Genomic DNA, 288358 nt, shown 5'->3' on the forward strand with positions numbered 1-288358 from the left:
TATAGTTAGGGCTGGATCAGGTGACCCTGAACTGTCGCCAAGTGCTTGCTGACAGGGGGTCGTTTTGACCGTTGGGGTTTTTACGTAATTATTGTATGGCCTTGCCTTACAATATAAAGCGCCTTGGGGCAACTGTTTGTTGTGATTTGGCGCTATATAAATAAAATTGATTGATTGATTGATGTGGTGTTTGCGTGGGTTCCTTCCTGGTATTCCAGCTTCATTCCTGCCTCCAAAGACATGCAGGTGAAGTGGAAAATGTGATTGCCTGTCTTCATGTACCAGCCCTGCGACAGACTGACGGCCTGTCCAGGGTGTATCCCCCCAGTCCAATAACAGCTCAGATAAACTGCCCCTCCCCTCCCTGTGACCATTAACTTGAATAAACAGATTTGGAAAATGAATGAATGAATGTCATTCAATCCCTCTCCTGAGATGGTGGCCAGAGCTACTCATTACTGGCTGCTTCAATGAATGAAAATGTCCCCTCTAGTGTTTATTCATCTCTTTGGTTGTCTCCCACTCTCTAAGATTGAGGACACAGAATGTCACTGCAAAGATAAGTGAATGTCTCTATGAGTTCTGGTTCCACAGAAAGGCTGGACACAAATGCAGGACTCAACAACAGAGTTCTGTGAGTTAACAGCCCAGTCTCACGTTTTTTGTGCTCCCATGACGAAAAGAGTCAAATTTTCGTGACAGGTTTTTTTTTTTTAACTCACTATTACTAACCCTACTCCTACCCCCAACCCTAACCTTAACCATAACCTAATCCTACTCCTTCCCCCCACCCTAACCATAACCACCCTAACCCCCCCGCTTCAACTTTTAATTTTGTACAGCCATCACGGAATTAATTCGTGCTGCCGTGACAAAAATGAGGTGCTTTTCGTCACAATATCACGAACCAATAGATTAATTTATATTTCGTGCTGCTGAATCATGACTTGCCGTGAGACTGGGTTGGAGTAAAAGCAGTTTACTGAAGCAGTAAATGGGGTCCGGTACACAAAACGGCAGTCCAACAAGAGCAGAAGTACATGGAACATTAGGCTTAGGCATGGTCGGATGAATACGCGATCAACTACACTCAATATGACCGTGTGTCCCTTTGATGGTGGAAGTCCAGTGACAAAGTCTACAGAGATGTGAGTCCAGGGTTGTCTAGGTATAGACAGAGGCAATAATGTACCAGCTGGTGGACGGGTTGATGATTTATGCATAGCGCAAATCTGACAGGCATTCACGAATTCTGTAACATCTGTGACCATACGTGGCCACCAGAAACATTGTTGTAACACAGGCATAGTCTTTTTTATTCCAGGATGGCAAGCAAAATGGCTACTGTGTCCCCAGTTAATCACCTCCCCCCTGAGTGAACCTGGAACGAACAACTTGCTTGGTGGACATTCATCAGGTATGCATGTGGTCTCTAGAGCAGCTTTTACCCAGGATTTCATTTCCCATGTTATGGCAGAGGTAAAACAAGAGGTTGGAGGAATGTTGCCAGGATCGAATAGGACATCAGGACCATCATATTGTCTCGACAGCGCGTCAGGTTTACCATTCTTAGTGCCAGGTTAATAGGAGATGACGAAGTCAAAACAACTGAAACGACTGCATCAAGTGACTCTTGGATATATTGTTGCAATGGTGATGTGTTCAGGACCTGACAGAGAAAACAGTTTTGCCCGTGGCGGACTCGCCCCTGGCAACAAATCGATCATGCAGTCATACACGCGATGAGGGGGCAGTGATTTAGCCTTAGCTTTGCTGAACACCGGTGCTAAATCATAATAACAGGAAGGTACTACCACCAGATCAGGAGTAACATTAGACAGAGGTGCACGGATTTTCATCAGACAATTCTTGGAGCAAGAAGGGCCCCACGCAATTATTGACCCAGTTGAAAACAGGACTGTATTGTTGCAGCCAGGGATGCCCCAGAATAACAGAATGAGTCAACTTATCTAAGACAAAGAAGCTGATTGACTCTACATGGGTCTCATTGACAGTTAAGCAGACTGACTGAGTGCGGTGAGTAATTTGTCCCATATCATGGCCATCCACAGCCTTCACCACCAGAGGTCGTGAGAGGTGGAAGAATTTTAGGTGCAGGGATCTGGTGAGAGAAGATATTATTAAATTGGCGTCAGACCCAGAATCCACAAAAGCAGGCAGAAACAGAATTCTGAGAGGCCGAGGAAGAAACTGACACCCACACCGCTGGCTGAGAATTACCAGAGACCAGACAACCAGAAACCATATGTCCTGACTGTCCACAACAAAAACAGACTCCATCCTCCCGTCTGCAGCGTCGTTCCTCCCAAGACAGCTGTGTACGGCCCCGCTGCAAAGGTTTGTCAGCGCTGCGGAGTGATGAGACGAGGAGCTCAGATGTGTGGGCGTGGTGGAGCATGGTGGTAGGAGACGAGCCTCCCGGCGGGGCCATTCGACTAAGCACCAGTCGATCCAGATGGCTAGGGCACTCAGTTTATCAAGGTCATCTGGAAGATCTGTAGAAATAAGTCGATCCCAGATGTCCGTGGACAGCCCCTGGAAGAACATATCGAGGAACACAGCTGGGTTCCATTCACTCTTGGTGGCGAGGATGCGGAAGTCAACAGTGTAGTCCGCCACCTGACGAGTGCCCTGCTTCAGCCTCAGTAGGGAGCGTGCCACCTCATGTTCCGGGGATGTGTGCTGGAAAATCTGCTGGAGCGCACAGGTGAATGCCTGTAGGGAGGAGCATGATGGCAACCAATGGCTCCATTCAGTGGTAGTCCACGCCACAGCCCGGTGGGACAGGTGAGATATCATGTATGCTATCATCGCCTTTTCAGACAGGAACATAGATGACATTAGTTCAAAGTGCAGCTCACACTGTGTAATAAAAGACAAAATGTTACTAGTCTCTCCAGAGAATCGTTCCGGGGGGGCGACCTCACGGAAGACATGAAAGCATCTTGGCGTTGTGCTAGGTCGATAAAGCCAGAGCTGAGAGCAGTGAGCCGGTCCTCTTGTTGGGCTAGCTATCTGCTATGGTGCCGTAGGCTAGCTGAAAAGGACTCGAGTCTGCTGTGTCCATCGTTGCCAGATTGATCTATCAGGTCTGGTTCCACAGAATGGCTGGACACAAATGCAGGACTCGACAACAGAGCTCTGTGAGTAAAAGCAGTCCAACAAGAGCAGAAGTACATGGAACATCAGGCTTAGGCATGGTCGATAATACAGGCAGGTGGTCATAACACACGTGAGGCAAGCATGTCAGGAATACATAAAACAGAGCTTGAGAGGCTTGAGAGAAGGCACAAGGTGCATCAATCTGGCGAGGGAGCAGGGCAAACTGAGGAGCTTAAGTACACCCAGGTGATGAGGTGCAGATTGGGAGCAGATGTGCCTGGAACACACCAGAATGAGGGTGTGGCCAGAGAGAGGGAACCGCCCACTACCAAGTGACAGGAGAAACAAGACAAGAGGGACAGGGACAGATAAACCCAAGCAGGAAAACCCCAGCAAGAAAAGCAACTGAACAATACAAAAAAAATCAACCAAAACATGAAAATAAAACAAGACAAAACCTCACATCCTGACAGTCTCTCCAATTTCAACATTCACCACATACTGTACAGATACACTTCTGATGGCCAGAAAGTCATATCCTTTTAGAAATTATTACTACAAAACAGTCATAATGCTACTAATTACAACTACCTCTTAGTGCATCAGTTTTACAAGAATGGCACCAAGAACACTTAATCTTACATTTTCATAAACTGGCCAGATTGTAATATAGTCATTTTATACCTCGTACAAGATAAAAAAAAAATCTGCTTTTGATGGGGAGTTTGCAAATTTTGTAATGATTTATTGGCTGCTCTTGTATGTGTGATAGGTACTGGGCTGTGCACTGAGACACTTTCTGCAGACAGAAAGTTCCAAATGTCTACGGTGACAAATGGGGCCTCAAGCCGAGAGAAGAAAGCCCTTATAATTGGAAAGCATTTCCTCTAATATACGAAGCAGAAATATCATGCACCTTTAAATGTGAATAAATCCAACAGTTAGCTGTTTTATTATTCTGTCAGTGACACAGCAAACACATTCATTACAGGTTAACATGCATTTTAATTAAATGTGTCCAAATCAACAACAAAATAACATTTGCACAATTCCGTTGAATTGCAGCAATCTCAAAATAACTATTATCATTCTAGCTGCATTAAATCAGTTATGTCGAATGTGGAGTGCACTGTATGTAAAATATGATTTGATTACATGTGAAGCAGCTGCCTGGTGGGGGGGGGGAGCTGAAGAGTTAACAAATTACATATTTGCCCTTTGAGGGTCCATCTGTTTTGTGCATAAATAACATTCTCTTATTCATATCATTCTTAGTGTTGGCGTGTTGGATTCAGGGAACCGGAGCAATCACCAGTGGATTAACAATATGATTGAATGCCTGAGGCTGAGCAAGGAAAGGAACGATGAAGGAATAATAACAATATGGAAATTGGCTTTATTGTCAACAAACTGTTCTTGAACTGTTTGTGACTGTAAGCGGAGATACACCATGGCCTGTATGCAGGATAATCACACAGGTGGTTGTGCATACTGAAAAGATTCACACATTTCATCCCACGCTTGGAAATAAATGGATCGCCTCTGCATATATACCTAACAAACAAAAAGGACAGCTCAGATTAAACCTAACGGACACTTCAGGTGTCCATTAGGAGTTGCTGGAGTGTCCACTGTGGAGTTGCTCTGGGGGTTGGTAAGGTTAGACCTTACTTGTGTGAAGCGTGATTTGGCACTATATAAATGAAAATAAATCAAAATTGAAATTTGAGGTTGTTTTCTTACTTTACTAGCTTCAGGTGGCTTTACTGAACATGACGTTGTCAGTGGCATTGATTTTTAGATGCCTTGATTGTTCCTCCAGAGCAGTATTTGCCTGGAAATGGCGTGACAATAGCTCATCATTCATCATGTCGATTCAAGGCAATGTCTACTGACCTATGGCATCCATCCATTCATTTCCTATACCTGCTTATGCCCCGTTTACACAGAGTCCACGACCGATGTGGCCTCTGCTCGTTGTCACTCTCACTAGCTCTCACCGAGGTTGCAGGCTGATCACTGAGGGGTCTCCATGGTCGGAACAAAGATCCCTCCTGGTCGCCATCACTCTCCATCGGTCTCCAACAGGTGCACAAGCATATTGAACTATTTAAAACACTCGCAGCAGTTGTGCGACCGTTAAATAAAACATGGGTCTCATAATCAGTCTTGCTAACTCTCACAGGTCCCAACCCACTCCCAACCTGATCCTTATTGGTCGTAATAGACTCTCAATTGACTCTGCATGGTGTTGCATCACTGATTGTGGATATTACAGCCCAGTCTCATGTTTTTTTTTGTCCCTCGTCACGAAATGATTCAAATTTTGTGACGAGATTTTTTTTAACTCACTATTACTAACTCTACTCGTTCCCCTAACCCTAACCATAACCACCCCAACCCCCCCATCACGGAAGGAATTAGAATAAATTTGTGTTCCCATGATGAAAATTTTGCACTTTTCGTGGCAATATGACAAACAAATAGATTGATGTATATTTCGTGCTGCTGAATCATGACATGCCGTGAGACTGTGTTGGGATATTAACATACGAGGTCTGTGATAAAAGTAACGGACCTTATTATTTTTTTCAAAAACCATATGGATTTGAATCACGTGTGATTAAATCAGACATGCTTGAACCCTCATGGGCATGCAAGAGTTTTTTCACGCCTGTCGGTTATGTCATTCGCCTGTGGGCAGTCTTTGAGTGAGGAGTGGCCCACCCTCTCGTCGTTTTTTCATTGTTTAGGAATGGCTCAGAGACTGCTGCTTTGTTTGATAAAAATTTTTTCAAAAACTGTAAGGCACAACTGAGTGGACACCATTCGATAAATTCAGCTGGTTTTCTGTACAAATTTTAACGGCTGATGAGAGATTTTGGTCTGGTAGTGTCACCGTAAGGACGGCCCACGGCGCCTGACAGCGATCTGCGCTTCGAGGCGGCAGCGTCTCGCCATTTCAAGTTGAAAACTTCCACATTTCAGGCTCTGTTGACCCAGTAAGTGTCAGAGAACAGAGAACTTTCAGAAGAAGTCGGCATGAGGAGTTTATTCGGACATTCCATTGTTAACAGACATATTGTAATGATAGAACGTGTGGGCAGAGTCGCATGTCGGGCCGGACCCGACCGCGGGGGGTCGCGACAGGAAAAACACCTCCATTGGAAACCTTAACGGGCAAGTTGGAACATGCCCAAGCTGTTAAACAATTTCTCAGTTACTCACTTGTTGAAAGCCATCAAAAGCCGCCTGAATTTTACAAATGGTTTTCAACACGGAGGTGTTTTTCCTGTCGCGGCGCACACAGATTTGCGCGCACGTCTTTCATTACAAAATGTCCTTAAACAGTGGAATGTCCGCATAAAGTCCTCATGCCGGCCTGTTCTGAATCTTCTCTGTTCTCTCACGACGTCCTGGGTGAATTAAGCCTTAAATTAGGATGTTTTCAGGTCGAAACATGCCGACAATGGCACCTGGAAGCGCTGCGCGACGTCCCGCTCCGTGGGAAGTCCTTACAGCGACAGAAACACCCCATAATCTCTCATCAGCCATTAAAGTTTTCACCGAAAACCAGCTTAATTTCTCGAATAGTGTCCATTCGGATATCCCTCACAGGTCCAGAAAAAATGCTGATAAAGCAACGCGCGCCGTCCGCAGCAGCTATTCAGACAAAGAGATTCCGACGGGCGGGGTGGAGCACTCCTCACTCAAGGGCTGCCCACAGGCAAATGACGTCACCGACACGCGTGAAAAAACTCATGCATGCGCACGAGGGTTCAAGCTTGTCTGACGTAAAAACATATGAATCAAATCCATTTATTTTTTGAAAAAAATAAAAAGGACCGCTTTTTTCATCACAGACCTCGTATATTTCACACAATTCAGTCGCAATGCATGTTTGATGTAAACACAAATAACAGATCAAACTGGAGACCAACCAAGACTTGTGAGAGTTGACAACATGTCATGGTCTTGTAGGTCTTATATGGGTCTCAGTCCAGTGTAAACGGGGCATAACTTCAATTAAGGGTCACGGCGGGGCTGGAGCCTATCCCAGCAGTCCTGTGGCTTAAAAGAAAAAATAATTGTTGTGTGGGGTGGGCCGCTGAAGAGGAGGTACTGCTGGCCCACCACCACCAGATGGCACCCTGCTTGAAGTGCGGGCTTCAAGCATGAGAGGGCATCATAGCAACCGGGAGTGACAGCTGTTACTCGTCATCAGCATCAGCTGTCACTCATCCACATCATCACCACCACCTTAAAGGCCGGACTGCAAGTCCACCTCCTCGCCGAGAAATCAACTACCAATCAGGTAATTTTCTCTGCTGACTTAAAACATTGAGTAATAATCTGAACTTCTTTGCAGCTGTTTTCCTGTGGTTTCCTTATCTGTGGGATTGGCGTTTGGTGTGACCAGCGACGGCTTCGCTTCACACTCCAACCAGATAAGTGGTTAGACAGGAGCTGCACGAGTGTGTGATTGGAGGTGGAGGTTCTCCCTCCTTACTGAATACAGACTGTGGGATTACTGAGTGTGCGACCTCACACTCATCAGGACTGTCTCTGTTCTCTGCCAGCAGTACCGGGTCTGACTGCTGAAGACAGCGGCCACCTGGGGCGCAGGGCTTGGCGGCTCCGGTGTTCTTCAGCTCCGTTGGCAGTGGAAGCTGTGTGGGATCCGGCTCTTCTCTCGCCAGGCGTCTTCTATCGTCGAGCCTGCCCACACGTCACCTGGTGTATAATTGACAGTCCACCATATTGTTATTGTCTGTACGTCGTTGTGCGATTCACAACATTAAATTGTTACTTTTGGCTTATCCATTGTCCGTTCATTTACGCCCCCTGTTGTGGGTCCGTGTCACGACACTTTCACAATAATTCATTTTAAAAAAATTAAAAGAAAAGAAATATGAGCATGTGACAATATTAGACTTTCAGACACTGATCTGTCTTCATCCTAATTAGAAAAATTGTATAAGGCTACAAACATCACTGTCATATGGAGATGTTTAGCCAGAGCATCATCATACGTCAGCTATTACGATCTGGTTTGATCCCTGGTTACTGCTGAACGTCAGATTCACAAAACCACAGAAACTCACCCTTGGGCCACATGAACTTGGGAAAAACGATGTTGAGAAAAAGAAAGGCATATTTACAAATTATTAAGGACCAGCTGATTTTACTCATTAGCTTAACAAAATGATTGAGGTGAGGTAATTCTCAGATGTTCCAACAGAATATGACTTACATATTTTAATGAAATGAAAAATGTAGTAAATGTTAACAAAGACCCAAAGAGCAGAGCGGTTAGCATTGATAGCCACTGCAGTGACAATACTGTGATTGCTAGCTCACTAGCAGGGATGCTGACCAATACCAATATGTTAGCATGGACAGTAATAACCCACCAAAGTTTTGATTGAGAGGTAGAAAAGGACAATGTTCCCGGTTCAAACCCCACCCCTGTCGCATTTCTCCTTATAATGTGGAGTTACGTCAAGAAGGGTGTCCGGCGTAAAACCTGAGCCAATTCAACATGCAGATCCATCTCGGATTTGCTGTGGTGACCATGAGTGCAAAACAAGTGAGCAGCCAAAGACCTTACTTTTTAAGAAGCTATGTTTGTTATAAAATCTTGCTAAACCAGTTGTTACAATCTGCTTAAACAAACATGAGCATTTATGTTTCCCATAAACAGCAGTATTTACATAACTCAACAATAGCAACTTCAAGAAAATAGTTCTAATAAGCTTCTAGAACATATTACTGGTTCATTTCATGGAACAATGCATAACATTTATTGAAGAACAATTATGTTTGTGAGGACAATCAAAACCACGTTTTATATATATAAACGTTGGTGGGTGGGGTCTCCCTTAGAGATAGGGTGACAAGCTAAGTCATTCGTGAGGAGCCAGTGTGAGGTGAGTATGACAACCAAAACCAAACAGGCGATGCAGAACAAAACTAAGTCATGATATAAGTAAGCTGAGTGTTTTTGTGTTGCTCCTTCATTCTGATTGACAGTTGTAACAGATGTTTGGTACTGTTTCTTGACAGTGACAGCTACTGAAATCAAAAACTGTGTCTGGCCACCTGTTTTCTATACAGAATGCTGATTTTTTTTTTTTGCTTCCGTGTAGAAACACAAGTCTACGCAGAGATGAATTTCAGAGAGTATTTCAACTTGCCATTCATGCTGTCAATCAATGTTTCCTCTTTCGAGTGTCCTACGAATGGCTTAGAGTGGAGCTGATATATTGTCTAAGGTGTCTTCGGAGGTATTTTAGCCTCAGTTCAAGCCTTATTGATTCTTCATGTTGCTATTCATACCAGTAGACTCAGCTTCACCTCAACAGTCTGAACTGAACTGAATTTTAAACCGACAGGCTTCATTTCCTGCAACAGCCTTCTTCAGGAGCACTCCAGAGCAGTGGACACATGATATGTCTGAGTCTTCATCCTCTGCTTCATCTCTCTGATCATCTGACACACAGCCACAGGGTAACAGCAGTACACTGTGATCCAGTCCTCACAAACGTTGCCCTGTGAGAAAACACACACATGCATGCTTAATTGTAAGCACAGGAACAGCTTAGGTGTAAGTGTGGAAATGTCAAACACAAATACAGGTTTGACAATGGACCTTCAAAATGGTATTTATTTTAACAATGCACAATAAAGTGCCGACCAAATTCCTTGGAAGTGTTCATGTGCTGTTCAGGTTGTAGAAAATGGAATCACTATCCTGCATGCACACATAATAAATATCTTTCGGACATTTGTGATGTCATTTCATGACATTTTAGTGGCATAATCATTTAATTATGCCAATTATACATCATCAATATATATTTTGGATTATCTCTCTAGCCCAATTGGTTGAGGAAATTTCCTGGAAAATGTGTTTTCTGCACAATTATGAGGTCATTGTTGGGAAAGTGTAGGAACACGGACCCACAACAGGGGGCGCAAATGAACGGACAATGGAGTAAGTCAAATAACAACGCTTTACTGTTGTGAATGTGCACAACGAATACAACCAATCACAGAAATGGACAACAGTCAATTTACAAAAGTGTCGTGTGGGCAGGCTCGAAGATAGGAGACGCCTCTCCAAGGTAAGACCGGTACCACACGGCTTCCTCCGCCACAGGACCCCGGGTATACTGGAGCCGCCAAGTCCCGAACTCCCAGGTGGCCACTGCCTCCGCGTGTCGGACCTGGTACTGCTGGCGAGGAACAAAAACACAATTAAAGGTGGGCGCGTTTGCACCCAGTAATCCACACGGCAGGAAAGCTACCTCCACCTCTCGTTGGAAAAAAAGGTCTGTTATCACTCACAAAAGTCACAAAAGGTTACTGTCAAGCAGTCAGCTGAGAATATTACCTTCCAGGTAGAACGATATCTCGGCAATGAGGTGGAGATGCCGTCCTGCTGATATACCCCACTGATGATTGCCGTCAGCTGTCTCAGGTGATGGGTGACAGCTGTCACCGAGGCTGCTCCCGTGAGGCGGCGGCGCCCTCTGGTGCCTGGAGCCCGCACTCCAGGCAGGGCGCCCTCTGGTGGTGGTGGGCCAGCAGTACCTCCTCTTCAGCGGCCCACACAACAGTCATTTTACAATGTGTTTGTATCACAACAGCGCTTGTGACATTTGATGACAAATGATAAGCTGATCAATATATCCTTTGGGTCACATCTCTATCCCTACTGGTTCCTGTGTAGATAATGTAAATTTATTTATTTTATTTTTTCACAACTGTAAGTTCTGATTGTCAGGAGACATTCTGTCCTTCTGACAAACTTTCACATTTTAAAACTAAAGAACCGTAAAAGTCTCAAAACTAAATTTTTATACTTTAAATACTGAGGTCAAAGCACTGTGTGCCAAAATCATGCATTTATGACATGTATAATTCCCCTTTTTATTGAATTTTGGGTTTCAAGTAGAAAATGTACCAGAAGCTCTGAAATGCTCACATCTCCCACTAGATGGTGCCAAAAGTTGCCCAAATGTGCAACAAGGTCTTGATTGTTTCTGAAGTTGTTTAGTCTGATGGTCAAGAATGGGCACATGGATGGCCACTAGGTCTCTGAAGTACTTATTACACAGAATTCAAGCTGTGTCATTTCATGTAAATCCAAGATGTTCAACGACTTGTTCAACGACCTGTTGTGTCCTTGTAACACAACAGGTCTCCCAGGGGTGGTGCAGGGCTACTGGAGGTAGGTGGGTGGGCTAAATTGTACTACTCCAGGTGTATTGTGAAACTTATCTATCCCCTGACTTGTGCTTTTCAAAGTTACCTTGCATAAAAGTAAGTCCCTTCAGCTGCTCCCTTGTTTTGAAATCAGGGTCGCCACAGCAAATCCATGCTGGATCTGCATGTTAATTTGACACAAGTTTTACACCAGATGCTCTTTGTGATGCAACACAACATTATAAATGTGGTGAAATGTGGCAAGGGTGGGGTTTGAACCAGGAACCAGCCACACTGAAACCAAGTGCACTATTGCTACTCAATTTTAAAACGTGAAAATCTTTGGCTAAATACTTCTGTTGATTCCATATTTCATTTTTGTACAATGTAAGCACAAAAAACATCTGTATTACTGTGTCGCTGGATGAAGTGGGTGCAGAAACGCATTGAAAACTGGCAAGGGGAGGTGATAGTCTAGTGGTTAAGGCATTGGGCTTGAGCCCAACGCCTTAACCACCTCGGTTCAAATCCCAACCTGACTGGAAAATCCCCTATTAATCCCCTATTGCTCCCGGTGTGTAGTGAGCACCTTGTATGGCAGCACCCTCACAACGGGGTGAATGTGAGGCATTATTTGTAAAGCTCTTTGAGCGTCTGATGCAGATGGAAAAGCGCTACATAAATGCAGTCCATTTACCATTTACCATTCATAATGCTGTGGTGATTGCGGAATCAGTGGATCCCCTGACTGCAGCACTTGAGAAGCTGAGAGAGGAAACTGGAGCATCAGGGTTTCGGATTGTCCTGAATCAAAACTAAGGCTATATCTGAATATGCATACTACAACACTACCCGTCACAAATTTGGGCACACCTTTCCATTCAGCTGAATGCGGTGTGTCCTTTCCGTTAAATTTTGTCGCACTGTGTAAAATAGTACAAATGTTCACGTCATCCACAGATTTACACTCACCCACCCGTATTTTATACCGCTCCCTGATTCCGACTCGCATGGCAAACGTGGTCCCCGGTAGGACAGGCAGACACAGACACTCCCCGTACTGGTGAGCCAGACTCAGCTCTAAGCAACAAGGCATCAAAGTTCCAACAATACCTACAAACAAAGACATGGGTTAGTGTGTGGGTGTGGGTGTGTGTCTCTGCAGAGGTCAGAATCAGCAAAGCAATTATGGAAGTTTTTCAGCTATCAAGTATTGTATGATGACAGATATTATGTAAAAATAAATATGCACAGATGTTCAGGTGAAAGGTTCATAAACATGAAAATAGGTGCTGATGTTGTAGAAATGAATCTAGATTTTGGAGCTGTGTGCTCATACATGTGGTCTTATCTCTGCAGATGTCAAAGAGGCCCGTGCTCCAGTCTCCTCCTGTCTGTGTGATGGTGGTGATGGTTGTCTTGGTGACACCAAGGCCGGGCTGCGTGACAACTGGGTTGTTGTTTGAACCCCAGTTATCATTGCTCTGCAGAATGAAGTCCCTCATTCCCTGACATTCAAATGTTGAGGCTTTGGTGACTGACAGCCCTGGTCTGAAATTAGATTTTGATTATAAAAGAAAGAAATTAAAGTATAGTGTCAACGGATGAATTACCAACCCTCAGGGATAATACAGTTGTGCTCAAAAGTTTACATACCCAGGCAGAAGTTTTGGTTTCTTGGCCATTTTTCAGAGAATATTAATGATAACACAAAAGTTTTCACTCATAGTTAGTGGTTGGGTGAAGCCATTTATTGTTAAACAACTGTGTTTACTCTTTTTAAATCATAGTGACAAAAGAAACTACCCAATTGACCCTGATCAAATGTTTACATACCCTGTTCTACTGACTACTTCGCAGATTTCAGCTATCGCCGGTTATTTTTAGAACGTAACTCCTGCAATAAACAAGGGATCGCTGTATATGATAAAATCATTATCAAGTTGTTCAATGAATATGGCTTTTTACACCCTTCAGAAAACCATACAACATTTATCATTTATAGGTATATGATAAAATCGTTATCAAGTTGTTCACCAATGAATATGGGTTTTACACCCTTGAGAAAACCATACACTGGTTTTCTCAAGGGTGTATAAAGCCATATACATTGGTGAACAACTTGATAACTGATAATATTATGGTAATATTGGATTCAAAGTAACAATGAAATGCCATTATTTAGCAGGACTTGACTATGCATCGCCATGGCTACTGGAATGACAGTCATTGCCAGTGGATAAAACCCACTCGCTGCATAACATCACTCAGTGGAAATGCTGTAATTTTTTCTCAATTGTGTTTTGTCAACATTGTGAACACATCGCTTAAACTTTGCAGTTATTAAAACCCAGCAACTGAATCAGACTTAATTTCATGAATAATTATCTAACTTGTAAGACACAGGTGTTGTGCTCTCTGTGTCATTTCTAGTTAACATTTGCACTCCTGCATTGCTGGCAACTGTAATATACAGTTCCACTGTGCCCAGAGGTAACAATGCTGCATATTCCAGTAGAGAGAAAAAGAAAGAAAGGGGTGAAGGGGGGAAAAACCAAAACACTTACTTTTGTGTGACTGTCGTCTGCTCCATAACTACAAGATGCTGCTGGCAACCAGAGAGGAAAGCGGGTGAGACGAGGAGAGCAGGGAGTCAGCAGGCAGAAAGAGGCGGAGTGACACTTTCACACTGAGAGGGAGTGTGCCGGAGCAGATAAACCAACAGTTGGACGGCTCGGCAGCAAAAGCTGTGTGAAAGAGATAAGTGTTGTAGTTGTCTTGTGTGTGTGTGTGACATTACTGTGCCCCCTGCTAACACAGCAAATACAGACACAACAGGATGCATGACGACAGATGTTATCCATTAAATAATCACACCACATATGTTTCCCCAGGTGAACGTGTGCATACTTCCACAAAAGCTAACCAGGAGTTCCGAACAGGTTGAAATCTTGCAACGCGTTATCGCTTATTTGCAGGAATATTTGTAGAATACGACAGCCATGCACTTTATTAATAATCATCTTTAAGCATCCAAAATTACTGTCTTCTGCCTCAAACGCAACCAACAAATCAATTTGTTTGAACCAAAACATTCAATAACCACTCGTATTGTTCATCATTCCTATTACATTGATTTCATGACAAAAGATGCACAGTAAATGTCAGACTCACCCCTGAAGCACAAACACGGAGCTGTGCAGTGAGGAGCTAGTGCGTGAAAGAAGCACAACCCACAGGTACCTGCAGCTCCTGTTTTGACAGGATCATCGCCAGTCATGCATTTCCCGTGTTCTGACATTGACCTTTCAATTGAGAATATGAGAGTTTGTGTGCACGATGAAGCGGGATGGACTTATGGGGCTGCAGAGGGGAACATGCACACCCGTGCATATCTAAGTCATAACAATGTATTGCTGTTTAAAAGTCCTCACATGTGCAACAAAGGGGCTGAGGTTATTTGGGGTACATAAATTGTAAGTCGATTATCACTGAGGCTTAGAAATGTTCAAAAACTGCTGATAGGGTTTGTTAATGAACAAACTATTTGGAAGTTAACTGCAAGGCTTTAATCAGGTGTAGGTGCATGTCTGTCGTAAAGGCAGGCTCACTGTCTCAAAATCACAGCACATAATCATAATACTAACCACAAATTGTCAGCTTGTCTACCAGCTACTGCTTTTAGATTTTGTTTCACACTGGCAGGTTTGTCACAAACTGTTTTCCATCGGCATATTGTTTACGACAGCTAATAATGATGTGCAGTTTTCTGCAAGAATGCTAGACATATTTGCAAGTCAGCACACCTTCTGCCATTATTCTGGAGCCTTTTTCAACATATCCTCTGCAACCTTCATCAACAACTCAGAGGCCCCATATTACAAGAGGTGCAAAGCAACGCTCAGTGCAACCCAAGTGTCATTGCAATTTTCCAATGACACAGTTGCCATTTTCACAGCCAGCACCCATGCTGTTTAAATAGCAGTTGTGCCCATGGGCGTGCTGGTCTTATAATGAAGTGTGGTGACATGCAGTGTCGGTGCACTACTATGGTGAGGAAACAGGAAGGGATTGTGCCATAGACCATCAAAAATATGGTCCGAACTCAAAAAACAGTTTTAGTGACATTTATACAGCACAATAGTCAGATCAAGGTAAAGATCAACTTTATTTATCCCGAAGGAAATTATTTTGCCAGAGCACAGAAGCAGTAACAGTGGTTAGTTAAATACACAATTACAGAAAGTATTAGTAGTTAAAAAATATATAGCCAACTACAGAATACAAGTTCAAAAAGCAAGTGTAGAATAGTGCCTAAAATGCTAGAATAAAGTACAATAAGTACAACAAATTTATGCAAAATGACTGAAAGATATATTACACAGGTGTTTGACAATACTGCACATAAGTTGAATAACTCTGTTTGTTATGTAGTCATCCTGCAGAAGGAGGCAGAGGAATTATACAGTCTGATTATAACAGGTAGGAAAGACATCCTGTGGCGTTCTGTGGTGCACCTCGATGATCTCAGTCTACAACTGAAGGTGCTTTGACAGGACGTCAGCAAGAGCTTCTTAAAGAAGAAGTTACAGGTCTGTGAGAGCCAGAAATCTTGCTTGTTTGTGGGTGACCAAATACTTATTTTCCACCATAATTTAAAAATAAATTCTTTAAAAATCCTACAATGTGATTTCCTGAATTTTTTTTTCTCATTTTGTCTCTCACAGTTGAAGTGTACCTATGTTGAAAATTACAGACCTCTCTCATCTTTCTAAGTAGGAGAACTTGCACAATCACGGACTGACTAAATACTTTTTTGCACCACTGTATGCAACCACTTTGGATCCTGAATAGCAACCACCCAAAAATAAAACAAAGAATTAATTTTAAAAAATGCAAAGCGTTCCTAACTCTGGTGAATACCGTATTTTTATGCAGTTTTCATCCTTCCAATGTTCACATGCAGTGACCAGCAAGACAAGACTAGCCATGGAATATGCTAATGGAATATGGATCAGATTACATGGTTTGAACTAGGGATGTCCCGATCAGGTTATTTTGGCCCAGATCCGATTCCGAGTCATCTGATTTTGAGTATCTACATATACCGAGTCCTGATCTGATACTTTAAAAAACTGAATGAACAATGAACAAATGCTAAATATATATTTTCATTTTAATAACCTTATTTTATTATTTATCACTTAAACAGTGCACTGTTATGTGCAGACGCAGGTTGAGGAGCGGACCAACGTCTGACCGAACCCAGCGCTAAATAACAGCAGTTCCACAAACAAAACGATTTTATTTCCCCTCCAGTGCAATAATTAGTGTACAACATAAATATTTGGTTTGTCTGGCGGAGTGAAGGACGGCGCGCTCTCCAGCGCCCAAAAGGATCGAAGCCTCGGCGCTTCTGGACTCAGATTCACCGCCAAACACCCCCCAGGTGGACATGACAAACTGACTCTGTAAAGGATGGAAAAAGGTGACGTAAGTCAACAGAGCTACAACAAATATCCTTCAGAGGCACACACTATCAGCAACACATTCAGGTCTGAATTTAAGCTTTATGTAAATGAGCAGCTTCTCACAACAGGTGGAGGATCATCAGTCCGTATGCCACGGCAGTGAGAAGCAAACTGCACAATTCTCATCAATGTTCAAATATACTGCGTAACAGAATGCCAAATTACTATTAACGATCATTCAGACAATAATCACCTCTGATGTGTGCTGACAGCATGTGTCCCTCACCCGTCCTCCTCCACAGGCACGATGTGTCAAACCCTGGCGCGGTCCTCAGCGTCTCACAAACGAACGTCACAAGGTCGAGTTCCCGGCCATTCTGCTTGAACCACTCATGGCTTAAATGCAGAATGCCATCTCATTATCTGCTTCAGCTGAAAGTCTTTAAGTTTGCACGTGAGCATCATCCACAGGTGCTGCGAGTCAGTAGGCCTGCACGTGAACATCCTCCACAGGTGCAGCTAATAATGCTGATGAGGGTGAAGGACTCTTCTGCCAGCACCTTCTCCACAGACAAAAACCAGTTTGCATACCACCTGGAGAGCAAAGAAAAGAAAACAACACAAAAACATCCAGCCAAACCCCCCAACACACAACATGCACTTCTCCTTGAGGTAGCTTGAACAATCAAGTAATAATCTACCAGACTTAAAAAATGTACAAATTTCCCATGTTATTTCATTTGTCTTTGTAAAAATAAATGTACAAGGTTCCTTATGTTAAACAAGAAATTATCTAATCTGAAATAACAGGTGGTTTTAATTTACAGATGAAAGGTTTCTAAAGAACCATTTATTGATTTAGCTATTTTAATTACAAGTGTTTTAAACTTTTTTTAAATAAATAGATTTCGATCAAGTCTGAAACCATGTGATCGGGCCCGATTTCCGATCACGTGATCGGATCGGGACATCCCTAGTTTCAACAGTTGTTGCAAGAGTAAAGTGCTACACTTCTTCACGTCAGGACCTGTGGTGGATGACTGTTCGTCCTGTATGTGCTCTTTTGCACATAGGTCCATTTCCTCACCAGAAAACCTTTCATTTCAGTGTGATATATAAACAGAACTGTGCAAGTTTCAAACAAAATGATTGGTGGAGCCAATTTCCTATAATATATGCAATCACTTGCATATGCAAAGAGACATTAGATAAATTAGTACTCATTTACAGAATGATGCATCTATTGTGTAACCATGCAAGAAATGTTTATGGTGCTGATGGTGTTTGAACAACATTCTCACCCACAAGACGAATGCTCTACCAGGTCATTGAAAAGGGATCCCTTCCTCGCTGAGGTAGTAGGAACAAATTTCAATTTGGACATCATCTTGTGACAGCTGCCCGGCAGAAAGTACAATCAAAATAATTCAAATACATCTACAACAAAACTACACCAAAACTGCCCAAAGATAGGTGTGCCAAGCATGAGGCATCATATTCAAGAAGACCTGAGGCTGTAATTGCTGCCAAAGGTGCATCAACAAAGCATTGCGCAAAGGGTGTGAACACTTATGGAAATGTGATTTCTTAGTTTTTTATTTTTAATAAATTCACAAAAACAAATCATTTTCACATTGTCATTATAGGGTATTGGGTTTAGAATTTTGAGGGGAAAAATGAATTTCATCCATTTTGGAGTAAGGCTATATCATAAAATGTGGAAAAAGTGAAGCGCTATGAATACTTTCTGGATGCACAGTAATTTACTTTTAATACAACACAACTAAGCCATTGCTTTTACAGCTAGTCTGCATAAGATGCATCTGGTGACAGATAAAAGAACTTTTAAGAAATGTAGACAACTGCAAATCCCTCTTGACCTCTGAAGGAGACCAGCATCAATCCCAACATCACTGACGTTATGAGCATCAGTGACTGTGATTAGAGAGATGCTTCTTCCTTTTGAACAGGCATTTCTCACTGCGTGTGTTTATTTGAACCCATTGTTTAGACCTTGAAGCCACAAACATCTTTTGAATAATGAGATCTTAAAAGAGACATTTACTGCCATTTAGGAAACTTAGTAGTTGCTTCATGCACTATGTGTTGGTGGTAATAAAGCCTTTGTGATGAATTGACAGGTCTGTTTATACATGTACGTGTGATTAGGAGTCCGTGGGACTCTCGTCTCAGTCAACACAGCAAGAAATCAGTTTTTACACCACTAGGCTAGAAATTCATTTAATTTCACCTATGAAATAATGACACTTTCCCATTCACTTGAATGTAAAAGTATGTCCAAATGATTACTAGTACTGCAGTTTTTCACCCAGAGTTGTCTCTCAAGCAAGCCAATGCAGGATGGGAAAAATAATTTTGGCTGTTGAAGTAAGACACAATCACTAAGTACCATCTGATTTTAAACTAAAAGTAATTACAGTGCTTATAGCTTTTATTGGTGCAGCTCGGTCTGATGATCACAATCAAAAAGGGATACGTGTGTGTTGTGTCCAACTCCTGTGGAGGAGGTGTCTCTCACTGGTGGTGAGCCGAAATGCATTGGAACACATGGAACAAATGCAGGGCAAGTGCTCTCTGGGGGCAGGGTGAGTGACACCAAGCTTAGACCCACTAGCCTACAAACGTTAGAATTTCTAACGTTAGAATTGACGTTAGAATTTTACCATAAAACACATACACGTGTATCTCAAAAAATTAAACATCGTGGAATAATTCAATATTTTTGTCAGGTATTTCAGAGTGAAATTTTACACATTCTAGTTTCAGTACATAGAAATTAAAATGTTTTAAATATTGTTTTTTTTAATTAAATTTTGATACTTATGGCCTACAGCGCCCAAAACACAGAAAACGTATATCTCAAAATACAATATTTCAGAAGATCAGTTTTAAAAAGTATTTTACAAGGAATATAACACATGCAGCCCATTTCCTAGACATTTCTGTGCGTGGTGGCTCTTGATGTACCGACTCCAGCATCAGTCCATTCCTTGTGAAATTATAAATAGTAAATGGATTGCATTTATATAGCGCTTTTCCATCTGCATCAGGCACTCAAAGTGCTTTACAATAATGCCTCACATTCACCCCGATGTGAGGGTGCTGCCATACATAAAGGTACTCACTACACACCAGGAGCAACTAGGAGATTAAGGACCTTTGCCCGAGAGGCCCTTAGTGATTTTCCGGTCAGGCTGTGATTTGAACTGAGGATCCTCTTGTTTCAAGCCCAACACTTTAACCACTAGACCATCACCTCCCCGAAGTTCCCTGAAGTTCCTGAATCGATTTTGCTCGACAATCTTCTCAAGGCTGCGGTCATCTTTGTTGCTTGTTTATCTTTTCCAACCACACTTTTCCCCTCAGGTCAACTTTCCATGAATATTCAGAACTTCTATGTGGACCTTCTGTGCATTAACCTCCTTGTGGAAAGTATCCGTGAGTGCCTTCTGGACAACTGTCACTTCAGCAGTCTTCCCCATGATTCTAATATTTTGAGATATGCATTTTTTATTTGTTTGGAGCTGTAGGCAATAATTATCAAAATGAAAAGTGATTGAAACATTTTAGTTTCTACATACTGAAACTAGAATATGTCAAATCTTCGCTCTCTGAAATACCTGACAAAAAATTGAACGTACAATTAATCGTCTGCAAATCCAGGCATTACAGACTGACTGTAAAGTAACAATCATACGAGGCGATAATTGGTGAATCGCTGCAGACGCTCTGAATGCACAGTGAAGGCAGGGGGACCAACTTTTAGGGGGGACTGTTCGGTCTGTGACACAGGCAAACATGAAACAGGATACCCATAATTCATAGCAGTTATAAAGTCTGCAAATTCAGGCATTACAGAGAGACAGTAAAGCAACAATCATACAGTACTTGCCCTCATACACGCACACAACCAGCCAATGCACAAAACACCTTACCTCTGATCTGAAAACACAAAATGGTTTCCCAGGGCAACACTCCTCCTTCACTTTGTCATCAGCCTCAGATGCAAACAAGACCTCAGTCTACTCCACATGCACCGGAAGAACAATATGAAAAAGTGATCAGCATATCACTGTGTTCCAACGAGTTGTGTGTCTGCAGGTGTGTGTCGTGTACACACTGGAAAATGTCTGTGTTGTGAATTGGACTCCTGCAGCAGTTCCAGTCCTAGTTTCTGGCTGTTACACATCACCAATCGGGATGAATTTTCAAAGTCACAATGCTAAAACAAACATGATTCCAATCTAGTTAAAAACAAACAAAACCTGTTTCCCAAGCAGATATTTAAGTGTGTATTTGCAGCTTTGCCCTTCACAGCAGCTTAGGTGGTATTCAGTTTATCCCCTTCTTAAATACTTACTGAGGTAAGCTGCTGGCATGATACATCTTGGTGTAGTTTTTGTCTCGTCTTTGAGGGAGAAGCTCTGACAGTATGTTTATATGGATCTCAAACTTAACATCCATCACAAACATGAAAATGCATGTACAGTACTTACTGAACATACATGGACACAGTGGTGGGCATAGTTCCGCTAATCCGCTAACTGCTATTTAGCGAATGTTAGATAATATCAGTGCTAATTCCTTATTTTATTATTTTATGTTAGTTAGCAAGTATTTGTTTTTGTTTAGAAGTGGAACCTGGCTCAAAGTCTCAACAAAAGAGTTAAGTTTCACTTCCATTACACATATATGTAAGTTTCAGACAAAGGGAGGGCTCCCCCTGTCTGTGGGGAGCCAGTAAGATTAGGATTGTGAGACTAAAACCCACCGACTGTACTGCCTACATTGTCTTGTATCACACTCTCACGAGCGCCACTAGCTTAGCTTATGTCAAGCTAAAAGTGGAAGCTCTCGTTATGGCCGAACAACTCTCCAGTTTCTGGGGATTCTGTGTTAGTACGTGCCCGCGGCCAACGTGCTTCATGAATTCCTGCGTAAAAAGTAGTTCCCAGATAATTGATAATGAGTATATCTACACAAAATTTACCAGTAATAAAATTATTAAGATAACTGAAGTTTTAAGCGTGGCCATAATAAATATTTAAGAAACTTAAAGCTTACCTGTTATTGCTCAAGCACATTGTAAACATTGACACGATGGAGTTTGATGCAGAAGAGTTGAAAGATACAATTGGAACGGCTTCATTACCATTTACAGTTGGCGATGAAAGACTTGGGCGTTAACTTCGTGTTAAAGTCAGAACAAAAAGCTACACTGAAAGAGATGTGTCTGGGACAAAGAGACACATTCTGTGTGTTGTCGCTCCAACAAGAGTAGCACACTGAGCAGGGTGGAGAAAGTAGTCCGGCGAACTCAATCTGTGGGCGCGAGCTATCCCACAGTTCCATAACAGCAGAGATGTCGGTCCAATGAGACCGGCACTCTGAGCAGGGTGGTCTTGTATAAAAAAATTGTCGGCCATGTTTGGAGTCTTTCAGAAGATGGAGTCCCGTGTGGGCTGTGTCTCTGGGGAACCTGGCTGGCCTGGTTTTCAGCATGGCTTTCAATAAATTCAAACTGAGGAATATATTGATTTTGTTCTTTGTAAGGGGCAGTATCTACAATAACTGGGAGAATTAGCACAAAGCTAACATTTTCCTTAGTGGACTAGCTTTTCAGCTAACTTTAAAAACCATCAATGGAAGTTCTGTTAACTTTCAGTCCCCTAACTTTTTTTTTTTTTTTTTGCTGGTAAAGTGAGTTAATTTAATGGTCAAAAACATTTGTAAACCTTAAAATCATACATGTTAGTTCCTGTTTATGAACACAGAGAGCTAGCTAACACTATACAGTTCACAGGTCAAAGTACACCGGTGCTGGTAAGAAAACAAGAAGTATGTAAGCAGCTCAAGTCAGCATTTTTATTTATTTATTTTTTTGTGCATTTGTTTTGTGTTTGTGAGCACTGTACGGGTGAGCCGTAGCTCCGTTAATGGTTTATAAATACATAATATAGCGATAAACTGTGACTTCTAATACAGCGATTCACTGATTTTGATGATGACAGTGTTTGGGGTTTTATTTTTTATTGATTTTTTTTTTCATGTGTTTGTTTTGTGTTTGTGACCGCCTTTGAATTTACCCAGCAGCCCCTCCAGCACTTAAACTGGAAACATCTGTAGCCAACAGTATACTGAGTCAATACTAAAGGTTGGCGGTTAATAGTAACTTCTGCTAAATATTTCAGCGGTTTATCAGTTTAGCATTATAAAAGTTAACTTTTCAGTTAGCGGTTTAATGGTTTTGGTTAGCTGTGCCCACCACTGCATGTACATGCATACATTATTCTACCCAGTGGTGGGTACAGTTCAGCTAATCCGATAACAGATCATTATCAAAGCTATTGTTTTTGCTAGCGGATTAGCTTTTCAAATAAGTGTTAAAACTGTCATCGGACCAATTATTTTCCGATGACTTTCAGTCTGATAACATTTTGTTGCTGGTAAAGTGAGCCAAAGTTTAACGGTCAAAAAACGTTTGTAAACCCTAAAATCAAAGATTTTAGTCCATCTGTTATGTGTTTGTAACAGACTGGCTGCCTGTTGCTTGCTGATGACATCATCATTAAGCGCAAAACATGATTGGCCGGTCAACACAGGGAGCATTGTGGGTAGTGTAGTTCGGGTTCACTTTGGACGTTACAGTGAGTGAGTCCGTGCGACACAAAAACAAAACGGACTAATTTTAACATTTTATTTTATTTCTTTCTGGCTGTAATTTAATCGTCAAGTCTCGGTGGGGGAGAGGAGCTCTCACGGCGCAGCTGTGTGTACAGAGGGACTTTTCTTCACATTTAAACACTGTTTTGGATTTTTTTAAAACGGATGCTTTATGTGAATTATTTATTCAGATGAATCCCACTGAAACTAACAGGTAAGAATTTATATTTAATACGTATCTTTTACTCTGCCAATCAATGCATTAATGGACGTATTTCGGTTGTTTAAGCCACAAGGTTGAAAGCGTGTGAAAAAAGCAGCAGCTTTTTAGTTTGTAAATGACGGTGTGTCTAATACCGAGATAAACTGTGACTTCTAATACTGTGTTTTACTGCTTTTGAAAGATGATGACAGTGTTTGGGGTTTTATTTTTTTATTCATTCATTTGTCCTGCGTTCTTATGTGTTTATGATCCTTGAATTTACCCAGCAGCGAAAAGTGAAAGTGAAACTGATTTATCAGAAGCCAGCAGTGTAATCTGATGCGGCCGCATCCAAATAAAAGTTATCGGTTATATGTAATAAAGATAAATATTTTAGCAGTTTATCAGTTTAGTGTCATAAAAGATAACTTTACAGTTATCGGATTAATGGTTATCGAAACTAACTTTTTGATTAGCTGTGCCCACCACTGATTCTACCATTGAAAGCTTACAGTTCTACTCTAATCTCATACATAAGGACTGGGTGTTTGGTGAGAGTGATATACTGAGTAATTGTGACAAAGTTGTCTGTAGAGCTACAGTTCACTGCAATAATGAAAAAGCGTAAATTTCCCCAGTTTGTCATGAAAAAATCTGTTCCCCACAATCACTTAAGTCCACTGTTCCTATCCATAAGGCTCTACTTGGGCAGCCTGCCCAGGTAAACTGAAACTCAGCCAGGAAGGTAAACCAAATTCCATTTTTGAGTACAGCATTTATTGACTTTAACACATGATTAAGGAGCACAATAATCCCTGTGGCCAAAACCAAATCCCCTAAGGTCTTCAATGATTTTAGACCTGTGGCTCTTACTTCATTAGTAATGAAGTCTTTTGAAAAATTGATGAAGAATGAACTTCTTTCACAGGTGGAGCATTTACTCGATCCTCTTCAGTTTGCTTATAGGGCTGGTCGAGGTGTGGAGGATGCTACTGCCACCCTCTTAAATCTGGTCCTGAAGCATTTAGAAAGTTCTAAGGCACATGCACGTCTTCTTTTTTTAGACTTTTCTTATGCTTTTAACACTATCCAACCACATATTTTAATAAATAAGCTTGTTAAGGATTTTAAACTGGATTTTACTATGGCAGGTTGGATTTTGAACTTTTTAACAAGGAGATCTCAGCGAGTGAGGGTAAATGGTTGCCTTTCTGATGTTTTATATTCCTCAACAGGCTCACCACAGGGTTGTGTGCTGTCCCCTCTCTTGTATATTTTGTATACAAATGACTGTTGCAGCCACTATAAGAATCGCCATATTTTAAAATTTGCAGATGATTCTGTTATAATCAGTCTCCTGCATGGTGATGAAAGGGAACATGGCCCTGTCGTGGCAGATATGGTTCAGTGGTGTGACGACTCCTTCTTGCAGCTGAATGTTGACAAGACAAAAGATATGGTTATTGACTTTCGGAAACGGATGTCCTCACCCAAAACCACTATAATCAAAGGCCTACAGGTGGAGTATGTGGACAACTATAAATACTTGGGAACGCTGATCGATAGCAAGTTGAACTTTAATGACAATGCAGACCTGCTGTACAAGAAGGGGCAGCAGCATCTGTTTTGTCTTCGTAAGTTGTCATATTTTCAAGTGGACAGGACAATAATGACCCTATTTTATAAATCTTGTATTGAATCGGTTTTAAATTTTTCGATGATGTGCTGGTACGGAAATCTCAGCATTAAAGCAAGGAAGCCACTTCACAACATTGTAGAATTGTGCAGCAAGCTTTTAGGGGCCCAGCAGACCTCACTGTCTGACTTGTTTTCCAGACAGGTGAGGAGGAAGGCTCAGAGAATTTTATCTGATCTGGCCCACCCTCTCCATGGTGAATTTTGTTTTTTGCCATCTGGAGCGAGGCTTAGGTTTCCTACAGTGAGGAGTAACAGATATGAGCATTCCTTTGTACCTGTGGCTATCTCTGTTCTGAATGCTGATCGGAGGAGAGAAGCAGATATATAGGGTTGATGGCAAATCGTGTTAGGTAACTCGGTTCCTTTTCCATCGATCCAGGTCTGTACTGTGTCCCCCTTGTGTACTGAATGTTTGGTGTGTTTTTTCTTTTCTTTCTTTTCTTTTCTTTTATTCTGTGCTTTTCTGTATACCCATTGCTGTACAGCTCGTTGCTCCTTTGGAGACACTGAATAAATAAAGTGAAAGTGAAAGTGAAAGCACAGCTCATGTGCCCAATTGTTCTGCTGGCGGCTTTGTGCCTCTTTGAAAACGCCTCATGCTCATTTTCCCCATGGATGAACACACCTACAAAATCATTTTCAGGTAACGACAACATTTCATAGAAATATGGTCTAAACATCACTTTTGTTGCGTGAACACCATAAAGTTTTTTGCTAAGAAGTGCTGTCTCACTTGATGATCAGCCATGCGCCTTTCTGCACATAGTTTGTTAGACTTGTATGTGGCAGGGAAAAGGTGTGTGTAAAAAAAAAAAAAATTAAACAAAAACAAACAAATAAACAAGAGCAAAATAACTGGACTCTAAAAGACAGAAATCTGTTGGCATTTCTTTTGGCAGCAAGCAAGAAGACTATAGATCACCTTCAAAATTTTATGAAGTCTTCCATGGCCTAATATCTATCTGTGGTAAAAATTTGGTGAGAATCCGTGAAGTAGTTTTGACGTAATCCTTCAAAGCCTATATAAAGTGAAACTTGATTCAGAATCCGGATGCAGATCACCTCCAAAATGTAATGAAGTCTTCCATTGCCTAATATGTATCCGTGGTGAAAATTTGGTGAGAATCCGTGAAGTTGTTTTGACGTAATCCTTCAAAGCCTATATGACGTGAAACTTGATTCAGAATCAGGATCCAGATCACCTCCAAAATTTACTGAAATCTTCCATGTCCTAATATGTATTTGTGGTGAATATTTCATCAACATCTGTGCAGTAGTTTTGACAAAATCCTGCTAACAGACAGACAAGCAGACAAATAAATAAACAAAAGCAATCTGAGCTTTCTGATGTCCGCCAATCCGGATCTGGATCACCTCCAAAATTCAGTGGAGTCTTCCATGACCTAATATCTATCTGTGGTAAAAATTTCATCAAAATCTGTGCAGTAGGTTTGATGTAATCCTGCTAACAGACAAATAAATAAACACCAATGATTTTATTACATCCTTAGCAGATGTAAAGAACCTAGTGCCTATCCCAGCAGTCACTGAGTGAAAGGTGGGGTACATCCTGGACAGACTAGCAGTCCATCGCGGTACCAACACATACAGACATACATTCACACCTACAGTCAATTTCAAGTTTCCAATTCACCAAAACCTCCATGTCTTTGGAAGTGGGAGGAAGCCGGAGCACCCGGAGGGAACTCACAAAAACTCCAAAAAGGCCCAGGTGCAAAACAAACCTAGGACGTTCTCGCTGTGAGGTAACAGTGTTAACCAAAAAGCCACCGTGACACCCGAGTTTAACTGTAGATTTACAAAATTGTAACTCTCCCAACTAGGGGAGTAACGGAACACAAAACCCATGGTTCTCATTTGATTGCAATTTTTAGTCACATATTGAATTATTTTTCAACTCACACAAAAAATAGAGACAAATATCATTTTGCTTTCCATTTTTAAGAACTTAAAGAACAATGAAAACAAGGAGCTTTTTCCCATGCTACAGAATGAAAACAAAGTGTCTCCAATATTTTAAAATTAAACAGAACACCATTTTGCTAAGTACTGAAGCACAATATGCAACACTGCACCTCATGTGATTCCTGCAGCCTGGCCACCCACCACAAGTCCTCCCTAGCAGGGATACTACTGGGCAGAAGTTGTTCTCTCCACCCCTACGTCCAAAGCACCACACACACTCTGCTCATTGAGTTCAGAGGCATGGATTTAACCACTGATGTGATCAGTGAAGAAAAAAAAACACAGGGAAAAGGCATGCATGCACACACTCCACTCTTAGGTCGTGACTGAATGAAATGACACTTTCTATGCTTGGAAGCCGGCACCACCTACATATGGCGGCACAGGCTGTCTGCTTTTAACACGCCAGGCATCCATTATACATACTGTATTAAGATTGAACCTAGACTGAATGCAGGGAGATAAAATATACCTTGCTTTAGCAATGCCTGAAATGGGAACAAGAATGGTGGACAGAATTTCAAAGCAAACGTGGATGATAAAAAGCTCCTGATGTTATTATTAATATAACTTACCTGTTTTAATATATTAATAAACTTGGCAACAGATACAAGAACAGTCAGTAGAAACATAATCATGTCTTGTTTCTGCTCATTCCGTTAATATTTACAGTTGTGCGCAAAGGTTTACATACCCTGGCAGAATTTGTGTCATGAGGTGGGGTTGTGAGCTTTGTTTTGTAGTTAATTCTTGTGTGGGGTTTTTATGTGCAGTTTGAGTTGGTGTTTTTTGTTGGCACTCTCTTGTCCCTCAGTGTGTCTTGCTGTGGGTGTGTCTGGTTTCCTTTTGCTTGGTCACGCCTTCTTCCTGCTCATCCTTCCTCACCTGCGTCTGATTATCCCTGATCACTCTTGTTCTTAAGCCTCTCGTTTCCTGCATGTCTCTGCCTGATTGTTTGTGCTTTATGCCTGTGTTTCCAGCTCTCGTGTCCAAGTGTCCTTGTCCCTCGTTTTTTTGTCAAGCCATCTATCGACTTCTTGCCAGTCTACTGACCTCGCTTATTGTCTTTTGGACACTGTTACTTTGTGCTGCTTGTTGTACTGTGTACTTAACAGCCTAGACAACAACTGAAGCCTTTTGAACAATCCTTCCTGTTTTTGAGTCCTGCATTTATGCCCTGCCTTCTTCAATCTGTAATCATGACAATTTGTGTATTTGGGGGGGCATTTTTCAGAGAATATGAATGATAATACAAAAAAAAAAAATTTCACTCATGGTTAGTGGTGGGGTGAAGCCATTTATTGGTGAACAACTGTGTTTCCATACCCCTGTTCTTAATACCATGTATTGTTCGCTTTAACATCAATGACAGCTTGGAGTCTTTTGTGGTCATTGTAGATGAGTCTCTCTGATGTAAAGCTGCCACTAAATATGTCTTGGACTTTATTTACATCAATTATGAAGAAATACAAACAGTATGACACTCTATGGTAAATCTGCATGGAGTTGACAGGTCTCAAAAACTGAGTGACTGTGCAAGAAGGAGGTTGATGATTGTACAAAGAAGTGGAGCTCATTGAGGGACAAATTGATCCAGAAAAAGCCACTGTTCCTGCGTCACAATGCAGCAATGGAGAATTTTAAAAGGGTCACATGCACGTCGATGTCATTGCATGGCCACGGAGTTACAGAGTTGTAGAAGCATAAATCAGGCTTTAGGATTTTAAGGTTCCATTCCACAGCGGACTCAGAAACAAGAGTGAGTCCACAAAATGTAATCCTTTTAATGCACATAATGCCCGGCATTTATTTAAAACAGGCATTTTTTTTTCAGAAGACGTTTTGATCCGGCCATTAAATGAGGCAGGCTCCGATTCAAGGTCAGGCGTTTAATCAAGGAAATATGGTATATACATGTAAAAAAAAAAAATGTCAAGTTTGCGATCATTTTATTATCAATGTGATGTTTCTCGTTCTTCATTAATAGTCAACAGAAACTCCAGTTTGAAATATCTAAACGCGAATTACATATAAACAAAATGTAATCTTTATTTATTTTTCAATAAAGAAACTGATTATCAAACCTAATTCCACACACACAGCTAAAAATAAAAAAACAAGTAATCACATTTTTCCATATTTTATACAGCCCAGTCTCTCGTTTTTCTTTTTCGTGCTCCTGTGACAAAATGAGTCAAATTTTCGTGACAGGGTTTTTTTGTTTGTTTGTTTGTTTGTTTTTTACTCACTATTACTAACCCTACTCCTACCCCCGACCCTAACCTTAACCATAACCTAATATTACTGCTTCCCCCCCACCCTAACCATAACCACTGCCGACACCCCCCCCCCCCCCCCCCCACTTCACTTTTAATTTTGTGCAGCCATCACGGAATGAATTAGAATGAATTTGTGCTGCTGTGACGAAAATGAGGCGCTTTTCCTCACAATATCACAAACCAATAGATTAATGCATGTTTCGTTGTGCTGAATCACGACTTGCCGTGACACTGGGTTGTATTTATACTACGTATTAGCATTTTCTATTTGGTAGAGGTCCTTAAGCACAGTAAATGTGTCTACGATGTCTTCACAGCACCAGATGTTTCAGATAACCCTCCTGACTTTTCTCCATGCCTTTCAGACTTCCTGAGAAAATGCTTCAAAAATAAATCATACAAAAAGTACCACATCATTTGCTTGCAAATTTCTTTAATAAAAAAATTATTTTGAGACAACTGTGCAACTTCCATACTGACCAGATTAAATACATTTGTACAAAAATTGTCTGTGCATTATTTTTGAGTTACGCTTCTACAGGCTCCAATGGAACACTTTGGGAGAAACTCAAGCATTGCTATGGTAACAGCAAAAAATAACATTCACCCACTCCTCAGATCATGACAACTGATAGACAGTAGACACCAAGTTTAAATGATCAATTTATCACAAGATTCTATTTGTTCCAAGTGAACAGTTTTCCCCCAAAATGACCAGACATGCCTGTTGTCATTTCTCCAACCTCTTCAAGAAATGAAAAGCCAAAATGCATGAAATTTCTCATCTCAAGACAGATTATGATCATTTATGACAATAAGGAAGAAATAATTCACCTTAAAGCTCTCTTCAACTCCACAATGATAAAAACTGAAAGGCAACAGTGAAATTTTCCGACCCCAGCTGACTCGTTTTTACTTTCAATACAGGCATTAAATAATCAACCATTCATTTGTTTCTCCTGCTCAGAATGGGTACATTGGAGTTATACTGTATGTTTGGCTGTATGTGTTCTGCTCCTCCAGGACAATAAACTACTGAATTGTGTAACAAGTTACCTCCGAAAAGTACAGCAGGTAAATTGATGCCATTGTATTTTTTTTTTTTTTTAATTATAGAAACTTGATTACTTTTGTGAATGCACTGATATTTCATTTTTAAAAACAGCCTTTAATTCTGATTAATAAACAATTTTTCACCACTGTTGTCTTTAAATGTGAATGAAGCTTACTGCTGTATCTGATAAAGCCACAGGATATATGAAAACAAACTGATAAATGACTGTTCAGAGAAATTTCATCAAAAAAAAAAAATGTTCCAGAAGGGGAGCAATTAATGGACCATTTCTTTACTCAACTTAATCTACCATCTTTGTTAGAAGAGCATAAGACTGTCCTTAATGGCCCATAACTAAAATTGAACTTAAGTTTGAAAGTTAAATCAACTCTAACTTACAAACCTAAGTTCAAACAACTTAATTCATTCAGGTTTTTACAAATTGTAAAAGTTTGTAAGTTGTATTCAATTGTAAGCTGATTCAAACATTCTCTTATTTCAGTGTGAGGAAGGCCAATATATTCTTTATTTTAAAGAAAAGGAAGTGTCCTGAATCTTGTGCATCCTATAGGCCTATAGCCCTTTTAAATGTGTATAGGAAGCTGCTTTCCAAAATCTTAGCCTCCCGTTTAGAAAATCTCTTACCAGACAGGTTTTATAAAGGGCTGGAATTCAGACGCTAATGTTAGACGAAGACGATTCAAGCGTTTAAACAAAAATGTATTAGCAGTCAGGGGCTTTCTTTCGATGCAGAGAAAGCATTGGATCAAGTGATCGTTCTTATTACATACATTGGATAAATTTGGTTTGGGGCAGAATATCATAAAATGGGTTAAAATTATATATACGAGACCACAAGTAGCAGTCACAACTAGATTCCAGTCTGAATACATCATCACACACAGAGGGTTGATGCAGGGTTGCCCTCTGTCACCCCTCCTATTCGCATTGGCCATTGAGCCACTTGCTGAGGCCAGTAAGGGCGACACCCACAATATGTAGTTTAGAGACCAGACAGCTGTGCCACAAAATAGCATAGAATAGCATAGAAGAAGAAAAATGTTTGCCTCAGATTTGAACTGAACAAGTTGTTTGAACTATGGACTTCTAATCACACCAAATTTATATTGGTGAGTAAATGACCATATTTTATGCCAGAAATGAGGTCCAGGTTGTTAAAAGCAGCATTTCTCCTTTAATTCAGGGGGTCTTATATATATATATACACATGTTTAAGCTGACAGACAGCAGCTGGTTCATGCTCTGTTGGCTTATTAGTGCAGCAGATAACTGAAACAATCCTTCAAATGGTGATACACGCATCAGATTCAACACGAATACAGCTTAGACACTACACTTTTTAAAAACCGACTGGCCACTTGAATTTTCAATTGGCGGCCAGGTAGGGGTTAATTGAAGAATTACACAGGGGTCAAAATTTAAAAATGTTCCAATCAAATTGAAAACTACATCATGTTACTTGTCTCATTATAATGATTCCATAAAGGTATAGTTTGGACTATCTATGACTGAATGTTATGGAGTTTTGGGGTAAAAATGGCAAGAATGGTGACAAAAGTCAATTTCAGTTTGTACAGGGGTCAAAAGGTAAAGAGCTGCTCTAATTTTGGCAAAAAGTGATGCAAATTATTGGTTGAGTTAATAGGATTAATAAATGGAATAGTTTTGACAGTGCTGAATGCTTGGTCTCCAAAGTAAAGGTCAAACAAGGTCAATGTCCATTGGATTCTAAAACATTTGACATATGTTACCCTGTAACATGAACTAAGCATGACACATGATGCAAACTGTTACTTTTTAAAACCCAATTAACTCGCTCATTGTCCAAACTATACCTTTTAGGAATCTTTATGATCAGGCAAATAATATGGTGTAGTTTTCTATATGATTGGAGCATCTTTTAATTTTGACCCCTGTGTAATTCTTCAGTTGACCCCTACCTGGCTACCCATTGAAAATTCAAGTGGCCAATCAGTTTTTTTAAAAGAGTTCATGTCTATGGATTATTTGTGCCGAATGTGATGCTTGTATCACCATTTCCAGGATTCCTTTCTAAATATTCTCTTATCTGCTGCACTATATATGAGATGTAAGATGCTGCTCCTCAGTGTTTCTCAATTGCCCTCAAAAGTATTGGAACACTTGGCATTTCACACATTTGAATTTGTTTATTCCATTTCAAATACATTTTTTTTTCTAAAATTATCTTCCTTAACTCAAACTGAAAGCAAATCTCTGCAACTTGATATAAATGAATTAAAAATATAAAATCCAGCTTCCTGATGAAGTGGTGTAGAGGAGGATTTTCTTAAAAAGACCTGAAAGTTCAGCTACAATTTGACAGAAAGTACATTTGAGATGAAAGCCTAGATTTGATGTTTTGGTGAAACAAACTTTTTTATTTCTTCTTAATTAATGTAAATAAAGTCCAAGACATATTCAGTAACTTGGAAATGTTCATGTTTCCATCCCCTGACTTGTCTGAAGAAAACTGGCAATAAATCAGATTATTTACAGTTATCAAGTTTTGAGTTTGAGGAAGATAATTTTAGAAGTTTTTATTCTTTATGTATTTCTTGTATTTAAAATGGCATAAACAAATTAAAATGTGTGAAATTCCAAGTGTTCCAATACTTTTGGTGGGCACAGTATCCTAACCTTATGATGAGTGCAAATGGAGCTTCCAGGCATGTGAGAGGCAAATAAAGAAAAATGCTTAAAAAGGGGGGGGGGGTTGGGGGGGAGCTCCTCCCAGAAGCTGAAAGGTTTTTGCCATGCTAATGCTCCCCTGAAGCATTTAGTCAAAAAAAAAAAAAGTCTGAAGGACCAAAATGACATGGTGAGATGCTGAGGAGCTTTGCTCGTTCATGTCCGTGACATATACATATTACGCAGATGATGTTCTGATCCTCCTGACCAACCCTGAAATATACGTACCAGGTGTTGTTGATGTTATTGACAAATTTCGTTGTTTTTCTGGTTATAAGATCAATTTGGATAAATCAGAGGCTATACACCTTGGTCTTCTTTCAATAATACCAACTATGGTACCTTCCTTTCCTTTTTAAATGATCTCCCAATGGGTTTGAGTACTTGGGAATCTTTATCACCTCATCCTTTGATCAACTATATAAAGCTAACTTTGCAGCTTTATTTCATAAAATTAAGTAGGATCTAGAACAATGGATGTCACTTCCTGTTTCTTGGTTAGGTCGTATAGCCCTGGTCAAAATTAATGTGTTGCCCAGGCTATTATATCCCATCCAAATGATTCTCATTTTATTTTCTAAAAGGGTGTTGGTCATAAATGGGTGCCTCAGTTCTTTTATGTGGAACAGGCATAGACCTGGGATTAAGATGGCAGTAGTAAATTTAGCAAGTTTGTCTAAGCCACCCATTAAAGCTTGTTGTATAAATTCTGGAACAATTAAAATTATTAACATTAACAAATTAACACTCTCAAAGCATCGCGGCTTGTACACCATCTTGAGGGAAGATCAAATATAACATCCATGTTCACCCCAATAATAAATAATCCTGCTTTTCCCCAGGCTCTTCAGACCCTATAAAGAAATGGAGATTTTGATGATTGAATTACTGTAGTTACAATATACCCAACATACTCACTATGTAAGACGTGTAAGAACTTAAACAAATTTAACCCAATAAGGAACTTGATATTGTAAAACTGTGGCTGCTGTTTGATAGAGATGTGTTTTATAAAGAAAGGAAGATTTTGATGATTGACTTACTGCAGTTACAATATACTCAACATGTACTCGCGATGTAAGAATATCGAGCTCACGTAACTTGGTATATGCCTGATATTGCCATTCCTGTTAAGTTTCATTACATTATTTTCATTGTGAAATGTGACTTTTCTTGTCATTTAAATGGACTGGAAATACTACCTGTTACATATTCAAGATATATATTACCATAACGCAAAAACTGTATTACTGTCCAACACATTCTTCAGCGCCCTCCAAGTAACAAATATGTCCAACACATTCTACACCCTCTAGGTATGAAATATGTCATTGTTATGCTCATATTTGAATTCCTTGACCCCAAAAATATAGATTTAGACACCAAAATGAATGTTCTAGGTCACACAGAAATGAAAATATCCCATATTATCATATACCTATAAATGATACGCGAATATGATTGGATAAAAAAATAAAGAATAAATAGCAATACACCCTTTTCGTGGACGGGTAATATTTTTTGATACCACCCGAGTAATCAGCCAATCTGGACAGCGGCGCGGCGCCACGGCGAAGAGGCATGAAGAGGCATTCCATATTTTTTTCCCTCTGCTTGGTCTAAAAAAGTAACCGTTACTGACTGCCACAATTTTTTTTCCTGATTTCTTATAGTGTTTCTTAAAGCCAGAAAGTTGCCATTTGAAATGACTTCAGTTTTGTGTCATGTCTGTGATCTGCTTTTTTTTCTACAAAATTAAACAACTGAATGAACAGCCTCCGAGGCCGGTGATTCCATAATTTTTGCCAGGGGTTGTATTATGCGGAGCTACGAGGAATTTAAATTAATGTTAAGGGGGAAATCGAACACATCATCTGCCAATAACGCAAGACAGGCTTGTTGGCAACATATTGCTGATCGGGTAAATGCGTAAGTACAATTCAATTGTTCTCCAAATCTGTTACAGATGATTAACCTGTGGAATGTCTGATATGTGTAAAAAAATGACCCTCTTTCATTAATTACGCCCAGATGCAACACGATACAGAAGTGGGCATAGGCCTACTAATAAATGTTAGGTTAATTTAATGTGTCCTAAATAGGCTACCTTGACTGTATGATTGCTATTCCTAATCCTGTCAATATTTCAGATGTAATAGCAGTGCCAAACGCACCTGGCAGCAGGTAAAGATGAAATACTTATAAATACGTATAAAAGCATCCTTCAGCATGCTAGGTTTATATTCATAGCTTGATAAGCCCCACTTCACCTAATTAATGGACATGCATTAGACCTAATTTGATATTATTAATTACCCGCAATTGCATAAAACCCTTCTTTGATTTGCATTGCGGATAAATGGCCCGGGAAAACGACAAATGCATCCAACAGTTTAGATAGAGCAAGTACTACCTTGCGAATCATATGACATACAGTATTCTTGTTCAGATGTTCAGCATCACCGATGGAATACATAAATTGTCCACTGGCAAAATAGGCACAAGGCACATTATCTGCTCGATCGTCAGGGCATTGCTACACTGTAAAAAATGACTTGTTTTTACAGGAAAACTCTGGCAGCTGAGGTTACCGGGGAATTCCTGTAAAACATACAGCAGCACAGTAGATAATATGTATATGGATTTACAGTCAATGAACCACGGCTGACTCACATTAAAGGAACTGTTAAATATACAAACAAGACCTCTCTTTTTTTGTACATTTAACTGCTGTATTTTTTACAGGAATTCCCTGGTAACCACAGCTGCCAGTGTTTTCCTGTAAAAACAACAGTCACGATGGGTGATGTTACAGACTTCTGGCCCGATCAGCTGACAAGGATAACGAATTCCCTCGGCTGAGAATCTATATCTTTCATAGAGAATATCGTCCGGGTATGTCAGCGGATTCTGGCGGTCTTTAAAAACCCTCACCCTGCGGAGAGAGCCCCTCACAATTTGTGCCCCAATATCAAACGGATCATCCAGGTAGGCCGGCATTGTCTTCGGAGTGATTGAAGGTGGATGGACGGTACTTATAAAGGGAGTGGTTCAGCGAAAACCACAAGCTAACCTAGAACATAACCTGCTCGGAGCAGGTTTGGCACACAGCATAAATTGCCATGGCAGCATACCTCGATCAAAACCTATCCACCTTTCGTAGTACGGGTTAACCGGGAAGTTACTCCACACGTCATCAACTTACTCCCGAAGTTACCCTGATAAGCCAGTAACCTCGTTTCGTAGTACAGGCCCCTGGAGTCATTGCTTCTCTTTACTCGCGAGGAGAGAGAGAGTACCACGTGCGAATGTGTGGCAACAGCTTGCATTTTCTAGTTGCTCTGAGTAAGCGAAACAATATCTCATGTATCTGAATACTGCATATGAAAAACACACATTGCATTAATCACCCCATTAGAGACTTCTACTTCAGATTAAAGAAAACAATTACTTTAGACATTTAAGTGATAACAAAAAACAAGGCATATTCACAGTTTTCCAACACCCTGTTAAAATCTCTTTTTTTTTTTTTTGGCCATTCTCCAGGAATCTGCATTCAAAACTTACTCCCGGAAAATTGGTTACGGACTCAACGGGTGGGTCCTCTACTGTATTCCTTTTCATTCAGACTTTGGAACAATGTTTGAAAACAGGTGGTTGAAAAGATTAAAAGCATTGTAAGCAATGTTTATAGTACTGATGAAAGGTTTTTGCACGATCCCAAGCCAAACATTCCATCTTTTATTTAATTCCTGTTTTACTTTCCTGTTCCTTTGTATGTTTCATCTCATGTTTGCCCACATAAATCTGCTTGATAGCAGACACCAACATGAGGGATGGAGTAGATGTGTTTATGGACTATTATATGGGCAAAACAAAGATGCTTTTGGGATTGATTTGGTGCATCAAAAGTAATCACATAATTCGTTCACCCTCGTAATGCACCCTTTTTGATTTCATAACATTTATTGCTTTTGAGTCATTACCTACACAAAGTGTCTAGAATGAACCAAGTCACTCAACAACTCGTCTTCATTTTTGCTATCCAAGCCATATGCAGTTACCAGTACACCAATAAACAGGCAGCCAAGCACAGGAACTAGCACACAGGAAATCTTGCTTTGTTTTTTGGGGGGGTGACATATAAGGTTTAAGTCTTATTCTGAGATTGTGTGCCATCTCCATCAAGTACTGAGAAGAACACATCAAAATCTCAACTGCCTGCCACAGGCCAGGAGGCCTTTACCACACAACCAGACTACAAAATGAGAGAAAAGCAAGGATGGACGTGAAGGTTACTTTATCACAAAGTGCTTTGCCGAAGGAAAAAAGTTGAAGTCTACTGAAGCTTGACAACTGATTAATGAACATCCAGAAGTTACAACACCTTCACAACAAAACTTGACAACAGTGAAGACACACTCACACACACTGTGTAGGAAGCTGTGGGTCTCCAGTCCAGTAAGTACTTAACACTTAAGCCAGCAGTGCTTAATACATAATTGGAAATAACAGTTGTAGGGCTTCTGCTGTTGCTAAGCGACCAGCTAAAACCCATTTCAATCATGGCACGCTTTCACATTCATAACTTCAGGTGTTAAAATATTCTTGGCCCTCAGTATTGTTGGGAATGTGCAACAGTGCGTCTTTCCGATTTGTGCTGATGAGGAGAAGAAAAGAAAGCTGTAGTGTGAAGAGGGCCACCTGGTGGACATTTACATCCACAAAAGGAATATAGGTCATCACTTGATTCAGTTAAATGAGCTGCGAGATCAACACATCTGGAAGAAACTTGTTCCCAGGGGTATTCATAAATGGAGACTAAGGACATTGTCTGAATTCACATCATGCTTACAGAGGATACTGTAAGTTTTCTTTAAAATAAAAAAAAGGCATTTTACTTTCAAGAAATTCAAAGAATGCACTTTTCAGTGCCTCTTTATAGATGATCTTGTCATAGTGCTGCTCTGTCTTCAAGACACCTGTATGTATTTCACTAGACAGAACACAAAAACCCTTTCAGTCTGATGTTTAATGTTCAGAATGAGACATTAATTAACTACATTTAAAAAACACAAGAGACCCATTCCACTTAAAGTTGCCTGGATTTATTTATGAGGATCTAAAGGCAATGTTGGTGACAAAAGATCATTTTTTAATTTCATTTCTGCTTTCAAATGTTGTTTATGAAGAAGCAGCCAGAAAACAAAACAAGGGTTATACATTATTGGAATACATAACACTACTGGTCAACACGATTTTTCTTGCATGGAGTTTTTCAACCAAATTTGGGTCATTGGGAGGCGCTGAATCCAAATCTGGTGTTAGTTTTTGCCAATTACATCACATTCTTGAGATATGAAAACATAATTCTCGTATCAAGCATTGAAGCAAAAGCTGCAGTCTCACACACCTCTTCTGCGCCATAAACAATATTACGGCTTTTGTTTACATTTTGTGCATCTGGTTTAAAAACTATGCTTTTGAAGCTGCTTTTGTGCATGATTGATGGTGTCACTTGTGAGTGAATGAGCAACTTTTGCGGAATCCATCAATACAGACCATGCAGACTGCTAAAAAATATGATCTAGTGGAGGAAATCTGAACTCAGGTTCAGATTCAGAACCCCAAAATGACCCTAAATCAGTTCTCAAAGTCCATGCAAAGAAAAAAAAAATTGTTGACCTGTGTAATTCAGTCTGTCCCCTTGGTCGCATGAGCAACAGTCAACAGTAGCAAAGCGACGAGCTGCCAATCAGAGTGGGTGTGTTATAGCAACAAGAGTCAAGGGGCACTACAGCGCAAGTTAGGCCGAGCCAAAATGGATGCTAAGTTTATTTTATGTGAATCCTGAGCGACGACACGATGTCTACCAATTCAACTGGAGGCAGCGTGACGTCAGGATGACATACACCGGTTGCGAACAAAGTAATCCAACATGGCTCAAAAACAGTGTTTTTGTATCCAGATACCTCCAGAAGTTAACAAGACCTTTTAAGAGAGACAACAGTATGCTAGCTAGCGACACATGAACATCACTGTGAAAGCTGCTTGACACAAACTGCCAACTCTTCTGGAACACTCATCAAACCACAAACACTAACTGCTTGTTGTCCTCATTTGCAGCCAATCTGACTGTAGCATAACATGTGACCTAAAACGTTTGGGAACCACTGTTTTAATTCTAGCCCACCATGACATAAATTGCAAATGTTAATAAAGTTAAAATTATGCCTGACATGCTACCGGGCCTGCACAATGGCATCGCAATGGGGGATTTTCAAGATCCCACTAGACAGTGCCTACACGCATGCATAATGACGTCACAACTCTATCCAGTTAGGGAGACGTGGTTTCTTTCAATAACAAGAACTGTCAAGAAACTTTTTTCGTGTGTGGTTGGAGTTGTGTGGCAGTAGGAATCACCTTTTGAATGCTTGAATTATGATGTCAGTAGCACAAAGAAATCAAATAATCCTGAAAAGATGTTCATTGCACCCAGAATGTTGGTATTTTGGTTGTTGAACTTTCCTAGCAATGAAGCCCCGGTCACGCGGCACTAATGAAGGACAATGAAGCCAAAACGAAACAATAAATGTGGACTTACACTGACTTTCAGAGACATCATTTAACCATCGTCCAGCTTTGTTCCTGTACGAATCCAATGAAAACTCCTGTATTGACAGTTCCTCATCGTTTGCGTAATTCCCGTAGTATTAGCATTCTGTTTGACTGTGATCCAACTTTGTCCAACCTCCCAAGTCTGACGTCTTGCACGGAATACAGACAACTTGAAGTTGTTGTCGGGATTCATACAGGAACAAAGCTGGATGATGGTTAAATGATGTCTCTGAAATTCAACGTAAGTCCAGATTTCTTGTTTCGTTTTGGCTTCAGTGTCCTTCGTTTGTGCTGTGTGACCAGGGCTTTACATCGATATTCACACCACTGCAGTACTCCTTCTCATTCTTTGTGGGTTAACAACAACAACAACAAAATTACTTTCGGAGTACAATTCGCCTCCAGTGGCCATTTCACTCCCTGGAAATCTGACAGCTAAGCAAGTGTTTCTAATGATACCAAACATGCGAGTGAGAGGCTCACTAACTGGAAGTATCAAGATGGTGGAGGATCTTGAAAATCCCCCATTGCGTGCACAGAACATAACCAGCAGTAGTGTCGCCTTCAAAAATAAACTCTAAATACTTGCTATACCTTACTTTTCTTTTAAGTGGGCTTTATTTTAAATTCTCCTGTCATCAGCTTCTCACATATACACTGAACAAAAATATAAATGCAACACTTTTGTTTTTGCTCCCATTTTTCATGAGCTGAACTCAAAGGACTAAAACATTTTCTATATATACAAAAGACCTATTTCTCTCAAATACTGTCCACAAATCTGTCTAAATCAAGATTTAGGGAGATTTGTTTTTAAAATCAATGTTGAGGGAATCAAACAAGTGCCCTGCTTTAATGAAATGTTCATTAAAATAATTTCACATGGCACGTTTATCAGTCGGGTTTGTAGAATCTTTGACCAGGAAATTGGGTAGTTCACTCAGAGACATAACATCAGAAGCAGATCTCACAACCTTCCAGAACTTCTTGGAATCTTTTAGATTTTCTGTGATTTTAGATAAATAAAATTCAGATTTAGCCTTCTTAATTAACAAAATGCATTTGTTGCGGAGCTGATGCAAAGTTATCCAATCAGTTTTTGTTTTTCATGCCTTGGTCCAGGCATGGTCCCTTTCTTTTAAAAGGTTTCCAATTTCAGTGGAAAACCAAGGATCATTCCACCCCTTTATTCTAAATTTACATAATGTAGCATATTTGTTTATTAATTAGCTTCAAGAGTTCCTCATTAAAAAATGCCAGGCCAATTCAATATCAGAAAAGAGAGATATTTGGTTCCACTCGTAAATACAGATCATACAAGAAAGCCTGGTCACAAAAATGTTTAAAATCTCTTAAATAAAATGCTTGGTTTAGTTTGGGGGAGTTTGACATTCCTGACTATCACAATCACACAAATCTTTCCCAAAAAGCGCGATATCAGAATACTTGTGGGGGGGATTTGTTATTAGTAAATCGAGGCCATGACTTAGAGGGATGTTTGATATTGGGCCGAGTTGGACTGTCTATTAACTGACTTAGATTCACAGATAGATTTTAAGCTATCTGAATCTGAAGACAACCAGTCAAGGTTTAGGTCCCCCACTAACACTAGCTCACCAGGGTTTGGTCCTGAGATACAATTATTTAGAGAACTTAGTACCTCGCAGCAGGCCGAGGGGCCCTGTAACAGCCCACAACTGTGAGGATCTGTCTCTGAAATTTAAGTTTCAATGTCAGAAATTCAAGCTGATTGCTAATACAGAGGAAAGAAGCATCACATTAAACTTGTTTTTTTAATATAAATGGCTACACCTCAGCCTTTCTTGGGACGATCACAGCGGAAAGCTATTATAACAGTTAATAACAATACCATAATCCGAGACTGATTTTCTCAACCAAGTCTCGGATAACACAAGAATATCAGGTTCCGTTGTTTGCACCCAAATTCAGACTAAATCAATTTTAGGAAGCAGGCTCCTGACATTTATATGTAAATTGCCATGGGCTGATCTGGCTCTGAAACTATCAGGGAAGGGACCAGGATAAGGCTGAACACTGCCAGACAATAGAAGAAGAACAAAACATTTCCTCTTTACATTAAAAATTGAGCCCTTGCTATCGATATTAGAGATTTCCAGTCAATGAGTGAATTTTCTGTGTGTATAAAACTGCACTGCATGACAGAAGACAGTTTCAGTTTCACAAGACAGTTTCACATCAAAGAAAGAAGATTCACTCAATTTAATCCCAGCAGATAGCTGGACAACAGTTGATGTGAAACCACTTATGACCAGGTATAAGTCCCTGACCTGGAGAAATCCAAAGGTGGGTGCCTATGCACCCCACCATCAGTTTGACAGTACCGACCCCCGCAAAACACATGAGAATACAAGAGACTATACAAGAATTAGATTCACGTTTACTGTCTGTAAAATATAAATACAGGGTAAAATTTTTTTTAATTAATTAAACAACAGAAAGACATTCGGAGAGCAGCTAATGGCTATGTTAGCTGTGTTTCGGACCATCCTTGGTAACCAGCGGCTGACAGTCTCCCAACAATGATGGCCAGCAAACGCCAGTGGCCAGCAGGCTCCAGCAGCTAGAGTTAAATGGGCTCCAGCAGGTACCAGACTTCGGCGGAAAGCAAGCTAGGGATCTCCACCAATGGCCAGCAAACACCAGCAGCCGGTAGGCCAGCAGGCTCCAACAGCTAAATTTAAATGGGCTCCATTGTCCAGCAAGTTCATAAGCTCCCACAGCTATCAGGCAGGCAACTAAGCAAGTGAGCTAGCAGGTTTCAGCGGCAAGTGAGCTAGCAGAACTTTGGTAGCTAGCGGGCCGCTAGCAGGGTAACAGACTGCGAGGTTTCATCTGACAACACCCCAACTCCTGACAACCAGCGATTGACAGAGTCCCACTACTGAGTGGGAATGGTTAATAAACGGCAGCAGCTAGTTGGTGAGCAGGCTCCAGCAGCTAGAATCACTGGGCTCCAGCAGGTAACAAGCCAAGGATCACCAACATTGAAAGGTAACAACAAGCTCCCATGGCAGGCCAGCGGGCTCTAGTGAGAAAAGAACTGGTGGGGTCCGACAGCTAGAAGGCTCCAGTGGCAGTGGGGGTCTTTCCTGACAGCAGCCCTCAGACACCAGCAGTCGAAACTCCAATGGGTTCATAGACAGAACCCAAACAGTGCTGCAGGAACAACAGACAGCAGGTGATCTGGTAGGTTGCAGGTAGTCCAGAAGGATCAACGGCTAGCTAACCTGTGGTTCGTAAAATGCTAAAAAGATTTTTTTTTAAAAAACAACAAAACAACAAACAAACAAAAAAACAAATAAGAGACCCAGTTTAGCCTCCAGTGTTAAAGGGTCCCTGCCACACCATGACGTTTTTACATATTCTTGAAGAATAAAAAAAGCTTTTTCCACATGTTGTCTTTGTTTTTTAACCATAAAATTACACTGAACAAGGATTTAGACGTTTCGTTACCCATCTGAGAATTTGTATTTCCCCCTCCGAGTTGACCTACTTTATCGCTGCGATGGATGTGACGCCATGCGATAAAATTCCATCCATTTCAAAATGAGCAAATATTTGCACAAAAACAATAAAGTTTCAGTGTGAACATTAAATATCGTCTTTGTGGTGTATTCAATTGAATATAGGTTGACGAGGATTTGCAAATCATTGTATTCTGTTTTTATTTACATTTTACACAATGTCCCAACTTCACTGGAATTGGGGTTGTAAATTAACACTGACAGCGAACATATGGTCCCACTCTGACTAGACTAGGGCCATATGTACACTGTCAGTGTTAGTTTTAAACTGGTGATTTTACTGTGTGGCAAGACAGTCAACAAAGAGTGAGGAAAATAAGTATTTGAACAACCTGCAGTTTTGCAAGTTCTCCCACTTAGAAATCATGGAGGGGTCTGAAATTTCATCTTAGGTGCATGTCCGCTGTGCGAGACATAACTTAAAAAAAAAAAAAAAAAAAAAAAAAAAGGACATCACAATGTATGATTTTTTTAATCATTTATTTGTATGTTACTGCTGCAAATAAGTATTTGATCCCCTACAAACCAGCAAGAATTCTGGCTCACACAGACCTGTTAATTTTTCTTTAAGAAGCCCTCTTATTCTGCACTCTTTACCTGTATTAATTGCACCTGTTTGAACTTGTTACCTGTATAAAAGACACCTGTTCACACACTCAATCAATCACACTCCAACCTGTCCACCATAGCCAAGACCAAAGAGCTGTCTAAGGACACCAGGGACAAAACTGTAGACCTGCACAAGGCTGGGATGGACTACAGGACAACAGGCAAGCAGCTTGGTAGGAGACAACAACTGTTATGATTATTTATTAGAAAGTGGAAGAAACACAAGATGACTGTCAATCTCCCTTAGTCTGGGATTCCATGCAAGATCTCACTTTGTGGGGTAAGGATGATTCTGAGAAAGCTCAGAACTACACAGGAGGACCTGGTCAACGACCTGAAGTCACAAAGATTACATTAGTAACACATGATGCTGTCATGGTTTAAAATCCTGCACGGCAGCAAGGTCCCCCTGCTCAAGCCAGCACATGTCCAGGCCCGTTTGAAGTTCACCAGTGACCATCTGGACGATCCAGAGGAGGGATGGGAGAAGGTCATGTGGTCAGATGAAACCAGAATAGAGGTTTTTGGAATCAACTCCACTTACCATGTTTAGAGGATGAGAACAACCCCAAGAAAACCATCCCAACCATGAAGCATGGGGGTGGAAACATCATACTCTGGGGGTGCTCTTCTGCAAAGGGGACAGGACGACTGCACCGTATTGAAGGGAGGATGGATGGAGTCATGTATTGCGAGATTTTGGCAAACAACCTCCTTCCCCCAGTAAGAGCACTGAAGATGGTCATGGCTGGGTCTTCCAGCATGACAATGACCACAAACACAGACAGGGCAACTAGGGAGGGGCTCCGTAAGAAGCATTTCAAGGTCCTGGAGTGGCCTGGCCAGTCTCCAGACCTGAACTCAATAGAAAATCTTTGGAGGGAGCTGAAACTCCAAACCTGAACGATTTGGAGATCTGTATGGAGGAATGGGCCAAAATTCCTGCTGCAGTGTGTGAAAACTTGGTCAAGAACTACAGGAAACATTTGACCTCTGTAAATGCAAACAAAGGCTACTGTACCAAATATCAACATTGATTTTCACAGGTGTTCAAATCCTTATTTTCAGCAGTAACATACAAATAAATTATTTTTAAAAAATCACACATTGTGATTTCTGGATTTTTTTTTTAGATTACGTATCTCACAGTGGACATGCACCTAAGATGAAAATTTCAGACCCCTCCATGATTTCTAAGTGGGAGAACTTGCAAAACCGCAGGGTGTTCAAATACTTATTTTCCTCACTGTATGTGGAGGTCCTGAAGGACATCAGGAAGAGGTTTCATCGCAAAAAGCCACAGCTTTTCCAATCAGGTCAGTGGCACCAACACCAGGACGATGCACTGGTACACTGTTACATCCTGGTAACCAACTGAGATGGGCATAGAAACTGTCCCTCACCCTACCTACAGCTCAGACCTTGCTCCCTATGACTTTTGATTGTTCTGCAAGTTGAATGAGTACCTCAGGTGCAATCATCTTATAAACATTGAGAAGATTAAGGAGGCTGTGACAAGGGTCCTGGACACCTTGGCTTTGTAGGAATTCGAAAGAGCCTTCAAGAAGTTACAAAGTACTAAAACAAGTGCATTTAACCCATTTATGCCCAGATTTTTTAAATAAGTGGAAAAAGTTGCATTAGTACCTTTTGAGATTTTTTTATTGTGAGTAAAAAATGACAGTGATACACTTTAGCAACATTTGTTGCCAGTGGGGCAAAATTAGTTAAGTCAGAAGATCATTCTTTGAAGGAAATTAGAATTTTGTACTTTTTAAAAATAAATAAATGTCTCTCTTAAAGAAGTCTCAAAACGTCTGGCATGCACATTGTATATTCCATCCATGAGTTGACAAGGTTTTCAAATTTTAGATTCAGCACTGCTCCCTTCTGGAAAATAAAACAACCAACCTCCCTTGTCTTGGTCCGACACAGTGGGAGAGGAAATAACTCCTTTTAATAGGGATCTCTTTCCCTAAGTGAAGATTTTTACAACTAGTGCAAGTAAAATTATACTGACTACAACAACCGCACTGACAGCTGTCCTCAGGGAAAGGTTTTAAAGTAGTTTGGACTGATAGTGATTGAGGAAGAGGAAAATATGAGTGTTTTTACCTCTTTAGTATTCTGTGAGAGGTTGTTCTTTGGATACACCATTGTATTAATGTGATTCAAGTATATGACAATGCTTCATTATCATTCCCCTCATATGTTGTGAACAAACATTCCGAGTACTCCGCTGCAAATATTAAATGGTAATTGGATTGTACAACTGATTGAGATCTGAATTTTCTTTTCGTGGAAGGATCATTTAGGGCAAGAACCTTGTGGGATATTCAGATGAAGTGAACAATTTTACATTTCCTAAATGCATGGGGGAAACGTCTACAAAAACAATCTTAATCTACCCAACCACAAATGCAACCTTTGACCTGCCTGGTGGCTGATAGTCGATATCTTTCTAAATGAATAGAAACACCTTGTGATTTATTCTCAGTCCTCTGTCTCCATCTAGTGTCCAACTAGAGCGTCAAAGGCAACTCAACCTGGCCAATACTGAAATCATTTAACTGATCATCTGCAGAGGAATGGTCTATTTGAAGAGTTTCAGTCAGGTTTTAGAATTCATCATAGTACAGTAACAGCATTAGTGAAGGTTACAAATGATCTTCTTATGGCCTCGGACAGTGGACTCATCTCTGTGCTTGTTCTGTTAGACCTCAGTGCTGCTTTTGATACTGTTGACCATAAAATTTTATTACAGAGATTACAGCATGCCATAGGTATTAAAGGCACTGCGCTGCGGTGGTTTGAATCATATTTGTCTAATAGATTACAATTTGTTCATGTAAATGGGGAATCTTCTTCACAGACTAAAGTTAATTATGGAGTTCCACAAGGTTCTGTGCTAGGACCAATTTTATTCACTTTATACATGCTTCCCTTAGGCAGTATTATTAGACGGTATTGCTTAAATTTTCATTGTTACACAGATGATACCCAGCTTTATCTATCCATGAAGCCAGAGGACACACACCAATTAGCTAAACTGCAGGATTGTCTTACAGACATAAAGACATGGATGACCTCTAATTTCCTGCTTTTAAACTCAGATAAAACTGAAGTTATTGTACTTGGCCCCACAAATCTTAGAAACATGGTGTCTAACCAGATCCTTACTCTGGACGGCATTACCCTGACCTCTAGTAATACTGTGAGAAATCTTGGAGTCATTTTTGATCAGGATATGTCATTCAAAGCGCATATTAAACAAATATGTAGGACTGCTTTTTTGCATTTACGCAATATCTCTAAATTCAGAAAGGTCTTGTCTCAGAGTGATGCTGAAAAACTAATTCATGCATTTATTTCCTCTAGGCTGGACTTTTGTAATTCATTATTATCAGGTTGTCCTAAAAGTTCCCTAAAAAGCCTTCAGTTAATTCAAAATGCTGCAGCTAGAGTACTGACGGGGACTAGAAGGAGAGAGCATATCTCACCCATATTGGCCTCTCTTCATTGGCTTCCTGTTAATTCTAGAATAGAATTTAAAATTCTTCTTCTTACTTATAAGGTTTTGAATAATCAGGTCCCATCTTATCTTAGGGACCTCGTAGTACCATATCACCCCAATAGAGCGCTTTGCTCTCAGACTGCAGGCTTACTTGTAGTTCCTAGGGTTTGTAAGAGTAGAATGGGAGGCAGAGCCTTCAGCTTTCAGGCTCCTCTCCTGTGGAACCAGCTCCCAATTCAGATCAGGGAGACAGACACCCTCTCTACTTTTAAGATTAGGCTTAAAACTTTCCTTTTTGCTAAAGCTTATAGTTAGGGCTGGATCAGGTGACCCTGAACCATCCCTTAGTTATGCTGCTATAGACGTAGACTGCTGGGGGGTTCCCATGATGCACTGTTTTCTTTCTCTTTTTGCTCTGTATGCACCACTCTGCATTTAATCATTAGTGATCGATCTCTGCTCCCCTCCACAGCATGTCTTTTTCCCGGTTCTCTCCCTCAGCCCCAACCAGTCCCAGCAGAAGACTGCCCCTCCCTGAGCCTGGTTCTGCTGGAGGTTTCTTCCTGTTAAAAGGGAGTTTTTCCTTCCCACTGTAGCCAAGTGCTTGCTCACAGGGGGTCGTTTTGACCGTTGGGGTTTTACATAATTATTGTATGGCCTTGCCTTACAATATAAAGCGCCTTGGGGCAACTGTTTGTTGTGATTTGGCGCTATATAAAAAAATTGATTGATTGTTGTTGTTGTTTTTTAAACTCATCCGTGGTGATGAATGCCAGAGCACTCCTTGTTCCTTATGGTGATGGATGCATATGCCAGATGGCCTGAAATTATTCATATGCAGACAACTATCACGTGCAAAACAATCAAAGTCTTGAGAAACCTGTTTTCTGCTTATAGATTGCCTAAAGAGGTGATAACTGATTTTATATAACGGCTGAGTGGGTCCTTGTCATTTGATTGGTGCTTTGTATACTCAACAAAAATATAAACGCACTTTTGGTTTTGCTCCCATTTTGTATGAGATGAACTCAAAGATCTAAAACGTTTTCCACATACACAATATCACCATTTCCCTCAAATATTGTTCACAAACCAGTCGAAATCTGTGATAGTGAGCACTTCTCCTTTGCTGAGATAATCCATCCCACCTCACAGGTGTGCCATATCAAGATGCTGATTAGACACCATGATTAGTGCACAGGTGTGCCTTAGACTGTCCACAATAAAAGGCCACTCTGAAAGGTGCAGTTTTGTTTATTGGGGGGGGGGGGGGGGGTACCAGTCAGTATCTGGTGTGACCACCATTTGCCTCATGCAGTGCAACACATCTCCTTCGCATCATCCGTGAAGAGAACACCTCTCCAACGTGCCAAACGCCAGCGAATGTGAGCATTTGCCCACTCAAGTCGGTTACGACGAGGAACTGGAGTCAGGTCGAGACCCCGATGAGGATGACGAGCATGCAGATGAGCTTCCCTGAGACGGTTTCTGACAGTTTGTGCAGAAATTCTTTGGTTATGCAAACCGATTGTTCCAGCAGCTGTCCGAGTGGCTGGTCTCAGACGATCTTGGAGGTGAACATGCTGGATGTGGAGGTCCTGGGCTGGTGTGGTTACACGTGGTCTGCGGTTGTGAGGCTGGTTGGATGTACTGCCAAATTCTCTGAAACGCCTTTGGAGACGGCTTATGGTAGAGACATGAACATTCAATACACGAGCAACAGCTCTGGTTGACATTCCTGCTGTCAGCATGCCAATTGCACGCTCCCTCAAATCTTGCGACATCTGTGGCATTGTGCTGTGTGATAAAACTGCACCTTTCAGAGTGGCCTTTTATTGTGGACAGTCTAAGGCACACCTGTGCACTAATCATGGTGTCTAATCAGCATCTTGATATGGCACACCTGTGAGGTGGGATGGATTATCTCAGCAAAGGAGAAGTGCTCACTATCACAGATTTAGACTGGTTTGTGAACAATATTTGAGGGAAATGGTGATATTGTGTATGTGGAAAAAGTTTTAGATCTTTGAGTTTATCTCATACAAAATGGGAGCAAAACCAAAAGTGTTGCATTTATATTTTTGTTGAGTGTATGTCACATGACATGGATTATTTGTCCCATTTGTGTTGCATTGTATTTAGAGTGCAAATTTGGTTCCATACATTTGGTACCATTACACTGCGCGCACACACACAAAACAAATCCACTGTGCTGTAAGCTGTCTGATGTGATTTTTTTTCGCTGCACTGAGGAAATAGTCTTTTTTTCTTTTTCTTTTTTTTTTTGCTAGTGCACAAGCGCCTTCCCCACTTGCGTGAGTGTGCACCGCGCGCACGCTCACAGACTGGGCAGCGTCTGGTTTAGCTTTGAAACAAACATGGCGGAGTTTGTTTTGCTGACAGATGACGATTTGATGCACGTCATGGCAGACTTCATCGTCAGAATTATTTTTGGTCTGCTGTTTAAAGTTTGTGTTGGATTGTTGATGTCAAAGCAGCAGTGACACACCAAAGACGGATTAATTTCTAACTTTTTTTTTTTTTGGCTGCACTGAGGAGGTACCAAAACGTATGTCCTTTCTGTTGTTTGTAAATTAAATGACAAGGATCTATTTTAGTCATTATATAAAACAAACAATGAATGTTTTTACAATCTTTCTTCACCTTGTTGAATGGTATGTTCCAGCTTTCACCTCATAAAATATTTGTACCATTGAACTCTTAAACATTCATTATTTGTATAGAGGGTTTTCATGTGACGTATCGGTCATGTCATTTTGTGTCCCGTGGCCATTCTGGATTACAACGTGGTGGCCGCTGTGATTACACTTCGTGCATTTGGTGAACAATTGCACAAGTTTCAACGTCGATGTGAAGAAGCCTCGCGGCACCGTGGCGCTGTGAGAGATCTGCCGCTAACAGAAATCCACTGCTCACAGAATTTTATTTTATTTTATTCGGCAATAAAATTATATAACAATACATAAAAATACTGCAGAGGATAACACAAGAACGCTTCCAATACGGATGCTTATTTACATTGTGATCCTCGAGCACTGAGCTGCTGATCCACAAGCTGCCCTTCCAGCGCCTGGTGAGAGAAATCGCTCAGGACTTCAAGACCGACCTCCGTTTTCAGAGCTCTGCTGTGATGCTCTGCATGAGGCTGGCGAGGCTGACCTGGTCGGCGGCTTCCTAGTTCACAATATCGCAGTGTGACACAGTCGGCCAGTTCGTTACATTAACGCTAAACTCACTATCTGGTATAAGATACGGATCCACTGAACCAACTGCTACACATCTATCACGATAAATAGCTTTATCTGGAGGATTTAAAGCCTCGTAATAACTGTACATTCTCTTCATTTTTCTATCACGCGCCAGCCTCCTTGTAATCCAGAATGGCGACAGCATCTGTCCTGCAGCAAATCGGTCACGTGAAGCCATGAAGTCTGCTATACAAATTCACTTTCACTGAACTGCAGTTCACTGAAAGTGAATTTGAGACATTACTGAAGCTGAATGCTGTGAAGCATACCAAAACTCCATCCTACCATCTAGCCTCAAATGGACTGGCAGAGAGGCTGGTACAAAACTTTAGGGCCCCTTCACACATAGTACAAATGTGGCTGAATTGCGCATGAAGCAGGAATTGTAGCAATACGTGTAAAATCTGAGCTGCCTCCAGTGCCTCATACACCTGTTGCTACAACTATTTGCATACATTAGCGGCTGAAAGACACAGTGTGCCCTGTGAGAGCCCATTCGATCCCTCTCGTGGCAGGTGTCAGCCAATTTCCAGGTGACACTCATGAACATCTAACACTGCTCGCTTGGTACTTAGACAAATTTCACATCCAGCTCAAAAGTGATTGTCTGCAGACTGTTTTTGTGCTAACAGCACGAATGGCCACACATTTTCTAAGTGCCCCTACAACTGTGAAGTTGCCAAGTGCACATGCGGCGTACCAGAGTGTCGGCTCCCCCCACAATACGCGTGCGTGTGTTATGCATGTTCCCCCCGCTACCCCCCAAAGTGCCTCTCATTTAATCACATAGTGACACCTTGGTCTGTGCGCTGAACGGACAGGGGGCGTGGCTGGCTGCCAATACCAGCAGCTGTTGACATCGCTCATCCTCGATGTCACAGCTGCAGGACACATACCGTGTGTTGATGGACACGCGCATGTGCGTGCTTGCTGCCCTCGTGGAAATACATAAAAACATATATCACTTTTGCGACGGGCTGGAGAGTACACACAGCGCACACATTGACATTGTCCCAGCTGGAACGGACCGTCAGTTCATGTGGACACACAGCAGGTGATCTGAATGTCACATCTGTCTGACAGGACACGTGTGTCCTTTGAGCAGCGCACCACAGGACTATATGAGAAGCCAAAAATAAATACGCCACTTTCAGTCACGTATCAGCAGAAATATGCTGTAATCGACATGTACAGAAACAGTCAAATGAGAAGGGTAGACTAGTGGGACAAGGGTGGGACAAGTATTGCTTGAAAGAAACTACAGGGGAGGAGAGAAGTGGCTGAATGTTGAAATTACCCAGGTATTGGGTCCTGCTGTGTATTTGGTGTTGGTAAATGGAAATTGTATCAAACGACATGTGAATCAATTACTGGAAGGAAAAAAATGTAAATCCAGACACTGTCAATGATGATGATGATGATTTTACTTTTGATTTTGACAATGAACTGAATGATTCAGAGAATGAGTCAAAGGACACGGCAGGTGAACATATAACCATTTGTCCGCATAACAATGTTCCTCAAGTTTTGGTGGAAATGGACCAAGCTGTGGAAAATCCTGTAGGTATACACAACAAGTGTCCAAGGAGAAATCTGCGTCCTCCACGTCTGGACTTGTAATGGAATGTTGCGAGAGAAATGTAAATAATAATAATGTTCATGTTCATAAAAACTGCACATGTATGTTAAAGAAAAGAAACAAGTACAGTTAAAGGTCTACAGGGGAGGATTGTAGTATCTGGAAGGTTCTGAAGGTGCAGTAACTCGGGTTACCTGCAGGGGCGCTAATGCAGAAGTAGGAAGTGATGAGTGAGAACTGGTCATGTTAAGCTCTGTAATAGGTAGTTCACCGTGTCTGAACAAACTCATCCCCTTCCTATGGCCAGTGTTGCCACAGTTACTTTTAAAAAGTAATCCAATTACTGATTACTGATTACTCCTTGAAAAAGTAACTTAGTTACTTTACTGATTACTCAATTGTAAAAGTAACTAAGTTAGATTACTAGTTACTTTTTTAGTTACTTTCCCCAGCTGCCGACAACAACCCACATCAACATGACAATGATACCTGTTTTGCCAAAACTCACTTTATAGTCACCCTTTCTTGACTTCAATGAAAACAAATACTTGTTTTATAAAAAGTAAAATAAAGACCTCTTTCTTGACCTCATATTTAACTGTTGACAGCACTGTAACAGTAAAACTTGCAATTTCAAACCTACATTGTTTATAAATGTAACTATTAAATTCTAACATTTTTCTAACATTTAAATTCTCTAAACATTTTACTTGTCGAAATTATTATTTGAAGCAGTATTAGTAGTTGTAGTAAAAAACGGCTTCAAAACTGCACCTTTAATCTACGGGTGTTGTGGGGGAGGGGGGCACATCCTTGCCCCACGCCCCCATTCCATCTGGATTCGCCCCTGCTTTGGCGTTTGAGCACAAAGAATGGATAACATTTATTTATGCAGAAAACAGGACCAGATTTACAGGTAAAGTTTTATTGTGTTTTCACATCATGTGGTCCTCAGAAAGAGAGTTTAGGTGCATTTGAGTGGAAAACAGTGTTAGTTGTTGACGCGTCGCGGAGGATCAGCTGTTTTTAACGAGACGATACGGAGCAGCTCAGCTCAGAATTCTAAATAAAGGAGGAAAAAAGTATAAAAATGTCTTTGTAAAGTTCAGTGCAGGTGTGCTGATCACCGCGCTTTAAGAGGTGAGGACGAGTCGAGCAGCTGCAAAAAAAAAACGCGGATTAAAAGCTCACAGCTCACTTAAAGTGGGCCGTTCAGTCGAACCCCGACCTCCTGCCCACAGACCAAGTTTAATGCTGCTATCGACCCACAATGAAAAATAATAGTAACACACAGTGACATGGAGAAGTAACTTTAATCTGATTACTGATTTGGAAAGATTAACGCGTTAGATTACTCGTTACTAAAAAAAAGTGGTCAGACCGGCATCACTGCCTATGGCACAACATATGTGACAACACTTGGGACCAAAGAGATTTTATATTACTGAGGCTTGACTTGCAAGGTAACACCCAAGAATTAAATCCACCAGAAACTCAGGATTGCAACAAAGCAATGATCGAGTTGGAGGCATCCAGCAGAAATGTGACAAAGTGATCAGTTTGACATGTCAGCCATCTCAATTTTTTCAGGAAGCAAAACGTTTGGAGAGGGAGGGGGAATTCTGTCTGACACTGTGCAACATTAAAACCCACGTCTGTAATGCTGCATTCACATGTTGGTATTAAGAAAAACCATCATCCCGGTCATCATAGGAGAATTCCTGTCTTCTGTAGTTGCAGACGCTGATGCTGCGAGTCACTTTTCAGTACTAACGAGTAATTTACTTAACTGAAAGAGAGTTTTGGCATTTTGCACAACATTGTATTAAAACAAGAAACTCTGGCCCTGATGGCATCTCAAAAAATTAACATTTTTTGAAGTTACAGATTACTTCCATGTTGTGATGTCTAATTTTTTTATGTTTACTTGACTAAAACCAGGTCCATTGCTTTCTTCTCATTAAAACTTTTGGTTTACCGTCTGCCAACGTGTGAATGCAATATTAATGATTTTATTTTGGTTTTCATGTATACGTGGATTTCATGTCGCATTTGCAGACATCTTTATAGCGCAGTGCTGGGCGACCTACTGGACAGCGTCCTGACTCCAACTCTCCACAGATGATGTCCTTTGGGATGCGGCTATCCTGCATATGGTACACGTGCCCCAGCCAACGTAAGTGTCGCTGGCTGAGAAGGAGATGCATACTGACGGAACCAGCTTGCTTCAGCACAGTAGCGTTGGAAATTTTGTCACGCCATGTGATGCCAAGAATCTGATGCAGCCGGCGAAGGTGGAAGCTTTCAAGATGGCTCTCCTGTCTGGTATAAGTTACCTAGGTTTCGCTGCCGTAGAGCAGCGTACTTAGGAACCACACCTGGTAAACCTTGAGTTTGGTGTTTAAGGATAGCTGGTCATTTTCCCACACTCTCACTCAGTCTAGCCAACACTCCTGCAGCTTTTGGAATGCCTTTATCAATTTCTCTATTGAGGGACACGTTACTGGTGATAATAGAGCCCAGATAGGTGAAGTGGTCAGTAACTTCAAGCACCTTATTATCAATTTTGATCGATGGAGGTGCAGAGACATTCTGCCCTATGACATTGGTCTTCTTTATACTGATGGTTAGCCCAAACTGAGTGCACGCATGAGAAAACTGGTTAATCAGGACTTGGAGGCCCTCTTCTGTGTGAGATCAGGGCAGCATCATCAGCAAACAATTCTCTGATGAGCACTCTGCGCACTTCTGTCTTTGCCCTCAGTTGAGCCAAGTTGAATAGCCTACCATCGCTTCAAATAAGTAGACAGACTCCCTGTGATGAATGTCTGAATTTAAAGTCAAACAGCATCGAGAAGAAAATGCCAAAAAGAGTTGGTGCAAGTACACAGCCTTGTTTTACTCCACTCTGAATTACAAAGGGCTCTGAAACTTGCTGCCATAGCTGACTACGCCCTCCGTGTTTTCATGAAAGGAGACTATGTTGAGTAACTGCTTGGGGCAGCCAATCTTCCTTAATAACTGGAACAGACCTTTCCTACTTATGAGGTCGAATGCCTTTGTGAGATCTATGAAGGCCAGAGGTGTCAAGTAACTAAGTACAAATACTTCATTACTGTACTCAAGTACACTTTTTAGGTATCTATACTTTACTCCTTTACTTATTTTTCTGCCTACTTCTGACTTCTACTCATTACATTTTCACACAAACAACATGAATAGAAACAACAGAAAATATAAAAGCAACTAACAATGAACATACATAAATACATACATAAATGTTTCCTGTGAACACCTAGTGACTGTTACACCTCCACTTCATCCCTGTCTTATTTAATGACAGTTTGTTTCGGTCAAACCATATTTTCAATTTGTTAATTTCTTCAGTGATTTTCTCCAGAACTATCTGCCAAACTAGAAAACTGCTGTATCCTTGTAAGAGCAGAATACTACTGGAATGAATTTGAACAAGGAAAGTTGTTTTTTTTTTTCTTTTCCTTCACTAAATGGATGCTGCACTCACTGCAGTTTATCGTCTGGAATAGTCCCAGATTGCATTTCAGAGCTTCTAGAATTGAAACATTTTCGTGCAGGTGGTGTTGGGGGTAATTTTGGTTTTTGGGTCTTGGGCCACATGTAGAACGAATCAGTTTTTAAATTAAGCTTTCAATTCATATAGTGGCATCTACCTTTTTTTTTTTTAAAAGGTTACTTTACACTTTTATACTTTAAGTAGGTTTTGGAGCACATACTTTTTAACTTTTACTTGAGTAAAGAGGTCGAGTTGATACTTCAACTTTTACCAGAGTGTTTTTAAACTGCAGTATCTATACATCTACTTAAATGTGTGTACTTTTGACACCACTGATGAAGGCAATATACAGTAGTGTTCAGAATAATAGTAGTGCTATGTGACTAAAAAGATTAATCCAGGTTTTGAGTATATTTCTTATTGTTACATGGGAAACAAGGCACCAGTAGATTCAGTAGATTCTCACAAATCAAACAAGACCAAGCATTCATAATATGCACACTCTTAAGGCTATGAAATTGGCCTATTAGTTAAAAAAAAATTAGAAAAGGGGGTGTTCACAATAATAGTAGTGTGGCATTCAGGCAGTGAGTTCATCAATTTTGTGGAACAAACAGGTGTGAATCAGGTGTCCCCTATTTAAGGATGAAGCCAGCACCTGTTGAACATGCTTTTCCTCTTGAAAGCCTGAGGAAAATGGGACGTTCAAGACATTGTTCAGAAGAACCGCGTAGTTTGATTAAAAAGTTGATTGGAGAGGGGAAAACCTATAGGCAGGTGCAAAAAAATTATAGGCTGTTCATCTACAATTATCTCCAATGCTTTAAAATGGAAAAGAAAAAAAAAAAAAAAAAAAACAGACGCGTGGAAGAAAACGGAAAACAACCATCAAAATGGATAGGAGAATAACCAGAATGGCAAAGGCTCATCCATTGATCAGCTCCAGGATGCTCAAAGACAGTCTGGAGTTACCTGTAAGTGCTGTGACAGAAGACGCCTGTGTGAAGCTAATTTATTTGCAAGAATCTCCCGCAAAGGCCCTCTGTTAAATAAAAGACGTGCAGAAGAGGTTACAATTTGCCAAAGAACACAGCAACTGGCCTAAAGAGAAATGGAGGAATATTTTGTGGACCGATGAGAGTAAAATTGTTCTTTTGGGTCCAAGGGCCGCAGACAGTTTGTGAGACGACCCCCAAACTCAAGCCCCGAATTCAAGCCACAGTTCAGTGAAGACAGTGAAGCATGGTGGTGCAAGCATCATGATATGGGCATGTTTCTCCTACTATGGTGTTGGGCCTATATATCGCATACCAAGTATCATGGATCAGTTTGGATATGTCAAAATACTTGAAGAGGTCATGTTGCCTTATGCTGAAGAGGACATGCCCTTGAAATGGGTGTTTCAACAAGACAATGACCCCAAGCACGCTAGTAAATGAGCAAAATCTTGGTTCCAAACCAACAAAATTAATGCCTCGCAGATGTGAAGAAATCATGAAAACTGTGGTTATACAACTAAATACTAGTTTAGTGATTCACAGGATTGCTGAAAAAGCAGTTTGAACATAATAGTTTTGAGTTTGTAGTGTCAACAGCAGATGCTACTATTATTGCGAACACCCCCTTTTCTACCTTTTTTTTTTTTTAACTCATAGCCCAATTTCATAGCCTTAAGAGTGTGCATATCATGAATGCTTGGTCTTGTTGGATTTGTGAGAATCTACTGAATCTACTGGTATCTTGTTTCCCATGTAACATAGTAGAGAAGCTTGAATCTTCGACTGGACTGGGTTGCTTGACGTGAGGATGTTTCGCTTCAAATCGCAGAAGCTTCCTCAGCTAAAATTCTTGCTCTGGTAGTCTGACTTCTGTCTCGAGTCTTGTAGAGAAGAAAATACAGAAGCCAACAAAAGCTGGAGTTTTTTTAAACCTAACCAGACCCCTCCTACCGAGAGACCGACTGCTATAGGCTAGTGACTAAACAATAGCTCTAATTAGCACCTATTGTGCTCTAGTTAGCACCCTCCTAATGACAGGGCAGCTGTCCCTCCTAATGATGGGACGGAAGCCTCTCCTAATGGCTCCCTTGACGACTCTCCTGATGACGTGAATGACGCATTACCATGAACAAAAGACTGAAACTGCTTTGACCTGAGTACCCCATTGTAAACACTGGACAAAGCGTGTCTCAGACCCCCTCCCCGGTTAAGGCTGGGTTCCAACTATTTCACAAAGAATGCTTCCTTGACAACTCTCTCAAACCATTTCTTCTCTCTGGCTGATTTTAACTTCCTTGTCCTCAAACGTATGGTTAGTGTCTTTCAGGTGGAGATGAACTGCAGACTGAGGTCCATTTGCGCCCTCTCTGCGGTGCTGGTATAGCCTTTTGTGTAAAGGTTGCTTAGTCTCACCTATGTAGTGTTCATTACAATTTTCCTGACATCTGATAGAATACACTACATTGCTCTGTTTGTAGGGATCCTGTCCTTAGGGTGAACTAATTTCTGTCTCAAGGTGTTAACCGGTTTAAAGTAAACTGGGATTTTGTGCTGTCTGAAGAGCCTCTGTAGTTTTTCCCCTACTCCTGCTAAATAAGGGAGAGACACTCTGTCACCTCAGTCTGCAGTTCATCTCCACCTGAAAGACACTAACCATACGTTTGAGGACAAGAAAGTTAAAATCTTAGCCAGAGAGAAGAAATGGTTTGAGAGAGGTGTCAAGGAAGCATTCTTTGTGAAACAGTTGAAACCCAGCCTTAACCGGGGAGGGGGTCTGAGACACGCTTTGTCCCCTGTTTACAATGGGGTACTCAAGGTCAAAGCAGTTTCAGTCTTTTGTTCATGGTAATGAGTCATTCACGTCATCAGGAGAGTCGTCATGGGAGCCATTAGGAGAGGCTTCCGTCCCATCATTAGGAGGGACAGCTGCCCTGTCATTAGGAGGGTGCTAACTAGAGCACAATAGCTGCTAATTAGAGCTATTGTTTAGTCACTAGCCTATAGCAGTCGGCCTCTCGGTAGGTGGGGTCTGGTTAGGTTTAAAAAACTCCAGCTTTTGTTGGCTTCTGTATTTTCTTCTCTACAAGAGTCAAGACAGAAGTCAGACTACCAGAGCAAGAATTTTAGCTGAGGAAGCTTCTGCGATTTGAAGCGAAACATCCTCGCGTCAAGCAACCCAGTCCAGTCGAAGATTCAAGCTTCTCTACTATGGAAACCACCTGGACAACTGAGAGCCTACACAGAAACATCCCATGTAACAATAAGAAATATACTCAAAACCTGGATTAATCTTTTTAGTCACATAGCACTACTATTATTCTGAACACTAACGTATAATGGCATCTGCTGTTCACGACATTTCTCCTCAAGTTGACGGACAGAGAAGATCATATGTACAGTAGAACACAGAGCTCTGAATAAACACTGAGATTCTGGGTAGATGTATTCGGCAAGGATTTGGAGACATATCAAGATTACTCAAGCCTCCGAACTATGCTCAGCAGGGAGATACCACTATATTTGCTGCAGTCACTGCGGTCACCCTTGTTCTTATACAGGGTGACTATTTTGCATTACGCATGTCTTTTCCACTTTTGATAATCTCAGGAGGTATGCCATCCATGCCTGGTGCTTTTCCTCTTGGTAGGACATCAATAACCTTGCTGAGTTCCTCAACTACGGGAACTAAGTCCAATTCTTCCAAGACAGGAAGGTCCACGAAGCTGTCGAGCGCTTCCCGAGACTGAGCTTTCATTGGAGTAAAGATCAATTTGGGAGATATTTTTTCAGTATTCACGTTTTGCAATTAATGGTTTGTGAATAATTCACGATTTGCAGATGATTCACGTTTTTGGGGGTTAACATGTCCTCAATTTTGGCAAAATCATAACAGACTCCAGAGCCTCATTCTCGTGGAGATTTTTGTTTTCTTGCAAAGACAGGAAAAACTGAAAATTTGATTTTTATTGTTTCACTGAAAAAGAAGTGCCATCCACTGTTAGACAAAATGTCACACCATTATACAAAAGATCAAAGTGACCACATTATCAGCTCCATGATAACAAGAGTCCATGGTGTGAAAACACACAATAAGCAGCCGGACGGAGACAACATGACACAAGGAGGCAGATGTTTCTTCATTCGCTTTCAGAGAAGATTTACTCATAATGGTTGATCAGACATTACTGAAATGGACATAAAAGGAATACAGATTTTGTTGTTGTTAATCCTCACATCGAAAGTGACATACACACACAAGAAGTCTATGTTCAAAGTAAACACAAAGTTTACAGAGGTGGACTAACTGTCCAAACCAAACACACAACTTGTCGGAGCCAAAATTACTGTAACTTTTTTTAAAGGAAGAGTAAAGAAAATCTTTTGGGGTCTCGTTAGCTTCAGTTAATCCCTGAGGCTGATTTCAACAATAAAAAGTTGCTAAACTGAGAAGCTGTGTGCCGTTTCTCACCCAACACCGTGCCATAATTTATCAAACACTGTTCCACACTTTCCAACCACCAATGAGCCCAATAAACTGAAGAATTTCACATCTACAGTAGTGTTCATAAAATAGTAGTGTTATGTGACTAAAAAGATTACATCCAGGTTTTGAGTATATTTGTTATTGTTACATGGGAAACAAGGTACCAGTAGATTCAGTAGATTCTCACAAATCCAACAAGACCAAGCATTCATAATATGCACACTCTTAAGGCTATGAAATTGGGCTATTAGTAAAAAAAAAGTAGAAAAGGGGGGTGTTCTCAATAATAGTAGTGTGGCATTCAGTCAGTGAGTTCGTCAATTTTGTGAAACAAACAGCACCTGGATGAAGCCAGCACCTGTTGAACATGCTTTTCTCTTTGAAAGCCTGAGGAAAATGGGACGTTCAAGACATTGTTCAGAAGAACAGGGTAGTTTGATTAAAAAGTTGATTTGAGAGGGGAAAACATACGCAGGTGCAAAAAATTATAGGCTGTTCATCTACAATGATCTCCAATGCTTTAAAAAGAAAAAAAAAAAAAAAAAAAAAAAACAGACGCGTGGAGGAAAACAGAAAACAACCATCAAAATGGATAGAAGAATAACCAGAATGGCAAAGGCTCACCCATTGATCAGCTCCAGGATGATCAAAGACAGTCTGGAGTTACCTGTAAGTGCTGTGACAGTTAGAAGACGCCTGTGTGAAGCTAATTTATTTGCAAGAATCCCCCGCAAAGTCCCTCTGTTAAATAAAAGACGTGCAGAAGAGGTTACAATTTGCCAAAGAACACATCAACTGGCCTAAAGAGAAATGGAGGAATATTTTGTGGACTGATGAGAGTAAAATTGTTCTTTTTGGGTCCAAGGGCCGCAGACAGTTTGTGAGACGACCCCCAAACTCTGAATTCAAGCCACAGTTCAGTGAAGACAGTGAAGCATGGTGGTGCAAGCATCATGATATGGGCATGTTTCTCCTACTATGGTGTTGGGCCTATATATCGCATACCAAGTATCATGGATCAGTTTGGATATGTCAAAATACTTGAAGAGGTCATGTTGCCTTATGCTGAAGAGGACATGGCTGAAATGGGTGTTTCAACAAGACAATGACCCCAAGCACACTTAGTAATGAGCAAAATCTTGGTTCCAAACCAACAAAATTAATGCCTCACAGATGTGAAGAAATCATGAAAAACTGGTTATACAACTAAATACTAGTTTAGTGATTCACAGGATTGCTAAAAACAGCAGTTTGAACATAATAGTTTTGAGTTTGTAGCGTCAACAGCAGATGCTACTATTATTGTGAACACCCCCTTTTCTACTTTATTTTACTAATAGCCCAATTTCACAGCCTTAAGAGTGTGCATATCATGAATACTTGGTCTTGTTGGATTTGTGAGAATCTACTGAATCTACTGGTACCTTGTTTCCCATGTAACAATAAGAAATATACTCAAAACCTGGATTAATCTTTTTAGTCACATAGCACTACTATTATTCTGAACACTACTGTATGACTGAGTCAAACTGGACTATTTTATTGTAACAATTCAGGATGCATATGGACTGTCCAAAGGTTACTCAATGCCGACAGTGAGCCCTGTCCCTGTTTGTATAATGTGCTCTAATGAACCAGATAAGCCAGAGTGTCCCCGATATCCACCGTGAGACCGTTATCAGTCAGAGTGACCCTCTTCTCCTCCAGACTGACGCTGAACACAGAACTGTTGGAGATGAGAACTTTGCCGTTCTCCTCCTGTCCCACGACAGGCACCCGGCGTGGCCCAAGCACCGGGTCCTCGTACCGCATCAGCTTCACTCTGGACAAATCTGATGGACACAAAGAAGGCAAAGTGAGACAGGTCTGAGAAGTGGAAACATGGTCTGATACAAAAAGCAGAAGCTACTACAAAACAGATTTCATGAACAATGAGATCATGGCACAAGTGTTCAGCTCAGTGTCCCAAATAGCTGACTGTCAACTGGTTCATCTGTAATCCGGAACCTCATCAAAAACTACAGATCTGTGCGCAAGTCACAAAATTACTAGTTGCTTGTATCAATGAATATGAGTGACAGTAAATGTTTAGTGAGGAAACTCTTGAGTTAACAAACCGGTCAACCTCTGTACATGTAACCAAGAAATGACATATTAAAACAAACCCAACAACAACAAAAGTCCAAATATCTGTACTTGAAGATTTTAAGACAGATTCCCATACTCCTCCCAAAACAAAAAAGTGGTGAGTGTAAAAACCCACTCGATTCAGATACTATCATTCTCCTCCTAGTGTCACAAAGAAGCCATGGAGTTTTTTTTTTTATTCTGCTTTTGTCTGGTTTTCCATGTAATAAACACCATACATAACGGATTTTGTAAAACAGATTTTCGCTTGTGTCGGACAAAACATCCCGTCTGATCACAATGCATTTTCTTTAAAAGCACCTCACGTATACTGGACGGATCAGTTTGGACGTACCCAGTAAAAGAGGTATGAAATGAAGTCCAGCACGTACACTTGCTGATTCGTGGACAGTGGGTACTTTATTTCCGTAATTAAAAGACCGGGCGTTTTTTTCAAACCGTGCTCAGACACGGGACCTAATCGATGCAGGGTGGAATTCAAGGCTGGTGATTATTAACAAAATGCTGCTTGTGCCTGCACTGTATTATGGTGTCAAGTTTCACACATATCCTTGGGTGTGACGAACCAAACCGCTTTAGATGAGAGCCCTCTGTCTGACTGTGAACCAGCGCACCTGCTAAATGAAGGAGACTGCAAAGGGCTGTGATTTGTCACTTTTCTGGTTTCACTCCTTTCTCTCCTGTCATATAATAAAATAAAAGTTTTTGCAGTGCGCATGCCGATTTCATTTCGATCTTGGATCAAATACGTTTGAGAGAAAAGTCCACAAATATGACCAGCTTCACAACATGGAGTCAGGAAAAAAAGACGCTCAAATGACCGGCAATTCATGGAGGAAATTGTACGTACCGTAGGTTTGGAGGTTGAAGATTGCATATAAAGAAGTGTGTTCATCAGGTGTTGAGAATCCTGATGATGCAACCACATAACTTGGCACAAGTATGCACTCTCCAGATACACCCACACAAACAAATTTTAGATTCATAAACAGCAGTTTTTCAATTGATGTCATTACCTTTGATGAGTCTGTTGACTTTAGCTAGCCGGCAGATGATGCTGTCTCTGTTGTCCCCCTGTCGGATTTCAACCTTTGCAGAAAACAGGCCACTGAATGGCTGGGGGTTGATGAGGGACACGCACACCCCAGGCTGTGGAGAAAGCACAGAGAAGATCATTTCTATTTTCAGCATAAGATGTAAACATGGCTGCAAATATGCAAACGCATAAAAAATTCAGACGTGCCAACATTCCAAAACCTCTTCCAGGCACAATGACAAATGTAAAGTTATATTTTAATGGCAAAGTTAAACATCATTAAAAGAAATTCTGTTGCAACACTTAGTCGCCATTTTTAGCTTAGGAGTTCACTAGTATACACATTTCATTTGTCAAGTGACTGAGAGGCTACGACTGCCCCTGGACAGGACGCTAGTATGATCTAGGTCCCTTCCCCAGCCGAGGCTGGTTCCCATGTACAGCTGGGGGGACTGAACCAGTGTAGACAAGTGTCTTGTCCAAACACAAAGAGGCAGCATGAGTCGAATTCAAACGCAGGTCCTTTTCCACTCAGCTACCATTGTAAAATCATTCATAGCAATCAATCACAGATATTTTGCTGATCAATATATCTTTTAGATCATCCATCTAGGCTTCCTTGTTAAATATATTAAGATATTAAAAATGTTTTTTCAGACAATGTTTCCTGTGCCCTTGACCTTTGCAAATTTCGCCAAGTAGGACTAAGGCAGGAAGCTTAACTTGACCCAATGACTCCAAAATGCAATTGCATCTTGATATTTATCCAAGTAATATTCCCACCAACTTTCAAAGAAATCCATCCAGCCTTTTTTAAATTTTGTCCACAGACACACACACACACCAGTGAAAACAATAATCTGTTCACCACTTTGTTGATGTACAGGGTAATTACAGCACTTTCAGAACATCATGCTGTCTCACAGTCCGTTTGCTTTCCATGGGACAGTCACACCTTGCAGGCTCAGAAAACAGAGTTTCTGAACAGAACAGGCTTCCCCAGTGTTGTCAGAGTAACTGATGGAATCTACATCCAAATTATTGCAGTTACAATATGAAGACATTAGTCAGTATCAAATACATTAAGTACAAAATTAACCGAACGGTAAATCAAATGTAAATAAAATACAGCATGTGTGACCAAGGTAGCTTAGCCGCCGTTAGTTCCCCTCCAGCAGATCCCGAGCAGCGGGGAAAGCAGGCCGACTGGGTGACTGTGAGGAGGAAGCGTAGTTCTAAACAGAAGCCCCGTGTACACCGCCAACCCCTTCACATTTCTAACCGTTTTTCCCCACTCAGCGACACACTCGCCGAGGAACAAACTCTGGTTATTGGCGACTCTGTTTTGAGAAATGTGAAGTTAGTGACACCAACAACCATAGTCAGTTGTCTTCCGGGGGCCAGAGCAGGCGACATCGAAGGAAATTTGAAACTGCTGGCTAAGGCTAAGCTTAAATTTGGTAAGATTGTAATTCACGTCGGCAGTAATGACACCCGGGTTACGCCAATCGGAGGTCACTAAAATTAACATTGAATCGGTGTGTAACTTTGCAAAAACAATGTCGGACTCTGTAGTTTTCTCTGGGCCCCTCCCCAATCGGACCGGGAGTGACATGTTTAGCCGCATGTTCTCCTTGAATTGCTGGCTGTCTGAGTGGTGTCCAAAAAAATGAGGTGGGCTTCATAGATAATTGGCAAAGCTTCTGGGGAAACCTGGTCTTGTTAGGAGAGACGGCATCCATCCCACTTTGGATGGAGCAGCTCTCATTTCTAGAAATCTGGCCAATTTTATTAAATCTTCCAAACCGTGACTACCCAGGGTTGGGACCAGGAAGCAGAGTTGTAGTCTTACACACCACTCTGCAGCTTCTCTCCCCCTGCCATCCCCTCATTACCCCATCCCCGTAGAGACGGTGCCTGCTCCCAGACCTCCAATAACCAGCAAAAATCTATTTAAGCATAAAAATTCAAAAACAAAAAATAACATAGCACCTTCAACTGCACCACAGACTAAAACAGTTAAATGTGGTCTATTAAACATTAGGTCTCTCTCTTCTAAGTCCCTGTTAGTAAATGATATAATAATTGATCAACATATTGATTTATTCTGCCTTACAGAAACCTGGTTACAGCAGGATGAATATGTTAGTTTTAATGAGTTAACACCCCCGAGTCACACTAATTGTCAGAACGCTCGTAGCACGGGCCGAGGCGGAGGATTAGCAGCAATCTTCCACTCCAGCTTATTAATTAATCAAAAACCCAGACAGAGCTTTAATTCATTTGAAAGCTTGACTCTTAGTCTTGTCCATCCAAATTGGAAGTCCCAAAAACCAGTTTTATTTGTTGTTATCTATCGTCTACCTGGTCGTTACTGAGTTTCTCTGTGAATTTTCGGACCTTTTGTCTGACTTAGTGCTTAGCTCAGATGAGATAATTATAGTGGGCGATTTTAACATCCACACAGATGCTGAGAATGACAGTCTCAACACTGCATTTAATCTATTGTTAGACTCGATTGGCTTTGCTCAAAATGTAAATGAGTCCACCCACCACTTTAATCATACCTTAGATCTTGTTGTTGGAGTTATTCTGTAGATACACTGTTTTATTTTATCATGCATGTTTTGTGTTCTCTGCTCTGGTAGAATGTAGTTCTCTCTGCTCTGATAAAGTGTACTGTACTGATGTGATGGGTGAAGGTTACTTAAGATATGTGACATGACGTGCTTCTGCAAGTTGTGTATCTCTGTGTGCACGCTAAGCTCTTTTTCAGGACATGTGAAGATGACCCAGGCAGAATGCAGCCATAAGCGGAGCAGTGAGATAAAGAATAGAGAATTGAATGTTCCAACCACAGTGTGATTATGATACATTAGTCCTTGTGTCAGAAGAAGTGTGATTAATCGTTAGATGTCTTAAACACATCTTAATCGAGCCCAAGATTAAAAAGGTTCTGAAAGTCCTGAATGTATTGTGCAATCAGCGGTTCTGCGGCAACAGCTCACGCGCTATCACTCCTCCCCTTAGGAGCTGTACCGCCCATGTATGTAGGGAAGTCCTAAATAAAAGAGCAGGAGCGCAGGCCAGACTTTAGTGTAGCTTTGGTGTACAGCCTGACTTGCACTCCTCGCGAGCTAAAATTGACTTTCTGTCTCACTGGTGTTTCTTGACTCTGTTTGTCTTGTTAAAGGTTTTAAGAATGTTTGGAGGAGAAAATACCCAACACTTGTTCTAACTTATGGTATGGAAATTGAAGACTTAACAGTATTCCCTGAAAACCCCCTTCTGTCTGATCATTTCTTAATACATTTACTTTACTCTGATGGACTACCCAGCAGTGGGGAATAAGTTTCATTACAGTAGAAGTCTTTCAGAAAGCGCTGTAACTAGGTTTAAGGATATGATTCCTTCTTTATGTTCTCCAATGCCATATACCAACACAGGGCAGAGTACCTACCTAAACTCTGTGAGTGAGATAGATTATCTCGTCAATAGTTTTACATCCTCATTGAGGACAACTTTGGATGCTGTAGCTCCTCTGAAAAAGAGAGCCTTAAATCAGAAGTGCCTGACTCCGTGGTATAACTCACAAACTCGCAGCTTAAAGCAGATAACCCGTAAGTTGGAGAGGAAATGGCGTCTCACTATTTAGAAGATCTTCACTTAGCCTGGAAAAAGAGTCTGTTGCTCTATAAAAAGCCCTCCGTAAAGCTAGGACATCTTACTACTCATCACTTATTGAAGAAAATAAGAACAACCCCAGGTTTCTTTTCAGCACTGTAGCCAGGCTGACAAAGAGTCAGAACTCTACTGAGCCGAGTATTCCTTTAACTTTAACTAGTAATGACTTCATGACTTTCTTTGCTAATAAAATTTTAACTATTAGAGAAAAAATTACTCATAACCATCCCAAAGACGTATCGTTATCTTTGGCTGCTTTCAGTGATGCCGATATTTGGTTAGACTCTTTCTCTCCGATTGTTCTGTGTTATTTTCATTAGTTACTTCCTCCAAACCATCAACATGTCTATTAGACCCCATTCCTACCAGGCTGCTCAAGGAAGCCCTACCATTAATTAATGCTTCGATCTTAAATATGATCAATCTATCTTTATTAGTTGGCTATGTACCACAGGCTTTTAAGGTGGCAGTAATTAAACCATTACTTAAAAAGACATTGATCCAGTTATCTTAGCTAATTATAGGCCAATCTCCAACCTTCCTTTTCTATCAAAAATTCTTGAAAGGGTAGTTGTAAAACAGCTAACTGATCATCTGCAGAGGAATGGTCTATTTGAACAGTTTCAGTCAGGTTTTAGAATTCATCATAGTACAGAAACAGTATTAGTGAAGGTTACAAATGATCTTCTTTTGGCCTCAGACAGTGGACTCATCTCTGTGCTTGTCCTGTTAGACCTCAGTGCTGCTTTTGATACTGTTGACCATAAAATTTTATTACAGAGATTAGAGCATCCCTTAGGTATTAAAGGCACTGCGCTGCGGTGGTTTGAATCATATTGCTCACAGGGGGTCGTTTTGACCGTTGGGGTTTTTCCGTAATTATTGTATGGCTTTGCCTTACAATATAAAGCGCCTTGGGGCAACTGTTTGTTGTGATTTGGCGCTATATAAATAAAATTGATTTGAACCAATCACAGTGCATTGTTATGCATCATGCATAACAATGAGATCAGGCCTGTCTCCTCAGATACAGGTTTTTGTCTTTTCCTTACAGTTGGTCTGAGATGGGTCCTGGATCACTTTTAACCTAAGACCCCTAGGTAGATGTTTTTAAGCCAAATCAGGAAATCTCTGAGGGAATTCTCAGAATCTTTTTCAATCTGGGCTCTGGTTTGTTTTTAGGAAACTTTAAGGTTTGATTCAATCAGAGGTCACCAACCCTGCTTTTGGAAAGCACCCACCCACTGTTTTCCAACTGGAATGCAGCATTAGTTTTTGTAGCACCCTCTGATGATCACAAACGAGTGTGTGTGTGTGTGTGTGTATATATATATATATAAAATGTCATAATTGTATTCCCCCCCCCCAAAAAAAAAATCCACATTGGTGTGGCTCTAATCTTTATTGTACAGCTACTTGTGCATTGACATTAGCATTAATTCATCATAAAGCACATTCAGTTAAATGTGAGCAGATGTAGCTTAACTGACAAACCAAGCTGGAAAACATTAATTTTGTTAAATCTAAAATGTCAAAAGCCATTGCAATCTTGCATAAAGCACAAGATTTCATTTCCCAATGCCCATTAACTATTTTTTATCATTCATTGTGCGTTCCATATATGACCTATTGAATCGAGGTATGGGGAAATACATATAAAATTAATACTAATCCAATATTTTTGTTGCAAAAGAAAGCTGTAAGAATTATCTATAACAAATCATACTGTGAGCCAACGAATCCATTATTTGCATGTTTATATATTCTAAAATACTGGGACTTGGTTGATTAACATCACAATACAAATTATATATAAATTTAAAAATAAAATTTTACCACAACATGTCCAGGATCTGTTTAAACTGAGGGACTCCAGTTATAATTTGAGAGGACTATTATTTTTTGAGAAATTAAGGAAACAGGATACCCGTAAATCATAGCAGTTAAGTCTGTAAATTCAGGCATTACAGAGAGACAGTAAAGCAACAATCATACTTGCCCTCATAAACGCACACAACCAACCAATGCACAAAACACATTACCTCTGATCTGAAAACACAAAATGGTTTCCCAGGGCAACACTCCTCCTTCACTTTGTCGTCAGCCTCAGATGCAAACAAGACCTCAATCTGCTCCAACTGCAGCGGAAGAACAATATGGAAAAGTGATAACACATCACTGTGTTCCAACGGGTTGTGTGTAGTGTACACACTGGAAAATGTCTGTGTTGTGAATTGGACTCCTGCAGCAGTTACAGTCCCAGTATCTGGCTTTTACACTAATCTGTTAAGCATCACCAATAAGGAATGGATTTTCAAAGTCACAACACTAAAACAAACATTATTTCAATCTAGTTAAAAACAAACATATTTAAGTGTGTATTTGCAGCTTTGCCCTCAACAGCAGCTTAGGTAGTCAGTTTATCCATCCCTGCATCACATTCCAAAAAGGTTGGGACGGGGCAATTTAGTCTAGTAATTACGAAAAAGAAGCCTTACGTTAACCTTGTCCAGAAGCAATGTTGCCTACTCTGGGCTCAGAAGCATCTGGATTGGACTATCAAAATGTGGTCAGATGGATCAGTATTTCAGATCTTTTTTGGGAAAATGGACACAGCATGCTCCAAACCCAAGACAAATATGAGTATGCTCAGAGTGAACTGACCTTTACACATGAAGTGAAACAAAGATTTTGATGCAAAGGAATCTATTTAAAGTAACATTCTGCATACCTGCGTGCAAGATGTTGACATTTTTCAAACAAACTAAACCCAATCAAGCGTGCATGTCAGTTGATATATGCGTTATGTATTTGGGGTAAATACATTTTAAAAAAGCATTTGTTGTCCAGCTTTGTCCAAACTTTAAGTTTCCAGTTTAGTTTTGCTGTAGTGACTCTCAGGTAGGGGCGTAACTTATCAGAAGTTCCATGCACAACCTGTAGTAGCGCACCACATTTGGCTCAAAGAGCTAAGATGGCGTGGATGGGCAATTTCATTAGACTGTCACATCCGTTACAGCTTCCAATGCTTCTGCTGTGATCTTGGCATCCCAGAGACTTTATATTTACAACAGCATGAAGGAATAATGGACAAACCATAAGTCTCTGGGACAGCTTGATCACTGCAGGACCACTGAAAGCTGTAACGTATGTGTCGCTGTGATACTTTTTTGCCACAATGTGCCTTTTTGGTTTCATTATGTGTTACGCTCTTATTCCCTTGATTTCTTGATTTTACTTGAAAGCACTTGGGTCACCTTTTGGTTGTTGTAAATGTTGAATAATTTGATTTCAAACCCTAGTTGTCAGGGAGCCCCTGACTGCACATTCTTCATCTCTCCCTGTTCTGCTGACGGCTGATTCGATCATTCAGGTGTGCTCGGCGAATTAAAAGATAAACACTTGAAGCTTTGACAGAGGAAGGAGGGATAGAAAATGTGCATGATGAGGATTGTTGGGAACCATTACATTACACCACTACTTAAAAATGCCTTTGTTTGACTGGTGTGAGCCCTAAATGTCTGTTTCAAGCAATTGTTGATCATATAAAATACCTCCAAAGAATTTGTCAGATAAACAAGGTTCTCCGTCAGAACTGCCCGTTCGTCAAACTCCAGTTCCAGATCCAGAACCCTGGGACCATTCTTCTCCAGATTCTCCTACAAAACACAGAAAACTGCAAATTATGATGCAAGTCCATTATATGTGCTCTGATACATCAACCATCTGCATGTCCTCCCTCACCGCATCCATAACCGCAGGGTGTTCAAATACTTATTTTCCTTACTGTATATATATACACACACACACATATATATATACACATACATATATATACACATACATATATATACACATACATATATATACACACATATATATATACATATATATATTTCTATTTCTACCTCATTTCTTATGTCTTGTACTGTTACAAGTATTATTATTATTATTGTACACGCTGTTTGATGAACATTTTCCTCTACTTGCACCCACCTTGTGTGTTTTCTTAAGAGCTGATGTAACATGTGAATTTCTCCTCTGTGAGATCAATAAAGTTTATCTATCTATCTATAAACTTCCTCTGCATCCTTCTACTTACACACCCTGTATCCATCCTCAACACATGCCTAAAGCAACCTTGACAATTGCACAATAAGCATGATTGGGGCACGTTTGATTAAGATATAATGTAAAATATACATTAAATGGGGGTTCAATGGCCACAAAATCTGTAATCAGGATCAGATCGGCATCAAACTTTGTCAGTCAATAAAGATACCATCCTACATAACACTCAAATATCAAAGAAATTAGATCTTTTTTGACATTTGATTTTTTGAAAATTCGTTCAATGTTAAAGGATAGGAAATTTCCAAGATTTTTCTCACTTTCACCTTTGACCTATGACTTTGAAAATTGAATCAGCTCTTGCCTATGAGAATACGAATCTTCAAGAAAAATTTCATAATGATATATGAAAAATTGTGGGTTCCAGGTTGTTCACAAACAAACAAAAATGGGGTGAAAACATAAGCTCCACCAAACTTCGCTGGCCAAGGAAATAATACAGACAGCTGCAACTCCAACACAATCACTCTAATTCACCTTGATCATGGCGACGAAAGGCATCACTTTCTTCATGTACTTCTTCAGTTCAGGGAGTGCTCCCAGTTCACTAGCTATCAATTTATTGTCAGGAAGGACGCCATTGTTACTCTTAAAAAAAAAAAACATTAATAGATAGATATTGGGAACATAAATGCAATATATATATATATATTTATTCTGTCCTTTAAATATGTTGTCAATGGGTTTGTTTTTGATGGATGCCATATGCGTTTTCTCACCTTGTAGTGCTTGCCAAGCAGGGATAAGGCACTATGCTGCCATGGAGGGTAACTCTTGGCAACGTAGATGGTGCTGTGGGAGGGTTTGGTTAAGAGTTTTGAGTCACCTTTCTGTTGGAAGAAAAATGTGAAATTCATGATGGAAAGGCAAGCCTTCTCCTATACTTCAGTTTAATTACAATGTATATTTTCAGTGTCAGTGACCCCAAACTAAGCAGTGTGCTTCCATTATACAAGCTGTTTTATTAATTATGCAGCCTGACATCCAGGAACTCATTTTACATAACAGCTGTCATATGTTGTGAAGCAGACATGCAGTTGTGGTCATAGATTTACATACACTCTTCACTGCCATGGGTGTCCGGGCTTTTCATGAAGTCTTTAAAGTCTTCTTTTGTCAAGGTTGAACAATTGTACAGCATACATCATTAATGACGTATAAAAAATAAACAACAACAAAAACAAAAAAGAATTGAGTGCACATGTTTGAATTTATTTTATCTACTCTCATCCAAACAGGGTCAAAATTATACAAAATGTGTACCCCTCAAGTTGTTCTTAAGGCGGTGTATTTATAGTTAATTTATCAGTTTTGAAAAACCTCCAAACACCTGATTTCTGATTTCCACTCTACTAACATGTGGTCACCAGTGAAACACTCAGAAGATGACATCTTCTGCGCAGTCTTGTCTGCGCAGATGATGTTTTTTTTTTTCCTTTTTTCAATTTGCTGATTTACAAGTTGATAGCATTTGAGTCATTATCTACACAAGCTGGCTTGAATGAACCGAGTAACTTAACAACTCATCTTCATTTTTGCTGTCCAAGCCATATGCAGTTACCAGTACAGCAATAAACAGGCAGCCAAGCACAGGAACAAGCAACCAGAAAATCTTACCTTGTTTTTTGGGGGTAACATGTAAGCTTTAAGTCTTATTCTGAGATCGTGTGCCGTCTCCATCAAGTACTGAGAAGAACGCATCAGAATCTCATCAACTGGACCTGCCACAGGCCATGAGGCCTTTACCACACAACCAGGCTACAAAATGAGAGAAAAGCAAGGATGGAAGAGAAGGTTACTTTAGTACAAAGTGCTTTGCCGAAGGAAAAAAAAGTTGAAGTCTACTTAAGTTTAACAACTGATTAAATGCACATCCTGAGGTTACAAGACCTTCATAACAAAGCTAGACAACAGTGAAGACACACAGTAAGTACTTAAGCCAGCAGTGCTTAGCACATAATTAGAAAAAAAAATCCAGCCGTTGTAAGGCATCTGCTGTTGCTAAACAACAACCTAAAACCCATTTCAATCATGGCACTCTGTCACATTCACAACTTCTGGTATTTAAAATATTCTTGGCGCTCAGTGTTGTTGGGAATGTGCAACAGTGCGTCTTTCATGCTGATGGGGAAAAGAAAGCTGTAGTATGAAGAGGGCCACCTGGTGGACATTTACATCCACAAAAGGAATATATGTCACCACTTGACTCAATTAAATGAGCTGTGAGATTAACACATCTGGAAGAAACTTGCAACAAAGACTAACACAGGGCGTTTCAATATTTCCTTTGTACTGTACTTCAGTTCTAACGTATTTTCTGGAGTATAAGTCATGGCTTATACTCCGGAAAATTCCTAACAGGGCTTGATTACTTTCAGTACCATTTAAAACCGAGTCGGGTCATACTTAAAGCATTCTTTAAACAAGCGATCGTCATGGTGTTACTATTTTGAGCTTTTCCTCATGCCTGCTCCAGTTAAAATACAATTAGCAGTCATGCTCACTTCAAGCAAATATATTAGGGCTGCAGCTATAGAATATTTTTGAAATTGAGTACTCTAGCAATTTTTTAATCAATTAATCGAGTAATCAGACAAAAAGTACTTTTGCATTTTTTTTTAACATTAGTATTCCAGGGCTCTCCCTAAGCAATGGCACAATGTCGCTACACCATCATGCAGATTGTCAAATTTACTGTATCCCTTTCTGTTTTCTGTTTTCTTTCTGGTAATTTTTTTTCACATCTTTACAAGTTTTGCATCTTTCCTGGTGTCAGGTGTTCAGCACTCCCCTGACACTGGACCGTAAGCACAGGCGGTTGGCGTAATCCTCAGTCAGTCAGGCTGCACCGGAACGTGAGCACAGCCTGTGAAAAACTGGTCTCTGGAGTGCAGCTTTTCCACAAAAGGCACACTGATAAATCCGCTCTGCCAATGAAAACTTTGATCAAATGCAAATAAAGCCAGTTTTTAAATAAACTTGATTGACTTAAAGTGCACGTAGAGCGGAGTGCAGCCAGCGGACCAAACCGTGACAAACACACTGCTTCACTTTAAATGCACAGTAAGTTTATTCTAGTTGATCAGCGTGGACCCTCTTTCTCTTAAAAGGCTTTATTTTACTTGGTCGCATTGGAAAGTTGTAGCTTCTGGTGCTAAATTGATTAGCTCTTACACAGCTTATGCGCATGCTCTAGTCTTCTGTTTTTTGTTTTTTTTTTTTCCTGGAGATTACAGTGCCACACACAGCCCTGGCATATGTACTACAATGTGAAACGGAGCTTCGAGGCACAGAATTTGCCTAGAATATTTTTTGTAATCGAATTATTCGAGTTACTCGACTAATCGTTTCAACACCATATATACTCAACAAAAATATAAACGCAACACTTTTGGTTTTGCTCCCATTTTGTATGAGATGAACTCAAAGATCTAAAACTTTTTCCACATACACAATATCACCATTTCCCTCAAATATTGTTCACAAACCAGTCGAAATCTGTGATAGTGAGCACTTCTCCTTTGCTGAGATAATCCATCCCATCTCACAGGTGTGCCATATAAAGATGCTGATTAGACACCATGGTTAGTGCACAGGTGTGCCTTAGACTGTCCACAATAAAAGGCCACTCTGAAAGGTGCAGTTTTGTTTTATTGGGGGGGGGATACCAGTCAGTATCTGGTCTGACCACCATTTGCCTCATGCAGTGCAACACATCTCCTTCGCATCATCCGTGAAGAGAACACCTCTCCAATGTGCCAAACGCCAGCGAATGTGAGCATTTGCCCACTCAAGTCGGTTACGACGACGAACTGGAGTCAGGTTGAGACCCCGATGAGGACGATGAGCATGCAGATGAGCTTCCCTGAGACGGTTTCTGACAGTTTGTGCAGAAATTCTTTGGTTATGCAAACCGATTGTTTCAGCAGCTGTCCGAGTGGCTGGTCTCAGACGATCTTGGAGGTGAACATGCTGGATGTGGAGGTCCTGGGCTGCTGTGGTTACACGTGGTCTGCGGTTGTGAGGCTGGTTGGATGTACTGCCAAATTCTCTGAAACGCCTTTGGAGATGGCTTATGGTAGAGACATGAACATTCAATACACGAGCAACAGCTCTGGTTGACATTCCTGCTGTCAGCATGCCAATTGCACGCTCCCTCAAATCTTGCGACATCTGTGGCATTGTGCTGTGTGATAAAACTGCACCTTTCAGAGTGGCCTTTTATTGTGGGCAGTCTAAGGCACACCTGTGCACTAATCATGGTGTCTAATCAGCATCTTGATATGGCACACCTGTGAGGTGGGATGGATTATCTCAGCAAAGGAGAAGTGCTCACTATCACAGATTTAGACTGGTTTGTGAACAATATTTGAGGGAAATGGTGATATTGTGTATATGGAAAAAGTTTTAGATCCTTGAGTTCATCTCATACAAAATGGGAGCAAAACCAAAAGTGTTGCATTTATATTTTTGTTGAGTATATATATATATATATATATATATATATATCTATCTCAAAGAGTGTCTACTGACACAAAGAACTGTGCCCTAAAAATGCACAGGAACAGAGATTTTGTGTGTGGGTGCCCTGTTACAACTCAAATGAACAGATGTTCACATATGTGTGTGCATGCACTTGGTGGACTATTACAGCTCAAACAAACAACAGACGTTCATGTCTATCTGTGTGTGCGCGCGCGCAGTGTGCTGTTATGGCGCAAACGAAAATGTTCATTTCCACAGCAACTTGAACAGTAAATTGATAATGCTGCTGTGAGCCAATTAAAAAATGATCTTACCATAAATTTGTGTTGGACTGCTCTGTCACTTTGGGAAATGTTCCATGTAGAAAGTAATCCAATGCTGTGCTCAAAAAGTCTGTTTAATAATCCACATTTAAACAAACCAGAGGAAAAGTCCAAAACAGCTGACTGAGATCTGGAAAGCAACTGAAACAAAACAATCTGTCATCTAATCAGAGAACGTGGTCCTGGTGGGTCCGTGGCTAAGAGGATCCAAAAAAAAGCAGTCCATCCAGAGGGAGAAGACACCCATGAGGTGGGCCCACCAGTCTGTGCCTTCAGCCGGCGGAAGACGGACAGGTGATGGGGGGAGTGCTCCCCCAGACACAGCGCGGGCTTATTAGCCCTGCTTCTCAACCAAAGTTATGGTGTAGCGTAAATCTGTTCCAAGATGCTTTGCTTCAGGAAGGAGACCTCAGAACCACCAGAATAAGAATACAAAAGAAAGCAAATACTGTTCTTTCAACTGTAATATGTTTTTTTTTTCTGGAAGAACAGACTTCTGAATTAAGATGGACTTTTTTCCCCCTCTATTTAGAAGAAACTTTATTTGGACTTAATTGTAAGTACAAAGACAGCTCTATTAACATGAAAATTAATGGGGAGTTTATTTTATAAGTGTACTATGTGTAGAGAAGCTTGAATCTTCGACTGGACTGGGTTGCTTGACATGAGGATGTTTCGCTTCAAATCAGAAGCTTCCTCAGCTAAAATTCTTGCTCTGGTAGTCTGACTTCTGTCTTGACTCTTGTAGAGAAGAATTATGTTTATAATATTTAATTATGTTGTGTGTTCACCTCACATATGATCATCTTTCCAGGAGCTTAAAGAAGTGGTTTGTGCTTGTAACAAAAAATTCAATAAGCTCTTAGCTTCTGATGGCTAAAGCAGTGTTTTTGTTGTAAATGTGTAACTGATACACGAAGAAGCGGTTTACTCGCATTTTGTGCCCTTATAGTGACAATTAGCTTGTTAGCTGTGCTCCTTTACACGCGTGCCTTATAAATGAATAATACAGTGATGTAATCCATTTGCTTGATTTTGCTGCTTCTTGTATGAAGTGATAAATGTGACATATTCTGGTGCGACTTATCTTTTCTATCCCCCCCGCCCCAAAGACGCATTTTTAGACCAATGTGACTTATACTCCAGAAAATATGGTATTTCATTGGGCACTTGGGAGAAAACCAGGAAAGACAGGGAGAAGAGGATGAAACAAATATCAGTTCATTCTGTATCAATGATTGGAGCATTTTACTCCACAGCCTGAGATGCACATTTCTTACCTTCCCCAGCAGACCCCAGGTGTATTCACAAAGGTGTGGGCAGATAGGAGCCAGCAGCAGAGTTTGTCTCTCTATGAACTGGAAAACAAGCTCTCTGTGCATGCCTTCAATGGCCAGCTCCCGATACTTATCTTTTGCTGCCTGCACAAAGAAAGAACAAGTCAATACGTTTATCTACATCATTGAAAACCAGTGAAATTGTTATCATTAGCATGAGGTCATAGAAGACTAAACTATACTGTCCTACAGTACACACTGATGATGATTCAAAAGTGACTAATTGTCTGAACTCACATCATGCTTGCAGAGAATGGGTAACTTATCTTGGGGGGACATTTTACTGACCTGAAATTCAAAGAATCCACTTTTCAGAGCCTCTTTGTACATCATCCTGTCATAGTGCTGCTCTGTCTTCAAGATACCTGCATTCATTTCACTAGACAGAACACAAAACCCCTTTCAGTCTGATGTTTAATGTTCAGAATAAGATGTTAATTGACCACATTTATACATTAAAAAAAATTGTGTCACAGACTTGGAGAGGAGGCCATAAGGGAGAAGAACGGGTCGACCAAAAACAACACAGAGGAGGATGGTTGAAGACGAAAGGCAAACAGGTAGGTGGTAAAAAATACAAACGCAACACTTTTGGTTTTGCTCCCATTTTGTATGAGATGAACTCAAAGATCTAAAACTTTTTCCACATACACAATATCACCATTTCCCTCAAATATTGTTCACAAACCAGTCTAAATCTGTGATAGTGAGCACTTCTCCTTTGCTGAGATAATCCATCCCACCTCACAGGTGTGCCATACCAAGATGCTGATTAGACACCATGATTAGTGCACAGGTGTGCCTTAGATTGCCCACAATAAAAGGCCACTCTGAAAGGTGCAGTTTTATCACACAGCACAATGCCACAGATTTTGCAAGATTTGAGGGAGTGTGCAATTGGCATGCTGACAGCAGGAATGTCAACCAGAGGTGTTGCTCGTGTATTGAATGTTCATTTCTCTACCATAAGCCGTCTCCAAAGGCGTTTCAGAGAATTTGGCAGTACATCCAACCAGCCTCACAACCGCAGACCACGTGTAACCACACCAGCCCAGGACCTCCACATCCAGCATGTTCACCTCCAAGATCATCTGAGACCAGCCACTCGGACAGCTGCTGAAACAATCGGTTTGCATAACCAAAGAATTTCTGCACAAACTGTCAGAAACCGTCTCAGGGAAGCTCATCTGCATGCTCGTCGTCCTCATCGGGGTCTCGACCTGACTCCAGTTCGTCGTCGTAACCGACTTGAGTGGGCAAATGCTCACATTCGCTGGCGTTTGGCACGTTGGAGAGGTGTTCTCTTCACGGATGAATCCCGGTTCACACTGTCCAGGGCAGATGGCAGACAGCGTGTGTGGCGTCGTGTGGGTGAGCGGTTTTCTGATGTCAATGTTGTGGATCGAGTGGCCCATGGTGGCGGTGGGGTTATGGTATGGGCAGGCGTCTGTTATGGAAGAAGAACACAGGTGCATTTTATTGATGGCATTTTGAATGCACAGAGATACCGTGATGAGATCCTGAGGCCCATTGTTGTGCCATACATCCAAGAACATCACCTCATGTTGCAGCAGGATAATGCACGGCCCCATATTGCAAGGATCTGTACACAATTCTTGGAAGCTGAAAATGTCCCAGTTCTTGCATGGCCGGTATACTCACCGGACATGTCACCCATTGAGCATGTTTGGGATGCTCTGGACCGGCGTATACGACAGCGTGTACCAGTTCCTGCCAATATCCAGCAACTTCGCACAGCCATTGAAGAGGAGTGGACCAACATTCCACAGACCACAATTGACAACCTGATCAACTCTATGCGAAGGAGATGTGTTGCACTGCATGAGGCAAATGGTGGTCACACCAGATACTGACTGGTATCCCCCCCCCCCAATAAAACAAAACTGCACCTTTCAGAGTGGCCTTTTATTGTGGGCAATCTAAGGCACACCTGTGCACTAATCATGGTGTCTAATCAGCATCTTGATATGGCACACCTGTGAGGTGGGATGGATTATCTCAGCAAAGGAGAAGTGCTCACTATCACAGATTTAGACTGGTTTGTGAACAATATTTGAGGGAAATGGTGATATTGTGTATGTGGAAAAAGTTTTGGATCTTTGAGTTCATCTCATACAAAATGGGAGCAAAACCAAAAGTGTTGCGTTTATATTTTTGTTATATATATATATATATATATATATATATATATATAAATAGAGAGAGAGAGAGAGAGAGAGAGAGAGAGAGAGAGAGAGAGAGAGAGAGAGAGAGAGAGAGAGAGACCCATTCCACTTATAGCTGCTGTGTTAAAATGTTTTCTTTTTAAATAAGGAGACACAAAACAGAAGAAGAGGGTTACACATAATTGAAATATACATCATTTCTTCTAACACTTTTTTCTCTGTGCCATCATGATTGTGTCCTTTGTTTTTGACGAAAGAGAGCGACTCACCCATTTTAATTTTTAATCATCAGGGTCAATGTGAATTACATTCACTGAAGCAAAGTCCCTCATTTTACAACAGCTTATTTTTTATAGGTATTGAAGCAGTGGTCATAACACCTCAAAAGGTAGTGGGTTCAGTTTCCCAAAGACCCATCCCTCTCTGTGTAGTTTGCATGTTCTCTCTATAGCTGGTTGTTTTTAATATTTTTTTTTTCCACTTTTCATTTGTCTTCCACTAGGGACGTTTGGCAGCAGTGGCACTCGAGTCACTGTAAAATGTTTCACTCAAAACCCCAGAAAGGTGGAGACTGGTGTGGTGTGAAAAGATATGACAATCCACAACTGAATGTGCACTTTTCAGTCTGATCATATAGCTCCTAATGTACAGGCAACAAGCACAATTTTTTGCAAAGTATTAAACTTATCCACATAATATAAAAGAAAGTATATTTACATTTCAGCAGCTGTGGTGCACTGATGAATTATTAAATGTGTGGTTAAGTCCTTAGTTGGATAATAAATTTAATAATTGAACAGTACCTCTGAATTAATTACGACTTATGATCACATCTAACAACACCATTATTTATTTATTTATTTTAAACTTATGACAAAGTATGAGTGAGTGACGTGTTACAAAGTGGAATTGAATGTATGAGATTTGGCTCACTTACACACAGCATCATATGTATAATGGCGTTGCCCACATTTTGACCCTCTTCAAAATGTTCATATCAACGGGTCCATTTGCATACAAATGCAAACATTTTAGTCTTGTTTTTATTAATCACAGCATATGCATCAAGACTGTCATGCGCATCTTCCAGGTGGTTTTGTGCGTGTGCAGTGTTTATAAATGAGGCCCTTGGTTATTTCATTTTTATTCTGCAGACTCCAGACCATTATTGTTCATCTATTTTTTTTATTTATTTTTTTTAGCACACTACAGTTTTCACAATGCTCCATCTACTCTTGCGGCCATTAACGCAGCAAAGCAAACGAATGATGAGTTGGAAACTCAAGTTTGTCATGAACTTATTAAGCCAGCCATGGTGGTTTACCAAAGCTTAGTTTTCTATTTATTACTACCTTGATATGACCGGTTTACTAGTCTGTGTATGGTGTCTGACATTCTTCTGTCAGCCAGTGTATACATCTACATAACTACAACCCCTGGCAAAAATTATGGAATCATCGGCCTCGGAGGATGTTCATTCAGTTGTTTAATTTTGTAGAAAAAAAAGCAGATCACAGACATGACACAAAACTAAAGTCATTTCAAATGCCAACTTTCTGGCTTTAAGAAACACTATAAGAAATCAGGAAAAAAAATTGAGGCAGTCAGTAAGGGTTACTTTTTTAGACCAAGCAGAAGGAAAAAAATATGGACTCACTCAATTCTGAGGAATAAATTATGGAATCACCCTGTAAATTTTCATCCCCAAAACTAACACCTGCATCAAATCAGATCTGCTCGTTAGTCTGCATCTAAAAAGGAATGATCACACCTTGGAGAGCTGTTGCACCAAGTGGACTGACATGAATCATGGCTCCAACACGAGAGATGTCAATTGAAACAAAGGAGAGGATTATCAAATTCTCAAAAGAGGGTAAATCATCACGCAATGTTGCAAAAGATGTTGGTTGTTCACAGTCAGCTGTGTATAAACTCTGGACCAAATACAAACAACATGGGAAGGTTGTTAAAGGCAAACATACTGGTAGACCAAGGAAGACATCAAAGCGTCAAGACAGAAAACTTAAAGCAATATGTCTCAAAAATCGAAAATGCAAAACAAAACAAATGAGGAACGAATGGGAGGAAACTGGAGTCAACGTCTGTGACCGAACTGTAAGAAACCGCCTAAAGGAAATGGGATTTACATACAGAAAAGCTAAACGAAAGCCATCATTAACACCTAAACAGAAAAAAAACAAGGTTACAATGGGCTAAGGAAAAGCAATCATGGACTGTGGATGACTGGATGAAAGTCATATTCAGTGATGAATCTTGAATCTGCATTGGGCAAGGTGATGATGCTGGAACTTTTGTTTGGTGCTGTTCCAATGAGATTTATAAAGATGACTGCCTGAAGAGAACATGTAAATTTCCACAGTCATTGATGATATGGGGCTGCATGTCAGGTAAAGGCACTGGGGAGATGGCTGTCATTACATCATCAATAAATGCACAAGTTTACGTTGATATTTTGGACACTTTTCTTATCCCATCAATTGAAAGGATGTATGGGGATGATGAAATAATTTTTCAAGATGATAATGCATCTTGCCATAGAGCAAAAACTGTGAAAACATTCCTTGCAAAAAGACACATAGGGTCAATGTCATGGCCTGCAAATAGTCCGGATCTTAATCCAATTGAAAATCTTTGGTGGAAGTTGAAGAAAATGGTCCATGACAAGGCTCCAACCTGTAAAGCTGATCTGGCAACAGCAATCAGAGAAAGTTGGAGCCAGATTGATGAAGAGTACTGTTTGTCACTCATTAAGTCCATGCCTCAGAGACTGCAAGCTGTTATAAAAGCCAGAGGTGGTGCAACAAAATACTAGTGATGTGTTGGAGCGTTCTTTTGTTTTTCATGATTCCATAATTTTTTCCTCATAATTGAGTGATTCCATATTTTTTTCCCCTCTGCTTGGTCTAAAAAAGTAACCGTTACTGACTGGCACAATTTTTTTTCCTGATTTCTTATAGTGTTTCTTAAAGCCAGAAAGTTGCCATTTGAAGTGACTTGAATTTTGTGTCATGTCTGTGATCTGCTTTTTTTCTACAAAATTAAACAACTGAATGAACATCCTCCGAGGCCGGTGATTCCATAATTTTTGCCAGGGGTTGTACTTTACAAAACCACTTCACCTACCTGGCAAAGACCCGGTCATTGAAAGTGTCAGCAGGTCCTGTCCTCAGGTTCTCCTGGTTGGCGATCATCTCCTTCACCCACTCCACCCAGGTATAGAGACGCAGAATACCAGCATCGGCCATAGTCTCCACGAAGTTAGCATCTTCCACTGTATCGCCAGCATCAGCGAGAGCCAGACGCATGCCTGTGAGGCAGAGAAAGAGGATTATGGCACTGTACCACAGCAGGGGGACGACTACATAGTTTTCTATTTCAGAGGATTCCAAGTGTTCCTCACAAACACGGTGTTGTCAAAAACATATTTAAAACTGAACTCAATAGGTTCTTCAGTGTTTACTCTTTGAGTTTTAAGAGAGCTAAGAATGAACTGTTACTAACTCAGAGCAACAAAGCTTCAATACAAAACCCATCACTGCTCATCTTAGCTGATTTAATATTCAACTATTCAAGGCTGTTTAGAATATTAAGGAACATCACATCCACACTGATACTTTTATTGTAGAGAACCTTAACCCCTGGTTAATGTGAATGTAATTCTGAGACCAAAAAAAAAAAAAAAAGTGTGTGGTATGCACGTGCACATACACACCCTGAGAGGTTTTCAAATACCCTGCAGTCATCATTCCAAGCTTAGAGGAACTCCTGTTAATACACATCTCATCTGATAAATTCTTTACTCTTAAAACAGGACAGTTTTGAGACACATTACACAAATGCTTATTACTTAATATATTTAGCATATATTTAACACATAAAAATAGAAATGACAGCAGGGGTGGTGACCAAGTGGTTAGTGCATTTACAACCCCAATTACAATGAAGTTGGGACGTTGTGTAAAATGTAAATAGAAACAAAATAGAGTGATTTGCAAATCCTCTTCAACCTATATTCAATTGAATACACCACAAAGACAAGATATTTAATGTTCAAACTGATAAACTTTATGTTTTTTGTGCAAACATTTGTTCATTTTGAGATGGATGCCTGCAACACGTTTCAAAAAAGGTGGAACAGTGGTATATTTACCACTGTGTTACGTCGCTTTGCCTTCAAACAACACTCAATAAGCATTTGGCAACTGAGGACACTAACTGCGAGTGTCATGATTGGGTATAAAAGGAGCATCCCCAAAAGGTTCAGCCATTCACAAGCAAAGATGGAGCAAGGATCACCACTTTGTAAACAACTGCGTGAAAAAACTAGTCCAGCAGTTTAAGAACAATGTTTCTCAACATTCAATTACAAGGAATTTAGGGATTCCATCATCTGCAGTCCATAATATAATCAGAAGATTCAGAGAATCTGGAGAACTTTCTACACGTAAGCGGCAAGGTTGAAAACCAACATTGAATGCCCGTGACCGTCGATCCCTCAGGTGGCACCGCATTAAAAACTGACATCATTGTGTAAAGGATCTCACCGTGTGGGCTCAGAAACATTTCAGAAAGTCATTGTCAGTTAACACAGTTCGTAGCTACATCTACAATTGCAAGTTAAAAATCTACCATGCAAAGCGAAAGCCATAAATCAACAACATCCAGAAATGCCGCCGCCTTCTCTGGGCCCGAGCTCATTTGAAATGGACAGACGCAAAGTGGAAAAGTGTGCTGTGGTCTGATGAGTCCACGTTTCAAGTTGTTTTTGGAAATCATGGACGTCGTGTCCTCTGGACAAAAGAGGAAAAAGACCATCCAGATTGTTACCAGCACAAAGTTCAAAAGCCAGCATCTGTGATTGTATGGGGGGGTGTTAGCGCCCATGGCATGGGGAACTTACACATCTGTAATGGCACCATCAGTGCTGAAAGGTACATTCAGGATTTGGAGAAACACATGCTGTCATCCAAGCAACATCTTTTTCAGGGAAGTCCCTGCTTATTTCAGCAAGACAATGCCAAGCCACATTCTGCACGTGTTACAACAGCGTGGCTTCGTAGTAAAAGAGTGCGAGTACTAGACTGGCCTGCCTGCAGTCCAGACCTGTCGCCCAATGAAAATGTGTGGCGCATTATGAAGTGCAAATTATGACAACGGAGACCCCGGACTGTTGAACAACTGAAGTCGTACATCAAGCAAGAATGGGAAAGAATTCCACCTACAAAGCTTCAACAATTGGTGTCCTCAGTTCCCAAATGCTTATTGAGTGTTGTTAGAAGGAAAGGTGATGTAACACAGTGGTAAACATTCCACTGTCCCAGCTTTTTTTGAAATGTATTGCAGGCATCCATTTCAAAATGAGCAAATATTTGCACAGAAACAATAAAATTTATGTTTGAACATTAAATATCTTGTCAACTGAATATAGGTTGAAAAGGATTTGCAAATCATTGTATTCTGTTTTTATTTACATTTTACACCATGTCCCAACTTCTTTGGAATTGGGTTGTAGTTTTAATGCAGAAGGTTCCCAGTTCAAATCCCACCCCTGCCACATTTCTCCATTGAATGTGGAGTTGCGTCAGGAAGGGCATCCGGTGTAAAACGTGTGCCAATTCAACATTCAGATCCAACTTCGATTTGCTGTGGCAACCCTGAGTGAAGAGAGCAGCCAAAGAGACTTACTCTAAAAATAGAAATGACAGAAACAAGAAGTAAGGCCATGAGGTACACTAGTGTTCAGAATAATAGTAGTGCTATGTGACTAAAAAGATTAATCCAGGTTTTGAGTATATTTCTTATTGTTACATGGGAAACAAGGTACCAGTAGATTCAGTAGATTCTCACAAATCCAACAAGACCAAGCATTCATGATATGCACACCCTTAAGGCTATCAAATTGAGCTATTAGTAAAAGAAAGTAGAAAAGGGGGTGTTCACAATAATAGTAGCATCTGCTGTTGACGCTACAAACTCAAAACTACTATGTTCAAACTGCTTTTTTAGCAATCCTGTGAATCACTAAACTTGTATTTAGTTGTATAACCACAGTTTTTCATGATTTCTTCACATCTGTGAGGCATTAATTTTGTTGGTTTGGAACCAAGATTTTGCTCGTTTACTAGTGTGCTTGGGGTCATTGTCTTGTTGAAACACCCATTTCAAGGGCATGACCTCTTCAAGTATTTTGACATATCCAAATTGATCCATGATACCTGGTATGCGATATATAGGCCCAACACCATAGTAGGAGAAACATACTAGGCAGAGGAATCCTTCAAGGCAGGGGATTGCATCAGCCAAGCGGGTGTGGTTTTGGTGTGTCAAGATGGCGCCGAGGGAAGGCACCGTCGCAAGAGCAAGAGCTCACTTGTGTGCTGTGTGTTTTATGTTGTTTTTATTCGTTTTTGGAACACTTGCCACTGTCACGTATGATCGTGAATTACTTATTCAGATCCGGGATAAAGTTGGTGGCCTATCCTATGTAATCCCTGAACTGAGGTGTGCTGACTTTAATGTTTGCCCCATGCGAGGCTACAGGGGCCAAGAGTCAAGTCAGGGAAGCCGAGAGCAGAGCGAGGGGACCGGGCTGAGCCAACGCCGTGTACGCCGCCGACCTGAGCTCCACGATGGGAACGCCTACAGCCAACGCCGTGTACACCGCCGACCTGAGCTCCACGATGGGGACGCCTACAGCCATCAGCGTAGGAAGCGTAAGCACAGGAGAAAGCGAGGAGGTCTGCTCATTAAACTCCGCGGATGTCCCTGCAAAGTCCCGCTGCCGTCTATTTGGCGAACGTCCAGTCCATGCCAAACAAGATGGATGACCTGCTGAGCCGCATCCAGACCCAGCGCGAGGCCAGAGATTGCTCCGTGTACTGCCTGTCGGAGACATGGCTCTGCAGTGAGGTGCCAGACTCTGCCATTCAGCCGCCGGGCTTCTCTATTTACCGCTCCGACAGAGTGAGAGAACGCACCGGGAAGTCAAAAGGAGGAGGTGTGTGTTTTTTTTATTAATGAACGCTGGTGCACGGACACCGTTATAATGAATCAAACTTGCATAGCTAACCTGGAGTGCCTTGTCATCAAATGTCGCCCCGTTTATCTCCCCCGAGAGTTTTCTATAATGTTTTTATGCGCTGTCTACATTCATCCACGGGCTGACACTTGTGATGCTCTTAGTGATTTGAGTGACATCATACATACTTATGAAAACTCTCACCCAAACTCAGTGATTATTGTGGCTGGGGACTTTAATAAAAGTAATTTTAAAACGGTCTCACCTAACTATTAGCATGTGAAACTCCCCATAAGGGGGGCACATATTTTAGACCACTGTTACAGTAACGTTAAATCAGCTTATAAGTCCCTACTTAGACCCCCCTTCGGCAAGTCAGATCACTCCTCCATTCTTCTGCTTCCTTCATACATTCAGAGGAGTAGACAACTGAAGCCAATAACCCGCACTGTATAGTGTTGGACCAGGGACAGTGAGGTTCAACTCCAAGGCTGCTTTGATGCGACAGATTGGTCTGTCCTCCATTCAGAGGATCTGGATGAATACTGCGATGCTATTATTGGATATATTCATTTTTGCATCGATATATGTGTCTCGCAGAGGGTTATCACACATCATCCTAGTCAGAAACCTTGGATTAATGCTGATGTGAGACAAAAATTAAAGGAGCGTGCTGAGGCTTTTAAATCTGGTGACCATGCTGCTTGCAAGCAAGCCAGATACTCTTTGGAGCGGTCTATTAGAGCCGCAAAATGCTCCTGGGGTGACAAAATGGAAGGTTACCTCAATGCAGATGACCCACATCTAATGTGGGAGGGAATGAATGCTGCAACCACATGGAAACCTAAAGGAGCGAACATTACTGACTTTGATCACTCATTGCCAAATGATCTTAATCAGTTTTATTGTAGATTTGAAACTGGGAACACTGAGCCTGTTGTCTTTTCATTTCAGCAGCAGGACCAAGGTGAGGAAGGCCCCTGGACCAGACAGAATCCCACCCCGGGTGCTCAAACTGTGTGCAGAGAAACTAGCTCCTGTTTTAACAGACCTTTTTAACTTGTCACTGCGGTACTGTACTGTCCCTTTATATTTTAAAAAGTCAGACATAATACCAGTACCTAAGAAGATGCCTGTGACCTGTTTTAATGACTATCGGCCTGTGGCCTTAACCTCTGTTTTAATGAAGACTTTTGAGCGTCTGGTGTTGGACTATATTAAAAGTCAAATACCAGTGTCTGTAGACTCGCTCCAATTTGCTTACAGACGCAACAGGAGTGTCGAAGATGCCATCTCCTTCACGCTGAACTCTGCGTACAAGCACTTGGACAAAGGAAAATCTTATGTCCATATGCTTTTCATAGACTACAGCTCTGCTTTTAATTCTCTTGTTCCAGTGCAGCTCATTCACAAATTGAAAACTCTTGGCTTATGTGATGCCATCTGCAAGTGGATTTTAAACTTTATAACTGGTAGACCACAGAGGGTTAAAATTAACAACTGTTTTTCAAATGTACTTCTTGTGAATACAGGTTCTCCACAAGGATGTATTCTAAGTCCTCTGCTCTACACTTTGTATACATATGATTGTATACAATATACAATAATATGATCATCAAATATGCAGATGATACTACTATTATTGGTCTTGTTAATTCAGATGGTGATGACTCTATCGGTCAGAGGTTCAGTATGTAGTCCAGTGGAGTGAACAAAATCATTTAGTTCTTAATACTTCCAAAACAAATGAACTGATTATTGATTTTGGGAAAAGCAATGTTCACTTGCCTATTATTATTAACAACACAGAGGTACAGAGGGTTGACAGTGTGAAATTTCTTGGTGTGACCCTTTCTAATGATTTGAGCTGGCATGCTAACACTCAAGCTATTGCCAAAAAATCCAGACAGCGGCTCTATTTTCTACGTAAACTTAAGGAGTTTACTCTAAATAAGCACATTCTTTTAAATTTTTATCACTGTGCTGTTGAAAGTCTCCTTATAAACTGTATCTCTGTATGGTTTGGAAATCTTACATGTAAAGAAAAAAAAAAGTTTTAAACAGAGTGGTGCGTTCTGCTCGCAGGGTAATAGGCTGTGAGCTGCCAGCCCTGGAGGACATTTTTAAAAGCAGGCTTCTTTCGCGGGCATTACTGATCATTAATGACCCCACCCATCCTGCTAAGAATATATTTGAGCTTCTTCCTTCTGGGAGACGCTATCGTTCTATTAAATGCACCACGTCTCGCCATGTAAACAGCTTCTTTCCACAAGCAGTGATGGCTTTGAACTGTGCACACTGACTGCCAAGCACTTTACTATTTTTATTATCTCTTATTGCTCTTATTGCGGCAAGTGTTATCTATTTATTCATTTATTATGTGTTTGTGTCCATGTTTTTAAAATGTATGTTTATGCACACTAAGCTCTTGCAACGTTTTTCCAATGTAGTTTTACTGCAAATGGCAAATAAACTGAACATGCCCATATCATGATGCTTGCACCACCATGCTTCACTGTCTTCACTGTAAACTGTGGCTTGAATTCAGAGTTTGGGGGTCGTCTCACAAACTGTCTACGGCCCTTGGGCCCAAAAAGGAACAATTTTACTCTCATCAGTCCACAAAATATTCCTCCATTTCTCTTTAGGCCAGTTGATGTGTTCTTTGGCAAATTGTAACCTCTTCTGCACATCTTTTATTTAACAGAGGGACTTTGCGGGGGATTCTTGCAAATAAATTAGCTTCACACAGGCGTCTTCTAACTGTCACAGCACTTACAGGTAACTCCAGACTGTCTTTGATCATCCTGGAGCTGATCAATGGGTGAGCCTTTGCCATTCTGGTTATTCTTCTATCCATTTTGATGGTTGTTTTCCGTTTTCTTCCACACGTCTCTGGATTTTTGTTCATTTTAAAGCATTGGAGATCATTGTAGATGAACAGCCTATAATTTTTTGCACATGCGTATAAGTTTTCCCCTCTCAAATCAACTTTTTAATCAAACTACGCGGTTCTTCTGAACAATGTCTTGAACGTCCCATTTTCCTCAGGCTTTCAAAGAGAACAGCATGTTCAACAGGTGCTGGCTTCATCTTTAAATAGGGGACACCTGATTCACACCTGTTTGTTCCACAAAATTGATGAACTCACTGACTAAATGCCACACTACTATTATTGTGAACACCCCCTTTTCTACCTTTTTTTTTTTTACTAATAGCCCAATCTCATAGCCTTAAGAGTGTGCATTATCATGAATGCTTGGTCTTGTTGGATTTGTGAGAATCTACTGAATCTACTGGTGCCTTGTTTCCCATGTAATAATAACAACAAATATACTCAAAACTTGGATTAATCCTTTTAGTCACATAGCACTACTATTATTCTGAACACTACTATGGATCAAGGATCAACTATGATCCATTACACCACTAATTCAAAGTTGCAACAAACATGTCTTTACATGCTTCCATGCTTTAAAGAAACTTTCGAAAAGTAATTTTCTGGCAGCACATAGTGTGAGAACACTGAGTGGAATCACAGATGCAGACATGAAACATTATGAAGTTTTTCAGAAAAGACAAATTCTTAAGAAATGATGAGAACATGACACAAAGGTGAGAGGTAACTCCAACAGAGTTTGTGTACCATCTGCTGAGAACTTGTCAACAGCTTGGCTTAGGGTGAGGAAGTTTCCAGTTGATTTAGACATCTGATAAAAAGAAAAAGAAAAAAGAGTTACCAGTGAAGATTAAAAAAAATGCACCATTAACTGAATTAAAACATTGTGGAATAAATTAAGTTGACATCAACTGTAATCTTACACCTGTAATCACATCTTTAAAAAAAAAAAAAGCGCAAATCATTACCACACAAACAATTGAAGTGTGGGAACGTGCTGGTGAGGTGTTTCGCCACATCCAAGACATCGCGGACAGACTTGGGTCTTGGATGGCAACCACACAGGCAGACAACCATTCCATCCCCACATCTCAAAAATAACCATCAATTTGCTGCAGCCAGGAAAACGTGGATGCCCTCTTGGCCTTCTCCAGCCACTGAGGTCCTGAACACTCAGGCAGCTGCATGCTGGATCATGCACAGAGAAACATGTGACATGGCCAAAATGTCAAGTGATATTCTGCATCTTTGTCTCCCTCAGTAACAGGTCATTTGATACAAAGTCATTCTAGTACCAAGTACATCCAGTTGTTGCCTTAGGTCACTGGTTAGCATCCAAGTCTCACAACCATACAGTAAGACAGGTTGCAACAGGTTTCTGAAAACTTGGATCTTCATTCCCCTGCAAAGACATCAGCATCGCCAAACACCTCTGTCCAGCAACCTCATGACTCCATGAGCTTTTCCGAGACGTCTCTCGATCTCAAAGGCTGAAAACCCAAAAACATGAATATCACTGCCGAAACAAGTTCAACACTTTCACCACATACGCTTCTGATGGCCAAGTCCAGGAAGTCATGAAAAGCCTGGATCTTAGTTTTGACCCAGTATAATCACAAACTCAGGCACTCTGACTTCTTACTCAGCATTGCAAGTGCTGCAATCAGAGAATCATCCATTCCAAGATTACAGCATTGTCCACAAAGTCAAGGTTCCTTCAAGGTACCTTTCCTCCTCAATCGAGCCCAACAATATATTGGGTGGTCAATAAGATCGGCTGATATAAGACTTTCACAATTATATTATTTTGCAAATATGAAAAGTTTTACTTTACAGAATAAACAATGCAGAAAAACACTTTGGCTGTTAAAAATAGTGCCATTACATAGTTTTTCAAAAATAAAATCACTGTCCTTGGCTGACCCTCAATCAATCCAACATGACTGGTCCAAATCATGTCAGAACAAGTCATTTTGTTCTTGCACCGACACACCTCTATAAATAACCTCACCATTCCCTGAATGCATGTGCAAGGAGTCTGAAAACAATATCCCTCCATACACGTCAGTCGTTGGCACATGTAATATATGCATTATAGGGATTAATATTAGAATTACTTTTTCAGAGTTAAGCAGCAGATGTCCATTGGCTCGCACTGCCTTTGGCCACTTTCCACTGTGGAAGATAAAGAATGCTGTCAGTGGTGTCATCAAGAAATACTCTAATGATCCCTTTCAACATCTGTGTACATAAGAGCAGAAACAACTGTGCCTCCACACAAATTTAGCATGATGTTTCTATTTCTTAATGATTAATGGAAACTAGATATCTGGAATCAAGCTCAAAAAATAATACCACCCACTCTGCCATACTAGTTGCTTGAACGAACAAACTAGTCAGCACCTATATTGAAGATCCCAACAGGTCTGTATATACATGGAATTGACAAAAATCGAATTGTATCTTATTGTAAATTCAGTTTGCCAATTACTGTGTAATGTGTACATTGTGTTTTTTTATTTCACAAAAACCCTCTTTGCTGCTATTGTTCAGTAACCTTGAACATTTTATTCTTAAATATACGGATTATACAATATTGGTAAACTTGTTTATTTTTCAACATATGTTCATGATTCAGCACACTCACTTGTCATTGGGCCACATAGCCACATGGTTGTACAGGTAGTAGGATAAGTGGTTCGGCACAAGGTCTTTGCCAGACACACGGACGTCCACGGGGTACCAGTACTCAAACTCCCTCCTCAGCCTCTGTAGATGCTCTTTAGATATATCAGTTTTGGGAAATGGCAATGTCTTAAAGAAGATAAAGTCCCAAACTTCTCTGGTCATCTGTTCTGGCCTGAGGAAAAAAAAAAAAAAAAAAAAAAATAGAGCCATTAAGTTATTCACAACTGAAGTAGTTGTGAGGTCAGGTCCATTAAGGGCCTGCATGTGCATCTGACTACACACTCATATTGACAGCCTTATCTGAAAGTCCAACAACACAATGTCTAAAGTGCATAGCCAAAGTATGAGGGTCAACAAAGCAATTTCGAGCCTGACCCAGGCTCCCTGTTATTCTTCTCAGTTACACTCAGATTGCACAGATAAGGTGTAGTTCTCAGATTGGAGAACCACACCTTACTGTTTCTGGGTCAGGCTCAAAATTTCTCAATTGCCCCTCATACATTTGGGGAGTGTCCAATTCCTCTTATCTAGATGGTATGTAATCTGAGGGTCAATGAGAACAACAACAGGGAAGAGATGCTGCAGAAACTCAGAACACATGAGGCTTAATTATTGTGTGAATGGATTGTATACACACTTTATGCCCAGTGGTGAGGATCCCTGTCCGTTAAGAACCCCTCCCTGAAGAAGGTGGGCCACAGTGTAGTAAGCCATGTAGATGGTGGAGTCCGAAAGAGACTCGATCAGCCACTGCTGGTCCCAAGGCAGACGTGTTCCTGTGGCAACCAAGAGGCAACACATACACAGAATTACAAATTCTAAACAGAAATATAAAGTGACATAACAAAACATTCTGTTGAAATTGCCTTGTTCAGCTTTGCACCATGTTCACCAAATGTAATAAAGGGGAAAAAAAAAAGTTGCTATCCTGCTGCTTTAAAAATAACAGGCCTTATGTCCTTCTTCAAGATTAACAATAACGATATGACAGGCACATTTATAGAGATGTACCGAATACTGATTTTTAAGATTCTGCCGAATACCGAATCCACTGCTTGAGATTTGGCCGAATCCGAAACCGAATACCGAATCCTACTCCGATCATCAGCTAGTACATTATAATGCAATGAAAACCATTGCACAGTGTATTTCCTTTCCTTAACAGTAAGATAAAACATAGGCAATAACTTCTACCATTATTTTTTTTTATTTGAATATAGTCACACTTAGAGAACACCACTGAAATGTTAAGCTTAAAGCCATTCAGTGTACAGGCTTAGTGTTCTAAGGCTTGACTCTTAGTCTTGTCCATCCAAATTGGAAGTCCCAAAAACCAGTTTCATTTGTTGTTATCTATCGTCCACCTGGTCGTTACTGTGAGTTTCTTTGTGAATTTTCAGCCCTTTTGTCTGACTTAGTGCTTAGCTCAGAAAATTATAGTGGGTGATTTTAACATCCACATAGATGCTGAGAATGACAGCCTCAACACTGCATTTAATCTATTATTAGACTCAATTGGCTTCGCTCAAAATGTAAATGAGTCCACTCACCACTTTAACCATACTTTAGATCTTGTTCTGACTTATGGTATGAAAATTGAAGACTTAACAGTATTCCCTGAAAACCCCCTTCTGTCTGATCATTTCTGAATAACATTTACATTTACTTTAATGGACTACTCAGCAGTGGGGAATAAGTTTCATTACAGTAGAAGTCTTTTGGAAAGCGCTGTAACTAGGTTTAAGGATATGATTCCTTCATTGTTATGTTCTCCAATGCCATATACCAACACAGTGCAGAGTAGCTACCTAAACTCTGTGAGTGAGATAGATTATCTCGTCAATAGTTTTACATCCTCATTGAGCACAGCTTTGGATGCTGTAGCTCCTCTGAAAAAGAGAGCCTTAAATCAGAAGTGCCTGACTTCATGGTATAACTCACAAACTCGCAGCTTAAAGCAGATAACCCGTAAGTTGGAGAGGAAATGGCGTCTCACTAATTTAGAAGATCTTCACTTAGCCTGGAAAAAGAGTCTGTTGCTCTATAAAAAAAAGCCATCCGTAAAGCTAGGGCATCTTACTACTCATCACTAATTGAAGAAAATAAGAACAACCCCAGGTTTCTTTTCAGCACTGTAGCCAGGCTGACAAAGAGTCAGAGCTCTATTGAGCCGAGTATTCCTTTAACTAGTAATGACTTCATGACTTTCTTTGCTAATAAAATTTTAACTATTAGAAAAAAAATTACTCATAACCATCCCAAAGACATATCGTTATCTTTGGCTGCTTTCAGTAATGCTGGTATTTGGTTAGACTCTTTCTCTCCGATTGTTCTGTCTGAGTTATTTTCATTAGTTACTTCCTCCAAACCATCAAAATGTCTATTAGACCCCATTCCTACCAGGCTGCTCAAGGAAGCCCTACCATTAATTAATGCTTCAATCTTAAATATGATCAATCTATCTATATTAGTTGGCTATGTACCACAGGCTTTTAAGGTGGCAGTAATTAAACCATTACTTAAAAAGCCATCACTTGACCCAGCTATCTTAGTTAATTATAGGCCAATCTCCAACCTTCCTTTTCTCTCAAAAATTCTTGAAAGGGTAGTTGTAAAAAAAGCTAACTGATCATCTGCAGAGGAATGGTCTATTTGAAGAGTTTCAGTCAGGTTTTAGAATTCATCATAGTACAGAAACAGCATTAGTGAAGGTTACAAATTATCTTCTTATGGCCTCAGACAGTGGACTCATCTCTGTGCTTGTCCTGTTAGACCTCAGTGCTGCTTTTGATACTGTTGACCATAAAATTTTATTACAGAGATTAGAGCATGCCATAGGTATTAAAGGCACGGCACTGCAGTTGTTTGAATCATGTTTATCTAATAGATTACAATATGTTCATGTAAATGGGGAGTCTTCTTCACAGACTAAGGTTAATTATGGAGTTCCACAAGGTTCTGTGCTAGGACCAATTTTATTCACTTTATACATGCTTCCCTTAGGCAGTATTATTAGAAAGCATTGCTTAAATTTTCATTGTTACGCAGATGATACCCAGCTTTATCTATCCATGAAGCCAGAGGACACACACCAATTAGTTAAACTGCAGGAATGTCTTACAGACATAAAGACATGGATGACCTCTAATTTCCTGCATTTAAATTCAGATAAAACTGAAGTTATTGTATTTGGCCCCACAAATCTTAGAAACATGGTGTCTAACCAGATCCTTACTCTGGATGGCATTACCCTGACCTCTAGTAATACTGTGAGAAATCTTGGAGTCATTTTTGATCAGGATATGTCATTCAATGGGCATATTAAGCAAATATGTAGGACTGCTTTTTTGCATTTGCGCAATATCTCTAAAATTAGAAAGGTCTTGTCTCAGAGTGATGCTGAAAAACTAATTCATGCATTTATTTCCTCTAGGCTGGACTATTGTAATTCATTATTATCAGGTTGTCCTAAAAGTTCCCTGAAAAGCCTTCAGTTAATTCAAAATGCTGCAGATAGAGTACTGACAGGGACTAGAAGGAGATAGCATATTTCACCCATATTGGCCTCTCTTCATTGGCTTCCTGTTAATTCTAGAATAGAATTTAAAATTCTTCTTCTTATTTATAAGGTTTTGAATAATCAGGTCCCATCTTATCTTAGGGACCTCATAGTACCATATCACCCCAATAGCGCGCTTCGCTCTCAGACTGCAGGCTTACTTGTAGTTCCTAGGGTTTTTAAGAGTAGAATGGGAGGCAGAGCCTTCAGCTTTCAGGATCCTCTCCTGTGGAACCAGCTCCCAATTCAGATCAGGGAGACAGACACCCTCTCTACTTTTAAGATTAGGCTTAAAACTTTCCTTTTTGCTAAAGCTTATAGTTAGGGCTGGATCAGGTGACCCTGAACCATCCTTTAGTTATGCTGCTATAGACTTAGACTGCTGGGGGGTTCCCATGATGCACTGAGTGTTTCTTTCTCTTTTTGCTCTGTATGCACCACTCTGCATTTAATCATTAGTGATTGATCTCTGCTCTCTTCCACAGCATGTCTTTTTCCTGATTCTCTCCCCTCAGCCCCAACCAGTCCCAGCAGAAGACTACCCCTCCCTGAGCCTGGTTCTGCTGGAGGTTTCTTCCTGTTAAAAGGAAGTTTTTCCTTCCCACTGTCGCCAAGTGCTTGCTCACAGGGGGTCGTTTTGACCGTTGGGATTTTTCTGTAATTATTGTATGGCTTTTGCCTTACAATATAAAGCGCCTTGGGGCAACTGTTTGTTGTGATTTGGCGCTATCTAAATATAATTGATTTGATTTGATTGATTCCAAAGAACAAAGAAAGAGAGCAAAAAGGCTATCTTCTCTTAAGCCTGGTTCACACGACAGGATTTTAAAATGATCTTTAGGTTTCCAAAACCTGAGAGACCACACACGTGAAGATAAAAAAATCACAGCTCTAACAGGTTTGGTCATACAGTGTGTGGTGTTTAGCCACACGGTAAGAACAACACCACATACAAACCGATTTCACGCACGGACATTCACAGCTCAGACAGGAAATCTCGCAAAATCTCTCGAGATTAAACGTGACTTCAGAGTAAACAAACAGATACTTTGTGGACTATTTAAAACAGAGGGGAAAAAAAAACGATACAAAAAGAAAAAGAAAAGGTGTTCTTTAAAGGAGTGGAGACAGCGCGACCACCGGACCTTCTGGTAAGTCAGAACAGCTGTTTTGATTTTATTTTCCGCTCCGTGCGTCCGTCACCTCGCTTTCTGATTGGCTGCACGTCACACTCAGCAGGCTGTGTGCTTGTTTTGGTTGAAAGACGCAACACACACAGCAATATCAGGCCAAAAAAATCCAACATGTTGAATATCCCAGATGAGTAATCGGAGCGCTCCTGACGCCCTTCAGAACAGATCAGAGCGCTCTAACACACCACACACAACAGGAATATCTGATAAGATTATCTTTAGCGTCATCACGATTGTCGGGGTGTCCTTAAGATTGTCGGAAGGGGAAGATCGGGTCCGATACCGGCCAAATTATCCTGCCGTGTGAACCCGGCTTTAAACATTAACGACGTAATCACGTTGTGCTTACGCGCGGTAGGATTCGGTTCGGTTGGTGCTCTAAGGTTGGGCCGAAGCTGAACCCAGTCAACAAGGCCAATGTTCGGCCGAATCCGAAACCGAATCTTGGATTCGGTACATCGCTGCACATTTATGCCACACCCTAGTAACACGTCTGGTGTTGCGTAAACAATCATGTTCCAATATTAAAGTGGGATTCTTCAGTGAACCAAAAATTTCAATAGAAGTGACAGGAAGTACAGCCAACTAGATCAGTTCAAACTAAACCGGAAAAACCATTACATCGCATATCAAATTTAACAAGTCAAACTTTAAACCATGGGGGTTTTAGGTTAAACATATCTAAGAAAATGTCATATAATAATGATAATTTTAAAAATCTACATTAAGTCCATGAGGTGACAAGGTTTTCAAGTGGTAGATCCAATACTGCTCCATTCTGGAAAGTAAAACAACTTACCTGCTCTTGGATCAACATAGCGAGACATGAAATAACCCCTTTAACAGGGATCGCTTTCCCAGAGTCAGGATGTTTACAACTTGTACATCTGAACTTCCTTCATAATTCTATCTTTTAGATTTACTGTCAATCACGTTCAGTTTTTTCATAATTGTAACTAAAATGCCACTGAAAAAAAACACTTATTAAATATGGCAATAGCAGTACCTGTAACGGTGTAGGCCTATCTCAACCACATGCTTGCATATTATGAATCACATTAAATAATGTAATCCTGGCATGCATACTCAATAAAAGTAAAACACTCACCAAGCCCATAGGTGCGAGAACAAGCATGTTCCTGTAGCCAGGCCAAAGTTGCCTCAAAGTTTCGCCTCGTTTCTTCACAAAATCTACGATGCATTGAGCAGAGAGGATTGTCACACATTTTAATACAAAGTATGTTGTCAATCCAGAATTTGACACATTAAAAGATGTGGGGAGATGATGGGAGACGCTCTGCAAACACAATGCACACACAACAAACAAACCCATCCAGTGTGAATCAGACTTAAAGCTCTTATGAATTTTTCCCATATGGAAGTCAGAATTCCAAGTTTCCTTTCAATACAAGAAAAATTTTGAACTTTTACGCATGCACACATGGTTTCTTCCTTCATGGCGTTTGCAAAATCTCATTAAGCACACTCTTGATTTGCCACAAAATATCCCAATAACGTACCAGCAATAATAAATACAAAATAATAAAAAAATAAATAAATCAACACAAAATTTTGTCCATTTGTGAAAAATCGAAACTGAAATATAGACCTCCACAATAATCCTGACAATGATAGGAAACACGAAATATGACAGCACATAACAAAACTCAGCTCAGTATCTTACGTGTCCAAAGACTTTAGGGCTTTATTGGCCTCCTGTTTCCACTCTGCATCCCCGTAGTCCAAATACCTTAACAAAAGCAGAAACAGTGCACATATTATTGGTATAAATAGTAATGAAAGTTAGAGTGCAAGAGTTCAGCCATCATGAAAGATAGCAAATTTTGCTTCCTTAAAGTCTGGTGTCGAAGATAAGATTTCTATTACTTAGCAAAAGGTTCCAACTGTGCAGTATATGTTTGTTTCCCAAAAATAAGGTCCCCAGTTCAAGTCTGCCCATACCATACTCTCCATGTCCAGAGTTGTGAGGGCAGGGTTACCGGAAGTAAAGCCTGTGAAATCATTCAGATCCATATTGACACACTGTCACGGACCCAAGCAAAATTAAGTGGCCAAAATAAACCAACCAACCATGCAAAGATTCTAAAATCTGGATGAATGCGAACAATTTAACAACTGTAAAGAGAAAATTAAATTTCATTATAATCCATTATTTTGTGTACAGTCAGGCTTCAACATACTGTGTGAGGTTTAAAGTTATGAGGTTTTTACTCAACAAAAATATGAAACCAACACATTTTAATTCGCATTTTTCATGAACTGAAGCAAAGGATTGGGTATCTTGTTGATAAATGTGTTAAAATTATTGTTTGCAAAGATAATACATCCACCTGGTAGGTATCTGGAGCCCAATGTGAAACAAAACTCAAGCTCAGTGCACATTAAAGAGCTTCTTTTTTTTTAAAACTATCAACTGCATATGTTAGTGTGCCCTTTTATTGTGACCAGTCCAAGGCACATCTCTGTAGTAATCATGTTATTTAATCTGCATCTTGATATGCCACAACTGCCAGCTGGGTGGATTATTTTGGCAAAGGTGAAGTGCTCTGATGGCAGCAAGGTGGCTTAGTGGTTTGCATTGTTGCCTCACAGTAAGAAGAAGGTCCCCATATATCTTCGGCCTTGTGATGCACAGTGTACCGCACCTCTCTCCCATCAACTGCAGAGATAGGCTCCAACCTCCCCACTCTGTGACCCTTGATTGGCAAAAGTGAGTTTAGGAAATGGTTGGATGGATGATGTGTAATAATAAATTTATGACCAACTTTCAGAGAAAAGTGTTTTCAATGCATAGATGATTTTTTTTTTTTTTTTTTTTTTTTTTAGGTAACTCTCTTTGGCTTTTTCCTTTTTTCACTCTGGGTCACCACAGCAGATCCAAGATGGAACTGCATGTTGATTTGGCACAGCTTTTATGCCAGATGCCCTTCCTGACGCAACTCCTCATTACATTGAGAAATGGCAGGTATGGATTTGAACCAGGAACCTTCCATTCTGGAAACAAGCACAGTCACTCCTTGGTGACCTAACTGCCCTCAAAAGTTTTCACTCATGAAAAATGGGAATAAAAAGTGCAGCATTAACTGATTTTTGTCTAACAACAACAAAAACAATAATAAACAGTACTAACCACTGGTCACAGAGAGCCACCACACACTCATCAGCTGATCGAGACATGACCTGTTTTTCTGGCTCCATGTAGATCATGGCCTCCCCCTGTGATAGATTCAATCAAAAGATTAAATCATGAACATCTATCAAAGAACCTATTACAAATCAGAATGAAGAGAGAATGTATGTTGGTTTATAGTCTTCAAAGCAAAAATAAATAAATAAAACTCTTACCCTTTCCACCATCATGTTCTGGATTGGCTTCTTGACATCTTGGACCTTTTGCCCCTTGTAGCCCTCAACCAGCATAACCTGAGACAGAATTGATTCAAAGAAACCTTTTTAAAACTATGTTATTATTAGCCTCAGTCCACTCTTTGTGAAGCTTCCCCAGGTTTTTGAATCGGCTTTGTTTGACAATCTTCTCATTCTCATGTGGTTATTCCTGTTGCTTGTGCATGGACGAGTGTCTTCTGGCCAACTGTCAAGTTTGCAGTCTTCCCCATGATTGTGTGTACTTAATCAGACAGAGATTCATGGTATTTATACTGTATAAATATTGAGTTGCTCAAACTTGAAATTAAATATTCTAATATTCTGAGATTTTTTATTCTATTGTTGGGAGTTGTGGGTCATAATTCTTAATATTTAATTTTTTTTGCAATGCACCAGTAATCCTCTAATTGATCACATTTATTATGTCCATACCATGAGTGGAACAGGAGGGGAGTTTTTATTTTATTTTGCAGGCAAAAGCAGAGCTGCAGCATGTCAAGGTAGCAGTCATGTGTGGGGCTGCCTACATTTCAGTAATATATGTTTTTTCTTATCTCCTCTGACCGTATTTAATTTGTGCATTTTTTTAGTATGGCTGTGAAAAGTACGATATGATGTCAAATGTCAACAGATTATTCCTCATTTGGCTGCATCCTGCGTGCAGCACGGGTGAATGATTCAGACTCCCAGCACATATATGGTTGTGCAGATATTTTGAAGCGGCTGCAGTTTAAACTAAAATTAAAATATAGTGCAGACTGTTTTGTTTTTAAATTGACCAGCGTGGTACAGATAAACAGCAGAGCTATCTGCAGTGGCTGTGGAATTTCTTTTGGTGATTGTTGCACTCAAGTCAATTCATACATGGCTGAAATAAATAGCGTCAGCTTTCGCTCTATCATCGCATCCCTTATAAACACTGTAAAAAAAAAGAAAAGAAAAAAAAAAAGCCCATGTGTTGTTGACGCAACCTCCAACGAAAAATACTTGAGGAAGCAAGTATTTTTGTTTCTGTATTGTGGACTTTGTTTATTTGGTCCTTTGCTAATTTTAGAGGTTCTGCATTCTGCTGACATAGAACTGATTTTCCCCTCACTAAACATGAGTGACTTACCCCTTCATAAAATCCCTTCAGGTAGACCTTCTCTTTGGCCTCAACCAGTTTATCTTTGTCATTCTGGCTCTGGATCTTCAGTTCATCACACACCATTGGAGCAGACAGACTCCCGTACCCAGGGATCTCTATTATGGGAATCTGATGCACACATATCTCCATTTTAAACTACTTATCATATCTGTGTTTTGACCTAGAAATATTATAAAATGTAAAACAATGAAAACCAAACTTCTAAGGGGGGGAGGGGGGTTATCTTACTGGCTCAAAAGGCAACACCATTTTGTCCTCTATTCCATACTTCTCTCTCAAGGCCTGAAAGCAAATAGAGTTGAGAACCACATAAACAAGTGTCAAATGTAGTACAAGTTCAACAACAGATGTCTTTATACAAAAAGAGAAAGGGGGGGGAAAAAAAGGGTGACCCTCATTCCTCAGGAATCAGGAGTTTAATACAACTGATCTTCAACAGACTGAAGGGACCACCCCCACCATCATTTCCATGAAGCTTTACTTTTGGGTGCAATCACTGCTTAAATACTAGGGTGTGAGTAAGACTGTAAACAGACCTGCTTCTTCTTGATGTCTCGTAGAGCAGCGATGTCATCAGGAGCATCAGATGGTACACTGGTAACAACTCCAGTGCCTGACAGAAAAAAACTGCCAAGTCAAAAACCAAATGCATAAGATGTATTTATGTATAAATGTACAGTCAGACCCAAAGACATTATAAATGAGAACTAGAGGCCGCAGTTGCACTGAGATGTGTCCCGGCAAGGAGGCGTGGTTGCCATTTTAATTTCAGGCAACTTAGTGAGAAGGGCCCATAGACGCTCAATTAGTTTCGTCCAGAAACAGGTGGAATATGCCAGAAAGCTGCGCATGTTGGCAATGCCACAAACGGAGGAAGAAGGGAGACAATATTTCCTCCCATAAGTAAGTGGTTTGGGCTATTCTTGTCACTTTGTGACATTTGGTTGATAAACAAGTGTATGTTTCCTGCCATGTCTGTGTCGGCCGATAACGCGGACCATTAACTGTTCACTTATGTCTAGTTGATATTTCCCCTGCTAGACCGATATCTAGTTAAAATACTCGTTAGTGATTAAAAGTTATATTGGATGAGGCGTAGCCGAGTCCAATATAAATATGCCAAAATACAGGTAAATGATGGACAGAAAGGCTAATCTGTGATTGGCTATTGCAATCTGAGTGGAGAACATAAATAAATAAATAAATGTAATGGTTTAAGGAGCCGCACTGCGCTGAACACAGCAGCAGCACAGTTCAACAATGTGTGTGTGTGTGTCAGAGTACCGGTAAGTTTAATACTTTCCTTACATATTTTAATGTAAACTTATTTTACTGGCTCAATATCCAGGTCAGAATGGTATTTTAACATGCATTATGCAAGCATTTTTCTGAATGCGTTCAGTTGCAAATCTGCATTGAAAGTGCATTAACATCTGGGCACTTCGTCAATATTTTGCCCAATCAGGAGGTGTCATGTCACTGTCCATGAAGGGACATTTGCGTTTAGTGGGCAGCATTGGGAGTGTGGACTCTAGTTCTCATTTATAACCTCTTATAACCTCAGTCCTTCATACAAATACAGAATGTATTCAAACACAGAGCAGCTGCACGGAATCTGCCAAGTAGCAGAGAACAGAAGAAAATCTTTCATTATGGAGCTTAGTCAATTACAATTTTAAACATAAGATGTGTTACTGAAACCTCAACAAGACTCACCAGCATTCACACAGCAGGTAAAGAACACTCATCAAGTACCACAGAGCAAAGAAGGAAAAAAAAAAACCCAGTAAAAATTTACAAAATAAATAAATCCTTTTATGTGCTTTGTCAGCTATTTTGAGGTTCAACATTGCCCCAGTCACACAACCAAGAATTGTATATTGTATAAGAGTTTAGGTTTGACATAAGAAGACACATTTCTCAAAGAGACTTGTACTGCCACATTAACACAGCCAACAAGGTTCACACAACTCAACATCAAATTCAAGAACTTTTCAAGGTCCAGCTCCCTCAAATTCAGGTTAGCAACTTTTACAAATATGTAATGAGATCTGCAGAATTAATGGAAGCTCAGGAAGAATGATAGAAGAGAGTTCAGAACTTGTGAATATTTCTCAAGTGTTGTTACAGAGACAGCAGAAGGCCTCTTCCTTTGAACACAGTACACCAAAACAAATTATTGTGTGCCTAAGCAATGGAAGCCAACACCTATTTGAAAGCTGATCAGAGCAACACTTATTTAAAAAAAAAAAAAAAAAAAGACTACGTAACACAAATAAGAAACGAATCCTGACAAATGCAGATTTAATTTATTTAATTGCAGACAGTATGAAGCAAAGCTATGTCATGATTTGTCTGCATCCATTTTAAGGCCTGCAACACATTTCAAATACTATATTTTCCAAAGTAAAAGTCACTTTTTTCTTTTTTTTTTCTTTTTTTTTTTAACTAGTCTGAGAAACCCTGCAATTTACAGTCCGGAGCGACTTGTATAGAGAAAAAAACAAAAAGAATTATAAAAAGAATCACGATTCACAACCATGAGTTTTCTTTACAGTTGTGGTTGTGAAATGTGATTTTTTTTCCCCCCACTTTACACTTGTAATGAGAAACACACCATTAAACTGCCTTTTTGTTTTATAAAACGAAAGAGGTGGAAACTTCCCAATAGGGCTCGATTATTTTCACTGCGCCTCTGAAACAGAGTCAGTTCGCACTTAAAGCGTTCTTTAAACGAACGATCGTCATAGTGTTACTATTTTGAGCTTTTCCTCGTGTCGGCTACAGTTAAAGTACAATTAGCAATTATGCTCACTTCAAGCAAATATAGATGAATACATGTGTTTATCAAACAGGAAAAAGTGTCTAATGACACAAAGAACTGTGCCATAAACACGCACAGGAACAGACATTCATGTCTGTGTGCTGTTACAATGCAAATGAACAGACACTCATGTCTACAGCAGAGTATCAATGTAAACAGTAAACAGATGAATGCACTGTGAGCCAATTTAAAACTGAACTTACCGTAAGTTTGCATTGGACCGCTTGCCCGCTTGTTCTTTTTGTGCACACGTTTTTTATTTTTTATTTTACCATTTATAATCTTTCCTCTTCTCTTAACTCCAACCATAACTTAAGTGCCTCCCTTCCCATAAGTGTCTCCTTTGTATTTTCCAATGCTTAACCACTAGACCGTCACCTCTCACCCACCAAAGCGTTGTATATTGATAAGGATATATCGATAGTGGGAGACACATTCACAAAAATAGGCTACTTCTGTCTTGCACAATGAAATTCAAGCACTCAGTGACACATGTCCCTTTATGTCTATTACAAAAGATTTCAAGGTCCTTGAACTTTTTTATACCCAAATTCACAAACTTTCAATGATTTCAAGAGCTTTTAGGAGTCCCAGGGCAAACAAGCATTTCAGCTAACCAGTTTTGTTTTGAAAATGACCCCCAAACCCAAATCAATCAATCTCTTGAGACAACATTCAACACATCCATTCATACCTTTGTCTTCCTTGATGGTGAGCATCGGCAGAGCATAAATGATATTGTAGGAGGTCAGAGGGGCACTCAGAGCACAGCCAAGGATATCCTACAAACAGAAAGATGAAGGAAGCCTGGTTTGTAGCCATAATTTTTCTAAATATTTAAGATGCAATGAAGAAGAAATAAAGTTTTCCATTTTTCAGATGTCCTAGTCAAGGTACCTCATTAAATCAAATATTGACTTTCTCTTACAAACAAACCATGCATTACTTAGTATTTCACAAAGTATTATAGAGAAATGTTGTACCTGACCAAGTACTTCCATAACTATTGGCACCACTCCATTCTCCTTGGTGAAGCCCTGATAAGACATGTTCCTTGCAGATCTGCTGGTACAGATGAAGATGTCTCCAGAAGTAGTCTCAAAGGCGATATACTTCATGTCCGGCCTTACCCAGCAGTTAGTCTGGCCAAACATAGTCTCTGGTCTTAAAGTGGCAGCCACCAAGTAGATGTTTTTGCCTTTCATGCAACTGAAGAGAATCAAAAAATTAGTGTCTCAAATTAGTGATAAGAAGTTTAACAAGTTCAGCAATACACTTGAATACTTGCACAATTTGTCTAGTATTAGCTTCTTTAACAGCAATGACTGTAAATATAATGTCCAATGTTTGAGTTTGTTTACCTGCTATAAAAGACTTTCGATTTGAATTTTGCTGTGTAAGGTTCGACTATTTTCATCTTGATCAGAGTGTACTCCTGAGGTCCAACTCCCTTTAAAGGGGATGAAAAAAAAAATATTAGCCATGAGAAAAATGTAACTGTACCTTTACATCATAGAATGTAACTGGAAATAAAGCAATTTAAAATTCTACTACAGCTTTATTGAAAGCATCTAAGAAAAACTCTTATTGTTGCATAACATGGTCTTAACTTCAAGCAGATATACAGGATTGTTATAAATAGTAAGTGAAACTATAAATCCAAATTATGCCATGTATTGTAAATGGGATTTAAGTGAGATACATAAGTTTGACAAAAACATAAGATCACAAAGCTGAACAGCACAATTGTTAAAGCAGGACTGGGCAAATGCTAACCTGTAAACACATATTCAATTTTAATTTACACAATCAACAACAGAAGCTGTGTGATTGACTGGCAAAGTGTACACCTGCCTCTCACTTAATGAGCGCTGGGATAGGCTCCAGGGCCTCCATGACCCTTAATCTGAGTATAGAAAACAAATGAAGGAACAAAACATCAACAGAAATTAAGAATATTTCTCAGGTCAGGCAGGATGTGCATTTGCTGTGGACTGCCACATCCAGCACACAAAAGAACAACTGCTTCTGGTTGGCAGCTACTCAGGAGGACAACTGGTCAGTCCCAACTCATCAAAATAAAATAGCCATCTGTCTGCCACGACCAAGGCATTCATGGGTGACCCAGCCACCTGTTCCAGTTTCTGGGGTCCTTGGGACTGAGGCACCTGCACACTGCACCATGTTCAGGTGGTCAAGTGGTTATAGCGGTGGAATTTTGACCAGAAGATCCTCTGTTCAAATCCCTGTCAGACCAGAAAATTACTCAGGGCCCTTGGGCAAAGTCCTTAATCGCCAATGTGTAGTTTTCTACCACTTTTCTGGGTCTGGGTCTCAGTGACAGCAGACCAAGCAGCTTATCACAGATCATTGATGGAGGAATCTCATTTCTGCCACTTAAATCTGCAGCCTTATTCTTTTGGTCATTACCCAACGTTCATGACTATAGGTGAGGACAGGAGTGTACATTGACTGGTAAACAGAGTCTCTCTTTCTGGCTCAGCTCCTTCACCACAACAGTCCGGTACAGTATCCATAAAACATCAGATGCTGCTCCAATCAGTATATCGATCTCAGGCTCCAACTTAGCCCCACTTGTGAACAAGACTCCAAGATACTTCAACTCCTCCAATTGGGGCAGTAACTCTCCCCTGACCCAGAGGGGACAGTCCACCCTTTTCTGACAGAGGGCTGGCTATGGTCTCAAATTTGGAGGTGCAGCAATCCCAGTCACTTCCCACTCTGCCTCAAACCTGCTCAGTGTGCATCGGTGGTCACTTCTTGATGAAGCCAACAGATCCACATAATTTCCAAAAAGTAGCAATCACCTCTGAGGTCCTAGAATGTGCTTCGAAATCCCATCCATGAACATCATGTACATGAACATCACAAACAGAATTGGCAGCAATGACATGACGCAGGTGTGTGTGTTAATGGGTGAATGTGAGCCATCACTGTAAAAGTGCCCGGTCGGCTTCTCAAGTGCAGCAATCGGGACATTCAATGATTCAAGAAAGATCACAGCATTGTCTGTAATATCAAAATCTGTAAATTTTTCCCTCACCAGCCAAGGCAACTAAGTCACTGGCCTCCGCTGTCTGCTGATGTAATATATTTCTCTCAAATGGAACAGCATATTGCTTGCAACAGCAGAATACAATATCCATCAGCCCAATGAATTTCAGCCCCAATACCACAAATCACAGCACCAAAGACGGATACACCTACTTTTTGTTGGTCATTCCAGTGGTCATTGTACTAAGTTCTAACACTTCAGCATCTGCTGAAGTGTTAGAACTCAGTACAATGTCAATGATTGTATCACAAACTATTGATAAGGATAGTACAGGTGCAGTGGTGTGAATGTGGCATGTGTGTCTGCGATGTGATTTGTAGTAAGAATGCTGTAAGAATTAATTGCATGTGATTGTGAATGTGGTAATAAATTAATGGGAACATATTAGACATGGTGAGAATATGCCAGGGACATAATTAGGACAAGTATGCATTTGTCAAGGTCTTGTTCTGAATGTTTTGTGAGCCTTACACGTTTCTGGATCCTTGTTTTAGGTACTAGAATAGCACCATAGAACACTGTACTCTATTAGTGGGCATGTAGCTAAGAAGAATGATCATATTCTTCTGGCAATAATATGGAGACTAATGCAGAGCTACAAGTTTACAGAAGTGCTCAGTTTGTGAACTCTGACCACAGACTTTTTGTAGCTTCCCATATGACTCAGCTGATAGGGGTGCTGGGGGAAAAAATCGATTCACGCCCGAATTGCGATTCTTATTAAGATTCTGAATTGATCCAAAATGTCCAAGAATCGATTTTTTTAAACATTTTATTGCTTACTCGCTGCATGTACTGTTTGTCTGGCAACGGCCTCCGTACTACAGCGTCCCTGCGAGGGGAGGGTCCGACGTGCTTCAAACATTCGTGAGCTGCAGCTTAGCATGGCGTACGAAGAGCTAATTCAGCCAGCACCGTCTTTGCTGAAGGCAAATGTTTGGGTGCATTTTGGATTTTATTATTTGCTGCGTAAGAAGGAGCTTGACATGACTTATGCAGTGTGCAAAATCTGCAAAATGAAAGTCAAATACTTCGGAAACACTTCAAATCACCCGGAGCTAAAAGAAGCGGAGCAGCGGTCTCTGCCAACTATTGACAAGCGCACACTCCATCACTTCGCTAAACTGCCAGCCAACTAAGAACAAGCAAAGCAGATAAGTAAATTTAGATCTTTAGAATCACTTGATTCACCTTGTAAAGCTGCATTTTCTTAAACATAAACATTTTTAAGTAATATAACTATTTCTCAGAGCTCTTTCAATCGAAAATCGATTCTGAATTGAATCATCACCCCAAGAATCAGAATCAAATTGAATCGTGAGTTGTAAGATTCGCATCCCTATCAGGTGAAGCCTCACAGGCATCTGCTTGATGCCCCGAACTTATTCTGGATGAACAGCATGATCGGACTGTTCAGCAGGAGCTTGCATGGAATCTGCATTGGTTAATTGCAAACGTGGACTCAACAAATGACAGAAATGGAGTGTGGGAGTTGTTTCACAATAAGACCCAGTAAGCAGTCAGTGACTGCACAGTTTTCACCAATGTGCACAGGAGGTTGATTCATCTCAGAGGACAATCAGAATATTACCCAGCAGTTGTAGTGTATGGCTTTTGGCAAATCCGGGCTGTATAAGGAGCTCAGCAATCATATTAATACAATGTTTCATTCAATTTGAATTAATGTGTACAATGCAAAGTCAAAAAAAGGACCAAAAAACAAACACTGATATAAGAAGCTGTAACTCATTCAGCCTGTAAAGTGTACCTCTCCCGTCTGCCTGTCATGGTCCATGCATGGCTGCCTGTCCTTAGGGGAGTAGATGGTGTACCTGCAGAGCACAGGTTCATTATGAATTTGATCCAAGTGGAACAGTAAAAAATGTTATAACAATTTTAAAATCTGTATGAGTAGCTTCACTGAAAATAACAGTTTTAAATTTCCTTCCCTTGAATGGAAAATAAATAACTCAATAACAACTATTCACTCTCAGACAACAAACAATCTTGACTGTAGTAAAAATAATCTGCAACACATTCTTGGAAAACAGTGGGAAACAATGGGCAAATTCATACTCCATAGTGTGAATAGAACTTTTCAAGTTATTTTGGCAGAAATATCTTTAAAATTTTCACCTTTTGCCAAACTTGATCTTTTTTCTCTCTTTCAGTATGATAAACTGCCACCTGACAAAGGAGTCGTAGAAGGGATTTGCATCTGTAGTAATGAAGGACCGCCTCCAGTCCACCTGCAACAACAGGACATTCAAATTTAGGTACATACAATTAGACAATTATTTCTTGGGAACTCTAGTGTAGCCCTCCATAGACATCACATTTAAAAAAAATGCACACATTATTTAGAGTTCTCTATTTTACTCATCAGTTGTCACCTATTTTAGGCTCAAAACTAGGGTTGGATATCAAGAACCGGTTCTTTTCGGGTATTGTTAAATGATTCGATCCACTGATATCAATAGTCTTTTTGCTTAAGGATTCCCTTATCGGTCCTTCAGAGCAGACGTTGTTTTTGATGGTGTTTATCGGGAAAATAATCATTTCTCTACATTGATTGCAATCAAATCAATGTAATGCAATCAATCAATTGTAATCAACTGCTTCTGCAGCACGACTCCACGTTGAAGTTTGAACCAATGAAGCAGTGCTTCAAATGGCTGCTTCCTTGGTTCGTTGCTTCGCCACTCTTCAGAAGAGCCAAGTCTGCTTCTTAACCCCTCTCAAAGCGATTAAAATATGTCGATCGTGAGTCACTTTTGTGCGGATTAAAGTCACTAACTGGGACTCTTGTCTTGTTGCAGTAAAGAAAGAGAATCGCCCTCCATTCCATTAGCACAGCTCCAAACGCTGCACCGCTCTCTACCGAGTCATGTTAGAGTCCAGTCGTCAGAATTAATAACTTCAAAGCAAATCGGCTCTTTAAATAAAATGACACCTCTTTCCAAATGTTGTAATAGAGACAATAAACTACAATCGACTAAAACGTTTTTCCTCCCAAAATGAGACGTCCTGCGTTCTTTATGAATTACATTGATGCTGACGTGCAGCACAGCCAGCTGCAAGAGCTCAGCTCAGATGTATGGAAAGACATTCATGCCAATAGTGTTTGAAAGCAAATGCTTTTGACAAAAATTACAGATTTTGTTTATTTCTATTTATGTCCAGAGATCAAGGATCCACCATGTAGAGATTATTATGTCCAGAGTTTAAGGATCCAGTAACCATTTTCATATTTATTTACTTTAAGACTCAATAAAATATTGTTTACAAAGAAAACCTGTAAAACCTATTTTGAGTACACAGAAAATTCACAAGAGGTATCGATAATAGAATAGATAAGGAATCGGAACGATAATGGTATCAATAAAATCTTATCAATACCAATTACCCATCCCTACTCAAAACATTCCGAAAAAGCTTAGAAAAATCATTTTCATTCTTTTAAACAAGATAATATGTACATTTAATTATTAAAAGTATTAAAATATATTTTCATTTGTCATATTTAAATACATAAAGCAGGTAGAGATAATGTAGAGAAAATTATTTTCTGCAACAACTGTACGAAAGTTACCTTGATGGAATAAGGAGTTTAGAAAATTGAAGGCTGGATGAAGTTACCTTGACTCCCATTTTTTTGAGGTCTTTGACAGCCAGTGGAGGGAAGAACTCCAGCCAGTGCTCAGAACTGGCAAACTCAACAATTTCCTGGTCACAAAGGCCCAAAGACCTCATAATATCCCACTGGAAATTAGAGACTCCAGATTTGGCCACTGCTTTACTCTGCAAGAAGAAAGAGGACAGCTGAAAATGCTACAATTCCAAAAACTGTAGGAAGAAACAAATCTGAAGGCTATATATTTTTGATGAGCACACTATTTTATGTAATTTTTCAGACACATTTTGCCTACATACAGCCAAAGGCTTTTAGATTGAAGCTTGAATGAATTTGAACCCTTTTCCCACTTACACAGAGAGCCATCTGTCATGACAGCAGTCTTGGAATATCAATTCTGGCAGCAACAGCAAAAGGTATTGCTGCCGGGAAAAAGGGGGACTATTACACAATTGTAATAGTCCAGTCTTTTAACCCTCATCAGTACATGTCATAAAACTTACTAATCTATACACTTGGCGTTTGTGCACACCCCACCAGAATGTCTTTTTTTTTTGGTCATTCTCACTGATAACCATAATATAACTACACAGAGCCACATTGCAACTATTTCAAAGAAAACATCCATCCATCCATCCATTTTCTTCCGCTTTATCCGGAGTCAGGTCGCGGGGGCAGCAGCTCAAGCAAAGCCGCCCAGACCTCCAGACCCACACACACCTCCCCCAGCTCCTCCGGGGGAACCCCGAGGCGTTCCCAAGCCAGCTGCAAGACGTAGTCCCTCCAGCATGTCCTGGGTCTTCCCCGGGGCCTCCTCCCGATGGGACGTGCCCGGAGCACCTCTCCAGCAAGGCGTCCAGGGAGCATCCAGAAAAGATGCCCAAGCCACCTCAGCTGGTTCCTTTTGACGTGGAGGAGCAGCTGCTCGACTCCGAGCTCCTCACCGTATCTCTAAGGGAGCGCCCAGCCACCCTGTGGAAGAAACTCATCTTGGCAGCTTGTACTCGCGATCTCGTTCTTTCGGTCATGAGTCAAATCTCATGACCATAGGTGAGGGTTGGAACGTAGATCGATCGGTAAATTGAGAGCTTTGCCCCCCTGCTCAGCTCTCTCTTCACCACGACAGTCTGATACAGCGGCCGCATCACTGCAGATGCTGCACCGATCCGTCTGTCGATCTCACACTCCATCCGTCCCTCGCTCATGAACAAGACCCCAAAATACTTAAACTCCTCCACTTGAGGCAAGGACACTCCGGAGGCAATTGGACCTCATAAGAAAAATTACGGAACCGACAGTATTTAATCAAATATGATCAAAAGAAGTGTTACTGAAGATAACTATACAGGTGGCAATTACACATCATCTTTAGAAAGCCCTCCACCACAAAATTGTATAACTGGTGATGCAGAGAAAGGTTTCACTACACAGTTTCTCTAAACACGGCCACAGTTCACTGGCTGTCTCATGCTTTACGTCACTTCTCTCCTTCCTGCATGGTGACTCAGGTTTTCTCCATACAGATTTATCAAATGGTTGTATTATTTTTTTAATGATGTAAACAAAGTCCAAGACATATTCAGTGACTTGGAATGTCATCCTTGAAAGAAAGCTGACTGTAAAAGTAATGATTTGTATTGTCACAAATACAAATCATTATTTATTTACTTAGTTTGATCACTTACTTATGGTCTCTGAAAGTGGAGCGATTATGATAAACAGCTACAATTTATTAATAGTTAATGTGATTTTTTGTGTGAATACAGTATGAATACAGTTCTTACTGCATATTGTTTACCTACAATGGATATTTCTAAAATTATGTACAGATTTTTAGTCACATTTTCAACTGCACTAATTCAAAAACTTAAAACCATGGCATCTGAACCTAACAAAGAAAAATCAGAAGAACATAAGCTCGCTCTCTCTCTCCTGCCACCTGACAAAGGAGTTGTAGAAGGGATTCGCACGTGCGCACACACACACACACACAACTTAAATTTGAAACTTTTCTCTCTTGTACTTGTAAGACCGATCTGGCGCTTATCACTGACCTTCTTGCCCTTTGCTTTGTCCTTTATAATAATTTCATCAGAGGATTTCTCCTTCTCTTCTTCCTCCTCCTCTTCAGGGAATTGTGGCGGGTTTCCATAAAGCTCCATCTCTCTCTTCAACTTGTCTGCACAGGCCTGATAAATACGTATATGTCAAATGTATTAAAACCACAAAGGGGTATTATTTGAGAGAGTTAAACATGAGGACTTGGTAGTGGACCTGAACTAATAAATGTTGATACAATATCAGAAGTGTAACATTTTAGTGCTGAAATACAGAAATTGTTTTGCTTGCCTTTAATAAATGGGACTGTTAAAAGTAGGGATGCACCGATACCACTTTTTTCCCCAGACTGTGTACAAGTACGAGTATATACATTTGAGTACTCATCGATACAAAGTACCGATATGAATATTTAATAATACCATTACAGTTTTATGATGACTTTGAAAATGTGTTTTTTTTTCCCCCCATCAGTTGTTCCTCACTTTTTGATTGTAACTGCTATCAATATTATTAGCTTTGTTTTTGTCTACAAACATTTCACTTAAATCATTTAATATCACTTTTTGACAACAACAAATTGTCCTTTAACATTAGTTATGTGTTTCTTAATAACATGACACTGCCAGACATCTCACTTAAATGTAACCTGTGGACTTCAGCACTACAAAATATACAACACCAGGAACAGAACTGAAGTTCTTCATAACTAACCATTTATGTCAGTGAAGACTAAAAGCCTTTTCAGAAAATGTGAGGGCAGATTCTTTTTGATGAAATGAAGCTTCTCTGCATTATGAGCTGTGAGACTGTTTCTGTTTTTATCTAGCTATAATGTGTGACACTGAGATAAACAGCCTTTTAATCTGCACACTACTTTTTTAAACTTTTAATTAAATATGTACAGGTAACATACACAAATACAAACTGTTTTTTTTTTCCCCTAAAGGTGGAAAGGCGTTGCACGCACACACAGTCACAGTTTTAATTCTAAAGAATTGATGTAAACAATGTATATTTCCAAAGGGTGGTATGGACTAATAGCCCCTCAGTGCCTGAACTAGTGAGCCATTTTCTACATATGATTTCTTAGACATCATTGAGCCTATGCAAAGCAGAACAAAATAAAATATACTACTAATAATATACACATTAATATTGGATGGACAGAGAATCTGCTCCCATGTTCAAAACTTAAATTCAACAGCTTTAATCAAGTGAGCAGCAGAGAGCTGTGTCAGGCACTGGAGAACCAAAGACAAAGTGTAAATAAAAATGTATTTTTTTCATTAAAAGTTTGTTTCATTACATCTTGTCATTCACATTGGATGAATTTACAGTGTGCAGTGTATTTTAATATGGCGTGACTGCCTTCAATACTTTCTCAATTTAAGTCTGCTTGCTTTGCACAAATGACGTAATTTCATATAACTTTACTTGGAACAGATTAGAAACCATCGTAGGCAACGTAGTTATTCTATAATCATCCCATCCGTGAAATATTACACCAATTCATATAAAACGTCAGCTTCTTCTAATTAGTTGGTCATGTTGTCTGCCTTAACTCAGAAAGCAGGAGACACTGGGACAGAAATAGTATAGCTCGTGGAAATGTTGGTGACCTATGGAAACAAACACTCATGTAAAGAGTGATATATCAAATAAAATGTAAAATGATCTTGTTCATCTTAATATAACGATAACTCTATCGTTATTATTGTGAGAGGCCTATACCCAATTAGCTTATAAATTCCTAAATAATTAAAATTTGGCAAATCTGTGAAGAGGTTCTGTGCACCATCCTATCTATAAAACAAAAACAGAACAAAAACCCTTAAAGAATTGACAGAGAATATTTGTAAAATGTAGACAACAGAGGATGACAAACAGATGACTGACACCTCATGATGGTATTATGTCATCCTGGCTTTACAGCCAAGTGACCTAGAAATTATTACAACTACACACAGTGTACAATTGTAATGGTACGAAATAAACAAACACTCACTTTGATGGGCATCCCTGTGCAGTGCAGGCCAAACGGGAAAAGGCATTTTTTCCCTTTCAGAGACTGGTAGCCAACAGCAAACTGACAGAAAAATAAATTGGAAAGCAGTGACTTGAAGACCACCACACTAAAAGCTTCTTCCATCTTTAAGGAAACTGTCTATGGAATAGTAGAGTATCCTTTTCTAAGTTACTTGACATTCATACTTACGTCTCGGGCTGCAACTAACAATTATTTTCAAAATCGATTAATCTATTGATTTTTTTTGCAAATAGTTGATTAGTTGTTAGTTGCAGCATTACTTACTTCACACTTTGACAAGCTGAATGTATGGCCAAGGTGCAGTCTCCCATTCATGTAAGGGTAGGGAAATGTGACAAAGTACTTGTTTTTGCTGGAAGAGAAATGATTACTTAATTAAAATACAAAAGTGAAACTCTGTGTTTGTTTATTTTTTGTTTTGTTTTTTTACATTCAGCCACAGCAATCCCCAAATAGGGAAAGCCTCTTGCATGGGGACTGCAGATGAAATGTCATAGTAAGTTTACAAACACTCATCAAGGAAATTAATATCATGGCAATATGGGGCTTTAAAGTATTAATTTGAACTGTTGTTCTGCTGGGGCAGAATAACTGTACAACATACAACAGTGATAGAAAATAAGAATTTTGTGGGTAAGTTTTAATTAGGGCTGCAGCTATTGATTATTTTAGTAATCGAGTATTCTATGGATTATTCTGGCGATTAATCGAGTAATCGGATAAACAGTACTTTTGCATTTTAAAACATTAACAGTCCAGGGCTTTCCCTAAGTAATGGCACAATGTCACTGCGCCATCATGGAGATTGTCAAATTTAGTGTATCCCTTTCTGTTTTCCTGGGTAATTATTAATTTTTTCCCATTTTTACAAGTTTTGGATCTTTCCTGGTGTCAGGAGCTCAGCCAACGTCTGGCCAAAATCTTGACATTTTGCTGAAATGGCAATGGGTTGTGGCTTTCTGTTTTTTATTTTCCCCAACTTGTAAAATTTAACCATCTTTACTTATTTATTTATTAAGGTGGTGGACTGGGTCCCTGCATGAATTTTTTTAACACTCTCTCTACGATTCAGCCAATGCATTTCATTTTCAGCTGGAGGTTGAACATGCAGCCTCACAGTCACTGTTTTTTTGTTATTATTATTATTATTATTATTTTATTTGCGTTCCCGTGTTTGTGAAGCATTGTGTGTTGCCCAAAAAGCGAAAATTAAAAAGCGAAACACTCATTGCGAGTCACACAGAAGAAAGAGTGGACTTCTTCCAGAGACTGTCTGTGGCCGGGACGGAGCTGTGTGAGGGCAGTGCTGAGCATCGGGAACAGAGAGCCAGCAGACGGAGGCCGCGCGTAGAGCGGCCAGTGGACCAAACTTAAAAAAACACAAACACACTGCTTCACTTTAAATGCACAGTAAGCTATTTGAGATGATCAGCGTGGACCATCTTTTTTTCCTAAAAGGCTTTATTTCATTCTGTTTGTCGCATTGGAAAGCTGTAGCTTTTGTACTAATTTGATTAGCGCTTGCTCTAGTCTTCTTCTGTTTGGTTTTCTGGGGACGTTACAGCTGCAAACAGGCCTGGCATATGTACTACAACGTTAAACGAAACTTCGAGGCACAGAATTTGCCTCGAACATTTTTTGTAATCGAATTACTCGACTAATCATTTCAGCCCTGGTTTTAATTTATTTGGACTTTTCTGAAAACTATACAGGGTCAAACATATATAGTAAGTCCCTTCAGCTGCTCCCTTGTTTGCACTCTGGGCATTTTTTTTTTTTTTTTTTTTTTTTTTTACACCAGATGCCCTTCATAATGCAACTCCACATTACATGGAGAAATGTGGCAGGGGTCGGGTTTGAAGCGGGAACCCACCGCACTGAAACCAAGTGCACTAACCACTTGGCCACCACTCCTGCCCACAAGGTCAAACAGATATACAGGGCCAAAATATACAGTGCATCCACAAAGTATTCACAGTGTTTTACTTTTTCTACATTCTGTTATGTTACAGCCTTATTCCAAAATGTAGGAAACTCATTTTTCCCCTCAAACTTCTCCTCACAACACCCCATAATGACAACATGAAAAAGTTTTTCTGACTTTTTTGCAAATTTATTAAATATAAAAAACTAAAAATAAATAAAAATCACATGTATGCTTTTACCATAAAACACACAATCGAAGTGACATTTCACACGTCTGCTCCTCTTGAAGGTGCCGATTTTGGAACAAGGTACTTCATTCTTAAGCCAGTCTCCAATTGCTGATTTCTGACACCAGATTAGTGACTTAAGAACAAAAAAAAAAAAAAAAACTGTGGAATGTTGCAACCAACCAAAAATATTTTAAACATGTTCAAAGTTTTCATAATGATGTGATTATCGTGATCCACTAAAGTGAAAAAAAAACTGGATTGCAAAACTTGTGCAGCTAGGGGGTGGTATGAGGTATGAATCTTTTACTTTAACTTTACAGACCGTCTGGTTATTATTTTGTGACTGCATGTTGAAAAAAACTTCCTGCTTGAATGTGGATTTGGCTGCACAGTCACTTTGATGTCAAGTTACAGTAACAGGCTGAAAATTAAATACAATGAAGGTTATTTTCTGTTTTGGGGAGGAGTGTTTTAACTGACGTCACTGGGCAGTGATAGTGCGCAATGGTGTGTGGTAGCTGTACACTGGGAGAGCAATGGAAGATCAGTACACCTCAGTGGGGCACACAGCAGCTAGGCAGGGCGCATGGTTGCATACGCCTAACAGTACACACACACCACATATCTTTTTTTTGTACAGATGCAGATATTTCATCAGTGCCTCTTGTAAAAAAAAAAAATATGTCACTTGGAATATTAAATGGGCAGCTCAGTTATTTTGATGGTGCTAGGCTACCATCTAAACAAAAATTCATATATAATACAAATTATGTTATTTGTGAAGTGAGCGCAGTTGTCAGTCTCTGTGTAGTTGTGTAGTTGAAAGACTCAATGAGCGCTAACAACTTCAAATCTCCTCTGGAAACATACATCCATAATCTCATCAAAAGCATGTCACACTCTTCAGAACAGATTTTTTTCAGATGTTGACAGACACATTTTAGCTTTGGAACATTTTCTTATAACCACAGACATTAGTGCATATGTATGTACCACTGTGAGCCACACGGTGCTGCGTTCAGTGTCACGTAATTAGCATTGATCTTGTGATAATTGTGTGATACACAACTGTGGACTGCTGCTGTGGACAATCAGACCTGATGACCTCATAGTTTGAATTCAGACATCAATTTGGTTCAAAAATCAGCAATGGGAGAGCACTTGTAGATGAAAGCCTCTTGGTCCATGGCAGTATAGGTACTGCTGGACTGTAGACAATGACCCTGGCATTTCAACACATTCCCTTTCATCTCAGACTTGTGTCTTGGTTGTGCTTTTTGACTGTTATCTTTTATTGAGAGTTTTATGCAATCTGCTGATCAGATGAGTCTTTTTATTAGTGAGGTACAATGAAACTGCACCCCTTGTAAAAGTGTACAGATATACTACTGAGGATTTTCTTAAGAAGAAGACATGGAATTTCAGCTACATTTTGCTACAATGTACACTGGAGATTCAAGCCCAGATTTTATCTGTGTACTTGTATGAAAATCCTTTTCTGTGTCACTCCACTGTGAAGCTGTCAAACTGGGGATGTAACAGACAAAAGTTTGCAGTATGTCCTGTTTCTCCAATCACAGAAGCCTAGACCTTCAAAGCTGACATGTGAGTCTTGGTAGCTTCCAACACGGCCTGCTTCTGGCACACGGTTTTTGAGAGCTGCCTATGCCAGATGTTTTCCCAAACAGCACCATACTGTTTGCATTTGATCGATGCAAATGAAGGCCAAGAAATACTTTGTGACTTGCAAATATTTACTTCACTAAAAAAATTAGCTGTAAAAGTGATGATTTGTATAAACAATAATTCTTCAATGAACTCTGAAAATGTAAGGATTGTGTATAACATAATTCCTCAGTGGTTAATAAAATGGAAGGATTGTGTATAACATAATTCCTCAGTGGTTAATAAAATATTTTTGTTTAACTCGGAACTACAGATATAAGTCTACAATCCAAGCACATCTTGGCTTGAAGTGACTGAATCTATGGATAACACTGCGACAAATCCAGATTATTTTTTAGAACCTTAGACCTCAACAGTTTTGAGAGGAAGAACTTAATCCTTTTATTTCATGTTAATTACACAATTTAAAGTTAATTAACTGTCTTAATGTATTTAGAAATTGTTTAGGCTCTTGTTATCATATACACACTATTATCATTATTATCATCATCATGCATTATGCATTTATATAGCGTGTTTCCATCTGCTTCAGAAACGCTCGAAACGCTTTACAAATAATACCTCACATTCCCGATGTGAGGGTGCTGCCACACAAGGACACACCGGGAGCATTAGGGGATTAAAGACCTTGCCAGTGCCCCAGTCAGGCTGGGATTTGAACCGAGGATCTTCTGGTCTCAAGCCCAACGCCTTAACCACTACACCATCACCTCCCCCTTATCACTTCTATTTTAAAATGGAACAAAGTGTTTTCACTTTCTTGTGTCATCCATGTATTTTTAACGTATTTACAATTATATTATGTATTTACATTGATCTTACTAAACAAAATCTCACACACTCACACACGTTTATTGATTATCCGTAGTTTCTCCAAAAATATTAATCCCATCAATGTTCCGTTTTGGAGGCATTCATCCTTGACCCCAAAATACACAAGCATATGAAATGGCAAATGTCAGCTCTCCCCAGTTTGTCCATGACTGAAGTTATACGCACGCACGCACGCACACACGCACGCACACACCAGGGCTGTGAAATGAAAATTGTGAAATTCGAGGAAAATTCGCAGGGGGTTTGGGGCCCCCCCGAGGAGCCGGGGTCTAGGGCCTTGTGGGGACCCAGAAACCAAATTAAATTTTCATCTACTGATACATTTTCAACATCTCCTGGAAGAACAAATCTCAAAAAAAATTTGTGCATATTTAAATGATCCTAGATTCAACCTTTCATTTGAACCGTCAATGATCATGTTGAAATAACAGAATACAACATGGAAGTAGGACCTGGTATGATTTTCCTTTTAACTGTAAAACCAAATTATGCATTAACTCAGAACAATTAAACTACATGAAATTCATAAAGACTGAAAAGACTGTTAAAGTATTTCAAAAACCACAGCTAAAGCTTGTAGAATATTTTAAAAATCAGGGTAAAATATCAATAAAATACCTTATAATAAAAAGCCACAAATTCTTGTGTAAATTCCTGTATATCCACTCAAAGCCACAGTGTTTTTTTCCCATGAAAAAAAGTCTACATTAATAAAAACTAATTTACATTGTTGCGTAAATTCATGTAGCCTAAATTCATTCAAAGCCACAATGTCTTTTTTTTTTTCAATGAAAGAAAGTCTAATCAAATCAAATCAATTTTATTTATATACCGCCAAATCACAACAAACAGTTGCCCCAAGGCGCTTTATATTGTAAGGCAAAGCCATACAATAATTACGGAAAAACCCCAACGGTCAAAACTACCCCCTGTGAGCAAGCACTTGGCGACAGTGGGAAGGAAAAACTCCCTTTTAACAGGAAGAAACCTCCAGCAGAACCAGGCTCAGGGAGGGGCAGTCTTCTGCTGGGACTGGTTGGGGCTGAGGGAGAGAACCAGGAAAAAGACATGCTGTGGAAGAGAGCAGAGATCAATCACTAATGATTAAATGCAGAGTGGTGCATACAGAGCAAAAAGAGAAAGAAGAGAGGCCAATATGGGTGAAATATGCTCTCTCCTTCTAGTCCCTGTCAGTACTCTATCTGCAGCATTTTGAATTAACTGAAGGCTTTTCAGGGAACTTTTAGGACAACCTGATAATAATGAATTACAATAGTCCAGCCTAGAGGAAATAAATGCATGAATTAGTTTTTCAGCATCACTCTGAGACAAGACTTTTCTAATTTTAGAGACATTGCGCAAATGCAAAAAAGCAGTCCTACATATTTGCTTAATATGCCCATTGAAGGACATATCCTGATCAAAAATGACTCCAAGATTTCTCACAGTATTACTAGAGGTCAGGGTAATGCCATCCAGAGTAAGGATCTGGTAAGACACCATGTTTCTAAGATTTGTGGGGCCAAATACAATAACTTCAGATTTATCTGAGTTTAAAAGCAAGAAATTTGAAGAAGAAATAAAATTGGTCCTAGCACAGAACCTTGTGGAACTCCATAATTAACCTTAGTCTGTGAAGAATTCCCCATTTACATGAACAAATTGTAATCTATTAGATAAATATGATTCAAACCACCACAGCGCTGTGCCTTTAATACCTATGGCATGCTCTAATCTCTGTAATAAAATTTTATGGTCAACAGTATCAAAAGCAGCACTGAGGTCTAACAGGACAAGCACAGAGATGAGTCCACTGTCTGAGGCCATAAGAAGATCATTTGTAACCTTCACTAATGCTGTTTCTGTACTATGGTGAATTCTAAAACCTGACTGAAACTCTTCAAATAGACCATTCCTCTGCAGATGATCAGTTAGCTGTTTTACAACTACCCTTTCAAGAATTTTTGAGAGAAATGGAAGGTTGGAGATTGGCCTATAATTAGCTAAGATAGCTGGGTCAAGTGATGGCTTTTTAAGTAATGGTTTAATTACTGCCACCTTAAAAGCCTGTGGTACATAGCCAACTAATAAAGATAGATTGATCATATTTAAGATTGAAGCATTAATTAATGGTAGGGCTTCCTTGAGCAGCCTGGTAGGAATGGGGTCTAATAGACATGTTGATGGTTTGGAGGAAGTAACTAATGAAAATAACTCAGACAGAACAATCGGAGAGAAAGAGTCTAACCAAATACCGGCATCACTGAAAGCAGCCAAAGATAACGATATGTCTTTGGGATGGTTATGAGTAATTTTTTCTCTAATAGTTAAAATTTTATTAGCAAAGAAAGTCATGAAGTCATTACTAGTTAAAGTTAAAGGAATACTCGGCTCAACAGAGCTCTGACTCTTTGTCAGCCTGACTATAGTGCTGAAAAGAAACCTGGGGTTGTTCTTATTTTCTTCAATAAGTGATGAGTAGTAAGATGTCCTAGCTTTACGGAGGGCTTTTTTATAGAGCAACAGACTCTTTTTTCCAGGCTAAGTGAAGATCTTCTAAATTAGTGAGACACCATTTCCTCTCCAACTTACGGGTTATCTGCTTTAAGCTGCGAGTTTGTGAGTTATACCACGAAGTCAGGCACTTCTGATTTAAGGCTCTCTTTTTCAGAGGAGCTACAGCATCCAAAGTTGTCCTCAATGAGGATGTAAAACTATTGACGAGATAATCTATCTCACTCACAGAGTTTAGGTAGCTACTCTGCCCTGTGTTGGTATATGGCATTGGAGAACATAAAGAAGGAATCATATCCTTAAACCTAGTTACAGCGCTTTCTGAAAGACTTCTACTGTAATGAAACTTATTCCGCACTGCTGGGTAGTCCATCAGAGTAAATGTAAATGTTATTAAGAAATGATCAGACAGAAGGGGGTTTTCAGGGAATACTGTTAAGTCTTCAATTTCCATACCATAAGTCAGAACAAGATCTAAGGTATGATTAAAGTGGTGGGTGGACTCATTTACATTTTGAGCAAAGCCAATCGAGTCTAACAATAGATTAAATGCAGTGTTGAGACTGTCATTCTCAGCATCTGTGTGGATGTTAAAATCGCCCACTATAATTATCTTATCTGAGCTAAGCACTAAGTCAGACAAAAGGTCTGAAATTCACAGAGAAACTCACAGTAACGACCAGGTGGACGATAGATAACAACAAATAAAACTGTTTTTTGGGACTTCCAATTTGGATGGACAAGACTAAGAGTCAAGCTTTCAAATGAATTAAAGCTCTGTCTGGGTTTTTGATTAATTAATAAGCTGGAGTGGAAGATTGCTGCTAATCCTCCGCCTCAGCCCGTGCTACGAGTGTTATGGCAGTTAGTGTGACTCGGGGGTGTTGACTCATTTAAACTAACATATTCATCCTGCTGTAACCACGTTTCTGTAAGGCAGAATAAATCAATATGTTGATCAATTATTATATCATTTACTAACAGGGACTTAGAAGAGAGAGACCTAAGATTAATGAAAGGAAAAAAAGGCACATAATCTTTTCTGAAATTCTGTTTGAACAGCACAATGTTTATTTTCCAGAGAAAAAAATTCTTACCAGTTCGCTTTTCCCGTTTATCTTTCAGGTGTGTTGACGAAGCCAGCAACAATTCCATGGATTCTTGTCCTTATCAGACTTTTTCAAACTGTCTTTCTCGCCATCTTCGCTCTGTCTGATGTCGCTCTGTGACACAGACATGTTGCAAAGTTCTTCTTTTAAAACTTTGAAAGTTCTAAAAGTTTGCGATGTCCACATGCTACTTTTAGCTAAGCTTCGCACAGGAGCCACACAGTGTCACCGCAGCAACCAACCAGTCCCGCTTTACGATAACTGTCGTAATAGCCAGGCTTTGAGTGGCATTTATTCTCCTCGAAACTCCGCGGATCCGAGGAAACTGATTTGTATCTGTAACACACAGATCAGTGTCTGTGGACTTATAAAACTTGCATGATGTTGTAAAAAAAGAACGCTTTGCGATAAGCATTTTAAAAACTCAGTAACGATCACAATTAAAGAGTACAACACTAACACCCCCACCCCCCTCCCCATGATGAAATCCGCGGAATCCCGCGGATCCGTGGAGTTTTCACAGCCCTGACCCTGACACACATGTAAACAGATGCCAATTCTCTTTTAATATATTGTGGTGAATTGCGCAGAACAAAAACCAAGCCAAAACATTTTGTCTTTTCTGCATTCTGGCGCAAGTAGGTGCTTTTATTTTTAAACACCTACAGAGACCGTGGTGGAAGAAATCAAATGCACCACACTTCTCACTCACAGTAACGGCAACATGACACTTACCAGTAACTAAACTGAGTAAACCAACTGAACTACAAAAACACAATGAATCAATAATACAAGCAACACTGTTGAACTAACATGAACCACAACAGCAACATTTAAAACCCCAAACTCCCATGGTGCACTGCAGCACAATGTCCATTGCTCACTGTTGTTAGCTAATATCCCTAATTTCTCCAAAAATATTAGTCCTATCAACTTTCTATTTTCGCAGTGTTCATCCTTGACCCAAAATACATAAGCATACCAAACCAATTGTCAGCTCTCCCCAGTTTCTCCATGATCGAAGCCATACACTCACACGCGCGCGCACACACACACACGCGCGCGCGCACGCACACAAACACACACGCACGCAACTTGGCTCATATAATATAGAAATATTGGAATGGATTGGTAAAACAGTTGCATCTTCATTCCTTCTCATGAGTTAGATAATGTATCTGTAAAGTTATGTTTATTACAGATGTAACATCTCGTCATAATGTCATTTCATTTTCATATGCCCTGCCTACGACATGCATTGACACAGTGACATGCAGTGTTTTCCAATAGGTTGCCCAATGTGCGTGACACATGTGGCACAAAATTAATACAAGCCAGAAATTTTTAACATTTCAAAATTTTCTTTGCGCACTGGCACACAGCCACACACAATTCACACACAGTTTGATAAGTTATTCATTGGCACGTAAGATTGTGTGCCAGTGTGGGAATCAAATTCGTGCAAGTGTCAAGGTGCCATTAGTCACGACAGATTTACACAGAACTGAGCATGTGCACTGAGAATTTGACAACGGTCTATTCTATTGTAGCGGTGCACCAAGAAAAAAATGACCAAGTATCTCTGCCCATATGGACCTGGCTGTATGCAGTGTTCTTAGCACTACACAGTCAAATACTGCAGGATCAATTGTAAAATAAAATCTATAAAGAGGAACATAGACACCATCCGTAGGAAGACACCAGAAGATTTTTACCTTGTGCTTTCCCCAATTGTTGGTGAGGCATCTTGTTCAAATACTTTCTCCTTCTCCCATTTCTCTTGGATCTCAAGCTCAATCTTTCTCAGAAAGTCTAATTTTGCTGTTCCCTTCCGCTCCTGGAATGCAGCAATGAGAGATGGCAATCACTGTGTCAGCTGTCATTAAGTTTAAAATGGAAGAGAACAATCTTACACATTAAAAATCCTATAAAACAGGTTTTTTAAAAATGAGATTAAGAAATGCAAGTCCCTAAAAGTTAATCGCGTTTTAGCATAGTGTAGGAGTATTTTCTATGTCAACTGAAACTGATTTGGCGAATAAATCTTTTCATGTAATTACCACAGCTAGCACACGTGAGCTAACTTGGCTTACAGCTTCAGCAAGTGAATGTACAAAAGCGTAATGTTTCCCATTGCTTATAAAACATGGCGTATTCTAATGTCAGTGCAATAACTAATTAAAATATTGGACCTACCGTCATTTTAAACCAATTTAAGCGCTATTTACTACTCTTCTACGGCCACAAAATAACACAAGTTTGACTAGGGAATTCCACGCTACCGGTGCCTGGCTGATGACATCCCGTACACGCCACAAGGCTTCATGGGATATGTAGTGTTTCTTCTATGGCGTTTAACGGCAGCCAGGATCCTTATTGTTGCATTGCTGCCACCTTCTGCATCAGTCCGTTATAGCAGTACTAAATCCTCTCGGAAAACCAACACTTGCCCTTCTCACTTGACCCTATCCCTAAAAATATTTACTACAAAAAATTCTTTCAGGCCCATTCTTCTAGTTTCTAAGAGAAACTTTGACAACAAACATATCGTACAGAAAAAATAAAACATTTGAAAATTAACTGACAAAATAAAGTCCCAATGAGGTTTTTTTTTTCCAATACACATTTCTTGTTTTTGGCAGACGGGAAAGTAGCAGATTGTATATTTAAACATTTTTCAAGTGCATGTGGAATTTTGCTGAAAATGAAATTGACATACATTTTCTTGTCAAATTATAGTTAAAAAAAAAACAAAAACAATGCTTTCAGTTCCAAGAACTTTTGGAATACACAAGTTGCTTCTTTTCTCTGGGAATGTCTTTTTTATGTAACCTAAGAAGCCCAAGGGCGTCCAAGGGGACGCTCACCTTACACCAAGTGGCTGCAGATAGATGGTTATTTTAGAGATGAGAGATGGGCCATTTGTCTGCCTGGTTGGTTGCCATCCAGGACCCAAGGCGGTTCCATGGTGTTGTGGGTGTGGTAAAGCGCAGCATCGACACATTGTCTCAGACGACATACATTTTTTTTAAGACGGTTATTTAAATCCGTGCAATAAACTGATGACATTATCAGTGATGAAATTTAAGACCAATGTTACAATAAAAATACAATAAAAATGAAGAGGAAAAACAAACAATTTAAAAGGTTGAGGTTAAACAACAACTTTGCACAAATATTTATTGTAAAATAGAAAATGGTCATTGGTTTAAGCCACAATGCAAAATCTTCCTTGAAAAATCAATTTCCATGAAATTTACACTTTCAAGTGTCTCTGCTCTAAGTGTTCAAGCAACAAAAAAGAGATCTGTTGGTTCTGGTTACTTCGTGTAACATATATTTAACTACCTGTTTATCCCCACACTAACTTGTGTTATAGTGTGCTGCCGGAGTGAGACACAGAGCTGTGATGTCTGATCAGTATTCTATTTTGTTCAGGTACAAATATGCCAAAATAAACAACCAAATTCTGAAGTGAGCCGCCCGATCTTAAATAAAAAAAACACACAACACTGAGTCGAGGAGTTTACTGAACCAGCCCAGTTGCATGAAGTGCAATTGAGCACGGTTACATTTGCATCATGTTAAGTGGCTTTCACAAAATTATATATATTTTTAAAGATAGCCATTTATATTTTAAATTGCAATGTCAGAAGAAAATATTAATAAACTCTTACTTCCTATGCCTTGGCATCTTTAAGACTATTGAAAGACTGATATGTTAAGACCAATTAAGGACTTATTTTTCGATTAACAAATTCAAGGGTCTACAGAAACATGATTAATTTTTTCCCCTCACTTTTAATGCTGTTAAAAAAAAGTGAAACTTGAAATGTGTTTCTGGCTACAGAAGCACAGGATTACACCATCATCATAAAAAAAGAAAAAACACCACCATATAACACAAAATACATTTAACAATTTAAAAACATGAATGTCCTTTACATAAAATTGCCACAAAGAGATAACTGCTACAAGTAACATAACTGAAATTAAATGGCACTTGTTCTCTCATTTTTGTTTTCCAATGGGACCCACCTTTTCCAGAATATCACCTATGAAATACATGGGTCAAAGCTTGAACACAAAAACAATTACATCTACATGAGTATTCACAGCCTTTGCCATGAAGCTCAAAATTTATCTCAGATGCATCCTTTTTCCACTGATCATCCTTGAGATGTCCTGGGGTTGGACATGATTTGGAAAAGCACACACCTGTCTACATATAAGGTCCCACAGTTGACAGTGCATGTCAGAGCACAAACAAAGCATGAAGTCAAAGGAATTGTCTGTAGAGGTCTGAGCCAGGATTGTCTTGAGGCACAAATCTGGGAAAGGCTATAGAAACATGTCGGCTGTGTTGAAGGTCCCAGTGAGCAGTGGCCTCCATCATCCATAAATGGAAAAAGCTCGGATCCAACAGGACTCTTCCTAGAGCTGGCTGCCCATCTGAGCGAACAAGGGAGAAGAGTCTTCAGAGAGGTGACCAAGAACCTGATGATCACTCTGTGAGCGCTCCAGCATTCCTCTGTGAAGAGAGAGAACCTTTCAGAAGGACAACCATCTCTGTATCAGTCTACCAATCAGGCCTGTATGGTAGAGTGGCCAGACGGAAGCCACTCCTTAGTAAACGGCACGTGACAGCCTGCCTGGAGTTTGCCAAAAATGGCACCTGAAGGACTCTCAGACCATGAGAAGCAAAATTCTCTGGTCTGATGAGACAAAGATAGAACTCTCTGGTGTGAATGCCAGGAGTCATGTTTGGAGGACACCAGGCACCATCCCTACAGTGAAGCATGGTGGTGGCAGCATTATGCTGTGGGGATGTTTTTCAGCAGCAGGACCTGGAAGACTAGCCAGGACTGAAGGAAAGATGAATGCAGCAATGTACAGAGACATCCTGGATGGAAACCTGTTCTAAAGTGCTCTTGACCGCAGACTGGGGTCATGGTTTATATTTCAGCAGGACAATGACCCTAATCACACAGCCAAGATATCAAAGGAGTGGATTCAGGACAACTCTGTGAATGTTCTTGAGTGGCCCAGCCAGAGCCCAGACCTGAATCCAATTTAACATCTCTGGAGAGATCTGAAATGGCTGTGCACTGACGCTCCCCATCCAACCTGATGAAGCTTGAGAGGTGCTACAAAGAGGAATGGACAAAACTGCACACAGATAGGTGCACCAAGCTTGTGGCATCATATTCAAAAATACTTGAGGCTGTAATTGCTGCCAAAGGTGCATCAACAAAATATTGAGCAAAGGATGTGAATACTTATATACATGTGGCTTCTTCGTTTTTCATTTTTAATAAATTTGCAAAAATAATTTTAAAAAATTATATTTTCCTTATGGGGTGTAGAAAGTAGAATTTTGAGGGAAAAATTAATTTACTCCATTTTGGAATAAGACTAACATAAAATGCGGAAACAGTGAAGCACTGAATACTTTCCCGATGCACTGTAGAATTATACATGCTCACATAAATGGAGACCAGTGGGTTGACACTGCCATTCCAAAGAGTTCTCCGTACCCTTGCCCCACAACACAGCAGCCCTGTTGGGAAAGTGTAATGACACGGACCCTTGGGGCAACTGTTTGTTGTGATTTGGCGCTATACAAGAAAAAAGTTGATTGATTGATTGATTGTGAATGAGCACAACAAAATACAGACGATTACAGAATCTCGTATGTAGTCAATCTACAAAGGTGACGTGTGGGCAGGCTCGAGGATAGAAGACGTCCGTCCAGAGAGGAGCCGGCACCCACACGATTTCCACCGCCACCGAACCCGGAGAATACTGGAGCCGCCAAGTCCCGAGTCCCGAGTCCCCAGGTGATCACCGTCTCCGGCTGTCGGATCTGGTACTGCTGGCAGGAAGCAGAAACAATCAATGGTTGGTGTGAGCACACACCCAGCAAACAGTCAGAAAACAGTCTGTACTTTCACACAGAGGGAAAACCTCCACCTCCAATCCAGAAACTCGGCACGTGCAGTATTTGTGAGTACTTAACAGTTTGGCGTGGGGAGCGAAGACCTCAGACCACAAACCCAGCCTCCAGCTGCAAGCACTCACAGGAACGACTGCAAAAGTACAGAAGCAAAAACTGTATAACTCGTAAACGGCTGAGCTGATTACCTTCTTGGCTTGAAGATATCTCGGCAGGGAGGTGGAGTTGCTGTCCGGCTGTTATGATGATGTGGTGATGAGTGACAGCTGTCAGGTGGTGATGAGAGACAGCTTTCACTCCCGGCTGCGCCCTCTCGTGCCTGAAGCCCGCACTTCAGGCAGGGCGCCCTCTGGTGGTGGGCCAGCAGTACCTCCTCTTCAGCGGCCCACACAACAAGCCCAAGTAGTAATTTATATAACGCACATTATCTTCTTTACATCATAGAGCTTACAGTAAAAAATGAATGGCTTTTGTGATTCATACTTTAGTTTATTTAATTTCTTTCTTTTCTGTAATATAACAATGACATCGTCTGTTCCGCATTCTTCAGGCTGGTCTCCAGCTCACCAAAGGTCTTTAATTTTCTAACTAATGGAACATACTCTGTCTCTTCTCACATGTTCTTTGAAGTCCAGCGGGTTCAAATCCAACCCCTGCTGCATTTCTCCTTGTAAAGTGGAGTTGCGTCAGGAAGGGCATCCGGCGTAAAACCTATGCCAATTCAACATGCAGATCCACCTTGGATTTGCTGTGGCGACCCCGAGTGCAAACAAGGGATATATACACTCAACAAAAATATAAATGCAACACTTTTGGTTTTGCTCCCATTTTGTATGAGATGAACTCAAAGATCTAAAACTTTTTCAACATACACAATATAATTTCCCTCAAATATTGTTCACAAACCAGTCTAAATCTGTGATAGTGGACAGTCTAAGGCACACCTGTGCACTAATCATGGTGTCTAATCAGCATCTTGATATGGCGCACCTGTGAGGTGGGATGGATTATCTCAGCAAAGGAGAAGTGCTCACTATCACAGATTTAGACTGGTTTGTGAACAATATTTGAGGGAAATGGTGATATTGTGTATGTGGAAAAAGTTTTGGATCTTTGAGTTCATCTCATACAAAATGGGAGCAAAACCAAAAGTGTTGCGTTTATATTTATGTTGAGTGTATATATATATATATATGTGTGTGTGTGTGTGTGTGTGTGTGTGTGTGTGTGTGTGTGTGTGTGTGTGTGTGTGTGTGTGTGTGTGTGTGTGTTAAAAAAGAAAATAAAAAGACAGGTTTTGGTGTGTACACAATACTATACATCTGGACCTACTGCAGAAAATCACCAAGTACAAAAAGGTACTCTATACTTGGTGTGGCTCAGGCAAACACACAAATGGAATTTGACTTCATGCTGTGTTTCAAACACTGTTATATGCGCTTGTTATATCACTGTATATCTTTCAATTTCAATTTATTTAATTTTATATAGTGCCAAATCACAACAAAGCTGCCTCAAGGCAATTAACACAAGTAAGGTCTAACTTTACCAACCCCTAGAGCAAGCACACAGGTGAGAGTGGTAAGAAAAAACTTCCTCTGATGATATTGAGGAAGAACCCTCAAGCAGACCAGACTCAGAGGGGTGACCCACTGCTTAGGCCATTCTAACAGTTACATGTTTTTTACAAAGTTTTACAAAGCTGAAGAAACACAAAACAGGAAATCAAAGCAAAAAAAAAGAGCAATTGTTGAGATGACCACACAAGCATTTAAGCCACAGGCAGGGGGTCATCTTTATAAGCAAGTGTTAGCCAACATATGGAGGGACTGAATGATGCACATAACTAATGCCTCACAGCAAGAAGGTTCTGGGATCGCTTCCCATCCTTTCTGTGTGAAGTTTGCATGTTCTCCCCGTGTCTGCATGGGTTTCCTCCGGGCACTTCTGTTTCCTCCCACAATCAAAAACATGCTGCTCCTTTCTCTGCCCCTCTCCAAGGCAGAGCCAGTACATCTGGATTTGGTCTCTGGGCTCTAGACTGTGGCTGCCCATTGCTCCTAGTGTTTGGATGGTGTTTAACTGTAATTAGTTAATTGGAGAGGACAAATTTTGTTGCATGTATGTATATGTACAATGACAATTAAAGGCTATATTATTAGTAGTAGTAGTAGTAGTAGTACTTTCTGTGTGGAGTTTGCAAGTTCTTCCCGTGTTTGCATGACTTCCCCCCAGGTGCAATGCAGTTTAGGTGAATTGGAATCTATAAACTGACCATGAGTGTGAATGAGTTTGTCAATATGTGGCCCTGCCATAGACTGGCGGGATGTCCAGGGCCTATCTCCCATTAACTACTGAGATAGGCTCCAATCCTCCGTGATCTTTAATTGTAGTAAGTGATTATTGATAATGAATGAATCATATAAAGCCTTTCACTTTATAATGTCTTTCAACCCTTGGGCAATAACTGATAAGAACTTTAAAAAAGATAGTAGTAAAAGTTAGTAAGGTCCGAGGACAGGCTTTGTAAATAACACAGAACTTATCCTCATGAATAAATCAAACTGCATGCATCAGAACAGTCTGTTTCTCTTTGTTGTTCACACTGATTGATTTGTAACTGGATGACATATTTTTTGTGGCAACAGCCAAGATGGGGTTGGAACACCAGATCGCTTGCACTTGAGAAGAAGGCTCTACCAGGTCAGGCAAAGGGCATTCTCCACTGACCAAGCCAGTGGGAACATTTTTTTTTTTCAATCTGAATTTCACCTTGTTACACATTAATAGAATTTATTTAGTACCATTCAATGTACATACATTAAAATGCATGGATAACAGTGCACAAAACTTATTTTCATTGTGGTCCATATAAAGGCTCTTCCTCCTGGCCAGCCTGCTGTATTATTAGCCACAGCCTGTTTGCTTCTCTCGATGGATACAAGAGAACTGGGCCAGATGTGAACTCGGCCCTGGATATGAACTGGGCCTAGGCCTGACTCTACCCCTAATCCAACCAGAGTTGTCACAGGGGCAAATTCTCATTACCCCATCGATCCTTCTTGAAGGAGTTATTTGCTTCAGGTATTTGGAATGCTTTGCCATCTTCCAAAAAAAAAAAAAAAAGTAACTGAGAACTGAATGATCACATGGGTGTCATTATATTCTACGGCCACATTTTGACAGAAGAAAAATATTTATCCCCTCCTTTTCCAAAGGGACTTACAACTGTTTACTTTATGTACGTGAATTGCATTTCACAAAATCAATTCAATTAATCACCTTTATTTACTCTTTCGTCCGTCATATGTTGTGGTACTTTTTCAGTTGACACCTAGCTTGAGACTAGCTACAATGCTATCCGGCACTTCTTCATTCATTCTCCACTTTTTTAGACAGGCGATTTTTTTTTCTTTGGTGTAACGGAATGACTAGAAATCCACCTGTACATTTGTGCTCACCCGAGCAACCGTTTGACATCGCCGCTATGAATGCTGCTTCCAAAGTGTGTTTTGACAAAACTGCAAAAGCGCCTGCTACTCAACCGCCATCTTAGCTCCGCCTCTTTTTCTTCTTCTTCGTCTCCTTTAAGTTGTCGTCGTTGCATCCCTGTATGATCCTTTGCGAAAGCGCACTAGTTTGTGACTTTGTCTCATGTGGTAAATTTTTTATTCGTATTAAATATTTTAATACGCAGCTGGTCGACCACTGGTATAGTCCAGTTGTGTGTGTTGAATAACCAAAGCCCGCTTTACGGCAATTCGAGCTGGGTTGTCCGACCTGCAAGTAAAGCGAGAAGGCCGTCTTAAGCTTCTAAAGTAATTGACGATGAAAGTTGGATTATTAACGCGCGCTTTCTTTTACTAGACAGTATTATCGTCTTTCTCACGATGCTCATAGACAATGTTGACGCCTTGAAGTCGTGGCTGGCAAAACTCCTGGAGCCAATGTGAGTGTTGAATTGCAATGGCATTTTGCGTCCACGCTAACTGGCTAGTTAGCTATGGTAGCTATGGGGTTTGCTCGAATCTGTTAGCCAGGGTGGCCGCTAGCTAACCTTTCAGAGCAGACACACTGTGTGTTGACAAAAATATGTTAGCGTCTGCTTCCATTTATCACGCTGTGGGCTGTTAGTTTGGTATTTAGCTAACTGTGGTACAACTTTATAGCAGCTGTGTATTTATTAAGCCGCTTAACTAGAAAAGATGCCCTCATGCATGTTGTGATTTGCTGTTGGAATACGTCTGTATTACTGTATTTATAAGCTTAATATCGCTTGCTGAGTTTGCACTTTTGTTTTCCTCACACAGTTCTAGTGACACTTTTTTGTTGTTGTTGTTGTTTTTTGTTTTTGTTTTTTTGCCTCTGCGCACCACCACTGTGCAAGTTTCTTTTTTAGCAAAAATTTCATTTCACCTGAGCATTGTGAGCGAATGTCAGTTATTTCGATAAATGATGAGCATTGGGCACTTTTATAAAAGCCCTGGACGTGCATTGCTGGAATAACAAGAATGACTTATATTGATGGCACATTCTAAGCATCCCAAAACAAAATGCAATAAAAGTTTAACTAATGAACTCTAGTGTCTTCAGATGTTAATAATTATCAGGATACTCTTCAGAATGGTAGCATTATGAAATTGTATTTTGTAATAAATATTGATTAGGGCAGGGGTTGTTATTTTCTGTATTTATCAGATATTGCCACATTATGTTGAGCCTTTCCACTCGCCTTTGTGCCAAAGACAACACAAAAAAATTGTCTGGATACACTGGTCATGTGTATAAAGCTAGTGGGGTGTGATACTGCAAGAATCAGTTCGATCCCAAGTTAATACAGGGCCATTATTGCAGATACTGATGCTTTTCAGAGAGTGGCTATACGCCCAACTGTTGGGTCAGTAAAGTAAATTCGCGAGCATATACGCCCAACCACAACCAACCAATGAGGGCACTTGTAAGCTCACTTCTGGTTTCAACGCGGGAGGGGAAAAAAGACCGATATTTTCTCACCGGCTGCGGGAGGGTTCGCAGCCCGCGGAGGAGCTGTGATCTAAAGCGGTTCTGTTTGGCTCATCACACCCAGGGAACAGTGTCAAACTAACACCATCTTACAGCCAACAAGCAGCATTTTGTTCAAAAACTGTTTTCATCGTTGTTAACAGGCATCCGTTCAAAATACTTATGAAAATTGTGTTTTCATCCATTGCGGTGTTTTCGCAGTAATTAAAGACGGCGCCGTTAAATGTGTCAAACATACGCCACAATAGAGCCTTAAAAAGTGGTGTAAAAAACGTAGTTTAGATGCACAAAACATGTCAAATACACGATCACGCCGCAATAGAGCCTTAAAAAGTGGTGTAAAAAATGTAGTTTAGATGCACAAAACATGTCAAATACATGATCACGGTTGGGCGAATAAGATAAGACATTATATTTATCTGCCCAACGATTGTGCATGTAACGTTCAATGTATGACTTATCTGCCCAACGGTTGGACGAATAAGGTAAGACATTATATTTGTTTGCCCAACAGTTGGGCGTATAGCCTTTGCCTACTTTTTAATAATCAAGGTAGATGCATGATCAAATTGCTAAGTCTGAAAGAATTTTCATGACCTTTTACATGTTTTTGTGCACCCGTTTTAATTACTTAAAACCCAGGGCAGAATTTGGACAAAATTTTTAGTTAAATAGAACATTCTTGACCATAATGATGTTCAGGAACAATAGAATGGTAACAAAGCAATTTTCCCCCATACATTGTCATGTCTGATTTTTTTTTTTTTTCCTTAAATAAGCAAATTGCACAAAATTATCAGTTGAGAACAAATTAAAACATTCTTTTTTCAGGTACAGTGTTCCCACCCACCACTAGCATTAGCTGGACTGGGTGCTTTTGTTGTGTATGAGTGGGTGGCGGCACGACAAAAAGGCACAGTAAATTTGGGGGTTCCTAGAGCATGCTCTCCTAGAGAAGTTTAAAAATAAAAAGGTGCCATTTGGTGGTTTCTGGTGCATTTTGAGTCATCTTTATGTCTGTGTTCGCTAACAGCAGTGGCCAGAAAAGTCCCCATATGTGGCACAGAAGGCCTCTGGCTATTATATATAACTAGGGCTGGGAAAATTAGTGCGTTAACTTTTTGCGTTATTTTTTTCGTTTTAGTGCGTTAAAAATAATTAACGCATTGCTTAAATTTACAAATAGTCCCTTCTCATGGCGTACTATAACCTCTGAAGCGCACAGTGGCAACAGCGCGCCATAAACTCACAATGTGCTGCTCTAACAAAAGAAGAAGAGACACTTCCGGTCCGTGAGGCTAACACTGTAGCTGTGTGAGCTAGCAATGGAAAAGAGAAAAGATACACTTATAAATGGACAGTTTTGCTAAACTAGCACTCCTTGCACGCAAGTATCTCTCTTCTCCTGCCACCACAGTGCCCTGTGAGAGATTGTTTTCCCTCTCAGGACGTTATTCAGAAAAGAGGGCCTCTCTGTCTGCTTCTAATGTAGAGAGACTGGTGTGTCTGAGCAGTTGACTCTGTGAAAGAGATTTGTTTAAATTAAACTAGCACAGCTGAAACAGTTGTTAATATTCATTGCCTATGGTCCAAATAAAGTGAATTGGTTTTTGATTCATAAGGAATACCTAAATAAGCTATTTGTGGCAGCTTTACAACTAATACTAATGTTCATTGTTTACATTACAGAATGGTATTTCTATGTTTTGAATAACAAATGTTTTTGTTATAAAAGCTTTGTCTTTGAAGTTTAAAGACGTTAAATTATTTTTATTTATGTTACACAACAAGTTTAATACACTTTATATGCAATTTTGTTAAAATAAACTTTTAAAATATTATAGTCACTGTCATTGTTTAAAATTCTGATGAAAAAAATTTAATCTCGATTAAATTTTTCCAAATTTGCAATTAATTAGTTAATTTTTTTTCCGATTCCCAGCCCTATATATAACATTTAAAAAAAGAAAAAATCACTGTGATGTTGTCCTGTATGCGTGTGCAGAAGCCTCTTTCTCTGTGTTTTTCTATGGCTGCACTCTCATGGTTGCTGTTGCCCCTCTCTGGCAGTGTTTCCCCTGCCAATAGGTCAAGTTAATTTTATTTTCTATATTCTCAAGGTTGGGTGGGCAGTACCACAGTGCCCTCTGGTAGCCATTTTTGGTCCATGAAAACATCTCCTAACTCAGTACAAATTCATGAAATTTTGTCACCTTTCAGAGGGGTCAGACTCATCAATTAAGTCAGTGTAATATAGGGCTGCAACTATCAAATATTTTTGGAATCGAGTATTCTATCTATTTTAGCGATTTATCAGATTAAAAAGTACTTTTTTTAAAAAACTATCAATAATGGCAGGGCTCTCCCTAAGCAATGGCACAATGTTGCTGTACTAGCATGTAGATTTTTAAGTTTAGGTTGTTCCTTCTCTCTCTGTTTTCCTGAGTAATTATTTATTTTTTAACGTCATTATGAGTCTTGGAGCTTTGCCAGACCGGAAGTGCTGGCGGTCCGTGAAATCTTCAGTCTGTGGACAGGCTGCATGTGAAGGTGAACACAGCCTGTGAAAAATGGCTGTGGAGTTAACTGATAAGTTAACTGTGCAGCCTGTTGATTTAAAAACTTTTATCAAATCCGAATAAAGCAGTTGTTGTTGTTGTTGTTGTTTTTTGAATAGTTAAATATGATACATGATTCATTTAAAGTGAGCGTCTTTTCGCTTCATTTATGGAGGTGGAGAGCAACATATACAGACATACTGCTTCACTTGAAATGCGCAATAATTCCATTTCAGATGATCAGCGCTAGGGATGGGTATCGAGAACCAGTTCCTTTCGGGTATCGTTAAGAAATGATTCGATCCACCAACATCAGTAACCTTTTTGCTTAACGATTCCGTTATCGGTCCTTCAGAGTGGCCGTTGTTTTTGGGGGTGTTTGTCAGGAAAATGATGATTTCTCTACATTGATTACAGACCCTGCAGCGGGTCCGTAATTAACTTTTCTGCAGCGCGGCTTTGCTTTGAACCTTGAACCAATCGAAGCTATGGTTTGCAGATTGAAGCAGTGCTTCGATCTATTGCTCATTTATTCATTTTTTTTTTCTTTCACTGTATCTTAATTTTCCCCCGCTAAAACCCTAAAGAGCATATGTCTGACCTGTTATGGCCAGATAAACAGTAATAACAAGCATGCAACTGGGTTTCAGTTCAACCCACCTCACCTCACTCACTCACACGCACAAACAGTACCCCCCCTGTGTGAAAGGGTCACCCCTTGGGCCATGCTATAGACATAAATTACAGAACAGTTCACAAAACGAATATACAGGAATTGCTGTTGGTGCACAGGACAGGAGGGTTGCCAGCACAAATACAACTCCCATCTCTGGATGGAGCTGCACCTTAAACAGAGAGGGAAAAAAACAGAATCAGGCATCAGAAAGACAAGAAATACTGTACAATTTGCAAGCATTAAACAACAAGAAAACAGAAGAAATACTTAGGTGATCACTGGCCACTAGCCCTAAGCTTTACTAAAAGACCCAGAATTTAGGGAAAGTTGAGGCCGTGGCACGCTTCATTTCCTAATCAAATTAATTAAAAAGTAAAAAGCGGAAAACAAAACTATACCAGTATGGTAGCCATACGAAAGGGAAAATAAGTGCGTCTTAAGTCTGGACTTGAAAGTCTCCACAGAATCTGACTGTTTCATTGACGCAGGGAGATCATTCCACAATGCGGGGGCACGATAAGAGAAAGCTCTTTGACCTGCAGACTTCTTATTCACCCTAGGGACACAAACTAGCCCTACACCCTGAGAGCACAAGGCCCGAGCCGGTACGTAGGGTTTAATTAGGTCAGCTAGGTAGGGAGGTGCCACTCCGTGAACAAATTTATAGACTAGTAGCAGAACCTGAAAATCTGATCTCACTGGGACAGGAAGCCAGTGAAGGGATGCCAAAATGAGTGTAATGTGGTCCCACTTTCTGCTTCGTGTCAAAAGTCTGGCTGCAGCATTTTGAACCACCTGGAAACTGCGGTAAACCAGAAAATAAAAGAGAGAAAGCGAGTGAGACAGACGGAGAGAGTGAGAGACAGACAGAGAGGGAGACAGGTAGAGAGAGAGAAAGGGAGACAGACAGAGAGGGAGACAGGTAGAGAGAGAGAAAGGGAGACAGACAGAGAGGGAGAGACAGGTAGGGAGAGAGAAAGGGAGACAGACAGAGAGGGAGAGACAGGTAGGGAGAGAGAGTGATGTCTTTTCTCTTTGTCTATAAAAAATAAGGCTATAAAAGTCTATAAAAAAATAAAAGTACTTAAATCTTTCACCAAAACATCAAATCTAGGCTTTCATCTAAAATGCACCTTCTGGTAAATTGTAGCTCAACTTTCAGGTCTTCTTTTTAAGAAAATCCTCATATCAAATAAACAGTAATGATAATAATATTAAAGCAAACAGAGCTCTGGTATCGGATTAGAGATGTATCGGTATGGGTAGATATCCAAATTCAGGTATCGGGATCGGATCAGAAGTGAAAAATTGTGGATCGGTGCATCCCTATAATAAATGACATACTGTCCAGCAGGACTCTGCCATGGCCTCATGTAATGTCATTACAAACAATTTCCTCAAAATATTTTTCTTCCCCATGAAAAGCTTGTCATGCATGCATTTGATTGATTAATATCTCATTGCGTTGCTCATTCAGATGGGACAGGTTTGATGGCCTAACCACACCACTTTGTGGCTTAACCACAGCTGTTGAGAATTTTTGTCAATTTATCCAGCATCCGCTATCTGTCCATAACTGATGCGTGTTAAGGCAGCAGCCTCCACCAATAGGTAGCAGTACATCTATTACATGGGTAAACAAAGCTGCTTTCAATCTGATGTATCAGTTCACAAGATGCAATAGGGTTGTTCTAATTATGTGCTTTTAATTTGATGAGTTACAAGATGGTGGCATTTATTGCTTTTGCATTATTGGCTACACAAGCTAGATGGCATGGAGGAACTCACTCCTCCAAGTTTTGGCTGTCCAAGCCTTACACTAAACAGCAGAGGGAGAAAAATGGTCCCCGCTACCATTTTTACAATTGAGTTTGCATTGAAAACAAATGATTTAAGAAAGCTGATTATCCACTTTTTTTGTGACAATGTTGGAGTTGGGGCACTTAACATTTAAATTCATTGTTTTCTCTCTTTCTTTGCATTTCTCTCACCTTTCCGCTCATTCACACACATCTTTTTGCTGCCTTTTTATCTTACAAATAAGATGTGTTTTGATCTTCAGATGTGACGCTGACCCCTCTGCATTAGCAAACTATGTTGTGGCTCTCGTGAAGAAGGATAAACCAGAGAAAGAACTAAAAGCATCTGTGCGGATCAGCTGGACGTCTTCCTACAAAAAGGTATAAAACTGTCCTAAGAATTTTTCCCTTATCAATGATGGTGACATTTTATGTATATATTACAATTGTGCAGACTAGGCATGACCCAGTCAGGTTTCTTTCCTCTTGATCAGAGCTATTTTTATATTGATCTGCCAGTACCGAGTCCAGATCCAATACTTGTATTTTCTGAGTTATTGCACTTACATAGAATGCATGCACATTAAAGTCAGTACATGGATATGCTGGTCACTTCAACAGCTCTACCATACATTAGGAGGTAAAACCCAACCTTTAACCCTTTAATGGTCAACTCAACTGTTTAATAGAGTATATTGATATCTACTACATTCTGTTGTAAAATGTGAGGATATTAAAGTGTTAATCCAAGCTACTTCTTAATGCTTGTATTAATTAATTAATTTTTTTAAATTAAGTAAACAGCTTTTTTGGGGGGGGGGTCATCTGTCTCACTTAATGTGGATTTGCAGTAGAAACACTAGGAAGCTCATCGTAATGATGACTGAGTGATGTTTTAATTGTTAAAAAATACACTCGTTCGTATTATTATTACTATTATTTTATGCTTTAAAAAAGACTACATTTTTTTCAAAAGTGGAGGGGAGCTGGCTTTCAACCTTCACTCATTCCCACTGGAAATGAGACATGACCAAGCAAAAATTTTCAGTTATATATTCTCAAAAAGGGTGCTTATTTGTAGAACCCCCAAATTTAAAATACAAGATGAATTCATTTGGAAATATTCCTTTCCCACAAGATTTTTGTCTGTCAAATGATTGGTTAAAATGGTTGGTTATCAGTTTTCGCCAGGTTTTTACATTAGATTTTTTTGGTTTGACATATGTTCTTATTACATGTATCTCTAGAAAGGTCGGGCATGTAGGGGGAGTGGAAACAGTTTTCTCAGATTTCCTAAAACCTTTTAAACCCAGAAATGTATGAAAGGGTGCAACTTGGTATAAAATTGTCAATAACACTGTCAACGCGATTTTCTTGCATGGTGTTTTTCAACAAAGTTTGGGTAATTTGGGGGTGCTGAATCCAAATCTGGTGTTAGTTTTTGCCAATCACATTTTTGAGATATGAAAACATATTTCTCGTATCAAGCATTGAAGCAAAAGCTGCAGTCTCGCACACTTCTTCGGTACCATAAATGGTATTACGGCTCTTGTTCACATTTCATGAACCTGATTTCAAAACTGTGCTTTTGAAACTGCTTTTGTGGATGATTAGTGGCATCAGACTCATGAGTGAATGAGCAACTTATGCGTAATCCATCAATACGGAACATGCAAAAAAACATGTCATACAGGAAATCTGAGCTAAGACTTGGATTCAGCACCTCAAAATTACTCAAAAGGTGCACTGACACCGATTCACGCACTTGCACGACTTGTCGTGCAGGACAGTAAACTCATCTTTAACGGGTGCAGACATAACGTGAGAGGGGCGCTGGCGTGTGCATTTGCGCAAAGAGAATTTTGAAATGTTCAAAAAAAATCCTTCACGCATAAATGTTGTGCTACGTGGCGCAAACCTGCTCACTAGCACGACGTGCAGCTTGTCAAGTGGAGTAAAGTAGTGAACAGAGCGAGTGGTTGCGTCAGCAGATTGCATCAGAGCGTAGCTCGTCTGAATGATTCTAACGAGATGTTAAATCTATCATAAACATACTTTAACAGCTGCGAGCAAGAAGGAAAGAAAATGCAATTGTTTTGCCAAGCCATGACAATGTAAACATGACAAATAATTACCTTTTTTAGATGGCTCCAAATGCTTTTCCCCAGTCATTCAGCGTGCGCTGAATGAACAGTGCTGCTGGAGCTGTCCTCTGTGATTCAGAAAGCAATTAGAACCGTTTTCAACATACAACTTGCAGAGAAAATGACTAATTATTTTATACACGCAGTGTCCAGCACAGAGCATGTGGCAGGTAGTGGAATAAAGCACGGCGTCCAGCTGGGAACACAGCAGGTGGGATCATCATGACAACGTGCGTGCAGCTAGTGTCAGTGCACCTTAAGTCAGTTCTCAAGTTCATGCAAGAAAAAAAAATGTTGACCAGTGTAATTGAGTTATCAGTAAAATATTTCTGAGAGCATGTGTCTCTGTCTGCAGGTCATGTTATAATGATTGTCATGTAACATCCGTCACATTAAATTTTTCACAACCCTGAAGCCAATGCTGCCAAGTGCCTCACTTTGTGTTCTCTACATAGTGCAGCAGATAACTGAAACAATCCTTCACATGGTGATACAAGCACCAGATTTGGCATGAAGGTTCTTCAAAATCAGTGTTTAATATGACATGTTCAATATGACAGCCAGGTAGGGGTCAATGAAGAATGACACAGGGTCAAAATTTATAAATGCTCCAATCATATTGAAAGCTATACCAAATTATGTGTCTGATCACAATGATTCCAAAAAGGTATAGTTTGGACTATCTATGACTGAATGTTATGGGGTAAAAACAGCAAGAATGGTGACAAAGGTCAGTTTCAGTTTGCACAGGAATCAAAAGTTAAAGTTGCTCCAATTTTGGTAGAAAGTGGTGCAAAATATTAGTTGAACTAATAGGATTAATAAATGGAATAGTTTTGACTGTGTTGAATGCTTGGTTTGCAGAGTAAATGTCAAACAATGTTGACGTCCATTGGATTCTATGGCATATGACGTATGTTACCCTGTAACGTGACAACTAAGCATGACACATGGTGCAAACTATTCCTTTTATTAACTCAACCAATAATTTGCATCACATTTTACAAAAATTGGAGCAGCTTTAACTTTTGACCCCTGTACGAACTGAAACTGACCTTTGTCACCATGTTTGCTGTTTTTACCTCATAACTCCATAACATTCAATCATAGATAGTCCAACTATACCTTTTGGGATAGTTATGATCAGACAAATAATGTGTTATACTTTTCAATATGATAGGAGCATTTTAAATTTTGACCCCTGTGTAATTCTTCATTGACCCTACCTGGCCACCATATTGGATTTTCAAGTGGCCAGCACTTTTTTCTCAAACACTGATTTATGAAAAACATTCATATGGGGTTAAAATTGTCTCATTAATATTTTTAAATGCACACAGGGTGATCTACAAATAATCATTGATTTGCAAATGTGTTCAGATATCCACAAATGCAAATTTCATATTTGTAACTTGTAAATTGGTCTTTGCAAATAATGTTGTATTTGCAAATATAAAACTTAATTTGTAAAAAAAAAAAAAATTACATTTGTAAAACTGGAAATTGTATTTGTGAATTGAGTTTCAGCATTTGTGGGTCATCAATTACACATATTCATCGCTTTCCTCTGTGACGTAATTTTGAGACATTCTTTTCGCAAAATCCACACAGATCCACAAACAAATGCTAACTGATTTGCAAATACACACTCACGCACACTGGATATCCACTAGATGGCAGTGTGGTTCCATTCATTACACAGCCGTCTATTTAGCGCTCTCAGCCATTTGACTCATTTTGACTTCTGATATGAGCTGGACGGACATGGACGGACAAGGAGAGCAGTTGCCATCATCCAATGTAAGTACAAACAACTTTTGTTGTCCTAACTTAAGACTTGACTCGCTTGATTATGTATCAACTAGCGTGGACCTTAGAGGGAAAATTGTCTTTATCACGATTCGTCAAGAAGGAACATAATAGATAAGGTAGATAAGTTAGACAATAGATAAGTCTTATCTTAAGTTAGGACAACAAAAGTTGTTTGTACTTACATTAGATGATGGCGACTGCTCTTCTTGTCCATCCATGTCCGTCCAGCTCATATCAAGTCAAAATAAGTCAAATGGCTGAGAGAGCTAAATAGACAGCTGTGTAATGAATGGAACCATACTGCCATCTAGTGGATATCCAGTGCGTGAGTGTGTATTTGCGAATCAGTAGACATTTGTTTGTGGATCTGTGTTGATTTCACAAAAAGAATGTCTCAAAATTACGTCACAGAGGAAAGCGATGAATGCGTGTAATTGGTGATCCACAAATGCTGAAACTAAATTCACAAATACAATTTCCAGTTTTACAAATGTAATTTTTTTTACAAATTAAGTTTTATATTTGCAAATACATTATTTGCAAAGACCAATTTACAAGTTACAAATATGAAATTTGCATTTGTGGATATCTGAACACATTTGTAGATCACCCTGTGTGCATTTACAAATATTAATGAGACAATTTTAACCCCATACATTCATGCCAAATCTGATGCTTGTATGACCAAGTGAACAATTCTGGCCAAAAGGCATACTTATCTGCTCCACTAATATCAGTCAGTATGTCAGCAAGCCTACTTCCCCCAATACCTGGGCCTGTATCTGCAAAGCAACTCAAAGCCCTCTCAAAGAGCTTCTACCTCACCTATAGGCTTCTTAAAAGTCCTCCTCCCTCCTCTTATCAGTTTGGCAACTTAAGGCTCCCTGACACAAGCATGTCTTTGATTCATGCAGTAGCACGCATGTCGCCCATGTGCTCTGCACTGGACGCTGTGTATAGAAAATTTCATGTTTGATTAATCATTTTCTCTGCAAATTGGCTGTTGAAAACGGCTGTAATCACTTCTTGAATCACAGAGGACCACTTCAGCCGTTCATGCACGCTCCAAACAAGCTGCAGAAAGCATTTTGAGCCATCTAAAAAGGTAATAATTTGTCATGTTTACATTGTGATGGCTTGGTAAAACAGTTGTGTGTTCTTTCCTTCTTGTGTGCAGCTGTTAAAGTATGTTTATGAGAGATTTAACTTCTTGTAATAATCGTTGAGATGAGCTGCGCTCTGACATGATTTGCTGATGTCACCACTCGCTCTGTTCACTTCTTCTTTACTCCACTTGACGAGCTGCACATGGTGTTGGCGATTAGATCGCACCACGTAGTGTGAAAGATTTTTTTTTTTTTTTTAAACATTTTGAAATTCTCTGCGCAGTAGCATGCACTGGTGTCCCTCTCGCGTTCAGTCTGCACCCATTAAAGACAAGTTTACTCTCCAGCGCCACACAGGTCTTGCTAGTGTGTGAATCAAAGGCATGCTCGTGTCAGGGAGCCTTAAGGTGCTTAGCGGACAACTTTCATCTTGGGGAAAATTGGAGGAATTCTAAGATTTTTCTTAGAACGTCACTAGGAGCTATTTTTAGCCTTTGGCTGCTTCATGGATATGGGCCCTGGAGTTCACATTTGTGAATCGTTGTTAGTTTTCAGAGAATTTTGAAATAAATTTTGAGAAAATTTTCATGTCTTTTTCTTGTAACATCGATTACACTCATGTTTTTGTCTTAATAAAAAACAGAAGCATCACTGGATATCTTTTATTCCTTGTCTAAATACTTAAATACTTTAACTATGCCCACACACATGATTAGGGACTTTTAGTGTGAGACTGGTTGAAATGGCTCAGACTCCTTCTAAATGTAATGCTGTCACAGTGGAATTGCCCAGATGACTGCGGGGAGAAAAACCCATTTATTTTCCGTGGCAATCACTCCCATGGCCATGAAGAAGCTCATACCACATTCATTGTCCATAAGAAACACAGGTGGTGTTTTTTTTGCATCCACTGACATGGAGCTTCTAAACCAGAGCAGAGGGAACACATGCACAGCACAGGCTTGCACTTAATTTGATGTCTCTGTTTAATTGGGTTTCATTAAACTGATGCCGATCAATATAAAAAAAAAAATTGCCTTTATCAGGCTGATACTGGTCACAGCTGATCAGATAGGGACAGCCCTAATGCAGACATTCATCCATACATTGAGCTCTCCATTAATCTTCAACTAGAGAAATTCACTTATTTCATTATAGTTATTCATGCCACATGCAGTAGAGGTTTTGCAGTCTAGTCACAAGCCCTCCTTTAAATTGCTCTCTACACTGTGAGTGTGGCTGTGCATTAAAGAGCCATTACATGAATTCCATATTTTTTATTATAAACAACAGCTAAAAATCACTAGATTCAGGTCCAATGATAGGATTTTACAAATTTAAGTGTGGTGGGGTTTATTGAATGCACCTTTAAGTCCTTTTTACACTGGGGCTGCTCCCAGTTGCTTCCTGTGGTGTCACAACAATGCAGGAATATCTGCGTCAGGTGCGCGCAGCAGGGGGCAGAGAGGAGGTGAACATGCAGCCTGCAGGTTCTCTGCACAGAGAAGTCAGAGTGCACAGTTTGGCTGCAGACAGACTGTGCTCTCTGACTTCTCTTCTACTTTATATTTGTTCTTGTGCAGGGCTGCGCTCTGAGTTCTGTTATAGTTTAGCTTTCCTCCTTTTGACCGTGAGATGCGCGCGAACGAGCCATCAAGCAAATGTGGAGATGTCTGGAGTTCTACTTGATGTTGACATGTTCTGTCTCAGGACCTATGTCCTTTTTTGTCCTTTTTTTAAACTGTGATGTGAGAGTTTGAGCAGAGAACAAGGAACTAATGCCTGCAGACAGACTTTTTTTTTTTCTTTTAATTGTTAACATGTGCGCGCGTGAACGAACGTCCATGAGTGGACTGGAGATGTCCGGACTTTACTGGATATTTCTGGCAATCAGTCTGTGAGCAGGACTTTTATAGATTTTTATTTAAATACATTTGTGAGAGAAGAAGCTGCTGCTGCCTCACAGTGCCTCTCTTCACCAGACAGCTCCACACAGAGAAGGAGCTGAGCTGCAATCAACATTTTTCTGTGGTCTTTTTTTTTTTTTTCAGCGTGTAGTTTTTACTGCATTGAGTACATGGTATAAAAACAATCCTGCATGATTTATACTGCGGGAACAATGGAACACAGCAGGAATCATAAATTGGCTTCCGAGTCACGCCGAATAATGCCTCTTTGCCCCGAGTTACGCCTCTTTGCCCCGACTTGCGCTGGAATCACTTCCTTTCTGCGTCGATCACAGGACGCCAAAAAAATTAAACAGGTTTAATTTTCGGCGCCCGACTTGCTTCCTCCTTTGCACCCCTCACGCTGTTGTGGCACCGAGCTGCATTGTCTCGGCACTGAGTTGCTTCCACGCGGCGTCGTCATAATGACGCACAGCGCAACTGGGAGCACCCTGGTGTGAAAGGGGCTTTAGGCATTTGTGAAGTTAATTTGACTCTTGATTTACATTTGTGACCTTAGCTTCAAAACTTATAGTGAGTAAAATAAATATTTGAACACCCTGCGATTTTGTAAGTTCTCCCACTTAGAAATCATGGAGGTGTCTGAAATTTTCATCTTAGGTGCACGTCCACTGTAACAGATATAATCTAAAAAAAAACATCTCGAAATCACAATGTATGATTTTTATTTTTTTTTTTATTTAATTTATTTGTATGTTACTGCTGCAAATAAGTATTTGAACACCTGTGAAAATCAGTGTTAATATTTGGTACAGTAGCCTTTGTTTGCAATTACAGAGGTCAAACATTTCCTGTAGTTTTTCACCAGTTTTGCACACACTGCAGCAGGGATTTTGGTCCACTCTTCCATACAGATCTTCTCTAGGTCTTTCAGGTTTGGAGTTGCAGCTCCCTCCAAAGATTTTCTATTGAGTTCAGGTCTGGAGACTGGCCAGGTCACTCCAGGACCTTGAAATTCTTCTTACGGAGCCCCTCCTTAGTTGCCCTGGCTGTGTGTTTGGGTCATTGTCATGCTGGAAGACCCAGCCATGACCCATCTTCAATGCTTTTACTGAGGGAAGGAGGTTGTTTACCAAAATCTCGCAATACATGACCCCATCCATCCTCCCTTCAATACGGTGCGGTTGTCCTGTCCCCTTTGCAGAAGAGCACCCCCAGAGTATGATGTTTCCACCCCCATGCTTCACGGTTGGGATGGTTTTCTTGGGGTTGTTCTCATCCTCTAAACATGGTAAGTGGAGTTGATTCCAAAACGCTCTATTCTGGTCTCATCTGACCACATGACCTTCTCCCATGCCTCCTCTGGATCATCCAGATGGTCACTGTTGAACTTCAAACGGGCCTGGACATGTCCTGGCTTGAGCAGGGGGACCTTGCTGCCCTGCAGGATTTTAAACCATGACAGCATCATGTGTTACTAATGTAATCTTTGTGGGCGAATTGGAGACTCGGCTCCGCACCGTGGAAAATTCTACAGCTAGCCAGGCCCCTGTAGTCGGTGCGGACCAAGGTAGCTTAGCCGCCGTTAGTTCCCCTCTGGCAGATCCCGAGCAGCCGGGAAAGCAGGCCGACTGGGTGACTGTGAGGAGGAAGCGTAGTTCTAAACAGAAGCCCCGTGTACACCGCCAACCCGTTCACATTTCTAACCGTTTTTCCCCACTCGGCGACACACCCGCCGAGGATCAAACTCTGGTTATTGGCGACTCTGTTTTGAGACATGTGAAGTTAGCGACACCAGCAACCATAGTCAATTGTCTTCCGGGGGCCAGAGCAGGCGACATTGAAGGAAATTTGAAACTGCTGGCTAAGGCTAAGCGTAAATTTGGTAAGATTGTAATTCACGTCGGCAGTAATGACACCCGGTTACACCAATCGGAGGTCACTAAAATTAACATTGAATCGGTGTGTAACTTTGCAAAAACAATGTCGGACTCTGTAGTTTTCTCTGGGCCCCTCCCCAATCGGACCGGGAGTGACATGTTTAGCCGCATGTTCTCCTTGAATTGCTGGCTGTCTGAGTGGTGTCCAAAAAATGAGTTGGGCTTCATAGATAATTGGCAAAGCTTCTGGGAAAACCTGGTCTTGTTAGGAGAGACGGCATCCATCCCACTTTGGATGGAGCAGCTCTCATTTCTAGAAATCTGGCCAATTTTCTTAATCCTCCAAACCGTGACTATCCAGGGTTGGGACCAGGAAGCAGAGTTGTAGTCTTACACACCTCTCTGCAGCTTCTCTCCCCCTGCCATCCCCTCATTACCCCATCCCCGTAGAGACGGTGCCTGCTCCCAGACCACCAATAACCAGTAAAAAATCTATTTAAGCATAAAAATACAAAAGAAAAAATAATATAGCACCTTCAACTGCACCACAGACTAAAACAGTTAAATGTGGTCTATTAAACATTAGGTCTCTCTCTTCTAAGTCCCTGTTGGTAAATGATATAATAATTGATCAACATATTGATTTATTCTGCTTTACAGAAACCTGGTTACAGCAGGATGAATGTGTTAGTTTAAATGAGTCAACACCCCCAAGTCACACTAACTGTCAGAATGCTCGTAGCACGGGCCGAGGCGGAGGATTTTTCAGACCTTTTGTCTGATTTAGTGCTTAGCTCAGATAAGATAATTATAGTGGGCGATTTTAACATCCACACAGATACTGAGAATGACAGCCTCAACACTGCATTTAATCTATTATTAGACTTGTTCTGACTTATGGTATGGAAATAGAAGACTTAACAGTATTCCCTGAAAACTCCCTTCTGTCTGATCATTTCTTAATAACATTTACATTTACTCTGATGGACTACCCAGCAGTGGGGAATAAGTTTCATTACACTAGAAGTCTTTCAGAAAGCGCTGTAACTAGGTTTAAGGATATGATTCCTTCTTTATGTTCTCTAATGCCATATACCAACACAGTACAGAGTAGCTACCTAAACTCTGTAAGTGAGATAGAGTATCTCGTCAATAGTTTTACATCCTCATTGAAGACAACTTTGGATGCTGTAGCTCCTCTGAAAAAGAGAGCTTTAAATCATAACCATCCCAAAGACATATCGTTATCTTTGGCTGCTTTCAGTGATGCCGGTATTTGGTTAGACTCTTTCTCTCAGATTGTTCTGTATGAGTTATTTTCATTAGTTACTTCATCCAAACCATCAACATGTCTATTAGACCCCATTCCTACCAGGCTGTTCAAGGAAGCCCTACCATTATTTAATGCTTCGATCTTAAATATGATCAATCTATCTTTGTTAGTTGGCTATGTACCACAGGCTTTTAAGGTGGCAGTAATTAAACCATTACTTAAAAAGCCATCACTTGACCCAGCTATCTTAGCTAATTATAGGCCAATCTCCAACCTTCCTGTTCTCTCAAAAATTCTTGAAAGGGTAGTTGTAAAACAGCTAACTGATCATCTGCAGAGGAATGGTCTATTTGAAGAGTTTCAGTCAGGTTTTAGAATTCATCATAGTACAGAAACAGCATTAGTGAAGGTTACAAATGATCATCTTATGGCCTCGGACAGTGGACTCATCTCTGTGCTTGTTCTGTTAGACGTCAGTGCTGCTTTTGATACTGTTGACCATAAAATTTTATTAGAGATTAGAGCATGCCATAGGTATTAAAGGCACTGCGCTGCGGTGGTTTGAATCATATTTGTCTAATAGATTACAATTTGTTCATGTAAATGGGGAATCTTCTTCACAGACTAAAGTTAATTATGGAGTTCCACAAGGTTCTGTGCTAGGACCAATTTTATTCACTTTATACATGCTTCCCTTAGGCAGTATTATTAGACGGTATTGCTTAAATTTTCATTGTTACGCAGATGATACCCAGCTTTATCTATCCATGAAGCCAGAGGACACACACCAATTAGCTAACTGCAGGATTGTCTTACAGGCATAAGACATGGATGACCTCTAATTTCCTGCTTTTAAACTCAGATAAAACTGAAGTTATTGTACTTGGCCCCACAAATCTTAGAAACATGGTGTCTAACCAGATCCTTACTCTGGATGGCATTACCCTGACCTCTAGTAATACTGTGAGAAATCTTGGAGTTATTTTGATCAGGATATGTCATTCAAAGCGCATATTAAACAAATATGTAGGACTGCTTTTTTGCATTTACGCAATATCTCTAAAATTAGAAAGGTCTTGTCTCAGAGTGATGCTGAAAAACTAATTCATGCATTTATTTCCTCTAGGCTGGACTATTGTAATTCATTATTATCAGGTTGTCCTAAAAGTTTCCTAAAAAGTCTTCAGTTAATTCAAAGTGCTGCAGCTAGAGTACTAACGGGGACTAGAAGGAGAGAGCATATCTCACCCATATTGGCCTCTCTTCATTGGCTTCCTGTTAATTCTAGAATAGAATTTAAAATTCTTCTTCTTACTTATAAGGTTTGAATAATCAGGTCCCATCTTATCTTAGGGACCTCGTAGTACCATATCACCCCAATAGAGCGCTTCGCTCTCAGACTGCAGGCTTACTTGTAGTTCCTAGGGTTTGTAAGAGTAGAATGGGAGGCAGAGCCTTCAGCTTTCAGGCTCCTCTCCTGTGGAACCAGCTCCCAGTTCAGATCAGGGAGACAGACACCCTCTCTACTTTTAAGATTAGGCTTAAAACTTTCCTTTTTGCTAAAGCTTAGTTAGGGCTGGATCGGGTGACCCTGAACCATCCCTTAGTTATGCTGCTATAGACTTAGACTGCTGGGGGGTTCCCATGATGCACTGTTTCTTTCTCTTTTTGCTCTGTATGCACCACTCTGCATTTAATCATTAGTGATCGATCTCTGCTCCCCTCCACAGCATGTCTTTTTCCTGGTTCTCTCCCTCAGCCCCAACCAGTCCCAGCAGAAGACTGCCCCTCCCTGAGCCTGGTTCTGCTGGAGGTTTCTTCCTGTTAAAAGGGAGTTTTTCCTTCCCACTGTAGCCAAGTGCTTGCTCACAGGGGGTCGTTTTGACCGTTGGGGTTTTACATAATTATTGTATGGCCTTGCCTTACAATATAAAGCGCCTTGGGGCAACTGCGCTATATAAAAAAAAATTGATTGATTGATTGATTGACTGTGGTCCCAGCTCTCTTCAGGTCATTGACCAGGTCCTCCTGTGTAGTTCTGAGCTTTCTCAGAATCATCCTTACCCCACAAAGTGAGATCTTGCATGGAATCCCAGACCGAGGGGAGATTGACAGTCACCTTGTGTTTCTTCCACTTTCTAATAAATAATCATAACAGTTGTTGTCTTCTACCAAGCTGTTCGCCTGTTGTCCTGTAGTCCATCCCAGCCTCGTGCAGGTTTACAGTTTTGGCCCTGGTGTCCTTAGACAGCTCTTTGGTCTTGCTATGGTGGACAGGTTGGAGTGTGATTGATTGAGTGTGTGAACAGGTGTCTTTTATATAGGTAACAAGTTCAAACAGGTGCAGTTAATACAGGTAAAGAGTGCAGAGTAAGAGGGCTTCTTAAAGAAAAAATAACTGGTCTGTGAGCCAGAATTCTTGCTGGTTGATAGGTGTTCAAATGCTTATTTGCAGCAGTAACATACAAATAAATTCTTAACAATTAATACATTGTGATTTCCAGTTGTTTTTTTGTTGTTGTTTTTTTTTTTAGCTTATGTCTCTCACAGTGAACAAGCACCTAAGATGAAAATTTCAGACCCCTCCATGATTTCTAAGTGGGAGAACTTGCAAAATCGCAGGGTGTTCAAATACTTATTTTCCTCACTGTATGTTTGAGAAGAGGCCATTCAGGTAGCCACATGAAGACACTCATTTAGGTCATGAAAATATGATTAGATTATTGTGGCTATTGATGAATCAGCTGTTATTAATGGATATCACCATTTTGACAGTTTAACATTAAGTTCTGTATAAACACAGCATCAAATGTATCTGTGGTGAGGTCATCTGAGCATGCACAACTTGGTTATCACAGGTTTAAATGTTGTATCTGCATTCAGAGAATATAGTTTATGTTTGACATTGTGAATATCCAGTACAACCACCAGAGGGTGTGCTATACTTCTTCAAAATTCCTTAGCTTATTCCACCCTCACCCGATCTTTCCTGTTAGATTAGATTAAGTGTTGTGTTTTACTTCTTTGATTATTTAAATGATGCCTTGTTGGTACTTAAAATTTATTGTAGAGCTTGTGTTTTCAAGTTTGGCCTGAATTGTTGATTCATGCAAGTAACTCAAGTACTTGCATGAATCAACAAGTAACTTTTATCAGTATCATTCAGTCATTATCAATCAACTCATTTTTTCCTATTAAAATGGCAAATAATGAAATTCCTAGAGTCAGCAGTGATGTTTCAAATTGACTTGCAATCCAAAACCCAAAGATACTCTATTTCTTTCAGTAATATATAACACAGAAAAGCAGTATCATCTCATAAAGTTATCTTATATGAATACTTGACCAGTCAAAAAATAATCATGAACACATTTGGTTATAAGATGTAGCCCCAGTATAATTTTCTCTGTTTATGACTGATGTGATATTTGATGTCCTGACACTTTCTGAGCAGAAGGACAGTGCATAATGTTGAGGTAAACACAAAAAAGTAATCTCAATAAGAACATTATCTTCAGACCTTTGAATAACATGGTTTAGAATTAAGCATGCAATATGTTTTCTGTTTGTGTTCTGTCTGTTTGTTTATTTGTTTTTTACCACCAAGGACCATGTTGAAAATAAATGTTTTCACTTTTTGGCCTGTTCCGATAACAAATTTTGCTGGATGATATAGTGCTCAAAAAAAAAAAAAAAATCACAATAAATGGTACTATCATGGTACCTTATGCATGTGAAAGGCTATATCGACTATGGTACTATATCAACTTATCGTTCAATTATATTGATTATCATGACAAGCCTAATCACTTTAACATGTTATCCTTTTTATGTTAATCCATAAATAAAAAAAAAAAGTCATTTGTCAGTCTTTCAAGACTATGCCTCATCATATGATTACATTTGTATGACTAAATTTCTCACTGCAGAGACGATAGGATTTGTGGACAAACTTTTTGAGTGTTTGACAACCAAGATCTACTTGGGAAATCCTGTTGCCAAGGAGATGGCCAAAGAGGAAGTCAAACAACCAACTGTCAGATCAGATATGGAGGTGAGAAGGATTGCTGAGAGATTTTTGACCTATGTTGGAAACTTGAAAATGGATGTCTATCCTGTGATTCATCTACATTATCAGACAGTCAGTAATTTTCTACATACATGGGTCAATTTAATGCATGACACACCTCAAGTAGTCATTCTGTTATTGTATGTAGCATTAGTTAAAATAATGACAGTAAAAAATGAATTACTCTACAGTACTTAATGAAGTACAAATTTGATACATATTCATTAAAAAAATTTGTTTTAATATGTCTTGAGTTCTGGAGACATCTTTGTCTTTGACACAAATGTTTGATTTGTAAATTCTTTTTCTGAAGGCTGAAACAGTGGAGGAGGAGAGGGAAAACAAGAGGAGGAGAAGTCCTCTGAGAAACCGTGCTGAGTTTAATGAGTCCAGGTATGGTTTTGTCTTCAGGGATGTATTTCACCTCGCATTTCTGATTAGGGTTGGGCACCAAGCCATCAATGCAGTCTTTCTGCATATAAAACTTTACACCACTAAAAATCTGATGTAAATAAAAAGACATAAATCTTGTAACTATTATTTTGCAAAAAGTTATCTAAATTAAGTAGACATCATTGATTTAAAGTACAAATTGGATAATGGAATGTGTTTTGTTTAGAAAATTGAGTTAGGAAGTTTTTGGTCATAGTGTACTTAAACACTAGGGGTGAGTGGAAATCAATTCTTAGATGCATCGCGAAGCAGAGGGTGGATGATTCTAGATTAATTCAAAATGTCAAAAATCAATTTTTAGAAATATTTATTGCAGGGCTCGAAAAGTGGGTGGTGGCCAGTTAACAAGTACTTTTCACATCCTTATCCAAACCTGTATTTCTACTTTAATCAAGTAATTTTTTTTTTTTTTTGAGTCTGTAATGGGCTTTTTATTTAAGGACATTTGCATTGTGGCTTCTTTACAACCTCTGTGATCTAAATCTAGGGCAGATGGACAGTGGAGCAGCTCCCCAAAGCTGTGCTGTGAGATGAAACAGGAAAAACTGCCTGTTTTTGAACTGTGATAAATTAACAAGAACAAGAATCCCCAGTGACAAGTTCTGGCTACACAGTTTTAACTTAAAAATAATCTAAAAACAAACACGACAGTTATAAGATGAAGCGTTTGTTTGGATCAATTTAGAAAGTCTTTGCTTTAATAATTCACCCTCTGTAACCACTTTTTTAAGGCTCACCTGAAGGGCTGCTGAAAGCAGGCTTGCATTTTGTTTCATAAGGATCTGAGGAAGACTCAAAATGGATTATTTGTCAAGTACCATGGTTGTCATTCATGGTTGATCACCTAAAATCTTTTCTGTCACCACGACACCAGGTCTCACCCAAAGTTTTCTGCTGGTTGCCCTTCTGGTTGCTCTCTATGGTGGATCTAAGAGCATGCGGCGCATATTAGAATAGAATAGAATGCTTTTTATTGTCATTATACACAAGGTACAACGAAATTAAAAGACAATTCCCGTAGTGCAAAGGTGTAAAAAAGTAAATATAAAAAGACAAATAAGAATATATACATGTATTTTACAAAGGAGTCAGTAGTGTATACAGTGGTCCCTCGCTATAACGTGGTTCACCTTTCGCGGCCTCGCAGTTTCGCGGATTTTTTGCATGCTTTTTTTTTTTGTTTGTTTTTTAACAGCGGATTGTGTTCTGCGTCCTTATCAGGCGGGCCGGTCGTGGCACCGGTCGGCATCACCACGATTGCTCTCACTGCCTCCGATGCGCTTACTGAGTCTGCGGGCTCGGTAAACGCAGCAGCGGGCCACTCACACCTCCCTCCTGTCTGCTGTGTGGAGCTGCTCCAAATCTGGCAGCGGGTCCAGAGACTACACTCCCTGTTTTGATACGGATGTTGACCGCAGCTGCAGAGCTCCGTGGCCACCGAGAGAGGACTTGGATTCTTTGCGGGTCCCACTTCCGTACCTTCGGAGACAGTGAGCGAAGGGAGAGTTCTGCATGTAAAAAAGAGAGCGTTTACACAGGAGAGAAAAGTGAGAAAATGTTAATGCCTGTTTGAGAAAAGGGTATAAAGTGTGTAGTGAGGGGTTTTACAGCCTTAAAACATCTCTAATAATTGCAAAAAATAGCGCTGACTACTTCACAGATTTCGCAACTCCCGCGATAAATAAGGGACCACTGTATATAAGTCAGCCGACCGTATAATGTGCATTCAATACCCGTATTGCACTTGGGTAGAACATGTTGGTGAGTCTGGATGTGCAGGCCTTGATGGACCGGTACCTCTTTCCTGAGGGCAGCAGTGAGAACAGGCTCTGTCTGGGGTGTGAACCATCGAAGCTGATGCTTCTGGCCCTGCACAGACATCTGGTGTTATAGATGTCTGACAGAGAGGACAGCTGCGCTCCTATGATGTTCTGTGCTGACTTCCTGACTCTCTCCAGAGCCTTCTTGTCAGCCTGAGAGCAGCTCCTGTACCACACCAAGATGTTGTTGGTGAGGACGCTGTCTACAGAACACCTATAGAAGGACACCAGCGGTTCCTGGGACAGGTTGACCTTCATCAGTGATGTTAAAAAGTACAGACGCTGCTATGCCTTTTTCACAAGGGCATTGGTGTTGGTGCCCCATGTAAGGTCCTGAGAAATGTATGTTCCCAGGAACTTGAAGTCACTGACCCTCTCTACAGTGTCTCCCTGAATCGGGGGGGGGGTCCCTTCCTATTCCGCCTGAAATCTAACACCAACTCCTTTGTCTTTGAGGAGTTAAGTGCCAGGTTATTTAGGGAGCACCAAGTAGTGAGGTTCAGGACCTCTTCTCTGTAGGCTGTCTCATCGTTGTTGTTGATGTTATTGTTGGCCATGACCATTTGCCGCTCCTTAGTAGTAGAAAAGGAGCAGAAAATTTTGCTGTAGTAGTTCCACTAAGTTCAGTAGCTTCTGTAGCACAAACACAAGTTTGTAGTCTCCCATTGTTGTTGTTACATGGCATCTTGTCACTGGGATTAATGTTGACATCAAAGAAGTGAGACTTTGATGCCATCATTTCACAAACATTGCGTATTGGTTGTACAAAACACAAAGGCAGCATTTTGAGATTTATCCATTCTGTAACCAGTTTTCAAAAAGCAAGTTCTATGTGGATGAAACGGCAATGCTATACAAAACTCATCTCCAAAGGTTTTCTGTGGTTTTTTTTTTGTTTTGTTTTGTTTTGTTTTTTTGACAGATCAGTGTATTTTCTGGAAAATGGGGACCAGTCCTCTTTTTACAATAGTGGTGTAGCAGATCATAACTGGTCCATGAGCCATATGGACTGCCCCCCACGGGCTGCACGCATCTTAGTGGTTAGCACGGGTGCCTCGCAGCAAGAGGGGCTTGGGATCACTTCTCACACAGTCTGTGTGGAGTTTGCTTGTTCTCCCCGGTTTCCTCTGAGCACTCTTTAGGAAACTGTCAAAAAAAAAAGTCATTTTTGACTGTTTTAGGTTGCTTGAATTGAGTGTTTCATCATCTTACTGAGAAGACCACCCAAAAAACTACTAGGAACAACATTTTGATGATTTGTTCTGAAAGGGCACAATTCGTCCAATATTTTGTTTTACATAATCTACTATACAAATAATGATTATGATAAGCCCACACACAGACGTGCATGCATACGTGTGCAGCGTACAATGGTACCAAACTGCACTCTAAATGCAATGCAACACAAATGGGACAAATAATCCGTCATCTGACATACAAAATACCAATCAAATGACAAGGATCCACTCAGCCGTTATATAATCAGGGTTCTTCCCAGACATTTTTAGTATAGCGGCGCTGTTGACAATTATCACCCAAGGCGGCACGCTTTGCGAGTCATTTTGACTGGTTTTAGATGCATTGAAAGCAAGATTAATAGACCAGAAATGACACTTATCTTGTAATATCAAAGTTCTATTTTGCATTTTTCTAAGTTAAGAAAATAACATTGAAAAGTTTAAAAACACATTACTATTTGATGGACATAACATTTTGCTCTCTTCTTCAAAAATGACACACTGTACCTTTAATCCAGTAAGACAGGCAGAGATTTTCTGTCATGTAGACAGTTTAGGGTTTTTTTGTTTTTATGGGGGGTTTCAACATTTTGGAGTGTGATTGCATACTTTTTTAAAAATAACATAACCCCTAATTTTCTTGTTTGAATAAGAGCTGAACCTGGACTGATTTGATTGTCAAATCAAAATCCTATTTATTGCCAAGTAAGTTCTCACATATAAGTAATTTGATCTGTGGTCATTGATGCATAAACGACAACAAAAAGAAAATGAAAAAAATAATTCTGTAAGAAGTAACAGGAAGAAGTAAAGAATAAAATCTGCTCTTTTAATGATGAAACCCTGGATGAAAAACTTTCTGAATCAGTTTTTCACACTTCACTGTTTCACTGAGGCTGTGTGGTAAAATTGCTTTGCTGCTTTTTTACAGTGTGTAGCGTCCGCTGTTCACACTTTTTCCTATCCTCTCGCTGGCTATGCAAGCAGAAGGCACTCTCTTTATTGGAAGACTTTGACATAGGGTTTTTTCCCCCCCACTGTGAGACGCTGTGCTCTCTCACTGTTTGAGCTGCAGCGCTGTTCTGCTTGGCTCTCTGCCGGCAGGGGAGGAGCGAACAGGCAGTTCAGCACAGACAGCCTGGCTGGATTAGAAAACTATCTGAGAGCAGGGCACAGTATAACAGCGCTGTCATAACACTGATGGCGTAATGCCATTGTTCCATTGTCTGGGGAGAACCCTGATAATAGACTATATCTGCTGCAGTCAGGTGACGTGAGCTTCCCCTTGGCCTCCTCCAGCCAATGGGGTCATCAGTACTCGATCAACTGTGTACTGGTTCATACCAAACCGTAAGCTTCAGTGGGCTCAGAGCCCACCAAGAAGAAGTAGTAGTTGCACTTCCTTGACTGGCTGCTTGGTTTCTATTCTAGTCCATGTTAAAATGCCCAGCTTTAGAGCTGAAATAAACATGGTTACAGCCTGGATCAAAAAACTGTTTTGGTCTCTATCAGTAGTTCCCCCTCTAGGACAGCTGTACGAGGGGGTGGTTCCTCCCCTCTATAACTTGATAGTTTTAAAGCATACGAGGTCTGTTAGAAAAGTATCGGACCTTTTTATTTTTTGCAAAAACCTGATGTATTTGAATCACGTGTGCTTGCATGAGCCAACCTTGAACCTTCGTGCGCATGCGTGAAACTTTTTCACGCCTGTCTATTGCGTCATTTCCTGGTGTGGGACGTGTGGTGTGCGCTCGGCGGATTTTCATTTCAAGGAAAAAGACGGAACGACTGGAGCAGCGCCGCATCAAATTTTGCCAGAAACTGGGCGACAGCCAGGTGGAAACCATTCAGGCGGCTTTCGGTGACAATCCTATGGGCATCACACAGATTAAGGAGCGGTACAACTGGTTTAAAGACGTCCGCACAACGGTGGAGAGCGAGTCACGCTCCAGTCGGCCTTCAACATGCAGAAATGACCAGATCATTTCCAAAGTGAACTCTGTGGTGATGCGGGACTGTCGTGTGACTGTCCGAGAAATTGCAGAAGAGGTGGACATCAGCACTTTTTCGGTACATTCAACTGTGACAGAAGATTTGGCCATGAAAAGAGTGGCTGTAAAATTCATGCTGCTGCTGACGGCGGCGCAAAAGTGCTTCCGTGTTGAAGTCTCACAGGACATGCTGTGACATGCCCATCTCTTCACAATTTCTCGGATAGTCACACGACTGAAAAGTCACCGAAAGCCGTCTGAATCATCCGAATGGTTTCCACCAGGCTGTCACAAAGGCTGCTTACCAGAAAATGATGCAATCGACAGGTGTGAAAAAGTTCACGCATGCGCACGAAGGTTCAAGGTTTGCTCATCCAAGCACACGTGATTCAAATCCTTCAGGTTTTTGCAAAAAAATAAAGAGGTCCGATACTTTTCTAACAGACCTCGTAAGTCACAAAGGCATGTATAATTAGGGTTGTGGTTGCTTTGAGTTTCATTTGATCATGTTAGCCTTATTTAAATCCACAATTACCTCAAGGTAGTTATCACAACAATGATTTGGAGACACTTTCCTGTTGTTGAACAGTTACTAGTGTGTCCCAACAATTACAATAATGTGTCTTTGTTTTTTGCCCCACCACGCAGGTGTCGTGATGACAGAAGGCGAGAGGAGAGAAAGCGCCGTGATTTTGATCGGCATGGGAAAAGTGACTCCCATCGCGAACGAGAGCGCCACGAGCGGCGGAGGAACAGCCCACGCGAGAGAAGCTACAGTCGGAGCCGGAGTAGGAGTGGCAGCAGAGGAAAGAGCAGGGACCGTGAACACAGAGGAGGCAGAGGTGAGAGAACTCCCCAGCCCCCACCCAGCACAACCAACAACATGATCACAGGGGACCATACCCCTGCCACCGCAGCTGAACTGTGTAGTAGTGATGCTGGAGTGTTACCTGAGACATCCTGGGTGTCAAGAGCAGTGAAGGTTGTTGAGAGGAGACTGGATCAAGGGCTGGATGTAGCTGATTGTGCTATTTTCTGATTATTATTGTCAGTAAGGATGTGGACAGCTTTACATGGACATCAGTGTGGCTTTAACAGCACCAACTGGAATTGGCCTTCTTATCCTGAAGGTTGCCATGATGAGCGATACTGTTGTTGTTGTGTTTTTGTTGTGTTTTGTTTTTTCCAAATTAGGGTTTTCTTTTCCTGCGGCATTACTTTATCTTGTTTTGTTGATGCATCTGTCTCTTTGTTGCTTAACAGACTACAAGTCAAAGTTTGAGGTGGAAAGGAAGGACCCTGAAGGCTACACCTCTTCTTCCACTTCTACTTCACAGCATCCCCTGCCTCTTTCCACACCAGCACACCCCTTTTCCTCTTCTTCTTCCTCCTCTGGTGGTGGTGTTTCCATAGTAACCCGAGCTCACCTACCCGATAGCACGACAGATAGCTGGTCTGGATACTTCGGTCCCCAGAGGCAAGATGGTGGCAGCAGCAAGTCATTCAGCAACAAGAGTGCATCACTTAAACAGCGTTGCAGGGATTACGATGGTAGGAGTAAATCTAATTTGCCTCCTCTTTTAACTAACTATTTTGTTTCTGTTCTTTCTTATTACGTTCCTTCTTGTAGTTACAATCGAACCTTTCCGTCCAAGTATATTTTATGGTCCTTGTAAAGGTGACTCTGACTGGTATTAACTGCTGGTGTCTTCCCACGAGGGTTATTGAGTTCCTTGTTTAGATTCACTACTAATGACCACTGTGTAGTGCTCCTCCCTAGTCTCAAGTGAAAAGCAGAAAAGCATCAGCTCTCTTGAGAGACAGGTGTTTTAAAACTTACCCATAGTCTCTTTAGCACACTGCTGTTTGACAAAGTGCTCACACGACAGGGACACCGGGGATTCAGTTCCTTAATGAGACTGACTCATTACTGTAGTGCATGTACTGTTTGAACAATCAGTTATTTTTCTCTGTTATTGTTTTTGTTGTTTATAGATGGATAGATAAAGATATAGATATATTTTACAGGTCCATCTAAAAAAAAAAAAGAAGAATATTGTGAAAAAGTAAAAAAAAAAATAATAATAAATAAATAAAAAGCATTCTATTGTTTTTAATCAGTTATTTCAGAAAGTGAAAATTGTATATATTCTGTTATCACTGCTAAAGTGTTTCAAGCATTTTTTATGTTATTTTTGATCATTGAAGCCTTTACCTTTTTATTTAAAAAAAAAAATGCATATCTCAAATTGTATTTCATATGATCTTCTCAAAAGAGGATTTATAATATAGAAATGCCAAACTTCTGAGGTGTGTATTCATTTATGTGCTCAGTACTTGGTTGGGGCTCCTTCTGATGAATTGCTGTATCAGCATGGTGTGACATGGAGACAATTAGTCTGTTGTACTGCTGAGGTGTTGTGGAAGCACAAGTTGATTGTTGCTTTAATGCTGGTCTTCAGCTCGTCTGTATTGTTGGGTCTTGTGTTTCTCCCTTCTTCCTTTTGACAGTGCCAGATTTTCTTTGGGGTATTGTCCATATGGCCAATCAGTACAATAATGCAATGGTCAGCAAACCTGTTCTTATTAGGTTTGGCACTCTAGGGATGTTAAGTATGTTTGAAAAAGAATTCAACATCTCCATGAAACGTGTTAGAAGATGGAAGCACGGAGTGCCCTAAAACCTCCTGATAGATGGCTGCATTGTCTTTGTACTTGATTAAACACAGTGGACCAACACGAGCAGATGACATGGCACCCTAAATCATCACTGATTGTTGAAAGTTCACACTGGACCTCAAACAGCTTGTATTCTGTGCCTCTCCACGCTTTCTCCAGACTCTGGGACTTAGACTTCTGCAATGAAATGCTAAATTTACTTTAATCTGAAAAGAGGACTTTGGACTAGTGAGTTCTTGTTCTCTTTAGCACAGGTAAGATGCTTTTGGTCTTCTCTCTGTTTTAGGAGTGGCTTGGCACTAGAAATCCAACACTTGTAGTCCATTTTTCCTGGGCATGTCTGTGTGTGTTGGGTCTTGATGTACTGACTTCATCCTCAGCGTGCTCCAAGTTCTTCAGTCAGCTTTGCTTGACAGTCTTCTGAAGGCAGCAGTCATCCCTGTTGTTGTGTATTTTTTCTGACCTCACTTTTCTCTTTCAGTCAACTTTTCATGAATATGCATTGATACAGTACTCTGTGAACAGCCAGCCCTTTCAGCAGCTGTGTGTACTGTCAGTACACACAACCACAGTCGTGAGGAAGTTTGGACACACTTTCTCCTTCAACTCAGTGAGAAAGTGTGTCCAGATGTTTGGCTGGTACTGTATGTTTTGATATATTTTCTGACCCGTTTTACTCCTCAGCTGTAATTTTATGTAGCTGTCATCAAAACCTGTGTTTTCAGTTTCACCTTATTTTGATCAGAATAATGTTTCCTCTGTTGTTTGCTTGGACCCCAGGTTGATATGATGGTATCTGGTCAGACTCTGTAGCAAAATTTTGAACTTTGTCAACTTTTCATAACTACTGCACTGTCAGAGCAGTTTTCATACAAGATTTTTGCATCAGAGCAACATCAGTACGTAGGAGTAGCTATTGACTTGTAGTGAAGTCATGTTAGAAAAAAACGTAACATTCTTTCAAAATGAAATGTTTAAAACATATTAAATAGTCTTTCTTCAAAAATTGCAGCAAAGTGACCATATTTAGTAAAATTACGTATATCTAAGCCTGGCATGATGATAATAAGTGTTAACAGTATTAAGAACAGGAATTTCTGGTGGGGTCCACATGGACTCGAGGTGTACAAGTGAGTATGTTTCACGACATGTATTGATGATGATTAAAGTACTTGTGTGGAACAGCCCATTTTAGAATAATATTTGTTGTACTACGTTTCTGATTATTGCACTTTATCTTGATACCCCCCCCCAGTATGGTCAGTGACACTGCCAGATGATGGCTTTTTGCCTTTGCATATGAATGTGATGCAGCTGTTCCTTCAGTTTCACTGTTTGACACAAGTTGATGCAGTGTTTCTCGAGAGGAAATCCAACTGTGAGGTGCATTGAGTGGAAAACAGAAACAACAAGCAAGAAAGTCATCACTTAGGCAATTGCAAACGTATTTTATTGTACAAAAATAAACTGTGTAAGCTAAGAACTTTGCAATAATAGCACATTATGAACAAAATGAGCATGATTCATTGCTGTATTGAATCTGATTGAATAAATATAGTTTAATTCATTATTATTATTTCCTACCAGTAAGTAAATCAATAAAAATGAGCTATAACAAAAAGTATGTTAAACACTGAGATCCACAAATTGAAACTTGCTATAGGTAGTCTGGTGCAAACACTGACTTTATTTGAGGTTCTTCACTCTGGGTCTCAGCCAAATTGGCAGTTTGCCTTTATTTTGAAGGTGTGCACTTTAACAAGCTGCCTCCTCCTCCACTCTCCTCCTTTTTTCTCATCTGCTGCTCTGTCTGTGCTCTCCTTTCACCTTCACGTCTGTCTCTTCTTTTCTTCTTACCTGTGCTTCCTTGATGCCAGAGTTCTTGGAGAAAATTTTTCTATATTCAGTTGTCCCATCCCATTGCATTGCAGCTTTTTAGGCAGTACCATGGTTGTTTTAACTAATGTGTATCTCGTTCCATTAAATACCCACAATTTAAAATTGAAGGGCACAGAGGTGGACTTGTATTGATTGTATTGATTGATTGATTGATTGATTGATTGACTTGTATGTATGAGCAGCATCACAGTCCTATTCAGAGTGATGCAGATGCACCTACGTGATTTTTTTTATTTCCAAATTAATGGATGTTTAGTGTTGTTTTTCATTATTTCATCTACCTTATTCTTCATTTCAGTTATTGAAAAAATAATTTTCTGGCCTGGTGGGGGCACACGTTAGCCTGTCTGCCAGCCAGGCTTAAATACTACAAGGGTAACACTCTTGTGGCGGTGGGCAGTGGAGCGTGGTGTGTGATGAGTGGGTTCAGAATAAATTAGTCAAACAAAGGTTTATAAACTCTATTACAAAATATACTCAGAATCATTAAATAATTGAAAATTACTTTATAAATTTACATATTAAACACAATGTAATATGAACATGTCAAATGCAAAATTACAAAATGGTGTCACTGTCCAAATACAACCCCTGGCAAAAATTATGGAATCACCGGCCTCGGAGGATGTTCATTCAGTTGTTTAATTTTGTAGAAAAAAGCAGATCACAGACATGACACAAAACTAAAGTCATTTCAAATGGCAACTTTCTGGCTTTAAGAAACACTATAAGAAATCAAGAAAAAAGATTGTGGCAGTCAGTAACGGTTACTTTTTAGACCAAGCAGAGGAAAAAAATATGGAATCACTCAATTCTGAGGAAAAAATTATGGAATCACCCTGTAAATTTTCATCCCCAAAACTAACACCTGCATCATATCAGATCTGCTCGTTAGTCTGCATCTAAAAAGGAGTGAACACACCTTGGAGAGTTGTTGCACCAAGTGGACTGACATGAATCATGGCTCCAACACGAGAGATGTCAATTGAAACAAAGGAGAGGATTATCAAACTCTTAAAAGAGAGTAAATCATCACGCAATGTTGCAAAAGATGTTGGTTGTTCACAGTCAGCTGTGTCTAAACTCTGGACCAAATACAAACAACATGGGAAGGTTGTTAAAGGCAAACATACTGGTAGACCAAGGAAGACATCAAAGCGTCAAGACAGAAAACTTAAAGCAATATGTCTCAAAAATCAAAAAATGTACAACAAAACAAATGAGGAACGAATGGGAGGAAACTGGAGTCAACGTCTGTGACCGAACTGTAAGAAACCGCCTAAAGGAAATGGGATTTACATACAGAAAAGCTAAACGAAAGCCATCATTAACACCTAAACAGAAAAACACAAGGTTACAATGGGCTAAGGAAAAGCAATTGTGGACTGTGGATGACTGGATGAAAGTCATATTCAGTGATGAATCTCGAATCTGCATTGGGCAAGGTGATGATGCTGGAACTTTTGTTTGGTGCCTTTCCAATGAGATTTATAAAGATGACTGCCTGAAGAGAACATGTACATTTCCACAGTCATTGATGATATGGGGCTGCATGTCAGGTAAAGGCACTGGGGAGATGGCTGTCATTACATCATCAACAAATGCACAAGTTTATGTTGATATTTTTGACAATTGAAAGGATGTTTGGGGATGATGAAATCATTTTTCAAGATGATAATGCATCTTGCCATAGAGCAAAAACTGCAAAAACATTCCTTGCAAAAAGACACATAGGGTCAATGTCATGGCATAGGGTCAATGTCAGTGAGCAGATCTGATTTGATGCAGGTGTTAATTTGGGGGATGAAAATTTACAGGGTGATTCCATAATTTTTTCCTCAGAATTGAGTGATTCCATATTTTTTTTTCTCTGCTTGGTCTAAAAAAGTAACCGTTACTGACTGCCACAATCTTTTTTTCTTGATTTCTTATAGTGTTTCTTAAAGCCAGAAAGTTGCCATTTGAAACGACTTTAGTTTTGTGTCATGTCTGTGATCTGCTTTTTTTCTACAAAATTAAACAACTGAATGAACATCCTCTGAGGCCGGTGATTCCATAATTTTTGCCAGGGGTTGTATTTATGGAGATGACTATTTCTATAGATGTCAAAGCTTAATGCACAAGCACTGCAAAGTTTATTTTAACAACTTTTTGGCAACTCAGTCACCATTTCTAACAAACTGATGGGATTGATATATGCAGCGTGTTTTACTTTGCATAGCAGTTTTTTTTCTCCTTTTTTACTGCAAAAATTCGACAATGGAGGTTAAAAAAAATTCTGCAAGTAAATTGCTGATGCCTCCCAGAGCTGATGGATGTTGCGTGATGCATGCATGCGTAACAAGGGGCCTGGGAATGGAAGACGGAAGGTCTGTGTGCTGTAGAATAATTTTGTTGCCTGTTGGGTAAAGTGAGATTCAGATTTCATCTATTTGGGTGGGCTGTAGTAGAGCCTGTGTATGAGCACACTGTTTCCATCTACTTGCCTTCATTCCCCACCTCACTGTCATCATGTCTGAAATAAATATCTAAAATGGCTATTTTTGAGAACTCAGTGTTTCATGTTTTTGTTTTTTCTCCGACAGAAAAAGGATTTTGTGTCCGGGGTGACCTCTGTCCTTTTGACCACGGCAATGATCCCCTTGTTGTGGATGATGTCAACCTACCAAACATGATTCCTTTTCCACCCCCACCGGTTATGCCCCCTACAAGACTGCCAGTGCCCCCAATTACAGAGCCACTTCCCTCCCTTAGGATGCCATCGATGCCTTTGTATGGCCAACCACCACCACCGGGTGTCTTTCCCTTGCCGGGTAAGTTGTAATGTGTTTCCTCCAGAAATTCAATTTGTTGTCTTAAGCCAGCTACATACTGTACAATTTTATTCATGTAGTTTATTGATTTATCTAGTTAATTTTACATCCAGAAGAAAAATTGCTGTTGTCGCTTTCATCCTAAACAATAATGGCTGACATGGATAGTTGTCATTTGGCTTGGTATGATCAGTGTAGCAGGTTAATAGACAGTAAGACCACAAAGTTGCAGGCTACAAGCGGCCATTCAGAAGTTTTGAGCCTGACTCAGAAAAAGTAGCACATGTTTTTCCATCTTTTGCATCCTGAAAGACCAAAATTTCTCAACATTGCACCCAGTGAGTCAAAACAACATGGAAGCTGGTGGAGAGACAGGATGAAACGATGCTCGCCATCGTGCGAGACGCGTGTTTGGTTACAGACTGGAGACAAAATGAAGACTTTTCACTCAACATTATCATCATCGTCCTCATTAAGAGCGTCCTCGTATCCGCCATGCTGCGTGGCCCAGGCAGAGAAGTTATGCTGGATGTATCTGGCTCCGAAGCCGAGCAGCGGTCTGGTGAGCTGCTGATCCACTGCAGACAGACGGCTGCTGACCTCACAGGTAATGGCGAGCTTGGTCTTTGGTGACGCTTGTGGCCCAAGAGAGTTGGGGTCAGAGGTTGCGATCCCCATCTTTTCGAGAAAGGCTGAAACGAGTCTCTCAAAGAAACTGTAGTTTCCCCTCAGCTCAGCGGTCAGCGAGGAATCTCTCAGTACCTTTCGGTTGAACTCGTCTCCACTCTCCCTCAGCAACAACCCGATGAGCTTCTCAATGTTGTCATCTTCTGGGACATATTCTGAGTCGGCCTCGATTTCTGGAGGCGTGAATGGGATTTGATCAGCGATCTCAGTCAGTCGGCTCACAGCCACCTCCAACTTATCGTTTTCACTCCCATCGTCTCGATGTGCACCGCGTACATCACCTCCAGATTCAGATGTGAATTCCAGTGGTCCAGATCTGAATCCTGCTTCAGACGGTCTGTTCTGGTCATGTTTGGATGCTGCTTCACTAAGTGCATCGTCTGTTTGAGAACGGAGACATGTAAATGTAAAGCCTCTCCACTTCTTCCTTTTCTTCTTCTGCTCAGTCTTTACAGGCATCTGATTGAACGAGGCATCACTCGCTGCCAGGCTAGCGGGAATCTGGTTCTGTGCAGGTGTGTCTGTGTCCTTATTGGGCTGCCTCCTTGTCGCATAGACCATCAGGAGTGTGTACTCCACTGTGTCCTCCATGCTGGAGGCAGGTTTGGGGACAATGTGGCCGTTTGCATTGTGGTTGGAGGCGGGGTCACAGATGTCCACATGGCTGTTGGCCGTTGGCCATGTTTCTCGAGAAATGTTGGTTTTCAGAATACAAAAGATGGAATCATGCGTAAAAATTTTCAATCGCCCCTAATATGTTTAAATTCTAATATTGTCAGAAATCCTCCAACTTTATCCAAGACAATAACAAACATGAATGAATACCTTCTGTAGGGGTATTTCCCACATGCATGAATAACAGTAGAAAAGTTTTGGATACTGCAAGCTACAGCACAGACACCATATTTATGCCCTGTCAATGTACAAAACAATATTTAAGAGTGCATGCAGGACTCAACATATAATTCTTAATGGCTGACATTTATGCTGTTTTTATATTTTATTTTCATCAGCTGTGCACAAGGTAAAAACACCCATATATTAAGTTTTTCAGCCTGTTCAGTGCTAAAGTAGCCCATTCTCTGTTTTTCCTCCTTGGATGCATGCTCTCTCTCTTTCATGAACTCATAGTTATGAAAAAAATGGTAATATAATCTTGCAGTAGAAAATTGCATTGAAGTGACAAACGCTTTAATACAGTATCAATTTATTAAAGTTGTCTGCAGGAGGTGGGTGCATCTCCTCCCACACACCCCTAGTGGTTGCTGTGCTGTGTATATTTTAGTAATTGCCATGTAAACATCTTGTAATGCTGACTTGTCTTGAGAGAGCACATGCGAATTACAGACAGCATTTCATTCTGTACAAACCCACATTTGAAAAGCAGTCTTTCAAATCAAAACTTCATTTTTAAGCTCAAAGGTTGAATTGCGTGTGCTGTCCATTGCATCTGTGATGTATGTACATACAGAGCTGATTGACACCACTCACATGAGTGTTTGCTTTTCCACTATCCCTACAAAAGTACATACAGTTGTAGCACTATGTACCGCTATACAGCAAATAAGCAACAAGTCTATTTTTTATGGATAATTGAGTAGAAATGCAAATAGATGGCCAATCAGATTATCAGTCAATGTGTCATCATGCCTTCTTGTTGTCTTGAATATTAACAGCACAGCGCACTTATCCATGGTGGATATATGTATTGGGGCACAATGCAATGCAGGCTCAAACTAGTGGTTGAACAGATAAATCTTTGACTGGCAGAAAACTTTTCCTGCTTATTATCCCTGCGGCACTCTTTCTTAGTCCAAAAATCATTCCTGTTTTTTATTATTATTATTATTATTTTTAAGTTTTCTGCACCATAGCTCTGTGCACACACTCCCTGATAAATACAGTGCATCTGGAAAGTATTCACAGTGCTTCACTTTTTACACATTTCATGTTACAGCCTTATTCCAAAGTTGAGTAAATCAGTTTTTTCCCCCTAAAAATTCTACTCACAACACCCCATAATGGCAACATGGAAAAAAAAAAAAGTGGGTTTTTTTTGTTGGGTTTTTTTTTTTTGTTGTTGTTGTTTTTTTTATTTTTGCAAATTTATTTAAATTAAAAAAAAAACACTAAAGTCACATGTACATACTTTTTTTTTTTTTTTTTTTGCAAAAACCTGATGTATTTGAATCAAGCCTGCTTGTGTGAGCCAACCTTGAACCTTCGTGCGCATGCGTGAATTCTTTCACGCCTGTCGATTGCGTCAATTGCTGGCAAGCAGCGTTTGAGTGAGGACATGTGCTGCACGCTGGGCGGATTTTTATTGTAAGGAAAATGACGGAACGAGTGCAGCAGCGCCACATGAAATTTTGCCAGAAACTGAGCGACAGCCAGGTGGAAACCATTCGGAAGATTCAGACGGCTTTCAGTGACGATGATATGGGAATCACACAGATTAAGGAGTGGTACAACCGGTTTAAAGACGTCCGCACAACGGTGGAGAGCGAGCGACGCTCCGGGCGGCCATCAACATGCCGAAATGACCAGCGAATCTGCTTTTTCTCCGTCAGAAGCTTCAGGAAAGAATTTCGCCGCCATTCCTTTTCATGGCCAAATCTTCTGTCACAATGGAATGTGTGCCGAAAAAGTGCTGATGTCCATCTCTTCTGCAATCTCTCCGATAGTCACATGACGGTCCCGCATCACCACAGCGTTCACTTTGACAATGAGCTGCACCTTTGGCAGCAATTAAAGCCTCAAGTCTTCTTGAATATGATGCCACAAGCTTGGTGATCTTATCTTTGGGCAGTTTTGCCCATTCCTCTTTGCAGCACCTCTCAAGCTTCATCAGGTTGGATTGAGAGCGTTGGTGCACAGCCATTTTCAGATCTCTCCAGAGATGTTCAATTGGATTCAGGTCTGGGCTCTGGCTGGGTCATTGTCTTTCTGAAAAATGAACAGTCATCCCAGTCTGTGGTCAAGAGCACTCTGGAGCAGGTTTTCATCCAGGATGTCTCTGTACATTGCTGCATTCATCTCAATCCTGACTAGTCTCCCAGTTCCTGCCGCTGAAAAACATCCCCACAGCATGATGTTGCCAACCACCATGCTTCACTCTAGGGATGGTGTCTGGTTTCTTCCAAACATGACACCTGGCATTCACGCCAAGGATTTCCATCTTTGTCTCATCAGACAAGAGAATTTTGTTTCTCATGGTCTGAGAGTCCCTCAGGTGACTTTGGCAAACTCCAGGTGGGCTGCCATGTGCCTTTTACTAAGGAGTGGCTTCCGTCTGTCCACTCTACCATACAGGCCTGATTGATGGATTGCTGAAGAGATGTTTGTCCTACTGGAAGGTTCTCCTCTCTCCACAGAGGAATGGTGGAGCTCTGACACAGTGACCATCGGGTTCTTGGTCACCTCCCTGACTAAGGCCCTTCTCCCGATTGCTCAGTTTAGATGGGCGGCCAGCTATAGGAAGAGTCCTGGTGGGTCTGAACTTCTTCCTTTTACAGATGATGGAGGCCTCTGTGTTCTTTGCTCTTCAAAACGGCAGAAATGTTTCTGTACCCTTGCCCATATTTGTGCCTCGAGACCATCCTGTCTCGTAGGTTGACAGATAATTCCTTTGACTTCATGCTTGGCTTGTGCTCTGACATGCACTGTCAACTGTGGAACCTTATAGGTAGACAGGTGTGTGTCTTTCTAAATCATGTCCAATCAAATGAATTTACCCCAGGTCGACTCCAATTAAGCTGTAGAAACATCTCAAGGATGATCACTGGAAACAGGATGCAGTAATAATGTACATGTTTTCTTACTTTTTTATTTTTAATAAATTAGCAAAAAAAAATCTCAAACCTTTTTCACATTGTTTTTATTGGGGTATTTTGTGTAGGGTTTTTGGGGATAAAATGAATTTCATTTTGTAACAAGGCTGTAACATAACAAAATGTGGAAAAAGTGAAGCACTGTGAATACTTTCCGGATGCACAGTAACTTCTTTCAGCTTTTCCCTTTTTCATTTGGGATTGCAACAGCAGATCCGATATGGATCTGCATGTTAATTTGGCATGTTTTATGCCCGATGCCTTTCCTGATGCAACTCCACATTGCATTAAGAATGGGCTGGTGTGGTCTTGAGCCAGGATCCTTCTGCTCTGGAAACAAGTGTACTATTTTCTTGGCCTATGATTTACGTTATTCAGTGACACTCATAAATGCACTCTCTCTCCCACTCATCTACTGAGTCTTCTTCCCCTCAAACAGCACTGCAACAAACATGTGTAAGACAGACCAAAAATGCTACAACGATGGGATCGATAAGTAATGCAGCACAGACATACTATGTGAAAATCTGGCTTAAGACCGTGAATGAAATGTTCCACTGACTTTTTGATTGCTTAAAGGGCAGGACACCCACAGATACAGGTTATCAAAATGTTGAATATAACTGCTGCAGGAAGTCAAACACTCATTAATTTGATCACAGAAGAGGCTTTATATATATATAAAACACTTTGATCAATTTCTCAAAGTTTGCAGTCCATCGTTACAAAGCTTAGTGATAATTGGACAAGGTGGTAAGCTTAAAAAAAATCTGTATTTATTCACATTGCTTTTAGAAGGGCATTGGTGACGTAAGTTGCAACAAAATTCATTCCAACGTAGAAGGTTGGAACATTGAGGGTTGGTTGTTCATGGCCAGGGGTATTCAACTCATTCTGGAAAGGGCCGAGAAGGTGTAAGTTTTCTTTGCAACCACCCACTCCACCAGGTGATTTCACTGATTAACTGATTCCATCTGCTCAAAGTGATGTTAGTCAGTGAAATCACCTGGTTGAGTGGGTGGTTACAGTGAAAACCTGCACCCTCTCTGCCCTTTCTGAAACGAGGTGAATACCCCTGTTCTGGGCTGTGATCGGTGTTCTCTGGGATCCTTCAAATTATGTTTTTTATGTAATTGTTTTCCCCCCTATAAGTAATACTAAAAATATTTATTCAATAGTTAAAACATATTTCGTGGATGTTCTTGCCAACTCTGCTGTGTCTTTTAAATGGTAAGGCGTTGCTGTTGCTCTTATTACTGATGTATCTGAGCCATTAGCTTGGGCTTCTCTCCTTCAGGGCCCCCACTGATAGCAACTAGTGGGATTGACACCCCTAACCACCAATCTGCAATCACTTCTTCACCTCCTATTGGGCCACCTGGCGTAGGGCTGCCACCAACTCTTCCTCCTCCTCCGCCTCCTCCTCCCTCCTCGTCTTCATCTGTGTCTCTTCGCCCCCCCTACGTCCAGTCTGAATGTAAGCAGTGATGCTTTTCTAGTTCAGACTGTGTGAGGGCAAGCCTCCTCTTCATGCTTTTTTGTGAAGTTTTATAAGTTGTGAATTGTGATTAGTCAGTATAATACATAATGAGCTATACTAACACTGTATTTTTGTGTATCATTTAAGTATCCTGTTTTTCTCCTTTCTTGAGTTGGTTTTGTTTTGTTTGTGACACTTGTGTTGATTTAAAAAAAAATCAGGCTGTTAATAATGGCTAATAATAAAATAATAATAATATAATGGCTGTTGAACAGAGCACTGTGCATTGACTTCAGATGTATTGGCTCTGATTCACCAACTTCAGCTCTGCTCGGTCTTAAGACACCTTGACACTTGCATGAATTTGATCTCTACACTGGCACACAATCTGGCGTGCCATTGAGTAAACCCGCCATAAACTGTGCATGAACTGTGCATGTCTACGTGCCAGCGCCTCCTCCCTGTGATTCAGGATGAATCCATGATCATTTCTAAGAAAAAAAAAAAAAAGAAATGGATGTGGATTTCAGGGGCAGATCCACAAATTCAAATTAATAAAAAAACAAAAAAAAACAGGTTATAAAGTATCCTTTCTCTGTGGTTGTATTTTTTGGTCATATATGCACCAAAAATGCAGGAAATGTTACCTAAATGTTCATTCACAAATGCATGCCCCCCCCCCATACAGAATCCTGGATCTGCCCCTAGATTTTCAAAGCCACTTTTGATGTATACGAGGTCTGTCCAAAAAGTATCGTACCTTTTTATTTTTTTCAAAAACTATATGGATTTGAATCACTTGCTGAGAGACTGCCGCTTTGCTCCATGAAATTTTTTTCAGAAATTGTTAGAGACAGGCAGTTGGAAACCATTTGGTAGATTCAGTTGGATATCGGTGAAGATTCTGTCGGCATCACGCGGATTATGGACTGTTAAAACCTTTTTAAAGACGGCCCACAGCGGCGGAGGGCACGCGGCGCACCGAGCGGCCATCGACAGGCTGGATCGACCAGATCATTTCTAAACTGAACGCTGTGTTGATCCGGGACATCATGTGACTACCACAGAAATGGTAAGAGAGCTGGACATAGCACTTTTGCGGCACATTCCACTGTTACAGGAGATTTGTAATGAAAGACATGCGGAGGATTTCGCGCGTCGGCACGAAGCAGCTCAGGACGCGCAGCAAAAAAAAAAAACGCCGTGTTGGAAACCATTCAGAAGATTCAGACGGCTTTCGATGGCTTTCAGTCGAGTGAGTATCCGAGAAATTGTGTAACAGCTGGACATGCCCCAACATGTCCTGTGAGACTTCCAACACGGAGGTGGGTTTTTTTTTTTTTTTTGCTGCGCGTCCTGAGCTGCTTCGTGCCGACGCGCGAAATCCTCCGCATGTCTTTCATTACAAATCTCCTGTAAGCTTGGCTGATGTAATCACACGTGATTCAAATCCATATATTTTCTGAAAAAAAAAAAAAAGGTACGATACTTTTTGGACAGACCTCGTATATCGAATCATACAGATGTGTATTTTTTATTATTATTTTATCTAGCTCTTATTTTAATTCAAGTTCCATTACAAAATCAAAGGTCATTCAATGTCACATATTCTAAAAATTGTTAGATGCTGCTATGAGACTTACATTTGGCACACACAGAGATGTGATGTCCGTGCGTAATAAAGCTGCTTATTTCGTTGCTTCCACAAGCAGAAAGCAGTTTTCCCATCTGTACATGAATATCATTGCTGGAATGCTGATAAACCTTTCTAAATGAGAAAAGTTTGTTTGGTCATTAAATTATGTGAACAGGTTTAGCTCTGTGTGTGCTCAGTTTGTGTACGTGCATAGAGTGCAGCAAGTTGACACTTGCATAAAATGTTATTTAGTCTTTATAAAATTCTCTGTATTTATACGATTGTTAATCATCAGTCCACTGGTCTTTTTTGTTTAATTCCCATGACCATTTATTTAAACTTCTTAATTTTTTTTGCAGAAACCCTTTTCCCCCTATTATTTTATTTATTTATTTATTTTTCCTGTGGTGGTGGTGTTTTATTTTGTCTTTCATTCAGCTTACTTTCATTATTATGTCTGTTTCAAGAATGGATGAATGAAATGGTTCATTGTACCAGCTTGGTTTTTGATTTCCAGATAACTATGACCAAGAGGGCTATAACCCAGAATCCCCAGGTCTGACCACCGCAGGCCGTAACCCATACCGTCAGTTCATTCCCCGTGTGCAGACACAGCGGCCTAACCTCATCGGCCTCACATCTGGCGAAGGACAAGGCTCCAGAGGTAACGAGTATTGATCTACTTGGTATTCATGCTCTACCTAGATCAATTACACAATTGACATGGTTAGGTTAAAGGGATTTCAATTCAAGAAAATTTTATTTTCACCAAGGTGAAATTCAAACATACACAAAGGAACATAAACACCTGTACACATTAAGGTGAAAATGGGAAAATTGTGTCGGTGCGAAATAAACAGAGCGGCATCACTGTAAATAAACTGTGTGGCTGCATAAATGGGTACATGAAGTAAAAACTTTGTGTATGCCCAGGTTGTCTGTAGTTTGTGGAAAACTCTGACTATGTGATGTACACGAAATCAAGAACTCATTTGGAAGGCCAACACATTTTTATGCTTGTGCATTTGTGTGTGTACACACTTGATGGGAGCTTTGCAATGGTCAGCATTTTAATTTGTAGCGGTTAATATTATGAATATTGTTATTTCTATATCTTATAGTGTCTATGTGTTTTTTCAGCTGCCAACATAGTTATCCAGACAGAACCTGCAGCTGCAGCTACCACTCCTGGCAATAATGTTGCCCTTTTCAACACAGAGCAGGACAACAGGAAGAGACCCATCAGGCTTAATGTTACTGAGGGGCCACTCAATAAAAAACCCTGGATGGATAAGTAAGAATTCATTTATTTGGCTGTTTGTTTTTATTTATGCACAGTAGGGTGGTCCTGATTTTGCAGAGTTTTAAAATTTAATACTCTGACCCCTGAATAGATTCCAGTTGATGAAAGTGTGCTGTGTAAAATTTTACTTGTACAAATTAATTTTTAGAGGTAGCTCAAAAGCATTGAAAATTTGCTGTTTTCTGCTATATAACACTATACAAACTAAAGCTTAATGGTGCCCCAACCCATCCTAAACAACATATCACAGCCCTGATGAATCTCCTGGCATTCACTTAGAAATTAAAGATGGCTTCCACAGGTGATTTTCAAGCTTTAGATAGTGACATAAGGTTAATCAACCACGACATGTAGTTAAGGGGAAGAGTTGTCGAAGCTTGGCTCAGAAAACAGGTGAAGATCCGTGAGCAGCAATGTGGTTTCATACCGAGAAAGAGCATTGCAGATGCGATGTTTGCTCTGAGAATACTGATGGAGAAGTATAGAGAAGTTCAGAAGGTGTTACATTGTTTGTTTGTGGATTTAGACAATGCTTATGACAGGGTGCAAAGAGAAGAGTTGTAGTATTGTTTGAAGAAGTCTGGATTGACAGAGAAGTATGTGAGGGTAGTGCAGGACATGTACAAGGACAGTGTGACAATGGTTAGATGTGCATTAAGAATGACATTCATTCAAGGTGGAGGTGGGATTACACCAAGGATCAACTCTGAGTGCTTACTTGTTTGCAGTGGTGATGGACAAGTTGATGGGTGCGATCAGACAGGAGTCTCAATGGACTATGATGTTTGCAGATGAAATTGTGATTCATCTGTAGTGAGAGTAGAGAGCAGGTTGAGTCTAGCCTGGAAAGGTGGCGATATGCTCTGGAGAGCAGGGGAATGAAAGTCAGTAGGAGCAAGACTGAGTACATGTGTGTGAATGATGGGGGACCCAGTGGAATACGAGGTCTATTAGATAAGAAACCGATACTTTTATTTTTTTTTTAACTATATGGATTTGAATGACGTGCGATTACACCAGTCATGCTTGAACCCTCGTGCGCATGCGTGAGTTTTTTCACGCGTGTCGTTGACGTCATTTCCCTGTGGGCAGGCCTTGAGTGAGATGTGGTTCAGCCCTCTCGGCTGAATTCCTTTGTTTCACACGCTGCTCGAGACGGCGCGCGTTGCTTTATCAAAATTTTTTCTGGACCTGTGAGGAATATCCGAGTGGACACTATTCGAGAAATTAAGCTGGTTTTCGGTGAAAAGTTTAACGGCTGATGAGAGATTATGGGGTGTTTTTGTCACTGTAAGGACTTCCCACGGAGCGGGACGTCGCGCAGCGCTTCCAGGCGCCGTCGTCGGCCTGTTTCAACCTGAAAACATCCTAATTTAAGGCTTAATTCACCCAGGACATCGTGAGAGAACAGAGAAGATTCAGAAGAGGCCGGCATGAGGACTTTATGCGGACATTCCACTGTTGAAGGACAGAACCTGAAATGTAGACGTTTTCAACTTGAAACGGCGCAACGCTGCCGCCTCGAAGCGCAGATCGCCGTCAGGCTCCGTGGGCCATCCTTACGGTGACACTACCAGACCAAAATCTCATCAGCTGTTAAAATTTTTACCGAAAACCAGCTGAATTTATCAAATGGTGTCCACTCATTTGTGCCTTACAGTTTTTGAAAACATTTTTATCAAACAAAGCGGCAGTCTGAGCCATTCCTAAACAATGAAAAAACGACGAGAGGGTGGGCCACTCCTCACTCAAAGACTGCCCACAGGCGAATGACGTAACCGACAGGCATGAAAAAAACTCACATGCCCACGAGGGTTCAAGCATGTCTGATGTAATCACACGTGATTCAAATCCATATGGTTTTTGAAAAAATAATAAGGTTGGATACTTTTCTAACAGACCTCGTAGTGTGGTTACAAGGAGTAGAAGTGGTAAAAGTGGATGAGTTTAAATACTTGGGGTTAACTGTCCAGTGTAGTGGAGATTGTGGTAGAGAGGTGAAGAAGAGAGTGCAGGCAGGGTGGAGTGGGTGGAGAAATGTGACAGGAGTGATTTGTGACTGAAGAATATCAGCAAGAGTGAAGTGGAAAGTTTACAAGACCGTAGTGAGACCAGCTATGTTGTACGGCTTGGAGATGGTGGCACTAGCAAAAAGACAGGAGGCAGAGCTGAAGATATTGAGACTCTCTCTCTGAAGAGAATGGACATGATTAAGAATGAACATATCAGAGGGACGGCTCAGGTGGGACGGTTTGGAAACAAAGTCAGAGGTGAGATTGAGATGGTTTGACATGTGCAGAGGAGGGACCCAGGGTATACAGAGAGAATGATGCTGAAGATGGAGGCAGAAGGAGAAGAGGGAGGCCAAAGAGGAGTTTTATGTATGTAGTGAAGGACAACATGCAGGTGGTTGGTGTGACAGAGGAAGATGCAGAGGACAGGGTAAGATGGAAACAATTTATCTGCTGTGGCAACCCCTAATGGGAGCATCCAAAGAAGAGTTTGTTCCAAACAGAAACAGTGTTTTGACATTTACGGTTTTGGGTTCTACCCCAAAATTGACGTTCCCAAACCGGTTAGAATAAAAAATATAACACAGTACTAAAATGCCCTCAGTCATATGAACATAAAAGTAGAAAACAGAATATCACCTTTGACCCCTTAAAATAGGTCAAGGTTGGCCATCTTTCAACTTGTCCAAGATCTGTGTCTCAAGAATGCTCCCTGGGAATTGAAGACCCTGGCAGTAATAGGAATGGAGTATGCTGAGCACCGGCGGACGGATGCAATGTCTTCGCAATACCCGATGGCCATATTTGGGCCTCGGGTAAATATAGTTCCCGAACCGGTTTATAACATTCCATGTCAGCTGTGCGACACTGAAAACACTGTACATGCCAGGCCTGTATGTGGCACTGTAAAGCCACGTACAGGTTTTTCATCATTTTAAATCCAGCTTGGGAGTGTCGCTCTTCCTACCAGCTAAAAGCAGTCAGTTTGACAGAGGGCTGAGCCTGTTTGGCAACAGTCACAGCTGTGGAGGATCTGTCACACTTTAAAACTAGTCAGCTTGGATAGTGGGTAGAATTTATAGTCTTATAGCACCAGTCTGCAGTCTTACAATCCTCATGTTGGTCAGGTGTGCAACACTTGTATTCAGACTGCTGTTCGCTGACTCTGCCCTCCCTCACTAAAGCCGTGGTCACAACCTGCCATACTTGCACGTTAGGGTGGTCCATAAAAATGGTCAAAAATTATTTTTCAAAAAACTTCAAGTCTCACCCTCTAAATCTGTTGTACCTAACATAAAAACACTTCATGTACAATTTCATAAAACTCTAATAATTTTTACTGGTAGCACACAGCCCTTAAAGATTTTGCTCGCAATAACTTTGTCATATAGTATGGTCATTTCCAGTCAGTTTAATATTGATATGTCAGGACAGAAATTATGGCAATACATTGGAAAATCAAATCTTTTCATATCCCATAAAATAGTTAACACTAAAACATGAATTGTGAGATGCAGTTCTTCTCGTACATGTATCATGCTCCTACAATACCTACATACTGGGGTAGCGAAGATTTTGTAACAATCAAACATTGCATTTTCATTTTATTGATGAAATACTGTTTCATTATTGATAAATTTAAATACATCTATGCTTTATATATTTCCACATATATTTTGATCTAGCTCCAAACAATAATATTCTTTATGCCTTGCAGTACTTAATATTCAAAAATGTATGAATCAGCACAAGAACCAATTATACAGCTGTGTAACATAAGAGAACATCCTTTACATGATAATGATATTTAAGTTGCTTGCATCATGACCAAGACTTGCTGCCGTTTCAGTCAGAATATAGGTGGCACTTCTGTCTGTTGCTTTGGTCCTATCCAATGCTGCTGCAAGTCCTGGTGTTACACAGCTTTAATTTTACTGGCTTTTTGTGGCACTGGCATAACAAATTCTTCATCTGGACTTTCTGTGTTCTCTTCACTCTGGCTGGAGACAGTGTCAGGTAGTGAGACATTAGATGGTCCAGGCTCCTCCAGTTTCTCTTTGTATTTTGCTTCTGCAGCTTTCCTTTTTTCTGCTCTTTGTTCTTTGGCAGTTTGTATTTTATCTATGCCTGTCATGCATCCTCTACCTTTCTCTCGCTGAGCAAGTAGGAACTGTCTGTCATCTTCAAACTTTATCATTGTTAGGACATCCTGATGTGCCATGTCAAACAAGTCCTCCAAAGATTCACAAAACACTGTTTCATCTTTCTTCTGCTTGTCTGTATTGCGATTCTTGGTCTTTTTCAATGTTTTCCATTTTCCGAACACCTTGTCTTACTTTGTGATCAGATGCTGCTTTGCCCTCAGTGGGATTCTAGCTCTCTCCCAAAAAGGAATTGCCATGTCTATAGAGGTCACAGCAGCATCATGGACAGTTTTCTTCAAATCAGTGTGTTTGAAGAAAAATACCTTGAGTATTTGCCATTTGAGGGCAATTTGTTTCCCTTTATTTCAGTCGGTGGACCCAATAAGGTATACAAATGTTTCTACTTCTAGTAGCTGACATGTTTTAACTGAAGTTTCCAGTTAATGGTTAAGCATGTTAAGTCAGCAAGTGTCCTCTTTTTACATTTATCTCATGTTAGATTCACCATCACCAAAGATCTGAAAGAAAAGAAGCTGTGAATTGAAGCAAAATTTTCAGCTTGTAGCCTAAAATAACATTTTTGAAAGTATGTTGTTTGTGAGAAATATTTAAAACCCAGGTATAGTTTTAAATTGAATATAAATTATACTTTAGTTACACTCAGGTGGTTAACTTCTATCCTCTTTATAAGTGATGTGATTAGATACTGGATAATGGATAACCTATTGCACGGGCACCTCGGGCAGCGATAATTGATATATTTACAACCTTCAGCTATGATGTGCTACCTCTAAATATTAATGTAGACTAAAATATTTGGCAGGCTTTCTTTTTTCCCAAAGCATCATAAAATGAAGGGATGAGAGTAATGAATTTCCAACTTTTATTTTTTTGAACCCCCTATTGCACGTGCGTGCAGTCTACTTGCAAAAACGTGGGCTAAATTTGGAGATCCGTACTTCGTAAGTACTGCCTCAGTACGAATTTAGGAGCACGCAGACAGACGCAGACACGCCATAGAGGTTTTAGTGCATGCAGAACTTTCGCTGCGGTCAGGCTGCGGATTCGCCAGCAGTACAGATGACGCACGTTGTGAGTACTGCCTCAGTACGGATTCAAAGCAGCACATTTTCATTCAATTACTATTGAATTAACCTAATCCGTACGTAGGCAGTACGGATTACGGCACTCACCACATACTATGGAGGCCGACAGACTTGCATGCACAACGCAGCTTCTCACTTGAACTTGGATTTTATTTCCAAACGTCAGCAACACACACTCCACAGCTTCAGTCTGCTAAATAGCTGTAAATTTTTGAGGCAAGTAAACACTCGTACAACTGACCGCTGCAGGCTGGACATACTCATACATCACCGATGCCGAAAAACACCTGCCGCTCCGGTCCCGCTCATAAAAAAGAAAAGCGACCCCACACACACACACTGCTTTATTGTGAGCTCTCTTTATCGTTACACTCCTAGAGACATACGTACTCCCTCCCTCCTCTTGCTACTGTCTCCGTACGTTTTCACAAAAACATAGTGGCCGTGGCATCCGCAGAAAACGTACGGCGAAAAAAAAACGCACGGTGGGTTGTGACCGGGGCTTAACACAGAAACTGGAGCAAAAATGCACTAATTTTTGAGAACAACCACCAATCCTACTTGACATTATAACCAGGACAGGAAAAACACATCAGCACCATTTTGCTGCTCTCTTAATCTGTATGGAAACCCGTCTAGTTATATTCGCGATATGGCACTTTTATAATAATGCAAAAATTTATACCGGTATGACATGGAACAGGGCCTACTGTAGCTTCCAGCAAATTGCAAAATTTGGCTTATGATATTCTCATGTTGCTGGCTACAGTGCCTATCAGTGATGTGCACACTCTTGGGCTTTCACTTATTTTAATTTATGTATGCCATTTTAGGGGTGGGGAAAAAGGATTCTCTGTGATTCCTCAAATTGTCATCTTTAAACTTAAACTGAAAGCAAATCTCTCAAACTTGAAATAAATTAAATAAAAAGTGTAAGCCAAAATGATGGTTCTATAAGTATATCGTCCTTAAGTAGAACATAAGTAAGATCATCACTTTTACAGCCAGTTTTCTTCAGACAAGTCAGAGGATTATACATTAACCCTTCCAGTCACTGAAGAGTTCTTGGACTTCATTACATTAGTCACCAAGTAATACAAAATATATGTTACCGTATGATAAATCTGTCTGGAGTCGGTAGTTCTCAGATTCTTCTTATGTGGAGAAATGGCTGCCCAGTTGTAATTTGACCAGAGAAATGTGTATCATTTGCCAGTGCTAAAATCCTTGTTTGATGGAACTTTGGCTCACAGTTCACAAACTCATTTTTGTCTGTGAGAAATACATGCACACATTTATCTCCAAGTCTAAGATGCTATTCTAAGTGCTTAACCTGCAGCCTTCCGCTTTATCACATACTAGCTGGAGTACGCGGTGCTGCCTGGGTTAACCTGTTTTAGGACATAAGCCAAATGCCAATCATTTAATGAAAACAATTGCCCAACATTTGTTTTTGTAATGCTGATGTCTTATAAATATAATAGTTAATGGGTTAAAAGTTTGTCCAGCAGAACTATAAGGGTGGACCCGCCCAACTAAGTGGAAATACTTGGTTAAAAGGCAAACACATTTGAAGTCCTTCATGCAGGCTTTGTTTTGCAATCAAATTTATAACAAAATTACGCACAAATGGTAGGTAAAAGTAAATGTAAATATCAATGAATCAAAATTGAGGTAGTGGTGTATTTGGTGTATTTAAAAAAAATGGTACCAGTTTGTTCCCCATATCATGAGGATTCAGAATATATATAGTTTTTAGGGCTACATATTATAGTTTGGGAGTTTTATGACAGACAGACAGACGAGCCCTTTATGTCTATAGATGACAAATGGTTTGTGGGAAAGCTAAAAGTTGAGGGACTTCATTGCAGATCTGGGTTACAATTAATTTGCTCTGATCATAGTGAACAAATTTTCAGTATCTCAGACATAACATCTATGTATGTGTCTGTTTTAGGCCGGGTTTTAACAACCAACACAAGACCAGCTTTCCTAAGAGGAATCATTATGTGAACACAAAGCTGGAAGTACAAAGGATTCCATGTGAACTGAACAACATCACCAAGCTCAATGAACACTTCAGCAAGTTTGGAACTATAGTCAATATCCAGGTAAAATGCATAGTTTGAGAGGTTTTTTTTGTTTGTTTGTTTTTTTTTTACATTGCTGTGAAAAGTGAACTTTAATTTTCAAATAAGCATTTACAACTGAATTGAGGTTTAATTCAGAGTTACTTGGAGTGCTGTGTTCACATACTCTGGTGCCCTCTTCACTTACATTTTCTTCCAGGTGGTAGACCCAGAGACAGCTTTAATCCAGTATACAAAGAATGAAGAAGCCAGGCGGGCCATATCCAGCACAGAGGCAGTTCTTAACAACCGCTTCATCCGGTTGATTTGGCACCGTGAACCTGGCACAAATACTCAAGGTCTTCAGCAGCAAGAGCAGAGCTCAGGAATCCAGACAGCTGGCTCTGCCCCAAGCCACATGTCTCAGCAGAGCAGCTTGCACAAGGTTAGTATTAGGAACTGAATTGTATTTGTTACATGTTTTTTTTCTCTCTCTCACTCACTCACACACACCAGGTAGGCATGGCCTGTTAAGCTCTGTCATTGTATACCGCTGTTTGAAAATACCACAATAACAAAACAGCAAAGATTTTATGTTTGACAGTATGAGCTTTAACAACAAACCTGACATCATTCCACATGGATCAGTCATTGAACTTTGCGTAGCTAAAACTCACGTCCAAGGGGGGATGGGAATGTTTCTATTTTTCAACATAAATGAAAGGCATCAGAGAGCTGTTGCATGCACCGTACAGTCCAAACTTTGATACAGATATGCAAGTAAATTTTTATATCTTCTAATGGTGTCTTTGACTTTGTATGACTTCATCATACGATTTGAGCTGCCAAAAGGCATGTTTTATACTGACACTGTCCTGACGCAGAATCAAGGCTGCGCACAATATATAAAATTTGCCATGTTCAAAATGTTCAAAAATTGATTTTTAGAATAATGTCTCTGTTTTGTTTTTTCTTCTGGCAGCAAGTTGTCTCCTGTCTGCAGGAGTAGGGGATGGGGGGGTCATGTGTTTGAGTGTAAATGTCTCTCAGCACATACCAAGCAAGAGCAGAGTTTTATAAACATATTTTTTAAACATATCTTTTTTCTTTGTGTCGGCTCTGAGTGTCTCTGAGTATCAGCTGTGGTTAAACTAAAAACATAGCTGGAGACCTGCGACACATGATAACAAACACTAACGGTTTGATTCCCCCCTTCCCCAAAATACGCTTAAAATCTTTGAGGACAACATAACATAATTGCACTGATAAAACCTTCTTACCTCTCAATCAGGTTACGCTTTCCACATAAAATATACAAATACTTGATTGTTCCTGCTAAGAGACTGCGACCCAGGGGCGCATCCAGATGGAAAGAGGGTGAGGGTGGGGAGGCGTACCCCAACTTAAAGGCAAAGAAAAGGTGAAAATATGCTAAAGAAAATACAACACACATTAACCAGTGCAACTAAATTGAGAGGAATCTGGGTTAGAAAATAGTCATAAAAAAACCCTCCAGAATGCATCCTTGGACATCAAATCCCCAAAATTTTCTTGGGCCTTGACCGGCTCCCAGACCCCCTGCCAAGAGAGTCCACGTTCACCAAAAAACAACCCCCCCCAATTTCAGATCCTGGTTACAAGCCCAAGATTTGAATTGGCATTGAATGAAATAAAAGCTCTCAAAAAGCTGTCCACTTAAAATGTGTTTATCCTGAAGTATTTAAATAATGTGTAGGTTAAAGTCTTTCTATAATACGATGGCTGCATTAGAAAAGAACAGCAATGGTTAGTGAGTGAAATATAATCTTGTTCAGCAGGAAGACAATTTGCTGTTTGCTTAGTTGTGTCCACCTTGTTTTACCTTAAACTCTAGGACGCCATCGCAAAAGGGTTTCTGTAGATGAACATCTTACGATTTAGCTGTGAAAAAAAATTTTAATCAGAATTTTTTTTTTATGCTTTAATTTAAAATGATGTATACAAAGATGTGGGACATGCTTTGCACCAGAATATTTTTGTCTAATGTTAGACTTTTTTAAAATCTCATACCAGTCCATGGTTATTACCACATTGCTGGAATCTTTGGATTAAATTTTTTTTTTCTCCCTTGACTTTCATTGCAGGTGATCAAGCAGCACCCACCAGCCGCTTATGTTTTGAACAAAACTGTTCCCAAGCATTGCCTGCCAGCAGCTTCTGGAGTCACAGCTACAAGCAATTCGGGCAGCTTGAACCCAGGCACAGACTCTGTTACTGTACGTTTTACTCTTTAGATGTTTGTGAGTGCCACTGTTTTCCTGAAAAAAAAAAAAACATTTATTTCTTATGATTAGATTGCCACAGAGATGTATTTCTGTAACATAGCCACACTAATAAGACCTTCAAAAGAAAGCTGTGGTCCTAGCCGAGGTGAAGAAATGTCATTTTACAGCAGTGGAATCTCCCCCCGGAACACACACACACAGACATATCCCACAAATATGTTCTGGAGTTCAAATGTATTGTCACATTATAGACTACCCACATCTCAGTGCAGAACAGTCCACTTAGATAGGCCTAAAGATGACCAAATTGCAGTTTAAGAGATTTTAGGCCAACATAAAGTTGTACTCTGCCAAAACCGTACTTTCTTAAAGCCAAAAAAGTAGCGCTAAAGAAGGTTATTGTCATATCTGTTCATATACAGTCTGAGATGGTCTTCACAAAAAACCAGGAGACATTTGATAATAAATAGTAAAACCTTGCTTGCTCTCTCAAATAATTTAATTGATCTGCAAGGAGCTATTATTTTAAGCTTCCTAGATACCTTGGAACTACGTGACCCCGGGACCAGTGATCTTGGCACCATTATGATCTTGGCTCTTCTACGGTCATGGAACCACTATGATCTCGGTAGAACATTTATTAATCCACTACGACCACCGCTAACGTCCCGGTACCACATGTATGAAGGGATACATTTAAATTTTATTTAAGGGGTCAATAGTCCTGAAGTGTTGTTTTACACTTTCTTCCATATTTCCCATAATATTTGTCCTAACGTGCTAATTTTTTATGTGTTCCTCACGTAATTCTCTTCAAGAATCATATATTGAATATTATCAACAGCACACCTCAGAATCCGCCATGTTGGGGAAAGGGATAAAAGCTCAATTAATGTCAGTGTCGTGGCTCTGTGAGCCTGAAGGAGCTTTAAAGTGCTCCTTTGTCATGAGGTGCAGTTACTATGGGGGGGGTGAAGGTTCACCGCCGGTACAGAGTCAGCACTGCTTTGCTGGAGGGCACTACGGCAGACACAAAACTTCTGAAAAATACTCATGGAGACTAACGCTGAACGGCGTGTACTCTTCAAAAGTCCGCTGCAGAATTTTTCCTTCATTTTTGAACTCATGGAGACTTTAGGTCCACTGACACGAGCATGATTTTGATTCATGCACTTGCACGACCTGTGTCGTGCAGAAGAGTAAACTCGTCTTTAACGGGTGCAGACTGAACGTGAGAGGGGCGCTGGCACATGCAATTGTGCAAAGAGAATTTTGAAATTTTCAAAAAAAATCCTTCATACACAAATGTCGTGCTACGTGGCGCGATCTGTTCACCAGTATGACATGCAGCTCATCAAGTGGTGTGAAGAAGTGAACAGAGCGAGTGGTGACATCAGTGGATCACGTCAGAGCTCATCTCATTTGAAGGATTATAACAAGATGTTAAATCTGTCATAAGCATACTTTAACAGCTGCAGACAAGAAGGAAAGAAAATGCAACTGTTTTACCAAGCCATGGCAATGTAAACATGACAAATAATTACCCTTTTATACGGCTCCAAATGCTTTTTCCAGCTCATTCAGCACGCAAATGGCGCTGGTGGAGCGGTCCTCTGTGATCCAGGAAGCTATTAGAGTTGTTTTCAACAGACAACTTGCAGAGAAAATGATTAATCCGCTACAAAAAAATTATTTTATATAAACAGTGTCCAGCGTAGCTCGCGTTGCAGGCAGGGATCAAAGCACAACATCCAGCTGGGAACACAGCGGGTGGGATCATCACGACGGCGTGCATGAATCAAAGTCATGCTCGTGTCAATGGGCCTTAACACTGAATGGTTTCTACATGAGGAACACCACATTAATAAATAAATTTAGCACAATAGTTGAAATATTAAGCGAGATCGATCGATCAATCAATTTTATTTATATAGAGCCAAATCACAACAAACAGTTGCCCCAAGGCGCTTTATATTGTAAGGCAAGGCCATACAATAATTACGTAAAAACCCCAACGGTCAAAACAACCCCCTGTGAGCAAGCACTTGGCGACAGTGGGAAGGAAAAACTCCCTTTTAACAGGAAGAAACCTCCAGTAGAACCAGGCTCAGGGAGGGGCAGTCTTCTGCTGGCACTGGTTGGGGCTGAGGGAGAGAACCAGGAAAAAGACATGCTGTGGAGGGGAGCAGAGATCAATCACTAATGATTAAATGCAGAGTGGTGCATACAGAGCAAAAAGAGAAAGAAACACTCTGAGTCTGAGTGCGAAGCGCTCTATTGGGGTGATATGGTACTATGAGGTCCCTAAGATGAGATGGGACCTGATTATTCAAAACCTTATAAGTAAGAAGAAGAATTTTAAATTCTATTCTAGAATTAACAGGAAGCCAATGAAGAGAGGCCAATATGGGTGAGATATGCTCTCTCCTTCTAGTCCCCGTTAGTACTCTAGCTGCAGCATTTTGAATTAACTGAAGGCTTTTCAGGGAACTTTTAGGACAACCTGATAATAATGAATTACAATAGTCCAGCCTAGAGGAAATAAATGCATGAATTAGTTTTTCAGCATCACTCTGAGACAAGACCTTTCTAATTTTAGAGATATTGCGTAAATGCAAAAAAGCAGTCCTACATATTTGTTTAATATGCGCATTGAATGACATATCCTGATCAAAAATGACTCCAAGATTTCTCACAGTATTACTAGAGGTCAGGGTAATGCCATCCAGAGTAAGGATCTGGTTAGACACCATGTTTCTAAGATTTGTGGGGCCAAGTACAATAACTTCAGTTTTATCTGAGTTTAAAAGCAGGAAATTAGAGGTCATCCATGTCTTTATGTCTGTAAGACAATCCTGCAGTTTAGCTAATTGGTGTGTGTCCTCTGGCTTCATGGATAGATGAAGCTGGGTATCATCTGCGTAACAATGAAAATTTAAGCAATGCCATCTAATAATACTGCCTAACTGAAGCATGTATAAAGTGAATAAAATTGGTCCTAGCACAGAATCTTGTGGAACAAGTTGTAGTCTTACACACCTCTCTGCAGCTTCTCTCCCCCTGCCATCCCCTCATTACCCCATCCCCGTAGAGACGGTGCCTGCTCCCAGACTACCAATAACCAGCAAAAATCTATTTAAGCATAAAAATTCAAAAAGAAAAAATAATATAGCACCTTCAACTGCACCACAGACTAAAACAGTTAAATGTGGTCTATTAAACATTAGGTCTCTCTCTTCTAAGTCCCTGTTGGTAAATGATATAATAATTGATCAACATATTGATTTATTCTGCCTAACAGAAACCTGGTTACAGCAGGATGAATATGTTAGTTTAAATGAGTCAACACCCCCGAGTCACACTAACTGTCAGAATGCTCGTAGCACGGGCCGGGGCGGTGGATTAGCAGCAATCTTCCATTCCAGCTTATTAATTAATCAAAAACCCAGACAGAGCTTTAATTCATTTGAAAGCTTGTCTCTTAGTCTTGTCCATCCAAATTGGAAGTCCCAAAAACCAGTTTTATTTGTTATTATCTATCGTCCACCTGGTCGTTACTGTGAGTTTCTCTGTGAATTTTCAGACCTTTTGTCTGACTTAGTGCTTAGCTCAGATAAGATAATTATAGTGGGCGATTTTAACATCCACACAGATGCTGAGAATGACAGCCTCAACACTGCATTTAATCTATTATTAGACTCTATTGGCTTTGCTCAAAAAGTAAATGAGTCCACCCACCACTTTAATCATATCTTAGATCTTGTTCTGACTTATGGTATGGAAATAGAAGACTTAACAGTATTCCCTGAAAACTCCCTTCTGTCTGATCATTTTTTAATAACATTTACATTTACTCTGATGGACTACCCAGCAGTAGGGAATAAGTTTCATTACACTAGAAGTCTTTCAGAAAGCGCTGTAACTAGGTTTAAGGATATGATTCCTTCTTTATGTTCTCTAATGCCATATAACAACACAGTGCAGAGTAGCTACCTAAACTCTGTAAGGGAGATAGAGTATCTCGTCAATAGTTTTACATCCTCATTGAAGACAACTTTGGATGCTGTAGCTCCTCTGAAAAAGAGAGCTTTAAATCAGAAGTGTCTGACTCCATGGTATAACTCTCAAACTCGTAGCTTAAAGCAGATAACCCGTAAGTTGGAGAGGAAATGGCGTCTCACTAATTTAGAAGATCTTCACTTAGCCTGGAAAAAGAGTCTGTTGCTCTATAAAAAAGCCCTCCGTAAAGCTAGGACATCTTTCTACTCATCACTAATTGAAGAAAATAAGAACAACCCCAGGTTTCTTTTCAGCACTGTAGCCAGGCTGACAAAGAGTCAGAGCTCTATTGAGCTGAGTATTCCATTATCTTTAACTAGTAATGAGTTCATGACTTTCTTTGCTAACAAAATTTTAACTATTAGAGAAAAAATTACTCATAACCATCCCAAAGACGTATCGTTATCTTTGGCTGCTTTCAGTGATGCCGGTATTTGGTTAGACTCTTTCTCTCCGATTGTTCTGTCTGAGTTATTTTCATTAGTTACTTCATCCAAACCATCAACATGTTTATTAGACCCCATTCCTACCAGGCTGCTCAAGGAAGCCCTACCATTATTTAATGCTTCGATCTTAAATATGATCAATCTATCTTGTTAGTTGGCTATGTACCACAGGCTTTTAAGGTGGCAGTAATTAAACCATTACTTAAAAAGCCATCACTTGACCCAGCTATCTTAGCTAATTATAGGCCAATCTCCAACCTTCCTTTTCTCTCAAAAATTCTTGAAAGGGTAGTTGTAAAACAGCTAACTGATCATCTGCAGAGGAATGGTCTATTTGAAGAGTTTCAGTCAGGTTTTAGAATTCATCATAGTACAGAAACAGCATTAGTGAAGGTTACAAATGATCTTCTTATGGCCTCGGACAGTGGACTCATCTCTGTGCTTGTTCTGTTAGACCTCAGTGCTGCTTTTGATACTGTTGACCATAAAATTTTATTACAGAGATTAGAGCATGCCATAGGTATTAAAGGCACTGCGCTGCGGTGGTTTGAATCATATTTGTCTAATAGATTACAATTTGTTCATGTAAATGGGGAATCTTCTTCACAGACTAAAGTTAATTATGGAGTTCCACAAGGTTCTGTGCTAGGACCAATTTTATTCACTTTATATATGCTTCCCTTAGGCAGTATTATTAGACGGTATTGCTTAAATTTTCATTGTTACGCAGATGATACCCAGCTTTATCTATCCATGAAGCCAGAGGACACACACCAATTAGCTAAACTGCAGGATTGTCTTACAGACATAAAGACATGGATGACCTCTAATTTCCTGCTTTTAAACTCAGATAAAACTGAAGTTATTGTACTTGGCCCCACAAATCTTAGAAACATGGTGTCTAACCAGATCCTTACTCTGGATGGCATTACCCTGACCTCTAGTAATACTGTGAGAAATCTTGGAGTCATTTTTGATCAGGATATGTCATTCAAAGCGCATATTAAACAAATATGTAGGACTGCTTTTTTGCATTTACGCAATATCTCTAAAATCAGAAAGGTCTTGTCTCAGAGTGATGCTGAAAAACTAATTCATGCATTTATTTCCTCTAGGCTGGACTATTGTAATTCATTATTATCAGGTTGTCCTAAAAGTTCCCTAAAAAGCCTTCAGTTAATTCAAAATGCTGCAGCTAGAGTGCTGACGGGGACTAGAAGGAGAGAGCATATCTCACCCATATTGGCCTCTCTTCATTGGCTTCCTGTTAATTCTAGAATAGAATTTAAAATTCTTCTTCTTACTTATAAGGTTTTGAATAATCAGGTCCCATCTTATCTTAGGGACCTCGTAGTACCATATCACCCCAATAGAGCGCTTCGCTCTCAGACTGCAGGCTTACTTGTAGTTCCTAGGGTTTGTAAGAGTAGAATGGGAGGCAGAGCCTTCAGCTTTCAGGCTCCTCTCCTGTGGAACCAGCTCCCAATTCAGATCAGGGAGACAGACACCCTCTCTACTTTTAAGATTAGGCTTAAAACTTTCCTTTTTGCTAAAGCTTATAGTTAGGGCTGGATCAGGTGACCCTGAACCATCCCTTAGTTATGCTGCTATAGACGTAGACTGCTGGGGGGTTCCCATGATGCACTGTTTCTTTCTCTTTTTGCTCTGTATGCACCACTCTGCATTTAATCATTAGTGATCGATCTCTGCTCCCCTCCACAGCATGTCTTTTTCCTGGTTCTCTCCCTCAGCCCCAACCAGTCCCAGCAGAAGACTGCCCCTCCCTGAGCCTGGTTCTGCTGGAGGTTTCTTCCTGTTAAAAGGGAGTTTTTCCTTCCCACTGTAGCCAAGTGCTTGCTCACAGGGGGTCGTTTTGACCGTTGGGGTTTTACATCATTATTGTATGGCCTTGCCTTACAATATAAAGCGCCTTGGGGCAACTGTTTGTTGTGATTTGGCGCTATATAAAAAAAAAATTGATTGATTGATTGAACTCCGTAATTAACCTTAGTCTGTGAAGAAGATTCCCCATTTACATGAACAAATTGTAATCTGTTAGATAAATATGATTCAAACCACCGCAGTGCAGTGCCTTTAATACCTATGGCATGCTCTAATCTCTGTAATAAAATTTTATGGTCAACAGTATCAAAAGCAGCACTGAGGTCTAACAGAACAAGCACAGAGATGAGTCCACTGTCTGAGGCCATAAGATCATTTGTAACCTTCACTAATGCTGTTTCTGTACTATGATGAATTCTAAAACCTGACTGAAACTCTTCAAATAGACCATTCCTCTGCAGATGATCAGTTAGCTGTTTTACAACTACCCTTTCAAGAATTTTTGAGAGAAAAGGAAGGTTAGAGATTGGCCTATAATTAGCTAAGATAGCTGGGTCAAGTGATGGGTTTTTAAGTAATGGTTTAATTACTGCCACCTTAAAAGCCTGTGGTACATAGCCAACTAATAAAGATAGATTGATCATATTTAAGATCGAAGCATTAAATAATGGTAGGGCTTCCTTGAGCAGCCTGGTAGGAATGGGGTCTAATAGACATGTTGATGGTTTGGATCAAGTAACTAATGAAAATAACTCAGACAGAACAGTCGGAGAGAAAGAGTCTAACCAAATACCGGCATCACTGAAAGCAGCCAAAGATAACGATACGTCTTTGGGATGGTTATGAGTAATTTTTTCTCTAATAGTTAAAATGTTATTAGCAAAGAAAGTCATGAAGTCATTACTAGTTAAAGTTAAAGGAATATTCGGCTCAATAGAGCTCTGACTCTTTGTCAGCCTGGCTACAGTGCTGAAAAGAAACCTGGGGTTGTTCTTATTTTCTTCAATTAGTGATGAGTAGTAAGATGTCCTAGCTTTACGGATGGCTTTTTTATAGAGCAACAGACTCTTTTTCCAGGCTAAGTGAAGATCTTCTAAATTAGTGAGACACCATTTCCTCTCCAACTCACGGGTTATCTGCTTTAAGCTGCGAGTTTGTGAGTTATACCACAGAGTCAGGCACTTCTGATTTAAAGCTCTCTTTTTCAGAGGAGCTACAGCATCCAAAGTTGTCTTCAATGAGGATGTAAAACTATTGATGAGATACTCTATCTCACTTACAGAGTTTAGGTAGCTACTCTGCACTGTGTTGGTATATGGCATTAGAGAACATAAAGAAGGAATCATATCCTTGAACCTAGTTACAGCGCTTTCTGAAAGACTTCTAGTGTAATGAAACTTATTCCCCACTGCTGGGTAGTCCATCAGAGTAAATGTAAATGTTATTAAGAAATGATCAGACAGAAGGGAGTTTTCAGGGAATACTGTTAAGTCTTCAATTTCCATACAATAAGTCAGAACAAGATCTAACATATGATTAAAGTGGTGGGTGGACTCATTTACATTTTGAGCAAAGCCAATTGAGTCTAATAATAGATTAAATGCAGTGTTGAGGCTGTCATTCTCAGCATCTATGTGGATGTTAAAATTGCCCACTATAATTATCTTATCTGAGCTAAGCACTAAGTCAGACAAAAGGTCTGAAAATTCACAGAGAAACTCACAGTAACGACCAGGTGGACGATAGATAATAACAAATAAAACTGGTTTTTGGGACTTCCAATTTGGATGGACAAGACTAAGAGTCAAGCCTTCAAATGAATTAAAGCTCTGTCTGGGTTTTTGATTAATTAATAAGCTGGAATGGAAGATTGCTGCTAATCCTCCGCCTCGGCCTGTGCTACGAGCATTCTGGCAGTTAGTGTGACTCGGGGGTGTTGACTCATTTAAACTAACATATTCATCCTGCTGTAACCAGGTTTCTGTAAGGCAGAATAAATCAATATGTTGATCAGTTATTATATCATTTACTAACAGGGACTTAGAAGAGAGAGACCTAATGTTTAATAGACCACATTTAACTGTTTTAGTCTGTGGTGCAGTTGAAGGTGCTATATTATTTTTTCTTTTTGAATTTTTATGCTTAAATAGATTTTTGCTGGTTATTGGTGGTCTGGGAGCAGGCACCGTCTCTACGGGGATGGGGTAATGAGGGGATGGCAGGGGGAGAGAAGCTGCAGAGAGGTGTGTAAGATGAACGTGTATGAAACGCATATGAATTTAATGTGTTAGAGACCTCAGAACCACGCAACCCCGGGACAGCAGCAGTTCCTGAGACCATAGTGGTTTGTAGTGGATTAATACGTGTGGTACCATGATCACACTGGTTCCGAGATCGTAGTCGTTCCAACATAGTAGCGGTTCTGACAATGACTCTGATATCCTATTGATTCCACTGTTACCAAGGTTGTTTGGTTCCGAAGTCTCCAGTTACCTTATTTTAATAGAATTTTGTCTTCATCCATCATTGTCCACGAGCCACTCTAATGACTTAAAGGTGATGGATTCTTGTCTTTCAGGTGACGCCCACACTCACAAACACCCAAAAGAGCATCTTCACTTCCGCTCAACTCAAGTCATCCTCCAAGAGCCTTGGAAAAACAGGAAAAGTTCTAGAAGCACAGGCGGTCCTCAAGAAGAAGCAGGCATGCTGCTTATATTTCTTAATAGACATTGTCTCGCAAAAAAGTGTAGCACAATTCAGCTCAATTATATTCACTAACAAAAATTAAGGAAGGAATGAACTAACCTACTTAAAGGTGCCACAAAAAATAATTGAAAATATATCAGTGATGTATGATGTTTCATTGAATTTTTTTCCCCCTAGGAGGCATTAAAACTGCAACATGATATGAGAAAGAAGAAGCAAGAGATGTTGAAGACGCAGATAGAGTGTCAGAAGGTAAGAAATGCACTGTTTATGTCAGTAGACAACAGAGAATTTAACCCAAAGGGCATTGTATTTTTGTGGCGTGACAGTAATGGTCATCCATTATAACCACCAACTGATAGAAAGCGATTTGAAGTCATTTTTATTTCCTCCTTCAAAGCGCTGTGATATCGTATGGTAGGAATGTTGAATAGTGAAGAGGGGAGTCTTAGCCACTTACTACATTAGGTTTGCTTTACATATGTCACATCTCCTTTTTGGTCTGTCCTACACACGTTTGTTGCAGTGCATCTGGGCAATCTTACGACAGACTAAATGCATCACAGGCAGTTTGTGTGTGCAGAGTGAGACACATTTTTTTATTTATTTTAAGAATGCGGCTGGGATTATAAGCAGAAAAACTGCTGTATGAAGGTCAGTCAAAGAAACAGCTTGTTGGCCACCAGTTTGAGCCTGTATTCTGTTGTGCCCCAGCTATTGATTTCAGATTGTATTTATTCTTATTGCTATTATTTTATATATATTTGGCTCAGAGAAGTTATTTTCAGCAAGGTAATCCACAGACAGCTGTGAAACCACTTTTTCAAGAATTGTAGAGCTAAAGGATAGTCAATATTGGTGTGTAATTTTTCAGTGAACCTAGATCTAAGTTAGGTTTGCTGAGAATAGGTATGACCACTGTAAATTTAAAACTTACAGGAACAGAACCCAATGTTGATAATGGATTAATAATTTACATCATAGTGGGCCCAGGTGAAGCCCACATGATAGTTGGTATTGGGTCAAAAAGACAATTTGTGCTTTTAGCAGAGTTTGAGTTGCAACAGCATACCCAGCGAAACGGCATCAAATGAGATCCTGTGTTTTCTGATCCTTTTCCAGGTGTTGATAAATCGTCTGGAAAAGAACCGAGTGATGAAACCTGAGGAAAGGGCTAACATCATGAAGACCCTGAAGGAGTTGACAGAGAAGATTGCCAAGCAACAAAATGAAATGAACCTTGCAAACAACACCACGAGCACTAAACCCAACAGCAACCAGCCAAAAACCAAGACAGATGTAAGTTTACAAAGTCAGGTGTAGATTTTGGAACTCTGTACATAAAAAGCAATATACGAGTGCATGACTACATCATGGTCTGCACCTATTAAAAATGGTGCAGTCCCAGTTCCTTCACTTGCCTTATTATATTTCAACACCAGGGGGCACAAAACAACTGGAACATATTGAAACATTTGTTTCAGAATGGTTCCTTTTGTGGCTGGCTCTGGAACAGTTTTTTGAAACACTATTGTTGTAAAGGTTTTAAAACCAGAATGACTAATTTGCAATACAGATGAAAAGTTTTAGTTAGATCCATAGTTATGCTTTCAATCAATCAATCAATCAATTTTTTTTTAATATAGCGCCAAATCACAAACAGTTGCCCCAAGGCGCTTTATATTGTAAGGCAAGGCCATACAATAATTATGTAAAACCCCAACGGTCAAAACGACCCCCTGTGAGCAAGCACTTGGCTACAGTGGGAAGGAAAAACTCCCTTTTAACAGGAAGAAACCTCCAGCAGAACCAGGCTCAGGGAGGGGCAGTCTTCTGCTGGGACTGGTTGGGGCTGAGGGAGAGAACTAGGAAAAAGACATGCTGTGGAGGGGAGCAGAGATCGATCACTAATGATTAAATGCAGAGTGGTGCATACAGAGCAAAAAGAGAAAGAAACAGTGCATCATGGGAACCCCCCAGCAGTCTACATCTATAGCAGCATAACTAAGGGATGGTTCAGGGTCACCTGATCCAGCCCTAACTATAGCTTTAGCAAAAAGGAAAGTTTTAAGCCTAATCTTAAAAGTAGAGAGGGTGTCTGTCTCCCTGATCTGAATTGGGAGCTGGTTCCACAGGAGAGGAGCCTGAAAGCTGAAGGCTCTGCCTCCCATTCTACTCTTAAAAACCCTAGGAACTACAAGTAAGCCCGCAGTCTGAGAGCGAAGCGCTCTATTGGGGTGATATGGTACTACGAGGTCCCTAAGATAAGATGGGACCTGATTATTCAAAACCTTATAAGTAAGAAGAAGAATTTTAAATTCTATTCTAGAATTAACAGGAAGCCAATGAAGAGAGGCCAATATGGGTGAGATATGCTCTCTCCTTCTAGTCCCCGTTAGTACTCTAGCTGCAGCATTTTGAATTAACTGAAGGCTTTTTAGGGAACTTTTAGGACAACCTGATAATAATGAATTACAATAGTCCAGCCTAGAGGAAATAAATGCATGAATTAGTTTTTCAGTTTTTCTTTCTATCCATTCTTTAATTCTAGTTTGACTTTTGGTTTCTATTGTAGATTTTTGTTCATTTGTTTTTTATTATCATCATTAATGCCAACCCTTACATTTTACATGTGATGTGAAAAGGCCCAGAAAGAACTGCTGGATGCAGAGCTGGACTTTCACAAGAAAATGAACTCTGGGGAGGACACAACAGACCTCAAGAAAAAACTGGGACAGCTACAGGTGGAGGTAATAAACATCAGCAGAGTACCTAAATGCTTGACCTGAACAGATGGCCTGCGCCACAAATAAAAGACAGGTGCACACACAAATAAATACATAAAAAAACAGTGACCGGATCATGTGATTATAATCTGGAGAGACACTACTTAAAATATTAAATCTGTAATCTGTGATGGTATGATTGTTGAACCATTCACAGAATGTGTTATTACAAAAGGCAGCAGCCAAAAAGAATGTCATTTGGACTTTTTATCGGACCTAATGTAAGGGTAGAATGACATAAAATGCTTCTAAACATTTTCAAGCATGATTTAAACTGCTATAAACCATAGAGGTTAACTTTGGGTCATTTATGACACAGAGGTCAGAGAGGGAAATATAACCAGAGTAACCTCCTATTCAGTTCTCCTATAAGGCAGGATCAATCACCCAAGTGCCCTTGAGCAAGATCAGTAGTCTGTTGCTCCTAGTATACATTTGGGCCTGCATGGCAACATCCTGACATCAGGGTGTGAATGGAGAATGGGACTCCTTGGTGCTTCAGTTGCAGATGGAAAAACATTATAGGAATGTTTACCATTTAAGAGCAGAACTACACCAAGGACTGATTGGTTCAAAGTGTTTTTTTAAGGCAAGAAAAAGTATAAAAAAAAAATTTCCTGTCTCTTTAATGTCAATGTGGAAATTATTTTATGCAAAATTACTGAAGTTAATTAAAAACATAAAACACGTGCCCCTGCACACCCCGTAAAGGGATCTGTTAATTGTATAATGGCAAATATTTACACTAGTAAGACTAAGGAATAATCCAGGTATTATCAGAAAAAGTGAATAGAGCAAGTTGTTCTAAACCTTTAAACTCTGAGTTAACCATCTGTGGCTCTGGTTGGAGAGATGTCTGAGTGCTTCAAATTCCAGCTTCATGGTAATTACCCGCACAAGTTTTACAAACAAATTCCGCATGTACAGTCAGTGTTGTAGTAAAGGCTTTGACCTCAAGACCGGGCCAACGCTTGGAACCTCAAGGTCAAGGCCAAGGTCGTAAATAATTGTCCAAGTCCTGTGTAGGCCCTGAGGCTCATGTAAAGGCCCATAAATGATACAAGGAAAAAAGAGACTGTGAAGGTGGAGATTACAATATTGATGATAATAGTAACTTCATTTTAGTGCTGTCCGGTTATAAATAATTAGTGTAATTAATTGCAAGGTTTGTGATTAACTAATCTCATTTAATCACATTGAATGGCGTGTAGCTTTTTGAAAAAATCATCTCTCAATTCCCAAAAATGGACAGGCTCACAGAAATGCAAAAACATTTGAAAAAAAAAATCTTAAAAACCAAATTACAGAAATATTTTAATGTATAAAATAAACTGCAGCTATGAACTTTGCAAAAGTGGAGCATCATGAACATACTGAGCATGATTTATTGTTGCACTACAAGCTTCACTAAAAGACCCGAATTTAGGTGAAGTTGAGGCCGCGGCCCGCTCCAATTACTAATAACATGAATAAGAGTAAAAAGCGTCAAATAAAAACTACCAGTATGCTAGTCATATGAAAGGGAAAATAAGTGCGTCTTAAGTCTGGACTTCAAAAGTCTCCACAGAATCTGACTGTTTTATTGACGCAAGGGACCATTCACAGAACGGGCACGATAAGAGACTCGGCTCTGTGACCCGCAGACGTCTTATTCCCCCTCGGGACACACAGTAGTCCTGCACCCTGAGACGTAAAGCCCGGGCCGGTACGTAAGTTTATTAGGTCAGCTAGGTAGGGAGGTTGCCAGGCCATGAATATTTTATAGGTTAGTAGCAGAACCTTTAAAATCTGATCTCACTGGACAGGAAGCCAGTGCAGAGATGCCAAAATGGGTGTAATGTGGTCGAACTTTCTGCTTCATGTCAAAAGTCTGGCTGCAGCATTTGAACCAATTGGAGAGCCCTAATGCTAGACTGCGGTAAACCAGAAAATAGAACATTGCAGTAGTCCAATCTCTGTAGAAGAGATGAACGCATGGATCAGGGTCTCAGCATCCAGCCATAGACAGGATGGGACGAATCTTCGCTATATTCGCAGGTGGAAGAAAGCAGTCCTAGTAATATTTCTAATATGGAGGCCAAAGGACAACGAAGGATCAAAAATTACCCCAAGGTTCCTCACTTTGTCAGTGTGATGTATGACACACGAGCCTAGGCTGAGTGTTAATTGGTCAAATTGATGCCGATGTCTCACTGGACCAGAACCATCATTTCAGTCTTTTCAGAGTTTAAAAGTAGGGAAGTTTCTAGATATCCAACTTCTCACTGCTGCAAGGTAATCTTCTAAGGATTTTATGTGAACGAGATTACCAGCAGTTATCGGCATATATAACTGAGTATCATCTGTATAGCAGTGAAAGGTAATCCCAAAACACCACAATATGTGTCCAAGGGGTGCTGTATAAAGGGAGAAAAGCAGGGGGCCTAAGACAAACCCCTGAGAAACCCCAAATTTCATGTCACTAAGGTTAGCGGTCGTGTTACTGTACAAAACACAGTGAGAACTGGACAAGTATGACTTCGGCCAAGCAAGGGCACTCCCAGTAATCCCAAAATGATTCTCCAGCCTATCAAGTAGAATATGATGATCCACTGTATCAAATGCAGCACTGAGATCTAACAGCAGCAGAACCGCAGTGGTGTCCGAATCCATTGTAAGCAGAAGATCATTCACCACTTTAGTGAGAGCCGTCTCTGTGGAATGATATTTTCTAAAAGCAGACTGCAGTGGCTTAAAGAGATTATTCTCAGTAAGATAGTCTACAAGCTGTCGTGACACCACTTTTTCCAGAATTTTAGAGCAAAATGATAGATTTGATATCAGCTGATAGTTTTTCAATACACTAGGGTCAGGATTAGGTTTCTTAAGTAATGGTTTCATCACTGCAGTTTTGAAACGTTTAGGAACAGATCCAGAAGTTAAAGAAAGATTAATAATTCCAGCACAATCGGCCCAAGAGTGGGCCACAGGTCCTTAAACAGTTTGTTGGTATAGGATCAAATAAACAGGTTGTGCTTTTTTGTTGATGTTACGAGTTCTTCAGCATGTCTAGAGAGATACTATCAAATTCTGTAAATCTAGGTAATACCTCAGTAGTGGCGCCCACCTCAATAGCAGGGTGTAGTGGCTGGGTTAAGGCATGCTGGGATATGTTCAACCTAATGTCATCTATTTTCTTCTCAAAGTAATCTAGGAAATCTTGTGCTGTAAAAGGAGAGCGTGCTACAGGTGGTTGTCCATGAATAAGTGTTGCTACTGTGTCGAACAAGAACTTTAAGTTATGCTTGTTTTTGTTGATCAAATCAGAGTAGTAGGTCCGCTTTGTAGCCAATAATGCATGCTTATAGTCTAAGATAGCATCACGCCATGCAAGGTGGAATACTTCTAATTTTGAACAACGCCATTTCCGTTCTAGACCTCTTGCTTTATGCTTGAGGCCACGCAGGTAATCATTGAACCAAGGTGACTGTGATTTGGGGGAGCGTGGTTTCAACACAGGTGGTGCAATCATGTCAAGTGTCGTTTTGAGCACCGAGTTTAAACTATCCACAATTCTGTCTACTGACTGGGTATTTGTCAAAAGTGAAGGCAGTCTAGGGGGTGGGGTATTTCTGTTACATATGTCACATAGGTGTTAAACAAGATGTGACATTAATTTTGCTTAAATCAGGATCACAGCTGTAAAAAACAGAATTGTGGTATGTCGGAGATGTTGAAACTTTAAATATTTAACACTTAAAAAGGTAAAAACCAGATTAAAATCTTATTTGGCACAATATGGGCCCTTTTAATATTGGATCAAAGACCATTTCATTTTTAAATCTGCCCACTGAACATTAAAATCTGGATGAAAAACTTCATCAAAATCAAGCTTTTTTAAAACGGTCTTAAAAATGGTTAGTTCTGCGTGGCTGCCAATTAATGATCATTAATGCCTAATCAGTGTTTTGTGCATGAACGTCTATAAATGTACAAAACCCTCACATTTGGGATATACAGTGCATCCGGAAAATATTCATAGTGCTTCACTTTTACCACATCTTATGTTACAGCCTTATTCCAAAATGGAGTAAATTCATTTATTTTCCCTTCAAAAATCTACTCACAACACCCCATAATGACAACATGAAAAGTTTTTTTCTGACATTTTTGCAAATTTATTAAAAAAACTAAGAAATCACATGTACATTGTATTCACACTCTTTGCTCAGTACTTTGTTGATGCACCTTTGGCAGCAATTGCAGCCTCAAGTCTTCTTGAATATGATGCCAGAAGCTTGGCGCACCTATTTTTGGACAACTCAGATTGAGCATTCAGTTATTTTGATTTTGGCCATTATTTATAAATGCCAAAACCTTAAGTTTTAATTATTTTATTTGTTTAAATTGGAGCATGAAAACTGTCAAAGTGGTGCATAGTTTTTTACAGGTATTGTAATCCTACAGTGCACACAAATGCAGATAAGGTAGCAGTTTTTACTAACAAGAACCTGCTTAGCATGTTTTCCTTCTCCCTGTGGGTCCTAAATTAGTTGGATTTTAAATGATGCATGTTCCCCATCCATCCCAAGCCTCCTTCTGCACATTAAACTACAGCCACTTAAGCAAGCCCAGAGGAAAACCCACTGAGGGAGCCAAATCAGACACACGTCCTACACTGATGGAGCGCCGTCTTATTAAAGTTTAAGTTATGAGTCCTTGAAAGAAAATCGCAGAATGACGATTTGAGGGAAACTAAGAAACGACAAATTGGAGAGGGAGTGGTTATGAGGTTGTGGAGTGGTTACCGAGTGAAGCAGTGTAACTTTAAAAATGGAGTGACAGCTAAGGGAAGGGAGTGACTCAGGAGAGTCCAGAGATGAGGGTGTAGGAAAAGTTCAAAAACATGGCGCCGGTAACCGTCAGGCTCCAATGCTTAGTTCTAACAGGGTTGGTAAAGTTCTCAAAGACTGAAGAGATCAAAAGTGGTCACACCTGCACAGCCATGATGAACCACCAGAAAAGGCAAAACTGCTGTATTTCTCCTACAGTATTGTAGACTTAGCTGACCACCAGGCTCAGGCCTGAAACACACAGCAAGTTTCACGCTCACCAATCGCCTGTTTGATTTTTATTTAGCCATCAAGATGACAGATTAAACCTTGTACTCGTACACAGGCATCATGAGGACGCTATCTCAGACATGCATTACGTCGCATGCACCACGCTCCTCTAGAGAAGAGACCTGGTGTGTATTTTTCATGCTAAATAGACAGAAAAAGTGGCTTGTAGACAGTCATTTTGATATCATACCAGCAACATTAAATAATTAACCACCTTTACTGGACTTTCTCTGCCCGGAAAGAACTCACAACCATGAATGAATGAATAATCTTTTTTATTTAGATATTTCAGTGATGCAAAAAAGTTAAGACTGCTGGCCCGGTAACTTCTGCAGATGCTCCTCAACTCTTACATGGAGCTCTGTGACTCAGATATGACAAAAATGATCTAATAAGGACAATATTGATGGAGAGTCCATATGTACTGATATATGTTTTATAGGTTTAACTAGGTGCTGGCCGGTGCACAGTTGGTTCTGCTGAGTTTAAAAGAAAAATTGTTTTTCTGTTTTCTAAAGCAGCTGACTTTTGCACCCCACAATCATTTATGTCTTAAACACAGCTACATACAGTGAGGAAAATTCAGACCCCTCCATGATTTCTAAGTGGGAGAACATGCAAGACCCGCAGGTGTTCAAATACTTATTTTCCTCACTGTGTATTAGGGCCCCTTCACACATAGTACGAATAAGTACAACTCAGGGTGACTTGTGATGGAACAGCTCGTATGAGCTAACCACACAAACATCCAGCCGACGGGCAGACATGCACGATGCTGCTGCGACGGTGTCTTTTGACAGTGCGAGCAGCTGCATCACATCGCGCCACTGATGTGGAGAACGTTAAAATAAAAAACAGCTGTATAATTAGTGAATACCACTGGGTTAATATAAATAATACATAAAAGGGGACGTAATACAGAACCCTGCGGTTAAATTAAAACAAAAAAAGTCGCTCACAGGTTTCGAACCAGTAAGTTCTGATTACCAGATGGAAACATTACCACTGTGCTACCATCGCTGGCGTGTAAAAGGTGCAGGAAAATGCCTGAAATCAAGAAGGACATTGACGTATTTAAAAAACAAAAAACCATACACCATATCAAAACACCGCATTTTATTGAATCCCTCTTATCAAGCAGGCAATACAAGTATGAACTGTCTGTTCCTCTGTAGATGACCCTTGGTCACAGACATACAGTCATAAAATGACATGAATGAGAAGCAGGGCGCTGTCCACATCTGCTAGCGGCATGTCCAGTCAGCCCTGCGCACGTGTTCTGCCCAGCTTGTTATGATCTGATGGTCCGTTTCAATAGGGTAGTCTGTCATTGTGCACGGCGTGCGTGCTCTGGCTGCAGCGCAGTGCACCAGTGATATCTTTTCATGTATGTCCACGTGATCAAATCAATTTTATTTATATAGCACCAAATCACAACAAACAGTTGCCCTAAGGAGCTTTATATTGTAAGGCAAAAGCCATACAATAATTACAGAAAAACCCCAACGGTCAAAACGACCCCCTGTGAGCAAGCACTTGGCGACAGTGGGAAGGAAAAACTCCCTTTTAACAGGAAGAAACCTCCAGCAGAACCAGGCTCAGGGAGGGGCAGTCTTCTGCTGGGACTGGTTGAGGCTGAGGGGAGAGAATCAGGAAAAAGACATGCTGTGGAAGAGAGCAGAGATCAATCACTAATGATTAAATGCAGAGTGGTGCATACAGAGCAAAAACAGAAAGAAACACTCAGTGCATCATGGGAACCCCCCAGCAGTCTAAGTCTATAGCAGCATAACTAAAGGATGGTTCAGGGTCACCTGATCCAGCCCTAACTATAAGCTTTAGCAAAAAGGAAAGTTTTAAGCCTAATCTTAAAAGTAGAGAGGGTGTCTGTCTCCCTGATCCGAATTGGGAGCTGGTTCCACAAGAGAGGAGCCTGAAAGCTGAAGGCTCTGCCTCCCATTCTACTCTTAAAAACCCTAGGAACTACAAGTAAGGCTGCAGTCTGAGAGCGAAGCGCTCTATTGGGGTGATATGGTACTATGAGGTCCCTAAGATAAGATGGGACCTGATTATTCAAAACCTTATAAGTAAGAAGAAGAATTTTAAATTCTATTCTAGAATTAACAGGAATCCAATGAAGAGAGGCCAATATGGGTGAAATATGCTCTCTCCTTCTAGTCCCCGTCAGTACTCTAGCTGCAGCATTTTGAATTAACTGAAGGCTTTTCAAGGAACTTTTAGGACAACCTGATAATAATGAATTACAATAGTCCAGCCTAGAGGAAATAAATGCATGAATTAGTTTTTCAGCATCACTCTGAGACAAGACCGTTCTAATTTTAGAGATATTGCGCAAATGCAAAAAAGCAGTCCTACATATTTGCTTAATATGCACATTGAAGGACATATCCTGATAAAAAATGATTCCAAGATTTCTCACAGTATTACTGGAGGTCAGGGTAATGCCATCCAGAGTAAGGATCTGGTTAGACACCATGTTTCTAAGATTTGTGGGGCCAAGTACAGTAACTTCAGTTTTATCTGAATTTAAAAGCAGGAAATTAGAGGTCATCCATGTCTGTAAGACATTCCTGCAGTTTAACTAATTGGTGTGTGTCCTCTGGCTTCATGGATAGATAAAGCTGGGTATCATCTGCGTAACAATGAAAATTTAAGCAATGCTTTCTAATAATACTGTCTAAGGGAAGCATGTATAAAGTGAATAAAATTGGTCCTAGCACAGAACCTTGTGGAACTCCATAATTAACCTTAGTCTGTGAAGAAGACTCCCCATTTACATGAACAAATTGTAATCTATTAGATAAATATGATTCAAACCACTGCAGCGCAGTGCCTTTAATACCTATGGCATGCTCTAATCTCTGTAATAAAATTTTATGGTCAACAGTATCAAAAGCAGCACTGAGGTCTAACAGGACAAGCACAGAGATGAGTCCACTGTCTGAGGCCATAAGAAGATCATTTGTAACCTTCACTAATGCTGTTTCTGTACTATGATGAATTCTAAAACCTGACTCAAACTCTTCAAATAGACCATTCCTCTGCAGATGATCAGTTAGCTGTTTTACAACTACCCTTTCAAGAATTTTTGAGAGAAAAGGAAGGTTGGAGATTGGCCTATAATTAGCTAAGATAGCTGGGTCAAGTGATGGCTTTTTAAGTAATTGTTTAATTACTGCCACTTTAAAAGCCTGTGGTACATAGCCAACTAATAAAGATAGATTGATCATATTTAAGATCGAAGCATTAATTAATGGTAGGGGTCCTTGAGCAGCCTGTAGGAATGGGGTCTAATAGACATGTTGATGGTTTGGAGGAAGTAAGAGTGATGACAGCAAGGAGACATACGCAGACCACAGTGGGCAGTTGTTTGTCCATGTCCCTCAAAACACTGTACGTGTTCTCCAGCCATGACGTCCAAATCCACAGATTTCCACAGCTGCTCCTGTCAGTGGCCACACCAACGTGTTACTGTGTCTGTTTGCAAAGCCACACTCATGGGGCACATAGACAAATTTCACATCCAGCTCGACAGTGATTTTTTGCTGAATGTTATGTTAATAGTGCGAATGGCCACACATTTTCTAAGTGCCAAATGAGCAGTGTTAGATGTTAGTGTGTCAGCTGGAACTTGGCTGACACCTGCCACGAGAGGGTTTGATGAGGGTCTCACAGCACACACTTTATCTTTCAGCTGCTGGTGTGTGCAAATAGTTGTAGCAACAGATGTACAAGGCGTTGGAGGCAGCTACAATTTTACAGGTTTTGCATACGATTCCTGCTTCGTGTGCACTTCAAGCACAAGTCGAACAAATTCACACTATGTGTCTTCATCCTTGACCCAAATACATAAGCAAATGCCAGCTCGGGGGCCCTAAGACATGTGAAACTGTGGAAAAAGTAACTATATTATAATAGCCAAGTGGCCTTTGTGTGCGCATGCATGTGTATGGCTTCAGTCACGCAGAAACCTGGAAAAAGCTGACATTTGCTGTTTGGTATGCTTATGTATTTGGGTCAAGGATGAACACTGCAAAAATGGAAAGTTGATAGGACTAATATTTTTGGAGAAATTAGCAATTTTAGCTAACCAGTAACCATGCATAGTGGGAGTTCGTGTTTTGGGGTTTTAATTGTTTTTATTGTGGCTCGTTAGTTTAACAGTGTTGTTAGTGTTATTGATTTATTGTGGTTCGTTAGTTCAATTTGTTTAGTCAGTTTAGTGTCATGTTGCCATTATTATGAGTGAAAACAGTATTGCTTTTGAAGTCTTCCACCATCGTCTCTGTTTGCGCATGTGTACAAATTAAAAACGCCTGCTTGCAGCAGACTGCAGAAAAACACAATGCTCTGTGTGCGTGCGAGTGGGGACAGTTGATATTTGTTGTTTGGTTTGCTTATGTATTTTGGGTCAAGGATGAACAGCACCAAAACGGAACGTTGATAGGGCTAATGTCTTTTGGAGAAACTATGGATATTAGCTGACATTGCTAATTACATTCTGGACTCGCATGGCATTCCAGCAGGAGGCGGTGAATCATCTTTATACTAAAACTATGAGTACGTGCGTACATGATTTTATTTTGTAAGTACATATAATATAATTGTAAATACGTTAAAAATACATGAATGGCACAAGAACGTGAAAACACATACACTTAAAAATAGTATGTATATAACAAGAACCGAAACAATTTTTAAATACATTAAGACAGTAAATTAACATTTAAAAAATTACATAATTAACAGGAAATAAAAGGATTGTGCTCCTCTTCTAAAATTTGTTGGTTTAAGGTTCTAAAAATGTTCTGGACTCCCACATCATTCCAACTCATTATAGAAATTTTGCACAATTTATTACCACCCTTGAAAAATGACAGCTGCCTATTTTATAAACACTACTCAATCTAGAGCCCGTGGATCCCCAAGGGCAATGCGCTAGTAGTGTTTATGATAAAAATGAGGATGTCAATATTGTCATATTATTTACGTAGCACTGTCATAATGAATACATTTGTCCTCCCAAATGGCCACAGTGTACTCACAAACCTAAATGAGATTATTGCAGGTATTCAAATCCTAATAATTTGGAGTAATTATTTCCATGCTTGCACCAGGCTGCCTCTAGTGGGGCACAAGGCAGCAGAAGCGGTCTGCCTTTAACAATTTAAAACTTATTTTCATGTCATCATGTTGACATGGGGTTGCTGCATATATCTGATGTAAGCACTGCATCTTGCTGTATGATGTGATTCAATTTCATTCATATGTTTCTAAGTGCTTCTTAAGACAAATGTAAGTTTGTGCAACAACATCGTCAGTTTTGCCACACTGATAAATTTCCTAATCTTTGTTGTTATAGGCAACGCGGTTGGGTCTGATCCAGCCTCCAGGAGGCAGAGCTCGCGGACGAGGAAAGATTGTACCAGAGCTTGGGTCGATGCACGTCGGCCGTGGGAGATCCAAAAGCAGAGACATGACAACACGAGGAGGGACAGTAAATCGCATGGTGGTAGACCACAGACCTAGAGCCCTAGCCATACTTGGGGTCACTCAGGAAGAGAAGGAAGAGTTAAGGCCCCATTTTGTGGTGAGAAATGAATGACGTGAGCCTTCAGTAATACACAGTTTAAAATAAGCATTAGCAGAATACATTATTTGTTCTCAGTTGAACTCTGGACAAGCTCTGGTGATGCTAGCTCCAGGATAGCTAGACACACCTGCTGTTTTGGAAATGTTGTACTCCAGTAAAATGGGATTTTATAATAATGAATTGTATGAGGGTCATCTGAAGAGTTCAGCCTCCTATGTGATCATTTCAGTAACAAGCAAGATACTCGCATGAATCATCTATCTGCTGAAGCTTCGAACGTTCTCCATCAGGCATTCTTATTACTTTTCATTCATTTCCACCAACTCCGGGCAAGTTTTTGCATCCCCTCATTGAAGAGGGCATAAGATCTGAATTGTACAGACCTCAAAATTTGGTCCGTTGCAATGCATCCTGTCTTTGTCCGCACGCGTGTGTGGACAGACAAGCATCGTCATGCTGAAGAACTGAATCTTTTCTTCAAGCATGCACGCAGCATTTGCAGTGTGTCCAGTGTCCACATATCGGTCGCAGCTGGCTGTGTTGCCGCGTTCCAAAAATTTTGTTAGGGCTGTGCCATCACAGCTGCACTTAATGCCGTGCATCTTTGGCTGCATTATGGGGCGCCTTCTACAGGCCTGGTCATGCAGACCCATTGTGGCTGGATTTTCGACCTTCAAACTCCTTGCCCACCTCCTGACTGTACAGACATCTACACAGGTATTGTTGCCATAGACAGCACTCATTTGTCGATGAATGTCCATGGGTGCACAGCCCTCCATTGAGAGAAATTCAGTAGCAGTGTTATTTCTAATGAAGGTCCGTTTCCGTTGCTGAAGGCGATTCTGTGCATGCCTGAAATTGCAGGTGAAAACTGTTTGGTGTTGCGACCCTCGATAAGTAAAGGATTATTCTCTTAACAGTTTCATTTCAATATCTTGCTTGTTGTTGAAATAATTGTGTTGCAGGCAGAACTTTTCAGCTGAGCATTGAACAACATGAGGCTATCTGTATCAAGATGGCTTTTGCAAGGAGTTGGCACAGATGTCGCCATTGGAGTTCAGCAAAATTGAACTTGCCATAAAGTCTAAGCATATTATTCCTTGTAGAACCCACAGATGGCAGAGAATTGTATGAAAATGAATATAATGCTGGAAAATCAGAAGGTAAATTTAGTTTAACATTCAGCAGTTTCAGCCATTTTGCAGGGATGAAACAGCCCTCTCACACCTGACCTGGCCTAGTTTCCCTGGAATACAGACAACTGGATAACAGATTGAATTTTTGTGTTTTTTTTAATACAAGCAAATAAATAAATAAATCCGGGGGGTAGCATTTTGAGAACACAAATCAAGAGATACTTTTTAATAGATTGTGAATCCATCCCTTTTCTTTTCAAGTTAAAAACCTTTGCTTCCTGATCAAAATCTTTTGCAAGTCAAAAAGTTTTGGCTTGAAGTTGAACTGGACATAATGACGTCAGTCCTCTCTGTAACATGTGATGGTAGAGACTGGTGATAGTCACACTGTTGAGACGGTTGTAGTGAGTTAAGCCCCTAGACTGCCAGAGCTGAGCTGTCAAATCAATGTATTTTGGGTCTATTGTTTGAATTGGACATGTGCACTTTTTGTAATATAAAGTTGTCAAATTCTCTATTTTAGTCATATTTATAACACATAAGTTGACCATAAACCACGGGTATGGCGTCAGTTATCCTGTTTTTCAAGCCAAGTGAAATTTGTTGTGATTTGCCAGCAAATCCATCATGGGAAATACAGTTTTCTGCCTTCTTGGTTGGGTTTTTTCCTCTCTCTTCATTAATGGACCATATTCACTCCATACTAGATACATTGTGTGTTTAGTTAAGTTTATTCTGATTCTTACAGTGTGTCATTTGTATAATACTGTCTCAAGTAACTCAGGTTTTCTTGCACATTTAAACAGAAATTGATGGTTTTTTTTTATTATTTTATTTCAGAAATTTGGTGAGATTGAGGATCTCCGTGACCAAGATGCCAACAGTGTAGTCATGACATTTAAGACACGAAGTGAAGCAGAAAATGTAAGTCTCCCAAGGCCAAAACTCTGTTTTACCGGTAGAAAATATGTTTAAATGGATTATAATTATTTTTTTCTTGATCCAAGAGTTTCAGCCAACTTCAGACCAATTTTTAAATTGTCTTTTATTTCCAAGTTGCTGGAAAAAAAATGCCTCAGTTGCAGTCCTTTGTTGATTGATTAAGGTGTTACTGAAGTCTTTCAGTTTGGTTTTAAAGCACATGACAACGCTGACCCTGCAATTTTTAAAGTTTTAAATGACCTTTTATGTAGAACTGACTCAAGGGATTCTGCAGTTTTTTTGCTATTAGACCTCAGTGTTGCTTTTGATGCTGTGGATCATGGTATTCTTCTCTTTCATTTGGAGGATGTCTGGTTTCAAAGAACTGCTATACAAAAAATGAATGTTTATGAGTTCAATGGTACAAATATTTAATTCAGTGAAAGCTGGAACATACCATTCATCAAGGCGAAGCCAAGTTGAATGGTATGTTCCAGCTTTCACCGAATTAAATATTCGTACCATTGAAAGAATGTAAAAACATTCATTATTTTTATATAACGGCTAAAATAGATCGTTGTCATTTGATATTTTATTAATTTATAAACAACAGAAAAGGGAATTACATTTTAATGTTCCACTGTGACATGTAGTCCAGTGATGCTGTGCACTGACTTCGGACTTCCATTAAAAAAAAAAAGACTTTGTGTAGTTCCTCAGTCCAGACAAAAATCACATCAGGGATTCATGTGAACAGCTCTTCCTGCATCCAGACGGCTTACAGTGGAGTGGAGTGGAGTGGAGTGGAGTGGAGTGGAGTGGAGTGGAGTGGAGTGGAGTGGAGTGGAGTGGAGTGGAGTGGAGTGGAGTGGAGTGGAGTGTGTGTGTGTGATGCTCATATGGCCGAGGGTATTTTAGCATTGCATTCACACACACACACACACACACACACATATATATATATATATATATATATATATATATATATATATATATATATATATATATATATATATATATATATATATATATATATATATATATATATATATTTTAATCTAACATTTTATTACCCGAGTCCAAAATATGGCTATCGGGTATTGCGAAGGCCTTGTGTTTGTCTGTCTGTCTGTGCTCAGTATACATCCAGTCTTATTACTGCCAGAGTCTTCAAATTCACAGGGAACATTTTTGGGACACACATGTTGGACAAGTTCAAAGATGGCTGACCTTGATCTATTTTAAGAGGTCAAAAGGCCACATTCTCTTTCCTATTTTTATGCTCATATGAATGAGGGTATATTAGCATTGCATATTTGTATCTGTATAGCTCTTTGGTCAGCTTCTGTTGTTTTTAAAAGTGCTTATAAATACACTTAACATTTTAGGCAGCCAACCAGGGAGCGAAGTTCAAAGATCGTGTCCTTCAGATTTCTTGGTACAAGCCCAAGACTCCTTCTGATACAACAGAGCAGGAGGAGGACGAGGCTGAAGAGGAGGACAATACGGTATGGAAATCACACAGAGATTATACAGCAGCTAGTGCAACATGAGTCCATCAACAATGAAACTTGAAATTCAAAGTGTGCACTGTTTTCCATGTGTACTGTTCTGCAATACCTTCCCTGCAATTCACATGTAAGTCCTAAGAGAATCATACTCCTTTGAGTAAAGCTGCATTACTGTTGGTGAAATCCATAAAATATTTAACCATATTTTAAAGTTATAGTTTACTTTCCTCAAAATGGAGGGAATAAAAACATGTAATTCGTAAATTGTTAATGTGATATTTTTGCTGTAAATTAAACCTAAAAGTCTTGTCTACAAGCACATCTAGTTTCATTTAAAGTCCATTATGGTGGTGCACAGAGGCAGAATTACAAAAATTGTCACTATCCAAATACTTAATGGACCCGACTGTATATTGTGTCATGGCGATTTCTGTCTGTCTGTCACAAAAAGGGTATAAGCATTCTGAGCTCAACTCCGCTCACATTTTAGGAGGAATTTCATGAAACTTGGTACAAGTCCTTGTTATAGGTTGGTAATACCAGTGGTGGGCACAGCTAACCAAAAGGTTAGCTTTGATAATGGTTAATCCGCTAACTGAAAAGTTAACTTTTATAAAACTAAACCAATAAATCCCTAAAAAGTTTAGCGGAAGTTAGAGATAAAAGCTAAACCAATAATTTTGATTTCAGTACACGGCAGCTACTGAAACAATGATGAGTCAGCGCTTCTATCTCAGATCGGCCTTCTCTCAGCAAAAGAGACCTGGTGATCAGACAGAAAAGAGAGGAAAGAAAAATAAAAAGATAATTCTCTTCGCACAGTACAGACCTGCTGGTCATTTCACTGGAGTGTTGCACAAGCAGACAGTTTTGACTTACGGTTATAATTAGGGTTGAGCCAGCTACTCGTTTCAGACAAGTGTCCGATACAGATAAAGCATTTTTGATCCACACGAGCATGATACGAGTAAAACTCATCAATATCTGTGCTCATGGTGAAGGAAAATCCTGATTGGGTAACTGAGTGTCTTCACACTCTGTGGTTGGCCAGTCGCACACAGCTCCCGTCACTCCCTACACAGACATGTCTCTGCACCCAGACTAGGGTTTGCCTTTTAGAATAAATAGTTGTGTGCCTTAAGGGCACCAAAATCTGAAAAGTTTGGTGCCCCTCAGAAAAGTTCGGTACCAAACCTACCGCTATGCAGCATAGCAGCAAAGCACCTAGGGGGTCTGGGGGCATGCCCCCCACAAAATTTGGATATAAAAGGATGCAAATTGTGCATTCTGGTGATATCTGGGGCAGATTTGGGGTGAAATTATGGAAGAACAAAAAACGAAAGAGATCCGCACAGCCAGTTAGCTCCCAAACAAGCCTTTAATAACACACAAAGGTGACGTTTCGGGCCTCGCCCTTCATCAGACAGGATGAAATTATGGAAGGGAATTTTTGTGTTTTTGGAGTAATATTTTCTGAAATTTTGAAATTTTCTAACCTTGTCAGAAGCTGAGATGACCCCATGCCAATATGCACAGGCAGATTGGCATGGGGTCATCTCAGCTGCCGATGTTTTATTAAGCCCATTTACAATCATGGCTGCCATGAGTGTTGATTACACTTGTTGTGATTACAGAAAATCTATTAGCAGTCATCATGGTCATCTGCCATTCTCTGCAGCACTTCAAGGTGTTCTTCCTCAGAATCAGAATTAAGCTCAGAATCTAAGGCAGCTCTTCCCTCAAAAACTCTGTCATAATTGTGTTTATAAACCAGTCACCATTTGCTTTTATTATACATCTGTGTAGTTAATAAATAATAATCTTCACGGATGATTTGCTAGCGCGCGCACGTAGAGAAATAAAAATTTAAAAAAACTCTCCGCTGGCTGCTGTTCGCTCTTCCCTCAAAAACTCTGTCATAATTGTGTTTATAAACCTGTTACCATTTGCTTTTATTATACATCTGTGTAGTTAATAAATAAAATAATCTTCACGGATGATTTGCTTGCGCGCGCATGTAGAGAAATATAAAAACTCTCCGCTGGCTGCTGTTCGCTCTTCGCTCAAAAACGCTCCATTTGATCTGTAATAAAACGCGGCATTACAAACAGAGGAGAAGAACATTTTTTGATGACGTGTTGTGTATGTGTCGGTCTCAGAAAGTCAAATTCTGCGCAAATTTTGTCCAAATTTGATAGATTTCTGTACAGTTATGAAATAAAAAAGGTGGATTCCAGTCGGGAATGCAAGTCTAAAGAGTTGTGTGCCCGCCCCTAAAGTAGGGTGCCACGGGTTCCCGGGTAACCGATAAAATCGAACCCTGACCCAGACCTCACTCTCGCACAAACAGACAGGAACTGATCTCTCTGTGTTTGGCTTGACTCTACCTCATGTTGCTCTCTCAGTACTGCTTAGGTTTTCTTCATTTTGCCTCTATTTTGGTTTGTATGGTATTTAAAGTTACTTGGTGAACTTGTTTCGTAACATACGCTGTGCATTTGACAAGACAGAGCTGAAAACAGCTCATATTCTGTCGGTCACTGCCTTCACTCGGGTCAGGGTTTTGTTTTTTTTTTGTTTGTTTTTTTTGTTTGTTTGTTTTTTACCGCTTGTTTGCTCTTAGTTTGGCTGGTGAAATAAAGTCAGTTGGAAAACTTTGCTCTTACTGAATGCGGTGCTTTTGAGAAGAATACAGTGGACAAGCCTGACATACAACCCCTGGCAAAAATTATGGAATCACCGGCCTCGGAGGATGTTCATTCAGTTGTTTAGTTTTGTGTCATGTCTGTGATCTGCTTTTTTTCTACAAAATTAAAGTCATTTCAAATGGCTACTTTCTGGCTTTAAGAAACACTATAAGAAATCAAGAAAAAAAAATTGTGGCAGTCAGTAACGTTTACTTTTTTAGGCCAAGCAGAGGGAAAAAAATATGAACTCACTCAATTCTGAGGAATAAATTATGGAATCACCCTGTAAATTTTCATCCCAAAAACTAACACCTGCATCAAATCAGATCTGCTCATGAGTCTGCATCTATAAAAAGGAGTGATCACACCTTGGAGAGCTGTTGCACCAAGTGGACTGACATGAATCATGGCTCCAACACGAGAGATGTCAATTGAAACAAAGGAGAGGATTATCAAACTCTTAAAAGAGGGTAAATCATCACGCAATGTTGCAAAAGATGTTGGTTATTCACAGTTAGCTGTGTCTAAACTCTGGACCAAATACAAACATGGGAAGGTTGTTAAAGGCAAACATACTGGTAGACCAAGGAAGACATCAAAGCGTCAAGACAGCAAACTTAAAGCAATATGTCTCAAAAATCGAAAATGCACAACAAAACAAATGGGAGGAAAATGGAGTCAACGTCTGTGACCGAACTGTAAGAAACCGCCTAAAGGAAATGGGATTTACATACAGAAAAGCTAAACGAAAGCCATCATTAACACCTAAACAGAAAAAAACAAGGTTACAATGGGCTAAGGAAAAGCAATCGTGGACTGTGGATGACTGGATGAAAGTCATATTCAGTGATGAATCTCGAATCTACATTGGGCAAGGTGATGATGCTGGAACTTTTGTTTGGTGCCGTTCCAATGAGATTTATAAAGATGACTGCCTGAAGAGAACATGTAAATTTCCACAGTCATTGATGATATGGGGCTGCATGTCAGGTAAAGGCAGTGGGGAGATGGCTGTCATTACATCATCAATAAATGCACAAGTTTACGTTGATATTTTGGACACTTTTCTTATCCCATCAATTGAAAGGATGTTTGGGGATGATGAAATCATTTTTCAAGATGATAATGCATCTTGCCATAGAGCAAAAACTGAAAACATTCCTTGCAAAAAGACACATAGGGTCAATGTCATGGCCTGCAAATAGTCCGGATCTCAATCCAATTGAAAATTTTTGGTGGAAGTTGAAGAAAATGGTCCATGACAAGGCTCCAACCTGCAAAGCTGATCTGGCAACAGCAATCAGAGAAAGTTGGAGCCAGATTGATGAAGAGTACTGTTTCACTCATTAAGTCCATGCCTCAGAGACTGCAAGCTGTTATAAAAGCCAGAGGTGGTGCAACAAAATACTAGTGATGTGTTGGAGCATTCTTTTGTTTTTCATGATTCCATAATTTTTTCCTCAGAATTGAGTGATTCCATATTTTTTCCCTCTGCTTGGTCTAAAAAAGTAACTGTTACTGACTGCCACAATTTTTTTCCTGATTTCTTACAGTGTTTCTTAAAGCCAGAAAGTTGCCATTTGAAATGACTTTAGTTTTGTGTCATGTCTGTGATCTGCTTTTTTTCTACAAAATTAAACAACTGAATGGAACATCCTCAGAGGCCGGTGATTCCATAATTTTTGCCAGGGGTTGTATTATTTCCCTGTTTGCCATCACTGGATGTTTGCATGAATCACCAAGTTCACATAGATCATTAAAAAATAAATAGTCTTAGAACGACCACTCTCTCTCCCTCTCACTCAGTCACACACACATGCACAGACACCTTAACATTGTTTACCTTTGTGTGGGGAAAATTGCCAAAGAATGTTAGGTAGTAAAATAAATAATAGAAAAAAAATCACAGTTTGATCAGAAAATTTTATTAAATTATAATAAAACAGAAAGTTGTGTTGAGTTTGACAACTCTTGTTCATTCATACTTAGTAGTTCAGAATTTCCTACTACATTGAATGTCAGTTCTGAGGCTGTTCTGTTATTCATTCATACACTTAAGAATATTCATGTTCTGAGTTTATAAAAAACTTGTTCTGTAAAATAGTTCCTTTACTATTGTGATCAAAAACATTGAATCTCAATTTTGAGGCTGCTCTGTAAATATTCATTCATACACTTAAGAATATTCATGTTCTGAGTTCATGAAAAACTTGTTCTGTAAACAGTTCTCTTACTTTTGTCATCAAAATCATTGATTTGAATCTCAGATTTGAGGCTGTTCTGTAAATAGTTTTCAAATAAACAAATATACTGTAGCAACTACTGATCAGTCCATATCAATTTCAGGCTTAAAAAGTGAAAATATCAGCTATATGTTTTAGTTTTAAAGTAATGTACTAATTTTGAAGGTTTTAGCGTTTAGACACACATGCCACATTGCGTTATGGTTGCATTAGTTTCCTGACATCAGTGATTGGCTGGTATGGGTATAGCACACAGTTACTGAAACGTGTGGTGGGTTTTACAAATAAATCTGTATTTGTAAATATGTCATTTTTTTTCATTTGTAAAAAAAAAAGGGGGGGGTTGAAAACTGAAAATTCTGTTTAAATCCATCACTTTTATGTGTCTTACCATCTTTATGCTGATGATATTCAGCTGTACTTTTCCTTTAAGGAGTCAGAGTTACATAAACTGTCTGAGCTAATGGATTGTCTTGCAAGTGTGAAGTCCTGGCTCACTAAAAACTCTCTTCAGTTGAATTGTAAAAAGTCTGAGACTCTGATTATTGCTCCAGAGCAGAAAATTCCTTTGATTGTGAACCATGGTTCACAATCAGTTCTCTGGGCTCCTCTGTTCAGTTGAGCATCAGAAGTCTTGGTGTTTGGTTTGATCAGTCATTGTCTCTTGATAGCCATTCTAGACTGGTCAAAAACTGTTTTTTACCACTTGAGAAATATTGCCAAGTTGAGGCCAATTCTGTCTAACTCTGATCTGGAAGTTGTGATTCATGCTTTTATTTCTTCTTGTTTAGATTATTGCACCTCGCTTTTTACTTGTTTTAATAAATCTGCCTTAAATCATCTTCAAATGGTCCAAAATGCTGCAGCAAGACTTTTAACAAGATCTAGCAGATGGACTCCTATTACCCCCATTTTATCCTCCCTGCACTGGCTTCCTATCAAATTTCGTATCGATTTTAAAATTTTGGTTTTGACTTTTAGAGCCTTGCATGGTCAGGCCCCCAAATATGTGTTGGATATGTTGAGCCCCTACATCTCTAGTGGCTCCCTTCGGTCCTCGGAGCAGAACCTCCTCACGGTTCCGAGAACCTGCTTTAAAACCAGAGGAGATTTATCCTTTCAAGTTGTGGCTCCTAAACTTTGGAATAATCTGTCCCTTCGTGCGATCATCTCTGTGGATTCTTTTAAAATGCAGCTAAAGACATTTTTGTTTACTCAAGGTTTTAGTTGATTGTTCTCTTAATCACTGTTTTTTTTTTTTGTTTTTTTTTTACATGGTTGTGTATTTTGTTTACCTTTTGTGAAGCACTTTGTGATTTTTATCTGTGAAAAGTGCTATATAGTTTCTTCTTCTTCTTCTACTTTAGCGAATGTGTGGCTGCTCACACTGCCATGAACACTGCCATCTCCTGGTAACTGTATTATACTGACCAGCCAGCTGCTGACGTCAAGAAACTAATGTACCCATAATGCAATGCGACGTGTGTCTAAACACTAAAACTTTCAAAATTTGTGCGTTACTTTAAAACTAAAACATATAGTTGATATTTTCACTTTGTAAAATGACAGACGTGATGTTATTTTCAATAACTTGTCAGCAATTAGTTTGTTTAAAATTATAACCATAAGTCAAAACTGTCTGCCCGTGCAAGACTCCAGTGAAATGAACGACAGGTCTGTATAGTGTGAAGAGAAAATGTCTTTTTATTTTTTCTTCAATCCCTCTTTCTTTCTCTCTGCACAGTAAAATCATTCATTCGTTCACCTTCTACCGCTTAGTCCAATTAAGGGTCGCGGGGGGCTGGAGCCTATCCCAGCAGTCATAGGGCGCAAGGCGGGGTACACCCAGGACAGGACGCCAGTCTGTCGCAGGGACAGTAAAATCACCAGTGTTAAATTAACACTGACAGTGAACATATAGTCCCACTCTGACCAGAGTAGGACCATATGTACACTGGTAGTGCTAATTTAACACTGTCAGTGTTCATTTTACACTGGTGATTTTACTGTGTGGTAGCCAGCTCTCCTCTGCCTGCAGAGGATAGAGCTCTACCATTCATGGCTGTCTGTCTGCTACAAAACATGCAACAGACAAGCACTAAAATCTTTGATTCAGCCTTTACAAATGTTTTTAACTGTTAAACTGTATTCACTATGCCGTGAAAACACGTTCGCGGTCTAAAAGTTATCAGAATTAAATTTATCGGAAGCTAATTGGTCTGCTGATGGTTTTCAAAGTTATCTGGAAAGCTAATCTGCTAATGAAAATGTTAGCTTCTGTAATGAGCGGTTAGTGAATTAGCAGAACTGGGCCCACCACTGGGCAATGCATATATCATCACATAGTTTGAGTTTTTCATTTCGGCCAATTTTACCAGAGTTGTGGCTCTTGATTGACAAATCTAGAATCTGTCAGTTTCCTGAGTGGGTGCCTTCATTCTGAAATCCACTCCTCTCACAGTTTTGGTAGGAATTTTGGGAAATTTGGTACAATTCCTTGTTCTAGGTTGGTAATACGCATATTGTAATATTGTACAAGATTGACACATTTTGACAGAGTTATGACCCTTGATTAACAAACCTAGAAACTGCCAGTTTGAGTTGGTGTGTCCATTCTGAAATCAACTATCACATACCTTGAAAACATTTTCCTTCCTCTCCCACAGAATGAAGCTCACCCTTATCTGCCTGGTGCAGAGGAAGAGGAGGAGGAAGAAGAGGACGATGATGAAGACGATGAAAATGAGAGCCGATCTTGGAGGCGATGAAGTTTTTTTTTTTTTCAACATGTTTTATGTTTTCCAGTCTGCAGATTCCACACTGATTGGGTGGAGCATTTCATTTTTCCCTCTCCCCCAGTATTTTGAAACTAATTTCGATCAATATTACAAAGATGAAAAAAAACTTGTATGTTGTACATAAACAGAGGTTTAGAGGGCCAGTAAGTTTTGTAACCCTCGTCTCAATAAACTAATTTAATGTCTCAAGTTTTGTTGAGAAAGATAATTACGTTCTTCTATAGATAGAAAATCAGTGTAAGTTTGAGTGTGCTTACAGATAATAGTAATTCACAGCGTTTGTGTCTGCTGTGAATAGGTATTTTTATACATACTGTATTTCAGCGCTTTTTCATCACCAGTTTTGAAATGTTTTGTCCTCAATTCAGCTCACTCTTCTCTGTTGCTGCCAGAGACTTTTTCCCCCCTCTTCACCAATGGCCTGTCACATACACGTACAATTGGTTCTGACAGTTGACACAATGTGATGTGATTTAATTTCAGTTTGTAAATGATTCACATGCTTCATTTGCCACCGTGCTGGCATGATAACATCTAGTTTAACCGAGCAGCTTACACATGGCACCAAATTGCAGGTGTAGAAAGCCAGCAGTGCAATAAGAGAACCCAGAAGTTTACACCACACGTGGGCCACATTTCGCGCGCTTGTGTTTGGTTTACACCTTGTGTAAATAGAAATACTTCCATTTTTCTAATACCATTTTCCACTTGTTTTATTGTCACCGAAACATTGTGGCAGGGCTCTGATCAGATTGCTGGCATCAGAAACGCCGTCTTGAGACAGGTGATTGAATGTAATAGTGAACCTTTTAATTTTAATATTTAATTTCTTCGCCTTACACAGTCAGCACATGGCTGAATTTTTACAAGATTTGTCATTTACTTTTGTAAATTGTGTAAATGGTAGAAAGAGGAATTTGTTTTGGTTTTTTTTTGTTGTTTTTTTGAATTTAACAATTCATTTTAAATTAATGACTAGACTGAGTTGAGAAGGTCAAGCAAGAGTGCAGTTTCTCTGCTTCAGAATTTTATGTTTAAAACCAATACTTATTTCACTTGGACTGAGTGGGACATTTGTTTGAAATGGACAGAGTTCCTCTCTGGGACTGTGTTGAATAAAATCCAGGACTCAGTCTCAATTGTGTTACTGCTGCTTTGCTTGTATGTGAAAACCAGCACAAGCACCATTTTTCAGTGTGAATATTTTACCACCAAATCATAGTTTTTTGTGTTGATTCTTTCATGTTTTATTTTAGAAGTTTGAAGGGATGCAATCCTTTGATCATACAGAAATGCACTCTACGTTCGCTAACATAGAAATCCACTACTGTTTGTACTGGACTTGCAGCACAATGAAGTGCTGCCTAAACCGATCACTGCAACGTGACCGATTTAATACGGCAACGGTTCACGGATAAATGTGTGAACTGCAGTGCTTCAAATATAGGTTTTGAAAGCCTCTCGACTCGTGCCCACTTGTTTTCACATCACTCCGCCTCCTGCTGATGACCTCACTTGACACACTCAAGCTTGGTTTTTTTTTTTTTTTTTTTTTCCCCCCCATCTTCAACAAAAAGTGAACTGTCTTTAATGTCATTGGTTTGAGTTTGTGCTTGTTTGTGAGGACAGTTTTTAAGGACACACTTTTATTGGTAGGGTTCTTCTGTAAGATGATCGGAGGATAGTCACGCCCTCCTTTTGTATCATATTCTGTATGCTACTATCCCACACTAGTGTAAAAAAATGTAAAATGTTTATCGGACAATAGCTCAGATTTGTTACTGTTTATATTTGCAGGATGTGGATGTATTTTCTTCATGTATTTTGTTTGGGGGGGGGGGGGGGGGGGGGTAATATACTAGCATGTTTGCTTTTGCCAATAAAGATGGAGGAATGAGGTGCTTGTGAAAGTCACCAAAAAAAAAAAAATGAAGAGGAAAAAAAAAAAATTTAATTTGATCTGGGCAAGAGGGAAAAAGTTAAATCTGAGTCGAAAATAAGAGCAAAAAAAAAAAAAATGTTGGCAAATTGGGGGTGAACAAGCAAAAGCATTCCACAAATTATTAACTTAAACTCTTGTGTGGTCTCCATTATTTGCATGCTTTGGCATCCCTTCACTGGTTTCCTGTCCCAGTGAGATCAGGTTTAAGTTTCTGCTACTAACCTGGACTGGCACCTCCCTACCGAGCTGACCTAATTAAACCTTACATACCGGCCCGGGCTTTACGTTCTCGGTGCAGGACTACTTTGTGTCCCTAAGGTGAATAAGAAGTCTGCGGTTCACAGAGCTTTCTTTTATTGTGCCCCTGTTTTGTGGAATGATCTCCCTGCATCAATAAAAGTCAGATTCTGTGGAGATTTTCAAGCCCAGTCTTAAAGACGCACTTATTTTCCCCCTCATATGGCTAGCATACTGGTACAGTTTTGTTTTACGCTTTTTACTCTTTTAATTCATTTATTAGTAATTGGAGCAGGCTGCGGCCTCAACTTGACCTAAATTCTGGGTCTATTAGTGAAGTTTAGGGCTAGTGGCTGGCGATCACCTTAGTACTTCTCTGTTTTTCTTGTTTAATGCTGGCAAATTATACAGTATTTTTTTTGCCTTTCTGATGCCTGATTCTGTTTTTTTTCCTCTCTTTAAGGTGCAGCTCCATCCAGAGATGGGAGTTGTATTTGTGTTGGCGATCCTCCTGTCCTGTGCGCCAGTGGCATTTCTTGTATATTCGTCCGTGAATTGTTCTGTAATTTATGTTTGTAGCATGGCCCAAGCAGAGGGTCACCCCTTTGAGTCTGGTCTGCTTGAGGTTTCTTCCTCAGGGAGTTTTTCCTTACCACTGTTGCTCTGGGGGTTGGTAAGGTTAGACCTTACCTGTGTGAAGCGCTTTGAGGCAACTCTGTTGTGATTTGGCACTATATAAATGAAAATAAATTTTAAAATTAAAGCTAGCACCTGTTGAACATGCTTTTCTCTTTGAAAGCCCGAGGAAAATGGGATGTCCAAGACACTGTTCAGAAGAACAGCATAGTTTGATTAAAAAGTTGATTGGAGAGGGGAAAACTTATACGCTGGTGCAAAAAATTATAGGCTGTTCATCTACAATGATCTCCAATGCTTTAAAAATGGACAAAAAAAAAAACAGACGCGTGGAAGAAAACAGAAAATAACCATCAAAATGGATAGAGGAATAACCAGAATGGCAAAGGCTCACCCATTGATCAGCTCCAGGATGATCGAAAACAGTCTGGAGTTACCTGTAAGTGCTGTGACAGTTAGAATACGCCTGTGTGAAGCTAATTTATTTGCAAGAATCCCCCGCAAAGTCCCTCTGTTAAAAGGCGTGCAGAAGAGGTTACAATTTGCTAAAGAACACTACTGGCCTAAAGAGAAATGGAGGGATATTTTGTGGACTGAGTAAAATTGTTCTTTTTGGGTCCAAGGGCCGCAGACAGTTTGTGAGACAACCCTGAAACTCTGAATTCAGGCCACAGTTCACAGCGAAGCATGGTGGTGCAAGTATCATGATATGGGCATGTTTCTCCTACTATGGTGTTGGGCCTATATATCGCATACCAGGTATGGATCAGTTTGGATATGTCAAAATACTTGAAGAGGTCATGTTGCCAGCAGATTCCAAAAAGGTATAGTTTGGACTATCTGTGAATGAATATTCTGGAGTTATGGGGTAAAAACAGCAAGAACAGTGACAAAGGTCAATTTCAATTTGTACAGGGGTCAAAAGTTAAAGTTGCTCCAATTTTGGTAAAAAGTGATGCAAATTATTAGTTGGGTGAAGACGGTTTTAAAAAGGAATAGTTTGCATCATGTATCATGCTTAGTTATCATGTTACAGGGTAGCATATGTCACATGTGAGAGCATATCTCACCCATACTGGCCTCTCTTCATTGGCTTCCTGTTAATTCTAGAATAGAATTTAAAATTCTTCTTCTTACTTATAAGGTTTTGAATAATCAGGTCCCATCTTATCTTAGGGACCTTGTAGTACCATATCACCCCAATAGAGCGCTTCGCTCTCAGACTGCAGGCTTACTTGTAGTTCCTAGGGTTTGTAAGAGTAGAATGGGAGGCAGAGCCTTCAGCTTTCAGGCTCCTCTCCTCGGAACCAGCTCCCAATTCGGATCAGGGAGACAGACACCCTCTCTACTTTTAAGATTAGGCTTAAAACTTTCCTTTTTGCTAAAGCTTATAGTTAAGGCTGGATCAGGTGACCCTGAACCATCCCTTAGTTATGCTGCTATAGACGTAGACTGCTGGGGGGTTCCCATGATGCACTGTTTCTTTCTCTTTTTGCTCTGTATGCACCACTCTGCATTTAATCATTAGTGATCGATCTCTGCTGCCCTCCACAGCATGTCTTTTTCCTGGTTCTCTCCCTCAGCCCCAACCAGTCCCAGCAGAAGACTGCCCCTCCCTGAGCCTGGTTCTGCTGGAGGTTTCTTCCTGTTAAAAGGGAGTTTTTCCTTCCCACTGTAGCCAAGTGCTTGCTCACAGGGGGTCGTTTTGACCGTTGGGGTTTTACATAATTATTGTATGGCCTTGCCTTACAATATAAAGCGCCTTGGGGCAACTGTTGTGATTTGGCGCTATATAAAAAATTGATTGATTGATTGACATGTCATATAGAATCCAATGGATGCTGATATTGTTTAACCTTTACTTTGCAAACCAAGCACACAACACAGTCAAAACCATTCCAGTTATTAATCCTATTAGCTCAACCAGTAATTTGCTCCACTTTTTACCAAAATTGGAGCAACTTCAACTTTTGACCCCTGTACAAACTGAAACTGACCTTTCTCAGTGTTCTTGCTATTTTTACCCCATAACTCCAGACCATTCATTCACAGATAGTCCAAACTATACCTTTTTGGAATCTTTATGATCAGACAAATAATACGGAATACCTTTCAATATGATTGGAGCATTTTTAAATTTTGACCCCTGTGTAATACTTCAACTGACCCCTTCTTGGTCGCCTATTGAAAGTTCACGTGGGTACCCAGCATTTTTAAAAGAGTAAGGAGTATGTGTGCCAAATTTGGTGCTTGCATCACCATTTGAAGCATTTTTTTTTTCAGTTATCCGCTGCACTATAATAGCCCAATTTCATAGCCTTAAGAGTGTGCATATCATGAATGCTTGGTCTTGTTGGATTTGTGAGAATCTACTGGTACCTTGTTTCCCATGTAACAATAACAAATGTACTCAAAACCTGGATTAATCTTTTTAGTCATATAACACTACTATTATTCTGAACACTATTGTACGTAGGTCACAGACTGACGATTTGCTAAACTGTTGGAAAGTTTTTCTTGTTTACATTTCTGATTCAGACCAAAAAAGAAGCTTTTTGAATAAATTAATCTAGGAAAAAGCAAAAAAAAAAAAAAAAACAGTGCTAATGAGCAAGCATGTTTCTTCTAACGGAACCTGAAGCTGGGTCCTTTTCCCCCAAAAACACCATGTGAAAGAACATTCAAATCAAATGATAGAACATTGCTCTATTTCAGACACACTATGTTTAGTGAATGTGTGATGCTGAGATTGACCTCTAATCACATGTGGTTATTCTGACATCTATGAACCCAAATCGCACCCCTGTGAATGAATGTCCTCCGAACAGTTTCATCACAGTGACTCCAATGTGCAAATATTGCTGAATAATACATGAGTTTTTCTTACTTTGGGAAGTGGGGTGAAAACACTCAGTTTGTTAGATTAAATGTAAGAACTTTTCACTCTCCTTTGGGAGAGAGATGCCTCCTCGCTGTCTGTCCTCAGCAGACCTGACAAAAAGGTTGAGTCTTGAAAAGAAACTATTGCAATTCACACAGTTCTTTTGAACACAGATAATAATAATTATTATTACTATTATCATTTAAGTTGAAATAAAGTCCTTAATGTGTAACTACAGGTTTGGGTTTCTCTTTTAAAGTAGTTTATTATTTTTTTGATCACAAATATTAAATATGAGCAGCACGGTGGATTAGTGGTTAGCACTGTTGCGTAACAGCAAGAAGGTCATGGGTTTGATTCCCACCTGTGGCCTTTTTGTGTGGAGTTTGCATGTTCTCCCTGTGTTTGTGTGGGTTTCCTCTGGGTGCTCCGGCTTCCTCCCACATTTACAGTCATGCAGGTTAGGTGAACTGGAAACTTTATAATTGTCCAGGTCTCCCATGCAAAAGAGATCTTGATCTCAATGGGACTAACCTGATTAAATAAAGTTTAAAGTAAATGTATGGAGGATGTCACTGTCACTAAAAAGATCACAGTGAGGGCAAATGAGAAACTCTGGATGCAGTGGCGGTCCTAGAGTGATTTACTCCCCGGGCGAAACCCCCTGCGTGCGTGCGCCCCCCCCTGCCCACCACCCATGAAAACACTAACTTCGTCCAGAACACCCACAATCCCACAAATTAACTCACAACAGCTATTTTCAAGAACAAATTTCCGGTTTTAATGTCTACTGCAATAACAAACAAAGATAAACAATAATTACTTCAATAAAGTTTTTGAACATAAAAAAAAAGACTCAGTGACTTCACATTACAACTATGTACAGTACAGGTATTTAAGAAAGCACAACTGCACTACAGCACCACCCGATGGGCAAAATATTGCACGTCATTCAGTTTTACCAACAGAGTGCACTTTGCATTATCATAGAGTACCATTCACCATAATGAACAAGACTTAAACCTCCATTAAAGTCGCACCATACAAATAACGAAAGAAATTAAACAATCTGCATATTACAGAATACCATGAAGTGACAAAAAATGTACAAAAAAACCCTATACATTAAAGTAGCAAAAATGGTAAAGTGCAATCATATATCATAAATAAATGAACTAACAAGAGAGGTAAATTCTATACCTATTACTGTACACATAAGAATAAATAACAAACATTATTGTGTATCATAAGTAACAGGAAGCAACAAGTGAAGAAGTTAAAACTCTTTAAAGGCAGGATTTTGAGAAAAATGTGGCAAACCCAGAGAGTGAACAGAACTGAGACAGAACCAGATTCAGTCTGTGTGCATAGCAATACACAAACATTGCACTGGGGGCTGTTGCTTTAACTTTGGTCTGCAAACCATTGAGAGCTGAAGCCATGACAGCAGCCACGGCTTCTTCGTAAGGAAGACTATCAAATGGCTTCGCCAAAATCCGGTCCACAACATTCAAATTGTCTGCCATTATGTGCAGCTTGCTACCTAGCTAACTTGCTAGCTGGGACTGGCGCGAGGCTAGTGTGAAGTTTGTCCGCCTGTGAGTGCTTTGTGACGGTGGAGGAGCTCAGCAGCACCCGCTGCTCGGTAGGGACAGAAACTGCGACAGAAGTCAGAAAGAGTGATAGAAGTCAGTCTCCAAACACAAGCAGCTACAAAAAAAAACACCAGAAATAGAAGCTCGATTTGCCGCTAGTCGTTTTTAACAAAGAAAATGCCGCTAAGAGGATTAAGAAAGTCTCCGATTCAAGTCAGAACAGAATGAAAACTAAAAAATGCTCCCACGGATGGTTACATCAAAAGATCGCTGATTCGCTCATTTCGCTGTCAATCAAAAAGGGATTCAGCCTCAGACAGATCATCCAATCATCATATAGAAGCTGAGCGTCCAGGCCAGCTGAGGCCAGCCCACTGCCCCATAGACCCCCAGACACGCTGAGCGGCCGATGGGCGGGACAAAGCCCAGCATTTATCCAATGACTCGCTTTGTGTTAAACTCTGTGGTCGCTCAGCGTCCACACTGTTTAAAGCTGTGAAGCTGGGTAAATCTATACATACCTTTTTCCTTTGCTCGTTTTTCCTTTTCTTCTTTCATTTTCTTTCGAAATTGGGCACCTGATGGCTTTGATCGTTTCCTATCCATCATTATGTCTTACTCCGTTTCGACCACCTCCTCGTCCAAACATTGAATGATTCCCCCTCCCCCTGCACAAACTCTGCACTGTGCAGCATTGCTCACCTAACGCGAGAGGTAAGATGGGGGGGGGCGCTCTGCCGTAATGTAACCACGAACTCCCCCGTCAGGACAACCCCCCCCCCCGGTTTTATTTATTTATTTATTTTTTGGACAGGGTTTTTTTTTTTTTTTTTTTTTTTCTCGCACGCTCGTGCTTGGGGTCATTGTCTTGTTGAAACATCCATTTCAAGGGCATGTGCTCTTCAGCATAAGGCAACATGACCTCTTCAAGTATTTTGACATATCCAAACTGATCCATGATACCTGGTATGCGATATATAGGCCCAACACCATAATAGGAGAAACATGCCCATATCATGATGCTTGCACCACCACGCTTCACTGTCTTCACTGTGAACTGTGGCTTGAATTCAGAGTTTGGGGGTTGTCTCACAAACTGTCTAAGGCCCTTGGACCCAAAAAGAACAATTTTACTCTCATCAGTCCACAAAATATTCCTCCATTTTGTCTTAAGGCCAGTTGATGTGTTCTTTGGCAAATTGTAACCTCTTCTGCACATGTCTTTTATTTAACAGAGGGATTAGCTTCACACAGGTGTCTTCTAACTGTCACAGCACTTACAGGTAACTCCAGACTGTCTTTGATCATCCTGGAGCTGATCAATGGGTGAGCCTTTGCCATTCTGGTTATTCTTTTTTTTTCTTTTTTTTTTTCAAATTACTTTTTATTGAAAAAGCATATTGTACATTCCACATTGCACTGTATACAATTACAGTATGTTTGCTCTTTCACATATTTTCATTTTAAACATTCAAGAACATCAGTGAACATTGTGGCGAGTACAAACATTGAGGTTACGTGACATTTTACTGAGATTTCTACATAAAGTCTGTGTGCGTAGGCTTCACATATTCCGTCCATTTAGACCAAAAAATGTAAAAAGCATCCAATTTCACTTTGATAAGAAAATAATTTTTTTTTCCATTGTATAAATTTCTTTGACAATATTAATCCAGTCATCAATTGTTGGTCGATCTGGCTTCAGCCATTTCCTTGTGACTGCTTTCTTACTAGCTGCCAACAAGATGTACAGACGTTTTCTGTCATTACCAAAACCGTACAGTCTTATTTTACCTAAATACAAGCATTCAAATGACAAGGGGAAAACAATAGAAAATACATTCTGCAAATGACAGTGAATCTCTGACCAATATTCTTGTATGACCGCACATTCCCAAAAAATATGGAAATGATTGGCTCCCTCATTGCTACATCTCCAGCAAGCATCACCTGTCGCTCTGTATTTCTTCTGAGCTGGTGTAATGAAGAACCTCATGATATTCTTCCAACAGAATTCACGCTTCCAACAGAATTCACGCCAAATATTTGATCCAGTTGTAGTCCATTGTATTTGACATATATGTTCCCAAGCATCCTCTGTAATTGTAAGACCTCCTTCCCTTTCCCACTTTTCTTTTACATATGTGTTCTCCGTTCCACACCCAAGAATGCTTTTGTATAGTTTAGAAACTATTTTAGATGGGGATACTGATTTTATTATTGATAAAAATGTATGCAAGAAACCTTGGTTAATTGAATTTATTTCAATATTTTGATTGAAATAATTTCTCACTTGTAGATATCTGTAAAAATCTTCAGAACCTAATCCATGTTTTTTCTTTAAATTGTCAAAAGATTGGAGTGCCCCCCTTGTGGATAAGGGAGTTATAGTCAGTTATTCATTTGGAAATCCATAATTTGAATCTATTGTCACATTTATTTGGGGCAAAGTCTGTGTCATAGGCACACCATGTTAGAATTTTGGAGGCCTGTTCTATGTGACAGAGTTTAACATTTTCGTTCCATTTTAATCATAACATTTAATAGGTGATTGTCTTGAATATTATTATTTCTCTGTAGTTTGATTTCCACCATTAAAGCTTTCAAAGGTACTCCATTAATTACTTTTTCTTCAAGATCTTTCCATCCCGCAGTGTAAACCGGAGAGCACATGCACACTAAAGGTCTCAATTGTGCAGCATAAAAGTATTTTCGTAAACATGGCAAATTCCTACCACCCTTATTTTTTGGTAACTGTAATGTTTTATACTTGATTCTAGATTTTTTTTTACCTTTCCAAATATATCTGGATATAATTCTATCCCATTCTTCAAACTGTTTTTGTGGAATATAGAATGGTAGGCATTGGAATCGATAGAGAATTTGTGGAAGAACATTCATTCTAACTGAATCAGTTCTTGAGTGCAAATCAAGAAATGGTATTGAACCCCATCTTTGTAAGTCAGATTGTAATTTAACATTCAGAGGTTCATAGTTGACATACATTTTATTAAAATCTTTGTGTAAAATTATACCCAGATATTTGATTGAGTCAGCTTCCCATTTCCATTTATAGCTATCCTTAATAGCAGCTGAACTGGTTCACTTTTTGGCCAAAAAAGTGAGACGACGGCGGAGAGGAAAACGAGCTGGAGCTCTCGTGTGCCTCAGACAAAGGGGCACGCGCACGCCCCTACCTGGGATATTTCTCTCCAACGTCCGCTCACTCCACAGCAAGATGGATGAGCTGGCACTGCTGATGAAGAAGAATAGAGATTTCTCCTCATCTTGTGTACTGTGCTTCACGGAGATGTGGTTAAATGCACAGACACCGGACTGCGCGCTCCAACTAGAGAGATTCCAACTCCTCCGCGCAGACAGAGACCGAGCACTCTCTGGTGGAAAAACTAGAGGGGGTTGACTCTGCTTCTATATCAACAACGCCTGGTGCTGCGATGTGACTGTGATCTCCCAACACTGCTGTCCCTCTCTGGAATATCTCCTCATAAACTGCAGACCGTTCTACTCTCGACGTAAGTTTAACTCTTTCATACTTTTCTCTGTATATTCCACCGAGCGCGGACGTGCACGAGGCCGAGCGCGCACTCGCGGATCAGATTATGAGTGTGGAGAGAGACTTTCCGGACTCTCGTTATAATTCTCGGTGATTTTAACAAAGGGAATCTCAGTCAGGAATTACCAAAATACAAACAGTTTGTTAAATGCCCGACCAGAGAAGGGAGCACGTTAGATCATTGTTACACGACAGTGAGCGGCGCCTACCACGCAGTGGCCCGTGCAGCTTTGGGACTCTCAGATCACGTGATGGTCCACTTGATCCCCACGTACAGACAGAGACTTAAACTCTCTAAACCTGTTGTGAGGACGTCTAAAGTGTGGAGCAATGAAGCTGTAAAGGAGCTACGTGCGTGCTTGGCCACCACGGATTGGGATATGTTGAACAAACTGTCTGTTTGTTCAACAGACAGTCTAGATGACTACACGGACACTGTGACATCATATATTCATTTCTGTGAAGACAGCATCATCCCACAGCGTACCAGGGTGAGATATAACAATGACAAGCCTTGGTTCACACCTAAACTCCAGCAGCTCCGTCAGCAGAAAGAGGTGGCTTTCAGAGAAGGAGACAGAGACAGCTATAGAGGTGCAAAGTACAGATATAGCAAGGAGGTGGCAAAGGCTAAATCCATGTACCGTTCACGTCTGCAGCAAAGGTTCTCTGCCAACGACTCGGCCTCTGTGTGGAGGGGGTTGAAAGAGATCACCAACTACAAGCCCAAAGCACCTCGTTCTATTGACGACCTCAAGCTGGCCAACGACCTGAACGTCTTCTATTCACGCTTTGAAGACAAGGACTCACACCTCCCCACCCCCCACACAACTGGATATTCAAACACTCTGGACCTCCCCCCTCTCACTGCTGCCCTCCCCACTCCCCCTGTTGCCCTCTCGGTCCAAGAGGAGGACGTGAGGAGACATTTCAAAAGGCTGAATCCACGTAAGGCCCCGGGCCCAGACTGTGTCTCTCCTGCCACCCTGAGACACTGCGCTGATGAGCTGGCCCCAGTCTTCACGGGGATCTTCAACACCTCCCTGGAGTCATGCCATGTTCCAGTCTGTTTCAAGTCCTCAATCATAGTTCCAGTCCCCAAGAAACCACGCGTCACTGGACTTAATGACTACCGTCCTGTGGCTCTCATGTCTGTAGTCATGAAGACCTTCGAACACCTGGTTTTATCCCACCTGAAGTCCATCACCGACCCCCTCCTGGACCCCCTGCAGTTTGCCTACAGAGCCAACAGGTCTGTAGATGACGCCATAAACCTGGCCCTGCACTCCATCCTGCAGCACCTGGACTCCCCAGGAACCTACGCTAGGATCCTGTTTGTGGACTTCAGCTCTGCATTCAACACCATCCTTCCAGCTTTGCTCCAGGACAAGCTTTCTCTGCTCCACGTGCCCAACTCCACCTGCAGGTGGATCATAGACTTCCTGACGGACCGGAGTCAGCGTGTGAGGCTGGGAAAAAATGTCTCGAACACTCGGGCTCTCAGCACAGGATCTCCACAGGGCTGTGTCCTTTCCCCTCTGCGCTTCTCCCTCTACACTAACTGCTGCACCTCCAGCCACGACTCTGTAAAGCTCATCAAGTTTGTGGACGACACCACCCTCATCGGACTCATTTCGGATGGGGATGAGTCTGCCTACAGGAGGGAGGTGGACCGGCTGGTGACCTGGTGCAGCAGCAACAACTTGGAGCTCAACGCCCAGAAAACAGTGGAGATGATCGTGGACTTCAGGAAAGCCACAGCCCCCCCGCCCTCCCTCGCCCTCACCAACAGCCCCATCACCACTGTGGACTGTCACTGCTTCCTTGGCACCACCATCACCCAGGACCTCAAGTGGGAGTCAACCATCAGCTCCCTCATCAAGAAGGCCCAGCAGAGGATGTACTTCGTGCGGCAGCTGAAGAAGGCCAAGCTGCCTGTCCAGCTGATGGTGCAGTTCTACACGGCCATCATTGAGTCCATCCTCTGCTCCTCCATCATGGTGTGGTACGCCGGGGCCACAGCCAGGGACAGACACAGACTGCAGCGCATTGTGGCCTCTGCTGAGAAGGTGATCAGCTGTAGCCTTCCATCTCTCCACGACCTGCACGTCTCCAGGACTCTGGGCCGAGCAGGTCGGATCACAGCTGACTCTTCTCACCCTGCACACGGTCTGTTCAAACCATTCCCCTCGGGCAGGAGGCTACGGTCCATCCGGACCAGAACCTCCCGCCATAAGAACAGTTTCTTCCCCTCTGCCGTTAGACTCATGAACACCTCATAACTCAGTCACCTTAAGCTTAACTCTGTCACTTTATCATTTTATCACGGGTCACTTTAGACAGTGTATTTTGGTTTTTAATTGCACTCCTCCCACTGCACTGTTTTTTTTCTGTTTCTCTGTTTTTCTGTTGCACACAGCCTTTCATATTTCATATTTCTTTTTTTTATCTTATATTTCATCTTATTTTGACACATATGTTATATTTTATCTTAGCATTTTATCTCTTCTTAATGTTGCACCATTGTACCGAAGCAAATTCCTAGTCTGTGAATCCTGTTCACTGGCAATGGCAATAAACTTCTTCTGATTCTGATATTCTGCGGAGGATTATAATTTAAAGTTAAAACTTGAGTCTTATTGATGTTAATTTTGTGTCCTGAGAATGTACCATATTCAAGTGTTTTCATTGTTACAGGTAATGTTGGAGTTGGATGTATAATGGTCAACAGTAGATCATCTGTGAATAAGGCGAGCTTTTGCTCCTGTCCCAAGATTGTTACCCCTTTAATATTCTTGTTTTCCCTTATCCATTGAGCGAGCGGTTCTATATACAAGGCAAATAAAAGTGCGGACATATTGCACCCCTGTCTTGATCCTCTTTCGAGGGCGATTGACTCCGTGAGGTCCCTGTTGACTTTTATCCTAGCTGTAGGTTTGTAATATAATCCTGAAATTGTCTCAATTATTGATTGATGAAAGCCAAATTTATTTAGACCATTGTATAAGAAGTTCCACCTCACGGAGTCAAACGCTTTTTCTGCATCTAAACTAATTACTAATGTTTCTTGTTTTTTTTTTTACTAACCTGTTGCATTATGTTTAATACTCTTCTGATGCTGTCTTGTGTTTGTCTTTGTTTGATGAACCCTGTCTGGTCTTTGTGTATTAATATTGGTAAGATCGTCTCCAGTCGCCTTGAAATTATGGATGTGAATAGTTTATAGTCAATATTTAATACACTAAGTGGACGATAGTTCCCACACTCTAGTCTATCTTTTCCTTCTTTTGGAATGAGAGAGATTATCGCTTCATTCCATGATGTTGGAGTAATTTTCTTTTCAAGCACCCAATTGAAAGTCTTTAATAAAACTGGAGTAAGATGACTCTCCATTGTTTTGTACCACTCTGGGCCTTATCCATCTGCGCCCGCCATTTTGCCCCTTTTTAGTTTTGTAATTGCCAAATGAATTTCTTCTGTGGTTATGGCAGCAAGAAGCATTTTAATTTTGTTCATCCGTCAATATTGGTAAATCTAACTTTGTCAAGAAGGTATCTATATCATCCTCATTATTTATGACCGATTGTGAGTAAAGATTTTTATAATATTTTTGGAAACAATGTTGGATTTGTTCATGTTCAGTCTCAATTTTATTATTTAATGGGTTCCTAATTTTGTGAATTGTTCTCTCTGCTTGTTGTTTCCTCAGTTTGTAAGAAAGGAGTTTTAAAGATTTTCCACCTACTTCGTAGTATTGTTGTTTCATAAAGATTCGTTTCTTCTGTATTGTTAATGCTTCAATATCGTTTATTTCTTTTTTCAATTTTTCAATTTCAGCTTTAACTTCTTTTTTCATATTTTTAGAATGTTCCTGTTGGAGTTTTAATATTTTTCCTTCTAAGCTTGTTAGATTGAACTGGTTGACTTTCTTTAGGTAAGAGGAGATACTTATTATTCTTCCTGTCATTACTGCTTTTAATGTGTCCCAAAGAATTCCTGGGGACACTTCACCATTGTCATTATATTTAAGGTAATCTTTAATCTCTCCAATTAGCCTTTCTTTAGCATTTTGGATATTTAAAATGTTATTATTTAATCTCCAGAGTGTACTCCAGAGTGTTTTTTTCTTCTTTGACAGATAAACATTCACGGTGACTGGATTATCATCTGAGATTGTACATGGTCCAATTTCACAATCTTTCACGTTTAATAGGTCATTCTTGAACATAAATACTATAGTCTAGTCAGGTGTAGACATTATGAGGGTGTCAGTAATAGGTATATTCTCTCTTTGTTGGGTTATTTCCCTCCACCACGTCTGCTACACCAGTCTCCTCCATTAGTCGTATTATCTTTTTTCCAGTCTTTCTAGAGTCACCTTTTCCGGTGGAAGAGTCTAGCGAGACACTTAATGGAACGTTAAAGTCCCCAGCACATATCAATATCCCTTGACTTTTTGTTGAAATTAATTCAAAAATGTATCTATAGAAGGATAAATTGCTATTTGGAGGTATGTATACATTTAATAAAGTTGTTAGAGTACCTTCAATCTTTCCTGTTATCATGATGTATCTGCCTTCCTTATCTTTTAGCTCAGAAATGTGTTCATAGTTCAATGCTCCGGAAATCAGGGTCGCCACTCCTCTCCTCCGTCCTGAATTATGAGATGAATAAAAAACATGTTTATATCCCATTTTTTTCAATTTTAGATGTTCGTCATCTGGAAGATGCGTTTCTTGTAAGAATGCAATTTCTGTTTTATCTCTTTTGAGTTTTGACAATATCTTCCACCTTTTAACCAGACTATGCAAGCCATTAATATTGAGTGTAGTTAGTTGTATATGCTTGTTATGCATTTTGTCTTAATTTTACATTATGATGTCTTGTTTCATAACTCCCCCACATGAACATCAAACTCAGAACATAAGTAAAACATTCACACTGAAAATGAACAACAAACATTGTAAACTTCCAAGGCAGGGGTCCATGAGATGGACCCTTTTGAGCCTCTAAAGGCCGTGTCCTCATGAGTTCCTTCGAGGGGGCCTTCATTAGCTGTGGCCTATGACGCAATTGAGTTGATCCCTAAAGAACCACCTTTTTGTATTTCACACCAATATATTATTGTAACTTGAACTTACATTTTTGTTGATAAATATAACAATTTCTCAAAAAAAAAGTAGTGCAGGAAACCTCAATCTTCAGAGGGGGTAGCTGCAGTCCTCCTGAAGGCTCTCAGCTTCTCTTTGTAACCAGGATCCGGCGCTGGATGGGATGTATTGTGTCCGGTTCTTCCTGGCACCCTGGTCCATGTCAGCTGCTTCAGCTGCTCCAGGATGGTTTCTGGTGACTTGATGATTGGAACTTGAAATCCTTGTTTGGTCATGTCTTCACTTGCCTCCTTCACAGTGTCATAGATTCTGGCCCCTTCTGTATATTTAACTTTCAGCCTGGCAGGAAAAAGTTTTTGGAACTTGATTTGATTGTCTTTTAGTATCTTGCACATGTCGGCATATTCTCTTCTTTTTTTGATGATGAGAGGAGGGTAGTCGTTGTCAAGCGTTATTTGTTTGCCTTTCCAAGTAAAGCCTCTCTGTTGCCATGCTTTGAGGAGTATGAGCTCCTTTGTCTTGAAGCTCAGAAACTTGACAATAATGGAGCGCGGTGGGGCTCCACTCGGGAGAACAGGGCCAAGAGAGCGGTGTGCACGCTCGATGCTTATCTCCATCTCAGCACTCAGCGTTAAGCCCTCGCGTAACATCGCTTCAGAAAATGCACACAAAAAATGCAGTCTCTGGCACATTGTAAATTCTGACATTCTCTCTTCTAGTTCTGCTTCCTAAATTTGTTAGCTTGTCAATTAATCCCGTGTGGAGCTGTAACAGTCCGGTCATAGCATCTTCCACGTTTTGTATTCTCTCTTCCGCTTTTTCAATTCTCTCCTCTGCTTCCTCCATCAGTTGTTAACTTTAGCAATATCTTCTTTCAGACTTTCAAGTTTCTCATTAGCTTCCTGCCGGAATGCTCTCAACTCTTGTAAAAGTATTTCAAGCGCAGCTGAATCTGCCATGGCTTGCGTTTCTGCGCTAGCTTGTTGCTGTTAGCTTGTTAGCTCTGGTATCTGCATTGGCTAGCGGTAGCTCACGTTAGCGCTTTTCCAAAGTTTGTTCGGCTATTTCAACGCACTTTCAAACCTGGTATTTGGCGTACTTCTCTTCCCCTCGTTGTTATATTAGAACGTAGATGTGAATTTCTTTGGTTTAGAGGGGGTTTGCTGTTAATTCTTTTGGTTCTGTCGGGAGCTCCCTTACAGTGTGGCCATCACGATGGTGTCCCAACCGGAAGTCTGCCATTCTGATTATTCTTCTTTCCATTTTGATGGTTGTTTTCCGTTTTCTTCCACGCGTCTGTTTTTTTTTTTTTGTCCATTTTAAAGCATTGGAGATCATGGTAGATGAACAGCCTATAATTTTTTGCACCTGCGTATACGTTTTCCCCTCTCCAATCAACTTTTTAATCAAACTACACTGTTCTTCTGAACAATGTCTTGAACGTCCCATTTTCCTCAGGCTTTCAAAGAGAAAAGCATGTTCAACAGGTGCTGGCTTTATCCTTAAATAGGGGACACCTGATTCACACCTGTTTGTTCCACAAAACTGACGAACTCACTGACTGAATGCCACACTACTATTATTGTGAACACCCCCTTTTCTACTTTTTTTTTTTACTAATAGCCCGATTTCATAGCCTTAAGAGTGTGCATATCATGAATGCTTGGTCTTGTTAGATTTGTGAGAATCTACTGAATCTACTGGTATCTTGTTTCGCATGTAACAATAAGAAATATACTCAAAACCTGGATTAATCTTTTTAGTCACATAGCACTACTATTATTCTGAACACTACTGTATCTGCCTGTGTGTTCAAGGGGTGTGCAGAACAACTGGCACATGTCCTGACAGAAATTTTTAACATCTCCTTGGGTCATTCCTTCACGCTTCAAAACGTCAGCCATCATTTCAGTGCCCAAAAGACCCTCCATTACTACCATTAATGATTACCGCCCTGTAGCCCTCACTTCCATAATCATGAAGTGCTTTGAAAGACTAATAAAAGAGCACATCACCTCCGTTTTACCTCCCACATTCAACCCCCAACCTACAGTTTGCATACCAACCAAACCGCTTTGCTGAAGATGCCTTATCCACTGCTCTCCATCTGCCTGTGGAACACCTGGAGGGTAAAATGCATGGGTCCGGATGCTGCTGGATGATTTCAGTTCTGCATTTAACACTGTAATCCCACAAAACTGGGCCCACTGGGACTAAACTGGATACTCGACTTTTTGACAAACAGACCTCAATTTGTGCACGGAAATAACGACAGCAGTTCGAACACCATCACCTTAAGCACAAGCTCTCCATAAGGGTGTGTGCTGAGTCCCTTCCTCTTCACCCTCATGACCCACGATTGTTGTGCAAAGTTCAGAAAAAATCACATCATCAAATATGCTGATGATGCAACTGTAGCGGAGCTCATCCAGAACAAGGACGACACGCACTACAGGGAGGAGGTGAGACTCTTCACCAGTTGGTGCGACAACAACAATCTGATCCTGATTTGGAGAAAACCAAGGAGCTGGTGATGGATTTCAGGAGAAGTTGCCCTTCTATGCACACATTTACATCAAGGACTCTGTGGTGGAGATTGTACAGCAATCAAAATTCCTGGGAGTTCATGTCTCCGAAAATCTGATCTGTTCTCTGCACATATCTTCTCTGGTTAAAAAGGCCAACCAGCATCTGCACTTTCTCTGCAGGTTAAAGCGAGCCCGGCTGAGCCCAGCTGTCCTCACCTCCTACTGTAGAGAAACAATAGAGGGTGATCTAACCAGGAGCATCTCTCTGTGCCATGAAAGCAGCCTTGCAGACAGGAATGCATTGGTGAGGGTCATGAAGGCAGCAGAGAAGATTATTAGGGCCAGGCTGCCAACCACTGGTGAACTGGCAGAACAGCACTGCTTGTCCAGGGCAAGAAGGATAATCAGAGACACTTCACATACCTTTAACAATCTGTTTTCCTTCCTGCCCTCAGATAGTCGGTACCATTGCCTGAGTTGCAAAACACACAGATTCAGGGACAGATTTTACCCAATGGCCATAAGGTACACTCAACAAAAATATAAACGCAACACTTTTGGTTTTGCTCCCATTTTGTATGAGATGAACTCAAAGATCTAAAACTTTTTCCACATACACAATATCACCATTTCCCTCAAATATTGTTCACAAACCAGTCCAAATCTGTGATAGTGAGCACTTCTCCTTTGCTGAGATAATCCATCCCACCTCACAGGTGTGCCATACCAAGATGCTGATTAGACACCATGATTAGTGCACAGGTGTGCCTTAGACTGTCCACAATAAAAGGCCACTCTGAAAGGTGCAGTTTTGTTTTATTGGGGGGGGGGGATACCAGTGAGTATCTGGTGTGACCACCATTTGCCTCATGCAGTGCAACACATCTCCTTCGCATAGAGTTGATCAGGTTGTCAATTGTGGCCTGTGGAATGTTGGTCCACTCCTCTTCAATGGCTGTACGAAATTGCTGGATATTGGCAGGAACTGGTACACGCTGTCGTATACGCCGGTCCAGAGCATCCCAAACATGCTCAATGGGTGACATGTCCGGTGAGTATGCCGGCCATGCAAGAACTGGGACATTTTCAGCTTCCAAGAATTGTGTACAGATCCTTGCAACATGGGGCCGTGCATTATCCTGCTGCAACATGGTGATGTTCTTGGATGTATGGCACAACAATGGGCCTCAGGATCTCGTCACGGTATCTCTGTGCATTCAAAATGCCATCAATAAAATGCACCTGTGTTCTTCGTCCATAACAGACGTCTGCCCATACCATAATCCCACCGCCACTATGGGCCACTCGATCCACAACATTGACATCAGAAAACCGCTCACCCACATGACGCCACACACGCTGTCTGCCATCTGCCCTGAACAGTGTGAACCGGGATTCATCCGTGAAGAGAACACCTCTCCAACATGCCAAAGGCCAGCGAATGTGAGCATTTGCCCACTCAAGTCGGTTACGACGACGAACTGGAGTCAAGTCGAGACCCCGATGAGGACAACGAGCATGCAGATGAGCTTCCCTGAGACGTTTCTGACAGTTTGTGCAGACATTCTTTGGTTATGCAAACCGATTGTTTCAGCAGCTGTCCGAGTGGCTGGTCTCAGACGATCTTGGAGGTGAACATGCTGGATGTGGAGGTCCTGGGCTGGTGTGGTTACACGTGGTCTGCGGTTGTGAGGCTGGTTGGATGTACTACCAAATTCTCTGAAACGCCTTTGGAGATGGCTTATGGTAGAGAAATGAACATTCAATACACGAGCAACAGCTCTGGTTGACATTCCTGCTGTCAGCATGCCAATTGCACACTCCCTCAAATCTTGCGACATCTGTGGCATTGTGCTGTGTGATAAAACTGCACCTTTCAGAGTGGCCTTTTATTGTGGGCAGTCTAAGGCACACCTGTGCACTAATCATGGTGTCTAATCAGCATCTTGATATGGCACACCTGTGAGGTGGGATGGATTATCTCAGCAAAGGAGGAGTGCTCACTATCACGGATTTAGACTGGTTTGTGAACAATATTTGAGGGAAATGGTGATATTGTGTATGTGGAAAAAGTTTTAGATTTCTGAGTTCATCTCATACAAAATGGGAGCAAAACCAAAAGTGTTGCGTTTATATTTTTGTTGAGTGTATATATATATATATATATATATATATATATATATATATATATATATATATATATATATAAGACAATCCGAAATGAAGGACAAATGCTGCTTGTCACAACCTGCACCTTATTTGGGGCATAATGTATGGTCATTCACTCACCGATATAACTCTGGTGTCATTAGTCCACAGTTCAGACAACATGTTCAGTTCAAATCTAAGTCAAAGATTTTTCTTCTTCTACTAAGGTGGATTAGAACTTCTTGTTTTACACATCGCCAACTATTGGACAGGAGGGGCCTAGCAGTCAATATGTGTCACCGATTTCAAAATGTAGCTCTTTTTTTTTTTGCATATGCAATGACATGTCAATCATCTGTGTCCATTTAGATTTCAGGGGAGTCCAGTGCAACCCTGGCCTCTGCTCTAGCTCTACCCATGCCAGAGGTGTTCAACATTTGACATTTCCTTTTCACTGTGGACTCAAAATTTGTCACTTCCTGTTTCAGTGTAAACTAAAACTGAGTTCCTGTGAGATTCCATGAGATCTCGTCTGTCAGTCCAGGAAGTGTCGATTGAGAAAGTGTTCAACATTTTGTTTCACTGTGGACTCAAAATTTGGCACTTCCTGTTTGGGACTCCCTGGACCATGAGTGAGCCTCGTGTCGCCGTATGTTGCTTCGCTCGTATAACTGTGTCATAGGCTTTCTCTAGTCCTTATATATTGTTTACTGTTATGTGTGGTCCATGGTCAATTTATGTTTTAATTATTTATGTTTTTTAATGTCTCTTTATGTTTACTTGTACCTGTTTGTTTTTGCTGGTGTCTACCTATGTCTATTGTGTACAGTGAGAAAAGAGAGTCCAAAGTCAAATTCCTTGTATGTACATTCATACTTGGCAAAATAAATCTATCGGGTATCTGGGCTTACACTCAGGAACAGGGCAAGAAACTTGAATATCTGGAAGGGACTCGGCTCCCGGTTGTCTCCCTTAGGAGTTCTTCCAGGCATTTCCACTGGGAGGAGACCCCGGGGAAGACCCAGGACACACTGGAGGGAAGTGTTCCCAGCTGACTTGGGAACACTTCAGGATCCCTCAGTTGGACTTGGCAAGGACTCGGATAAGCGGCAGAAAATGAATGAATGAATAAATGGAAGATTTGCATACACATACTGGCTGATAACTTTGACATTGAATGGTGTATTCTCTCAGTCAGTCAGTCCAGTCAAGAATCAGTGTTGTCAGTATTTGATTAATACTGCTCTCACATTTGGGAGGAACAACATTTAAATGTTCACCCTGTTAGAATGTGAGGAGCTGGAAGTTTGGTGCTGCAACCACTGTGTTTCAGTGTGAAGATAATCATACCGATACAAGAGAAGTTGGCCCGATGCAAACTCGACCCCAGCTGTGAAATGGGCCTGGGGCTAACCCTAAACCTAACCCACCCCTAACCCAGGCAAAGTTTTTAACCCAGGCCAAGTTCTTCAAAGCACCGAGGTCTCTTGTTACCAGTCATACACAACTATGTGATGACTGCAATGGTAAACTACCCAAAAACTAACTAGCTGGGTAACAAACTGCCAGTGCCCCATCATAAGAGATTAGCATATATTTGTATTATTATGAAGAGGAGATTGTGTGTGTGTGTGTGTGTGTGTGTGTGTGTGTGTGTGTGTGTGTGTGTGTGTGTGTGTGTGTGTGTGTGTGTGTGTGTGTGTGTGTGTGTGTGTGTGTATAAAACTTTCCTGCAGGTTTGTGTGGTGAGAAAAACGTGGACTGTTTTAATTTGTGTAATGTAGAAGGATGTGCTATTGTGGTAATAGATGCCTGCCACCATGCTGCTAAATTATTTACAGTCTGGGGAACCAGAGAGGTGTCCAGTAGGATCGAGTAGACCCACCATGTCATCAGTTGGCCTTTGCCCTCCGGGCTCCTCTTTCGGTCTGTCTGCTATATACAGTGAGGCAAAAAAGTATTTGATCCACTGTCGATTTTTCAAGTTTTCCCACCTACAAATAATGGAGAGGTCGGTAATTTTTATCATAAGTACACTTCAACTGTACGAGATAGAATCTCACAAAAAAATTAGAAAATCACATTGTATTATTTTTAAATAATATTTGCATTTTAGTACATTAAATACAAACCAAAAGAATATTCAATGGTCGAAATATCAAAAATGAAGATTTTTCCAATTTTCAGTAACATTTTTCAGGAATTGTCCCCCTATCATGAAAATGTGTTGTTAAATCTTTAATTAGTTGTCTTAATTGAATTCCTTGACCATATGAACCTACATTTAGACACCAATGTCACACAAATAGCTATAATATAAGCCAAGATATGACAATTCTTTGTTTTCTTCATGGCCATGTTCGATTTCAGTAAAAAGTATCACAAAAAATCCCACTGTTATAAATTTTTTTCTTTTTGTATCATTAATTTGTTGTCTTAAATGAATTCCTTGACCACACAAACCTACTTTTAGACACCAAGATCACACAAATAGCTACAACCCCAATTTCAATGAAGTTGGGACATTATGTGAAATGTAAATAAAAACAGAATACAATGATTTGCAACTCATCTTCAACTTATATTCAAATGAATACACCACAAAGACAAGATATTTAATGTTCAAACTGATAGACTTTTTGTTTTGTGCAAATATTTGCTCATTTTGAAATGGATGCCTACAACACATTTCAAAAAAGTTGGGACAGGGACAACAAAAGACTGGGAAAGTTGATGAATGTTCAAAGAACACCTGTTTGGAACATTCCACAGGTGAACAGGTTAATTGGAAACAGGTGAGTGTCATGATTGGGTACAAAAGGAGCATCCCCAAAAGGCTGAGCCCTTCACAAGCAAAGATGGGGCGAGGATCACCACTTTATGGACTACTGCATGAAAAAATAGTCTAACAGTTTAAGAACAATGGTTCTCAATGTTCAATTGCAAGGAATTTAGGGATTCCATCATCTACAGTCCATAATATAATCAGAAGATTCAGAGAATCTGGAGAACTTTCTACACGTAAGCAGCAAGGCCGAAAACCAACATTGAATGCCCGTGACCTTCGATCCCTCAGGAGGCACTGCATTAAAAACTGACATCATTGTGTAAAGGATCTTACTGCGTGGGCTCAGGAACACTTCAGAAAACCATTGTCAGTTAACACAGTTTGTCGCTACATCTACAAGTGCAAGTTAAAACTCTACCATGCAAAGCGAAAGCCATACATCAACAACATCCAGAAACACCGCCGCCTTCTCTGAGCCTGAGCTCATTTGAAATGGACAGATGCAAAGTGGATAAGTGTGCTGTGGTCTGATGAGTCCACATTTGAAATTGTTTTTGGAAATCATGGACGTCGTGTCCTCCGGACAAAAGAGGAAAAAGATCATCCAGATTGTTACCAGCGCAACGTTCAAAAGCCAACATCTGTGATGGTATGGGGGTGTGTTAGTGCCCATGACACGGGCAACTTACACATCTGTGATGGCACCATCAGTGCTGAAAGGTACATCCAGGTTTTGGAGCAACACATGCTGCCATCCAAGCAACATCTTTTTTCAGGGACGTCCCTGCTTATTTCAGCAAGACAATGCCAAGCCACATTCTGCACGTGTTACAACAGCGTGGCTTCGTAGTAAAAGAGTGTGTGTCTGAACACAAACAGCTTCAAGTTCACATCAACCTGCATTGTTGGTCTGAACACTCAAACTGGTTTTCATGGTCTTCTTGTTGGTCCCCCTGAGAGTCCCACAGTGGGCTTGACTGCCCGTCCACACAGGACCTCACACTGACCTTGTTAGTTGTACATCAAGCAAGAATGGGAAAGAATTCCACCTACAAAGCTTCAACAATTAGTGTCCTCAGTTCCCAAATGCTTGATTGTTGTTAGAAGGAAAGGTGATGTAACACAGTGGTAAACATACCACTGTCCCAACTTTTTTGAAATGCGATGCAGTCATAAATTTTTTTCTTTTCTTTTGTTGTCTTAATTGAATTCCTTGACCACACTAACCTACATTTAGACACCAGGATCACACAAATAGCTATAATATAAACCAAGATATGACAAATCTTTGTTTTCTTGGTGGCCATGTTGGATTTTGGGAAAAAAATCACTTAAAATCACACAAATCACACAAAAATCACACACAAAAAATTATTTTCTTTTTGTATCATTAATTTGTCTTAAATGAATTCCTTGCATCCCCCACACCACCACCACCAAAAAAAAAAAAAAAAAAAAACCCCATACATTTATACAGGCAAAAATATGCCAAATATCAATTTCAAAGCAGCCATCTTGTATTTAGCCCTTTGGTGGAGTCAGCCCAAACTTTTGAGAGGTAAAGGGGCTTATTTTCTTTAATATCATCCAATTATCTAAAAATCATCGTCAAACCTTGCTCAGGTGCTCAATGGGAGGGTCCTCTACAAACAATGTAAAGTCCATTTGACTGCTCCCTTGTTTTCATTAGGGGTCACCACAGCAGATCCAAGGTGGGTCTGCATGTTTAGTTGGCACAAGTTTTACACCGGATGCCCTTCCTGATACAACTCCACATTACATGGAGAAATGTGGCAGGGGTGAGGTTTGACCCAAGAACCTTCTGCACTGAAACCATGATGATGTTCATCTTGATTAGCAAGAAAGGTTCACTCTGGTTACCATGACAAGTAAATCATTTATTCCACCCTTTAATATTTTCTCATTGTGAACTTTCTGGCTCGAAGGACATGTGATGCTTTCATGTTCAACACCAGTTGGTGTGGACAAAAGAAAAGTATTTTTGTTGTACAGACTTCCATCAGGAGTTTATCTGTCTGTATGGGGTCTTGTGACATTCTGGTGTCCTGTCCAGGGTGTACCCCACCTCACACCTTATGACTGCTGAGATAGTCTCCAGCCCCCCAGTGACCCTTAAGTAGAGGAAGTGTGTATAGAAAATGAATGAATGAATGAGAATTCCAGACTGACAGAGACAAGCTCAGTGATTTGTACTGATGAAGAACTATAATCCATCTTCACCAGTAGGTAAGATGGATTATAGTAAGTTGTTTTCATCTTAATTTTGCTTGAATAGCTCCAGATAAATTAGATAAACCTGGAAAGGGGCATATTTATGATTTTTATACATCAGAGGAGTCTTCACAATGCCATTTCTCTCAAAACACACACATTCTCATACAATGCAGTGCCTTCCTTATTTGTTCTTTCATCCATCTGGCATAATATGTATATGTCGCGGACATGACGAGTGAAGCTCTTCAACATCTCACCATATCATTTACCCGACCCTCTGCCTTTTTAAGCATTTTTCTTTTTTGCCTTTCAGCTTCTGGGGGGCTCCACCCCCCCAGACCCACCTAATTTACAGCCCTTTTAACCAACATTTTTTTAAATGTAGATGTAAATTGATATTCAAAGTTTTCAGCTAGTTGACAGTAGGGCTGTACAATATGGACAAATTATCATATCACAATATTGTCTTATCAGTATGATATACGATGTAACTATGATTTCACACAAAGTGCAGCAACAGTGTAAATTAAACATTCTTACACAAAACACTAATAATACCACACTCATTTTGCACTCATCATAAAGTTAGGATACAGTGCCCTCCAAAAGCATTAGAACACTTGATATTTCACACATTATATGTTCGATGTCGATGACATTAATGAGCGAAGCTTTTCACTATCTGTGTATTATCATCAAACAATAATTTAAAATTGAATAATTGTCGCAGATCCTACCATCTGCTTTGTCTACCATGGGCAGATTTTTTTTGTGCCATTTGCATTTGTGACTTTGTTTGTCAATGGGTTGTGGCTTTTTACGACAATGTTGTCCAGTTTGTGGCTTTGTCTGCCATGGGCAGAGTTTTTTGTGCCATTTCTGGTTTGTGGCTTCATCTACTATCGGTTTGTGGCTTTTTTACAGCTTTTTAGGACAATGTTGTCCGGTCTGTGGCTTTTTCCCTTATGGGCAGATTTTTTTTGTGCCATTTAGATGTTTAGATAATTTCATTGTCATTACAACAAGTGCAACGAAATTTTTACCACCCAATCACTTCAGAAAAAACACAATTAATCCATCATTATTACAAGTTGAATGTAATAATGGCACACATCAGAATTATAACACCCATACATATACATTTGATTGTTTATGTACGCTAAACTTTAAAACAGTCCGTCATCCGAATTGAGGCAAGAGTTGCCACGACAACCTCAGACTGTTGGGGAGGGCAGAAGATAAGAAGGCAGCCGAAAGGTTTCACCAAGGCCATAGAAATTCTGCTGTAGGAAAACAGCAGGGCGTTTTGACCTTCGGAGGCTGATAAGCCTGCCATGTTTAGGACTGAGCAGAGAAAACACATTTGCAGCTCTCCTGAGCAACCAAATCCAATTTATGAGTATTCCCTGGTCTCCGACATCTTCCTTTGCAAGGTGTACATTTGCTCCGAGATGTTATCCAACTTATGTCTGAGTTCAAGGGTTAACACAGTCTGAGAATGTATCACCTTGCCCAACTCATTAATCATGATGGACAGGTGAGGGTTCATGGTTCTGGTGGCAGCCGTCTCGCCAGTTCTCCAGGAGGTCAGGGCAGCACATAAACGTACCAGCCCTCCTGCGATAAAACCAAATATAAATAAATCTTTGACATCCTCCACAGAGAGTAGTACCAAGCACGTGACACGCCAATTCTCCAAGGCATCGAGAACATAGCCCACAGGGTAGGTTCCAGAGGTGGGACAAAGTCACTGTCAAGTCGTGAATCGGCAAGTCTCAAGTCACAAGTCTCACAAATCTCAACTCAAGTCTCAAGTCAGCTTGCAAACAAGTGGTGGTCATTATGACTTGAGACTTGACTTGGGACTTGAGACTTGTGACTTGCTGATTCATGACTTGAGAGTGACTTGCTGGTGACTTCGTCCCACCTCTGGTAGGTTCCATCTGGGCATGCAGGGTCCCCCAGCCCTGATTTCCTTGTTGAAAATGGTGTCAATAGCGTTCAGAGACCAGCTGATCAATTCCATGGTTAATCCAATATAGTTTGAAGAATTCACAGTCCGGTGAAGTAGGGACTTTGAAGGTTGGAGCAGAGATAGAAGAGAGAGGAGAGAGGAGGAGATGCGACTGCCCTCGCCGGAGTCCCAAGCAACTGGATTTCTCGATTGTTTTGTGCCATTTCTGGATTGTTTTGTGCCTTCGTCTACCATAAGAGCAAACTTTACACTGCTGCGCGGCGCTTTGTTGTAAAAGGCAGCTTTGTGTATCTACATATCTATCTACATATCCATGTCCATGAAAAACTTTCACATCATTTGTCACATTCCAACAAAAGAGTTGTCGTTATAGCATTTATTTTATCATCCAGAATATGTGAAATACCTTGATTATGTGCATCCGTTGATGATTACTGAATAAAAACACTGATTTCACATAGTTACTCTGCATAGATGATGGTTTCTACTTTTACATGACATGAATGACCTGCATTTTTAAGGGTGAGGTTAAGTTCATGTATAAGTTACCTATAATTAACGCTGGTATCCAGTGCTTCCAGGTAGCAGATGATATAAGGAGCTACTTGACACTCAACTATAGGCCAAATAGATAAAACACAAAGATTCTGAAACCCACAGGTGGGTAACAGGAGGGTAACCCTGATTTCAGTGAGTAAAAGTCCAACCTGTCCATCTGTTTTCCATCTCTGCTGGAAACTATACAACCATATACTGAGTGAAACTCTGTGTGTGGACTGAAGTACATTCTACATCCTTGAAATGTCGACATGCATTGATTCACTCTCAGGCTGGTGACTGCTTTTAAAAAAATCAAAAAGAATGTAATATGGGAACTTTGCTATTTTCTCCTTCTGTTCTTTTCACAACCACTTTTATCTTTGACTGGTATGACTACTCATTGGCTTGCGGGTGTGCTTGTCTTTTCAGTCATGACAAATTTCTTGTCTAAAAAAACCACACACACACACACACACACACACACACACACACACACACAACTGTATCACCTTGTTATGCCACAGGATAAACATACAGAAAGTCGGGTTCACACGTTTGGAAGGTAACCCAGCGTTTGTACTGTTGTCTCTGTGCACCACCACTGTGCAAGTGAAATGAAGCAAACAAGATGTGCTTGTAATGTCGACTTTTAGCTTTAATATAACGGCTTTTTTTGTTAAGGTCTTTTTATTTTTTTTATTACAATTTACAGTTTACAATTTAAATAGGTCCAACAAAACAAGAAAAACAGGACACTAAAACCACTTCAACCCCAGCCCACCCCACCCCTCTTTTTCCCAAATACCAAACTCATGGTGTTAACAATATAATAAGACATAACCAAGCATTATAAAGGACAAAACAACAGCAACAGATAGATACCACTGAAACAATAGTAATAAAAGTGGAAAAAAACAGAGGTTTACACAGCCCAATCTCTTTTTCCGTGCCCCCGTCATGAAAAGTGCCCGTTTTTCATGACATGGTTTTTTTATTTTGCTATTTATAATCCTCCCCTTCTCCTAACTCAAACCATAACCATAGCTAAGTGTCTACCCTGCCCTAACCATAACCCCTCTGCAGAGATTTCATCTTCTAAATAGACAATAAAAATACAACATGTTTGCACTGTAAATTTTACATGATTTATGTAAAACTATTTACATATTCACTGTAGTTTTTACAGAATACCAGTGGCAACCACAGCTGCCAGAATGTTTCTGTAAAAACAAGTGCATTCAGGAATTCCAGTCATCTGCATATAGTCCCTCAAATTTCAGAGCCCATAAGTAACTGGACAAAATAAATCAGTAATATTCAGGTGTGGGAACTGAGATGGCCATTCCAGAATGTTGTACTTGTTCCTCTGCATGAATGGCTTAGTAGATTTTGAGCAGTGGTTAGGGTCGTTGTCTTGTTGAAAGATCCATCCCTGCTGCAACTTCAACTTTGTCACTGATTAATGACAATTGTTCTCAAGAATCTGCTGATATTGACTGGAATCCATGTGGCCCTCAACTTTAAGAAGATTCCCAGTACCTGCACTGGCCACACAGCCACACAGCATGATGGAACCACCTCCAAATTTGACTGTAGATAGCAACTGTTTTCTTGGAATGCTGTGTTCTTTTACAGCCATGCATATTGCCCCTTGTTATGTCCAAATAACTCAATTTTAGTTTTATCAGTCCACAGCACCTTATTCCAAAATGAAGCTGGCTCATCCAAATGTGCTTTAGCATACCTCAAGACACTCTGTTTGTGGCGTGTATGCAGAAAAGGCTTCCTCTGCATTACAGCATCATACAACATTTCCTTGTGCAAAGTGAGCTGTATAGTTGAACGATGGACAGAGACACTATCTGCAGCAAGATCAAATTGTAGGTCTTTGGAGCAGGTCTGTGGGTTGACTGTGACTGTTCTCACCATCCTTCACTTCAGCTTATCTGAGATTTTTATTGGCCTGCCAATTCGGGCCTTACCTAGTGCTGTGCCTGTGGTCTTCCATTTCTTCACTATGTTCCTCACAATGGAAGCTGACAGTTGAAATCTCTGAGATAGCTTTTGGATCCTTCCCCTAAACCATGATGTTGAACAATCTTTGTTTTCAGGTCATTTGAGAGTTGTTTAGAGGCTCCCATGTTGCCACTCATTAGAAGAGATGCAAAGAGGAGAAACATTTGCAAATGGCCATCTTAAATACCCTTTCTCATGATTGGATTCACCTGTGTAAGGAGGTCATGGGTCAGTGAGCTTACCAAACCAATTTTATGTTCTAATAATTAGTGCTAAATGTATTCAAATCAATAAAATGACAAGGGTGCCCAAATTTATGCACCTGCCTAATTTCGTTTAAATAATTATTGCACACTTTCTGTAAATACTAGAAAGTTCAATTTTCTTCTCAAATATCAGTGTATTCATCTGCCATATGGTATATTTAACTGAAATTTCTGATCCAGACAACCAATGATTTATAAAGGAAAATCATGAAAATTATTCATATATATATATATATATATATATATATATATACATACAGTGGGGAAAATAAGTATTTGACCCCTTGTCAGTTTTGCAGGTTTTCCCACCTACAAAGAATGGAGAGGTCTGTAATTTTTATCATAGGTACACTTCAACTGTGAGAGACAGAATCTAAAAAAAAAAAAATGTTAAGGGCCCTGTCCGACTGGGGAGAGGATTAATTGCGCATGAATTGAGTATACAAATCGCGGGCGTTCGTTGTCGTCCGCAACAAAAATGGCCAAAAATGACAAATGTCCCAGTATGAATTACGGATATATTAATAATATATAGCGAATATATGATGAACAATCACGGTTATATAACGCATGTAGTGAGGAAACTGATCTGACACATTGAGATTATCATGGCAGCATTACGGGTGTATTATGAATGCATTGCGCACATGTTGCGCGTGCACGGCATCTGCATTGCTGTCATAAAAGAAGCGCACTCGGGCCGTCGGCATCACTATTCACACTAACAATACAGCCTCTGGAGCATTTGCTGGACTTGGACAAGTTGATCACAGAGTTAATGTTCATTTTGTCATGCAAGGGTTAACTGTTCATGAGTTTGTGGAGCGGGAGGGGGGAAGCCGCTTGGGGTGTGAGACAGTGTTTTTTTTTTTTGAGTGAGTTGTGGCTAAAACACCAACTCTTCCTTTTGTTGGTGTTAAATAAAAGTCCTGGATTGCAGCAGCTATGTCTTTGTGGAGCTATACAGTCGGACCGGCACTGACTGGCAGGTATGTTGCTTTCTGCCACACTTTGGTTTTACGTGACGTGTTTGTTATGCATTCACAGATTGTCCGCAAATCAGCTGCAAAGCAGATGTAATAACAACGCTTTATTCGTGGCCAATTTGTATGCATTCACTACAACATATTTTAGTTTGTGATGTGGACATGATGGGCACACAATATATCTGTTTTACACTCTGTCCCGGTCCGCTGCCAAGCTGCAAATCCCCATCAGTTGTTGATATCAGCGGTTAACGGCAGATATACAGCGCATAGAGTGAGTATGTAAGGTGGATGTCATTCGCATTCAGATTTTTGAACAGCTCAAAAATCCTGTCTGTGGACATGCGTGCCTCTGTGGATGATCACGGGCGTGTTTGGATGTCAGCCGACTCATACAGGCATGTTATACGGATATTGCAGATGTTTGGCAAATATGAGCCAATCTTTTGCGCAATCCATACGCAAATCCTTCTAAATGCCAGTGGGACAGGGCCCTAACATCTGGTACAGTAGTCTTTGTTTGTAATTACAGAAGTCAAACGTTTCCTGTAGTTTTTCACCACGTTTGCACACACTGCAACAGGGATTTTGGTCCACTACTCCATACAGATCTTCTCTAGATCTTTCAGGTTTGGAGTTTCAGCTCCCTCCAAAGATTTTCTATTGAGTTCAGGTCTGGAGACTGGCCAGGCCACTCCAGGACCTTGAAATGCTTCTTACGGAGTCCCTCCTTAGTTGCCCTGGCTGTGTGTTTGGGGTCATTGTCATGCTGGAAGACCCAGCCATGACCCATCTTCACTGTGCTTACTGAGGGAAGGAGGTTGTTTGCCAAAATCTCGCAATACATGACCCCATCCATGCTCCCTTCAATACAGTGCAGTTGTCCTGTCCCCTTTGCAGAAGAGCACCCCCAGAGTATGATGTTTCAACCCCATTGCTTCATGGTTGGGATGGTTTTCTTGGGATTGTTCTCATCCTCTAAACATGGTAAGTGGAGTTGATTCCAAAAAGCTCTATTCTGGTCTCATCTGACCACATGACCTTCTCCCATGCCTCCTCTGGATCATCCAAATGGTCACTGGTGAACTTCAAACGGGCCTGGACATGTGCTGGCTTGAGCAGGGGGCCTTGCTGCCCTGCAGGATTTTAAACCATGACAGCATCATGTGTTACTAATGCAATCTTTGTGACTGTGGTCCCAGCTCTCTTCAGGTCATTGACCAGGTCCTCCTGTGTAGTTCTGAGCTTTCTCAGAATCATCCTTACCCCACAAAGTGAGATCTTGCATGGAATCCCAGACCGAGGGAGGTTGACAGTCATCTTGTGTTTCTTCCACTTTCTAATAAATAATCATAACAGTTGTTGTCTTCTACCAAGCTGCTTGCCTTTGTCCTGTAGTCCTTCCCAGCCTTGTGCAGGTCTACAGTTTTGTCCCTGATGTCCTTAGACACCTCTTTGGTCTTGGCTATGGTGGACAGGTTGGAGTGTGATTGATTGAGTGTGTGAACAGGTGCCCTTTATACAGGTAACAAGTTCAAACTGGTGCAATTAATGCAGGTAAAGAGTGCAGAATACGAGGGCTTCTTAAAGAAAAATTAACAGGTCTGTGTGAGCCAGAATTCTTGCTGGTTGGTAGGGGATCAAATACTTATTTGCAGCAGTAACATACAAATAAATTATTAAAAAATCATACATTGTGATTTCCGGATTTTTTTTTTTTTTTTTTTTTTTTTTTTGATTATGTCTCTCACAGTGGACATGCACCAAAGATGAAAATTTCAGACCCCTCCATGATTTCTAAGTGGGAGAACTTGCAAAATCGCAGGGTGTTCAAATACTTATTTTCCTCACTGTGTATATATATAGAGACATGGAACTGATAACGTTCGAAGAGCCTTAAACCTCCAAATAGTCGCACAGAAAAGAAACACCCCATCAATGCTTCTCGGCTTGGATGCTGAGAAGGCATTTGATCGGGTAGACTGGGACGTTCTATAGCAGACACTAAGATACATGGGCTTCAATGATGTGTTTATAAAATGGGTCCAGACTTTTTATAAGAATCCAAGGTCACGAGTGAGGGTCAATGGTCATTGCTCTGATTTTTTTCCATTGGGACGCGGCACTAGGCAGGGCAAAATTCTCTCTCCCTCTTTATTTGCTCTGTATATATAGAACCATTAGCCAAACTTATAAGATCCAACCCTTCCATACAGGGAATAAGAGATGAATCCAATGTACAACATAAACTGTCGCTTTTTGCAGATGATATTTTGTTATTCCTGGAGAATCCTATAATTTCTGTTCCTGCTCTGCTCTATAGCCTTGAAGAGTATAGTTTGGTATCAGGTTATAAAATCAACACTAACAAGTCGGAAGCTTTAATGATTTCAGGGAATTGGCCATCACAATTGAATAATCTGGTTTCATTTAGACACTCCAAACAAGGGTTCAGATACTTAGGAGTAATTCTCACATCTAAGACTACACAGTTATTCCCAGCTAACTATGATAAATTGCTGAAAGAAATTAAGATGGACTTAAACAGATGGGATGTACTACCGCTCTCTCTCCTGGGGAGAACTGAATGTATAAGAATGAATATTCTTCCTAGACTATTATTTCTCTTCCAAAACATCCCTGTTTTAATCCCACAATCCACTTTTAAATTATTGAATAAATTAATTTCAAAATTTATTTGGCAGAACAAAAGACCACGAGTACGTCTTAAAATCTTAATGAGTCCTAAGGAAAGTGGAGGATTAAATCTGCAGAACTTCAGACTGTATTATTGGGTGGCCCAAATTAAAGCTATAGTGGCATGGATCATTAGTGATCCAGAGAAGCAATGGGTCTCTATGGAAGAATATTCTGTACCAGGATTTACCCTAGCACAACTTCCATTTCTCAGCATGCAGACAATGAAAAAAATTAAAATTACAAATATTTGGGTAAAATACACCTTAACAATTTGGAGTTGGATTCAAAAGCAGTTAAAGGGAAAGGTTGTTCTCTCACGAGCTATGCCCATTAGTGGAAATATGGAGTTTTTTCCTTCCTTTTTAGATAGTGGTTTTCATGGGTGGGCCAAGAGGGGACTTATCACACTGAATCAGTTATTTGATGGAAATGTTATGAAAAGTTTTGTTCAACTAAAAGCTAAATTTGAGTTACCAACAAGCGATTTTTATAGGTATTTACAAATAAGAAGTTACATCACAAAACATACAGACTGGGAATATATTAGAAGAGAATCTACAAACATAGAAAAACATTTTATCAATTTGGTTGAAAATGCAGGGGTAATGAAAAAACAAATTTCATTAATGTACCAAAAATTGTTGATTGATATGGCAGACAACACGCAACACATAAAACAGCAATGGGAAATGGAGCTAAATGTCACTTTAGAGGATGCTGTTTGGAGGGATATTTGCTCTGGTTGCCATAGGGGAGTGGGCAGTCAAAGTTGGAAGGAGTTTGATTGGAAGATGAAAATTAGATTTTTCAGAACACCATTGAAGTCCTTCCACTTCAAAGTAAATGTCAATGACAAGTGCTTGAGAAATTGTGGATTTGTGGGAGACCAAACCCACATCTTCTGAGACTGAGATCTACTGGAAAAATATTAAAAGCAAAGTGGAGAATACAATGAAAGTGAGCATCTTTCTGGACCCTACTATTTTCTTATTGGATGTTTTTCCAGACAACTTTTCCCAGGATCAAAAACTTCTGCTTCACCTTCTTTTGATGACTGCAAGAAAAATGATCACAATTTATTGGTTGAAACCGGAATCTCCCACAGTTGAACAATGGACTCAAAAAATCAAACATATGTATATGATGGAGCGGTTGACAGCTCAACTTCATTTAAAGGCTCTGGTCTTCGATAGAAGATGGGGGCCAATTATTGACTTTCTTAAATAGAGCATAAGCCTACACCTTTGTTTTCAATCTTTAATTGTATGTATTTTTATGTGATGCCCAGTCTCAGGACAATGATAATGTTATTGTCTTTGAAATGACAATAAAGTAAAAAAAAAAAACACAGAAAATGTGGCTTTTATTTCTTTTGATATAACATGCAAATATTTTGACGACTGTTATTTTTGTTTCATCTGTTGTTCTTATCGTCAAAATGACATAATTTCTTAATAAGTTGTGTCTTTTATGAGAATTTTGTCTTTGTGAGCCATATCCCCCCATATATATATATACACACACACACACACACACACATATATATGTGGCTGTCAAAGAAAATGCTTTTTATTAAAAAAATTAAATAAAAATAAAAACATAGGCCGCACACCTTAAACATAATACGAGGTCTGTGATGAAAAAAGCGGTCCTTTTTATTTTTTTCAAAAAATAAATGGATTTGATTCATATGTTTTTATGTCAGACAAGCTTGAACCCTCGTGCGCATGCGTGAGTTTTTTCATGCGTGTCGGTGACGTCATTCGCCTGTGGGCAGGCCTTGAGTGAGGAGTGCTCCACCCCGCCCGTCAGAATCTCTTTGTCTGAATAGCCGCTGCGGACGGCGCGCGTTGCTTTATCAACATTTTTTCTGGACCTGTGAGGGATATCCGAGTGGACACTATTCGAGAAATTAAGCTGGTTTTCGGTGAAAAGTTTAATGGCTGATGAGAGATTATGGGGTGTTTCTGTCGCTGTAAGGACTTCCCACGGAGCGGGACGTCGCGCAGCGCTTCCAGGCGCCGTTGTCGGCCTGTTTCGACCTGAAAACATCCTAATTTAAGGCTTAATTCACCCAGGACGTTGTGAAAGAACAGAGAAGATTCAGAACAGGCCGGCATGAGGACTTTATGTGGACATTCCACTGTTTAAGGACATTTTGTAATGAAAGACGTGCGCGCAGCTACGTCTCACAAATCACACGTGATTCAAATCCATATGGTTTTTGAAAAAAATAATAAGGTCCGTTACTTTTATCACAGACCTCGTATACCACTTTCCTGATTTTGTGCATTAGTTCATATGGTGTGGTTTCAATTTCTTAATTCTCAGCCAAGAAGTGGTATTGATTGTGAAAAAAGAGGATGTTTGATAAGACAGGAGAAGAATAACCCTGCTCAGAATTTGAAAATGTGGTCCCTTTTTTTTTTTTTTTTTTTTTTTTTGTAGGCTTAAAAAGTACTCTTTATCATCTAAATAACATTTTCAACCAGGTGATCACCTACTGAAATAAAGTGAAAAAGTGGTGCCATGTGTCAATAAAGTTATTTATTTATTTATTAAGTTAAATAGAGTATAGTTCAGGAATTAGTGTTTTGCATCATGGTGTCAAATATTATGTGATGGCACAGAGAAAGCTGCTGCTCTGGCTGGTACTATCATACATTTTTCATAACTAGTTACACTCACCAGCCACCCGTTCAATTGCTTGTTTACACAAATAATTAATCAACCATTCACAAGGCAGCAACTCAGTGCATTTAGGCATCTAGAAGACAACTTGCTTAAGTACAAACTGAGCATCAGAATGGGAAGAAAGGGGATTTACAGTAGTATTCAGAATAATAGTAGTGCTATGTGACTAAAAAGATTAATCCAGGTTTGAGTATATTTCTTATTGTTACATGCAAGACCAAGCATTCATGATATGCACACTCTTAAGGCTATGAAATTGGGCTATTAGTAAAAAAAAGTAGAAAAGGGGGTGTTCACAATAATAGTAGTGCGGCATTCAGTCAGTGAGTCTGTCAATTTTGTGGAACAAACAGGTGTGAATCAGGTGTCCCCTATGTAAGGATGAAGCCAGCACCTGTTGAACATGCTTTTCTCTTTGAAAGCCTGAGGAAAATGGGACGTTCAAGACATTGTTCAGAAGAACAGCACAGTTTGATTAAAAAGTTGATTGGAGAGGGGAAAACTTATACGCAGGTGCAAAAAATTATAGACTGTTCATCTACAATGATCTCCAATGCTTTAAAATGGACAAAAAAAAACAGACGCATGGAAGAAAATGGAAAACAACCATCAAAATGGATAGAAGAATAACCAGAATGGCAAAGGCTCACCCATTGATCAGCTCCAGGATGATCAAAGACAGTCTGGAGTTACCAGTAAGTGCTGTGACAGTTAGAAGACGCCTGTGTGAAGCTAATTTATTGGCAATAATGCCCCGCAAAGTACCTCTGTTAAATAAAAGACATGTGTAGAAGAGGTTACAATTTGCCAAAGAACAAATCAACTGGCCTAAAGAGAAATGGAGGCATATTTTATGAACTGATGAGAGTAAAATTGTTCTTTTTGGGTCCAAGGGCTGCAGACAGTTTGTGAGACGACCCCCAAACTCTAAATTCAAGCCACAGTTCACAGTGAAGACAGTGAAGCATGGTGGTGCAAGCATCATGATATGGGCATGTTTCTCCTACTATGGTGTTGGACCTATATATTGCATACCAGGTATCATGGATCAGTTTGGATTTGTCAAAATACTTGAAGAGGTCATGTTGCCTTATGCTGAAGAGGACATGCGCTTGAAATGGGTGTTTCAACAAGACAATGACCCCAAGCACACTAGTAAACGAGCAAAATCTTGGTTCCAAACCAACAAAATGAATGCCTCGCAGATGTGAAGAAATCATGAAAAACTGTGGTTATACAACTAAATACTAGTTTAGTGATTCACAGGATTGCTAAAAAAGTAGTTTGAACATAATAGTTTTTAGTTTGTAGCGTCAACAGCAGATGCTACTATTATTGTGAACACCCCCTTTTCTACTTTTTTTTTACTAATAGCCCAATTTCATAGCCTTAAGAGTGTGCATATCATGAATGCTTGGTCTTGTTGGATTTGTGAGAATCTACTGAATCTACTGGTACCTTGTTTCCCATGTAACAATAAGAAATATACTCAAAACCTGGATTTATCTTTTTAGTCACATAGCACTACTATTATTCTGAACACTACTGTAAATGACTTTGAATGTGGCATGGTTGGTGCCAGACGGTCTGGTCTGAGTATTCAGAAACTAGTAATCAACTGGGATTTTCATGCATAACCATCTCTAGGGTTTACAGAGAATAGTCTGACAATAGAAGCAATCCAGTGAGCAGCAGTTGTGAGGACAAAAATGCTTTGTTGATGTCAGAGGAGAATGGGCAGACTGGTTGAATGGTCAACTGCATGATGTCAAAATGGACCAACATCTCTGAGGAATGTTTCCAACACCTTATTGAATCTATGACACAAAGGATTAAGGCAATTCTGATGGAAAAAGGTGGTCCAACTTGGTATTTGCAAGGTGTACCTAATAAACTGGCCGGGGAATGTATAGTAGTCCTTCTAAAATATCTACGAGACTTCATCCCTCCAAGTGAGCCTGATCAACCCAGTCTCATGGCAGTTCATGGGACTGGGTTACGAAAAGTACATTAATCTATGGGTTCGTAAATGGGGTGCATTTCGTAACGGGGGCATGAATTCATTTTATGATGGGAAGCACAAAATGTGGAGTGAAAAGAGGGAAGTCTGGGGGGGTCATGGTTAACATTTGGGGAGGGTACACACACTATGTGGTTATGGTTAGAGTGAGGAGAAGGAGAAGATTAGAAATAGCAAAATTATAATAATAATAAAAAAAACCTGGCTGGGCTGGCCTGATAGAACCCAGTCCATGTCCTGGCCCATCGCCCATAAGGCCTGTTTTCCTGTAAAAGGTTTATAAGAATGTGACCCCTAGGTGTCCTCTAAATTAAGGGTCACCACTTCAAGTCTAACTTTGAAAGTTTTGTGATACCATTGAAAGAAGTTCACCTTTCATTCACAGGTGATTTGTGTTTTTTTCTCTCCAGAACCACTCCACAAGGGAAAAAAAAAAAAAAACTTTTTACCTTGTAAACTGATCAGAGGAGCAGGTGGGAGGGAGGCTGAAAGAGAAGGAGGGAGAGAGAGCGACAGAGGGAGAGGGAGGGATGCCAGGAGGTGAGCAGCTCAGTGCGCTGAAGGAGCGCAGAGAGGAGCTCCGCGGCGGTCCGCTCAGGGGCCGCACTGCCTGCGAGGCGCTCGCAGGAGGAGGACGAGGAGGAGGAGGATGACCATGAACGGCAAGCAGCACTTCTCCATGCACCCGGCTCTGCACGAGCCCAAGTATGCCGGCCTGCACGCAGGCTCGGAGGGCATGCGCAGAGTGTGCGTGCCCGGGCCGCAGGTACGTTTGCACTCACAGCGGGGGGGAATGTGTGTAAAGATGTTTTGGACAGGACTCTGTTCTCCTCCTCATCCTCTCCTTCCTGCTCCTCCCCTCAATGTTTTCATATTAATTTTTATGACCCGCGCGCTGAGGAGCCCCCCCCCACACACACACACCACCCCTCCTCGGCTCTGCTTTGCTTTTTGGAAAAGAAAAAAAAAAATGTTTTTCAGATCTTGACACAATTCCCCGCTGACTGCGCTTTGCGCACTCTTGCTTGCAGCTGCAGGGCAATATATTCGGAGGCTTTGATGAGAGCCTGCTGGCGCGCGCGGAGGCTCTGGCGGCTGCTGACAGCATCGTCTCTCACGGCAAGAGCCACGCGTTCAAAGCAGACCTGACTTACCATACCATGAGCAGTGTCCCCTGCACCTCAGCCGCCTCCTCGTCCTCCACCGCCGCGCCCGCCCCCCACGTCCCCTCCCACCACCACCATCACCACCACCTGGGCCAGACCCTGGAGGCCGGAGACCTCCTGGATCACCTCTCCACCAGCCTGGCCGTCAGCGGGATGGGCGCGCCGCCGGAGCCTCCGGGGATGACGGCGCCGTCGCACCATCACCACCATCACCACCACCACCACCACCTCCAAACGATGGGTCAGCTCCACCAGGCCATGGCCACCATGGCGCACCCGCACTCCTTGTCCGTGCACGGCGGCATGGCGTGCGTCAGCGACGTGGAGTCCGATCCCAGAGAGCTGGAAGCGTTCGCGGAGCGCTTCAAGCAGCGGAGGATCAAACTCGGGGTGACCCAGGCGGACGTCGGGTCGGCGCTCGCCAACCTGAAGATCCCGGGCGTGGGGTCGCTCAGCCAGAGCACCATCTGCAGGTTCGAGTCCCTCACTTTGTCCCACAACAACATGATCGCGCTGAAGCCGGTCCTGCAGGCCTGGCTGGAGGAGGCCGAGGCCGCGCACCAGGAGAAGAGCAGCAAGCCGGACCTTTTCAACGGCAGCGACCGCAAGCGAAAGCGCACGTCTATCGCCGCGCCGGAGAAGCGATCTCTGGAGGCTTACTTCGCCATCCAGCCTCGGCCCTCCTCGGAAAAAATCGCAGCCATCGCGGAGAAACTGGACCTGAAAAAGAACGTGGTTCGAGTGTGGTTCTGCAACCAGCGTCAGAAACAGAAGCGAATGAAATACTCGACCGTGCACTGACTGACTGCCGCGCGTCATGAATAAAAGAGCCTGCTGCATTTTTGATCGAGTGATTAATAATAAGATGACTAACAGGGACTCATCACGTGTCACCTGGGATTATATTTAAAAAGAGAGACTTAATTCAGATTTTATCTCACTCGTTCTTGTTGCACTTTTTTGGGGGGAGATTTTATTGGACTTTCTGAATGATTGTGTTGTCTGTGAGGACGCTCATGTTGATGGTGTTATTTCTGCACAAAAATGAATTTAAATCCTCCAAGAGTATTTGTCACATTCAGGAATAATTAGTCGCACATTTTGAAATGTACACTTGGATTTTAAAAGCTGATGGAGAAGTTAAAGTGGATATTTAAGAAAAAAAGAGAAAACTGAATATTTTTTGTTAAAATCAATTCTTTATTTCCTTGAGCTCACCATTATTTAACTATTTTAAAAGTGAATTAATCCGTTACAGGCTTAAAAAAAACCCCAAACAAATCTCTGTGAGTTGTAATAAATAAAACACCGTAGTCACACTTTCACAACTGATGTCACAGATTTATTTATTTTTTAATGTCATATGAAGCACACCAGTGTTGATGTTTTGGAAGCGTATACATATATTTATTTACGTGTTTTGAAGTATTTTCTGATCACTATTCCACCTGATGAAAAATGTGTGAACTTTAAACTTAATAAATGATTGGATATTTTATTATTTATTTGTGCTTTAATTCAGTTCTTGCACCCATTATTTGTAAAACATGACACACTGTGCAACAATTATTATTTTAAAAACTAAAAAAAACACACACCACAGCTTCTCTCTTTTGGTTTACAGTTTGCCTGCGATAAAAAAAAAAAAAAAAAAATCTTTGTAAACTCTTTATTTTATTTATGGCGCCTATTTTATTCATGAATGCCCAAACCTCTGCTGGTATTAAAAATGCATTGTCATGTATGATCCACGTGCGACGGAAATAAAAGCGCATTCTCTGTGTGCGCAGAGCGCGCGCCGTTAATGGCCCCTTCCTCTTTAATTAGCGCAGTTTTAATTATGGATGCGCTCATGTCACTGGGTTATGTCGTGTATGGAGCTCTGAAATAAGTAATGACGATGCTGCAGTATTAATTATATATTGGTATAAAACCGAGTAATGTGGAGGAGAGGTCGGAGTGAGAAGCGGAGACTCTGGGGAGAGACAGAGAAAGGTGAGTTACTTTGGACTTTTATTTGAGATGATTTCAATTTGTGACGCCAATTTATATTTTCACTCAGTAACTAAAGTAATAATTATTAACATAATAATAATTATTATTATTATTGTGCAGCAATTATTGTTATTGTTTTTACCTTATTGTTAATTTTGTATTACTGATAATAATAGTAACAACAGTTAAATTATTATCGTGAAACAATTATCGTTGTTGTTACATTAATAATAATAATAATAATCATCACCATCATAATCATAATAGTAATAATACGTTTTTTTCTTTGTATTTCGGTATTTCTGTGCGTAAAAGCAGATCGACGTCATCTATATGGTAAAACTATATTCTCCAGATTATTTTGCAACACAAAACGTAATTTCCATGATTCATTTTTCGAGTATAAGCCATTTATTGGGGAGGAGAAAAAAAAATTCCATGAATCCTCCCACCTGCGGTTGTGCGAGTTTCCCCACAGAGGATCGATATTCTCTGCAGGCGTTTGGAAGCATTTGTGCCATTCATTAATGTTCTCTTTGATGATTTAATTGCAATATGTAATTTATGGGGTTAATTAAGACAGGAAATCGCACAGAAAAAAAAAGTGAAGAACGTGTTCATTTTTGGGACCTGGCATATTTCGATGACGATATTCTTATCAATAAATCCTGATAGAATTGAGCAGATTTAGACTGACGTGCTTCTTGGAGCCGTGGGAATTTATTATTATTATTATATTGTTATTATGTTTATTATTATCGTCACTTTTAAGGTCAGGCACGCGCTGTAAGTTGATCTGAAAGCTCGCGCGCAGCACGTGGAGACACAGCGGCTGAATAATTGAGGAGGACCTCAGAGGTGCGTTACACCTCCTCGTGCAATAAGGGAGGCGCTTCAACATGAAACCGCGCGCGCAAAAGGATTTAAAGTCCACGCGCACGAACGATCGCGCACGGATCAGTTCGGAGAAAATTCGGGGGACAGATAGATGAGAGGAGAGAAAGAAAGAGGGCGTGGTTTGGTGCAGACGTTCTCATGCAGCGCAGAGCGTTTGTGACAGAATGGGGATGAAAGGCCGTGTTTCAGCGCGCGCACGAGACGAGTGCCATCCGTGGGAACGCACGAAGGGAGCCAACGACACCACGAGCTCAATAATTGATAAAACAGCCAGCAGCGACGCGCGAGGATGTGACCGGAGCGCACGGAGACAGCTCCGTCTGCTCTCTATTAGTCACCTTCCATTACCGTCAGGCCGGCACGCGCACCCGCCCGCGCGCGCGCGCGCGAGGCTCCGGTTACAGCGCGAGAACGTCCTCGTGCAGCTCCTGTTTCCACCTCAGGGCCAACTTTAATCTGAGATGTTAATTATGCAAATCAGATTTTGATGTCGTTCAATGAGACTATTCCTTCATTATTTCCACGGTGAGTGGGTAAACGTGTTGCATGAAATGAGTTTTCAGCTTCAGTTCAAAGGGTTTAACAAAAATATCACGTCTCATGGCAGTTCGTGATGGCATTATGATAAATGAATCTATGATACCTCGCTTTTCGTGGCGGGGACACAAATTCATTTCTTGATTGGGCCACGAAATGTGGGGTGAGGGGGGGGCGCACTGGGGGAGGGTTAGGGAGACACATGTTATGGTTAATTTAATCTTTATTTAAACAGGTTAGTCCCATTGAGTTCAAAATCTCTTTTGCAAGGGAGACCTGGACAATTCTAAAGTTTCCAATCCACCTAACCTGCATGTCTTTAAATATGGGACGAAACCAGAGCACCCGGAGGAAACCCACGCAAACATGGGGAGAACATGCAAACTCCAGGTGGGAATCGAGCCAATGGCCTTTTTACTGTGAGACAACAGTGCTAACCGCTAAGCCACCGTGCTGCCATGCTCGTTAGAGTTAGGAGAAGAGGTAGGATTAGAAATAGTAAAAAAAAAAAAAAAAAAACAACAAAAAAAACCCATCACGAAAATGTGACTCATTTCATGACAGGTGGCACAGAAAAAAAAAGCATGAGACTGGGCCGTTAGAAATTACTGCTCTTTTAATGCACGGCCCCTCCATTTCTGAAGGTCATAAGTAACTGGATAACATAAATATAAGAATGACTGTTAAACAATCCAAAATATGGACCTGCATGTTGATTAGGCACAAGTTTTACATTGGATGCCCTTGCTGACACAACATGGAGAACAGGCAGGGGTGCCTTTGAAGCAGGTACTCAGCAAACAAGTCCACATTGACTCCATGTGGTTTCCACATGGGCGGCCCAAATGGAGCCAATGCAGTTTTGTCTGGGGGCTCCATCTGGGGCCCAACTGGTTGGAGGTGGGCTTGGGCTAGTCACGTGGGACTCAACAGGGCTAGCCCAAACCCACCTCCAACCAACTAGGCCCCATGTGGAATCCACATGGGGCCTAGCTGAATGTGTTTGCTGGGAACTGCCGGCCCTGGAAACAAGATATTCAGTGACTTGGAAATGTTCATGTATCCGTCCTGTGACTTGTCTCAACAAACCTCTCTGGAAAAGTGATGATTTAATCCTTATATTTAGAATAAATTATCCCCATCCCAACTTTTTGGGAATGTTTTACAGGCCTTAAATGAATAAATGAATGTATATTACAAAAATGAAATGAAGTTGACCACACAAAATATGAAATATCATGTGTTCATACAATGTGAAATGTAATAGGAATCAAAGCAAATTTAAGAATCACTGCATTTTCTTTTTTTAATTTACATTTGCAATGTTGTCCCAGCCTTTTCTGATTTTATCCATCTGCTAATATATACATAAAAATGGCGTTTATTCTAAGTATTTCACTATCAAACCCTATGACAAAGAAATGTAATTGAAGCTTGGAGTTTTACAATTTAAACATAAACTTTATTACAAATAACTAAAATACAACCAACCAATGTAAATCATCTGCCAGTTTGTCAGCTGTTGTGTTGGATCTTTCAGCATTATAATAAAATCGTCATCTCATCTATTTTTGTCTGGTATAGTGAAAAATGTGTATCTTGTTGGTGTAAAAAGACCACTTTGATGAATGGCAGGTGGTCACTTTACTTCTGTCTCTTGTAGCTACTCTGACCACAGGATGGCAGCCAAAGTGTTTTCCTGCATTGTTTAGATTAAACAAAACTTTATTAATCTCTTGGGATGACTCCCTCAGGGAAACTGAGGTTCCAGCAGCATTGTATAGCAGCACACAGGGTAAGAAGCACACAGAGGATCAAAAGTGAAAGTAAAAAAACAATTTGCAAATATAAATATAAATCAAACTGATCACTACTGGTTTACCGGCTACTACTGTTCTTTTCCTTCCTGTCATCTGTCTTCCTGTTACTCCTCCTTCCTCTGAGTGAGGAGTTGTACAGTCTGATGGTCTGAGGGACAAAGGAGTTTTTCAGTCTGTTGGTCCTGCACAGTCTGTGGAGCAGTCTGTGGCTGAAAAGGCTCCTCTGGTTGCTGATGACGGTGAGCAGAGGGTGACTGGCATCGTCCACAATGTCCAGCAGTTTGTCCAGTGTTCTCTTCTCTGCCACTGTCACCAGAGTCCAGCTTCATGCCAACCACAGAGCCAGCCTGCCTGATCAGTTTGTCCAACCTGGATGTGTCCTTCTTGGATGTGCCGTTTATTCAGTAAAATAAAAGCTTTCATATCAGCACAAATGATGCCAATACTGACATGTAGGCTGATATTATCAGCCAACTGATATATCAGCTGGACTCTAATATGAAAGTCTGCAAAAATAAGCTATTTTATCCTGATGTGTTAGTAACTATACAGAGTTTGGAGAGCTGTTATGAGAAACATTTAGAAGTCAAACGGGTCCCTGGCAGCATGCATTATGTAGGAAGCATCAAGATCTCACACGTGAAAAGACGTGAGCACAGAGGAACGAGATCCACCTTCACTCTGTAATGGAGAATGACCAACGGCGACACGATCTGTGCAGGTGGTAAGGGGAACTTTGTGGTAAGGTTTTGCCCCTATTTCAGGAAACAGTGAGTGTTTATTAATCCACAGAGGCCTTTTGTGTTTAAATTCCAAAAATAGGCAAAAAGAGCAAACATGAAAGGAGAAATGAGGGGGCGGAGAGTGTTCTCACTGGTTTCTACTTGCTTAATTCACCCAGTGGGGCTGAAGAACGGTATTATAAAGTTTATTCATTATTCAAGTTGCCTCCATTATCAAAACGCTAAGAGAAATCAGACCAACGCAGTCAGACAGAAGTGTGTGCAACAAATTAAATTTTTTTCCTCTACACAGCACTTAGCTGGTCATGTGAAGGTCTGCAGGAAACCAGCGTGAAGATGAGAAGAGGGAATCACTTCAAAGTGTGAGAATAAAATAATAAAAATTATGGTCCCAACATTGCTTGCTGGAACATTCAGAAGTTTAGAAATCCTTCTGAAACCAATGTCATCAGTATGTTTTACAACAATAAGGTTGTGAAGATCTTGAGACCCATCATGTTTCTTGTGTGACACCTTGGAAATGAGGCACCTTTTTATAAGCCATCACTTGGACTGAACCAGCGGATATTAATTTGCACTGACAAGGGGCAGGATTGCTTTTTAATTACTCATAGATTTCAGATGGTGTCTTGGATTTCCATTTCTTTTTGCACCCGCCTTTCTTCAGGTTTTCAATACCTTTTCCCTATGTGATTTCAGATTATTACGTGTAACTTCATTTATGGACAGCTATGGTTTGATTTGCATGTGTGGATTGCTTATGTTGTTACCAACATCTGGTGAAAACTTCACATCAATAGCACCTTTAGAAATATATTTACTGAGAAAAATGGTGACGTCTTCAGTACTTCTTTTACCTGCTGCATACATCTGGTTATGAACACCTATTTGGACCGCTTGCCCAGAATATCAATCACAAAACAATAAATAAAATCTGGTTGGTTCTGAGTTGTATACTAGTCACTGATTCAGTCCTCCTTTGCTCCATTAGAAGAACTGTTGAACTTCTTGTTTTTAATCACGTCATGCAGCCACTGTTCTCCAATAGCGCTTTATTAAATTTAAGAATATATATATATATATATATATATATATATATATATATATATATATAAAGACTCCTTGCATTTCTTCCATTGTTAACCAGTGCCCAAAATGGGAAGCTAATACAAAGGGATATCTATTTTGATGGTGAGCACATGCAGTAGCATGAGGCACAAATGCTTTTAGGGGATGTCCAAGTTGTTATTGCTGTCTAGAGGGCATGTAAGATGAGTAAGATGAGTAAGATGAGCATGAAGGTGGGCACTGGATGCAAAGGGTTTTGGATTTCTCCTGTTCATTAGCGATGGGTGTGTTGTGGGTCTAACAAAACATCTATCGTTGTCACCTGTTATTCCTTTTAATCCTGAATGCACTAGGTGCTCAGTGCTCCCATCCAACACACCCATGTGGGGCAAGTGTGTTACAACTGGGCTATTGTGTGGGGCCCAGCTAATTTTGACCTCAGTTTCCATGTAGGTCCCACATGTGTTAGCCCAGATATGTTGGGTTTGTCTCATTCGGGCCCTACAAGAGCTGACATGGGTTGACCAGCTAGGGCCACTGAATGACCACCAATCCATTGCAGGTTAGGTTACTTACGCAGCCATGAATGGTACCCATTTACAGCTGGGTGACCTTGCACAAGTGTCTTGTCTAAAGACACAGGCAGTGTGACAGAATCAAACCCAGGTCTACATATTGGTAGTACAACTTCTTATCCAACTGAGCTACCTGTTTTGTTTCTGCATAAAGTTGGAGAACATAGTGACAAAGAATGAATAATTTGCATTATTTATGCTTCATAAGGGAAAAATTGGCCATAAATTGCTGCTGTTGTTTTTTTTAAAATAACATTTTCAAGAGAGTTTTATTTCAGTTTTGGTTCACTATGTCAGATTTTCACTGAGTCAGCAGTTTACATTTACCAAGATTAATTTTTCTTTAAACAGCATGGTCCAGAAATTGATTAGCTTCTGAATTACTTAAGCCCTAGAGCCCTAGATTTCTCCAAAATCACATACCCATACATTATGATTTATTTCTCAGCTTGTACAAGGTCAAAAATGCAAAAGTTTGTATCAGTTAAAAGACAGGTCCTAGGGGATGTTGCAAAAAAATTTAAAGTAAATAATACTTGGTAGGAGTAAATGAGTTGGGGGTTTTTTTCCCAAAAAATGAATTCCGGTGTATGTCTTTATTTGCTTGGCATTTCAGCTGTGGTTAGTTGATATGTGATTGAAGTGGATACTTTTGTAGAGGAGACTTCACTTGACATTTTGATGTATAATAAGTGTATGTTGGTGTCAGCATTGGTTAGTTATGAGTGTTTAAATGTTCCAAAACAGGGCAAGTCCCCAAATTTGGGGACTGTAGGGTTTAAGAGGTTAAGGAACCTTTGGCTGTATTTAAGTGACTACTCAGCGATCTCGACAGTTTAAACTGTCAATGTTTGAGTATGTAACAAAAAACACAGTTTGCTAGTTTAAAAAAACAGCTTAATATTCCTTTTTCTTCACTTTCTGTAAAGTAACAAATTTGATCATTTTTTCTTCATGTTTTGATTTGGAATAGGGTGTTGTATAATGTTCCCAATGCATTTGCTTGAGTCAAAATAAAAGCTATTATAAGAATTTTGAGCATTCCTCACTTTTTTAAACACATTATATATACAACCCCTGGCAAAAATTATGGAATCACCGGCCTCGGAGGATGTTCATTCAGTTGTTTAATTTTGTAGAAAAAAAGCAGATCACAGACATGACACAAAACTCAACACCTGCATCAAATCAGATCTACTCGTTGACATTGACCCTATGTGTCTTTTTACAAGGAATGTTTTTCACAGTTTTTGCTCTATGGCAAGATGCATTATCATCTTGAAACATCCCCAAACATCCTTTCAATTGTCCAAAATATCAATGTAAACTTTTGCATTTATTGATGATGTAATGACAGCCATCTCCCCAGTGCCTTTACCTGACATGCAGCCCCATATCATCAATGACTGTGGAAATTTACATGTTCTCTTCAGGCAGTCATCATTATAAATCTCATTGGAACGGCACCAAACAAAAGTTCCAGCATCATCACCTTGCCCAATGCAGATTCAAGATTCATCACTGAATATGACTTTCATCCAGTCATCCACAGTCCACGAATGCTTTTCCTTAGTCCATTGTAACCTTGTTTTTTTTCTGTTTAGGTGTTAATGATGGCTTTCGTTTAGCTTTTCTGTATGTACATCCCATTTCCTTTAGGCGGTTTCTTACAGTTCGGTCACAGACGTTGACTCCAGTTTCCTTCCATTCGTTCCTCATTTGTTTTGTTGTGCATTTTTCGATTTTTGAGACATATTGTTTTAAGTTTTCTGTCTTGACGCTTTGATGTCTTCCTTGGTCTACCAGTATGTTTGCCTTTAACAACCTTCTCATGTTGTTTGTATTTGGTCCAGAGATTAGACACAGCTGACTGTGAACAACCAACATCTTTTGCAACATTGTGTGATGATTTACCCTCTTTTAAGAGTTTGATAATCCTCTCCTTTGTTTTAATTGACATCTCTCGTGTTGGAGCCATGATTCATGTCAGTCCACTTGGTGCAACAGCTCTCCAAGGTGTGTTCACTCCTTTTTAGATGCAGACTAACGAGCAGATCTGATATGATGCAGGTGTTAGTTTTGGGGATAAAAATTTACAGGGTGATTCCATAATTTTTCCTCAGAATTGAGTGATTCCATATTTTTTTCCTCTGCTTGGTCTAAAAAAGTAACCGTTACTGACTGCCACAATCTTTTTTTTCTTGATTTCTTATAGTGTTTCTTAAAGCCAGAAAGTTGCCATTTGAAATGACTTTAGTTTTGTGTCATGTCTGTGATCTGCTTTTTTTCTACAAAATTAAACAACTGAATGAATATCCTCACAGGCTGGTGATTCCATAATTTTTGCCAGGGGTTGTATATATATATATGAAAAGGAAACGGTCCTGTAGGCAGACAGAGGGCACATGGAGGCAAAGAGGAAGCAAGAAAAGATGTTGAAGGAAGGAGACTGAGGCTGAAAGCTTAAAAAGGAAAAGATGGAAGGATAAGAGAGGAAAGGAGTTTAACTGGATAAAATAAGTGTACGTTATGGAGAAAGAGAATTAAAAGAAAGCAAAGCAAAAAGTAAAATAAAAAGTAAACGGAAAAGAAAGCAAGAAAAGAACCAAGAATAAGATAATAGGAAAATTTGACGACTAAGAACATGGTGGAAAAATGGACATAAAGTAATAACACAAGACAAAAGAAATAAAGAAAGAAAAATTCAATGGGAAAAGGAAAAGAAAAAGGGGAAATGAAAATGTAAAACAAGAGAAAGAAAAGCAGAAAAAGAACCAAGAAAGTGAAGTGAAAAGAACAATACAAGAGGCAAAAGTAAAATAGCAAGATATAAAAGAATAACAGAAGGAAAAAAACAGAAAATGAAAAACATAAAAAACACACTTTTTTTGGTGGCACTGGGAGACATGAGGCGCCTTTGGCATCTGACTGGCCATCTCAACACATCACTGTAAACTATGACTGGCTCTATGCCCAGTCAGAGGCGGGACTCTGAGTTCTTGGATGAGAAACCTCTCAGTTATATGTGTAGAGAGATGTAACAGTCAGTCGTTATGTCACTTTGGTTATCATTGGTTATTATTTTGGTTATTTGTAAATCACTGTATTCTGTTTTTATTTACATTTTTCACAACATCCCAACTTCACTGGAATTGGGGTTGCAAATCTAGGTATGTTTTGTATCCAACACGTCTGGATACGCCAGTGGAAAACCAAAAAAGCAGAAAAATAAAAATAAAGTCTGACGCTGTGGCTGTGTAGATTTCACCGCTTTGATTTCTGAGTTGAAGGTGAATGCAACCCTGCTGTACAGTTTGACACTCAGCTCCTGTGACAGCAGCAGCACCCAAAGGACCCACTGCCAGAGGACAGATGTGAGTCTGTCCTCCAGGTGCATGGGAGGGACATCATCTGGAAAGTCACATTATTTTTCCCTGTGCTGTAGTCTGGACTCAGTCTGAATCCATACACAAGAAAAACCTGCAGAGTGCAGAGGATGAGTGTGGATCTGACATACATAAAATAAAACGCCACGTTGGGATCAACTCATGTTGATTTTCAAAAACAGACACGCATCACTGATGCATTGTTTCTTCAAACCACTATAACTTTTAAGTGGGTCATACTGTGCAAAACCTTTTTTTTAGCTTCTGTTGTTAAATATACTTGAGATTTTGTATTAAACATCTACATAAAACAAATCCATTGAATTAAACCTCAAAATGTACACCACAAGTACATCTTTATTGTTTCAATGTATCTCCATTGTGGTGGTGCACAGAGCCAAAATTACAAAACTAGTCGCTGTCCATATACTTATGGACTTGACTCTCACCAGCCTGTACATGGACATACTTTGAGGAAGAACAAAGGTCCAAGTCTTCAGGTTTCTGGTGCTTACTGCATGGTTTTGAGAGTTCAGGCTCTAGCTTACACCCGGTGCAAAGCAGAGCCCAATGCCAGTGTAATTATTGGTACTTTCCACAAGACACTGTTGTTATTTTTGTGCCTGCATCATGTGGGTATGTTGTTCTACTAGTACTACTAGTCTGTTATCAGAAAGTACTTGATGCTTAAATGATCAAAAACCTGGTCTACAGAGTGTAACGCTCAGATGCAGCTTATACTGTAACAGGTTTACAGCACGTGTACAACCTGCTTATATTATCACAAATAGTAGGCAGTGGTGTAGTATTAATAGCTGAAGACCCCATCAACTACAAAGGGCTAAGGAAAAACCCATTTTCACCTGGCTCTGGCAGATAGATGGTTACTTTTGGCATATGGCAACAGACTGGGGTCCAAGTCTTTTGGGTCCTGGTGCTTCCTGACTTAACATATAGATGCTTGTGGTACTTGGCACCATCTGAGGATCCTTGGCTACCAGTGGAATAACTTTGTGTCAAGTGAGCAGTTACTTACAGAGACTAAGATAAGACATATCTTGAAATCTGAAAAAATAAAAATAAAAAACAACTTTTTCATATAGTCATTATGGGGTGTTGTGAGGAGAATTTTGAGGGAAAAAATTAATTTCATCCATTTTGGAATAAGACTGCAGTATAAAATGTGGAAAAAGTGAAACGCTGTGAATACTTTCCGGAATCACTGTAACGTATTGTGGGCGGTGGGGAGGAGGAAGAGACACCTTCCTGGCCATATTCTTTCAGAACTTTTGTATCACTAACATGCTCATGATTACAAAGTAGATTGCTAGCATCACACCATTGCTACTTCAAGTGTACTGTGAATATGACTTCTTATCCATTGGATAACTTTGTAAGCAATTTTTTTTTCTCACATATCAAAGCACTCAGATGCTTGATTACTAACAAGTTTAACATGAATACAATTGTAAAAATCAAGTTAACGTACCCTCTACATGCCACTACACTGTGCTACGGTTCATACAGAATACAATGACTGCCAGCAGAGGATGCTGGGTAAATTCTAAATATCTACACAGGGTGAAAGTGAAAAACTGATTGGTGCTTACAGGTTCCTTCACCAAAAGCTGCTGACTGAAGGTACATGAAGTATTAAGAGCTGAGCTGCTGTCGTTGCCTCTTCTTCTCCCTCCATGGCGTTGTGCCTTTGAAGGCAGACATGAAAACTCAGCAGGCCACAGCGGAGCCCCTGAAGGACGACCCCAAGCACATGCAGCCAGCCATCCCCCCGACCTCTGCTCCCATAGGCCCTGGGCCCTGAAGACAGCCCTGAGGCTAATCATCCAAGAACACAATAAAGAAGCAGTGCAGGCAGCCATCATCAGGACAAAATGGTCTCAATTTCTTGAGTAATGATTGAAAACCAGCCTGGCTTTGAGGATCTACATGAGGCTGGACAACGAGTGAAAGATTTATCTCTGCAGCACAGAGATGTTTAAATGCATCGAGGGCTCTTTGTCCAATGTGAACACCTTCACTTCCAAAGGACTCGTCTTATTTTGCCTTCAGGTGCTTCCGGCTCAAATACATACTTCAGAATATTTACCTTTGCCAAGGAGGTAATGCTTTCAGTGGTGTGTGACTTTTAGCAGGATAACTGAAAAAACAGTGAACATATTTCAAAGATACTGGTTGGCAATTGGATAATGTTCTGGGAAATAAGTGATTCAATTTTGGAGGTGATCCAGAATATATCCTGGAACGGTGATCACATAGTAACATTTAACTCAAAAAGTTGTGAGCCAATGGATAATGTCTAGAAAATGAGGAATTTTATTTCAAATTTGTATTTATAACATATTTTGTATCCAGGATCCAGAAGAAATTTTAAACAATATATGGCCTTGGTGGAGGTATGTGTTCTGGGTGCCTGTTGACTCTGTATTGGATTTAGACATATTGCAGTGACAGTCTTAATAACCAAACCTAATGAGTGGTCAAATAAATCCAGCATTATTCAAATCATTTAGGAACCATAAAAGTTTTTTTTTTTAATGCAGTTTGGTTTTAAATAGGTGTAAACAGAAAAAAAAAAAAAAAATCAAATTTAGAAAAATCCATATTGTAGCACAATTCAAATTATTTTTTAATTATCCTGTAAATAAAAAATAATAATTTACCAATCAAATCCCCCCCCCCCAAAAAAAAACCTTTGGGCAGTGTAACATCTGGTATTTTGCTTTATTTTCATTGATATATATATATATATATATATATATATATATATATATATATATATATATATATATATTTTTTTTTTTTTTTTTTTTTTTTGTGACTTTGCTCCAGTGCTTCTTATTTACTGAAAAAAAATCACACATTTCTTATTAATTACGATAACAGACTTTCCCCAGGAATTAAAGCACTAAACAAAATAAACTCTAATAACAAAGCATAAATGAGAATAATAAAAATTACACTACAACAATGCACAAAAATTCTAAATTAAAGAGCTGATAGAGGAAAAAAAAGTGCAACTTATATATGGGTTTTGACTCTTCAATAGGCACTTTTTAACAGGTGTGCGTGACTTCATTCACAAATAAAATAGTAACAGCCTGAATAGATACAACTTGGATTCCCAATTGTAGATCACAAGTCCCTTCGGGTGCTCCCTCGTTTTTCACTCGGGGTCACCACAGCAGATCTAATGTGGATTTGCATGGTGAGTTGGCACAAGTTTTACACCGGATGCTTTTTCCTGACGCAACCCCACATTACATGGAGAAACCAGTAGGGGTGGGGTTTGAACTGGAATCCTTCCACACTGAAACCAAAGAACCTAACCACTTGACCACCCATCCCTGCTAAAATTATAGATCACATATACAATATATAAAATTAAAAGGTGAAAACAGGCCACATATTTAACATATGAATGCCCACTCAGCATGGGCATGGATGTCATGACACGACTGTTCTTTATGTGGGGCAGAATAATTGTTCAACATACCAATACTGTCACGGGACTGACACAGGCAGTGACCTTCAGTGATGACATATCCTAAAACTATTTCACGCAGGCAGGCTCGCACTATGTTTGCAACTTCTTCATATTCAGTAACTTGACTTGTATAAAGAAAACTGGCTGTAAAAGTGATGATTTGTATTCAAAATAATCCTTTTGCTTTGTTTGTCCAAGCACAACTTGATTGTTTCATTTCCACTCCACTGGGGTGGTGTACTGAGGCAATTACAAGTGTCACTGTCCATTTACTTATGGTTCCATCTGTCCAAAATGGAAACAATGATTGGCCACCCATGTGCTCTGTGATTGGATGAATGGTGAAGGGGAGAGTGCCACTGATCTCTACACTCAGTGGAGGGCGCTAATGTTCCCTCCAGCTGAGGAGCCGCTCATACGGCTGTGATGAATACAGTGAGATGACTGCAGCAAAGGAAAGCTGCACATAAATAAATGCATCAGTTAAAATCATCCTAATACTAAAATTACTATCTCTCTATATATATGTATATATATTGTTCATATTCATTGCAGGTTTGATTGTATTAGAATTAATTATTTTATTTTTTTTTCTACCCACTGCACTTACTGTAATTTGTGGTGACCACTTCTTGAAATATCCAAGATGATGCACTAAAATGTAAATTAAAACCATGTGAATAACGTTTTAAAGCAAATGCATTACTTCCATTGATATTGAGTCGCACAGTGGCACTTGCTTCAAAAGTGATGCTTTTGTATGTCTAGATTACTATGAAAACAATGAATCAGATGTTTAATTTTTATATTTCATAGTAACAATTGTTGTGATGAACTTAACCTGTAAACAAACAAGACCTCAAATAAATGGGAGAAAATATTAAGTCAAATCTATTTTTTAGGGGAAACCCTCACCTCAAATATTAACTAAACAACCACAAAAAACCTTTTGCTCCACTGATTTCATAAATTGAAGAAAGGCATCAGAGATGTTATGCAGAGTGCTGATAATAGTCCAGCAGGTCTATAAAAAGCTCTGGTGAACAGAGTTATTCTCTTTATTTAGTAATGAAGGTGCCATGGTTCAGTAGCGCACATGCACACAGATGAATGTCACACAGAGACCAGTCACCACCGAGAGCTCGCCTCCACGCACCTCTCACATTGCATCAAGTCATTGAGTGATGGGTACATTGTCTGAGGCAAAGGGGAAAAGAGTGGTGAAACATGTTCCTCTCAGAGAGTTCCTCAGTCAGCGAGGAAACCAACCCAAACTCAACCAGGCAGAGAGCAGCTTCACAAAAATATACCTGGGCCGCCCCAGTGCTGGTTAATGGCACTCTACGAAAACAGTCATCTTCCAATGTGCTGAATGATTTACACAGAAAATACTTGAACTTCAAATGTTCATGCTTTGACATCTGAAGGTCCATCAGTAGTTCCAATTAAGGTCAACATGTAATCTAGATTATGATTCAGCAGTTTAAACCCTTTACTGTGTTTCCCAATTAGCAGAATGAAAAACCTACCAAACTCACTTTCTCGAAACTTGATGGGAGGTTGGGGTATGGATAAAGTTGACCCAGAAACCCTCCACAGAAATGTTTGAGGGGGGATAGGCATACTATATAGAGTGCTAATATCTAAGAACGGGTAACATGTTATGTGCCGATGCGGGTTGAGGAGCGGACCTGCGTCTGACTGAACCCAGCGCTAAATAACCAGAAAGCGGTTCCAAAAACAAAACATTTATTTCCTTTTCGGTGCAATAATTGTGTACAACATAATAAATGGCTTGTCTGGCGGAGTGAAGGACGGCGCGCTCTCCAGCGCCCAAAGGGATCGAAGCCCGGCGCTTCTGGACTCAAATTCACCGCCAAACACCCCCCAGGTGGACACGACAAACTGACTGTGAAGGATAGAAGAGGTGAGGTAAGTCAACAGCTACAACTAATATCCTTCAAAGGCACACGCTATCAGCAACACATTCAGGTCTGACTTTAAGCTTTATGTAAATGAGCAGCTTCTCACAACAGGTGGAGGATCATCAGTCCGCATGCCACGGCCGTGAGAAGCGAGCTGCACAATTCTCATCAATGTTCAAATATACTGCGTAACAAAATACCAAATTACTATTAACACTTATTCAGACAATCAATCACCTCTGATGTGTGCTGACAGCATGTGTCCCTCACCCGTCCTCCTTCACAGGCACGATGTGTCAAACCCAGGCGCCGTCCTCAGCGTCTCACAAACGAACGTCACAAGGTCGAGTTCCCGGCAATTCTGCTTGAACCACTCATGGCTTAAATGCAGAACGCCATCTAATTATCTGCTTCAGCTGAAAGTCCTTAAGTCTGCACGTGAGCATCATCCACAGGTGCTGCGAGTCATTAGGCCTGCACGTGGACATCCTCCACAAGTGCAGCCAATAATGTTGATGAGGGTGAAGCATTCTTCTGCCAGCACCGTCTCCACAGACAAAAATCAGTTTGCATACCACCTGGAGAGCAAAGAAAAGAAAACAACACAAAAACATCCAGCCAAACCCCCCAACACACAACATAACATTTGGTGTGGACCCAGATAATCCATATTTTGGGGATCAAAATATGTATTTGCACTTAGTATTTACTGTATGGTAACAGAGCAACACTCCAAAAAAATGACTCATTGGATGAACTCAATTCAATTATGTGCAGATTTTCATCTAATATATGTATGTACAGTAGTGTTCAGAATAATAGTAGTGCTATGTGACTAAAAAGATTAATCCAGGTTTTGAGTATATTTCTTGTTACATAGGAAACAAGGTACCAGTAGATTCTCACAAATCCAACAAGACCAAGCATTCATGATATGCACACTCTTAAGGCTATGACATTGGGCTATTAGTAAAAAAAAAGAAAAGAAAAGAAAAGGGGGTGTTCACAATAATAGTAGCATCTGCTGTTGACGCTACAAACTCAAAACTATTATGTTCAAACTGCTTTTTTTTTTTTAGCAATCCTGTGAATCACTAAACTAGTATTTAGTTGTATAACCATAGTTTTTCATGATTTCTTCACATCTGTGAGGCATTAATTTTGTTGGTTTGGAACCAAGATTTTGCTCTTGTTAAAACACCCATTTCAAGGGCATGTCCTCTTCAGCATAAGGCAACATGACCTCTTCAAGTATTTTGACATATCCAAACTGATCCATGATACCTGGTATGCACCATAGTAGGAGAAACATGCCCATATCATGATGCTTGCACCACCATGCTTCACTGTCTTCACTGTGAACACTGGCTTGAATTCAGAGTTTGGGGGTCATCTCACAAACTCTCTGCGGCCCTTGGACCCAAAAAGAACAGTTTTACGCTCATCAAAATATTCCTCCATTTCTCTTTAGGCCAGTTGATGTGTTCTTTAGCAAATTGTAACCTCTTCTGCACATGTCTTTCACACAGGCATCTTCTAACTGTCACAGCACTTACAGGTAACTCCAGACTGTCTTTGATCATCCTGGAGCTGATCAATGGGTGAGCCTTTGCCATTCTGGTTATTCTTCTATCCATTTTGATGGTTGTTTTCCGTTTTCTTCCGCACGTCTCTGTTTTTTTTTTTGTCCATTTTAAAGCATTGGAGATCAACACCCCCTTTTCTACCTTTTTTTTTTTTTACTAATAGTCCAATTTCATACCCTTAAGAGTGTGCATATCATGAATGCTTGGTCTTGTTGGATTTGTGAGAATCTACTGAATCTACTGGTACTTTATTTCCCATGTAACAATAAGAAATATACTCAAAACCTGGATTAATCTTTTTAGTCACATAGCACTACTATTATTCTGAACACTACCGTATATCGCATACCAGGTATCATGGATCAGTTTGGATATGTCAAAATACTTGAAGAGGTCATGTTGCCTTATGCTGAAGAGGACATGCCCTTGAAATGGGTGTTTCAACAAGACAATGACCCCAAGCACACTAGTAAACGAGCAACATCTTGATTCCAAACCAACAAAATTAATGCCTCGCAGATGTGAAGAAATCATGAAAACCTGTGGTTATACAACTAAATACTAGTTTAGTGATTCGCAGGATTGCTAAAAAAAAGCAGTTTGAACATAATAGTTTTGAGTTTGTAGTGTCAACAGCAGATGCTACTATTATTGTGAACACCCCCTTTTCTACTTTTTTTTAATAATAGCCCAATTTCATAGCCTTAAGAGTGTGCATATCATGAATGCTTGGTCTTGTTGGATGTGTGAGAATCTACTGAATCTACTGGTACCTTGTTTCCCATGTAACAATAAGAAATATACTCAAAACCTGGATTTATCTTTTTAGTCACATAGCATTACTATTATTCTGAACACTGCTGTATATCGCATACCAGGTATGCGCTTCCATGCAAGATAATTTGATTTAATTTAGTTGGGACAACATATATTTATTAGATAGAAATAGAATCCAATAAGTCAATTTTTTGAGTTTAGGAACCTGCAGTAACTACCAATGTGTTGCTCAAAAATAAGGATTCAGTCGGGTGCCAAAAGGTTTTCCTTTATCATTAATAATTTTTTACAGCAGTACACAAATACAAATTTTGAGGAAGCTCCAAATACAGGGATAATTCAAGGATTTTTTTTTCAACTATTAAAAAAATTAAACAAGAGAATAGGTATCTGTTGGAGCACTGCAAGTGTTGGGGGAAGTATATTATATTTTTGTACATTTTCTTTTGACGTTTGATGTTTTGGGAAACATTTTTAAAAATTATATGCACATTTTAATTCTCTAGGTTTCTTTACAATTCAAGCATTTTTTAAATGCTTCACATTGTAGAGCCATCAAATAAAAGATCACTGTTATAAGCTGAATTATGCTTAAAGTATTCTACATGGATGCTTAGGATGAAAAAAAAGGACAACAATCCAAAGTCTTGGTAAATTAAAAGACAGCAACTATTCGCGGCAAAGCCGTGAAAGGTGGTCAGTAAGGGGGGGGGGGGGTCCCCCCAGAAAATTTTAAGAATTTAAGTGCCCTGTGGTGCATTTTGGTGTATTATTTGGATTAAATTTGGACTTGAAACAGTTGTTAAACTTCTCTTGTGATCTCATGCAGTATGGCATGTTGTACCATCCTGTAGGAGTATATACAGAATATAACACAATAGTTTACAAATATAGCTAACTCATGCAAAAAAAACTTTATTGGTTTAGTTTGTTTTTGATTGGGCTCAAAGACTAGACAATTAAAATCTCAACATTCAAAGAACTAGTTAACTTCATAATGCTTTCAGACCAGAGACTAGATAATTGCTTTCAGACTAGCTAAAGATACATAACATAATACTGATAAGATTCTGTTTAGGATCAATTCACTTTTGTATGCCATCACAGATGACATTACCATGTATACATACTATTATATAAATACATATACAGTCAGCCTATTTGTCTGCTCTGAACACTGACATGGCATCTAATCAGTCATTCTATACCTAGAGTGTTACATTTTCTTCTTACAGAACTACATAAACACAGTATAAACACATCAACCAATGTTCCACATCCTGGTTTCTCTCCTGTGTAAAATCATATTTGAATATCACACTGACTAAATTAATATGCATGTACAAAACATGAATATCAATCTAAAATGTCTACTATACTTTAAGTCAAGCCTTAAAGCCTATTTTTATTCTCTTTCTTATGAATAGTTTTTTTTATCTGTTTTATTCTTTTACTTGTTTTTAATTATGTATTTGAATTTTTTACATTTTTATTTTTTATGTTGAACTGTTCTATGTGAGGTGCCTTGAGATGGCTTTTGTTGTGATTTGGCGCTTTATAAGACGATTAAATTGAAATTGAATTGACAACATTTTATTGAGTCTTAAAGTAAATAAATATGAAATTTGTCACTGGATCCTTAAACTTTGGACATAATAAACTCTACATGGTGGATCCTTGATCTCTGGACATAAATAGAAATAAAATCTGTAGTTTTTGTCAAAAGCATTTCCTTTCAGACATTTTGGCATGAATGTCTTTCCATATATCTCAGCTGAGCTCTTACAGCTGGCTGTGCTGTATGTCAGCATCAGTTTAATTCATAAAGAACACAGGACGACTCATTTTGGGAAGAAAAAACCCCAAAACGTTTTAGTCGATTGTAGTTTATTTTCTGTATTACAGCCTTTGTAAAGAGGTGTCATTTTATTTAAAGCGGCAATTTTGTGTCAACAGAACAGAGGACGATTCTCGTTTCTTGACTACAACATGACAAGAGTCCCAGTTAGTGACTTGAATCCACACAAAAGCGACTCACGCTATTTTAATGGCTTTGAGAGGAGTTAAGAAGCGGACTTGCCGCTTCTGAAGAGCAGCGAATCAAAGAACCACGAGCCAGTGGTTCGAAGCATTGCTTCAATGGCTCACGCATCAAAGTGGAGTCGCGCTGCAGAAACGGTTGATTACGGAGCCGCTGCAGACCAAACCCTGAATATCCGTAAGACTTTATTCGTACGTCCGTATGACTCTGAAACTCGTAAAGATCCGTATAATTTACGGACAATCCGTATAGGTTGACATGTATGGATTTGAGGAAATAAAAATTAATGTTTTGCTAGTTCTTTTAGACGGTGAGATTTTGCAAAAAGACGGAAATCCGTCCAAAGACGGCGAATAAGCATCCATGATTCTATGAAAATAGAAGCGATTTTTGAACACAGTCCAGTGAAGACGTTCATTTAGGCACATAAGAGCAGCCTTTACAGCTTTACATGTGACTGAATATATTTTTTGAAACAGCAGGTTTTAATGATCCAAGCAGTGACCGAGCCAAAGAACAAGATTTTCTGCAAACACTTGAAAATTTTATTGCAATGATACATGACAGGATTTCAATAAATATATTACAGTAAATAATCCATCCTTAAATACAAACAAAATAAATAAGCATGTAGTTGACAGTGATCACATTTGAGCAAAACAAAAACAAAAACCCTCCTACTTGTGTTATTTTTTTCTTCCATACAATTTCCACACAAATCTGTTAATCAAATTGCTACAATGGTTGCTGTGTTAATTCCCCAGCTCGTTTAAGAAAATCTTTTTTAATTTAGCTATCCCCCCCCCCCCAAAAAAAAACAACCCCTGTCATTCTCAATCTTCCGTTTGTGATTAAGAATCCATTTTTACCAAAATGTAAATCACTGTTTTTCAATAAAGTCAACCTGAAAGCCAAAGAAAAACACAGGTGGTGTTTTACACGTTTGGAGACATCAAGGAGCTGCTCGTGGTGATCCTCTGCAGGTTTTTCTGCTGGATACAGTCGAGGAGATGGTCCATGAGCTTGTGTAGTGTAATCTCGATGTGCGAATGTGGCACGTCCTTTAGCACTTCTAAGCAGTTCACCTGAAAAACAATAAAATAAAGTTTGATCACTTTAAAGAGTCTCTGATTGCTACTCTACATTTGCTTTGACAGGACAACACGAGCATCACTTACATTTCTGCAGACATTGCAAATATTTAGATTTCGGACAAGCTCTTTCTCGTCATTTGTTTTTCCGAATTTCTTCGGGTTGTCCAGGATGTTGTACACTTTGCAGAAGAACGTGTCCTGTACAGTGCAAGAGAAAGAGAAAATTAGCTGTTAACAATAATCCAATGTCCAAGAGAACTCGACAGCAGTCAAGCCTTCCTCACCTGGCATCTGTTCTGCCCATGGGTCAGGTTATAAACATCTTCCACAAAGACTTCCTGGAGCACAAGGGAGAAACGAAAAAGCAAGAGTTAAAAATGTCAATTGCCTGAAAACAAGATTTCAATAACACAGTGAAAGAAAGTGATTGCAGACAGAATATACAGCATCAGATGAGCACTTACGCTTTTCTTATGTAAAGTGAAATTTTTAGCAATTTCAAACATCCTGTCGAGGTTGGGTTGAACATCGTGACAGGGAGGACGGCTGATTGCTGGACCGGCCATCAACCCCACGGTGAAGAGCACGAGGAGCGCTATCATCTTCGTGATCGTATGTTTGGCTGCCAATCTCTAAAGAACTGTGTCAACTTCACCTACAGGTTGTATGAGGTCTCAGCAGAGGAAAGCTGATTTATAGATCACTAGCCCACGCCTTCACCACGTATTTTCCCTTATTAGAAAAGAACAAAAACGACGCAGCAAGTCTGCAGTGGGAGATGACACGATTGATAATAACACACAACAAAAAATGAGCAAACCTCCTGTGAAGTGGTTCAGGTGGTTGGCAGACCAGTGACTTAAATGAGTGTGAAGAAAGAAACCGTTAACATTGGCACTTCTCCAGGTTTCTCAGTTTAATGACAGAAAAGTAATTGTCAAACATCACCAATGACACACAACATGACAGTACAAATGAACCGGGAAAACGTGAACATTATTCCACACAAGTGTACAGTAGAACCCTTTCTGTTGCCACAGACGCCACTAAAGTAATGGTATCTGTGAAAGTGTCACAAAAACTAAGAAACTTCATGGAGAGCTGACAAAAAAAATTAAATATCAAGCCTTTTCCTCCAACATCTAAAGACCCATTACATGATATGTTTTTCACATCTACATACTGAATAATGTCATTCAAACCACAAACATTGAAGAACACGTGTTTGGTTAATTGTCACCACGTACGTACATATTACAGACTGAAAAATAGTTTGCAAGACCCTCTCTTCAGCAAGACTAAAGGCACTAAATTCAAAGTTAAACCTTTGGCATTTTTTTTTAGCAGACAATTTAGTTTGGCCTAAACTTTCAGACATAAGTTTAGTTACACCTTTGTGAAAAACACTGATTCCTGAGTGCTAATTTGGGCCTTCTTATGGATATGACGTCTACTCATTCGTCTTAGTATTACAGAGTCTACAGTTGCACGTGGTACTACAAATCTTTTTGTGGTGACTCCTAAGAAGGAATCGGACTTCTGGAAATCCAATAGTTTAGATTTCGAATCCATAGCTAAATTCTTTAGATTCCCTTGCTCTTAACAGCAAGAAGCCACTGGTTCTTCAGGAAGTCTCTTAAATGGAGCCAAACATTCCTTCAAATAACCCCAAATTGTGCCAATTAAATATTCTGATTTTTTTTTTTAATTAGCAATTCCTCCATTTTATGGAACCTTCCATGATATATAGAGGCATTCTTGTGGTAAGGAGACCTTGGACTAACAGAAAAGCTGATAATGAAGAGAAACTAAAATAATTCAACCTTGGAACTATTGTTTTTAAATAACTTTACATGGAAATAAAATAAACATTACAACTGACTTAACACATACTGTCTGATAAAACAATATGTGCACTTCAGGCAAACAGATTATTTTCACAAAGGTGTCTGTAAAATTATGTTTGCAACTGTATGTTCCCAGGGTCCTACTGTATGATCACCACTTCAGTATTCTCTTAATACACCAAAAAAACATCTCCTATTGTGTTCACATCAAATTTAACCAACCTTAAATGGGGAACACTGGACCTTTTATGTTCCCTTTAAGGCCCATATTGGGAACAGGGAATCCTGGGATTACAGGAAAGACACAATCACAACAACATCAGCCTTTCTATTCTCATAGTTAAGTGATTACAATTAAAGTTACATACACTTTGCTAAACAAACCAATCTAAGAGAGATAAATAGAATTTTAGAATTTTTAGTGATGTTGCAAAGTTTTTTTTTAACCAAACTGAGTGAGCGTAAACTCTGCCCAAATGCAAAAAAGTAGAAGATGAAGGGATATGGATTGTTCCCCTTGGTCAATGACACTGTTGGTGTCTGCTCAGTGTAGATACGTGGACAGCGAGTTAATGCTGCACTTTGTGATCTCAGAGTTCTGATCCAGGTTCTTACGGATGCGGTAGAAATGTTCAATGTAGCTGGATCGGCCGAGTAGCTCCACAAAGTCCTCATCGTGAGTGATGACCAGCAGCTGGAAGTTACGCTGGCGAGAGCGACTCTTAATGATTCTGAGAAGTAAAAAATAAAAATAAAAGAGGATGTCATGACAGAATTAAGTATATTTTCAAATAGTTCATACTGTAATCAAACACATTACAAAGCATGGTGGTGACAGCATCATGCTGTAGGGATGTTTTTCAGTGGCAGGAACTGGGAGACTAGTCAGGATTGAGGGAAAGGACCTGAATCTGATTGAACATCTCTAGAGAGATCTGAAAATGTCTGTGCACTGATGCTCCCCATCCAACCTGTTGGAGCTTGAGAGGTGCTGCAAAGAGGAACGGGCAAAACTGTCCAAAGATAGGTGCACCAAGCTTGTGGCATCATATTCAAGAAGACTTGAGGCTGTAACTGTTGCCAAAGGTGCATCAAAAAAGTACTGAGGAAAGGGTGTGAATACTTATGTACATGTGATTCCTTAGTTTTTTATTTTTTAATAAATTTGCAAAAATTTCAAAAAAACTTTTTTCATGTTGTCATTATGAGGTGTTATGAATAGAATTCTGAGGGAAAAAAAGAATTTCAGCCATTTTGGAATAAGGCTGTAACATAAGATGTGGAAAAAGTGAAGCGCTGTGAATACTTTCCAGATGCACTGTATGAACCTACGGTATGTGCACAGTGTGGCAGCTCAAACAGGGTAAATAATATTGTGTCATGAATGACTGTGAGGACTTGCATTATTGCGACACATCCCCAAAACTGGGCCCCACTGGTATGTGGGGGAAACGGAGCAGCGCCAGTAACACAGAGCACCCCTACCCCAATGGGAGTGGTCGCGCAAAGCGACAGGATCAATATTACATGCTAATAGGAGGTGAGAAGCAGGCACAGAGCAGTAATAGGAAGCTGTCCCAAACTGCTCCACAGGTGGGTGAGAGGAAGCAATTTCACAACAAGAATGTGATAAAAGACACAAACCACCAGTTCCAACACTAGACAACGCCCAACAACCCACAAAGAGAGCGAGTCAATGCCCCACCAAGGACCACCCACCAGGGCAAGTATTGGCACTCCCTGGAACAAGGGTGTCCATACTGAAGCCAAGGTGGGGACTCACTCAGCGGCGGGCATGGAAAGGCTCTAACCCCAAGGGAGGCAACTCACACCACCTATAGGGGGGCCCAGACAGCCTTGTGGCATTCTTCTTTTATGTTCTTTTCCTCTGGGGATGTTACTTAGGATGTTGTTCTAATTCCTGAAAAACTAAACCAACCAATTTACATAAATCTAGGCAAGAGTTTTGCATGTCCTGGAATACATACCACCATCAGTGGGATTTTCAACAGCCCACTGCAATAGTGATACTTAGAGAGCAGGGCAGTTGATGGGTGATATATATCTCCATCCTCCAGGTAGGCTGTATGAATCCCGATACCCTGAGCTCCATTTTCATCATCAGGATGGTGTAAACACAGTTCTGTCTGACAAAATCCAATATTTCTGTCTATCAGACAGTGTATACAGCCACAAAAAACATTCTTGGACTATTTTCTTTTTCCAGGCTCTACAAGCCGCCCCCCCCCCCCCCCCCCAAAATGAGCAAATGAGGATTTTTTTTTTGTGAGGAACTTTCCACTTTTCATCCATTGACAGATATCTATCGACATTTCTGCATAAAGGGAAGACAGAAAACATTCAGCTGGAGATGATGAGTGATTGGCTCTAGCGAGAACGTGGCTCTACTGGTCTTTACTGGTGGTTGGCTCTCACTGCGGTATTGTATCACTTCCTGTTCCGGAGCACAGCGGTGTTTTGCTGTATCTGTTAGCTGTTTAATCTGCGTAGTTAGATTGATCTACAACCCCTGGCAAAAATTATGGAATCACCGGCCTCGGAGGATGTTCATTCAGTTGTTTAATTTTGTAGAAAAAAAGCAGATCACAGACATGACACAAAACTAAAGTCATTTCAAATGGCAACTTTCTGGCTTTAAGAAACACTATAAGAAGTCAGGAAAAAAAATTGTGGCAGTCAGTAACGGTTACTTTGTTAGACCAAGCAGAGGGAAAAAATATGGAATCACTCAGTTCTGAGGAAAAAATTATGGAGTCATGAAAAACAAAAGAACGCTCCAACACATCACTAGTATTTTGTTGCACCACCTCTGGCTTTTATAACAGCTTGCAGTCTCTGAGGCATGGACTTAATGAGTGACAAACAGTACTCTTCATCAATCTGGCTCCAACTTTCTCTGATTGCTGTTGCCAGATCAGCTTTGCAGGTTGGAGCCTTGTCATAGACCATTTTCTTCAACTTCCACCAAAGATTTTCAATTAGATTAAGATCTGGACTATTTGCAGGCCATGACATTGACCCTATGTGTCTTTTTGCAAGGAATGTTTTCACAGTTTTCGCTCTATGGCAAGATGCATTATCATCTTGAAAAATGATTCCATCATCCCCAAACATCCTTTCAATTGATGGGATAAGAAAAGTGCCCAAAATATCAATGTAAACTTGTGCATTTATTGATGATGTAATGACAGCCATCTCCCCAGTGCCTTTACCTGACATGCAGCCCCATATCATCAATGACTGTGGAAATTTACATGTTCTCTTCAGGCAGTCATCTTTATAAATCTCACTGGAACGGCACCAAACAAAAGTTCCAGCATCATCACCTTGCCCAATGCAGATTCGAGATTCATCACTGAATATGACTTTCATCCAGTCATCCACAGTCCACGATTGCTTTTATTAGCCCATTGTAACCTTGTTTTTTTCTGTTTAGGTGTTAATGATGGCTTTCGTTTAGCTTTTCTGTATGTAAATCCCATTTCCTTTAGACGGTTTCTTATAGTTCGGTCACAGACGTTGACTCCAGTTTCCTCCCATTCGTTCCTCATTTGTTCTGTTCTGCATTTTCGATTTTTGAGACATACTGCTTTAAATTTTCTATCTTGACGCTTTGATGTCTTCCTTGGTCTACCACTATGTTTGCCTTTAACAACCTTCCCATGTTGTTTGTATTTGGTCCAGAGTTTAGACACAGCTAACTGTGAACAACCAACATCTTTTGCAACATTGCGTGATGATTTACCCTCTTTTAAGAGTTTGATAATCCTCTCCTTTGTTTCAATTGACATCACTCATGTTGGAGCCATGATTCATGTCAGTCCACTTGGTGCAACAGCTCTCCAAGGTGTGATCACTCCTTTTTAGATGCAGACTAACGAGCAGATCTGATTTGATGCAGGTGTTAGTTTTGAGGATGAAAATTTACAGGGTGATTCCATAATTTATTCCTCAGAATTGAGTGAGTCCATATTTTTTTCCCTCTGCTTGGTCTAAAAAAGTAACCGTTACTGACTGCCACAATTATTTTTCCTGATTGATTATAGTGTTTCTTAAAGCCAGAAAGTTGCCATTTGAAATGACTTTAGTTTTGTGTCATGTCTGTGATCTGCTTTTTTTCTACAAAATTAAACAACTGAATGAACATCCTCCGAGGCCGGTGATTCCATAATTATTGCCAGGGGTTGTAGATAACGATTTGTTTCACAGTGTAATCTTCACGTGCCTTAACAAAAGCACTCCCTCTGCTGAATCACCTCTAAATTATTTACACATTATTCACTTTGTGTGTTATTAGGAATCCGCTAGCTTAGCGCAGCTACTAGCTCTTAGCCGGTTTAGCATGGCGGCTTCTCCTGTCTCTCCCGCAATTCTCTGCTCTGGGTGTGAAATGTTTAATTATTCCTCGGCCTCCTTTAGCAATAACGGTACTTGTAATAAGTGTAGCTTATTTGTAGCTTTGGAGGCCAGGCTGGGCGAATTGGAGACTCGGCTTCGCACCTTGGAAAATCCTACAGCTAGCCAGGCCCCTGTAGTCGGTGCGGACCAAGGTAGCTTAGCCGCCGTTAGCTGCCCCCCAGCAGATCCCGAGCAGCCGGGAAAGCAGGCCGGCTGGGTGACTGTGAGGAGGAAGCGTAGTCCTAAACAGAAGCTCCCTGTACACCACCAACCCGTTCACATCTCCAACCGTTTTTCCCCACTCGGCGACACAACTCCCGAGGAACAAACTTTGGTTATTGGCGACTCTGTTTTGAGAAATGTGAAGTTAGCGACACCAGCAACCATACTCAATTGTCTTCCGAGGGCCAGAGCAGGCGACATTGAAGGAAATTTGAAACTGCTGGCTAAGGCTAAGCGTAAATTTTGTAAGATTGTAATTCAGACTCTAGTTTTCTCTGGGCCCCTCCCCAATGGGACCGGGAGTGACATGTTTAGCCGCATGTTCTCCTTGAATTGCTGTCTGTCTGAGTGGTGTCCAAAAAATGAGGTGGGCTTCATAGATAATTGGCAAAGCTTCTGGGGAAAACCTGGTCTTGTTAGGAGAGACGGCATCCATCCCACTTTGGATGGAGCAGCTCTCATTTCTAGAAATCTGGCAAATTTTATTAAACCCTCCAAACCGTGACTACCCAGGGTTGGGATCAGGAAGCAGAGTTGTAGTCTTACACACCTCTCTGCAGCTTCTCTCCCCCTGCCATGGTATGGTATG

At 40.2% G+C, this 288358-nt stretch overlaps 5 protein-coding genes across 6 annotated transcripts in view; 2 read left to right on the top strand and 3 right to left on the bottom strand.

Moving 5' to 3' along the window:
* Positions 1–9185: 9185 nt before the first annotated feature.
* On the bottom strand, positions 9186–14045 carry plac8l1 (PLAC8 like 1). Its single transcript, XM_034178054.1, has 4 exons — positions 13902–14045; positions 12674–12885; positions 12311–12447; positions 9186–9675 (listed from the first exon to the last, which is right to left on the bottom strand). The coding sequence occupies exons 1-4, from the start codon at positions 13925–13927 to the stop codon at positions 9544–9546; spliced, it is 507 nt and encodes a 168-aa protein (XP_034033945.1). The 5' UTR covers positions 13928–14045; the 3' UTR covers positions 9186–9543.
* A 48172-nt stretch (positions 14046–62217) lies between these two features.
* lars1b (leucyl-tRNA synthetase 1b) lies at positions 62218–133320 on the bottom strand. 2 transcript variants are annotated; one of them, XM_034178055.1, is made up of 32 exons: positions 126011–126130; positions 125530–125651; positions 115780–115867; positions 115474–115554; positions 113462–113596; positions 111413–111574; positions 109910–110022; positions 109542–109605; positions 106059–106147; positions 105681–105906; positions 105392–105479; positions 102410–102486; positions 102102–102155; positions 101841–101981; positions 100685–100762; positions 100470–100555; positions 99003–99068; positions 98427–98509; positions 93204–93342; positions 92526–92738; positions 91996–92053; positions 90626–90689; positions 83085–83268; positions 78043–78133; positions 77698–77838; positions 73227–73367; positions 72329–72439; positions 72087–72197; positions 71033–71137; positions 69521–69616; positions 63775–63907; positions 62218–62442 (listed from the first exon to the last, which is right to left on the bottom strand). In XM_034178055.1, the coding sequence occupies exons 1-32, from the start codon at positions 126014–126016 to the stop codon at positions 62237–62239; spliced, it is 3552 nt and encodes a 1183-aa protein (XP_034033946.1). In that variant the 5' UTR covers positions 126017–126130; the 3' UTR covers positions 62218–62236. The 2 variants fall into 2 exon arrangements, with proteins under 2 accessions (XP_034033946.1, XP_034033947.1); XM_034178056.1 differs by lacking the exon at positions 126011–126130 and adding an exon at positions 133316–133320 and having other exon boundaries at positions 62237–62442.
* Positions 133321–133368: 48 nt separating this feature from the next.
* rbm27 (RNA binding motif protein 27) lies at positions 133369–221291 on the top strand. The gene is given in 22 exon segments (XM_034178058.1): positions 133369–133719; positions 140089–140168; positions 140171–140206; positions 153877–154001; positions 154330–154409; positions 160167–160360; positions 160782–161069; positions 166682–166909; positions 172724–172903; positions 175060–175206; positions 175683–175836; positions 183065–183218; positions 183397–183621; positions 185300–185431; positions 194366–194491; positions 194674–194748; positions 195619–195795; positions 197142–197246; positions 207768–207995; positions 209975–210058; positions 211444–211563; positions 219163–221291. Coding segments are annotated over 22 exon segments (3099 nt in total). The 5' UTR covers positions 133369–133660; the 3' UTR covers positions 219265–221291.
* A 37506-nt stretch (positions 221292–258797) lies between these two features.
* Positions 258798–260304, top strand: pou4f3 (POU class 4 homeobox 3). The gene is made up of 2 exons (XM_034177417.1): positions 258798–258932; positions 259198–260304. The coding sequence occupies exons 1-2, from the start codon at positions 258816–258818 to the stop codon at positions 260131–260133; spliced, it is 1053 nt and encodes a 350-aa protein (XP_034033308.1). The 5' UTR covers positions 258798–258815; the 3' UTR covers positions 260134–260304.
* A 22322-nt stretch (positions 260305–282626) lies between these two features.
* Positions 282627–288358, bottom strand: part of rad50 (RAD50 homolog, double strand break repair protein) — a 132937-nt gene continuing 127205 nt past the window's right edge. The window contains exon 20 of the mRNA XM_034179053.1: positions 282627–283859. Coding sequence (XP_034034944.1) covers positions 283673–283859 — 187 coding nt within the window. The 3' untranslated portion in view covers positions 282627–283672. The remainder of the gene's footprint in view (positions 283860–288358) is intronic.

Source organism: Thalassophryne amazonica, chromosome 9 (assembly GCF_902500255.1).
Source record: "Thalassophryne amazonica chromosome 9, fThaAma1.1, whole genome shotgun sequence".
NCBI classification, from domain to species: Eukaryota; Metazoa; Chordata; class Actinopteri; order Batrachoidiformes; family Batrachoididae; genus Thalassophryne; species Thalassophryne amazonica.

What these genes read in the sequence shown, in the direction of transcription:
- plac8l1 (XM_034178054.1), bottom strand. Translation starts at nt 13,927, where the DNA reads ATGGAGCAGACGACAGTCACACAAAA. An exon ending in CTGCAGAGATAAGACCACAT is followed by an intron (nt 12,448 to 12,673) that starts GTATGAGCACAC and finishes CTTTGTTTGTAG; the next exon opens with GTATTGTTGGAACTTTGATG. An exon ending in GGGAGCGGTATAAAATACGG is followed by an intron (nt 9,676 to 12,310) that starts GTGGGTGAGTGT and finishes GTTTTCTCACAG; the next exon opens with GGCAACGTTTGTGAGGACTG.
- lars1b (XM_034178055.1), bottom strand. An exon ending in GCCCTAAAGTCTTTGGACAC is followed by an intron (nt 98,510 to 99,002) that starts GTAAGATACTGA and finishes AATGCATCGTAG; the next exon opens with ATTTTGTGAAGAAACGAGGC. An exon ending in TTCTCGCACCTATGGGCTTG is followed by an intron (nt 93,343 to 98,426) that starts GTGAGTGTTTTA and finishes TGGTTGCCACAG; the next exon opens with GAACACGTCTGCCTTGGGAC.
- pou4f3 (XM_034177417.1), top strand. Translation starts at nt 258,816, where the DNA reads ATGACCATGAACGGCAAGCAGCACTTCTCCATGCACCCGGCTCTGCAC. An exon ending in TGTGCGTGCCCGGGCCGCAG is followed by an intron (nt 258,933 to 259,197) that starts GTACGTTTGCAC and finishes TCTTGCTTGCAG; the next exon opens with CTGCAGGGCAATATATTCGG.